The sequence below is a fragment of the Tenrec ecaudatus genome, chromosome 8, assembly GCF_050624435.1.
Source record: "Tenrec ecaudatus isolate mTenEca1 chromosome 8, mTenEca1.hap1, whole genome shotgun sequence".
Classification (NCBI taxonomy): domain Eukaryota; kingdom Metazoa; phylum Chordata; class Mammalia; order Afrosoricida; family Tenrecidae; genus Tenrec; species Tenrec ecaudatus.
The window spans coordinates 43,600,077-43,855,612 of record NC_134537.1 but is presented as its reverse complement, the minus strand read 5'-3'; the positions used below and the strand labels follow the sequence as shown (position 1 = coordinate 43,855,612).

At 51.1% G+C, this 255,536-nt stretch overlaps 1 protein-coding gene and 1 pseudogene across 3 annotated transcripts; both read right to left on the bottom strand.

Moving 5' to 3' along the window:
* Window positions 1–21,344: 21,344 nt before the first annotated feature.
* On the bottom strand, window positions 21,345–254,109 carry MYLK (myosin light chain kinase). 3 transcript variants are annotated; one of them, XM_075556319.1, is made up of 31 exons: window positions 253,942–254,109; window positions 189,509–189,716; window positions 168,167–168,215; window positions 167,022–167,181; window positions 165,723–165,888; window positions 163,758–163,776; window positions 161,969–162,489; window positions 161,236–161,442; window positions 148,642–148,776; window positions 144,584–144,736; window positions 125,897–126,034; window positions 124,252–124,449; window positions 123,025–123,274; window positions 118,851–118,922; window positions 116,819–118,446; window positions 107,642–107,758; window positions 97,728–97,808; window positions 79,049–79,099; window positions 77,975–78,102; window positions 75,661–75,814; window positions 62,908–63,210; window positions 55,533–55,565; window positions 55,342–55,435; window positions 54,265–54,468; window positions 47,984–48,201; window positions 45,816–45,939; window positions 38,144–38,296; window positions 35,788–35,911; window positions 27,521–27,650; window positions 25,934–26,065; window positions 21,345–23,395 (listed from the first exon to the last, which is right to left on the bottom strand). In XM_075556319.1, the coding sequence occupies exons 1-31, from the start codon at window positions 254,104–254,106 to the stop codon at window positions 23,154–23,156; spliced, it is 6,357 nt and encodes a 2,118-aa protein (XP_075412434.1). In that variant the 5' UTR covers window positions 254,107–254,109; the 3' UTR covers window positions 21,345–23,153. The 3 variants fall into 3 exon arrangements, with proteins under 3 accessions (XP_075412434.1, XP_075412432.1, XP_075412433.1); XM_075556317.1 differs by lacking the exons at window positions 118,851–118,922; window positions 123,025–123,274; window positions 124,252–124,449; ... (9 more) ...; window positions 189,509–189,716; window positions 253,942–254,109 and having other exon boundaries at window positions 25,934–26,062; window positions 116,819–118,281; XM_075556318.1 differs by lacking the exons at window positions 35,788–35,911; window positions 38,144–38,296; window positions 45,816–45,939; ... (23 more) ...; window positions 189,509–189,716; window positions 253,942–254,109 and adding an exon at window positions 27,786–27,891.
* LOC142454582 (putative ribosome biogenesis protein RLP24 pseudogene) lies at window positions 229,502–248,842 on the bottom strand (annotated as a pseudogene).
* Window positions 254,110–255,536: the final 1,427 nt, after the last annotated feature.

The window sequence follows — 255,536 nt, the reverse complement described above, 5'->3', positions numbered from 1 at the left end:
CCATGCACAAAAATTATTTGTAGGTGGATTTAAGACAGAAGTGTGTCACCAGGTGATCCCTGTTGGCATCTGCCTCTAGGTCATAAAGCCAACCTGCTGCTCTGCCTTACAGTCTCCTAGTCTCAGCCATGCTCCTCTGTTCTGTTTCATCGTCTCTTGCTTGGTCTCTGTCTGGGTCTGGCTCCTTTGCGCTGTCCTATGATCTCTGTGCTGCAACCCGTGATCTCAGCCTCCCCCACTTCAGACAGAGATCCCGAATGTGCTCCCCTGCTGGGCCTTCTTCCAACAGTCCCAGGAGTTCTTCTGTGCTTCTGAGATGGTTCTGGTCCACAGAGGAATGACTTGTAGGTGTGTGTTTTGTCTTTCAGCAGACCATATGCCCAAGGAAACAGAGTGTGACTTGGTTCCTGTGCTCTGCTTAGTGGAGACTAAGGATTAATTCCACCTTAATACCATTTATTATCAAAGCAGAGAATTCCCTCCAAAATAGGATTCTAACCACAGGCATAGAGGCTAGAATTCATAACACATCCCCAAAGGGATTATGGCTACAAGAGCCATATTAATTGACTATGCCTCAGTGCCTAACAACAAGCTTCCCCACCATTGGTAATGCCCTTAAGTTAATATTTTCATTGTTATGTTCATAACAGCTACTTGGTTATGTATAATTTATATTTATATGTTAACTATGAAAATGTTATATAAATTAAAATGACTAAATTATTAGAAGTGTATTAACAATATAACCAATAAAAATAGAAATATACATGTAAGGAATATAAATAAAAGAACATAAAATAATACAAACACATTAAAACAAATATGAATAATATAAGTAGATTAGTATAAATGTCTTATAAATTTAAATTAATAAATTTGAAGTAAAAAGTAATACTGCTCGTGGGGAAAGCAAGTCATATGGTCTGCATCTGGATGACATTCAAGGATGCTATTGGGGTTAATCTGGCTATAATAAAGGGACCATTCCCACTGGAGACCCTTTTTAATGGAAAGTGATAAGCTCACCTCCTTTTGAGGGACAGTGGTCATACCTTGTACCATATGATCCTCATTTCCCTTGACTGTAGCTAGAAACACACACATAGCTAGTAAGACTACAGAGCAGCAGTTCTCAACCTGTGGGTTGAGACCCATTTGGGGGTCAAACCACCCTCTCACAGGGGTCACCTGCAAAATTACAGTTAGGAAGTAGCAACGAAAATAATTTTATAGTTGGGAGGTCACCACAACATAAAGGGTCACGGCATTAGAAAGGTTGAGAACCACTGCTATAGAGAAAAGCAAGGAGCTTCTTATCACAAAAGGCAGGGTGGTGGATACATGTGACCTCAGATCAACTATGGTGGAGGAATTCCTCTCCCCCTTCTTTGTTGCCCCTTTTCTATTGTTGTAAATATATACATAATCACATCTGTCAATTCAACTTGTTTTTTTTACACCTGTAACTGTTTTTTACACCCATTACATTAATCATACCGTGTAATCATCACCCGTATCTGTTGCCATGTTTTTCATCACCGTAGACTAAGTAGTTCTTAAACAATGACTCTCCTTCTCCCCTTCCATCTCACCCTGGGAAAGCACTAAGAAACTTTGCTCTCTATACATTTGCCTGTTCTAGATATTTCATATAACTGGGATCATGGAATATCTGTCATTTAATGACTGACTTATTTTAGTCAACATGGCATTTTCTCCATCATGTGTCTGTCAGTGTGTCATACTGTGGTGACTTGTGTGTTGTTACGATGTTGGAAGCTATGTCACTGGCCAAGTCTAATTCTTGTCCTGTGGCCAGTAAGGCAATGCGTGCCTCTTCTAGGGCAGACCATTCATGCTGGTATAAGACTCTATCATGACGGGCAACATTTGAGATGGTGGCTGTCTGGCCACCTGAGTATGGCCTTGGTGATAGAAATGAAGCTGGAGATCACATAAGAGAGTTTTGCAAGACCAACAACTTTATCATAAGCATCAACACAAAAAGTGACTAGACATGAGGATTTCTCCAAATGGAATACCCAGATATCGAATCGACTACATCTGTGGGAAGAGACAATAAAGAAGCGCAGCTAAAACGAGGCAGAGACTGACTGTGGAACAGACCATCAGTTGTTCATAAGTAAGTTCAGGTTGAAGTTGAAGAAAATTAAAACATGTCTGTGAGAGCAAAAATATGATCTGGCGTATATTCCTCCTAAATGTTGAGAACATCTCAAGAACAGATTTGATATCTTGAACACCAATGACAGAAGACCTGATGCGATGACATCAAGAATGGAATAAAGAAAGCAAAAGATCATGAAAAAGACAAAAATGAAAAAAAATCAAAGTATAAATCCGAAGTGACTCTGAAGCTTGCTCTTGGTCAAAGAGAAATTAAAACAAATGGAAGAAATGATGAAGTAAAATTGCTGAGGAGAAAATTTCAAAGGGTAGCTAAAGAAGACAAAGTGTATTACAATTAAATGTTCAGAGACCTGGAGTCAAAAACCAAAAATGGAAGAACTTACTCATATATCAAGCCCATAGAACTGAGGAAAAAATTCCAAGTCTTGAGTTGTAATAGCAAATGATTCTGTAGATAAAATATTGAATGATTCAGTAAGCATCAAAAGAATATGGAAGGAAGACACAGAGTCACTGTACTAAAAAGACTCAATTGACATTCAACCAGTTCAAGAGCAAGCATATATTCTAGAACCTAGGGTACAGAAGGTATTAGTGAAAAGCAAGGCTCCAGGAAATGACAAACTACCAAGTGAAATATTTCAACAAGCTGATGAAGCATTAGAAAGACTTGTCTGACAAAAAATTTGGAAGACAGCTACTTCACCAACTGACTGGAAGAGATCCACATTTGTATCCATTCCCAAGAAAGGTGACCTGACAGAATGTGGAAATTATTGAACAATGTAATTAATATCACTTGCAATGAAATGTTTCCACAATCAGATTAAGTACTGGAAGCACTCACTTTTCCATGCCAAGTAATCTGGAAGACAGCTACTTGGCGAAGAGATCCAGATTTGTGCGCATTCCAAAGAAAAGTGACCTCACAGAATGTGGAAATTATTGACCATTATCATTATCATATGCAAGTGAAATTTGCTGAAGATCATTCAACAAATGGTTCATCAGTATATTGGCAGGGAGCTCCCAGGGGTTTAGGCCAGAAGAAGATGTGGAGTAAGGGATATTATTGCTGACGTCAGAAAGTGTGGCAGTTACATAATCTCCTGTCCACTTGAGCAAAGGGGTGGTTTCAAGCCTGTCAATCAGGCCATAGCCAATGAGGCTTCTGTGTGGGCATGCCCTTCTGGTGATCTATTTTGTCTCCTCAGGCAAACCCTGCAGGAAATGGGTGGTAAGATTCAGCTGCTAAATTCCATCCTACACCCCCAGTGAGCTAGCCCACAGACTGTTAATTTGACAGGACTTTGCATGAAAGGGGATACCAGGTTCTTCTCTTGAGAATTTGGACTCGGGGAAACAGCCTTGAGCAGATATGGGGAGAGAAAAGACCTCCTTTGAGGAGGCACCAAGATCATTGTTTTATGCATTCCCACGACCAGCTTCAGGCCACAGGTCCCCCTTTGAGTTAATGAATACACCAAAGAATTTCAATCACATTTGTGAACAAACACAGACTAAAATAGCAAGATGCCCTTTTTAGATGACTAAAAACAGCACATTCAAAGTGTACTGTTGACAGGGTTAGAAGGGACAGATATTCTTAAACATTGCTGCTGGAAGTATATATTGACATATTCTCTGGAAGGCCGCTTGGCAAGAAGTATCTTTCTCCCCAAACAGCCTTGTCAGAATCATGAGAATAATGAGACCCAGAGGAGCTAGGGCTTCGGTTTCATGCCGACTTCAAGTGTCTGAACAAACAAACTCAGCTATTGGGCTTATTTCTCTACTCTCAGGCAAGTTAGAATTTAGCTATGTAATGATGTCAATAAAACTTATAAAATTATAATATTAATAACATTCTGTGTTAGTCTGGGCACTTTAGAGAAACAAATCCACAGAAACTCATGTATAAGAGAGAATTTTATATAAAGGTTAAGTGCATATCAAGAAAACATCCCAACCCTGTGCTACCCAAGCCCATAAGTCCAACATTAACCCATATGTCCGACATCAATCCACAAAGTCCTCCATCTCACAAAACAAACGCAAGGATGCCGACTGCAGGAGGAAAGCTGAGTCAGTGAGCGTGTAAGCATCTCAGGGGTCTCCACACAGGTGCTCCAGCACCCAGGGGCTGCTTCGGGGTAGTCCCATGCTGCTTCTGGGGGATGTCTTGCAGGAAGTGAGCCTTGCCAGCTGAAGCAGGGAACTGGCTAAAGCAGCTGTACCCTGGTCCGAACATCACAAAGCAAGAGACCTGAGAACTAGAAAGGCGAGGCTCACTGAGCCATTTATCCCTCTACCCTTCAATTAACCCCACATGTGTTTATCGGCCAGGTTGGCACAATAAACTAACTACCTCACATTCTTATTACAAGTATCTGGTGGTATCATGGCTACGCATCGGGCTGCTAACTGCAAGGTCAGCAGTTAAAACCGCCAGCTGTTCTTTGGGAGAAAGACGGGGTTTTCTACTCCCGTGAAGAGTGATAGTCTCAGAAACCCACGAGGGCAGTTCTATCCTGCCTTATAGGGTTGCTATCAGTTGATATCCACTTGATGGATGGCAGTGAGTGAGTTTAACAATTTAAAGGAGGAGACTTTGTTGTATGGTGGGTTAAGCACGGGCTGCTAACTGCAAGGTTGATGGTTCAAATCACAGCTGCTCCATGGGGGAAAGGCGAGACTGCTCCTACAAAGATTTGCAGTCTCAGAAACCCTAAGCAGCAGTTGTGCTCTGTTCTTTATGAGGACTCAATAGCTTTGGGTGTCTGTCTGTCTGTCTCTGATGTTTAAAGAAGGAGCCCGGGAGATACGACGACTGCGCACTTGGTTGCTAACTGAAAGGTTGGCCATGTGAACGGGCCCAGCAACTCCACAGATGGAAGACCCGGCTATCTCCTGCCAGAAAGACGACACCCTAGATATTTTCATAGGGGCAGTTCTATTCTGTCATATGGGTTCACTTTGAGACAGCAATGAACTTGCTGTCACAAGCTGTAGGAGATTTGAACATAGCAGAGTCCCTAAAAGGCTGAACGTTTGTGTCTGCCCAGAAGCATCTCAGCAAAAAGCCTGCCGATCTACTTCAGATAAATCAGCCGTTCAAAGCCCTACTGAGCGACAGTCCTGCACTGACATGCACGGGGCCTGGGAAAACAAAAATCATATTAAGCCAACAGTAGAACTTTATTAAAGCTGATTTCATATGTAATGAAAAGCAGGATCACACTTCAACCAGTGAGTCAAAATGTTCCAAAGCTGTGAAGAACTTCCAAATTTCTTTCTTTCTTTTTTTAAGAACTTCCAAATTTCTTTCTTTCTTTTTTTAAGAACTTCCAAATTTCTTTCTTTCTTTCTTTCTTTCTTTCTTTCTTTCTTTCTTTCCTTTCTTTCTTTCCTTTCTTTTAAAAGAACTTCCAAATTGCTTGTGCACAATTTTCAGAGGACTGGGACAGAACTGATAAACAATTTGTGGTCACGAAGAATTTCATACAGCATCATCTTGAAGAATCATGACAATAATTAATTAATGATTTTCTATGGTGTTCAGCTATCACAAAGAATAGTGTTTAGGGTCTTAAGCAGCTATCTAAGTGACCTGAAATTCTGAACACCTGGTTTGCAGAAGGTTATGGATGTCAGCAGAAACCCAAAATCTACTACAGGGATCCGACTTGGACTAAGCTTCCAATGACTCCCCTTTGACCACTGACCAGGGGTCTGAATACCTTGTTTTTCGCAGACAGAATGCATTGCAAAGCAGACTAAGACAGATATAGTTAGGTGAAAGTTTAACACCTTTTCATTTGTTTTCCCTTTTGACTCATTTAAAATTCATTCCAGTTTTTATTATTTTCTGTTATTTTTTAACTGAGGGTTTTCGCTGTTATTATTTTTATTTTTGGGGTATGTTTTTCTGTATGTGAAACCCAGGGTAGGTACATCTATAGAGAGAGTAACTGGATGAATAGTTTCTTAGGGGGCTGGCAGAAGAAGCCGGGGGCTTCCAGGCAAGGCTGGCATGGGTGTTCTACGCCCATGAAGAGTTACCATCTTGAAAACGCACAGGGGTTCTATCCTTTCCTACAGGGTCCCTATGAGTTGGAATCAACTTGATGGCAGTGAGTTTGGTTTGGATATGAGACGCCACAATCCTACCCAGGCTGTGCTGGTCTAGCTGAAAGAAGTCAGGCAAAAGAAGTCTTCCTTGCAGCAAAATTCCTTGATGATCACATGTCCTGGGATACTACGGCAGGGCAAAGAATGACCATTTTCACAAGGGACGGCTCTTGAAAACCCAGCACCCCCTCTGATTCTCTCTGCTGAGAAACCAACATGGGAGGAATTGACAAGGACTGTCAGCAACAACCCTGGCCAGACCAGGCCTCTTTCACTTGCTGTCAGAGTGCTCCGTTCTTGTGGTTTGATGCTGCCCGATTTGAATCACATCTACTCACAACAAATACATTCAGCCTCGCTAATTTCTGGTGGTTGTCTGGTGTTTTAGGGGCCCCACATTCTGTCTGGCGGTCCAGCAGTGGAAGAGGTTCAGAGTTCAGGATGCAGCCTTTCCCCTGAAGCCTGCATTTTTTCTTTCTTTTTCCACCACCAAAAAATGATAATGGCTAATATCTTCTCAAATCTGTTCTGTAGGCTTAATACGAGAAATAATATGAGACAAATAAATGGTTGTTCTTGTTGTTAGATGTCATCTAGGAGGTTCTGAGTCACTCCTATCCTACACACAATAGAATCTCCCTCCAAATAACTGTTGCTACACATTCTTGAGCTGATTTCTGTTCTGTAAAGGAAACTGTCCCAGAAGATCACCTGGAAATCATTGTTTCAACTGGACCTTTTTTGAAAGATACCCTCACAAGATTAACAGGAGCCCTCGTGTCATAGTGAGTCATCATCCACTCAGTGGCAGTGGGTTCTGGTGTTTGGTTTAACAAGATTAAGAAACGCATATTATTTTAGACCTTGTTTGTTGCTATACACTGATCACAGGTTTAAACAGGTTTTGCCTGGTAAAAACCCATCTATGCACTAGAACTCTAGTAGCAAAAGTTTTTATTTTCTTTTATTTATTTATTAAACATTTTATTAGGGGCTCATACAACTCTCATCACAATCCATGCATATACATACATCAATTGTATAAAGCACATCCGTACATTCTTTGCCCTAATCACTCTCAAAGCATTTGCTCTCCACTTAAGCCCTCTTTTTTTTTTGCCCCTCCCTCCCCGCTCCCCGCTCCCTCATGAGCCCTTCATAATCCACAGATTGTTATTTTATCATATCTTGCCCTATCCGGAGTCTCCCATCCCCCCCTTCTCTGCCGTCCATCTTCCAGGGAGGAGGTCACATGTGGATCCTTGTAATTAGTTCCCCCTTTCCAACCCACTCACCCTACACTCTCCCAGCCTCGCCCCTCGCACCCCTGGTCCTGAAGGTATCGTCCACCCTGGATTCCCTGTGCCTCCAGCTCCCATATGCACCAGTGTACAACCTCTGCCCTAGAATTCGGATCATGGTAGTTGGGGGGAGGAAGCATCCAGGATGTGGGGGAAAGCTGTGTTCTTCATCGGTACTACATCGCACCCTGACTGACCCATCTCTTCTCCTAAACCCCTCTGTGAGGGGATCTCCAGTGGTCGACACTTGGGCCTCGGGTCTCCATTCTGCATTTCCCCCTTCATTCACTATGGTATACACACACACACACATATACACACACATATATATATATTCATTTTTTTGCATGATGCCTTATACCTGGTCCCTTTGGCACCTCGTGATCGCACCGGCTGGTGTGCTTCTTCCATGTGGGCTTTTTTGCTTCTGAGCTAGATGGCTGCTTGTTCACCTTCAAGCCTTTAAGACCCCAGACACTATCTCTTTCGATAGCCGGGCACCATCAGCTTTCTTCGCCACATTTGCTTATGCACCCGTTTGTCTTCGGCGATCGTATCATGGAGGTGTGCAGCCAATGATATGATTTTTTGTTCTTTGATGCCTGATAACTGATCCCTTTGGGACCACGCGATCACATAGGTTGGTGTGTTCTTCCATGTGGGCTTTGTTGCTTCTGAGCTAGAGGGCCGCTTGTTTATCTTCAAGCCTTTAAAACCCCAGTCACTATCTCTTTTGATAGCCGGGCACCATCAGCTTTCTTCGCCACATTTACTTGTTCACCCGCTTTGGCTTCAGCAGTTGTGTCGGGAGAGTGAGTATCAAAGAGTACCAATTTAATAAACGAAAGTATTCATGCATTGAGGGAGTGCTTGAGTAGAGGCCCAAGGTCCTTCCGCCACCTTAATACTAAACCTATAAATATAGACATAGATCTATTTCCCCATCCTCATATATATATATTTGCATGTACCTGTCTTTGTCTAGACCTCCATAAATGCCCCTTGACTCCCAGCTCCTTCCTCTATTTCCCTTCACTTTCCTCCTGCCCTACTACCGTGCTCTGTCCCCACTTGGGCTACAGCTATACCTCTTCTCTACTCAACCTTACCCTTGATCATTCCCCACCAGGCCTGCCACTCCCCCCTCACTACCATTTTGGGTCCCATGTTGTTCCCTTGTCCCTGTGTTTGTTAACACCACTTCCTTACCCCCCTAACCCCCACCCCAAGTCCCCCCGGAACTGTCGGTCCCATTGTTTTTCCTCCAGATAGTTCATCCAGCCTGTCCTATTCAGACAGACCTGTGGAGACACTAACATGCACGAAAACAAGACAGAGGAAAACGGAGCAACAGTATACAACCAGACAACAAAACAACAAAAACAAACCACTGACAAAGAACAAAACAAAACACTTCACAAAAGAAAAGCTTGTAGTTAGTTCAAGGATCGTTTGCTGGCCCTTAGGAGCGTTTTCCAGTCCAGTCTGTTGGGGCACCACGACCTGGCCCCAAAGTCCACTTTCAGCATTCCCTGGGGACCTTGCCACTCCATTCCCTGCTGTTCCACTGCACTCCCCCAGTGCTTTGCCTCGGTGTGGTGGGATCAGGTCAGGTGCAATTCCCACACTGTGTCTCTGGTGCTGTCCCCAGCAAAAGTTTTTAATTGACCCACACCTGTGCTGTTGATCCAGAAGTTAGTGTTCATTATCATTGAGCTGGTTCCACCTCAAAATGGATCTTCTCCACCTCATGCTGTTCTTATGCTTATGGTCATTTGGCAGCCACCGTGTCAATCCATTGTGTCAAAGTTTGCCCTCTTCTTCTCTTCCTCTGCTTTAGCAAGCAGGTGCTCTTTTTCCGGGGACGGGTCTCTCTTGACAAAACGTATGAGACATACCAGACAGAATCTTGCCATGCTCACTTCTAAGGAGCATTCTGGGTGGATTTCTTCCAACCAGACCAACTTGTTTAATCTAGTAGTTTGTGGTATTTTCAATACTCATTGTCAGGTCATATTTCAAAGGCATCAATTCTTCCATCTTCCCTATTCAATGTCCAATTTCCACATGCAGAAGAGATGATTGCAAATACCACTGATTACGTCAGGAATGCCCAAGTCCTAAAAGCGACAGTCTTGCTCTTTATTTCTGGTCTGCTGCTTCTATGAGCATAGACGGTGGATCCAAGTGAGATGCAGTCCGTGACAACGTCAATGTTTTCTCCAATGATTGTGGGGTTGTCTATTGGTCCTGTTGTGACAGAGTTTGTTTTCTTTCCATTGAGTTTTAATCCATATTGAAGGCAGTTTTTTTCTTTTAATCATTTTATTAGGAGCTCATACAACTCTATCACAATCCATCCATACATCAATTGTGTAAAGCACATTTGTACATTCATTGCCCTCATCATTCTCAAAACATTTGCTCTCCACTTAAGCCCCTGGTATCAGCTCCTCATTTTTCCCCTCCCTCCCTGCTTCCCCCTCCCTCATGAATCCTTGATAATTTATAAATTATTATTTTACTGTATCTTTCCCTGTCCGACATCTCCCTTCACCCACTTTTCTGTTGTCCGCCCCCCAAGGAAGAGGTCACATGTAGATCCTTGTAATCAGTTCCCTCTTTCCAACCCACTCACCTTCTACCCTCCCAGTATCGCCCCTCACACCACTGGTCCTGAAGGGATCATCCTCCCTGGATTCCCTGTGTTTCCAGTTCCTATCTGTACCAGTGTACATCCTCTGGTCTAGCCAGACTTGCAAGGTAGACTTGGGATCATGAGAGTGGAGGGAGAGGGGAAGGAAGCCTTTAGGAACTAGAGGAAAGTTGTATTTTTCATTGTTGCTACATCGCACCCTGACTGGCTCGTCTCCTCCCCGACACCCTTCTGTAAGGGCATGTCCAGTGGCCTACAAATGGTCTTTGAGTCTCCACTCCACACTCCCCCTCTCATTCACTATGGTAAAATTTTTTGTTCTGATGATGCCTGATACCTGATCCTTTAGACACCTTGTGATCACACAGGCTGGTGTGCTTCCTCCATGTGGCCTTTGTTGCTTCTAAGCTAGATGGCCGCTTGTTTACCTTCAAGCCTTTAAGACCCCAGATGCTATATCTTTTGATAGCCAAACACCATCAGCTTCCTTCGCCCCATTTCGCTTATGCACCCATTTGTCCTCAGCAATCATATCATGGAGGTGAGCACCCAATGATAAGATTTTTTGTTCTTTGATGCCTGATAACTGATCCCTTCAGCATCTCGTGATCACAGGCTGGTTTGTTCTTCCATGTGGGCTTTGTTGCTTCTGAGCTAGATGGCCGCTTATTTATTTTCAAGCCTTTAAGACCCCAGACGCTATATCTTTTGATAACAGGCACCATCAGCTTTCTTCACCACATTTGCTTATGCTCCCAGTTTGTCTTCAGCGGATGCAACAGAACAGCAAGGGAATGGAGCAGTGAGGTCCCAGGGAATGCTGAAGGTGGTCTTTGGGACCAGGGCATGGTTCCCCAACAGACTGGACTGGAAAACACTCCTAAAGACCAACAAACAGTCCTTGAGCTAACTACAAGCTTTTCTTGTTGTGCTTTGTTTTTTGGTCATTGGTTTATTGTTGTTTTGTTGCATATTGTTGCTTGGTTTTGCTCTGTCTTGTTTTTGTGCATGTTATTATTTCTGCAGGTTCTGTCTCAATAAGATAGGCTGGATGAATAATCTGGAGGAGAAACAATGGGACCGACAGTTCCAGGGCGACATGGGAGAGCAGGAGGTGGGGGGAAAGGTAGTGATGTTAACAAACCCAGGAACATGGGAACAACAAGTGATCCAAATTGGTAGTGAAGAGGGTGTGGGAGGCCTGGTAGGGCATGATCAAGGGTAATGTAATCAAGAGGAATTGCTGAAACCCTAGTGGAGACTGAGCATGATAGTGGGACAGGAGGAAAGTCAAGGGAAATAGACAAAAGAGTTGGGAGGCAAAGGGCAATTATAGAGGTCTTGATAAAGACATGTACATATGCAAATATATTTATATATGAGGATGGGGAAATAGAGCTACGTGCATATATTTATAGGTTTAGTATTAAGGTAGCAGATGGACATTTGGCCTCCACTCAAGTACTCTCACAATGCAAGAATACTTTCTTCTATTAAATTGGAATTCTATGATGCTCACCTTCTTGAAGGCAGTTTAAACACACTCGGTGTGTCTTTGGAAAAACCTCTGGTAAGCTACTCCCATAAAAGTTTCCAGGTCTACTCCATTAGATGCGGTGTCACCATGAGCAAGTTTCTTGGCTTCACAGCTGATTTTTGACAAGTTAAAAGTTCTTAGAGTATCCCTATAATTTTGATTTATCTCTTCAATAAATGATCTGTTTCTGTAATACTCTTCTATGGCGACTGAACCAGAATGAGGCCTGCGTTTTCTTGTGCATGTTGCCCACTGTTCGTGTCCACTCCACCAACCTTTAAAGTTCCTCTTTCCTACCAGCTTGGGGGAGGGATGACCACACACACAGTCAGTCCATTATATACCCTCGAGGAGGGACCGGAGGGCAAGTATGAATTCCCTAACTTTTGCATACTTCTGTGGTGGGAGAAAGATGAGCCCAGCTGCTCCCATAAAGATTTACAGTTGCAATACCTGTACTTGAGGTTAATCCGAGTCAGAATCCACCCAAAGGCAGTGGGTTTGCAATGGCAGTGGGTCAGGTTTGTCTGGTTTGCGTGGTATGACTCAGCTTCCTCAGGGATTGGGGTGATTTCTCTCTTGCAGACACATGCAGAATGAAAAACTTGCAGCTTGAGAATCAATTACCAAATAAATAAAAATAAAGTCAATGACCAACTCGTCAGTCCCCAAATTTTGTTGACACCTCAGTCTGTTGTCTCTCCCCGCTTATTCTTTGCCCTTCTGGGTTGGTACCTTTTGCTCCTGTGCTTTCATTTCCGTAAGGCTCTGGAAGCCCCAGGAGATAAACGCAGGTGTTCCATTTGCCATGTATGACCAATAGTCTCCATTTGTATCTCAGAGAAACCCTGGTTCATTAGGAGAGTCACGCTGTCTCTGTAGAAGTCCATTGCCAGGCCGAGCTGCTGAGGCCCTTCTGGGTGGGTTCAGATCACCAACAGGGTGGCAAGAAGTTTAGCACTTAATGAATGGTCCCCACACCCAGAAAGGACTCCTCGTTCTCTCTCAAAATGGTACAGGTACAACTCTCAGGAGTGTTAGCACCACAACTATAAGAATAAGCCCACCCGACTCTTGGGAAATACACACCCTAGTTATTGGAAGCACATGTGGGAAAACCCATGAATCTGACAGGGGGAATGAACAGGGTGGTTGAGTCGTGTATGGTATTCAGTGGAGATTATTGAACTGATTTCTACTTTAAATAAATGTAGCTCAGACACTCATTAAAAGAGGACCTATTAAAAGTATGAATGATTTGGTTTCTTGGATACCAGTTCATGAAAGAAATGTACCTGTCTTTAAGTATCTGATTTATGTAATTCAATCAATTCCTTACCAATTCATGGACAATACAGAATCTTTTAAATTTTTTTTCACAAGAGAAAAGCTTGTAGTTAGTCCAGGGATCATTTGCTGGCCCTTAGGAGCATTTTCCAGTCCAGTCTGTTGGGGCACCACGCCCTGGCCCCAAAGCCCACTTTCAGCATTCCCTGGGGACCTTGCCACTCCATTCCCTTGCTGTTCCGCTGCACTCCCCCAGTGATTTGCCTCGGTGTGGTGGGATCAGGTCAGGTGCAATTCTCACACTGTGTCTCCGGTGCTGTCCCCTGTATCGCCCTTAGTCACTGATTGGCATCATTTCTCATAGTGGGGCCAGCCATGTTGTTCTCTCTGTGGACTGGCTGCTCTACTCAGGAACATCATCCTCACGGCCTGGTGGGCCAGGCTGTGTTCCACTGTCTCCTCCTGCCCCTTCATCTGTTCCCGTGTGCTCTGATCAGATATGTCCATCTCCCGGAGCTGCAGAGTCAATGTCGTCCTTTGGAACAAATTCTTTTCGGGGGAGGGACAGGAGACAATACAGAATCTTAAAGAAGCCAGAAAGAAAATTGGATAACATGCAAAGGGCTAGAAATTGGAAAGACATGGGAAATAAGAATATAAATGAATAAACCAATGGATCAATTAAACATTCTGAGGGAAAAGAAATTTCTGTTCTAATTCCTATTTCAGGAGCCCTGGTGGCAGAGTGGTGATGCATTGGGCACGCTTGGCAGTTAAAATCCACCAGCCGCTCTACAGGAGAAAGATGAGGCTATACAAAGACTTACAGACTTGGTCAGCTAAACCCACACAGAAAAAAACACACCAGCCTGTGTGACCAAAAGACTGTAAATAATAAAAATTCAAATAGTATTAGAACTTAAACATTTTTTAATTAAATGCTTTTATTGGGGGCGCTTACATCTCATCACAATCCATACATTCATCCAGTGTGTCAAGCACATTTCCACATATGCCGCCATCATCATTTTCAAAGCATTTTCTTTCTACTTGAGCCCTTGATATTAGCTCCCCATTTCTTCCCCCTCTCTCCTTTGTACCCCTTCCCTCATGAACCCTAGATAAGTTATAGATTATTTTCATATTTTGCATCTTCCTCTGTCGCCCTTCACCCACTTTTCTGTTGTTAATTCATTCCCCTGGGAGGATGTTATATGTTGATCCTTGTGATAGATACCATACTCCTGGTATCTCTATTCTCCTTGTTGGCCCTGAGGGGTTTATCTATCCTGGATTCTCAGTGTTTCAGGCTCATGTCTGTAGTGGGGTGCATGTTCTGGTCTAATCTGATTTCTAAGGTAGAATTGAGGTCATGATAGTGCAGGGAAGGAAGCGCCAAAGAACTAGAGGCAAGTTGTGTGTTTCATCGGTGCTATACTGCATCCTGACGGTCTCATCTCTTCCCTGTGACCCATACTGTAGGGAATATCCAATTGTCTACAGATGGGCATTGGGTCTCCACTCCATGCCCCCCCATCCCCCATTCACCTTGATTATGATTTTATTCTGGGTCTTAGATGCCTGACACCTGATTCCATCAACACCTCGTGATCGCACAGGCTGGTGTGCTTCTTCCATGTGGGCTTTGTTGCTTCTGAGCTAGACGGCCGCTTGTTGATCTTCAAGCCTTTAAGACCCCAGACGTTGAGCTTAAATTCTGAACACCTGGTTTGTAAAATGTTGTGGATGACAGTGGAAGCCAAACATTACTAGTAACTGAAAGGAAGCCTTGGAAATGTTTTTTCTCCTTATTTTCTTCTTCTTTTAAAAAATTATTTTATTGGGGGCTCGTACAACTCTTGTCACAATCCATGCATACATCCATTGTGTCAAGCACACTTGTACTTTGGTTGCCCTCGTCATTCTCACAACATTTGCCTTCTACTTGAGCCTTTGGTATCAGCTCCTCATTTTCCTTATTTTCTTCTAATGACTGTTTCACTCTCAAAAAAGGTCTTTGATATAGGCTTCCAAACAGCAGAAAATGTGATACAAAAAGGTGATAAAGTGATAAAATAGCAACTAAAAACCACTGGCAACAATGAGAGCAGCAGAGGAAATGATGGGATTCAAAGCATCGTTGTCACGGGCAGCTGGGGACCATGCACTCTGGGACCTCGTGCAGATATTACAACAATTCACAGTTCATTTAGATCAAGCATAAATGTAAAATTGCTGCCATCATCATTTTCAAAACATTTTCTTTCTTCTCGAACTCTTTGATATCAGCTCCCCTTTACCCGCCCTTCCCGCCTCCATCCCCCAGGAACCTTGCAGGGTTCTTACTGGATGAGTAAAGCAATAGCGACGGTCACTGGATGAATGGTGACGGCAGGGAATTTTCCAAAGGAACTAGGGAGCTACTGATAACGAGTACAAGAAAGGAGAGCGTGTTCTAAAACGGCTTACGGTGTTGATTGCACAACTCTTAATGTGGTTGAACTATTGAATTGTATGCTATGTGAATTATGACAATAAAACTGTTTTACAAGTTGATGGAAAATGACATTACAAGCTAATGAAATATTTCCACAAACTATTTGAAGCCCCTTTGTATTTAACTTTTAAATTTCTTCTATTTTACAGATGGCTGCATAGAAACTGTATACATCTTTCATTATACACATTCCCACGTGTTCATTATATATGTCAAGATTATCTTCCCCCCCCAAGATGTTCTTGATGCTACTATATCATTAAATTTTTTCTGATTTTTTCAAATGTTTTATGTAGCTTTATTTTAAATTTTTATTTATTAATTTTTTGTGATTTTTTTTACAGTTCCAGTTGAGGAGAAGACATTAACATATGGATGTATATATTAACATAGGTAGGATTATATATATAAATGGCAACAATATTAATATTTTTTGTTGTTGTAAATAATTTTTTAAACATTTTATTAGGGACTCATACAACTCTTATCACAATCCATACATACATCAATTGTATAAAGCACATCTGTACATTCTTTGCCCTAATCATTTTCAAAGCATTTGCTCTCCATTTAAGCCCTTTGCATCAAGTCCTCTTTTTTCCCCTCCATCCCTGCTCCCCCTTTCCTCATGAACCTTTGATAATTTATAGATTATTATTTTGTCATATCTTGCCCTATCCGGCGTCTCCCTTCACCCTTTTCTGTTGTCCGTCCCCCAGGGAGGAGGTCACATGTAAATCCTTGTAATCGGTTCCCTCTTTCCAACCCACTCACCCTCTACCCTCCCAGCATCGCCCCTCACACCCCTGGTCCTGAAGGTATCATCCACCCTGGATTCCCTGTGCCTCCAGCTCCTATCTGCACCAGTGTACATCCTCTACTCGCCTCGGCGACTCAAGAGGCAGCCCTACCTTGTCCCAACAGTCGCTATGAGTCTGCCCCACCTAGATGGCAGTGAGTTTGACACTGCATTCTCCTTCAGGCCTTCCTTCAGGACACCTTCTTCAAAGCTTCTGCCCGTAGGTAGCCTTTTAAACGGAATTCTTCCAGAGAACTGACGTGCCTTCTGGCTTGGCTTCCTCCTCTGCAGGAAGTTAGGTTTCCCCCTCTCCGTTCGCAGTCACTTAGCCTTGCATCTAGCTGCTTTCCACCTTCCACAATTTTTATATTTCCCATCGGATGTCATCTCTCATCTTTGAAGGGTGTAGAGCTTTTAAAAAAATGCATTATTCTGTTTGCTGTCATCTCAATGCAGGCTCCAAAGGGAACAAAATGGACGCCTGGCCTCAGTAGGCCAGCTCTCTGTCCCCTATCAGAAACAAGCGGTTGTCACAATCTCATGCGCGTCAGATTGCGACTGTGCTCGAGGGGTTCTCAGGAAGTAGATCGCCGGTCTTTTCTTCCGAGGCTCCTCTGGGTGGACTCAGACTTCCAGCTTCTCCGTGGGCAGTTGCCGGAGTTGGCTGTTTGCACTGCCCAAGGACCCTGATCAACTGGCTTTCTTATATCCTCAACCCTTGGTCTCCTGATTCCCTAGAAAAGGGAGCCATGGCCTTGAGCTGCCTAGGTCATTCGAAAGGACCCCTTCCCAGCCTTTCTGGAGCCTGCTTACCAGAGCTGTATTTACTCTGTGGTTAATATGTAGTCAGAAGCAGGCAAAGGCGAATTTGAATTTAGCCAATCCTAATGGAAAATTAGGGGACCTTGGGGGCATGGAGGTTAAGGGGTAAAGTGGAGCAAACTCGGAGACATTTTCCGTGGCCGGGAAATGAGAGACCAGGAAGGTGAGCAGCTTGTCTCCTGTGACTGCCAGGACTGAGTACTTAGGGGCGTGAAGCGGAAATAAGTGCCGAGGACAATTGAACCAGGTGTAGCATGTCCTAAACTTGCAGCAATTGTGTGTCCCACAGCTACAGGCCATCCGGATGACAGTGTCAAACATCCTGGTTTTGAGGGGGTGTATATAGAATTTATGTTATTCTCTACATATTTCGCTGGCTGGTGACTTGTTTCACTGATGTGTAGAAGAAGTTTTTAAAAATTGTTTTATTGGGGGCTCTTACAGCTCTTATAATATCCCATACATCAATTGTATCAACTGTTTTTGTACATATGTTTCCATCCTCATTTTCTAAACATTTTTCTTTTTTTATTATTCGATACTTTTATTGGGGGCTCTTACATCTCTTATCACAATCCATACCTTCATCCAGTGTGTCAAGCACATTTGCACATATGCCACCATCATCATTTTCAAAGCATTCTCTTCCCACTTGAGCCCTTGATATCAGCTCCCCATTTCTTCCCCCTCCTTTCCCCGCCCGCCCTCACAAACCCTTGATATGTTATAGATTATTATTTTCATATCTTACATCATCCTCTGTTGCCCCTCACCCACTTTTCCATTGTTTGTCCCCCTGAGAGGGGGTTATAGGTTGATTCTTGTGATCAATTCCCCCTTTCTCCTCCCACCCTCCCCTAATCCTCTTAGTATCTCTCTTCTCCTTGTTGGCCCTGAGGGGTTTATCTATCCTGGGTTCCCTGTGTTTCAGGCTCTTGTCTGTAGTAGGGTGCATGTTCTGGTCTAATCTGATTTCAAAGGTAGAATTGAGGTCATGATAGTGCAGGGAAGGAAGCGTCAAAGAACTAGAGGCAAGTTGTGTGTTTCATCGGTGCTATACTGCATCCTGACTGGCTCATCTCTTCCCTGTGACCCATCTGTAGGGAATATCCAATTGTCTACAGATGGGCATTGGGTCTCCACTCCATGCCCCCCCATCCCCCATTCACCTTGATTATGATTTTGTTGTGGGTCTTAGATGCCTGACACCTGATTCCATCAATACCTCGTGATCACACAGGCTGGTGTGCTTCGTCCCTGTGGGCTTTGTTGCTTCTCAGCTAGATAGCTGCTTGTTTACCTTCACGCCGTTAAGATCCCAGAATCAGTTTCTTGAGGGTAGGCACAGTGTCTGACCTCTCAGCATCTCAGAGCGCACCGTAAGGGCCAGGGGCTGTGCACTATCTAGTTTAACCTCTAGTACAACCTGTGAAGGAGGGAGGGCAGAGTGGTGGCTATAATTTTATACCTGCAGGAGACAGACGAGGCGCTCTACTTCCTGGAAACAGTCGCGAGGAGCCAGAATTCACTCGGTGGCAGTGAGTTTTGTTTTCTGGTTTAATTTTATACCCGAGGAAAACTAGACCTTCCCCCAGCACACTGCCGCTTGCTGGACAGGTCTGGGCACCACGGGGCAGGCTAGCAGGCTGCTTGCTGACACCTATCTGGCTTAGGGGAGACTCTTGCCTGAGACCACCTGGGCAGTGATGTCACGGAGCACACTGGGCCGCGCTGTTAGGGACACCAAAATGACTGCATTTTGTGCGGGGCATTTCAGCAGAAACTTATCTGGTAAACTAAAAGGAGCCCCCTAGTTCATAACCACAACAAAAACATTTGGGGGGGTGTGGTAAACTCAGTTACAGGTTACCAATCCACCCACAAGACTCAAGCACTGTGCTAATTTACCTTTGGAACCTTCTAATGCAAAGGTCCAGAGCTGCTGGGTGCTTTGAAGCCTGGTTTCCTCTGCTGCTTTCCTTGTTACCCGTGGTTTTCAGTTGCTATTTTATCACCTTTCAATATCACAATTTCTGGTGTTTTATCTAGAATATTGTGGCCATTCGTGTTTGGAAGCCTGTATCAATAACTTTTTTTTGACAGCATAAAGGTGATTAAAATAAGGAGAGAACAATTTAAAAAGGCTTCCTCTCAGTTACTAGTAATACTGACACTAATATGAGGGTGGCTTCATGAAGTTCATGGAAAGGGCCCATTCGCTCTGGATTCCGTTTCCCCCCAATGTGGACTTTTGTAAGACAGTTTTGCTGTCAGGAGCCATACCATCTATGAGCCAGCATAGAATGAACAGACTCTGACTCATCTCGGAGTGGGGAATGTGGAGGACGACTGTGCGGCCAGAAGCACAGACAGAGTCCTGCCTTGGGAGGAACCAGCCTTGGGTGGCTGGTAGACAAGAAGGCTATGCGGGCCGCAGTCCATCTGTGGTGGCCCAGTTTGGACAAAGGGAGTCAAGGGGGAAGGACAGAGTGACCCAGCCGAGGCAGCTTGGAGGAAGAGAAGGGCTGGTTGGTTTAAGGCAGCTGTGGGGAACTGGTCCTTGGGCCATAAAACAAAACAAACTCATGCTGGCTCCTAGCAACCCTGTAAGGACCAGGTAGAACCGCACTGGTGGGCTTCCAAGACTGCAACTCTTTAAGGGAGTAGAAAGCCCCGTCTTTTCCCTGAAGAGCGACAGGATGTTTTGAACTCTGGACCTTGCAGTTAGCAGCCCAGTGCATAACCACATCACCACCAGGCTTCCCATCAGTACCAGCTCACATCACACACCACACCCAAGGGAAGCAGGTCCAGCCATCACATCAGGACTGAGTTAATGGAATGTTCGACCAAATATAGCAGGCTCTTTGTTGACAATTTTGTCTTACATCTGCAAATGATGTTATAAATATCCACATGGTCTTTGCAGGAAAAAAAGGTTCCTGCCCTGTGTGAAGGGTAAGGAGCTGTGCCTCTGGCTGCTTCCCAGCGGCGTGGCTGTGAGTGGCCCAGGATGTGCTGGCCTGACCCCCGGTGGTACAGGTGAGAGAGGAAGTGCCGCCGAAGTGGCTGGCTTGGAAGACCTTGGAAATGTGGGAAGGTGAAGCCTAAATTGACTTCCTTGTGAGCTGTTCCAATACAAAGGGTTTTATACTTGTTCATGTTTGGGATGGAATGGAAAAAGTCTTCCTTTTTTTTTTTTGATTCACAATTTCCTTTTCACCAGCAAGGAATTAAAATGGTTCTTTCAAAATAATCAACGCCCCCCGCCTACTCCGAAGAATATTTGTGGATTGTGGTTCCTTTCCAAAATGGAAAAAAAAAAGTTTAAATATTTATTAAGTGGACTATGTCTTGCTCCTGCACAGGCTCTACCATGGAAACACAGAATTATTTAGCCCAGGGGTTGGCAAACATTTCAGACGGGAGAGTCAATCCTGTCCCTCTCAACAATTAAAAGATATCCGAGAGCCACAAATCTATTTTTCTAAACAAGTGAAATCATTACTATCTGAATAATATCCTTTAAATGTTTTCAGTTTCACTTCAGAGCCACATGTCTGTACCGAAAGACCCGCCTATGGCTGGAGAGCCGCAGTTTGCCGACCCCTGATCCAGCCTAACACTTGACACCTTGTCTTCAATTCTTTCTAGCATAGCTACACTTTTGTCTGACCCGCTCCAGAAATGAGGACTTCTCGGCCTTGCCTTCCGTGTGATAACGGATTTCCTGGGAAGCAGGAGATGCGGTTTCCTGGCAACAACTGCTTCAGGGCCGTGACGTGGAAAGACGGCAGGGTGTATCCGCAGCTGACAGCACGCACCCAAGACGCCCATTGGAACCAACCGTGGGAAGCAATACTGATGATGGTTTCTCATGCTGAGCCTGTGTCAGGCAGGTTTTAGCACTATGAGACCTGATACAACAGATATTGTTCTAGAAGGTACTTGTGCCAAGCAGATAGTTGAAAGAAATATCCGAGTGTGTAAATTAGGCTACCATTCTCAAGCGTAGACAGAACTACAAACATCCTGCTCCCTAGTGAACCTCAGCCCGTAACCCAGGCCTCCCTCACCCAGGTCTTCCTCACATCGCTGCAGCTCCCCCCCCCACCCCCCCCACCCCCGTGTCTGGAGACACAGACGGCACAAGGAGCATGCACGGTGGAGTCCTTTATTTAAAAACGGTGAGTTAACCACAGCTGTAGTGTTCTCATTTACCATTCTGATGGCGCAGTAAACCGGGAGAAGGTTAACACATGTCAAGAAGGAACTAAAAACCTGTAAACACACGTACACGCCACACACGCACACATGGGACACACACACGCACACCGAGATCACAGCCTAAACATAGTTAAAAGTGAGGGCTAAAAAAAAAAAAGCTTTGAACGTACTAGGTCAAGTTGAAAACCCTTTCTTATAGTAAACAGTGGTAATACTGTGGCTAGTATGAAAATTATTGAAACTTTAAAAGCAAAAAAGAAAATACTGGCAAATTCAAACTAGCAGCACAAGGCAGATAAAAATGGAAGCTAGCATCAAGCGAAATAATATTGAAATTCTACTGTTGATACTGTGTAGGGTTACACCGAAGGACTTTTAACTTGGTTCCTAAGGAAGTCTGAAGCGGTCCCTGGAAATGTGAAGTGGCCATACTTTGCAAGCAGTGGGAAATAAAAACATCATCTTTGGAATGTTACACGCACACACGCACCCGCGCAGGAAAGGCTTTAGGGGGTCTCGCAGTGGAAGATGGCCTTTCGCGCAGGACCTTCAGAAAGATTTCCGGGGGAAAAATTTAAGTGCCAATGTGGTGAAAGAAAGTGAAACAAATTCCTACAGATGCAAGTCCGAGTGCATTCCTGGGGTCAAGGCTATACTCAAGGTTGGGGGAGGGTATGGTCAATGGACGTTCAAGGGGAAAAGCACGGGGGACCCAGAAGTACGGCAGGCAGAGTCCGTCAGAGCGTGCTGTGAGCACAGGGGTGCTTGACTCAGACTCTGCAAGGAAAGGCCCGAGTACGCGGAGGCTGTCCCCCGTGGAAATGTGTCCTAGAGGCCAATAAATAATCCAGGCGAACTTTTCAGCAAACTGGGTTTTCACTCACAAAAATCTTCCCCACCCCAGCACACACATGAATCCTGGTGGACGGAGGATTTTTGTTTTGTTTTCTTTCATGAGGTCAACTAGAAATGCCGGAAACTACTAAACACTTCCAGAGGGGGCGGAGCTACATTTAGATTTCTTACTGATTTGGTCTGGAAGGAGAATCCGTTTTCCTAAAGAAGCCAGAGATTGGGGTCGACTGGTCTTCAGAATCTAAGAAGCATAATGCCCTTAGAGCTTGCGCCCTAGGACTCATGGGAAGTTCCCACCCAGGATGAGGGATGGGGGGGGGGGAAGGATGGGGGTAGGGGTGGGGGTGAGGGCAGAGGTCAGTGAAGTGTTCAAACGTCTGCACCCCGCAACCAGTTTTGGGATCAATGCGTCAAAGGGCTCAAGGGCTTCAGTTCTGGGGTGGTGGGGTTGGGGGCTGGCTGCTCCCTACCGCAGGCTCCCCTGGGTGGGGTGCAGTTGCAGGTCCCGAGGCCCCTCATTTTAGCCTCAGGAGTACTCTCAGCTGGAGAATATATGACTTGGCCCAAATAAGTATTTAGAACAAAAGGAGCAATAGACACAGCACACAGATCCATCTACAGTTCCTTTTGTTCTAAACTGAGTTGGCCCGGCAGTTGCCAGATGATTTCCCTAAATGGAACTACCTGCACTCACATGTCAGGTGCTGGCTAGTTCAGGTTAATGCCCGAGGATGCTGCTGCTAGGTACCCACCCCCCACATCACTGCATTAGATACTCCATCACACTAGGTGCTTTTAATATCTTGGGGTTTTTTCTTGTTCTTGTCCCGCTTTAGAGAAGTAGTCTTTCCAATAGGCCTTAGAAACAGTTTCCCTGTGGCTTGGTTTCACTCTTCCTCTTCCCCCTCCCCCTCCCCCTCCTCCATGGTCTCCACAATGAGCTCAGCTGTGCAGGTGGCCTCGCCCAGACTGTTGACGGCCTTGCAGGTGTACTTGGCATCGTCTTCCCCGCAGACATCGCTGATGATTAAAGAGCAGTTCCCATCTTCGTCGTAGTCGATCTGGAAGTGGCGGGATTCCCTGATGGACTGGTCGTCCTTGAACCAGACCACCTCAGGGTCCGGGTAGCCTGCGGCACAGGGAGAAAGCAGAAGAAATGGTCATTCGTCATGCCCCGTCAATTCATGCCAGCAGCTCCTAAGTTACTTCTGTGGGGCTGGGCTGCTAACTGCAAGGTCAGCAGTTTGAAACTGCCAGTCACTCTTTCAGGGAAAGATGGGGCTTTCTACTCCTGTCAAGAGTTACAGTCTCGGAAACCCACAGGGGCGGCTCTACCCTGTCCAGTAGGGTGGCTCTGGGTGGGCCTGGGCTCCATGGCCATGAACCTGATTTGGGGTGAAAGAGGTTGAAGTGACTTTGAGTGCCATTTGTAAGTAGGCGTGTGCTATAAATACTAGCATTGGGAACCACAAGTCAAGTATTAAGTCGGTCAGAGTAGCCTCATAGCCTGCCTTAAACCAGAGGGAGCGCAGTCAGGAAAATCACCCCCAAGTCCAAATCCACATCATGAGCTAAATGTCCTCTTAGACAGAAATATAGTTCCCAGAGTCTCCTATAAAAGTTAACTCGAATAAATCCAAATAGTAGCAGTAATAATAATGGCAAAGCAAACTGACACAAAAGATTGGGGGTGCAATGGCTATTTCTAGAATTGGATTGTGGTGATGGCTGCACCGTTTACTAAAAGTGAATGAACTGCTCTCTTAAACGGGGCGGATTTGATGGTGTCTACATGTCACCTCACCAAGCCGCTTCCCGTGACAGAAAACGAAAGAGGAGCCAGGACAAATAAAGCCATCTTTGTCTGTCTGTCCCAGAGCCATGTCTGTACATCACCGGAAATGGACCACCTTCCTCAGCCTCACTTGATGCAGCAGTCACGCGTGAAAGAATGTGCGTGAAAATACGCACGGCACATGATCTACTTAACAAGCTTTAAGTCACACATCGCTCCCGATTGGCTCTTCAATACTGACATCGCATTTTCACAGGGGGAAGGAAGGGAGGAGCGGGGAGAAAGTAGCTCCAGCCGGAATAAAAAGTACAGGTGAGAATGTAGGAGTCTGTCGTTCTTTAAAGAAGAATTTTCTTTTTCTCAAAAAACAAATCAAAACCCCCCAGCATCTCTACAAAATTGCAGACCAAACCCCAAACCCGGTGCTCAAGATGCTGAATTTCTCATCTGAGCTCCAGGCAGAAGTGAGATACCAAGGACACAGTCTTTAAGAGAGAAGTCAGCCTGAGAATGATTGTCCTTGTAAGCATCTTAGCAAAGGAAACCACTTCAGAAGACCCAAGGAGAAAGGACGGAGTGAGCAGGGCGCTCCGGGGCTTCCTTCCTTCTCCGTGCTCAAAGGCAGCACTCGGCTTTCTCCTCAGTGACCGCCCCCTTCAATCCGAGCGTATTGTTGTCCATTCCTGTGTGCACAGTGGAAGAACAGGCAGCGCTCTGTTTTCAAGGACCTGGCCCTCCAGAAGGGATCCCCATGCCTGTCTCTCCCAAGGCCCTTCTGGGTGAGTTCGGTCACCAACCTTAGGACAGCAGCCAAGGGGTTAACTATTTGCATTTTTTTAGTTGAAGGGGGGAAAAAAAGAGAAAGATTGTACAGGGCACCAGGGCAAACCTGTTCTTTTTATTCCCAACTCTGGGTTATTTCTCCTCAAAAGGCAGTAGACAGTCACACTGTTGGTAACAAAAAGAAAGAAAGAAAGAAAGAGAGAAAGAAAGAAATCTCTCAAAGTCTGGAGGCCAAATTGGACTCTGCTGTACTGCACTACTGTGTGACCTTGGGCAAGTTGCTTCACCAACCGCTGTGCTGGATTTGGCCAGGCCAATGGGAGCGAAGTCCCCACGGGTTGGCTATGATCGTCACAGCCTTCAAGCAGAGAGGCCAGTCTCCAGGGCTGTTTATCTTTCTAGAATGTGGAAATCTGGGGAGACCGAAACACCTGGCATTGCTTCAGTTCTCAGGCGCAAGGCAGTCAGTCCCTGCAGGCCCCAACAGCTCTTGACTCTGGCAGGTGGCGGGGACGCATGGCTCCTGGGTTCCGTTCGAAGTCACCCTCCTCAGCCCCACAGCTTGGTCCTTTGCCCGTGTCGTCTTTAAAACACTCCAAATGTGTCCGCTTTGTGCACATGGCGTCACAGAATTCCCCCAGAAATCCCAGTGGCCGAGGCGCCACTTGAGAGGCCGGGGCCTGAGGCTCACAAGAGGCGGGTCGTCCAAGATGTGGCAGCCACCTCCCCCCCTCCTGTGCTCCTGGTGCTCATCTTCCGTGGAGAGCCTCTGAGGAGTCCTTCTCGTGGCTCCCAGAGCTTTCTAAGCTCCTTTCTGTAGGCGTGTTCTATAACCAGTAAGACCCCTGATCATTCCTTCTCAATGTCAGCCCAGCGGCTGGTGTCAGCAGGTGAAATGTCAGGTGGGCCCCCAATCTGAACCTCGGAAGGGCTTGAGAGAGCATGAACTCGGCCAGGAGGCGGGGAATGGGGGTGAGCAGCCCTCGAAGCCTGGCTCTTCTCAGTAGGTCTAGAATAGAACTCTCGCGTGGGGCCAGACTGGCCACGGGCAGCCCTGCTTTTGCAGTAAGAAGGGGAGCGGCAACTCACCTTCAATCTTGCAGTCGAATCTGGCCGCACTTCCCTCCACCACTTCTAAGTCCCGGATAGTCTTGGAGAAATAGGGTTTCACGTGGGGCTTCTCCTCAGCGACCGCCTCCAGGAACGCTTGGGAGACATCTTCTGGAAGAGAGGCAGGAGGACCAGGTCATTTCCTCATTCTTGACTCTCGCTTCTCCCCTCAGGGGAAAGCCGAGGCGTGGGTTTTTGTTTCCCCCTTGGTATAATTTAGCAGATCACACAGCTTAGAGAACTGAATCCTAAGCTCGCCCCTCTCCAGGGACGGCTTGACCCACTGCCAAATGGTTACTGGCAGGAGAGAGAACTGCCCAAATGGGGGAGGTGTTCAGCCTCCCCGCTTCCCTGATGCTGACACATTGAAAAATGGAAATGATCTTTAAAAAGGATTTTTGGCCGAATTTCATGCCGTTTCGGGATTCCAACGATTGGATCTGGGAAGGACAGAACCCACCCCCCCCTCCTAGTCTCTGTATCTCTCTGGCCCCCTCCGACAACAGGCACCCAGGAGGGAGGACCCAGGCCCAGAGCATCTATAACTTGCCAGGTGTTTAATTCTCTACCTCGGTCACGGCCCTCACGGGGCTTGTCTAGGACAGGGCTGGCTGCCGCCCTGAGGGGCTCTTGTCCTGTCTCCTTCTCCTTGCTTTCCACTGCTAAGCCCCTTGGGAATGACAGCGCTGGGGCGGAGGGAGTAGGCCTGTGGGCTACAGACTCTGTCCCCAGATACACAGAAGCCTCGCAGTAGCCTGGCGACCTCGCTGGTGCTTCTGAGCACACAAGGGATCTAGACTTGGACTTCTCACTGTGGGCACCAGGAGTGCCAGGCAGTGGGATCAGGGCCAGGGGAGCTCTGCCCACTTGAAGAACCTAAGGGAAGAGATGGGTCAGGCCCCGTGTGCTCCTGCTCCGGGGAGAGGCTGAGGCCTTGGTTGAGGAGCTGGATGGGACCGTGTCTCAAGGACAAATGGGAAAGCCACCCACCCTACTGATCCCCAGGGAGGAACCTGCCAATCAGTCTACCTGGCTTCTGCATCAAGGGCACTGCCCAAAGAACATGGAACTATCAAGTTAATTTTCGTCAAAAAATGAAAACACAGAGACACAGGATGGGACAAAACCAAAAAAGAAAGAAAGAAAGAAAAACCTCATAGGAAATTCCACAAGTAGATGTGATTTTAATTTTGATTTTGCCTAACACTAAATCAGTATTGCTTTTATATCCAGGAGAAGAATTTTCTTTGAACAAAGCTTCATTCATTCTTATACAAAATGCAGGCAAACGCATAACCAGGGCCGTCCAATTCTATTAGACAAAAAAGAAGCTTCCCTTTGAAGACAGTTACACTTAAGGCGGCAACCGTTAGATTAATGGCTACACCTCATGCCGGAGCAATCCCCAAGTAGTTCCGAATTCCTAAATCGACCACTCCAGGTTGTATTAAAAAAAACAAAAAACACAAAACACCCCCAAAATCTAAAAATGCCTTCAGAAGTTCCTCCAGCTCCCAATCCCCTCTCTCCACCGAATGGCCAGAACGCCCCCGCCGTGCTTCTTACCTTCCGACTCCAGTTTCTCTGCATTGAGCGGGCTGGTAGGCGACCCGGTAGAGGACTTCCTGCCACTGAGCCCGGAGATCATGGCCATGGAGGACAGTCTCCCGATGGCTCTCACAGCATTGCCTGTTTTCTGGGAGAGAGACAGTGGGGTTGGGCTCAGAAGTGTCCCTGGGTTTGGCTGGGCAGTGTCCCCTGCTCCCAGGAGAAGAAGCCCAAGGAGCAGCTTAGTCCCCTGGAGGGAGGGCTCAGCGTTCCGAGGTCCAACCTTGCTCCGCTCAGCACTCTCGGCGTGTCAGAAGATGTTGGGAGAATGGAATGGGGCCTTGGAGCTGATGTGTGCGTTAATGTGACTAAACAAGGTTAACAGGAGACAAAAACCCTCTTCAGACTGCGCTTCCACTCCCATAAAAGGGATCGTTTATATAAAGCAACTGCGGGCGGAGACAGCTCCAAAGACTTATTGCAAGCGGGGGCCCAGCGAGGCGGTTTCTCGTGAAACAATGCTAGTGAGAGATTTCTAAGTGGCCAAGACGGTCACTATTACAGTTCCCACAGCTTCGGGTGACCCTAGGCAACTCGCTGCTGCACCTCTCTGGGCTTCGGTTCCCCTTTCAGCATCAGGAGGGGGGTTGGGACAAGGTGCTCTCCAAGGTCCCGCTTGGTTCTATTTATGATTTAGATCCGGACAGAGATTTCCAGAAGCTGGCCCAGCACACGCCCATGGCTGCACAGTGAGGCTGTGGGGGCTCTTCTTCCCCGATGCTCGCTCAGGCATCCCAAAGGAGCACCCAGGGAAAGTAAAACACAGCGGCAATGGGCTTTCCCGAGGCCGGGCACCACAATCAGTGCCCAAGGGAAGAGAACCGAGCTCAAGGAACACATTGCACTGGGTTAACCCGCTGCCCAAGACCTCTTCAAAGTGTTGCAAAGCAAGGAGACTGACTACCCTGAGGACGAAGGTGGTCCTGACCAAAGCCATGGTATGTTCTCACATGCATGTGAGAGTTGGACACTGAGTAAGGAAGCCCGAAGAAGAATCAGCGCATTTGAATGAGGATCCTGGCAAAGGACATCAAAAGTACCATGGACTCTCAAAATCACACACAAGTCTGTCCTGGAAGAAGTACAACAAGAGTGCTCCTTAGAAGCCAGGATGGTGAGACTTCGTCTCACATACTTGGAACACATTGTCAGGAGAGACCAGTCCCTGGAGGGTCCGCAAAAAAGAGGAAGTCCCTCCACGGGACGGGCTCACACCGTGGCTGCCCCAATGGGCTCAGACCTAAGAACAATGGTGAGGACGGCATAGGACTGGGCAGTGCCTCCTTTGGTTGTACATTAGGTCCCTGTGAGTCGGAACTGACTGGACGGATGGCATCTAGCTGCAGCACCAGGCCCCTTAGGATGGGGAAGAATCCCTCTGGACAGTGCCAGCACTTGAGATGTCTGTCCTCTGCACTGTAAAATCTCTACCGAGCCTATGATTTGTGTAGAGAAACCTCTGCAATGCACAGCCGTGTCTGCTTCTCACCCTCAAAGATCCCCGTGCTTTGCTAAAGGTCAGTGGGAATGACGCAGAGAGGGAATGAAGCACAGAACAGGCTGTGCACCTCAAAGGCAGATGCCACCCCAGGCTGGCCACTTGCCCTTCGGAGAGCCAGCCAGAGAACAGCCTCCCAGCACACATCTGGTTTGTTTCTGTCCTTCCCATTGGGCCGCAAACCCTGCTGGGAAAGCCATCTTGTGAAGGCTCAAACATTTAGACTATCAGGCCAGGAGGCCTCTAGCTTCAGACTGTGTGTGTGCGCGTGCGTGCGTGCGTGCGTGCGTGTGCGTGAGTGTGTGGTTTGAGTAGAGCCTTACCACTGGCATCCTCATGCTAATATAGATATAGATTCGTTTTCAGTCTTATCCAATGTCCAGCCGTCACATGCACATAAGGCGACTGCAACGCCACGGCTGTGGTCACTTTTCTACAGCTACACCACCTCTTCTCCTCGCGACCTTAACCATCGTTCCACTTGGCTCCGCCCTCTGGCCGCCTGCCCTCTCAGACACACTCCTGCATGGTGTGGGTGCGTGTTTGGCCCTCTGCTGCCACGGGGAAGTGGCATGTTTGGGACAACGGGGTCACTAAGAGCAGAAGGTGAAGCAATAGCTACCTTCCTTCCTGTGTAACTGTGTCAGAGTCACTGTAACCTGCAGAACTACTTGGCCATCCTCCTTGCTCTCCCGGGAGGGACTGCTCCCGAGACCCAGCCTGTAAGGACATACCCTGGCCTCAGGCAAGAGGTGGCCACAGCCATCCTCCTGATAAACCAGGCTGTTTCCTCATCAGCCACATGCCCCTTACCCCACACATATTGCCTTGCTCTGAGCCCAGAGTTTCTACACTCGGTAGGTCCATTCCCAGCAAGGGACACGCAAGCCCTCTATCTACTGATTACTGCCTGACCGTGTGTGTCACTGCCCCTGCTGCACTGGTCTTCCCTGGTCCCACAAGTGCACGGCAGGAAGCCCCGCCGCTTGAGACCATGGGCTCCCTCAGTCTAGACTTCTGGGCTGCGGCTGCCTGGGACTCCGTCTACCCTTGCATGGTGCAGAACAATGATGCCTTTCCGTCCGCTTGTCTCTTACTAAACTCCCTGCTGTGAGGAGACCAGAGTGAGGGAGAGGCCTCAGAGGTGCTTGATGAGAATCCGTAGAGGGATCCGCATCAGAAGTCAATCTTGGGGAATCAGTTTATGAAAAAGGGCGTGGTAGGGCAGTTACTTGCTGGAAAGGAAAAAAGATATACATCCCTGTGTTCTAGGCTTCCCGTCTCATGCCTTTGAGCTGAAGTGGTTGTCTCTGGAGAATGTTGGACGACTGAGGCAGCCCAGCTGCCATTCTCATCTCCAATTCGCATCTGCGTCAGCCTCTTCCTTCCCGAGGGTGGTGCCCAGGTTGGGTTCCTGAGCTCCTGGGTTCCAGTAGGGCAGTGTCCGCACCAGCCCCTTCCGTTCTCCCCAGAGAGCCGGCTAGGGTCACCAACCATCCCGGCTCGCTCAGGTCTTTCAATGCTGAAACCAGGACAGGAGTCCTGAACCGGAGACCCTTCACAGGCCCCCAGGACGTGCCAGCAGTCCCCTGAGAAGTACCAGATGTGCCGGTGGAGAGAACTAGATTGAGTCAAGTGCTTACTTCTCTAGGCTCAGAGGAGAGAGTTGGCAGTTTGTACGCAGGAGCCGTGTTACATGCTTCTCCACCACCTGGCCTTTTACAAGGTCTCCTAACAGAAACCCCAAAAGAGTCCTCCCCTTTCAGATGCCATCTCACGGCGACCCTACACAGGGGTTCTTCGACAGTAAATCTTTATAGGAGGGGGCAGCCTCGTCTTTCTCCCATGGGGCAGCTAGTGGGTTTGAACCACAGATGCTGCGGTTAGCAGCCCGAAGCTTACCCACCCCCACCCCAGCCCACCTCTTTATGGACGTTTGTGTACGGGTCTCTGTCTCCGTAGTACAGTCAGCCCTCAAACAACACGGTCCAAATGCCATGTCCCGCAATCATCTCCCTCCCAGCAGCTCGCCTCCGGGAAATCACGTCTTGTGCCACAGAGCGACCTCCTGTCCTCACGCAGTTTCCAGGGTGCCCGCTGAGCACCGCCACAGGCTCCACCCAGAGCGCCACGGGAGGCGCTGGCAGTGCTCCCGGAGCAGAGGGTGGCGTGATGTGTGCTGTGCATTGAGGGGCTGCGCTGCGGGTGCCACCACCCCGAGGGACCCGGGTCCAGAGAGTGAGCCAAGGTCCTAAAAGAAGAGGGAGTCTGCAGAGCCATCTGGGCAGCGGATGCCAGCAGGCTGGAAAGCCGTGTCCTTTTGGGGGGAAATACCCTTTTTTGTCTCATTTTTTAAAATGCTGCTTTTCGGTGGGCCTTTGTGGTAAGCGCCGGTTGATGTAATTGGTAAGATTTCCAGTCAACAGCAGGCCAGCCGTATGTAACATCTTGGGGAATCCAATGTTCGACCTGAGTTTTCAACTGTGTGGGGAGACGGCACCCCTCACCCCCATGCTGTTCAAGGATCCACTGTCCTTCCTCCCTGCAGGGCCTTTCATGGAAACCACAACCCCAGCGAAGAGCCTTCTCTCGCTCATGCAGCTGGAGCGAGTACTGGGCACCTGTGCCTGCCCTGCCTTCTCTCACCAGCACATGCCACCCGCTGCCCTGCCACTCCCCTGCTGGAATCCCCCAGGACCTGGACTGCTCCCTGCAGGGGATGCCCAAGATGCCAGCACCTGGAGCTGGTGTGGCCAGCATCTCAGAGGAAGCGATGTCACCCCAAGGGGGCCCGAGGTGGCTGCGCTGTTGCTGGTGAAACCAGGCTTCAGGGACAGCACACATGTGCACAGTGGGGTCTCGACACTGCTTTTGGTGCACGTTTGGGAAACCTGACCGCTGTTCTTTGCGGGGGAAGTCACTTCCAAGGCCTGCCACCTGCATTTCAGAGTGAATTCAGGCCCCTTCTCTGGGTTGCACCCTTTCTTTCTACTCCCACGTCTAGGACACCCTGCCGTCAATAGCACTGTAAGCAATAGGAAGACAATGTGAGCGACTAAAACATCAGCGTCTTCTCTCTCCGCCTGTACCCTTGGCCTTTGGTGTCATCTTGACCTGGGTCTGTCTGCACACATTCTGCTTCTCCCAGAAAGTCTGAGGTAATCAGGCTGCCCTGTAACCCACAGCAAGACTCCCTCAAGCAAAAGCCCTTAGAGATCAGTGGTTCTCAACCTTCCTCAGGCCGCAACCCATTAATACAGTTGCTCATGTTGTGGTGACCCCACCCCCCCCAACAATAAAACTATTTTGTTGCTACTTCATAACTGTAATTTTGCTACTGTTATGAATCAGGGGACCCCTGTGAAAGATTAATTCAGCTCCCAAAAGGGTCAAGACCCCTAAGTTGAGAACCGCTGCCTTAGCTCAAGCTCCGAGGACCGCTCCACCCCACTCTGGAGTTACCCTACTCTCTCCAGAAAATACCACTATTTCTCTGACATCTAGGGGCCACAGGATCATCGGAAAGCCAACCTTCGATTTTGTGGACCCCTCTTTGTTTTAAAGAATCTTGGCGACTGTGATTTTACTGGATCCTAACAGTACCAGGGTCACTGGGAGCCAGAATCAACTCAATGTTAGAGGCTTCATTTTGCTTCCTTGCATCGGAGCTTGCCTTGGTAGTATAGTGGGGCAAACATTGGGCTGCCAAGTGCAAGGTTGGTGGTTCAAACCCATTAGCTTGCTCCTCAGGATTTCCAGGTCTACCCCTCCTACAGGGTTGCTATGTGTTGGCATGGACTCAACAGCAGTGAGTTTGGCAGGTGTTTCAACTCTCACCTTGCACTCAAGGGAGACATGGAGCCCCACCTAAGCTACCCACTGGAGTCAACCAAGAACATCTCCCACGTGCACAGGATGGTGGGGCCTTCCCCCCACACCTGAGATCCTCAGACCCCTTGGTTCCCTCTCTAAACTTTTGAATGAAGTTGGGCCTTTCGGGGGAAGCTTGGTTGTCACCCTGTGTGGCACATTACCAGCAAATTACCTGCTGCCGCCGGTGTACCAGTGATCTCCTCTCCTCTGCCACATAAACCCCACAGGAGAGCTGCCCCTGTGGGCTTCGAAGGCTGTGACTCTTTACAGAGGCAGAAAGCCTCATCTCTCTCCTACAAAGCGGTTGGTGGTTTCGAACTGCTGACCTTATGGTGAGCAGCCCAGGGCATAAGCACCATGCCATCAGGGCTCCTTTTCTGTCGCAGGAAAGGCCTATGTGCCCTGCAAGCCCCTGACTCCCCAGCTCCAAGGTTCCGTTGGCTCCTACCTAGCCTTCAAGCATAGGCTGCCCTGTGGGTTTCTGAGGCTGCAAACCGCCCACCATGCTGCTATCCCCGCTTCTCTGTGTTCTCACCCATGTCCCGTGCCCAACCCTTCCCTGCGAGCAAGCCCTCGTGACACCCGACTCCAGGTGGGACTAGCTCCATCTCCCTCCACTCTCATATATGGTCATGCAGTGCTATACTGCCTGCCTATATGCCTGGCGTGTGTTATTCCCTTTTATGTCTCTGTTCCAGCAGCCCTTTGTGACACTGTACATTCCTTAAGTATCAGAACCATGTAGCCCACTGTAGCCCGGGAATGGGAAAGCAGTCACCGCGCTACAAAAACAACGTGACAAGATAAGCCAAACAGACGACGGCGGTGCTAACGACTCCTCTTTGCTTTGTCTGGGTCGTTTATCCCCCTGCTCGCAAAGGCTACTGCATGCTGTGGTTGACTGTGTGCTCAGGAATCAGGTCCTGGGCCAGCCCTTCGTACATGACACACTCATCTTGGCCCACCGGCTCTGTGCCGGGCTGTGTCTACATACGGGCCACTGAAGATGGCCTTGTTTCGTTCTCAGGACAGTGCTTGAGGTGGGCACCACTCTTAGCCCCGCTTCCAGAGGCGACAGCAAAGGCCCAGCGGGGTGAAGTCACCAACCCAGGGACATAGAGCTAGTGATGTCTGCTTTAGAGGGTAAGCGACTGGGGCTGGCTTTTCCAGGTCCCCGGGCCTTTTTTCAGAGGCACCACCCATCGGATGGGAACCTCTGACTTTGAAGCCAGCAGCCAGGGTCATTAACCGTCTGTACCGCCCAGGCCCTCCCCAGGCTTCTTTCTTGGCCTCCCCTGCCGAGACCACTTCCAACCATGGCCTTGACAAAGTCAGCGCACGGAGGAGGAGCATTCAAAGAAGGCTCCACCAAGGAAGGTCTCTTCAGTGAACCCTTTGACATTATTGGCCTGATATCATTATTGATCATTGTAGCTGCTCTCTGGTTCTTGATAATCTTGATCACTTCCCCTTTTGGGAAACAACTGATGTCAACTGAGGAATATTCCCCAGAAGTTGAGGTCACTCCCCTTCCAATGGCTTTGAAAGATCCATGTCCTGACTGCGTGCAAAGTGTATTGTATAATAACACTAGAAATTGGAAGCCAGAAATCGCCCCCCCTACAGAATTTATGTTAGATCTTGAGCAGGCTGAGCTATTGCAACCGAAACCCACAGAAATCTCAGAGGCTCGTTTGGAAGCTTTTGTGCAAGACTCTGAAACAGTTTATCATCCTCTTCTTTCCCCCCTCCTTATATTGGTTACCGCATAGGGGGAAGAAATAGAGTTCCTGGCCCTGATTTACCTTATACAGGGGCTTGTAATGAAAATGGCATAAGAATAGTTAACAAAGAAGGTGTACAAGTTCCTTTTAGTGGTTTAAGTTTTATGGAACGGTTAGCAAGAAGAGGGCCTCCGTGATGTTTGAAGTCCACTGAAGCAAAGCTACCTATTGTGAGGCAACTCACACCTTGGTACAGAAAGACTTCTGGGAGTTTAATTTATGGGAACTTACTGGAAAAGAAAGAATAAGAAATGAAAGCCCTAGAGGAACAGCCCAAGAAGGAACAGAAAGAACAGCCAAAGCCTGTCAAGTAACTTTTGATAATGAAATGTATTAATGCTTTATTGATTTCATAATTAGAACAATGCGCCCTAGTTGGATGAAGTGTGATCAGTTATTGTTAGAAGGTTTATGTCTATCACCCTTGTAGTTGAGAAAGTTTTAGTTTCAAGATGTACTAATTTTTAATCAAGAATCATGATGTGATTGATGTAACTTGTTATGGTCTTGTGGCCTGAGAATTTCCTGATGAATGACCTCAGGCCATAAGCTTTAAGCCAAGAAAAAGAATATGTAAGCTGAAGCTTTGCATGAATAACATTGGAACAGTCACCGCAACCTTTGAGTCGTGTGGTTCCTGTCTCCCACTCGCCGACTCTGAGACCCCCTCAAGGGCCCCCGGACCTTGCTGCAGCTGACTGAGGCACTTCCCTTTCATCATGAAGCAATGGCAGACCATCAGCACACCTGAAAGGACAGCCATGCTCCAGGTGTGACCAAAAAGCCTACAGGTGCCATTGCTCACTCCCACCACGAAGGCAGCAAACGCCGGAGTGTGAGCCAGATGGGGCCAGGCAGCCTGAGGCCTCCCCCCACTGGCCCCTCTGGGCCCAAGCTAAGCAGGGCTGTGGAGATGGTTGGAGCGAAGAAACCCATCCCCCTGGGGCCAGCAAGAGGGCCGAGCACAACCCCACACAACACCGACCTGGGTGGTCTACATTGGTCCCAGACGATTTCAGAAATCAATGCAAAGTGTCCTGGGAAGGATCAGGGAAGGCTGCCCGCAGTACCTGCCATTTCCTCCGGGCCATGTACTTCTTCATCCGGTCCTTGGACAGCTTCTTGGCCTCCATAGTGCTGGTGTCTTTCATTAGCCACGGGTGCTGCAGGCACTGTGTACAGTCCAGGCGGTTCCTGACGGGGGCAGAGGTCAGAGGGTTAGTGAGAAGGAGGGCACCTCAGAGACCAAAGCAGATGTGGGCAGTCCCCTGTCTCCCTCACACAGCAGAACACCCAACTTTCAGGCCACCCGCCATCCCACGGCACTCTCCGCGCCTCCTCCATGGTCTGACCACCAAGGAAGCAACTGATGACCCATGACCTGTGGGTCCGGGTCGAAGGGATGACGTGTCTGGAGACAGCTGACCTATGCAGGGTGAGCACAGCCCATTGATCCCAGTGGGCTTGGAGTCCTGTGGCCTACATCCTCCTGTCTATCTGCGTGGGAGAGGGGAGCGTGCGGGACCTCTGAGAATCATGGAAGTCCATGACTTGTCATGCGTGTGGTGGAACACTGGGTTTTCCCTGTTGGAGGGATGTCCCACACAGGCCCTAAAGGATGACCACGGACACGGACACACATGTAATCTTTCTGAAAGCCCCAGACATCTAGAGCAATTTCAAGATCATTATCAGAAACCTCCGTTGTACTGAAACTAGGAGAGCCCAAAGCTAATAGGCCCCCCAACACTGACGGGGAGTGTAACAGAACTTTAGATATCGGAGCTAGGGCCAATAGTGATTTTCCTGTGTTCTGCAAATTGTCTGCAGTTTCATAATGGAGAAGAGATTCCAAAACACGCTGTTAGAAGGAGGTTTTCGAGGGAAGCGTTGGGGGGTGGGGGTTCTAGCTGTTTAAGATCCGTTTTTTTGGGTGAGCCCACGTGGCAAAGACAGAAGGACTCCCCACAGCGCCTGGATGGTGCCCAGGGGGAACGGGGTGGGTGCGCCGTGACATTTGCCAAATCCTCCGGAAGGAAAGTTCTGTTGACAGAAACCAGAGTTTTCAGGAGGGAGGTGCCGTCCCTGTCACAGGGCTGAGCACGGGCGGGCCTCGATGTCCTGCCCCCTCCTGCTCAGGCACACTGCCCGGCTCACCTCCCCCACCTCCTCTGACAAGCCTCGCAGCTGCTGCCCATTGCCAAGTACAACCCCGGCTCCCGGGGTCCCTGCTTCGGCAAAGAATGGAACATGAAACCATGGCCGCTGCGTCCACTCTGACTGGCAGGGACCCCACAGGGCAGGGGAGAACGGCCCTGTGCTTTTCGACGGCGGGAAAGTTTTACAGAAACGGGCAGCCTCATTCTTCCCCCCACAGAGCTGCTGGTGGGTTCGACCTGCTGCTACGAATGTTGGCAACAGTGAAAGGTCTCTGAATGCACAGCAACAGAACTGAATTCAAAACCAGACGCATCACGCACCTGAGGTGTGGTGAATTTCCCGGGCAGCAAGCGGCTGTGCATGGGAAACGTTTAAAAAGCCCCACACTACGCCCCTGATGGGGCAGTTCTACCCTGTCCTTTAGGGGCTGCTGTGGGTTCGAACTGAGTCAGGGGCAGGGGGTTTTCCAGTAGAGGGGCCAGACAGGCCAGCGACTCTCACCTGACAGCCCCCGCCCCCACCCTCTTCCCCTGGGACAGCGGCCTTCACATCCCCCTGCCCTCTCACCCTCTTTAACTGAGCGGATCCCCCTCACCAGTCATTCAGCCAGCACTCCACACCCAGGCCCACCTCTGCGCTGGGCCCCTACAGGCCTGTGCCCCTCACTGAGACCTTTCTGTGCCCTCGTGGGCCACCTATGCACTTGCGCACACCACTGTTAGGTGCATTCCATTCCGCCTCTGACCAGATGGGCGGCTCTAGGTGGCCCCAGAGCGCAGAGACGGTGGGCTCAATCCAGTGCCCGGGCAACACAACCCTAACCCTGGTCTTGTTCACATAGGCGTCTCTGAAACCATTTTGGCTTGAGAAAATACGGTGCCAGGCACTCGGGTTGGTGGCTGGAGCCTGTGAAGAGGTGCTGCTAATTCAGCCTCTGTCTGTCACCTGCTGAGGAGCTACTGCCTCCGCCACGCTCAGGGGTCCTGAGGAGGCTGGGCTTCAACAAGCCACCATCATGCACATGACACAGCAGTTATTGGTAGGCTGTGGGAGCAGTCAAATGTGGCTTTATGTGCTGGGAGGATGACGCCCGGAGAGACCAGGTGTCTAGTCAGGGAACCTCGGCCAGGAGGATGTTCACGCCCCTCCCTCCCCAGCCCCAGGAGGTCTTTCTCAATACCGTAACCGGTGGGGACAACCCGTGCCTCCCGAGACACCTGTCCCAGGAGTGGGGAAATGGGAAGGAATGAAGGCTCAGCCAATTACTTCATGTCTTTCTTCAGCAAGCTGCTGATGAAATCCTTCGCATCGTCAGAGATCTCGTCAAAGGCCTCATCGTCGAAGTCCCAGGTGGCCGAGGTGACGTTGGCTAAGGTTTCGTTGTCATTGTCACCCATGAAGGGGGACAATCCGCTGACCCTGGGGAGAGAAGAGCCGAGAGCAGAACATGGGTGACTGAGTGAGGGCCCCTGGCTGAATGAAAATGATGTGACTCCCCAGACGTCCTTGAGGCCTGGGGTGTCCTCTCACTGAACTTGTGTGGGGTCTCCTACCTGGTTATACCAGTGGCCTGTGAGGCCTGGGGGGAAGGCAAGTGGCGTGCCCACCTTCACCGTGCAGTAACCCACCATGCAATCGGGGCTTGCTGCTGTCACATCGACCCGGCTTGTCTCAGAGGGGACCGGGGCTACACGAGGCTCTCTCAGCAGTGGCCTTTCCTCTGAAGGAAGCTTGGGTGGATGTGAACCTCCAACTTGGCGATTAGCAGACAGTCACATGAGGTGTCTGCACCACCCAGAGACTCCACATTGTGCAGTGTCAGGCAGGTGAGGCCCTGGCCTGTCCTTGCCTTCTAGTCTTCACCATCCAGACTAGAAAGTTGCCCCGCACAGAGCCCCCTGCTCCGGGATTTCCACTGGCAACACGTCTCCACATCCCTATGCTCCCACCCCTGTCGCTGGGAGCTAAGAAAGTGGGAGAGGAGCTATCACTGCCCCGTCAGCCCCCTCTCTCTTCCACCTGTCACCTCTCTACATCGTCAGCACCATGAGGACCCAGTCCAGCAGGGATGCCCGCAAGGGCATGTTGAATGGACAGACAGACCAGGAAGCAACAACGAAGGCTGCGCTCCCTATCTGCACATGAGTGAGGCTTTGATGGCAAGCTAGAAAGCGTCCCCAGGAGGTATCATAATCAATGGAGAGGCCACAGCTTCCCCAGGTGACCCTGGCCAATTCCCCTTCTCTCTCTTGTTCTCTTTGATAAAATGAGGGACCTCCAAGTTAACTCACCACGACCACCACCACCACCACCACCACCATCACCACCACCATCACCATCAGCACCACCACCATCACCACCATCACCGCCATCATTGTGATGGCAGCCAATGTTCACCAACTATTTAATTCTTACCAGGTCCTGGGCAATGAGTTTAAAAAGAATTCATGCATGTATTCTTAACTCCGCCCTACAATGTTTCACTCACTGCTCCCAAATTGGTCCTGTCTCACAGTGACCCTATAGGACAGGGCAACACAAACCCCTGTGGGTTTCTGAGACTAGACCTTTCCGGGAGTAGAGAGGCCAGCTTTCCTTTAAACGGCTGATCTTGGGGTGAGCAGCTCAATGCGTGCTTCACAGCTGGGTTAGTGTTTTATAGATGAGGAAACTGAGGCACAGAGTGGGCTGTGATCTGCCTAAGGGGGTTCCAGCTAGTGAGCTCTGGACCCTGGTGCCAGACTCAAGAACCTAGCCCCTACACAGTCACACCTTACTCACATGTCTGTGAAAATGGATTTAATTGTAGTACAGAGCGCCAGCCTGGGCCTGGCCCCCAGTGAGGAGCCTGGTCTCGGGCTCCAGACAGGACAGGGTTCTGATGGGTCTCCTCCACGGCCTCTCTCCAGGTGAACTCAGGGGAGACTCATTTAGCAGGAGCTGAAGCTAAGTGTTATTTGGCAGGTCCCAGGATCTCCATGCATCCTGGAACAGATTCCTGGGTTCCTGCCCTCACCTCTCACCTCTGTTTACCTCACCTTCAGGTCAGCCACCTGCTCTGACTCACCTTCACCGGGTAGGCTTTGTGAGCGGGCCACCTTGGCCCAAGACCCACCTTTAGGTCACTGGTCTGCCACTGCCATCTTGAAATGCAGACTGACCTTTGAAGGAGCAGACTTTTCAGTCTACACTAAGTCCCACAATGATGCCACGGTCCTGCCCTGGCCCCGCCTGAGCCCCGGGAGATGGAGCTGGGTCTCTCCTACCATCAGCTTCCCCATCTAAGACTTCACTAGCCCCTTCCTGCTAGTCCTCGCGCCCACTGCCCTCAACAAGGACACTCTTTGGTGCTTGAATTATTTGACCCTACCTCACTCTCTGCCGTGACGCGGCCCTACACCTTCTTCAGAGCCTGGGTGCTCCGCGGAAACCTGCCCGCTGTGGGTGACCCTGCTGATACTGGAAATGCCAAGGACAGAGCGTCCAGCATCGCAGCAACATACACGTCCCCAGAGCTGTGCAGACAGCTCACTTTCTTAGCGCGAGGAAGCACTGAGTTCCGAGAAGGCACGGCGATAACCACTCCAAGCCTGGCCCCGAAGGGAAGGGCTGCGAATGACCAGTCCCTCAGTCTGCCGGATGATGTTCAGTTCCTTTCTCCCTCTGGGCCTGGGTTCCTCTTTTCTACACCAATACCCTTCGCAAGTCCTCAGAGGCAGCCTCACCCCTGCTTGTCAGCTCCCTGCCTCCTTTGTCTTTCTGTGACCCTGACCTACCGCCACAGAGTGGCCCCGGCTCCTAGCATCCTCCACAGAGTTTCCCATGCGGTAAAACTACAACTGAGGACTGCCTTATCTTTTTCCCAAGGCACAGTTTTAACCCATGACCTTGTAGTTATCAGCCCAACGCTTATCCCTCAGTGCCACCAGGGTTCCTTATTGACTTCACTGCTATCGAATCAATTCCAATTCATAGTGACCCCACAGAGCAGAGAACAATCATCCTTTGGGTTTCTGAGACTGTAAATCTTTACGGATACCGAAAGCCTCATCTTTCTCTCAAGGAGTCAATGGGGGGTTCAAACTGCTGATCTTGTGGTTCCCAGGCCTGTGTGCAACCCAGGACACCGCCGGGACTCCTGACTCTTGGCGAGGAAAGTCCTGCAGCACTCCCCAGAGAGAACCACCCACTGGGGAATGCTGCTAGGTTCCCCTTCGGCAAACCTCCTTTCCTAATTTGGAGCTGAAATCCTGCACAGATCGGTTGTAATCTCTGCAATGTTCAGGGAGAGCCTCTGTCCAGGCAATTCCATTCTTCTGAAACACCCCCCTCACCCTTGGCTGGCTTCCCAGCCCGCCCCAGCTCCACAGCAGGCTCCAGATTAACGAGCCTGTCTTCTCTAAAATGAAGCACAGTCTCTTGACAGTACGTGACAATGAGGTGAGCGTGCAAACTGCCGCGATGCTGTTCCGAGTGGTAGCATTCTCACCGACATAAGCATATGTATATGCACTGAAGCTGCTGCTAGGATGTGCCCAAGGGACATGTGTCTTTTTACACCAAAAAAAGTAATCGTTGGTCAAAGCACAAATGCACCGGAGTATTGAAAAAGCAACGGTATGTCCCCTTCCCATTCTAACCCCGTGTATAGCTGACGGGTGGGTTCAGCTGGTTTCCCGAGACGGCAGGCAGCCCTGCCTGCAAACTAACTGTCTTACTCAGACTTGTGCACGTTCGCCTAGGGTCTCCTCAATCACTGCCGGCAATCACGGCCCCATGGTGTTCTAATGTTGAAACTCTGTATCTCTCCCTAGGACAAAACTTCTCTAGGCAGAAGGGCAGGTGAGAGGAAGGTGCAGAAAGGCCTGCCTCCTGGCGGTGGGGCGGGGTGGGTGCTGCAAGAGTGGCCAGCCAAGGGGACCACACGCTGGTAAGCATGACTACTGAGCAGGTCCCCACTTTTCACTGCCTACTCACAGTCACCCTACAAGTCAGAGGTCAGAGCAGAAGTGCCCCATGGGGGGTTGGAGGCTGACAATCTTGACCAGAGCCCCATCTTTAGAAGCCTCATCTTTCTCTCTTGGAGTACCAGTTGGGTTTGAACCACTGGCTTTTTGGCTGGCAGCCTACTGCTATAGCCTGTGATGCCACCGGACCCTGGACCCTGGTGGCTAGGAAAGGGCAGGCGCCTCTGTGACCCAGCTGAATTGCCAGTTCTCACTGCCTGGCTGATAGGGAGACAGAGACAGGCTGGGGCAGCGCCCACAGGAAGAGCCAAGAGCCGAGTGTCCTTTTGTGCTGTGGTCCAGAAAGCAGCAGCCTGGGGTAAACCACAGCCCAACGCCCTGGTGGCACTATCGAGTCAGCCTGGGACTGCTAACCACAAGGTCGGGGGTTCAAACCCACCAGCTGTACCTTGAGAGAAAGATGAGGCTGTCTTGTTCCCATAGCGATGTTTAGCCTTGGAAATCCTGTGCAGGGACACCGTGACTTGGCATCTCCTCCATGGCTGTGGGCATAGTTCTCTTGTTTGTTTGACTCCCTGGTGAGCAAACCAGGAAGGCGGGGGCAAAGCCTGACATACAGCAGTGGGTGGAGGCTCCAGGAGCTGGGGGAGCACGTAAGCCTGAGATCAGCAGGGGTGAGGGCAGGATGGGAATGGAAGAGGCTGCCGAGCCCTCCACAGAGGCTTCGATCCAAACCTGGGTCTGAGCAGCTGACTGATTCGGGGGCACTGGGCCTCTGCCCCCAGGGACGGGACCTTCTCTACCAAAGTCAGAACAAGCTGGGGTGGCAGACCACCTTGCCCAGGCGAGGAGTAGGGCACCCCTTCTCTGCGCTCTCCCTCCAACTCCCAGCCCTCAAGGCCTCAGAAGGGAGGGCTAGAGCAGGGGCAGAGGGGGCGGGTGCCCCTGGGACCAGACTCAGAACAGGGCAGAGGGTGTTGGGAGGCAGCTGGGGAACCACTTCTGGGGCGCTGCCAGCTGCTTGGCCTGAACTCGGCAGCAGGCCCGTGCTGGAAGCCATTGTTGGCTCTAACCTTGGTCCTTGGCAACTCGCACTTTGCTGAGAGAGCAGAAGTTTGGGAGTGGAACTCCCAGTTCCAACCCCAGAGCTGGCCTGGCAGTGTCCCAGCGGGCCGAGCGGGCCCCAGTGGTGAGGCCAGGCACCAGGACTCTGCGCTGGGCTGGCCCAGGGCTGGACTGCCTGGTCCCCACTGGCCTCACATCTCAGGCTGGTGCTGGTTGTCAAAATCAGTTCCTCTCCTTCTTCAAAAACACTTCCTTATTTCTTGCTGCTATTAGCAGCCAATGTTTCCCTAGTACTACACGCCACCAACTAACTCGATTTTGATGTCAGAATAAAGTGCTCTGAGGATACCGTGATCCTGGGTCCAGGTTTTATATACAGCAGAATGCTCAGCTCCAAGTGCACTTCCCCTGTGAGTTTCAGAGACTGTCACTATTCATGGGAGTAGAAAGCCCTGTCTTTCTCCCAAGGTGGTTTCAAAGTGTGGGCCCGGCAGTCAGAACCCCACTGTGTGATCACTACACTGCCAGGGTTCCTCATATTTAAAACAGCAATGCACGGAGCTGCTGACTTAGAGAGGTGCCAGAATATTGCGATAGCTCCAGCCAGAAACCTCCGCACAGCTCTGCAAGGCTGACCGCATAACCACCTTGGGCTGCAGTCAGTCAGGAGCCCCTGAGTGGCACAAACAGCTCTCATGCTCCACCGCTAGCCTAATGGTTAGAGGTTCCAGTCCACCCAGAGGCGCTGTGGAAGAAAGGCCTGGTGACCTGCCACAGCTGAACCGACCAGGCGCAGCACCATTCCACTCTGACCCATGTGGCGCTGGCCTGTATCAGGATCCCGGGCGGCAGCTGATTTTTCTATCCGCATGAATGCATGCTGCCCATACATCCCCTTCAACTCCTTGCAAGAAGACCAACAGAGGCGTCTCACAAATGGCTTTGGCCAGAGCAGCCAAGCACGCCTTCTGGCCTGATTTAGTTCATGTCCCATCCAGGAGGGTCAGGACGGACGATGGCCTTAGTTCAGAGCAGGGCCAGTTTTCCTCTGGCCGGGGCTGGGCAGGGGGTTGACCAGGGAGGGATGGCAGGAAGGTTGCTGGGCTCTGGTGGGACTTGGATTCTTCTTCCTCTTTAATAGACGGTGGTAAAACATATCTAACTAGAGTTTTCCTCTGTGACCATTTTGAAGTGCACGGTTCAGGGCCGCCCATTATACCCCCATGTTATGTTTGCCGTGGAACCTTCACGGCTATCTTGTCCCCAAAGCACAGTTTCCTGGTCTGGGTTTAGGGCCTGAGGTGCGCTCCCACTGCCATCAACTCAGCATTCTGGTCACTGCTCTGTCCCGGTTTGTCCAGCTGTCCCCGTTTTAACACAGGAAGTCCCGTATCCGGGGAAACCCCTTAGTCTGGGGCAAACCGGGGCGGTCAGTCACCCTGCCAGCTCTGTGGGGCATGGGCAGCTTCCTCTGCCAGCCCCAGTCACCTCAGTGCCAACCATAATCCAGTCTCTGCCAGAAGCCCCTCACCAGCTCCTCTGAGGACCATTCGAAACCCTGTTCACAAAAGCTGCCCTGCAGGCGGGGAAGGTCCGTGGGGGGTGGGTGGGGGGTGGGGAGAGGAACAGGCTGAAGAACAAACACACAAAGGCCAGCCTCCTGGACGGCTGGGGAGGAGGGAGCTGGGGGCCAGAGTCCAGAGATGCATGTGAGCGCCATCCAGGCCTTAGCGCCCAGACAACCCTGCTGGACCCACTCTTGCCAAGTGGGCCTGGAGTTCTGTCCTCCCTGCCCTGCGGTGGGGCTGGGGTTGGCCCCAGGCAGGGGACAAGAGGACCTGTGACCCTGGTAACTGAAGGTGGCCAGTAGGAGACATTCAAAAAGCCTCAGGCACAAACCTCACCAGGGAGTCTGCTGAAGCCTTTTAAACCGGCTCCCAACCCCAGCCGGCCCAGAACCACCAGCCTTTTCTCACAGGCCAGGCTGAAGACATCAGGGGACCGAGACTGGTTTCTTAGAGGTCAACCTTATGCTTTCTATGAGGAAGCCCAGCTCAAGCCATCCAGAAAAGAACCAGTGTACCAGCGCAGCGTCCCCTGTTGCACAAGGCAGAGTGACTTGCTAGACAAATGGAGGGGCGGCCTCTTGGCTAGGTGCTTGCTGGGGATCAACTGGCCAGTGAGACCCCACCAAGAAGGCGTCACTCCGATGTGATCCCGGGGCAACCTGGAACCCGTTAGCAATGCGGCTCTCAGGCCCCTGCCCCTCTGCAGCAGAGCCTGCAGTTTCTGGAGGCACTCAGCCGACTCCTGCACCTCCATGCCAGGGAAGAGGGGTCCGGATGACAGGTCTCCTTCTTCCTCTCCACTGCTCCTTGCTGCGGCAGCTTCACAACCACTCCCCGACCGACTGCGCACTTTTAATGGCTTCTGCTTCTGCCTTTGTCATGACGGCCGAAACCCCATCTGGGCCACAGCCCACATGCTCTTCACGGCGAGAGGAGCAGCAGGGCCAGCCTGTGGGACCCCACGCTGCCCCTGAGGACAGGGGTGCTGCCCCGAGGGGGCGAGCCTGGGCCCTCCCTGCTCTCAGAGTCCCCGCGGGGGCGAGCCTGGGCCCTCCCTGCTCTCAGTGTCCCCGCGGGGAGATCACAAGGCCCGCTCCACAAAGGACTGCACTCTCTCATGCCCGAAGGCTCTGCTGGCCAGCACGGCTTGCCAGCAGCCCAGTGGGCATTTTGGCACCTGGAACTACTTCTCTACAGAGAGACAGCGCACAGGGGCTGGGTGAGGGCCTGCCACCTGCTGACATTAGAGCAGGGTTCCTGCTGTCACCCGCCCTGGCCTGGAATGAGAGCCCTCCTCCCCCGGCCCGCCTCCCCACCCGAGCTCAAGCCCGGACTCACAGAATGTAGCAGATGACTCCGATGCTCCACATGTCGGTGGCGTAGCCAATGGGCTCGTAGTTGATCACTTCCGGAGCCACGAATTCAGGGGTGCCAAAGAGGACCTTCAGAGACCCTGCGTTCTCTGCAACCAGGATGGAGAATGTTAATAGCCGAACACCTGGAACCAGCCCCAGGGAGCAGCCCCGGCAAGCCCTGCCTCTAGGCCTGCCGCTGGCCCCCACTGCCGGACAAGAGCCCAGCATCTGTACTTATCACCAGGGAGGAGGAGGCAAGACTGGTTTTGTCAAAACCCCTGGCCCTGGGGTGCGTTTGTGTCTGTCTTTCCCCTCGGTTGTCCAGGGCAGACACCAGGACTGACTACTAACCCACATCTCTAACAATCCCTGACCAGTGACTGCGGCCTACTGTCCGGGCTCCCTGTTTCGGGTGCGTGCTCCTGTTTCACACCCTTAGGCCTGATGCCCAGGCTACAGAAGGGGGAGCGAGTTCTCACCCATCTGCCTGGCTCCTGGGCCAGGTCCTTTGAGAGCACAAGGGTGGTGTTAGGACATCAGGGTGCTGGGCCACTCATTCGTGGGTCCCAGCTCCTGGGCTCACCAACCATGGGTGCCCAGAGCCGGTCTCAGCGGATGCCCCAAATGTTGTAAGACAAAGCCCCATGAAGCAGACGCACTGCTCGATTACACTTCAATTCACACCATGGCCAGGTGTCTGCACCCTGGGACACCACCCTCCCTGCACTGGAATCTGCGCATTGCAGTTCGGGGCTGCCAGTGCTCCCAGAGGCACCGTCACCTCCCGAGGCTGTGGCCTGCCTGTCCGTTTAGCTTGGTGGTGGGTACACTGACACACACGCCAGTCCCTGCCCCAGCCCACACTTTCTGCAGGAGAAAGCAGCTTGTGGGGGGCGGGGGGGTAGAGGGCCTGTGTTCCCGTGTGGGCACCCTGCTCACGCGCCTGAGCTGGCCAGAAGCGAGTCTCAGCCTCCCAGACCTGCATGGCGGCCTCCTCTTCATGACCCATGCCAGCTCGCCGATTTGTTGGGTGCCGTAGACTGGTGCATAGTGGGCGTGGGTGCAGCAGAACTCAGCACCGCCTGGCCCTACATCATTTTCACCCCGGCGGCATGTTTGTGCCCACCATCCCAGCCACTTGTGTGTGCAGCTCCCGGGGCCCGCCCACCTCCATCTCTCTGTGGACCCTCTCCTGAACTGCCCCCAGTGTCCTTCTCCAGGGACCGGCCTCCCCTGACTTTTGAGGTGGTCTTGGCTCAGCCAGACCCTTCCATCTGCAGCCCTGGGGGTGCAGGCACCACGGTGGGTGGGTGGGAGGTGTAGAGTGGAGCGGCTTCCTCAGACCCTGGGGCTTCCGAGAGCTGCAGAGCAGTGTGGCTGGGTGGGCAGACTGAATGATCTCAGGGAGGGCACTGAGTCCCCCCCCCCCCTGCTCCTTGGGTAAGAACAGCAGGGGCATCACGGAGAAGCTGAAGCAGGTCGGGTGGAGGCTTCATAGCAGGCAAAGTGACAGTGCACTGGACACCCCCCACCCCCACCCCTCCAGACTGGCTGCCACCACGCTGCTGCCGGCTCAGAGTGGCGCCACAGGGCTGCCTGGCTTCCAGACTGTCATTCTTTGTGGGAGGAGAGGGCCTCGCCTTGTCCTGTGGAGTGGCCGGTGGTTTAGAACTGGCGAGCCCGACAGGTCACCACCACACCGGCGGGGTTTCTCTGGAAACCTCACAGTATGGTGCAGAGGTGAGGGGCCATCTTGCTATGATGGGTTGACACATACCCAACAGCAGGTGTTCTATTCCTGCAAACAGTGACAGCCTCATACACTCCCAGGGGCGGTCGGGTCGCCAGGAGTCGCCATCGCCTCGATGGCAGTGAGGTTGATTTTGTGATTTTGTGGTGTGGTGTTTTCATTCATTGCCCACTGACCGCCTGGGCCTCATGCAATGCAGTGAGCCCTTGAAGCAACTCTGCAGTGTCACAAGTTGCTCCCGCTGGCAGAGAAGGTGCTGAAGCCCAGGGTGATAAGGCACAGCTACTAAGTGGTGGAGGCAGGGTTCGACCCTGAGCGGTCCCCCTGACCCCAACACGACACCTCCCCTCTACTACGGTGCATGCGGGACGCCGACAGCAGGCCTCAGAGTGCAGCCTTACCCAGCCTCCTGGCCAGGCCGAAGTCGATGAGCTTGATGCTGGTGCCCGTCTTGTTGACACACATGATGTTCTCGGGCTTGAGGTCCAGGTGGACGATGCCCTGCCGGTGGATGTACTGCACCCCCTCCGAGATCTGCTTCATGTACTTGATGCACTCTCGCTCCGTCAGCTCGAAGTCCTCGTCAATGATGCGCTCAAACAGCTCGCCCCCCGACACCCTGCGGGCCACAAGAGAGGAGCATGGGAAGCAGTCAGACCAGAGTCCTGGGGGCTGGGCTGGAAGCCCAGGGAACGCGATTGGCAGACGCACTGCAGCTTCGAGAGTCCACGGCAGGGCCCCCTATGGTTGGTTCCCAGCTTTCTTCATGGGAGGAAGGCCAGGCCCTGCCAATGCCCTGTGAGCTGGCCAGGCAGCAGGGAAACACCTATGCCAGGGTCGTTTCAGAGGATGTCCCAGTAGGAGATCCAGGGAAGCTCTTTCCCCTCGATGTCACAGGCACATGTGGGAATATTCTTGTCCTTCCACTTGTGCTTTAGCTTCAGCCGTCTGAAGCCGAACACGCTCACAGTACTCGTAAGCATCCGATTTGCATACCCAGGGAGAGAACTGTTAGGCGGCCTCAGCACACTTTCTAAACACGAGTGATCTACAACCCATCCTATTCCATGATCCACCCATGTTGGTTTGCTGTGGTGCCACGACATGTATGTTGCTGTGATGCTGGAAGCTATCTGCCCAGTGCTTCAAATACTAGCAGGGTTACTCACGGGGACAGGTTTCAGTGCGTCCAGACTCAGAGAGAACAGGAAGAAAGGCCTGGCCACCTTCACCGTATGCTAGGGCAGGGAGGCACTCAATGGGTCACAGCAGGACACTGCCCAGCACAGTGTCGCCGGAAGAGAGCCTGCTGGGTTGGAGGGCACTGGAACACATAGGGGACTTCAGCACACGGACAGTGAGGTGGGCACGGGCCGAACCATGCTTAGCCCTTGCAGGCAACCCGACAGTACGGTAGTGACAGATCTGTTTGCCGTCAGGGTAGGCGTAATGACAGAGGCTCCCAAACGTACCTGGCCTACTGCCCACTTTTCAGAAAAACAATTACTCAGCGCCTCCCCGGCAATGAAAACCTTTTGCATGTAGCCAATCCAGGGTAAGGTGCTGGTAATCTGCACTTTTGCAGCCCCACTGGATTGTGCCAGCACCCCCTGGAGGTGGTGTTGGGAAGTATCACCCACTTTGGGAAACCCCCATCTATAGCAGTTACTCCTTTCAGCTCATCTCCACTCCACCCCTTTCCAGTCGACACCCCTGGAGTTGTCATCCAGGAAGCTAGCTCGTATGTCCCAAGTGTGTGGCCAATCCTTCCTACCTGAACTGACTGGTCAGGTCCAGTCAGCCCTGCTCTGCCATGGGCTAGTCCAGGGGCTTCAGCCTGCCGGCCGACAGCCAACCTTTAGTGTGTGGGTCCTCTCCGCTCAGGCTCCAGCCCTCCACCCACCTTCACTGCTCCCTGCTCAGAGCATTTAACGTTTGGAATACCCAGACAGCTGTAGGCTCATTTTTCTGCAGCAGCCTGTAGACACCCCACACTCCCCCTGGACGATCAAGGCTGAGTGGCCTCCGTTCTGCCCCTAGCATCCGACCAGGCCCTTCTCTGGCTTTTGAAGGGTCACCTGGTAAAGAGGAGAGTGCTGAGTTTGAATCTGCTTCTGCCTCTTACCAACTCGCTGCCACCCTAGAGGACAGTGTGGCACTGCCGTGTGTGTGTGCGCGCGCGCGCGCGCGCGCGTGTGTGTGTGTTCTGAGACTGTAACACTTCATCTCGTTTTTCTTCCGTGAGCGACTGGTGGTTTCGAACTGCTGACCTTGCAGCTGGCAGCCCAAAGGAACGTGTGCAAAGCATCATGCCTGGCACACAGGGCTCCTCACAGGTTAAGTATCCTTTAACAACCTACGGTCAGGTGGGACAAGTGGGTCCCTGAGGGAGGGAAGGGAGGAGAGAGAGAGGAGAGGAGGGAGGGAGGGGGAGAGGGACAGGGAGCATCAGGGGGCTGGGCACACTGTAGCCTCTCTCTGCCGTCATCACTGCCTCATGCACACCTGAGTCAGAAAGGCCTCCCATGCCAAGGACAGCTGGGAATGCTGGGACGGACTTTTGAACCAACACAAGATGTCCCTGGCTGCCCAGCAGGTGGCGCTCTTGTCCCCTCTGAAGCCCTGCATGTCTCTTGTTGGCTACCAAGGTTCAAAGTCCAAGACTCTATAAGCTCTATCCTAGGTCCCCGCTGACTCTTCACATTGATTTCCTCATCTGTAAAGTGCGGATAAAAACAGCAATGGGTTGCTATAAAGGTGGATGCTATAAAGATTAATGCAAGCAAAGTTTAGAGCCCCTGCCGTGTAACAGGGGTTCTAGGATGTTAGTGATTGATTTAAGTGAAGACACGCTTGGGCTCTTATTGAAATGCAGATTCACAGGCTCCCAGTCTTGAGAGGAGCCAACATTTTCCTTAAGCATCCCTGCTTATACCCCAGGTCATTGGTTTATGCTATGTTTGGGGCATATGAGCTAGCTTCCGCGGGGACTCCTGCTGGGATGCCCGCTGGAAGTTCACGTTCCCACAGAAACTGCTCCTTATTTCCCCACAGGGAATGGTCTTTCTCTCCCTGGGAAAGAGTCACTGCCCTCTATGAATCCAGTTGGCTGGTTTAAAAGCTGTTTGAGCACGTGTCTGAGCCAGGGTCAACCTCAGCCCTTGACCTTTACTAACGTCAAGCCAGTGACTCCGATCCCAGGTGACCCCAAGCAGGATGGTAGAACCATGCCACGGTCGTCGGCCAGCCAGCCAGCCACTTTTGGGAAACAGATTACCAGACCTTTCTTCTGAGGTACCCCCAGGTGGGTGCGACTGGCAAGCTTTTCCTTACCAGCCAGGCACAGCACTGTCTATGCCATGCAGGGGGCCTCTGGACCCTTAACTAAAACCAGGCAGCCTCTGGTGCAGATGGGGTGGCCCCAGCGTGCGCTTTTGAGTTGATGTCATTCTGAAAAGTCAAGTCACCCTCTTTCATAGGGCCTCAAGACCACGTGAGGCAGGAGAGTTGGGGGCTGAGGCTCGGAGATGGCTGCTGAGGCATTTCCAGAGAGAGCCTTGTCAATGGGGGCTCCAGACTTTTCAAATGTATCTAACACGGTGATGGATTCTCATTTGAAAACCATTCCTGTGGCCTACTTCCTAGGATGGAAGGAGTTACATGGAGAGGATTAGTAGCTCCGTAGCTCACTCTGCAAGATGCTCAGGACAATGGGCGGGAAGCACTGCTTCGACAGAAAGATGCCTCCGCCCACAGAGACGGGAGTGTTCGAGTGAAGGGGTGAGTGCAGGCTGGCGTCGGGGTTATGAAGGGCCTGCCACCTGTAGGATAGGCAGCTCGAAACCACCAGCTGCTGCTCGGACTTTCTACTCCTGAAACAGTGACTGTCTTGGAAACTCACCCAGGCAGTTAGTTCTACTCTATCCATTGAGGCGGCATCGACTTGATGGCAATGAGCTCAGTTTTGTCGTTGTCGTTCAAGTGGCAAATGCCTATTACCACTAATTCCAAGGGATCGGACTGATCCTAAAAGCGCTGGACCAGGCCAGGCTTCGCCATCTTTACATCCTGCCTTAAGTCAGGCACCCAGTGGGAGCCGCTTGGGCAGCAGACCAACCCAGGTGCCTCAGCCTGAACACAGCTCCTCATTGGTGCTCAGGTCTCAGCACCACATGGACGGTCCCAAGGCCAAGCTCCGGCTCTGCGTCAGGGGTCTAAGAGAAGCCCCATCCCAGCAGAACACTGCAGTATTAATGGGGTGGGTCTAGCAACCAGAGGCAGGAAAGGCGGAAGACGCGTTCACTTTCCTTTCTCACCCTCTCTGAGGCAGCTAAGCCGAGGGCAGGGACCCTGAGACACATCGTTTCTGTTGTTCACTATCACCAGCCCCCATCCTTCCCTTCATCTCCATTTCTCCATCCCACAAAGACCAGGGCAAACGGTCCTGTTGACCATCCATCTTGTCCCTCCCGTGTCTGTGGGAAGGGAGGGATGCACAGAGCCTGAGCCTGGCCCCCCTTGTTAGTTGAACTCCCTTCAGGTCAAACTTCTCACCCCATTTGTAACCCGCTCCTCTGGCGTCCCTGGCAGGGGGAGGCCTGGGGGGAAGGGGGGGTGGGCGGATGAATGCCAGGCCAGTTGGAGCTGGCTTCCTACATTTTCCATCCTGTCTGCCAAGTCCCAGTTCCAAGCTAAGTATGGTATTCTGCCCACCGCTGCGGCTGCCTGGCTGTACCCAGGCCCGGCCACCCTGGCCCCACCCTGCCGCTCCCTCACACTTGCTCAAGGTTGGGCTTTTTCTAAAGATAAGGCATCTCTTCACTTGTCCTCACAAGCCCGCACTGCCTGGACTCCGCACGCCTTTCTGGAACAAATGTGGCACGCCGTGCCCCCCCTCCCCCCCAGCATAGGGGCGGGGCACAACTGGGGAGGTGGTGGGCTGGGCTGAGGGGCTCCTGGAAATACAGAGGCACGTGTGGATGCAGGGCTGAGGACACAGGCTGAGGAACAAGGATGTGCTGAGAGTCTCATGGTTCCCCAGAACTGCACAAGAACGAGAAACGAGTCTGGGGGTTGATTATTCTAACCCCCAACACCTGTCTCTTCTCTTCTTAGGGTGTAAAGAAGGCGAAATCACACTCCACGCTGCGGCAGCTAGAGCCAGGCTTTCTGTACACCAGCTAAGACTTGTTCCACACCACTTCGATGGTAAAACATTCCTGGCCAGAAAAATGCTCACAAGGCAATTTCATGTGACAAAAAGACAGAATTTCAGACTCACAGTCCTCGGGTCAATTCCGACTCACAGCGACCCTACAGAACTGGGTAGAAGTATACCAGTGGCTGAGACTGTCACTCTCTACGGAGTAGAAAGCCTCCTCTTTCTCCCTTGGAGTGGCTGGTGGTTTCGAACTGCTGACCTCACGGCTAGCAGCCCAACCCAGAACCCACCAGACCACGCGATATCACTACCTCGCGCTCTTGTGGCTCCTCCTAGTGCTCTCTCTCCGTGTGCACAACAAAACCAATGACGGGTCCGGGTCCCACACCAAGTGAGAGGCTGCGCTGGGTTTTGAGGTGAGAGATCTGCTCAGGCAGCCAGGGGAGAGGGAAGGCCCCACTCCCGCTCGGGCAGTCTTCCCGGCTCCGGGATGCAGAAAGAAGGCAATTTCACATCATCCCTGCAAACTCCCTGGGTGCACACAGCCAGGGAGCGGGCTCCGAGCACAAGCCGACTGTGGCTGTGACGTATCCTTCCGCGGAAACAGACTGAGCAACGCCTGCCGTGGGCCTGGTGCCCAGCACCCTGCTGAAGAGCAAGCGACGGGGACGGCACCCAGCTCCCTCCATGCTCACAGCAAGCATGCAGATGAGACCTTAATGTCGGCTCTCTGGAGGGAGGTCAGGACAGGGGGCTGCGGTGGGGAGAAGACTCTTCAGTGCGCACTTTCTGATTAGTCTCAATATGATCAGATCGACTTTTTTTTTAAGATGAAAAAGGAAAGAAAAATCTAATATATATGTGTATAATTGCCCCACTGGGGAGTCTGCTTGGTATACAGATACCAGGTTGTGTGTGCGTGTGGGAGTGTGCCAGCGTCCCCTTGGTGGGGGCTGGAAGGGAGAAGAAGCAGTGGACTCTGGGAAAGCCCAGCTGGAGGTCTTCTGGCCTGTGCAGTGGACAGAGAGGCACTGCTCTTGCGGAGGGTTCAAACCAGGATGTGTGTGGGGGGGGGACTGGCAGAGGCTGGGCACCAGGCTCTCCGGGCTCCCTGCCCTGCACCCCTCTCCTGCTGCAGAGCCACGGGGAAGCTGTGCTGCGTCTCCCCATCCACTGTGAAGCTACCAGTTCTTGAGTCTGTTCTGACTCATAGTGGAGACCCTGTAGGACCGGGTCGAACTGCCCTGGTGAGTTTCTGAGACTGACATTCTTTACAGGAGTAGAAAGCCTCCTCTTTCTCCTGTGGAGCGGCTGGCGGGTTTGAACCGCTGACCTTGCGGTTAGCAGCCCAATGCGTAACCCACTGTGCCATCAGGGCTCCCCAAAGCCACCAGAGTGCCCCTTCCTGGAACCCGAGATCCAGGGACTGCCTGGGGAGTTCTGGCCGTGCTGTGGGGGCTCTGCGGGCCTTCCGCTCCAATTGCTCTGGCATGGCACAGGGCGGGGGGCAGGGCCACTCACATCTCCAGGACCATGACGATGTTGGCCTTCTCTTCGAAGGCATCCACGCACTGGACCAGCTTGGGGTGGTGCAGGCAGTTCATGATGCTGATCTCCTGTCGGATGTTGTCCTTCTCTTTGGCGGAGTACGCCTTGAAGAATTTCCCTGCCCAGGTTTTTTTGGTCTTCTTTTCCACAAGCCGGAACACTTGCCCAAATTTCCCCCTGTAGACACAGGGGAAGGAGAGAAGAGCCCGGTGATCCAAGCTTCCCACTATGGAGGGGTTGGTGTGCCATGGCTCGTGGACAATCTGATCTGCCCCTCTTAATAAATACAGTGTTACTGGGACACAGCCACGCCCATTTGTTCATGTGCTCTCTACAGCAGCAGATAAAGTACATGTGACGTAAACCACGGGGCCCACAAAACCCACTGCCACCGAACCACTTCTGACGCACAGTGACCCTGTAGGACAGGGTAGAACTACCCCTGTGGGTTTCTCTTTTACAGGAGTAGAAAGCCTCATCTTTCTCCTGCAGGGAAGCTGGTGGCTTTGAACTGCTGACCTTGTAGTTAGCAGCCCAATGTGTAACCACTAAGCCACCAGAGCTCCTGCTAAATCACAAAGTCACTGGGAACTAAAGCCCGTCTCTTCCACCTCCGCACTCCTACAGGGAGAGAGACTGGGGGTGTGTGGGTCGAATGAGGGGACAGGCACGGGGGCCAGGGTCTATTGGCATCCCCCACACCCCAGGGAGGAGCCCAAGGGCACCGGAGAGACCAAGCTCATTCAGGGAACCATGATGACCAGGCCAAATGGGTAAAGCATTGAATACAGCCACATGCCCTCGCCAGGTCCGGCCGTCTCCTGCATCCCGGGGTGGGGGTGGGGTAAAGACCATCGGATGTAGATCCAGACAGACCTCTCATTTCAGTCCACGTGGAGAACCGAGGCACAGGTCAGGGAGGGGCAGCCTGGGGCTGAGCGGGGCTCCTGGGGCCCACCCTTTCTGATGCCACAGGGGTGGGGGCACGATACCAACTTCACTCGGGGGAGTGGCCCCACCCTTCTGGAAGCAGCTGCCCAGTGCACTTACGATCCTAGTCTCTCCTCAATGTCGTAGAAGTCAGCCAATTTCTGCTCGGTGTTGACCGCCACTGTCCGGTAATCCACCACAGGCTCCTTCTCCTCTGCGGGGTGGGGACTGGGGTGAGCGAGAGGCCCCTGACACCCTGGCTCAGCCCCCTCCACCCCATGAGCCCATCCGGAGAACCAGCCCTCACTCACCATCATCGGACACCTCCACTTCGTCCTTTGGCTCTGGTGGGAGACAGAGAGGGGCACGGGGGTGAGGGGGAACAGGTGAGCAGCGCTGAAGGTGGCTGGGAGAGTGGCCATTCTGGGCACCAGGCCCGCTCTCCCCTGCCTTCCAGGCACAAGACTGCTGAGCCCCTGGGTGTCCAGTCAGGCCTCACTCACCCAGGGCAAGGTGCGGGCTGGCAGGCACTGGGCTCCCCACCTCCCCCCGTCACCACTCCTCTGTCCTAGGCCTTCCTCCCCAACCTCGAGGTCCCCACCAGGACCCCTCTTCATGCCTCTGCCCAAGCCTCTGCCTCCTGGAATTCCTGCTACCACCGTAGCAGGCCTGTCCCGCCTTTGCCTGGGTGCCAGCCACTCACAGCAGCTTGATTGCTTTCTGTGTCTGTTACATGTTGTCTATGGCACTCCAGGCAGTGTGGGCACACCAAGGATACAGAAGGCATGGCCCGCCCTTCCTGCGTGGGGCTTATCATCTAATCGGAGAGGTAGAACCGGATGTACTTGAGAGATCAATTACAAGGCGCTCAATAGCCAGTGTGTGGCACCACAGTATAAATCGCAGACTCCACAACTGCTGGCGTCTGAGACAAGGATTCTGCGGAGGAGGAGTCCATGAGTGGGTGCTGACAGGAAACGATGGCGCGAACGAGGAGGCGGGCGAAGCCGTGCTGCAAAGCCAAGCCAACCCATACTTCTGAGGTGGGGCCGAAGGAGGGGCCTGGCTGCAGGCGCTCTCCTCCTGGGGGTCTCGGGAATGCCCAGGGTGGGCTGAGGGGGGGGCAGTTGCCAATGGGATGTCCCGGGGAACACATCCACTTCATTACCCAGGCTTTCCTTTCCACCCACAATGTCATCGGGCCCTGGACGGCACAGCCCTGGGGACAAGCCCGCCCCTCCTGGGGCCTCAGTTTCCTCATCTGTAACAGGAAGGAGCTGTCCTGGAGCCCGGGTAGCTCTCCCTGCGGGCTTCTGCAGGGCGCCCTGCGCTCCTCAGGCCAGACCTGGGCTGTGTCCTTCGGAAGGCAGCAAGGCTTCGCGAGCAGACAGGGCAGAGCCGCGACAGCAAACGCAGAGGGAGCCGCAGGGCCTTGGGAACGTGCGGGCAAGACTTGGGGAAAGACAGAGTTGCTGAAGTGCCCAGGAGAAGCAGGCTGGAAAGCAAGCCTCTCCTGTGACAGTAGTGGGGACGAAGCGCGCACAGAAGGCCGGGACGGGTGCCGGGAACATGTCACCAGCCTTCCTTGGGTGCGATAAGCCCTAAGGTGTCTGTGTAAAACTCCAGAGAGTCCCCTTGGCGGAAGCTTCTTAGATTCGCAGAATCTCAGAGGGAAAGAGTGGAAGTGCCTTCTCTTGCGGCCTCGTGGGTCTCGGCCACAGAAGTGAGATGACGAAGGGAATGGCATCCTTCGGACAGCGTGGCCGTCAGATGCACACCTGTGCCGCCGCCGCGGCTCCAAGGCCTGCCATCTACGGAAGCTGGTCTGTGGCAAACGTGGCCCCTGCCACACTCAAGAGAAAGGGTGTCTGGGGTGCCCAGGATAACAGAGGAAATACCACTGGTTGAATGAGACACCTAATAATTGTCTCCTGCAGATTCGGGCATGGATTCTGTGAAGGAACCCCAGGACAGCTCTTGCAGCGTCCAGTGCATCTCAAGGATTTCAACATTTAGTTGTGCAATAAATGTTCCCGTATTAAAAAAAAAAGGAAGAAGAAAGAAAGAAAAACCAAAAACAAAACCCCAAGAGAGAGACTGGAGACATGCAGACAGTCTCTCAACCCACCGCTCTGATCAACAGGATGCTGCCCTTGGGGACGGTGGGCACTGGCCACTGGGGAGCCCTGGCTGCTGCCGGGGGAGGACCACTGCCAGGTTAAGGGAGCCAATCGAAAGAAGTTAGGCATCTCTCTTTGGGAAAGAAGTCTAAAACAAATGTGATCCCGATCCATTGTCCTGGAGTGGATTCCAATGCACAGGGAGCCCACAGGGCAGAGCAGGACTCCGTCCCCCGTGGGCTTGTCACGGGGTGGGCTCTGTGGAAGCAGACTGCCACCTCTCACTCCCACAGAGCCACACTGGTGGGCTGGAACCACCAGCCTTTCAGTTAGCAGACACAGTGCGTCGCTATGAAGCCACCAGGACCCCGTAAAGCAAACACGATAAAAAATGAACCTAGCCAGCTGACGAGGGGGAGACATGGGACAGACTTTTCACCAGCCCAGGGATGCCATTGCGTGTGGGACCATTGAGATTTCCCTTACACAGACGGCTGTCAGCAGGTGGGACTCGCCTGTCAAGGGGCAGCATGTGGGGAACAAGAAGGGCTGGCAGATGTTTAGATTAATTCCAGCACAACTGTTCAAGCGGGGTGCTGAGAGAAGCAAGCAACTCAACAAACACCATCTAGGCCCTGGGGGCTGTTGGCCATCAGTCTCAGGACTCCCAGGGAGGCCCGCTGTCCTGATCTGAAAGCAGGTGACCTGTGGAGTCATCCCTGGCTATTTTGTCCCCTGCTGAGCATGAGAATGGAAATGTCTGAGAAGCAGGTGAGAGAGAATAGAGAAGACAGGCTTCTTTGGGGCGTCTCCAGCAGGGGCCACCATGCTTTGCCAGGGAAGGAGCAGCAGTGTGGAGAGCCCAGGGGCACTTTCCAGCCAGCCTGAGAGAGGGCACCCCGTGCTAGAGCAGGCCCATCACCAACCCCATTGACTCCTGCAAACTGGCTTTCTCGCCCCACGCACTGATGTTGCACTCACTCAACCTAGCGGGTGGCGAGATGTGGACCGGCCACCTCCTTCCCTTCCACATGACACACAGCCTCATCCTGCCTCCTTGGTTCTGAGAACCAGCTCACCCTTAGCTTATTCAAATGCCTTTCCAGCTGACTGCGACTGACACACTCCCTAGACACTGAGCACGACTTTGTGCTGAGACATTTCTCCGTTGGCTCTTCTTGGTCCCCTGCCTGTCATTCTATTTGAAGAGGGTGACGCTGGCAAGAGGGAACGGGAGGAAAGGCCACACTTCAATTAGCCGGCTCTGGAACCAGCATTAGAACCAGTCCCCAGCTTTGCCCTGAGCATTGTCCAAAGTACTACAGGAGGCTCAACTCAATGGTTTCAAAAATCGAATCCCAAAGAGCTGTAAAGGCCCGAGAGCCAGGTGGAAGAAGAGCTGCTCGGGGAGTGTTCTGAGCTCTTCGTGGAGCAGATGAGATAATGCTTGACCTCAGGACTCTGGTCCTGGGCACTGTCCCTCTCCACAGTGAGGGCTGCTGCACTCCAAGTGGACACCAGAGGGCACCCCGGCACCAGAGACGGCCTTGGAGAGGCCAGGGAGGTGGACTTAGTCTCCACCACCACAGCCTTGGTGATAAGGTTCTACAGATAAGAAATTAGGGTCAGGAGCTAGAATGGAGGGGATTGAAAGTCTGAGCAGGCTAAGGGTGGGCATGGGCCCGAGGCCCCTGCCCAGGGCCCAGCTGGGTAGAGGGAGGAGAGCATGGCCTCCTCTTGTTTGAAGGGAGCTAAGTGATGGGCAGCCAGGCTTAGAGGGAAGCCTGTGCCTTGCCGGCCACTCTATGCGACCTCAGCGCCCACTGCAGCCCTTGGAACCCCGAAGGGGCTGGAGATTCACTGGGCGGGTAAAGGCAGGGCGGAGGGGACTCAGGCGTGTGGGGATAAGAGAGCCGTCTGGGTGCCCAGGAAAAGGAAGTTGCTGAGGCAAAAATAACTGGGAGGGGTGGTGGGGGTAAAAGGTGGAGTAAGGGTCCATTGACACTGCCCTTTTAGGGACCCTTAGACCCTATTGGCTATACTCCTACCTGAGGCTTCTTCTCCGTCCTCCCTCTCCCATCTCCCACCTCTCCTGGTCCACACCCTGCCTTTGGAGGACCCAGTGATGGCCCGCCCGGGCGCATATGGATGATCACATGGTGCTGTGGGCCGAGACTTTCAGCTTGGACTCTGGCTTAGACAAGCACTGCCCTTTGCCCCCCAGGCCTAATGCTGGCCCACTGTTACCCACTGAAAGCCCTGGGTGGCCTGGCCCCCTCTTCTGGTTTTTCCCTGTCTGCTCCTAGCAGGGGAGGGGGCCCGGGAGGGAAAGCAAGTGCAGGACCACGGAAGGCCAGCTGGCTGCAGGGAAGTGGGCCCTGACTCCTCCTCCCATTAGGCTCTCCCTGAGTTGCTGGGGCCTCCCGGGAGAGCTCCTGGTCTGAGGCTGGACCTCCTGCACCCACCAAGGGTTCCAGGATCTCTCTGGTGTACCTGGCCAGAGGTGGGGGCGCCCTTCCTCCCACCATTGCAATGTGACCTAGCCCTTTCCCTGTCAGTTTTCCAAACGGTGGGGAGTCCTCCTCCTGAACAAAGGAATATCCTACAAGCAAAGCAGCTGCCCCTCCTCAGACTTCTTCAACGTTGTCTACTTGAGACCCCCCTATCCCCACAAGAAATTGGCAACAGGGGCTGCACGACCAGAAACCTTTCACTGCTGCACATTTTTCGTGACCCCCAAGTTCAGACACTCGACCCCATACAGGGTCAAGACCCAGCATTTCAGCTTTGCTAACCTGCCCGGGGGCTGTCTGCCCGCTTCAGAGAGGTGCTGGGTGGAGGTGGGGGTGGGGAATTTCCAAGGGCATTGAACTTTGTCACTGTTTCCCCGCAGCTGACATGTTTGGGCAGCCCTGGGCCTGTCCTGGGAGCTGGGTGGGGGCCACACCTTGGGTGGGGGGGCCCTAGCACTCCGGGGGGCGGCCGCTCACCATGGGTGTTTACGGTTCCACTCAGGCCAACGTGCCAATTTAGTTTGTTTGCACTGGTATGCCTCCTACCTTCCCAGAGCCCTCGGTTCAGTCGAACGTCCCCTAAATGTCCATCCCTACATCGGCAACTTAGAGGGCTGTCAGATTCTCAGCACAGTTCCGTGCGCAGGTGCCTCGGTTTCAGGGGGCTCGCAGGACCAGCTTCTTCCTTCACAGGAGTCGCTGGTGAGGAGGGTACGCTAGCGTTGGGCCGCTAACCACAGGGGCAACCATTCAAACCCACCAGCGGCTGCTCTGGAAACAGGGGTGGCTTTCTGCTCCTGTGGAGACTGAGAGCCTGGAAACCCACAGAGCAGCGCTACTCTGGCCGACAGGTTGGCTGGGAGTTGGGGCGCACCCATGGCTTTGGGCCTGCTTGCTCCTCCAGCCACCACGGTACTTGTCTCTGGACTAGCTCTTTTCTCTAGTGCCTTCATCTCCCCCTCTTCTCCTACCTTAAGTTCACAGCACCCCTTTTCTTCTCGGCCTTCTTATCCCTTAACCCTGGCAACCATTTTTCCACTCTGCGGGAACGCTGGAGACACAGCTGTGAAAGGTCACGAACAGCCTAAGGGCCGGATGCAGAGACCTCTCCAGATCCCTCCCCCCTTCTCCTCCTCCTTAGAGCACGCTCACAGAGAACCTTCCCAAGCCAGTGCCCTGTTTCTGCACTGCACCGCAGCCTCCTCCTGGCGGTCTCCCCTCGCAGCCCGCACTCCAGGGCTCACAGGTGCCTTCCTGTCAGCCCAGGTGCTCGTGGGGCAGTAAAGGGCGCATGACCTTTCTTGCCAAAGCCTCTGTGACTCCCGGAAAGGGACAGGCTGGGACTCTGCAGACAAGGTACCTGTCTGTCGCCCACGGAGGGGACTGGCCAGCCTGTGAAGAAATCAACAAGGGGGTTGACGGGCTTTGCCATCCCACCAGTGTGTCTTGGAAGAAGTATAGCCAGAGTGCTCCTTAGAGGCAAGGATGGCGAGACGTCATCTTGCTAACTTTGGACATATTGTCAGAAAGACCAATCCCAGAAGGACAGCGTGCTTGGTCAAGTGGAGGGAAGGCTCTCCAGGAGATAGATTGACTCCATGGCTGCAACGATGGGTTTGAGCACAGGGAGGCGAAGGACCGGGCAGTGTGCCCTTCTGTGGTGCAGGGGGTTGTTGTGGGTTGGAGCTGACCAGATGGCATGGAACCACACCAATAACTGATCTGCCAGAGCGCCGACATCAGAGAAGGGGGAACCTCATTACCACCAAGAAAGATACAGGAGTGGTGCCTATCCTCTGGACCTGGGGTCTCGGTGCTAAGGACCCCCCCACACTGGGGAGCCGGAGAAAGCGGTAACACTGGAGACCTTGCAAGATGACGAAGTGCTAGCAAATGCTGCAGCGAAAGGAAGGCCGGGTGAGACAGCAGGTGGCACAGACACCACTTGGGAGCGGGGCACGCCAGCATGAAGCCTCAGAGCGGGCTGGGGGCCCAGAGCTGGGTCCTTTCCAACAACCTCCCAGGGGATGTCAAGGCTGAGGGCACATGACTACTGTGTTCAGAGCAATCTCCACAATCCCCCCTCTCTTGCTAAAAACAAGTTCAATTCTATTCATGCCTTAGCCGACCCATCTGTGAGGAACGCTGTGGGCATCAACTACATGCTGAGCTGCTAGCCGCAGGCTCCTGACCCGGCCCCGGCAGCCACTCCGTGGGAAGACGACGAGAGGCCGTCTACTCCTAGAGGGATGGACGGTGTCAGAAACCCACAGGGCAGTTCAACTCCGTCCTGTAGGGTCCTACGAGTCAGCACCCACTCGATGGCAGTGAGTGAGAGGTCTTTGACGAACTTCATGGTGTTTGCCAGCCCACGGCTGTCCACACACAACATTCTCCGCCGGCCCTGTGTTCCCACAGCTTTGTGCCTTTGCTCTGGCCGTGTCCTGTGTGCGAGAAGGCCCTTTCTCATTTTCTCTGCCCCCTGAAATCCTACTCCTTTTTTCCAAAGCTCAATGTAAGCACCACCTCTCCTAGGACGTCCACCCGACTCTCTAGGGTTAAGTGGTCCCTGCTTTCTGCTGGGCCTCCCTCCACTCTTCCTTTGTATCATTGGAAGGGATGTGGCTTCCCTCCTGTTACCGTCAGTGGCGCACACATCTCTCTCCTGATGTGGACTTTCAGCTCTTTGCCTTCTCTGTTACTGCTGTGTCTCAGGTACTTGGCACTCAAATACGAAAACAAGAGGAGGTGGGGGGAGGGGGAAAGGGGGAGAAGGGAACCCGAGGTCTACCTGAGCGCCTGTCTTCCAGGATCAGAAACATCATCACCACCCGGTGGCAGTGTACCCACACAGAAGGCTCAAAGATTTTAGAAAGACCCTCCAGACTTCTTTTAAAGTCTCCCTGGGTATCACCACTTTGGAAATTAACCCCCCAAGCCCTTGCCCCCCAAGCCCTTGTCACTGTTGGTGTGCTCTCAGTTTCCCAGTCTCCCTCTCGGACAAACAGACACCGCGCACACTACAAGTCGGCGGTGCCAGGAAGGCAGCCTACCCTCAGGCTTCTCTCCCACCGCAGTGAGGTCCGACTCCTGGCTGGGCTCACTGGTCCCATACACGTTGATGGCCCGCACTCGGAATTTGTACTCGCGGTCAGGCAGCAGGTCCTGGACGTTGAAAGAGGTGCTGCGGCACGTGGCCAGCTCCTTCCACGTCGTGTCCACGGAGTCCCAGATCTCCACGCTGTAGGACTGGACGGCACTGCCCCCGTCGTACGAGGAGCCGTACCAGGACAGGGTCAGCGAGGCGCTGCGGATGTCAGAGGCACAGGGCGTGCCAGCCGGGGGGTCTGGCTTATCTGTGGGCAGAGAGGCACACGTCATCTGGGCACATTGGAAAATGGAGGGAGGAAAGGTTTTGAAGTTGCCATGTCTGCTGTGGGGGAACAGACAGCCCAAGTCCACACCCCCAATGTAAGCACCCCCAGCCCTGGCTTTTCCTCTCTACCACGCACGGCAAACGGTCACACATCTACAGAGGGCCCCAGCTGGCTTCATCTGCTCAAAGAGCTTTTCCATCTTTTTTTTTTTGGGCTGGTCTTCCAGACTACAAAGCACGGTTTCCTGTACTTTTCCAAAGTCATAAACATATTTCTTGGAGCAAACAGCTTTAGGAAGCTGCCCAGAAGGCGGGGACTGTTTTCCATCACAACTATGTTTTGAACGCGAGCGGTTCAGCTTGTGTATGTGACCTTCAGGCCAGTGCACTGTGGTGTCACTGGGACCCAGAGAATGCTGGCCTCACTTCGGGGCAGCAGAGCACAGTGGTTAGGGTCTGAGGTCACACACAGACCCATCTGAGCATGGCTCTGTCCCCACTCACGAGCTGTGCGTGTCTCCACAGTCTTCCCATCTGCCAAATGTGGGCAATAACAGCACTTGGCTCCCAAGGTCGTCAGTAAAACAGAGAAGTTGCTAGAATGCCGGTTGGCCGGGTTTTGCTCACTATGGACACCCTCTCTATCTTTGATGAAAGACAATGATTTCTACCTCTTTGGTCCTTATACTACTGGCATAAGATGAGATAAAGAGCATTGAGGACGATATCCCTGCCCAGAGCAACCAATGCACAGAGAGGACCATAGGTCCTGTCCCACTGAGACACGACATCCCTCACTGACCCATAGCCCTATAGGGGACAACACTGGAGACACAATGTAGAAATTATGCCCGATCTGACCCCACCACATGGAGGCAAAACACTAAGGGGAGCAGAGCAAGGGAGTCCCCAGGAAATACCAAAAATAAATTTTGTGGGGTCAGGGCGTGGCACCCCATCAGACTTGACAGGAAAATACTCCTAGAGGTCAACAAACAGACCTTGAACTATTTACAAACTTTTCTTTTTTTTTGTCCTTGTTATTTTGTTTTCTTTGTTGCTTTGTTTTGCTCTGCCTTGTTTTTGTGCATATTATTATCTCTGCAGGTCTAGTTAAGATAGGTGGGATAAACAAGTTGGAGGAGAAAACAACAGGACCGATGGTTCCAGGGGGACATGGGAGAAGGAGAGGTGGGGGAAAGGACGTGGATGTTAACAAACCCAGGGACAAGGGAACAACAAGTGATCCAAAATCAGTGGCAAGGAGGGTGTAAGAGGCCTGGTAGAGCTTGATCAAGGGCAATGTAATGGAGAGGAATTACTAAAATTCAAATGAAGGCTGAGCATGATATTGGGACAAAAGGAAAGTAAAAAAGAGGAAAGAACTAGGAGGCAAATGGGCATTTATAGAGGTCTAAATACAAGCATGCAATATATAAATATATTTATATACGATGATGGGGAAATAAATCTATGTGCATATAGTTATAGGTTTAGCATTAAGGTAGCAGATGGACATTGGGCCTCTACTCAAGTACTCCCTCAATGCAAGAACACTTTGTTCTATCAAACTGGCATTCCATGATGTTCACCTTCCCAACATGATCGCTGAAGACAAAGTGGATGCATAAGAAAATGTGGTGAAGAAAGCTGATGGTGCCCAGCTATCAAGAGATACAGTGTCTGGGGTCTTAAAGGTTTCAAGATCAACAAGCTCAGAAGCAACAAAGCCCACATGGAAGAAACACACCAGTCTGTGTGATCATGAGATGTCAATGTGATCAGGTATTAGACATCAAAGAACAAAAATTTATATCATTGTGAATGAGGGGGAGTGTGGACTGGGGACCCAAAGTCCATCTGTAGGCAACTGGACTCCCCCTTGCTGAAGGGTCATGGGGAGGAGACAAGCCAGTCAGGGTGCAGTGTAGCAACAATGAAACATACAACTTTCCTCTAGTTCTTAAATGCTTCCTCCCCACCACTTTCATGATCCCAATTCTACCTTACAATCTGGCTAGACCAGAGGATGCACACTGGTACAGATAGGAACTGGAAACACAGGGAATCCAGGACAGAGGAACCTCTCAGGACCAGTGGTGAGAGTGACGATACCGGAATGGTGGAGGAAGGTGGGAGATAAAGGGTGAACCAATCACGAGGATCTACATATAACCCCTTCCCTGGGGGACGGACAACAGAAAAGTGGGTGAAAAGAGATGTCAGACAACATAAGACATGACAAAATACTAATAATTTATAAATTGCCAAGGGTTCATGAGTGAGTGGGGAGGGAAGGGAAGGGGAAAACTGAGGAGTGGATACCAAGGGCTCAAGTAGAAAGCAAATGTTTTGAGAATGATGATGGCAACAAATGTACAAATGTACTTGACCCAATGGATGGATAGATGATAAGAGTTGTATGAGCCCCAATAAAATGATTTTTAAAAGGAGTATAAGAACCAAACTAATTCCCAGTGGTTTGATTCCGAATAGCCACGACGTGGAGGCAGAGCAAGATCCCCTTGGAAGGTCAGGGGGATGGACAAGCTGGGGTGCGTCATACAACCCACATCATGCAGCCATTAGAAACAGAGAGAGAGCTAGCAGGCAAGGAAGGACCGGACTGCCTGATACCGTGAATGAAGCCAGTCTGAACAACTGCATACTCCTGTCTGGCTCCGATTTCATGATGATCCGGGACAGGCGAAAGGATGGAGACAGTGCAAAGGTCAGAGAGTGCCAGCGGCTCAGAGCGAGGGAGGTAAGGTGAGCCGGTAGGACACAGGACAGGTTGAGGCAAGGAGACTGCTCCACGTGATGCTGTAATGGGAGTTACCTGACCCTCTGTACCAGGGGCCTTCAAAAAGGTGCATGATCTTTTCATGCATTCTCCCATGACCTTCTCTGAACCACCCTGGTATTGGCAAAGCCCATAGAACGTACAACACAAAGGGGGAGCTCTGATGTATACTATGCACTTTAGCTAATCAGCTAATCCAAACGTATCCATGTAGGTCCATGAATCGTGAGTAACAGAGGAAACCCTATTGGAGGAAAGGGGCCCTATTGGAATTCTATGTACTCTCTGCTCAGGTTTCTGAAGGCATGAAATTGCGCGCGCACACACACACACACACACACACACACACACAGAGTCATCCCTGACTCATCCACTGCCATTGAGTCGATTCTGACTCATGGCGAACCAAAAGAGCCGAGGGCTCCCACAGGAAGAAGCCCCTTAGCAAGTGCCTTCCCATTCAGATGAGCTGGCGCCAACAGCAAGTCAGATCTCCACGATGGGGATGAGGTTTCTGCTCTTTGCAGATTCTGTTGGCCGCTTAACCAAAAACCTAACTCCCTGCCAGCGAGTTGGTGCTGACTCATGGCGACCCGAGGACAGGTAGAACGAACAGCCCCGGGGCTTTCCGAGAGGCAACGCTTTCCGGAGTAGGGAGCGGATTCTCGTGTCCAGACCTAGTTTCCTCAGATGGTTGGTGGTTCCGGGTATGTGTGCTTAGGGACCTTCCATCCCCATGGCACAGCCGGAGCACGCAGAGCTCCTCATGTGGACAAGACCCGGGCTCCTGCCTGCCAGCTCTGTGAGCTCCAGCAAGTTCCCGAACTCCCGAGACAGGCTCATCTTTCTCATTGGAAAGCGGTGCCCAGATGTGCCTGCCTGCGAGGTGTTCTGCAGGAACCCAGTAAGCCAGCTCAGGTAAAGTACCTGGCACAGTGCCTCCTACGTGCCCGGAAAGGCCAATGACCCTGTGGGCCCGGGGAGCAAAGAAAATCCCTCCCCAGGAATTCCAGGTGTGTGCATGTGTGCCGATGAACCAAAGTACCAAGCCCACAATGTGAGGCCATCCCAACTCCGGGAGGCTCCGTGGGCACAGGACCCCGCCATGGCGCTCCTGTCTGTGGACTCGATGGTTAGTCTTTCTCACGGCACCTCCGAGTGGGTTTGAACTGCCAACCTTTAGGTTGCTCAAAGGGTCTAGCTGCACACAGAACCCAGGCACATCTTGTATTGCATTTCCCCTCAGTGGATCCCTCGCACTACCCCTGCCCCACAAATCGAAGGTTTGTGGTCACCCTGTGCTGAGCAACAAGGCACCCTGGTGGCATACTGGGTTACGAGTTGGATTGTCAACCCCAAGGTCAGCTGTGGGGACCCACTAGCCACTGCGAGAGAGAAAGGCGAGGCTTTCTGCTCCCGTAACCATTTCCAGTCTCGGCAACCCACTGGGGCAGGGCTCCTCTGCCTGTCGGGTCACCAGTGGTTGGCATCGACTCAATGGCAGCTTGTTTAAGGTGAGCGCGGGTGATTGGAGAGAGGGTCCTGGTAGACCTGCTCAGCACAAACCAGAAAACTAAATCTACCAGGACCCTCTCTCCAATCACCCGCGCTCACCTTCTGGTTCGGAGTCGCATTTCTTCTTCAGTAATTCGCACCAGCGTCCAGACTTTCCCCCAGAACCCAGGCACACTTAGCAGCCGCGGCGGCATCCACACAACTTCATGTGTGTGACCGGGGAGTTCGCATAACTGACTTTACTGCCATGGTCTGGAGCTGAGCCAGCATCATCTCTGTGAGATCCACCTGTGTCCTGCACTCAGAGCCCATGCATGTGTGTGTACACACCACACACACACACCTTCTGTACTGCAACCAAGAATGTCTGGCCGGAAGCTCTCTCCCCAGCCCCAGGACCCCAGCTTGGGCACTTCCCAGTCTCCTCCATCACGATCACTCTGGGAGAACTTTCACTGCTGCTTAACAAGTTCCCTTAGAAAGACAGTCTGTTCTGAAAGACAGATTGGTCTCTTTAGTCCTGGTGTGGCCTAAGTTGTTTATGACTCTAAACTCTCTTAGAGGCAAAGTGGCTCAGGTCCTCTGGGGACCCAGAGAGGGAAGTCAAACAAGCCCAAAGTGGGATGAAAAGTCAGCCTCTCTGCTTCTCGCGAAGAAAAGGTCTGGAAGATGTCTGTCTGTCTGGACAAGTTCAGAACCACGCAGCTTTGGGCAAGGAAGGCAGCTCCATGCTGACCGGTGTCTACCCTACTGCTTTGGTCAAGACAAGGGAAACTGAGGAATGGGACCGGCAAGCGGGCACTAGTGAGCCCTGCCTTCTCAGACATCGCTGGCTGAGCGGGACAGGAGGCCGGGCAGGCGGCAGACACCACAGCCCGTGTGGCACAGGGAAGCTGCCGAGTTGGGGAGCGGGGCTTTCATTCCAAGCGAAGCCTCAATGCTTTCAAGGAATCTGATGCCAATTAAGAAGTTCCAAAGAGACCACAGGGTCACCCCTCTGAAGTCACATGAGAATGGAAGCTTTCCCCTCACCCCACCCCACCCCTCCAGCTCCCTGTTCTTTCTAACCCATCAAGCCGCACACAGAGGCACAGAGACAGAGCTGCAAACCCACTAGGAGGGGTGTCCTCCACACAGCTCCGTGAGCTCCCCCATCCACACCAGATACCCAGACATATTGAGACTGGGAGGGAGATCAGGGTAAGGGCCGGCCTGGGGGGAGGCTGGCAGGGTGGTTAAGGCCTGGAGCTCCCTGCTGCCTCAGAATTCTCCCATGGTTCCCTGGGGACTGGGACAGACAGACTGGGAAACACTGCATCTAAAAGAAGGGTCTCAGATGGCAGCAGCCCCAGGACTTCGCCGCTCAGGAAAGGTTCTCACTCCTGGGAGAGTAGATCTAGTGTCTGCAGCCTGGCCCAGAAGTGAACGTCCACCCAGTCTCCGTGCGTCTGCGCAGACAGCCCCTAGCAGGGCCCAGCTCTACTGACCCCATCCTAGCTGGAGACGGAACCAGCCCACAGAGGGAAAGGCAGTGTGCTCACCAGGAAACCCCTGCAAGGCGGAGCCTCACGCAGATTGTCCCAGGCCTGCAGGCCCCAGCTCCTGGGCCTTTTTGTGTGTGGAGCTCTCTCCACTCAGCTCTTCTCCTTTGAAGAAGTAAAAAGACCCGGCTTCTCCCGCTGCTTGCCAGCTCCGCTGAGGGGTCACCATTGGGGCTGTGTGGCTCTCTCCCGTGTCACATCTCCCAGGTAGCACCCACGCTCGCTCCCCGGGTCACAGTCAGAGGCTCTGTGGTCATCCCACTCGCCCAGACTCCCAAACAGCCAGCACCACCCCTCTGTTCCCGCGTGGTGGGATTGTGGTGGCCGGCCTGTTACAGGAAGCGATGCCACTGGGGTTTCTACCACCAACAGGGCCACGTGCTGGGGGCAGGTCTCACCGGAGCTTCCCGGCAGAGACGGACAGTGAACAGGCCGGTCAGTGTGAGCCCCCTGGACCATGACCTAGTACTGTCCCCCAGGGCTGTGACATGAGCCCCTTGGCTTCCTCAGGGGTGGGGGTGGGTGGCCGTGGAGCAGAGATCCCAGAGACAGCCAGGCCAACTTGTGGTTTTGCTGCACGTGGACAGGGTTGCCACGAGTCACAACACAACCACAGCCTTGGCAACTGACCGCAACACAACAGCAAAACAGCCTGCACTTCAGCGGAGGTTGAGGGCAGCCTTTATCGCAGTGGTTCTCAACCTGTGGGTTGTGACCCCTTTGGGGGGGGGCAAACGACCCTTTCACAGGGGTCACTCAAGACCATGGGAAAACATAACGGTAACAAAATGACAATGATGAAGTAGCAAGGAAAATAATTTTACGGTTGGGGGGTCACCACCCCTGAGGAACTGTATGAAAGGGTCGCGGTGGCATTAGGAAGGTTGAGAACCACTGCTTTATCGTCACTGTGAGCCAGCAGCCTCCGACTGTGTGTTGGGAAAGAGGGGAAGGGGTGTGCTGGAGACGCACGCCATCCAACAAGGGAACGGCTTAAAGGCTGAGCCCGAGTCAGCTGGCCTTATTTAGCTGGCCCGGATGTTTCCAAAGTGCGAGGAAACAACCCCCCACCTCCTCCCACCCCCACCCGGGGGTGGGGGGCCCACAACGCCTGCTAAATCTCATTTACCTTTTACATCGACTTAACACACACACACACACACACCACACACTACCCTCCCCCCAAGAGCAGCTGGGCCACACAGCATCTTCAGGGGTGTCAGGTAAATCTGTGTGGAACCCCGCTTGACCCTGGGCGCAGTCTGAACACGTGCGCTCCGAGGGAATGTGGCGGTGGGTGCTGTGTCCATCAATGTGATCCCCCTTTATTGAGCAGTTCTATTCTTGGCTCTCCGAGGGGGAGGCAGACAGAAAGCCCGGCTCCCCTCCATTCCTCTCCTCTCCCGGGACGGCATTTAACATGCTGCGCCTGCCAGCTGGCGGGCGGCCACCCCGATGGCCCTGTCAGCACTGGCTGTGGAGAATGAGAAACTCAACCATAAAAGGCCAGAACTGCAGGGGCTGGGGGAGGGGAGGGCATGGCAGCAGAGCCGGGGCAGGGGCACTGGGGACAGGAAGGGGCTGGCCCCAAAGTCACCTAAGCAGGGGGCCAAACCCTTGAGGTGTGGGCCGAGGTCCACTTGAGGTCACTAGCCCCAGGAAGGCCCCGACCCCTCAGGCAAGTTGCTGAAGTAGCAATCTCAGGTCACCCGAGAGAAAGGGCGAGAGAAGGGCCGGTCTTTACTCTTACAGATGAGAAGGCTGTTTCCCCACATCGGGCTTTTCAGGCCTAGAACTCCCTACTCAGAGCCTCCAGAGAGAGAGGGGTTTCGAGGAAGACCAGCAGGCCAGAGGGGAAAGGGCAGAATGGTGGGCATGGAGAAATACTGGAACCCAGCAAGGGATGAGGGAGCACAGGCCGAGGGGGCAGCGGAAGCAGAGGAGAAGGCCACAGGCCACAGGGGAGGGGAGTGGACATGGGAGATGGGTCCTCTCTGGTTCTGGGGGGTGGCGGGTCGGTAGCACTTCTTGTCCAAGGAATCAGGCAGGCCTGGGACCTACGGTCTGTTTCGGCAGCTGGTTTGGACATGGCTCAAGGGCCACTCACGTGGCTTCCCGTCCTTTGCTCTCCCCTGTTCTCTGGGCCGCCTCGGGTCAGACAGGGACTCCCTCTTCTCTACCTGCTTAGGGACTGGAGGGAGACGCGGCAGGGCCTGCCAGGGCTCAGTGTGTGACAATGAGCGCAGCAGCAGTGCCCTTGCCTGGGGACAGCCTCCCCAAAGGCCTGCGTGCCACCCTGAAGATGAAGCTTTCGGCCAGAGCATTCCTACCTCCTTTGGGACATTCTGCACCCATTTGCAAGCCCCATGCTTGGCGTTTGGAGGACAGATGTGTGCGAACTTGAGTGCTTGCTCCCATGTGGCCCCGGGTGCACTGTTACATTGCTTATACTGGACCCTGCTTGTCCTTTGAAATGCCGGGACAGCTAGACCTGCCCATCTGAGCCCCAAGGTGCAGACAGGAGGCGAAGATACAAAAACCAACCAAACAAAAGCCAAACTCACTGCTATCAAATCAATTCTGGCTTTCAGAGAGCTATAGGACAGAGCGACCTGCCCTTGTGGGGTGCTGAGGCTGCCCATCTTTATAGGAGCAGAAAGCCTCATCTCCCTCTTGCAGGAGATAAAGATGGAAGAAGAAAATTCCTTGAGGACAAGGGGGAGGCAAAGAATGTCCGGGCTACAAGAGACCCTAACAGCTACCTACTCCAACGGGTAACTTCATGCCTTAACACCCCCATATGAGGTCTTAAAGGCTTGTCTTAAAATAAGCAGCCGTCTGAATGAGATGTCAATCAAGTCCGCATGGAGGAAGCGCACTGGTCTGTGTGATCACACACTAAAACTGTAGTCCCTGATCAGAGGGGGGGTATTGCATTCGAGCTTAATTCCTGAGCACCTTTCTGCAGAAGATGATGGTCGACGGTGAAGGCTCCAAATCCACCTGCAGGGTCCCCAGGTGGATTCAGCTCCCGTGGAATTCCTCCTGATCATTCACTAACCAAGGGCGTATGTAGCTAGTGTTGCCCTCAGGAAGAGTGCATTGGATGGTGGATTACCTGCAGTCCGGGGAGGGGAGTGTTTCTGAGGGGTGTGCCCAGGGTGCCCTTGAAGGAGAGCAGTCTAGGGGGCTGGGCAGTGATGAGCCACGCGCTATGAGGAATGGCCTGACCACCTGGGTTGGAGAAAGAAGGCCCTGTGCCAACCTAGTAAGCGATCCTACCTAGCATAATGTCCGTGTCCCAATCACGGCCCTGTTCCCACTTCTGTAGTTCCTACCTGTAACTATGATGTCTGGTCTGCCCTCAATCAGGAATCTGTGACAGCTTCCTCGTTGAGAGGCCTGATTTAACTAGCCCCCTGATTCCTCAGATGCCAGAAGTGGTGTCTGTGTCTTTTATGACTTAATAAATGTTCTCTTTAAAATTTAAAACAAAACAACAACAAAACACCCCCAGAAGAGACTCCAGGGGAAGACCTTTAAGCCACGTAAGTTTCTATTGTTGTTATCGTGAACACACACAGGAAGGGCCAGATGCTCCCTTCACACACAGGTGGATGGTTGTACATCACAAAAAGGTGGGCTGAGGCCTTGTGTGACATTGGGTGTGCAGGCTTTTCTGGCCCCTTTCCTGGTTTTCACCAAGTCACAGGTACATGGAACCCTACCAGGCCTCATGCACATGCCAGTAGTCACCAGGCCACAGGGGCTCACGTGTAAGCCCTCCCATGACATCCGGCTGCCCACCTGTCTATTCCTTCATCTGCTCATGCCTCTGTTTGGCTGAGCACTTTTTCCTGTGGGGACCAGCTGGAGCCAGCTGTGTACAACCACAGTAGACCAGAGGGGAAGCTGCTTTGACAGTCCAAGGGAGAGCTGACCCCTCCCTGTCGCTATCAAGTCAATTCAGGCTCCAGGTGAGCCCGTGTACTACAAGAAGTGGCTCCTGCGGTTTCCTTGGCTGTAATCTTCATGCAGCACATCAGGGAGCCTGTCTGCGGAAATGCCTCGGGTGGGTTTGAAATGCCAACCTTTAGTGGCCATCCAGAGAGCTGAAAGCTGACCAGCCCATGAAGAATACGGAGACTTGGGTGGAGGGAAAAAGTGAACTCAAAAATCCTTTGGAAGACAATCTCAATACTGGGATGCAGGTGCTAAGGAGAAGGAAGGGGTGGTGACCTCAGGGGCCAGTCTTCGAGGGCGAAGGAGGCCCTGGCTGTATCCGAAGGAAGCCGGAGAGTGCCTGGGAGGTGAGGAGACAGAATCAAAGTGGAGACTGCCTCCCTTCAGAGAGACTGGCTGGACAAAGAGAGGAGACAGGGCAGGGAATCTAGTGGAGGACACTACTGCAGGACTAGTCAGAGTCATTGTAATAATTTACAGGAGCACACATAGGTAGCTCTGTATCAGAACACGTGTGGGATGGCATATGGGACTACATCCAAGAGCACCTATAGGCGTGGCAGGCGGTATTGCCATGTAAAGATGGGGAGACACAGCTCAAACTTGGACGTGCTCTCAGGAGGAGCCAGTGCCTGGAGAAGACATCACGCTCAGTCAAGCAGAGGGCTGGTGGAAAAGAGGAAGCTGGAAAGAGTGGCTGTCAGAGCGACTCAAACATAGCAACGGTTGTGAGGGTGGCCCGGGACCTGGCGGCGTGGTGTCTGTCGTACGCAGGGTCACGGCGAGTCAGAACTGACCCAACAGCACTTCACAGCAGCAACAGCAACAATGACATTTCTGCAGACGGATGTGTCTGTGGTACAGGTGAGTCCAGGCACACCAGAGAGCACACAGGGAGTAGAGGTATGCAAAATGCTTAGACACGATGACATACTTTGAGGCATTGAGCTCCTGGGCTTGAGGCCTCAGGACGATTGTCTCAAAGGATGTCTAGGTCAAATGGCACAACACAGTCCATCCAGAGACCATTCCGCATCCCGCTTTGGTGAGTAGTGACTGACTGGGATCTGAAAAGGTTTTGAACAGCCGTCTAAGATACAGCTACAGGTGTGTTCCCGCCGAGAGCAAAGAAGATGAAGAAAAATGAAAGGCACCAGGAACTAATTCGTCTGAGGGATGAATGGACCGCATGCCCCACAGCCCCCACCAGCTGGAGACCAGAGGCCCAGATGGCACCTGGCCACCACTGCCCACAGCTCTGAGTGGGACCCCAACAGGAGGTCCTGGACAGAGTGGGAGAAGAGGGGGGGAACCAAATTCAAGATGGTGAAAAAGACCAGACTGACTGGTCTGCTTTGAGACTGGTAGAACCCCTGAGACTATGGTCTTGAGACAATCTTCAAGTGGAACAGAACCCTGAACCCACTCCCAGATACAGCCTTGCAGCCAAAGTGGAGACAAGCCCATAAAGGAAACACTGCATTCAGGAGGGTGTGCAGCTCAGAACGATCACCCCCGGGAGACCGAAACATGAGGTTTAGAAGGCGGGAAGGGGCAGAATGGGCGAGAAGAACCAGAGAACACAGGGAGGCAGTGGGGGAGAGTGCCGTCACTGAGGGAATTGCCACTCATGTCACCGGATAAAAGCTCCATCAATTATCGAAGGGGAAACTAGTGTGATCTGTCAACTTGCACCTGAACCACAATAAAATAGCCAATGACAATACTGCAGGTTGAATACTATTTTGGAAGCCCAGGCAATATGTGTGGGCTGCTGGGAGGAGCCAGTTGGGAAGGAGAGGATGAAGAGGAGAAACCAGAGTCGGAGTGGAGGATGGGTCCCAAGAACCTGGCCCCAAGAGTACCGGAGCAGCCTGAGGCAAGAGAGGGATGGCCCATACTCAGGGCCCAGAGGGTGGATCCGAACGGGACCTATGGAGAGACCCTCGTGGTGTAGGGCAAGATGCTGAGCAAACACGTGTTTGCTACCTCTTGTCTCCCAGAGGAGCTAGAGACCCAGGCCTGCAGGCTGGGGAAACGTGGAGACCAGCTGCCGCTGAGAATGAGTGGCGGATTGACTGGGGACAAGGATGAGGATGTCTGACCCCCCCGCCCCCCCCCCCGGGATGCCAGAGTGGAGCCTGGAGGTCACTCGAGTCGAGCAATCAGTCTTTGAGTTCATGTGTTCTTCCTACAGTTCCCTGAATTCAGGAGTCATGAACTCAGGTAGCCTTGCTTGGAGGTGAGGCTTCTCAGAGGGGGAGGGAGCTGAAGGCGGCAGTCAGTGGGCCTCAAGTGGGGGCTTCGTCCTCCCCACTGGGTCAAGTGGGAGAGTAGCCAGAAGGACCTGCTGGAGGTGAAGGCCTTGGGGATGTTTGGGATTGGGCATTCTGGGTCAGAACGAAGGGTGGGCGGTGTGAACGTGATGAGGATGGGAAGTTGGGTGAGCAGGAGACCGTGGACAGAAAGGTCATGGTACCAAAGAAGGGTCAGGACCCCTGTGTGCGAGGTGGTGAGGTGTAACCATCCTGCCTGCAGGCGGGCCCGCGGCCTTCCCCCTCCTTGAGACCCCCTCCCCTCCAACCACAGCTCCGGGCAGCAGACTCACCCACCACCGTGAGGTTGACCTGGGCCTGCCTGCTGCCCAGCTTGTTCTCCACCAGCAGGGTGTAGCAGCCGCAGTGCTCCTGGCGCGCGGCCAGGATGGTGAGCTTGCTGCCGCCCTCGCTGGTCTCCACCCGGATGTGCTCGCTCTCCTGGATCTGCAGGCAAGGGGGCGGGGTCAGGAAAAGATGGGGGCCCCTGTTCCCGCCTCCCCCCCCCTCATCCCATAAGGGGCGCAGCTGGGCAGGCAGGGAGGGGCTTGGCCTCTGGGCTTACCCCTGCATCCAGAGGCAAGTCTCCCCTCAACCACCCCCATCAGCCCCGGGCCCCGGGGGGCGCTCAGATCTGGGCAGGCAGGGAGGGTGGGTCAGGGTGAACGAATCCAGTCAGCCCTCACTGCTCCCAGAATGTTGTTCAGAAGCGCCCTGTGTCCCCCCCAAGCCAGCTGGGCACAGTCACCCACAGCATCTCCACCAGCACCTCTCAACCTGTGGGTGGCGGCCCCTTTGGGTGTCCGACTCCTTCACAGGGGTGGCCTGATTCATAACAGTAGCAAAATGACAGTGATGAAGTAGCAACAAAAATGTTATAGTTGGGGATCACCACCACATGAGGAACTGTATTCGAGAGTCGCGGCATTCGGAAGGTTGAGAACCGCTGCCCTACACCCGGTGGGGGTGGGGGGCGCTGCCCTCTTCTCGGCTGTTGAAGACTGCAGCCACTAGACACATGTGACCACTGAAGTTTACTGAATTCAGTGGAAACAACCCAAATGCTCATCAGCTGCTGAATGGATACCAACATTGAGGTAGATCTAGAGGAGGAAATATTACGTGGCCCTCCACAAAAAAGGACTAAGGTCCTAATACGTGCTACAGCGTGGAAGGGCCTCCCTCGAAAGCTCATGCTGAAGGGAAGAAGCCAGACATCAGGGGCCACACACAATACAATTCCAGGGACAGGAAGTATCCGGAAGAGGCAAAGCCACTGAGACAGGAAGCAGATCAGTCATGGATTGCTAGGGCCTGGGGAGACGGGGAAAATGAGAAGTGACCATGAATGAGGATGGTGTGAGAGTCTTTTTAAGGTGATGACCATGTCTTGGGATCAGCGTGTTGCTAGTTGCATACTTTGTGAATATTCTAAAAACTGCTGAATTGTATATGTCAAAAGGCTGGATTTTACTGTGGGTGAGTTAAGTCTCATAAAGTCAGAATTTTTAAGGGTATGAAATTAACGATTCATTTCCTCAGTTGCACTAGACACACCCCATGTGGTTGACAGCCATGTGCGATTGGTGGCCACTGTGCTGGACGGCACGGACATGGGACCGTCGCCGTCCCTCCTGTGCGTTACACTGGGAGAGCTGGGACTTGGCCAAAGGTCTCTGGAAAGGGAGGTGGCTTCACCCACTGCAGCCAACCGTCTCCCAGTCAGAGCTCTGGGCAAGCGTGTTCGGAATGACCACGGCCAACCGAAGAGACCAGTCCTCCTTGCTGGCGCAGCCTCCCAGGACAGTGTGAACGGCCTGGAAACAGAGAGGACTCAGGAGTGACCTTCACCCTTCTGTAGTGTTCCTGGTCACTGCCAGCCCTGCCACGCCAGGGCCCCCATAAGTCATGCAGACGGCCACAGGCTACCGGGCCATGCCAACAAAAGTCCCGTGGAATGGCCAGCCTCCCCACGTCTCTTTAAAAGTGGGTTGTTTAGAAAAGCCAGGCTTTTCTTTTAAGAATATGACTGTAATTCATACACTGCCCCCCGAGAGGATGGAATGGTCTGGGGGTGGGGTGGTGCCAAAGCAGATATAAGCATTTCTTGTTGCTGGGGGTCGCCGAGGGGGGTTTCTCCCTCCGAAAAGGGGGCAGTAAGCCAAATCAGTTTGTGGACCTATGACATAAATGGTAGCGGGCCCATATTCCAGTTTCTTTCTAACATATGATGTATCCCTTCAAAAACTCAGATTCACTTTTATTCCTCCAGCGTGGGCTCTCAGGGGCAGTGCTCAGTGGTTTCATTTTCCTGACTCTGAAGCAGGTGCTCGTGTGGGGTATCAGAGTCAGATGAGATGGGGGCCCTCCTTTCTCCCCCACAGCTGGCTCTACTATACGAATGACTGGCCAACAAAGTGGGAGTCCTTCGTAGATTTAGAAAAAAGGTTACTCAGAAATCAGGTTGAATGGGTGCGTGAGGGGTCCCTCCCATCTCCACGGCCTATGATTTGGGCTTGGCTGTCCCCATCCTGGACCAGCTTGATGCTCCTCGCCCCGAGCTGTATTAGCTGCTCTCATCTCAGATGACCACCTTCTGCCACTGACCTTCTTTCGGAACTTCATCCAGGTGCAGGTGATGGGCTGGGTGCCGGCCACCTTGCCAAACAGCTCCACAGACTCGCCAGCGCGCACCTTTTGGTCCTCCGGGAAGTGGGTGATCTGCGGGGGCATGGCTGAGGGAGAATGAAGAGGAGAGTGAGGGTGTGCGGGCTGGGGACGAGGCTCAGACATGCTGATCTCATTTGACGCCGCTGTCCCCGTGGGTCTGTTGACTCCTCTCCCGCCTTCTGAGTCAGGCAGAAAGCAGCAGACAGGGACGGCACTAGGCTCGGTGTGGACGGGCTCACCAGGCTTGCCCCGGTTCCTTCAGAAGCGACCAGGCACTTACAGGTCAGCATTCTTCACTTAGTCATTTTTCTGGTGTGTGTGCCTTGCCCTACTTTTCTCAACCTGTGTTCTAACGCTTTTGTTAACTAAAGCAGAGCTTTGTCTTCCAACCTCCAGGTCAACTAGGCAAAAAAGACTCAGTCTAGTGGCTCACATAGTCACGTGTCTTCCCATGGAAAACAGACAGGGGTCCCGCAGAAAAACAACAGAAATGGGATAGTTGTCACTGAACAGACTCGCATGTCTGAGCAGCACTAGGATCCAGAGGGTTTTCACCGGCTGACTTTCACAAGCAGATTGCCAGGCCTTTCTTTCGAGGCACCTCTGGGTGGACCCAAACCTTCAACCTTTCGGTTTTCAGCAGAGTGTGTTAACCCTCCGCATCACCCCCTGACCATAAGAGAATGGCACGAGGTAGATCCTACACATGCGGGGCAGCGTGGAGGACAGGGGGCTTGGCAGACTTTCGAAGAAGGGATGGGAATGTGGCTGGTCCTGCATGAAGTTTTCCAAAAGGGGGAAACCAGGCAGGAAGGGAAGTCCGTCCTGGAAGTGGGTGGGGGCCAGGTTGTGCAGAGGCTCATGGGAAGGGCAGGCAGCTCTGGCCCGAACAGTGCAGAGCTTGAACCTGGGAGGGGTGGTGACCACTGGGCTCACACCGCCTGTAGACCAGGCTGGCAGGGCCAAGGGAGCTTGCTCGTGTAGGCCTCCAGATGCTGCCATGCCAGTTACCTGCTTTGGTGGACGACTTGGGAGCAGGTTTCTTTTTCACAGTTGCGTCACCTGAAACAGAGAAGTTTACGAGTTACTCTCCTGTTCTTTTTACCCCACCAAGTGAGGAATCCTAGAAAGATAGAGTCCTGCCCACCGCCCCCTCCTTCAGGGAAAGGAGGTTCTAGTATCTTTCTGGAGAGGTGGACCACCTTGGGATCAAGACTGGTTCTCTCGAGGACCTCGGGGAGGGTCCCAGAGCAGCCACAATGGCACTCAAAAGATGTCTTCACCTTGAGAGAGACCCAGCCTCCCTCCCTCACTGTTCTCCTGCCGTGGTTTTCAGAGAAGAAGTTGGAGCAGAGAAAGCAACGAGAGGAAGCCTATCCTGGGGGCCCGATGGTCTAAGGCTGCCTTCAGATCACAGACCATGACCTGGCTCTTTTCCCATTTGTGGAGGGATGGATGGGACAGCCAATAGTCTCCTCTCTATCTACCCTCCACTTCCTCCAAATAACCCAAATGGGGAAGGGGTGTGGGGGTTGCAGAGTGGAGGGGGATGCCCCCGAAAGAACAGCTCTGCAGAACCAGCCACGAGAGGGAAGATAGGAAAATATCCTCAGCTAGCCTCCCGGCTCACTTGCCCTCTTCTTTCAGGACTTTGCTCAAATGCCATCGGTGGTCGTTACAACATCTGTTGTCAATTTGAGACTTTAGAGTGAGGAGTGGTCTTTAGCCTGTCAGTCGGGCCGGAGCTTGATGAACTCATGTGGAGCTGCTAAGGAGATAAACAGGCCGCTAAAGGCAGGACACTCACTCACTCCTTATGAGACACAATGGCTGACAAGTCACATAGACTACTCTAGAGCCCTGGAGCTGGAGGATTCAGAGCCGCTTCCACCGCCACTGGATCCACAAGACTTTCCACCCACTGGCCTGTGAGCTTCCTGCATTCAGCACCATTACATGTGTTGCGTGAGTCTGAAGAGGAATTTATAGATTGGTATTGGACATATGGGCTAATATCAGACTTACGGGCTTGATCTGGGCTGGGATCTTTTCTCCATATTCAATTGCTCTGGTACATAAAGCTCTTTCTTATACAACATATGAATGTCTCTGGATTTGTTTCTCTAGTCTACCTGGACTAGCACACCATCTAACATATTTGCCTAAGTGAAATAAAAACCATGTCCCCTAAACCGCTGTTTGCAATTGCTTAGCGCAGCTTTTGTTGGAATTGCCCTGAATGGGAAGGAAGCCAAATGTCTTGCAACTGGCAAACAGGTGGACAAACTGTGGTGTGTCCATGCCACGGAACCTCACACAAGGACTAAGCCACCCGTACGTGCACCAGTGGGGTCGCCTGTACATACGCTGTTCTCAGGAAGTCACACTCAAAAGGCTCCCTCTTGGATCATTCCATTTTGATTGCTTTCTGGAGAAAGCACTGTGTAGGTCAGAGAGCACAAATGGAGATGGGGTCAGGTTGACTACCAAAGGGCATGGGGAGTTATTTGAGGTGGCTGTCGTGGAGATACTCGATGATGTATGTTATGCATTTGCCGCAAGGCTTATACACGGTGCACGAGAAAGGGTAGCTGTTGCTGTATGTAGCTGATACCCCAATACCAGAAAGAAAGAAATGACAAACGGCCACCACACCCATGAGATGTTCCCTGACCACCCAACACGCTCATCGTCCCTATCCCACTTCTTGTCACCACACGGCAAACTGCCCACACACTGTTTACTGACTGTCTGCCCATCCCCACTACCAAAGTGCAAGCTTTGGAGGGAAGGGGTATTTTTTGTTGACTGCTGATTCCCAGTGTGCCCCCCACACCCTCCCCCGCACACTGGAGAAGGATTCAGTAACTGTTGATTGGAGTAGGGGGCTAGTATTCACCCACTCGTCTTCATTTCTGCAGGGTGGTGGGGCACTGGCTAGGCATGAGCACTCTGTGCCCCTTGTCTTTAGATTATCAGCCGTCCATCTGTGGTACAGGATTAGTGGTCCATTTCCCTTCACACAGAAAGGGTCCTGCTACCAACTGGACTGCCCTCCAAAGGACTGTTTTCAGGAGGCCATCCTGGATGGAAGTACCTCGAGGTCACAGAGATGTTATTGATTGGGTGTCTTAGCTCAAGGTGAAGTCTGTTCACACTGAGCTCTCCCAGGCTGGTGCCATGACTGAGCCATCCATCCAGCTCGCAGAGTTATCGAGGGCCGACCTTGAGGACCCTCGTTGTGTAACGGTGCTGCGTTAGACTGTCAACTGCATGGCCACAGTGCGCTCATTGACTTCTAAGTGCTCAATAGCCTTGTGTGGTTAGTGGCCACCGAGTGGACAGAACAGTAGAGGATGCTGCCCGTGCACAAAGTCCTGTTGATCTAGGATGCTGGGTTGGGGTGGAGGCATTTGCCCGAGAGAACTTGGAGTTCTCACATGGACAGTCATCAGGCTGGGTAGAGAGCCTCTACAGGTCTGTCCAATTCTTGGGGGCTGGTAAGCGAACAGGACGCTATCACCATCAACTTGGGAGGTACGCATCCACCAGGGGCAGACTTGATAAAGCAGTGGAGAGGCGGGCAAGGGCCAAGCAAGCAGGAGGTGCAGAGAATACTTTGAGATTTCTTGCTTGGGTAAACGGGGACAGTCTTATTGATGAATACATGGAATTTGGGAGTGAGAGATGAGGAGCGTGACTTTCATCTGGTGAATTGGTTAGATGAGAGAAGATGGTGTGTATGTAGGCTAGAAGCCCAGAATTGGAATTCCAGAGAGAGGCTGGAGGAGGCTAGAAATGAAAGATCTCAGACTCGAATATGGAATGGTAGTGGACATTTGGGGGAGAAGTCCATTCTTTGGGTGAAAAGAACACAACCCCAAGATGAGTCGGGTCCAAGGACCCATCCCAGGTGATGCCCACAGCAAGCAACTCTGATGAAGGAGAGGGGCTGTGGGAGGGGGAGAGAGCTTCAAGGAGGACCCCCCCTTCCACCCCCCCCCACCACCAATGCAGAAAGGTGTCCACTGGGAAGCGGAGGGAGGTCACAACAAGCACCAAGAGATGAGTCACGTTTGAGTGGGAAGTTACTTAAGCAAAGACTTGAGAAAACAGGCCATCTAAGCAGTCAGGACTTCTGGAGGTGAGAGGACAGAAGGAAGCAGGAGGAAAGCAGGAGGACACAAGGGGGAGGGCGAGCTCAGGTGCCCTCTGAGGAGAGGGAGAGAGGACAGGTTTGAAAGCTGAAGGGCTTAGTGATGAGGAAGAACCCGAAGATGCTGGAGGAGAAGACAGTGGAGGGAAAGCCAGCTCTCTTGGGAGTAGAGACAGGATGGGCTATGGGAATGGCTGAGCCCTGAAATCTCTGCCCTTCTCCCCCAACCCCCCAGAGAAGGTGCATCTGCTGAGAGAGGGGTCCTCAAGGGCAGGAAAAAGTGTTCCTTCCAGAGGCGGGGTCCGAGCTCCTCTGGAGAGGGAAGGCCGTCTTTTCAGAGGAACTGGTTGGAGGGCTTCCAGTGGGCTGGGCTAGGGGATCAGGGATGGGAAGGGTTGACAGTCTTTTGGTAGTGAGCTTGGGGTTTTAAGATGATAAGGCCGGGTCCCCACCCCCAGCCAGTCCTGGGGCTTTGGGGCTTGGCTCAAGGGGAGTCCCTCTGGGACATGGGGGTACAGTGAATGGTGTGACTCTTTGCTGGGCATGCCTACACAGTAGGGTATGCTGCCCCCCCCCCCAGGTTTCCCGTATGGGCTCCAATAAATTTCTTCCCTTTTGCTTAAAAAAAAAAAAAAAGATGATAAGGCCGGAAGATGCCCAGCACTAAATCAGATGAATACGAACTCCTGCCCTCGCCTGGAGGTTGTGAGTGACCCTGCATGGCTAGAAACAGAGCCCAAACTCACACCTATCTTTCTGTGCTGCAGTTCAATAAGACTGAAGACCACTTAGTACTAAGATAGCAGACAGACATTGGGCCTCTACTCAAGTACTCACTCAATGCAAAAACACTTTGGTCTAATAACCTGGCATTCTGTGGTGCTCACTTTCCTGACATGATCGCTGAAGACAAAGCGGGTGCATAAACAAATGTGGTGAAGAAAGCTGATGGTGCCAGCTATCAAAAGATATAGCATCTGGGGTCTTAAAGGCTTGAAGATAAACAAGTGGCCACCTAGCTAAGAAGCAAGAAAGCCGACATGCTAGAAGCACATCAGCTTGTGTGATCATGAGGTCAGGTATCAGGATCAGGTATCAGGCATCAGGCATCAATGACCCAGAACAAAAAAATCATATCATTGTGAATTATGGGGAATGTGGAGTGGAGACCCAAAACCCACCTGTAGATAATTGGACACCCCCTTACAGAAGGGTCACGGGAAGGAGATGAACCAGTCAGGGTTCAGCATAGTACTAATGAAACATACAACATTCCTCTAGTTTTTTAATGCTTCCTCATCCCACTATCATGATCCCAATTCTACCTTACAAATCCAGCTAGACCAGAGCATGTACATGAGTACAGATAAGAACTAAATACAGGGAATCCAGGACAGATAAACCCCTCAGGACCAATAATGAGAGTAGCCATACCAGGAGGGTAAGGGGAAGGTGTAGGGGGGGTGGGAGAGAAAGGGGAAACCAATCACAATGATATACATATGATCCTCTTCCTGGGGGATGGACAACAGAAAAGTGGGTAAAGGGAGACATCGGTCAGTGTAAGACATGAAAAAATAATAATAATTTATAAATTATCAAGGGTTCATGAGGGAGGGAGGAAGGGTGGGAGATGGAGGGAGGGGGAAAACTGAGGAGCTGATACCAAGGGCTCAAGTAGAAAGCAAATATTTTGAGAATGAGGATGGCAACAAATGTACAAATGTGCTTGTCACAATGGATGGATGGTGATAAGAGCTGAACGAGCCCCCAATAAAATGATTTTAAAAAAAGACTGAAGAGCACATTTTCATATTTGTTCTATGCATTTGGAATTGGCCTGGGTTCCTATAAGTGAAAACAATTTTAAATGTCAACAATGCTCTGTGTCCTATTCTATACATAATTTATAGGGCCATCTGCTGCAACCCATGATGTGGTTTTCGGGGCTGACATAGCTAGCAGAGTCACGTGGCCTCCAACTCGGTCTCCGGGAGCCCTGAGCTGGGTGAGCGGAGTGGCCAAGCCACGAGCCCACCACCTCTCTCTCGTGGGGTTTCCACCTCCACCAAACACAGCAGGGAGCCTGATGCTGCTTGCAGTTTGTGAAAAAGGAACGGGTTCCTAAGAGAGCCTGGTGATTTTGGTGCGTTTAAAAAGCCAGACGTCGCTGAGCCCTATGGGACCTAAGCGCCCTGACTCCTAGCGTGGAAAACAAACCACAGGCCCAGGTGCCGTTTCGTCATTCGGACCCCACATGGACCCCACATGGACCCCACATGGGCAGAACGGAACTGCTTTCCACAGGGTTTTCTCCCCCTGCTTCTGCACGGTGTGGTTTGGCTGTAAGGTTACACAGCATGTTCATTTCCTCTTCCACAGCCCAGACAAGCCATGCCGCGCCACACTGGACGCTGTTCCCCCAGGAGCGGTGTTCTTCCCACTGACTCCCTGGCTCCCGGGACCCTTTCTATCCCTCCTTCTTTCCCATCCCCTCCTGCCTTCTGAACACCGTTTCTGGGCCAATGCTGCCTTGCTGGTCTCCCGTGGTTGATTGTTCTAATGAGTATGTGCCTTACAGGGCTGTTACTGACCCGTCTATTGTCCGACACTGGGGCTGCAATGGGCTCAGGCCCAGGGACAATTGTGAGGGCGGCACGGGACCTGGCAGTGTTTCATACTGATGTTCATAGGAGCAACTTAGTGGTACAGAACAACAACAACAACGTTTGCCCTCAGGGTGTGTTCAGTTACAAGCTTGAAAGGTGGGTAGGGACCACCGTCTTAGCACACCACCAGTATCTGCCATCCGTCGTTTATTCAGGGGCTGATTTTTTAAAACTAGATCACCTGACCTTTCTTCTGAGGTCGCTCTGGGGGCTTGAACCTCCAACCTTTGGGTTAGCGGCTGAGTGCTCTAGTCTTACCTTTCATGAGGGGCTAAGTGTGTTAACCATTTGTGCCACCTGCAGCCCCCCCACTTGTCTGTCAGGTTGTCATACAGTGGTGGCCTGTGTGATGCTGGGAGCTATGTGACCCGTATTTCAAATGCCAGCAGGCTCACCCAAAGTGAACAGGTTTCATCAGCACCTCCAGACGACAGAGAAGTCCCTGCAGACATCGCTTAATAAGTGGAACTTGGAATGCATGAAGTATGAATCTAGGAAAATTGGAAGTCATCCAAAAGGAAATGGAACGCATAAAGATCACCATCCTAGGCGTTAACGAATCGCAGGGACCGGCACTGGCCACTCTGAAAACGAGAATCACAGAGTCTCCTGTGCTGGGACACTCCATCGAGAGGAGCGGCGTTGCGCCCGTGGGCCAAAAGGGTGTTTCAAGATCTATCTTGAAAGACAGTGCTGTTTGGGATAGACTATGTCTACCTGCATATGAGGAAACCCAGTCTAGTATTCAAATTCATGCACCAACCACTAAAGCTCATGATGAGGAAATTGAAGAATTCTACCAATGCCTTTGGTCTGCAATTGATCAAACAGGCAATCAAGATGCACTGGCAATTACAGGTGATTGGAACGCAAAAGTTGGAAACAAAGTCACTGGAAAGCATGGTTGTGGTGACAGAAATGAAGCTGGAGATCACACGATAGAATTTCGTAAGACTAATCACTTTTCATAGCAAATGCCTTTCCCCCCAGCAACACAAACGACAACTGGACATAGACTTCCCCATGTAGAACACACAGAAATCCAAGTGACTATATCTGTGGGAAGAGACAATGGAGAAGCTCAATATCAGCTGCGAAAGTCAGGCCCCCTGTAGACTATGACTATGGAACAGACCCTGAATGGTTCATGTACGTTCAGGCTGAAGTTGAAGGAAAATGAAAACAAGCCCATGAGAGCCAAAACATGACCTTGAGTCTATCCCACCTGAATAGAGAGAACAGTTCAAGAACTAATCTGGTATATTAAACACGGATGGCAGAAGGCCTGGTGAGCGTGGGATGAAATCAAGAATAGTATTCATGAAGAAAGCCCAAGGTGATTAAAAAGACAGAAAAGGTCAAAGCGGCTGTCAGAAGAGACTCTGAAACTTGCTCTTGATCGTAGAGTAGGTAACTAAAGCAGATGGAAACAATGATGAAGTTAGAGAGCTGGACGGAAAGTTTCACAGGGCAGCTGGGGAAGACAAAGTACTATAGTGACATATGCCACAAGACATTTAATGACACGCAGAGTGACACAGATGCTGCAACCTGGGGCCTAAACATGGGAAGAACTGTCAGGATGGCGGAGTCTCCCTCTGTTGGACATGAGGTCACTATGACTCGGAACCGGGCGCCTAACAAACACTAACAATAGGACTGTTGGCATGGAGCTAGAAAATCAAACAGGAGGAACATGCTGAGCATATCTTACGCTGAAAGAACTAAAGAAAAAAATGCAAGCCTTGAGTTGCAATATCGAAAGATTCTATGGGCAAAACATTAAATGTAGGAAACAGCAAAAGAAAACAGAAAGAATACAGGCATTGTGCCAAAAAATAACTAGTAGACATTCATTCCTTGCAGCAGGCAGCATATGATCAAGAACCGAAGGCATGGAAGGAAGACGTCTATGCGGCACTGAAAGCATTGGCCACAAACGAAGCCCCAGGAATGGATGGAATACCAATGGAAATGTCCCAAGGAGCTGGGGAAGCCCTGGAAGCACTCACTCGTCCGTGTCGGGACATGTGAAAGACAGCTACTCAGCCACCTGACTGAATGAGACCCATATTTATGCCCATTTCATAGCAAGGTAACCCAACAGGATGCTCAAATCATAGAACAGTATCAGTGAGATTATTGTGTGTAAGTATAATTTTGCTGAGGATCATCGAATCACGGTGCAGCAGTACAGTGACAGGGAGCTGCCAGAGGTTCAGGTCAGATTCGGAAGAGGATATGGGCTAAGGGATACCACTGCAGATGTCAGATGGCTCTTGTTTGAAGCAGAGAGTACCAGAGAGATGTTTACTTGAGCTGCATTGACTATGCCAAGACAGTTGACAGGGCGGCTCAAACCAAACTAGGTGCAGCTTTGAGGGGAATGAGTGTTCCAGAACACTTCACTGTGCTCACGTGGAACTTGGACATGGACCCAGAAGCAGCCGTATGAACACTGCAAGGGAATCCTGCCTGGTTTAGGATCAGGAAAGGTGTGCAATAGGACTGTACCTGTCACCATACGTATCCAATCTGTATGCTGAGCAAATCATCAGAGAAGCTGGATTGCATGAAAAGAATGAGGCATCAGGATTGGAGGAAGGCTTACTAACAACCCGAGATATGCAGATGACACAACCTTGCTTGCTGAAAGTGCGGAGGGCGTGAAGCGCTTGCTGATGAAGCTCAAAGATGGCAGCCTTCTGTGTGGATTACAACTCAGTGTAAAGAAAACCAAAATTCTCTTAACTGGACCAATAGGTAGCAGCATGATCAATGGAGAGAATGCTGAAGTGGTCAAAGATTTCATCGTGCTTGGATCCACAATCAGTGCTCATGGAAGCAGCATCCAAGTGATCAAAAGGCGAGGTAGGTAAATCTACTGCACAAAACCTCGTTAAAGAGTTGAAAAGCACACCTTACTGTAAGGACTAAGATGCGTCTGCCCCAAGCCATGGTATTTTCTCTCGTGTCCTATGCATGTGAAAGTTGGACATCGAATAAGGAAGACCGAATGGAAATTGATGCATTTCAATGACAGTGCTGGGGAAGATGACGGAAATTACTATGTACTGCCAAAAGAACAAACACATCCGTCTTGGAAGAACTATAGCCGAATGCTCCTTCGAGGCAAGGATGGGGAGACTTCATCTTTGGTACTTTGGACACGTGATCAGGCGAGAGCAGTCTCTGGGGAAGAACATGGTTGGGAAAGTGGAGGCACAGTCAGAGAGAGGAAGAACTCCAACGAGACTAGATGGATTGACACCGAGGCTGCAACCGGGTCCCAGACACGGGAAGAGTTGTCAGGACGGTGGTGTGCAGGAGGTCACTGTGAGTCAGAACCGGCTCCAAGGCTCCTAGTGACAATCACAACAGGACTGTTGTCCCAGGTTGAATGACGTCACCCCCAAAGGTATCATCTTGCTTAGCCAGGATGCCTGGTCTTGTGTGGTTAGCTTGCATTCTGTGATCAGATGTGGTGATCCTCCACGTGGGTTGTGCGACTCAGCTTGTCGGTCCAAGGTCGCTCATGCTGAACGGAAGCCCTCCGCCGAGGCGGTCTTCTGGCCAGTTTCTCGCTTCCATGGGGTCGATGCTGACCCATAGTGACTCTCTGGGACCGGGTAGCACGGCCCCTATAAGTTTCCAAGACGGTAACTGTGTGTGGCAGTGGAAAGCCTCATCTTTCTCCAGTGGCTCGGCTGGTGTTTCTGAACTGCTGAACTTGTGGGCCACAGCCCAATATGTAACCCACCTCAAATCTCAGAACTAGCTTTCTTTCCTCTGGGTCCATCCTTCCTGTTGATGCAGCCATCCTTAAAAATCCGACACAGGTCAGACATGGAGGTTGAACTTCACCCGTTTCTCACTTGCTCTCCCCTCAGAGGAGACCCCTGGGCCTCTCCGCAGACAGGGCCTTAGAGACCCTCTCCCTACATCATAGCAAGCGTTCTGCTCCGTGCTGTCCTCAGGCCCAGAACTCTCTCCTGAGCTCACCCCGGCCCTCCCAAGCCCCTGGACTTCGCTCCCTTGCAGAGAGATGTTAAGTACCGCAAACTCAACACATCAGAAATCAAAACCTGCTTCTTTTCCTCATTTCACCCCCACCCTCCTTGTCCATAGCCACTCATAACATCTGTCCATTCTATTTACTAAATACCTCCTCAGCCTGCCACTGCCCCACTGTTCCAAGCACCCCCCCTCCGCCCCCACTGCCCTTAACAGATCAACCCCATGACCAGAGTGACCTTTTTCCAGGGTACGCCATGGCTCAGACCTCACCGTGGTTGCCCAGGCCCCTTGGGATCAAGTTTAACTCATCTTAGAAGAGCCTTAAGACCCATCCCCAACTTTCATCTCTAGCTCTTTGCTTTGCTATTCCCTTTTGGGGACCATCCCCATCAATGCCCACGCTACTTGGCCCCAGTGGCTGCCACTGCCAAGTTTGAACGTTCATGGTGGTCACAGGTCATGGCGAGGTTACCCATACGTGCAAAGTAATTTAGGTAGCACTGCTCTATCGAAAACCCAAACCAAAGTCATTGCCGCTGAGTTGATCCCGACCCATGGTGGCCTCTAGGGCAGAGTAGAACTGCCATGGGTTTCCAAGGGTTCAAATCTTTACAGAAGCAGACAGCCTCGTTTTCCCCCGTGGAGGTACTGTTGGGTTTGAACTGATGACCTTGTGGTTGGTGGTCAGCTCAGTGTTTAGCCCACTATGCCATCAGGGCTCCCGGGCTCTGTTGTGAGAGTCTGCTATGCCAGGATGGCCCGACAGCACTGCGGCCAGGCTGGGCTTCTACCACATCTCAAGCTAAGGTTCTCTCCTACCACACATCACGGTAGGCTCCCTGAAGGCTGGAACCATATCCACCTTGTCCGTCTTCTCTATCCCCAGCGTCTAGCACAGGAACTGGCGATACTTGATAACTCGCTTTTAAAGGAAGGAGCGGGACCCCTAAGAGTCTCTTCTGTTGGCCAGGGAATCTCCAGGGAACACTCTACTCTACCCCAGGCTCTGATGTGGAAGGGGACAGCCCTGAGACTCACCTGGGAAACCAGAGGCTGCCTGGCTCTGCCACCCCCAAGAAAAACTGTTGGGTGTCATGCTACCTACTCTCATTTGGGAGACTGAGACTGGAGGAAGAGACCAGCCTGGGAAAACAATCATGAATCGAAGAGTCCATTTTGGAAGAGGCCTGGAAAGCCAGAGGCCTGTCCCTCATCATCTGGGTAGTCCATCTTTTCCTCTTGCCCCCTACCAGCCTGAGCTCTGGCCTTGGTTCTGTCCAGGCCACCCTTCCTTCTTCCCTGGGAAGGGGGGGTCACACCCCACAGAGGTTTCCAGGCTGCTCAGTGAGAGGGATTCCAGCACCTCTCATCTGGACACCGAGGAGCAAGCACTTGGGAGTGGGTGTTTATTGAGCCTGAAGGCTCTCTCACAGTCAGAAGGGTCCGATATTCTGGAGAGTCCAGGGGAGCCAGGGGAGCTGGTGTTATGGCCTTGGGTACAGGGAGGTCCTGGGCCAGCTTCTCTGGGACATTTCCCTTTTTAGGCAGTTTACTAAAAATAGACATCAAACCCTTCTCTGTTCCCTGGAACAGCATCCACTTGCTGCCAGAGGTGCCTTCCTGAAGGGGACTTGGTGTCAGGTTAAGTGTGGCTTGAGCAGCCACCCCACGGGGGAGATAGCAGGAGCTGAACCCTGGGCAGGCTGGCTGGGCCCCGTGGCTTGGCCTCTTCCCTGCTGCACACATGCTTTAATCCAGCCCCTTCCAGGGGCTCTTGTACAGACTTGGGAGAAATTGTGGTTGTTCTCCCCAGAATTCACATTCTTGGGCAAGTTTCCTGCCTTGTACTCACAGCCCCCTCCCAGCAAAGGCTGTCACAGAAGAAGGGTCCAGAGGGACAGAGCTTCTCTTGTTATTGCAGACACCGACCCCCAAGCACCCCTGGGCTCAGAACAGCAAGGTGTTTGTGAAAGTGCCAGCGCTGGGTGGCTCGTATCCTCCAGGCCATCGCTGCCCTTTAACTGGATGGCAGGTACTCGTGCTGGGGAAGAAGCAGGATGTGGTGGGTGGCAACAGAGTGCCACACATAGGGGGAAGGGGACAGGCATGAGCACCCCTCACAGAGCGACACTTGGGCTGGGGGCATCTGTCGTTGTCCCAGGGTGGTTATGTTGTAAGGAAACACACCAGGAGATATTTAGCAGTGCGGGGCATGCTGCCTTCAAGGCCCCCTTAGATGCTCTCTCTACTGATCTAGGGGCATGTATAGAGATCGAGATATTTCTCTTTTTTTTTTGCCTCTCTGCCCCTGATAGAGATATTTCTAAGGAATATCTAGAGGACTGTGAAACAGTAGAATAAAATGCACACGGAGGAAAAGAGCATACAGGAGTCGCTTGTATGATTTTGCCTTATATGAATTTGAAACGATATAAAAATAAATCCTCAGGTATCAGGCATCAAAAACTCAGAACAAAAAAATCATATCATTGTGAATGAGGGGGAGTGCGGAGTGGAGACCCAAAGCCCATCTGTAGGCAACTGGATATCCCCTTACAGAAGGGTCTCTGGGAGGAGAGGAGTCAGTCAGTGTAGCATGTGAAACATGTAACTTTCCTCTAGTTCTTTAATGCTTCCTCCTCCCACACTATCATGATCCCAATTCTACTTTATAAATCCGGCTAAACCAGAGCATGTACATGGGTACAGATAAGAGCTGGAAATATGGAGAACACAGGATAGATAAACCCCTCAGGACCAATATTGAGAGTAGCCATACCAGGAGGGTAGAGGGAAGATGGGAGAGAAAAAGGGAACCTATCACAATGATCTACCTATAACCCCTTCCCAGGGGCACGGGTAACAGATAAGTGGGTGAAGAGAGACATCGGTCAGTAAGACATGAAAAAATAATAATTTATAAATTATCAAGGGCTCATGAGGGAGGGAGGGTGGACAAGGGAGGGGAAAAATGAGAAGCTGATTCCAAGGGCTCAAGTAGAAAGAACAATGTTTTGAGAATGATGATGGCAACAAATGTACAGATGTGCTTGACACAGTGGATAGATGGATTGTGAGAAGGGTTGTATAAGCCCCCAATACAATGATTAAGAAAATAATAAAGCTCTCAAGAAGAACAACAGAGCCCTAAGCCCTAAGCTCCCTCTGAGAGGCGTGCTGGAATTCCCCAAGCCAGTGTCAAGGTCCAGGGAGACCTCCAGCTGCCTCCCTCCTGCTGCCACCGCAGGGGCGGGGAGGGGAAGGAGGGCAGCGCTGTCTCGCTCGTACAGACAGCACAGTGGATGGCAAGGACCTGCAAAATGGGAACAACAGCTATTTGTGGCAAGGCTGGAGGAAACTCGCTGGAAGTGGCACTGCTTGAGCACCTAAGACACAGCAGAGACCTAAGACACTGCTAGGCAAAAGCTGGGTTATCAGAGCCCACCCAACAGCTCTGCGGGAGAAAGGCCTGGCAAGCTGCCTCCGCCACGATCACAGCCAAGAACGCCCAGTGCGGTGGTCTTATTCCGTCACCTGGGGTCACTGTGAGTCCAACGCTCCCGGAAGCCACTTCACAGCATGTACGAAGGGGTTTCAAAAGTTGGTGGGGAAATCCCATCAGCTTCCTTTTCAAAACCACACCAAACAGTTTTGTGGGCACGTCATGCACCAGCCCACCACGGACTCGAGCTCAGTCCTGCAGGGCGCGGTGGAGGGTCATCGCCACAAGCTACTTTGGAACATTTTCTTCCTCGTTATTAATGTGATTTTTTTAAATTGTGGCAAACATATGCACAACGAAACGTTCTCCAGTCCAAGAACTCCTACATGTCTCGTTCAATGCCACTGATTACACTCTTCCTGGTGTGCCACTATTCCGGACAGCCTTCTCCAAATCAGACACCCCCCCACCCTGCCCATTAGTGAAACTCAATGCCCCAGAGGCAACAACTTGTGCCCCTTCACCCTCAGTAACTGTCGGTCAACTTTGGCTCCTCTCTCTCTCTCTCTCTCTCTCTCTCTCTCTCTCTGTGTGTGTTTTAGTTTTCTTGATACCATTCCATTTGCTCTACCAACTATGAGGTCTCCGTGTAGGGCCAGCAGCTGACCCTGAGTCCGGGCCTCCATGATTTTCATTCTAGCATCTCCTCTCAACCCCACACCACTCCCCGCCCCCGTATCACCACAACAACGTCAACCCAACCACATTCCTCATGTCTCCCTCATGCTGAAAGCTCCCCTCTCGACCATTGAGGTTGGTTTCAGGTTAGCTTTGGCCAGTTTTCCCTCGTGCTGCACCGCAGGGTGGGGGACTGCCTTGGGCTACCCCATGTCCTCCTGGATGCTCAGGGTGCTGTGCTCACAGGGACTGGCTCTGAGGTCGGCATGGCCTGCCGGATCCCTGACAGGGCTGCTGGGCGGGGCAGGAGGGATCTGGCGACTGTCTGACCAGAAGATTGCTGGGCAGGAGAGATGAATTTTCTGGTTAGATTAGGTACTTCTCAGCCCTTGACAAAAATGAACGCGTGCACACAGCCAGGCGTCTCAGGAATGGGAGTCTCTGGGCTTTCTCGTGGCTTCAGAGCGGCCATGGCCTGGGGAAGGCAGTGCTCTAAGGGCACATCATCTTGCAGACTGCAGGTCACATTTTTGGGGACAAACTCCAACCCATGTGTCTGGATGTAATACAGCTACTCCTGGGCGGATCTTACGACACTGTCGAGTTGTACTTGCAGCCATCTTTTTGTTTGTTTTGTTTCATGTACATCTAATTGTTAGTAATATGCACTACATACAATGTTAAAATCTATCAGCAAGTTTATATGTAAAGTTCCCAAACTCAAAAACACACAGAGATGCTATTAATAAAAGACAACAAAATTTAAAACTAAAGTAATAATAATCAAAGAGGTGTTTGACTTCTGGTGGAACCGACCGGCAATGAGAGAGGTTGTGGAGGTTCCGGAACCCCACCAGAAGTTGGGGCTACATATATCTATGTAAATGCACAGAAAAAAACGTTCTCACGAGTGTATCTGAGGAAGTGAGTGAACTGGGGTTGATAAGAGAGGGGATTTCATTTTCTAATGTTTATCCCAGCCTCATAATGTTTAAGGGAGCCCTAGTGGTGTCCTGGCTACCCATTGGGCTGCTAGGTTGGCAGTTTGAAATCACCAGCTGCTCTGAGGAAGAAAGACGGGGCTTTCTGGTCCCACAAAGAGCTAGTCTCGAAAACCCACAGAGGCAGTTCTACCCTGTCCTACAGGGTCACTATGAGTCAGCACTGACTTGATGGCAATGAGTTTGGGTTTTAATGCTCAGCTGCTAGCTAAAAGGTTGGCGACAGAAAGATGAGGCAGTCTGCTCCTGTGAAGACTTGTAGCCTTGGAAACCCTCTGGGGCAGTTCTTCTCTGCCCTAGAGTGTCATCACAAAGGCCCTGGTGTCGCAGTAGGTTATTCAGTGGGCTGCTAACCTCAAGGTCAGCAGTTCAAAACCACCAGCCGTTCTGAGGGAGAAAGAGAAAGCTTTCTACTCTCATAAAGAGTGACCGTCTGGGAAGCCCACAGGACAGTTCTAGTCTGCCCTATAGAGTCACTGTGAGTCAGAACTGACTCGATAGCAGTGTGTGTTGGGTTTGTATAGGGTCATTATGAGTCAACCCACCCAGCTGCTCTGCTGGAGAAAGGCTTGGCGACCTGCTCCCAGGGAGATGACAGCCTAGAGAACCCTCCGGGCACTTTGACTCTGTCACCTGGGTTTGCTATGAATTGCAGTCGATTGCATGCGACCTAATCAGAACAGGGCAACGCTTGTGTACCAGACAAGCTCTCGGCACCCATCAAAACCCAACCTGTTGATGCTGACTCCTGGTGAGCCCATGTGTGCAGAGGAGCCCTGTGGGTGTTCAAGGCCTGGAACTTTGGGAAGCAGGTTGTCAGGCCTGTCTTCCATGGGGCCTCCATGGGGGTTGGGTTTGAACCGCCAACCGTTCAGTGTAAAAGCTACGAGCTCTGGGAGTGACCCAAGTCATGGATTGTTTTGTGTGCTTGTTTTCTCTGGGGAAGCAGCACTTTCTGCCAGCCCTGTGCGTATCCACTGTGGGAAGAGGATGACTCCCAGGCTTGCTCCCTCCTTAGAGAGCCCAGATGGGCTATGGAGATATTCTGGAACCTTGGAGGGAGAGGACCTGAGACAGGCAGTCTCCCCCTTGCGTGCACGCTGGGATACCTGCACACACAGAAGCCTGCATTCATCCCCAGCTGCTCCCATTCCCCTCGGCTGGCGCAGGCTGGTCGTCAGTGAGCCAGCGCTCCCCAGGTGAATCTAATGTGACCAGGGCCCAGAGCACGTGCCATGGGACTGGGTGCTGACAACTGGATTGAGGAAGTCCACAGCTTTCCCTCCTCCAGGGCAAGGAGCCCAGCTGCTCTCTCTGTGCCTCCTCTCCAGCTTGTTTGTCTCCTTCCCAACCCGCCTCACTCCTCCTCACTTCTCCCAGAATCCCACGGGAGTGGTTGTGCCAGGGCTAAGCTCAGAGGCTAACTCTTGGCTCAAACACCAGGCTCCTGGTTCTGCCCACAGGAGAGGTCAGCCGCCACGCCACACCACACCTCGATTTGCAACCAGCAGGTGGGCTTTAAGACCCCATCACCTCTCGGCTTAGGCTTCCCAGCACTGCCATAGCCCAAATATGGAAATTACGATGACTGGCCTGTTCTTTCATGTTCTTCCTAGAGTTGTTTATGCATACCCAACTACTTAGGAAATGTCCACTGTACGGAGTCTGAAGGAGCCCCGTGGCTTAGTGGTTACATGCTAACCCCAAGGTCAGGAGTTCGAAATTACCAGCCACTCCAAGGGGGCAAAGACAAGGCTTCTTACTTCTGTAAAGAGTTATAGTCTTGGAAACCATGGCTGTTACATAATCTGGTGTCAATTTAGGACTTGAGAGGATTAAGCGTGAGGGTGAGTGGGTTGGAAAGGGGGAACTGAGTACAAGGATCCACATGTGATCTCCTCCCTGGGAGAGGGACGGCAGAGAAGGGGGGGGAAGGGAGACTCCGGATAGGGCAAGATATGACAAAATAACGATGTATAAATTACCAAGGGCACATGAGGGAGGGGGGAGCGGGGAGGGAGGGGAAAAAAAAAAGAGGACCTGATGCAAAGGGCTTAAGTGGAGAGCAAATGCTTTGAGAATGATTGGGGCAGGGAATGTATGGATGTGCTTTATACAATTGATGTATGTATATGTATGGACTGTGATAAGAGTTATATGAGCCCCTAATAAAATGTTAAAAAAAAAGTGAAGGGGAGGAGTCTAACCCACCCCTGTCAATCAGATCATAGCCAATGAGGACATGGCCTTCTTCTGAGAATTCTGGGAATTCCTAAATTTTCTCCTTGGAAGCAGGAGACAGACAGACTGATTTTCTCTCTCTCTCTCTCTCCTCACTCCCTGCAAGACATCCCTGAAGAGAAGTCACATGGACCTACCCTGATGCAGCCAGAACGTTGGGCCTGGAGAATCCATGTGGAGACCCCTGCCAGCGCTGAGATGCTTACAATGCCACTGGATCTACAAGACCTCCCACCCACTGGCCTGTAAGCGTCTTTCATTTGGTATCATTGCCTGTGTTTCATGAGTCTGAAGAGGACTTTATAGATTGGTGTCGGGCGTATGGGCTAATATTGGACTTATGGACTCAATCTGGACTGGGCTGGGATGTTTTCTCAATGTTCAGTTGCTCATGTATATAAACCTCTTCCTTATACATGTATGCTTATGAATTTGTTTCTCCAGTCTACCCCGACTAACACACAAGTCCACGGGGACAATTCTGTCTCATCCCACAGGGTCAGAATGAGCGGGCATGGACTTGATGGCAGGGAGTTTGAAGTTGATTTCTGGCGAGGAACCTCAAGCTCTCCACCTGGGTGAGTTCTCTGTGAGACATCATGATGCCCATGCGGCGGCTGCCAGAAGCCTCTACAGGCTGAGCGTTCCTGTAATGGCCTGGTCTGTTTATGGTTCTAGAGTCTAAGCTCATCATTAGGAAGGTAAATATGCTGCTTTAAAAGAAAGAAAAAAGCCCACATGCAAACAGTAACAACATCATAAAAACAACGAACCAAGACGTCTTCACATGAGATTGCTGGCTCAATGACGTTCCTCTATTCTGAAAATCAGACTCACTGCCATCGAGTGAACGCTGACTCACAGGGACCCCTAAGGACAGGCTAGAGCTGCCTCTGTGGGTCGGGAGTACAAAGCCCCCTCTTTCTCTTCAGGAGTGGCAGGTGGTTTCAAACTGCTGACCCTGCAGCTAGTAGCCCAACATACAATCACTATGCCACCAGGACTCACTCTCTCTGGGTCTGGCTATGTGAAAGCCTGGCACTAGCGTATTGTAAAGGTCGGCAGTTTGAATCCACACCGAGGCTCTGCGGGAGAAAGACTTGCCATCTGTTTCTGTAAAGACCGCAGTCTAAAGCCTGTGGGTGTCCTAGGTCATTCCATTCTGTCTCGGGGGCTGGCTACGAGTCTAATGAACTAAGCGTCACCTACCACCACCACCTAAGGATGGGTGTGACTGGGGAGAGAGAGACTAGAAGCATTCTGAGGAATCCTAGTGAGACATGGAGAGAGATGGGCAACCCCACGCAGGCTACAGAGAGGGTGGGGAGAAGATGGGGATGCTGGGTGGTCAGGGGCTCCCTGGGCACTTCGGGGCAGGGGAACAGCCAGAGTTGGAGAACCAAGCGAGAGCAGGGCCCTCTGATCTGCTTCCGTCGTGGGGGTCTCAGGCCCTGCGTCTGCCCGGTAAGACTGAAAGAGGACTTACTCTCTGTTCCTAGCACACCGGGAAGAGAGCTCCTGGGTCTCCGGGTTTTCAGTTCCGAGGCCTTGGCATTCTCGGGAGCGTCTGGAAGAAACAGGGAGTGACCAACATCAGTCACAGGCGCCGTAGGCAGTGGGTTGTAGTGGTATCACACACAAAATCCCCTCTCAGTACAAACCACACATTGCCCTCCTGCCCATGACCCCTGAGCAGAGGGTGTCTGTGGCCTGGGCACCTGCTTGCCCAAAGCACCAAAGGAGTGTCAGCTCCACTGGGCTCACAGGCCAGGTGGATGGAGGGGGCACAAATGCAGGGACACGATGGACAGGCTGCCCTGCAGCTGAACGCCTCCCCTCGGCCGGAGCAGGCCCATGTGGCCAGAAATAACCCTACCTGGGCTAACTGGCAGAGATGGAGAGGGTTGCTCCCCCTCTGCCCACTAGCTCCCCACTCCCTGCCTTTTCCTTCACTAGGTGGCCACTGGGCTAACTGGTCTAGAGTTCTGAACCCTGCCTATTTCGGGAAGGGGACCAGCATAGAGGAAGAGGGGCCAGGGGCCCCGCATACAGGCTCCTCAGGCTTCGTGCCACGGATGGGCGCTGACTCCAGGTAAGGGAGTAGGCAGCTGGCACCACTCACCCCTATGCTGAGCCCTGCGCCCACCTTGGAGACGTCTGCTGTGGGTAAGCATTCTCTGTCAAGTTGATCTGGATCCCTGGCGACCCTCAGTGTGTCAGCCTGGAACTTGTGCCCCAGGGTTTCCAACGGCTGCTTTCCCCAGAAATGAATCCCCGGGCCTTTCTTCTGCACCCAAACTTCTTTGCACCTTTCATTTAGTGGCTAAGTAGTTGTAGCACCCAGGGGCCCCTCCCCAATGGCACCCTGCACCAGTCACCTTCTGAGCTCCCCAAAAACTCGGTGCCATCAAGTCGGTTCCAACTCCTAGTGACCCAACAGGACAGGGTGGAACGGCCCCTGTGGGTTTCTGAGACAAACTGTTTCTGGGGTACAGAGCCCCATCCTTCTACTCCAGAGGGGCCCTGGTGGGGTTATGCACTGGGCTGTGACGCGAAAGGTCAGTTTGAAACCACCAGCCGCTCCCTGGAGATCGAAGAGGTTTCCTACTCCCGTTCACAGTTCCAGTCTAGTAGCTCACAGGGGCCGCGCTACCCTGTCCTGCAGGGTCGCGATGGGTCGCAAGTGAGAGTGAGTGAGTTCTCCCACTGGGCAGCTAGCTAGGTGGTTTCCAATCGCGGACCTTTGGTGACCAGCCCATCTGAGAGGGCAAGGACCTAACTCCTCAGGCCTCTGCACCACACTCCATTTTCCGGGCTCAGGGGAGGCACGTGGGCGATGAGCGAGAAGCTCTGGGCTGGGCTTGGTGGGGCCTCTGAGCTCCCAGGAGAGCAGGCGGAGGAAGTGGGGGAAACCACCCGGGACCGGGATAAGGAGATGCTGGCTCAACTGCTATCACTTTGCCCCAGCGTTTTCCCTGGCTTCCCTCTCCCCCACACCCCAGCAGTCTTCAGGGACAGTGTTGGGAGCCCCTTTCCTGCTCCTGAAGAGAGGAAGCCCGGAGAGGAAGGAGGAGGTGGGGCTTTCCAGTGGAGTCTCTGCCACATTCCTGCGGCTTGGCTGGGGGTTGGGGGAGGACCATGGCACAGTCCCCGCCTCCAGGAAGGCTGCAGGACTGCTAAGGGACTCCAGGCCTATGTTCTGTCCTAGAGCGTTAGGGGGCTGGGGCTGGGGCAGGCGGGCGTGGATAACACAGAAGGGCTGAGGACACACCCTTCCTTGACAGGTGGACTCCCAGAAGCCCCATCTGGATGCATTTCCCCTCTTGCTTCAGGCGCTCTGCGGCTAACCACCCCAGCAGTCAGAACCGGAACCGTCAACCACTCCTGGGGAGAGCCATGTGGCCTCTGGGCTTGGGTAGAGTCGCAGGTTTGGAACGTCCACGGGTCTGAGCCAATTGCAGGGCAAGGGCTTGGGTTACATGGCCACTGTCTGAGTCCGTCTCCAGAAAGTGATCTGCTCGGAGATCATTCACACAGCCACGCCTGAGGCCTGTCCCAGCTGTGAGCCCGGGTGGCATAGGGATGATGCACCGGGCTGCTAATTTCAAGGCCAGCAGTTTGAAACCACCAGCTGCTCATCCGGTGAAAGATGAGGCTTTCTATTCCCATAAAGAGTTACATTGTTGGAAACCCAGAGGCAGCTCTACCCTGTCCTATAAGGCTGAGTCAGAGTCCACTCGCTGGCAGCGAGGCTATATACCAAGCCTCAACTCCTTTGGCTGCTACCTGCAAAGTGGGAGTTTCAAGCCCCGCTAGAGGTACCTTGCAAGAAAGGCCTGCCAAGCCGCACCTGAAACATGGGCCAAGCTGGGGAGGTCAGTACTCCTCTGACACACGAGGTCCCCGGGAGTCAGGATCCACTCCATGTCAACTGGCTGGAAACAACAGCCAGGTTCCCATCCCAACTTAGTGCCAGTCCATGCCACAGGCACGGAGGCTTCACCTGTGGGCGCTGTCCAGATGGGGCTGCAGCCCCAAGACAGACTGTCCTGTTAAGGGATCTGGGGACAAAGCGCCAAAGACCTCCCAAAGCCAAACCCTTGTACCTACAGGGACGATTGCGTGTCCATGTTAAGCAGCCCTTCCTAGCAGTAGGTGACCCTGGTGGGGGGCGGGAAACACTAGGAGAGACCCTTTTAAGCAGCACTTGGGCACCCAGCCTGGCGCCCACCCTCCGTGGCACAGTCTTGCTCTTTCACTTGTCACCTTCTGTAGGCAAGGGAGCCTCCCAGGGGAAGCAGGGGTCTCTCCACCCATAGCTGACACTGACCCGCTTGTGTCCTACTCCCCAGGGAGGGGGTGCCTGGGTACCCCAGTCCTGGCGTGGGCACAGTAAGGGGGGCAGCCACTCCCCAAGGAGAATGCTATTCTTAGCTGCGGTCCTCCTCGGGACGCCTATTTGACAGGCTGGAGGGCTGGGGGTCTCCGAGGTGGGTGAGAAGCCCCTGTACATAGCTGCGTCCTTCTGCAGGGTGCGGACCACGTGGTCTGCGCCGCGGCCTGGTGTCAGTATTGTTCAGAAACTCCATCTCACTGCACAGGGCAGAACTGCCCCTGTGGGTTTCTGAGACTAACTCTTCATGGGAGTAGAGAGCCTCATCTTTCTCCCGTGGGGCAGCTCATGGTTTCAAACTGCTGACCTTGTGGTCAGCAACCCGACTCGAAACCACTAAGCCACTGGGCTCCTCCAGCAGCTCTGTAGGTGGATGGCTCTCCTCGTCAGCCTCCTTGAAAACCCCCGGTCTCAAGCTGTGTGTGCATGTGAGGCTGACGTGGGGTCGGTCTGGGGTGGTGGTGGTGACATCTGGGGGCACACTGGAGTGCCAGAAGCCAGGGGCAGGAAGCTAGTCTATAAGTTCCCTCCTCTGAGACCTCCCTTCGTTGCTCCCTGAACGAGGAAGGCTTCCGACAGGCACCGAGGCGATGTAAAGAGAGGCGTGCCCCGAACTGTTGCAGGTCTGCTGCTCCCCTTTGTACCGGAGGGCAGTGGAGGGCCGTGGTAAAGTGCTAGACTGCTGTCCGAAAGGTCTGGGGTTCAAACCTTCCATGTACCAGCGGCTCCATGGTACCCGCCCCTGGCAGATCCCCAGCCCAATCCACTGCCTCCACGTCTACTCCGACTCACAGCAGTTTCCATAGATGCTGAGGCTGTAAATTTTTATGGGGACAGACGCCCTCATCGCTCTCCCAAGGAGCGCCTGGCAGGCTGGAACTGCTGACCTTGTGGTTAGCAGCCTGACGCTTATCAGTGACACCAGAGCTCATTCTAGTAGAGAAGAACGATGCCCCCAGGGGCTGCTATACTTTGTCTGTCACCTGGGGTCACCGTGAGTCAGACTTGACTCAATGGTGCAGGTCGGTCTGCCTTCAACACTCCAACACTCCCCTTGCTCCAACACTCCCCTTGCTCCCTTGCTCCTGCTGAGTTCTGGACTGTGTGGTTCCGGAAGGAGGCCAGGGAGGAGCCCTGCTGCTGTCCTACTGATCGGCACACCGAGGCACTGGCCAGCACAGAACGAGAGGCCAGTTTCTCTGGGTCCCGAGGAGAGGAGGCCAGGGCTCTCGGCCGGGATGGTGCGGGGATTTGTGCCCTGGCAGGGTCCCAGTCGGGATCCAGGGGCAGGGCCCTCCTTTGGGCTGTGTCAGCAGCCAGCCTGGGGTCAAGAGCAAATAACTTCAGCTGTCTTGTGTCTCGGTTTCCTTATCTGTACAAGGGGGATGGCCTCCAAGCTCTCTCCCTCCTGGTGCGAGGCCCGATGGAGCAGCGAGGCAGGCTGCAGGAAAGGAGTCATTTGTCTAAAAGACCACTCACCCTCACTGACAACCACAGTACCACTTCTGAATCCACTTTAAAGTTCGGGACCCCCCACAAGGGGGGTGGGGGTTGTTTCTGGCGGCTGCTCTGTGCCAGGCGCTGGGCCCTCTGATCTCTGATGAGTGTGGGGCTTTGCTCTGACAAATGGCCTTGAGTCTTGTCTTCCCACCTGGCAGGAGGAAAGGGGCTCACATTCCCTTTCCAGCCAGCACCTCCCAGGGGGACAGACTCGGATTGGATTCCGAGTCTCCCTTCCCTGTGGAGCCCAGCCCCCTGCCACGGGCTGCCGTGAGAACCGAAGCAAGGAGTGGGCTGGGCGCTTAATCAAAACCAGCTTTGTGCTCACATGGCTGCCCGGGGGATAAAAATAATAGTAATAAAGTTTAAGAGCAGCCCGTGTTTTCTGTCTATTTTAATTATTTGGGGGTTGAAATGGAAGTCCATTTCTCAGTCTGGGCCCCAGGGCTGGAGCCCTTTGTGGGCCTGGCGGGGCTTCCAGAGAAGCAATGGGGCAGGAAGATGGAGGTATGGGGATGTGGGGGGCCCCACACAGAGAGGGAAAACGTGCCCTTATATGGACATCACCTCACCAGCTCCAGGCCTGGGTAAGTGCTGTACTCAAGCCCTCCGGGCAGCACTCTGCCCCAGGCTCTCACCCCAGGCAGAGAGGCTGCTGGGTCGACCCCTCCCTCTGCGCACAGGCCAGTGCATCAGAGAGGTTCCTAGTCAGGGAGCTGAGCTCCTTTCCGGCTCTGCCCATTCGTGCTCGTGAGTCCTGGGGGCGGGGGGAGTTCCTGAGCTTTTCAGAGAATGAACCCACTCAACAGAAGAAGAAGGACGAATGAGACAAGAGAAGTTGAAGTTACGTTAGATTCCTGCCTTGGGTTGAACCAAATGCACTTGCTAATATCCAAGTGTTCCTGACTTACCAAGATGCAATTGTAGTTCAACTAAGGGACACCAGAGCTACCTAGTCATAGTGGCCGCAGGCTGTGGCTAAGAGCCATGGCTTGGGTTTGAAGCCCCACTTAGCTAGCTAGTAGCCATGTGAGCCAAAGCAAGGGACTCCATGCCTCCTCATCAGGCCTTTGTTACTCTCTCCCCTACAACCTGCCTGCCGAAGTCCCCAATGCCCTCCACATGGCCGAACCCACAGCCAAGGCCCAGGCTCATCTTAGCCTACTCAGCCAGACATCACACACAAAGGTCACGGTCATTTCTTACTTCTCGAAGCGCTCTCCATTGGGCTCCTAGATTTCTTTCATTCCTTCCAAATGTCCTTCACAGACTCTGTCCTGCTCCTGCCTCTCAGGGTTGGAGCCTCTCCTCCTCCCCCTCCTCTGGTCCATCCACATCTACTCCCATGGTTCTCGTTCAGCCCCCCTGGCATCCAATGGGTTCTACAACGCTGATGGTTCCCGTATTTCCCACGGGCCCCAACCTCCCTCTTCAACTCAGTAGGTAGACGCCATCCACTCGGTTCCAACTCAGGACAGAAGGAACCGCTGCCTGGCTCTGAGCCAGGCTCACAATTGCTACGTGTGAGCCCATTACTGCACCACAATGTCAAGCCATCTCTTTTGGGTTCCTCCTCTTTTTCATGGATCCCCTCCTTCCCTAGCTGGGATGTCCTTTTCCAGGGACTGGTCCTTCCCCACGCCTTGCCCAGAGAACGAGAGATCACGTCTGCCTCCTGGGATGTGGAAGGGGCGGATTCCATTTCTCAGGTACACGCTTCGATGGCTCCCACCTCTTGCATTCTGATTTCAGGAAGTGGCCCCACCATTTATCTCTCCCCCCAACCCAGGTATTTTTTTTTACTTAGTTCACCAGCAAATTCTATCAGCTGTATTATCAAGACATATTATTGTATTATGAAACCGATCCTTCCCATCCATCTCTTCCCCGGCGCTCCACCACGTCTGTGTCTCCGTGGTCTTTGGCCCAGGATACTGTAGAAACCACCTGTGGGGCCCGCTTATCACGCAGCCAACTGACCCAAAACAAGACAACCAAAGAACTTGCTGCCGTCGAGGCCGATCCTGACTCAGGGCACCCCTGCCATTTTCAAGGCCCCACAGCTTTACGGGTACAGGAAAGACTCATCTCTGTCCCTTGGGATGGCGATGGGTTCCCATCGCTGGCCTCGGGGCTCACAGCCCAGATACAGCCCCTCCCCTACCAGTCAGCTCCTAGTCTGCCCGCTGGCTCCTCACACAGGGAACAGCGTCGTCGGGTCTCAGTCCTCTGCAACCACCTCGCCCAGCACTCTGCCCCGGCACACAGCGCCCACCACCCTGGGCCTCCTTACTCTCCCGCGAGCCCCTCCAGCCGTCTCGGAGCAGGGCTCTGCGATGCGCTGGCTCTTCCTTCTGCTCCATCCTCCACCTCCACAGGCAGGTCTCCTCTAAGGTCCTTCCTGAGCTCGGCTACAGCCACTGCTCTCTAAATCCCTCCCCCATCCCTCCACGTCACTGACGCCATAGCCTGTGTACATGATGTCCTCGGGGCCTCATGGCTCATCTGTCCGTCTGTGTGAGCTCTTGCTCTGCCCCGCTAGAATGGACGGTCCCTGAAGGCAGATGCCTTTGCTCTTGCCTCCTGCCTTTGACCCTGACCCCAGAGCAGGGCCTGACGTGAGATGAGGGGAAACCTGCTCAAAAATGAAGGAGTGAATGCATATCGGAATGGGTGTCCACGGGAACATCGGTTCCTACCATGAACATGACCCTCAGGGGCGCTGGCAGCAGCTGGCACCCCGGGATAAGCGGCTGGGGAAGACTGACGAGGCAGCTGGTGGTCTGACAGCATGGTGTAACCCCCCTGATGTGAGCATGATCAAGGTGCCCCCACCTTATTTTTAAAGTTGGGAGGACACAGCAGTGTGAGTGGGGGGTGGGGGTGGGGTCTTGGAGCCTAGCAGCAAGCTGCCCACAGCAGGGTGGTCTTCGTTAAGATGCTTGGAGCAGGCTGATGGAGTGACTGTGGACAGTTCCAGGCCTGCTCCGGGGGCAGAGGGAAGCCCGCCAAGCAGCCACCATGCCAGGCCATTCCCTCCCCGAGTGGACAGGGACCTGGTTTCCCAGGAAGGTAGCTACAGAAGGACAGAGGCCTGAAGCACCCTCCCCTCCACCCCCGCCCCGCACAATAGCTGGGCTTGGGAATTCCACAATGGCTCTTCCTCAGGGCCAGAAGTTCTCGGTATATTTCCATTCATGGACCCCTCTGAGAAGAAGAGACTCCAGCATACTCCCCACCACCACACACAGTGTTTCCCCCATCACTGCAGAGGGTGCCCACACGCCCTGGGCTCTCTCGGTTCAGTCGGACAGCCTTAAGAAGTAAGGAGAATAGAGAGGATGGGCACCGACACCACTCAGTGGATCACAGGAGGTAAACTGGTGCCTCAGGGCGGCCTGGGAAGTTAGCAAACTGACCCCAAAAGACCATCGTTCTTTAGTGTTTGCCTGGAGGTACCTCTCCAGGGAGAAAGCAAGGGAAATGTGGCAAGAAGTCCCCGGGTCAAGCAGGACAGTAACACACCTCCAGGCATAGTAACAGGGAAAAGAGGGGGTGACGGTGGACAGGCTGCCCCCCTTTTCCCTCCAGAACAAACAAAACCACCTACAACCTGGTGACCCTGGTGGCCCATCCTCACTTCAGGGCCTCTACATCCCTGCAAATATGTAGCCTGTCAAGCCCCGCAAAGGTCTCTGGGAAGGGGAATCAATAACGAATGGTCATTAAGGTCCTTCCGGAGAGGAAAGGGGACTGACCGGAAGAGGCAGAAGAAAACAAAACAAAAAGCCCCTTAAGTTTCCCAAGATTTAAAAAAGAGAGGGATTAAAAAGAATCCTCAAAGGTTTTCTGCAGGAAGAGGGACATTTCATTTTGAAATAAAGTTGGGCTTCGAAGACAGCTGGTGTTTCTCAGAAAGGTGCTGACATTTTGCCGATAAGGAGAATGAATTGCTCTTGCGCCTCTTGCCAGCCCTGGGAACAGAACCCAAGAAGGTGGGAGCGCACGTGCTGCCCCACGCCGCACAGACAGCCGCATCAGCGGGCCGGTGTCCTGCAACAGCAGGGCTCGCAGGAGTGGGGGGCCTGTGAGGGAGGACCAGGCTGTGCACGGGGATCGGGCCCCAGACACACGATATGTTGCGGCGGTTGTTTTTACAAATAAGTCGGACTCTAACAGGCAGGTAGGAATGCATGGGTGCGTGGGGTGGGGTGAGGTGGGGTGGCGACAGCTCAGGCGAGGACAGACTGGGACCCAGCAATCTCTCAAGCACAGCCTCCCGGGAGTGCCTCCGTGCCTTCTGACCCACTGTCACAGGGGCACCTCGCGACCACACACACAGCACCAGGCAGGCAGGCGGGCGGGCGCAGGACTAGACGTCGGCAACTCTGCTGTCAGCACCGGCCTGGGATATGCGTTTTGTTTTCGTTTCCCAGATAAAACATTAAAAAAGGACGGTTCCTTTCTCCCACTCACTGCACACCGCCGGCAGCCCTCACGTTTATGGTCCGGGGGCCAGGTTAGGGTATTCAGAGTGGGGACGTTCTGTGTCTCAGAATGGCAGGGACGCTTCTGAACAGCCCACTTGGCTGGCCAAGGAGACGCCGTACGTGGACGCCACTTTCCAACATGTGGCTCCCTAGTGGTCATTCACCAGGCCCTCCCGGGGCAGTGGCACCGTTTTCCCCAGGCCACCTTGTCAGACAGTTCCAGGCAAGGATGACATGGCCCTGGGTGGGGGTGCTGCGAGGTGGCTCTGCTGGAGCGGGCAGGAAGGCTCCGGTCCTCACATCTGTAACGTGAGCGTGCGCCTTCAGAGCCCAGCGGTTCTTTCTGCAGTGAGTCTGTAACCCCAGACTTCACGCGGGAACAGAGAGGAGAGTCACAAGCACACTGCTGGCCTTTCTCCGGGACAGGTCCAGATTCTTCACGCTGGCTCTCCTCGCCCCTCCCCAGGACGGAAACTCCACTGGGCCCTGGCGCCTGCCCTTCCTTCTCCTGAGTGCCCTCCCTCCCCCAGGGACTCAGGGTGGCTCTTCCTCCGCCACCAGCCCCAGCTCAGCCCTCTGCTCACCTTCTGAGGACGTATCCCCACAGGGGCCCCCCTCGGTCCCTCCTCTCCACCAGCACGCTCAGGGACAGCCAGCCAGCGCGGATGCTGCCTCCTTGCCTACAACTCGTTACATACTTTTAAATCATTTTCCTGTGGGTGTGTCTTTTCTCCTCCTGCCTGTGCCCTGGCCTTCCTGTCCAGCAAGGTCCAGTATGTCAGGGGTCAGGCCCGGGGAGGCCAGCCCCTCCTCTGGGCAAGGCTGAGCGGAGTGACCCTGCAGAGCACTCCGTTCCTTCTGGCTCATGTGGCAAAGACAGTGTGGCACCCACGCAGTGAATGCACTGGGTGGGTGGTGGTCTTCCTGCGGGACCCTCAAGCATAGAGGGCAGGGAAGGACTGGGACACGGGGGCCCGTGGGTGGGTGGTGTGGTGGTGATGGGTGGGCCCGACCTACCATCCACGGTGACTTGGCAGGAGCACTCGGCCTGGCCAGCCCTGTTCTTGGCGACACACTTGTACACGCCTCTGTCCTCAGGCAGGGCCTTCTCGATGGAGACGGAGTAGACTGGGCCTGTGGGGCAGAAGAGAAAATTGGGTTGACCAGGTGCAGGGCACCCAGGCCCTACCCTGGAGGCACACAGATGGACTCACCCGGCAGCCTCTGGGAGCCCCGCAAACAGAGGCCCCTGTGGGGATGAAGTCCCCTCTCCCACCAAAGCCAGGGCCCATTCTGCAGATGGCCATGGCCTCCTGTGTTCCCTCAGGGAGCCTTCTCACGGGGACATGGTGGGAAGGCCCAGGAACAGGGAGAGAGCGCTGACACCGTGGGGGAGCAGGACACAGGCTGGACAGAGGCAAGGAGCCAGACAGGTTACAGACCGTGTTTCCAACAGCGGCAGGTGGGAGGGCTCTGCCCAGCCTGCTGCAGCGCCTCTGGGACTGCTTTTCGTAAATGGGGGGGCTGGAGGCCTAGTTCAGTGGGGGTGCTGGCCTGTGTGGGAAGCTCTGGAAGGAGGAGATGGGGTTCTGAGCTGAAGAACCTGGGCACACACAGGCACCAGGTCTTCAGTGTGAGCCTCTGAGCACTTGGTAAGGGCAGGGCGGGGGTTTCTTTGCCCACAGACTCCCCCGTGGACCTTCCCTGGGCCCCAGCACAGCTGTTCTGGCTTGGCTGGGGGAAGAAAAGCCAGGATGGGCGCCCCTAACCATTTGTGCTGCTCTTGGCCATGCCCAGCTCTTCATGTCAGGGCTGGCGACTTCTCCCTCAGGGGTGGGAGGTGGGCCGGGTTCCTGCCAGGTGTGAGGGCCCTGCTAGGTCAAGCAGGAGGTCAGCAGTTTCCTAGTTCCTGCCCTCAGATCCACTAATAAGCCCACCTGTGGCACCCTGCCCCAGGCCTCCCCGGGAACACCAAGAGGGGCTCTCCGGAGGGCAGGGCCACAGGCACCCTGCTGACTGTCCTGCTGATGGGAGCCAGGCATCAGTCCACCCGCTCCCCGACCCCCACCACTCCTCGCCAGAGCCATGGCCCTGGGAGGCAGTGTGCACGTGGGTCAGCATGAGAGGGATGCTGACAGGCCCATTCCACACAGGGCCTCTGATCACTCACTACCACCTGACTCCCCCAGACAGGTCACAGGTCACAGACGGGGCCAACCAACACAGGAGCTAGTCGGGAGAGGAAGGATGCTCTTCATTTGCTCTGCGGGTCAGCCTCCGCAGGAGAGAGAGACCGGAAAGATATGACAGCGACTTTTACTCTCTCCAACTCGACACTACGTTAGACACAGGAACCTGTACCCTACAAACCACCTGGGGGGCTGAGCGGCCCTGAGACCTGCACACAGGACCCCACTCTGGGCACTGCAGTCTCTCATGGACCCACCTCTGTGGGGTGAACTGGGACGGCTGCACAGGAAGCACAGGGGCAGTGAGCTCATGCTAACGGAGGAGGAGGAACTCGGGACAGGCAGCCGAGGAGGGTTGTACGTGGAGGGGTGTCCTCCAGGCCACTGACGTGAACAGGTGGACACTGCTGTGTCAGCACCAGCACCCCTGCTCCTCGGGGAAGTTCCCACCGTGCACCCTGTGTGAGTGGTGCTGGGCCGGGGTGGAGGAGTGTCTGCAGGCTCTGGAGAAGGCCACCAGGCGTCAGACGGAGCCTGCAGCAGTGAGTGAACGGGGTGTCAGGCCGGTTGTCTCGAGAGTGAGAACGCAGGCCGAGGACGAGGGCCGTGGGGACATGCACCTACCAGGGAAAGAGCCTCCCTCTGTGGCAGTTACAGAACCATGTGTCAACTTGAGGGTATTAAGAGGGAAGGGGTGGAGTCTAGCCCGTCAGTCAGTCTGACACTTCCGTGTGGGCGTGGCCTTCTCATGAGGATTCTGGGAGCTTCCTCTCTTCCTCCCTGGAGGCAGGACACACACTCTCCCTGCTTCACATGGAACCACGCTGATGGCAGCCAGGACCCTGGAGAGGCATCCACTGCCATCAGACCCACAGGACTTTCCACCACCGGCCTGTGATCTTCCTGCATTCAGCATCATTGCATGTGCTGGGTGAGTCTAAAGAGGAATTCATGGGCTCATATTGAACTCTGGGCTTATATCGGACTTATGGACTTGATCTGGACTGGCCCAGATGTTTGATTGATGCATAATTGCTTCTCGCCATAAAACTCTCTCTTCCATATCCATGAGAGTTCATGAATCTGATTCTCCAGTCAACCTGGACAAACACACTGTCCACGTGGGAGGGCAGTGGGATGGTGAGATGACCTCTGCCCATCAAACTCAAACTTAGCGGAAACTGACCACCCCGTCATGTGTATGCCTGCTCCTCAGCCGGGCGCACCACTCAGCCGAGAGCCCCCTCCTAACAAACATCCTGTCCAAACCCGGTGTTTTCTTTCAGCTTGTCCCCAGCTGCCTTTTAGCCTCGGACCAAAGTGACAACAAGAGTGAGGACAGCTATGAGGTTACCAGAGGAGGCCCATTCCGACCACAGCCCCTCCCCCTCCACATACCCCTCGCCAAGGGGCCAGGAAGCTTCCCCACCCCACCCCCACCAAAGCGAGGACCCCTGGCACAGGGCAGGGGCTCTGGGGAGGGTCACCAGGCAGCCTGGAGGCTCAGCCACCCCAGATGAAGAATCTGGCATTTCCTGTGGGATAGTTCATTCCTGACCTCCAGAAGACAAAACCCGGTTCCCAGGATTTTTTTTTCAAGTAGCCTCAGCTTGGTGGGGAATTTTGAAGGGAGACGCTGGGGGATGGGAGAGGTCACACTAGAACCAGCAACCCAGGGAATGGCTCAGCTAGAACCTTCCAGTGCTGGAAGCCTCCTCCCCTATCTCCCCTCTTTCCTGAGTGTGTGGGAGGGGTGGGGGAATGGGTATGGTGGTGGGGGGCAGTGACTTGAACACCTGGAAGCTTGGAGGCAGCCCACTGACCTGGGCCTCCGGGCTGTGCAGCTCCTCTCCAGGGCACCTCCCTGGGCAAGGTGCCTTCCTGTGCCCTCTCTATCCCAGGCCTCAGTGGTCTTGTGTGCTCCAGCCACCCTGAGCTAATCCTTCCTGAGGCACTTCTCACAAGGCATGCTGTCTCCCACACTGGCTCTCTGGGGGCAGGGACCATGTCTGCTCCAAACGACTGTTTTCCCTGAGCCTGGAATGTAGTCTCAGTAGAATAAATATTTGCTATTCTGGGATTGACAACGGCCCACTTCGGTAGCAGGTGATCCAGTAGAATCCATGCAAGAAGAGGTCAGGAACCCTGACAGTAAACACAATGTCCTTTTGGAGAAGATCATGTCGTTTCGAAAGGGAGAAAGAATGTCTGGCTCCCAAGAAACCCTGGTGTGGCTGTGGGTTGGGCATGGTGCTGTGAACCGCAAGGTGAATGGTTCAAACCCACCAGTCAGCCCAGGGGAGAAACACGGGAGGCTGTCTACCTCCATGAAAACGTAGTCTCTAATGCCCCACAGAAGGGCGTCATAAGCTGGGGTCAGCCCCAGGGCAAGGGGCTTGGTGTTTGGGTTCGTTCTTCAAGGGGAGCAAGTAGACCAGGGGTGGGGACCGTCCAGGCCCACGACATCATCAACACCAGCTCACATCACACACCTCAACAAAGCGAGGCAGCTCCGGCCATTGCATGAGAGGTGAGTGAATGACATGTTTGGGATGATGTTATAAAACCCAAGTGGCCCTTGGGAGAAGACAGGTTGCCCACCCCTGATGTAGAGGAATAAGAACTTGGCTAGGACAGTGCCTCCACACAGGACATGCTGCCGCAGAGCCTTATGCTTTGGAAGATGAACTTACTCCAGTTTGTGTGTGTGTGTACAAGTAAATATCATTGACAAGATTCCACACCAAAGGCCATTAAAAATGAATCGTCCATTGACACAGTAGACAACAACGATGCGTCCTCCTGATTAGAGTCTGAGCTGCTTGGCCATGGAGGGAAGGTTGACTTGGAGACAGGGAATCAGGAATATAGATGCAAGGTCCTGGCAGGGAGGGTAACAGAATCCCAGCACCCTGAGCCTCGTGGAACTTTCCTTGTCTCTGTAACACCCGCAGCCTTTCACCACGTAGCTAAGGTGAACAGGCCTGGGACACACACACAGCAGGTCTGTGCGGACAAGGTGCCTGTCCCCAGAGGGTGTGGCAGCCCCAGCCATGGCACCCATCTGCCTTACAGGTGGGGGGATGCAGGAACCGGGTGCATGCCTCCAACATGTCTGCTTGCACCTCCAGGAACCGGCTCTCAGTGCTGACTGATGGCAGCCGCAGCTCCACAGTTCCTCTCTAGCTCTCCCGGAGGCTCCGTGGGAGGCTGTCCCCCTATTCAGAGGGCCCTGGGGGCTGCAGTCTACAGGGAGCCCTGCGGGCAGAGTGGTTACGCAGTGGGCTGTTAGCCACAAGGTGAGCAGTCAAGACCACTGGGCACTCTGCAGGAGAAAGAGGAGAAATTGTCTCCCCCCATAGAGAGCCACAGTCCCAGGGACCTGCCAGGGCGGTTCTATTCTGTCCTATGAGTTAGACTCGGCTCGGTGGCAGTGAGGTTTTGATTTCTGCAGTCGAGAGGCCATGCTCAGGCTATGGTAAGGTGACCAGATGTACCGCTTTTGGTGGGACAGCCCCAATTTTTAACAATTTGTCCCGCATCCCGTGGCATTTAAAAAAAGTCCCGATTTTTGGAAAGAATGCACAAGCTAGGGTATACGGTTTTAGGCTGCCATGTGGCTATTTCGCCAGGATATGAGATTCATCAATGGTGTCCCGCTTTACCAATGTGAAAATCTGGTCGCCTTAGGCTATGGACATTAGTAAGCACTGCAGAAACCTACAGTCTCCACTATGGGAGGTGCCGCAAGAGACAGGCGTTGGTGTGGAGGAAGGAGAGCATGTAGGCCTCTCTGGAGGAAATGCATCTTGACCACAGAATAGGAGACAGCGTGGGGCTCTGCGGTGGATGCTCGGGAAGACACACCACCCAGAGGTGGGGGCGGGGCAGGAAGGTGCTGGCTAGGGTCCTTCATCTTCTTCCATAAACCACTTACTGCCGTGTGTCCACCAAGGGCATCCCTGTGACGAGTTACCCGGTGTTGACACACAGTGGTCTTCCACTTCGTCATCCTCTTCTCCCTCCGCATCACCTTCCGAGGTCCTTCTGAGGGCAACCCTCTCCTTGCCTCTGGAACTGGCCATCTCCCCCTCTGTGTCTGGGCCTCCTCACCTTTCCGCCGGCCTCTTCAGGAACCCCTTTACTGAACTCGAGGATGCAGAGTTCATGAAAACCCCCAAACCCATCTTTGTGTCCAGCACTGCTATTGACTTCAAACACGAGTCCTTGAGCACGACAGGATGAGCTCCCGCCCCGGCCTTCCTTTCCTCCTGCTGCTGTCCCCTGCTGCCCACACGCTCGTCAAGGCCTGGCTCTCTCCTGGTGGCCTGGCAATGAGTCCTGACTCCGACTTGGGGGAGGAGGGGGGAATGGGCAAACATGCTGGTCCTGACATCACCCACCAGCGATTGGCCTGCACGGTCTTATCACTGTACGCGTGTGTCCACTCGTCCCAGACCTCTGGAGAGACGACCCGCTCCCCCTCTCAGTCTGCCCCACGCCCTGCATTGGGACCAGCGGAAGTGGCAGCCTCAGGATGGGCTTTCTCCTGGGGTTGCTGCGTGAAGGCTTGGACAGTAGAGAAGTGGTAGAGGACGTGACAGACACGGCCACTGAGTTCACTGCCTCTCCGTGACCGCCCCCTTATAGGCTTGCCCAGACTGTCAAATCTTTATGGGAACGGAGAGCTGTAGCTCTCTCCCACGGCGTGCCGGGTGCATCTGACCCGTGATAGAGCTCTGGGTTAGCCCAGCATCCTGACCCACAGCTCTGCCATGGCTTCTTGGCTGGGAGGTAGGGCTGCTGTTTGGAGGCCAGGCACTCTGCTGCCGTGTGGCACGGAGGGAGAGGCCCGTCTCAGGGCCTGCTTCCTTCATTCACTGAAAATAACAGACACTTGGCGAAGCAGGGGCACTAGCAGCCATCTAATCTTCTGACAACTGTCGGCGATGTTCAGGAGTTAGCAGTCCTTAGCCTTCACCTTTGACGAACAAGGCCCTTAGGAGGTTATCATGGAGCTGCCACCAGCTTCTGACACACCGCAGGGCAGTGCAGTGTCGAGTGCAGTTCTTCTAGCCGGAGTCTGTGTTCCCACTTCCACCAAGTGACCTTCTGCTGATGGGTTTGGGGAAGAGAAAGGGGTGTGGGGGACACTGATAGCGTCCGAGGTGAGTGGCTGTTGACAGGGTTGAGGATGATGGCCACACTGCCGGATATAAACCGAACCATCTCAGAAGCAGGAGGGGGCGGATCTCACTACCAGAAAGACAGAAGGGCCAGGAGTGGCAATGTGACCTCTGAAGCCTGGCACGCCTCGACGTAGGGTGCCTCCTTGATCCAGGAGGCTGCGTTGATGGCAGGGGAGCAGCAGCAGAATCAAGAGGCAGCACGGGAGACAGAGCCATGAATCCCCCAGCCCACAGAGCGAGGAAAGCTGAGTTTGCCTTCGGGCAGAGTCTGGCTTGTGAGATCGGAGGAGCTGGGTTGCTGACCTACAGAGCTAGAGCTGAATGCCTTCCGGGTGAGGCCTATGGTGGAGTGGCATGCTCTCTGGGCATTTATTGGCAGCCTTAAAGCCTTAGTCACCATGCCTGAGCAGGGCAAAAGCCCACGGGCCATGTGGCTGAGGGGCCAAAGATCAGGAGAGGCTGTTTTGTTGTCTGAATAATTATCCCCTAAACATTTGTAACCCGGTGGCTTCTGAGGAAGCCCCAGAACCCCGAGTATTGCCTGTGAGTATTTTTGTGGGCCCACACGATAGATTCTTCAACCCAGCTGAGAGAGTAAGAATGCGTGGATTGGTGGCTGGGGTCCGACTTGAGAGGGCTGGAGGATAGACGCACGGGTGACCTCAGCCTCCCCAGGCGTTTGCTGAGAGCAGTGTTGCTGTGGAGAGGCTCCTCCCCCTTGTCAAACCAGGGGCGGTCAGACGTCACTCCCACATCATTCTCTTTTTGACACGTGCCACCACCCAGCATGCGCGAAGACACACCAGGGCATAGTGGTCCAGGTTCAGGGACTTCGTGTTCGCATCCCGGCCCTACTACTGGTCGCGGGTCAGGATTAAATGATACATATCGTACTTGTTGGACAGCCAGAAAGAGCGAGCTCGGAGAGGTGGCCAGGCCGGTGTCCACTGTCTTCAGAGCGACATTTAAGAAGGCAGGCTCTCTTGGGGAGTGTGAGTTGGGGCAGCCTCCTGAAATCCTGCTCACCTTGCCCCCACCATGTTCTACATCCCATAATGGCCTCTTCATCATCACTTCTTTCTTTGGACCCAAGCTGTCTCTTTGAGGGGTGTCTCGTGCAGGGCACAGCAGGGGGAGCTGTGCCCGGTGCCCTTTCAAGCTCCGGGCAGAGCAGAGCAGACATGCTCAGGGCCTTGGGGGTCTACCTGGGCAGTGTGTCTCAGCTCAGTGTGCTCCAGAGAGCAGTGCGGAGGGAGGGCTGCCCTCCATTGCTTAGCTGAGTGGGTTATGACTCCCTGACCACTTGTGGCTCTGGGTTTAACCCCCATGCGAGACCTGGAGCAGTGGGCTGGCCCGGGGCAGTGCCCTCCAGCCACCTCGCAGGGCTGCAGCCACCATGGGCCTCAGCTGGTGCAGGATGGTGGAGCCCACCCGCCATCCTGTCTGCAGAGACCCCGAGGGGGAACTTGGGAAATGCTTGTAGACCCACATTTGGGGCCCGTGGTACCAAGGACTTGCTCTTCAATTGGGAAGGCACCATAAGGGGAGGCAGAGCAGGTCCTGATGTCCACTTCCCTAGACCTCTCACCCCTTCTCGGTGACCCCCAGGCCCATCCCTGTGTGGACATCAGGGGGGCTGAGCTGGCAGCCGCAGGGGGGTGGATGGCATGGCTAGACAATCTGGGGGCATCCCAGGAGCAAGTTACTGTGTTGTCAACATACCAGCAAAAAGGGAAACATTTCCCCTCCCCCTCTTTCTGCTCCTGGCTAATTTCCCCTTCACTCCTACAGCATGTAGATTCAAAAGGCTCAGCTGCTGTCCCTGAGCTGCCTGCGGTGCTGAGCGAACAGAAACTTAGCTGTGAGCTGAGGGAGAGGAGGGTTCCCAAAGCCTCCAGAGCCTTATTCTAGCATTTCGGGGTGGGGGTGGGGGAGGGGCAGGTACACAGCAGGGAGGGGGGTGAGCGGTTCTGGGGTCTCCGTTGGTTGGGATCTGACCAGGACCTGCCCACCGTGGGCAGAATGCCACTCCCGAGAGCTTCTTCGGACCCTACTCTCCCGAGTCTCCAGCACCAGCATAAAGCCCAGGCAGGACCCTCTGGTGACCCGGATGAGCGAGCCCCCAGAGCCAGGTGTTGACGTCTGCCCACCCTGCAAGCCCAGGGCTTGCAACTCCTCAAACCAAACGGAGGGTCCCTCCGGATCAGATGCCCTCCCTGCCCTGTATGGTTCCCCCAGGTATAAACTCTCCCTCAGAGAACCCCAGACCCCAAAAGACCTCAGGCAGCAGGACCCAGAGCCCCCTCCTTCTTCCCACCAGCTAAGAATGTGAAATACCAACAAACAAAAGTCTCATCCAAATTAGGAAGCAAGCCTCGCTGAGCCTGGGAGTGAGTGCTTGCCTGCCCGACTGCCCTGCCTGCGGAGGGACTGTTTGGGCTGGGCTGTCTGCTGCCCGCTGGTCTCGCCAAACCTACAAATTTATCAGGACTTCACTTGCTGTTGCCCCTACATGACAGTCCCTGCCTTCCTGTCCCCGTTCCCCCAACCTAGAATGCCACCATCAAGCAGCACCCCACAAACAGAGCCCTCCATGCCCAGCTGTCAACATCGCTCAGGTCCAGAGCTACCCACGCTGCGCAGCAGCCACCGTGCAGGGGCTAGGAAATGGCTGTCCCCTATACTCCAGGAATGGCCCTTGGACAAGGGCAGAACAGAGCCAGGCATTCCTACCAGGCTGTGGGCTGTGGTAGCTGCTGACAAGACAGCTCCCTGAGCAGACAGAGTCCCCTCCCGAGGCCCTGGCCCCCACTGACCTTCTTGGGAGAGGATGATGAACCGGGTGGTCTTGAGTGTCTTCCCATTCAGGGTCCAGGTGATGGAGGCAGGGGGCTCCGAGGACACCTGGCACTGGAGCAGCAGCTTCTGGCCCTCGGCCACATGGGCATCTTGGAGCTTCTCCTTGAAGGTGGGGGCTGACCCTGGGCTCTCTGACCTTTTTTCATGATCGGGGAGCCCTTCATGGCCCTTTTTGCAGTTCACATCATTCTTAACCTCTTCCTTGAGTTCTTCTTTCCCGGCTTGTTTTGGGGTCTCAGCTGGTTTGGCATTGCCCACGGGTTTTGGGGTCTCAGAGGGCTTGGTGTTGCCCACAGCTCTTGGGGTCTCGGCAGGCTTGGCATTGCCCATGGGTTTTGGGGTCTCAGCAGACTTGGCGTTGTCCACTGGCTTCAGGATCTCAGATGGTTTGGCGTTGCCCACTGGCTTCAGGGTCTCAGATGGTTTGGCATTGTCCACTGGCTTCAGGGTCTCAGAGGGCTTGGCATTGCCCACTGGCTTCAGGGTCTCAGAGGGCTTGGCGTTGCCCACTGGCTTCAGGGTCTCAGAGGGCTTGGCGTTGCCCACTGGCTTCAGGGTCTCAGAGGGCTTGGCGTTGCCCACTGGCTTCAGGGTCTCGGCAGGCTTGGCGTTGCCCACTGGCTTCAGGGTCTCAGATGGTTTGGCGTTGCCCACTGGCTTCAGGGTCTCAGATGGTTTGGCGTTGCCCACTGGCTTCAGGGTCTCAGATGGTTTGGCGTTGCCCACTGGTTTCAGGGTCTCAGATGGTTTGGCATTGCCCACTGGTTTCAGGGTCTCAGATGGTTTGGCGTTGCCCACTGGCTTCAAGATCTCAGATGGTTTGGCATTGCCCACTGGTTTCAGGGTCTCAGATGGTTTGGCGTTGCCCACTGGCTTCAAGATCTCAGATGGTTTGGCATTCCCCACTGGTTTCAGGGTCTCAGAGGGCTTGACGTTGCCCACTGGCTTCAGGGTCTCAGATGGTTTGGTGTTGCCCACAGGTTTTGGGGTTTCGGCAGGCTTGGCATTGCCCACCGGCGTGGGGCTCTCCACCCCCTTGGCATTTAAGGCTTCGGCACCACTGCCACCATTCTCTAACTTCTTCTTGCTGCCCAGCACTGAACGGAAGTCCGGGGTGGCAGATTTTGGAGGGGGCACCTTCTCAGGCAAGGGGGTCTTGGGTGTCCCCTTCTTGGCCAAGACCGAGCGGAAGTCCACCTGCTGGGGGCTGTGCACCTTCCTCTCTTCCTCAGACACCGTCTTGGGCTTCACTTGCCGCTGCAGGTTGGCACGGAAATCCATCTGCTCGGCCGGGATCTCCTTCAGGTCGTCTTCCGACAGTGTCCGGGTGCTCACCCTCTTCCCCAGGAGCTCCCGGAAGTCCAGCTGCTCCACCTCCTGCCGGCGGATGGCCTCCTCCGTGTGCTGCCGGGTCTCCACGCGCCTCTTGAGCAGCCCCCGCACGTCCTCGCCCTCGTCCTCCTCTGGCCAGCCCTGCCCGCTCCCTGGCCAGCCGGGCCTCAGGGTCCCATCTCGGTCACCGCCACCAGCATCAGCACCAGCTCCTCCACCACAGGGGCCCTCGAAGCTGGCAGGCTCCCTTCCCCTGCAACCAGTGAAGGCAAAAGGAAAGTAGCTGGAGGAAAGGGGCCGGGTAAGACACACGTCAGGGGGAGCACATCCCTGGGGGGGGGGGGCGGGGGCTGGCCAGGCTGTGTTTATAGAAGGGAGTGTTGGTGAGAGGAGCTCGCTTGCTTAGCTGGGTTGTTACATCGGCAATGACTTCAGTAGCCTTATAAGGGTGTGTACAAAAAAAAAAAAACCCTCAACAACCTCCCTCCCCCCCCCTCTTTCCCTCCCTCATTCCCTTTCCAATCTCCCCCTCTTGGCTCCGGCAGCCTGTGGCTGCAGGCTACAAACCATCTGAGGCTTCCAGGCCGGCTTTGCAGGGACCAGGAGGAGGAAGGAGGGTGAACAGAGAGGTGGTGGCTTGGAAGGAGGGTCACTCACCGCGGAGGGGCTCTGGCAGGGCCCGACTGTAACATCAGCGACACCTGGCAGCTGCATTCGCCAACTCGGTTTCTGGAGAATTCAAGGGTCAGAGAAGAAGCTCTCCAAGGGGCAAGGGGTCTGCTCAGCCCAGGGCCAGCATGGACTGAGCCACAGGTTGGCAGCACACAGGGAGGATGGGGGTCACAGCTGTCTGTCCCAGACTCAGATTGGGGCTTTCTCACCCTTTGGTGACCCTTGTGTTTTCTAAACTCTTGCTTTAACCACATCTGACAGCAAGTAGCTTAGGTGGGCATAGCAGAGTGCAACTGCTGGGTCCTCTTGGCTGGACGCGTATGGGTCTGACAGGCACAGGATAAACGCAGCGGTGGATGGAGCCCGAGGGGCTGGGGGCGCCGCACAGGCTGACCCTAGACTCTTCAAGGCCACTGCCCTCTCCGGAAATGACAATGACCTTACTCCCATCGACCCCCTCTGGGGAGGTCCCCAGAGCAGAACCGTCTGGTTTAAAAACAGAAAGTGTGTCCCTTCACATGGGCAGCCCCTTTGCTTCTGGGTGGGGAAGCGCCCAGATTCTTCTTGTCAGTGAACCCTCAACCCCAAGGACTCCTGCTGGGGTGTGTATGGGGGTTGGGGGTGGCCTAGTCCAAGACGGTCCCTCCAGCCCCACCAGGCTGCCACCTGGTGGCGAGTCTGAGTTCTGGCCGGTGGGTAGCGGGGAGCAGAGTTGTCTTATTTCAGAGCTTCTGGACCCATTTTTCCCAGCAAGACAGAGAGGCTTTCTACTCCCGTAAGGATTGCCGGTCTAGAACCCCAACGGGGCAGTTCTACCCTGTCCTAAAAGGCTGCCATGAATCGGCATTGACTCGATGGCAGTGAGTTTGTTTTTTTCCAAAGAAAAGGACAGGAAGCTTCTGGAGTCTCTGTGAAGCAGTGTTGGGACAGGCTCTCGGTCACTCACATCCTGGGCTTGGGCGTCTAAGCGTGACTCAGAGTCAACCCCAGCTCCATGACAGTGCTGTGCGGGGCGTTTCACTTCATGACAGTGCTGAGACACGGCCCACTGCATTTTCACAGGTAAGGGAAATGACCCTTAGGGAGGTTATGTAATTTGTTTCAGTTTCGTGCTAACTAGTGCAGAACAGGGTTGGGATCCAAGTGTATGCACATCTGTGACCCTGTAGAGGTTTTCCAAGGCTGTGAGTCTGTGTGTGTGTGTGTGTGGGGGGAGGGCAGAAAGCCTCTTGTTTCTTCCTCAGAATGGTTGGTGGGTTTGAACTGCTGACCTTGTGGTTCACAGGCTGACACTTAACCCACTCCCCGCACCAGGGCTCCTTGTAAGACTCTATTATAGTGAGTTGTGAACATAACTTTTTCATGAATTGGAAACCCCCCAAAAAAAGTGTGTGACTCGGTTTGTTGCGATATTTCTTTTTACGGTGGTCTGCAAACAAGCCCACAACATCTCCGAGGTCAGCTTGCATCTGCTGTCAAGGTGGGAAGCACGGAGCTCCAGCCCAACCGGCCCCCAGGCCTCACCCTGAGGCCCCCAGGACCGCCTGGGGGCAGTAGAATAAAGGTGAGACTCTTGCGCATGGTGGCCATTCCTTGGAGGGTAATTAAAAGGGAACCCAATTTGGCCGTTGGTCTTTGGGTTGATTCTAACTCACAGTGACTCCACGGCAGCGTGGAACTGCGCCTGGGGTTTCCAAGGCTGTAAATCTTTCCCGAAGCAGCTGACAGGTTTGGATCATCAACCTTCCACACACTCAGCCCCTGTGACACCAGGACTTCTTGGTGTGATGACCTGAAAACCCGAACACTCTGCCACAGCGCTGACCGTGACTCATGGCTCCTCGGGGTTTCCAGACTGGGTATCTTCCCAGGAGCAGAGAGTCTCATCTAACTCCTCAAGAGTGGCTGGTGGATTTGAACTGCAGACCTTACAAGTAGCAGTCCAGTGCTCAACTCACTGTACCACCAAGGCTCCTTTGCTTAGGAGGTAAAACTCCCAGAGCCATCAACATAAATCTCGGCTGGAAGCCCACAAAAGTCAGGGAGGTTTCCCTCCTGAGACCCAGTGCGAGACAAACTAGTCCACAGGACCAGCTGCCTGGAGTCATCTTCGTGCCAAGGTACAAAAGAAGCCTGGTGCCTGGTCCAGGTGCTGCCTTGGGAAGTGAGAGAAACTGTCCCCTCACAGCCGAATGGAGTGCCAGTTTGCCCCAGTGCCCCAAGCCCAATCTTTGGTTATAAAGCCTTGGACCTTGTCCCACGTAGAACCAGTCACCTCTGGAATGAATTTTTTAGGCAAAATGAGTTTCAATAACTCATTTCCTGGCAAGTATCAATCTTTTACATATTTCAGTTGGAATGTGACATTTCCCCTTTTGGAAACGGGAGCTGGGGAGAGAAGTTAAAAAGTCCCCACTCATACCTTCCCCCAACGAGAGCCGGGACAGGACCTGTGACCCCCTCCCGCTCCATCCCTCTCTGGCTTCCTCCTTGAAAGGCATTGTGCAGTGCAAAGGCTCCGTCTTTCTCCTGTCAGGATGAGGAAAGTTGGAGGCGAACAAGGCCCCTGCCAGGCCTGGCACACACTCCCCAGGAGAATTTTCCGCTGACTGTTCCTTCTCAGCTGGGGACAAAGCCAAGGCCGGGGCAACAGCCTCCCAAAGGAATAAGGTTGCTGGACCTTGGAGAGGGAAAGGAGGCAAGCGCTGCGTGGGTGTTGGATTCCGTATGATTTCCCAGGTTCCCAAGCTCCCCATGTGTTTGAGAGAGATTCCCCGTGCTGGGTGGGGAACGGCAGGGCCTGGTACACCAGGGAGTGGACAGCTGGGCCTGGAGACTGTGCTCTGCTACTTGCCTTGCCGGTGGGTGGTCATAGCAAGCCTATGATCCTGAGACCTTGGTTTCCCCCATGCTTAAAGGAGGAGGTGACTAGATGGCTTCTAAAGTTCTGTCCAGCTGGGACAGTGTGAGTTTTATGACTGTCCCCGGCTGGGCCCAGACAGTCTGCCGGCTGGCCTCCTGGTGCATCGTGCTGTTTTGGTTCTCTTCCCATAGTGCTTTGCCTTGCTCTCCCCCCACCCTTTCTTGCTCAGCCAACCCAGCATGCCTTCAACAGCCAAACCTTTTTCCACCTGCCAATTCTCTGCCCTTGCCCTCCTCCTCCTCCATCAAATTTCCTCCAAGAACTTTTCTTTCCCAGGTAACCTCAAGAGACCCCAACCATTTGAGAAAAGAGAGAGTGGGGAGCTGTTAACCCCCCTGTATCCAGGGACTCACATCGAAGGGGGATGGCAGAAGGGATGCAGTGGCAGAGCCAAGAGAACTGAAGTGGCAGAGACGGTCGGTTCCAGCCTGTTCTCGCTCTCAGACCACTTGCTCCAGGGGAAGCCAGCTCTCCTGTCTGCCAGAGGCTGACGGTGCTACGTGGCAGGGAGCAGAGGCCTCCTGCCAGCAGCCATGGGAGTGGGCTATCTTGGCAGTGGAGCCTCCAGTCTTGACCTTGGCTTCCCCGACTGATGCCCAGGTGACATTTGGACTCTACCCTCATTCCAGGCCCTGAGTTGAATTCACTCCACTAAAGCTACTTCTATAATCTCAACTTGCAGGAGCGGAGATGATGAAGACGATGTTGTAGCTGCCAAGTGTTGGGGCGGTTTATGTACCCATAGATAATAACTCCCTGACACTGAGCTGATGCTGGCTCGTAGCAAGCGACCCTAGAGGACAGGGTAGGACTGCCCTGTGACTTCCCGAGACCATCTTCCTCCTGAGGATCCGCTCGTGGCCTTGAACTGCTGCCCTAGTAGTCAGCAGCCCGGATGACCACGATGCTAGCATGGCTCCCCTTCTAGTCCCTTGTTTTCCCATTTGAATCCATTCTTCCCCTCTTTGTATTTCCCATTCTCTCTATAAAAGGCGGGCAACATCCAGGTGAAAAAGGCATGGGGCGGCGGGGAACTAGTTGGGAGGGAAGGTGCTCGGTGGGTACTCGCCCGCTGCATTGAGTGAGGAAACGGGAGCACGCTGAGGGCACTGCCCAACCTTAACCCTGGAGCCCAAGCCCCACATTTGTTTGTGCTTCCCCTGGGTCCCCAGGCCCGGGCGGGCGAGCTGGGAGTTGGCACCGGGCTAAGGGAGGCTGGAGGGCACGCAGACTCACTTGAGCAGGATCTCATACTGGCCAGCGTGCCAGGGCCGCACGTTCTTCAGGACCAGGGTAAATACGTCTTCATTCTGCAGCACCTCGAAGTGGCCGCTGTCTCTGGAGAGGGCTTTGCCGTCCCTGAGCCAGTGCACGGAGGGAAAGGGGTCGCCTGCAATGGCGCAGGACACAAGGACGCTCTGGCCCAGCGTGGCGGTCACTGAGCGAGGCTTGCTGATGAACCAGGGCTGGGTGCCATCGTGAGGCTCTGGAAGTTGGCAAAGGGTAGAGTCAGAAGACCCTCCGGTGGTGGGCTATGAACGGAAAGGTCGACGGTTTGAACCCTGCCTCCATAAAGGCTGCAGCTCAGGAGACCCCGTAGGGCAGTTCTACTTGTGGCCACACGAGGTCGCCATCGACACCTGGCACCTGGCACCCAGCACCCAGCAATAGAGTTAGAGGGAGGCCTTGGGGCAGACCCTGTTCATTCATCCAATTTTCATGATGATGGAAGCTTGGTAGAGAGCAGGTTTCCCGCACAATAAACCCCCCAGACCCATGGCCAGGGAGTTGATTCCAACCCAGAGGGACCTTGTACAGGGTTTCTGAGGTTGTGCATCTTCACGGGGACAGTCTCAGCTTTTTCCCAGGAAGCAGCTGGTGGTTTCCAACTGCTGACCCTGCGATTAGCAGCAGCCCAACGCATAACCACTACGCCATCAGGGAGATCACTTGTACTGGGTCTTCAATCGGTCTGGACGACATGGCTAGAGGGTACAGCCAACACAAAGGTGCATATCCAAATCCAGGGGAGGCAGCTAAGAAGGCACAGGGAGGCACTGGGCCAGGTCCTGAGGACCTGCAGCAGACGCATAGGCTTTGCCACGTGCTTTGTGCATGTGCACCTTGTCTTTCTTAACTATACATTCTCCAGACACAGCCAGTCTCATCTTTCTCCCAGGAAGCAGCTGGTGGATTCCAACTGCTGACCTTGCGGTTTGCAGCCCAATGCATAACAGGCTCACCTCAGAGCACTCTCAGGCCAAGAGTTTTCTCAGTGCTCATTCGACATAGCTTTTCAGGAAGAACCGAGCAGGAGCAGGGCCTTACAGGAGGCAGGGAAAAGCCCCCCCCCCCCCCAAGCCCCCCGCCCCCAGCTCGGCCAGAGCACGTGGTTAGGCTGGGAGGAGCAGAGGGCCCACCGTGGGAACAAAGCAGGAGCACGGGGAAGCTGGCCAGCCTCACCTTGCACAGTGAGCACAGCTTGGGTGCGGACCTCTCCGGCGCCGTTCCAAGCCTCACAGGTGTAGGTGCCTGTATCCTCTGGGAACACCTCCTGGATGCACAGGCTGTGGCGTGTGCCCTGCTGTTCAAAGTGGAAGTCCTCGGACTCCTGGATCTCCTTCCCATTGTGGAGCCAGATGACCTCAGGGGGTGGCTGCCCTGCACCAGGTGAGGGGAGGAAGAGGAGTGGGAAAGGGGCCTGCAGGAAGGCCATGCTGCACTCACAGCTGGCTGGATACGGTACTGCACGCGCTCTCTGGTGCTCAACCTGTGCTCACTGCCAGCGCCACTTTAGGACAGGCAGAGCTGCCCCTGTGCGTTTCCCAGACTCGAACTCTTTGAGGGCCAGGCTGCCCCATCTTTCTCCTGAGGAGCGGCTGGTGGTTTTGAACCGCTCATCTTGCAGTGAGCAGCCCACTCCATGACCACGCTGCCACCAGGGCTCCCCCTGGCACACAGAAAGCAGCCAAGAATGTGAATTCCAACGAGGACCCATTTGGGGAAACTTGAGAGAACCCAGCAGTGACAGATGTGGCCTCCGAGATGAAGACGATGTCCCACACAGCGAGACTTTTAAAATCAGAATTCATGATGCTTAATGATCCCCCGTGGTATGATCGGCCGGCCTCAAGTGGAAAGAACTTTCTCTTCCATAAGGTCTCAGGAGATGGCCACCCTCTGCCCAATCAATGCTCACCGTAATGCAACAGCCAATCATGACTCCTGGGCGGCCACCGGACAACTGCAGAGCCCGGCAGAGAGAGGCCTGGGGCGAGTGGCTGTGCCCTGCAGTGGCTGCAGAGTGAGGCTGCGCAGACACCAGGGGCCTGGAGGCCAGGTACATCGCACCTCTGAGGACGCTGGGCCCCATGGGAGGCCCAGTCGCTGCAGTGCGTGTTGCCTGCAGGCAGAGCGGGGAGGAGGTTACAGCACCCTGTCCGGGACTCTCTGATTGACACAAGCCTGCCTCCAGCCGGCAGGAGGAAGGAGTTGGTCCCAAGATCCCCAAAAGTATATGCCCTAGATCCCCCAACAACGTATCTTTGTTGCTTCTGCAGCTGAGAGACCCTGAGGCTGGAAAGGCGAGGCAGATGGATGACTAGGCTGGGAGGGCCCATGACCATTTGTAAAATTAACAATCCACGAGGATGCCCCAGCCACTGGGTCCACACCAGGCTTCTTCCCACCAGTAAGGACTATGGCTGGGGCTTCTTGCACGTTGTGCCATGGCTGCTCCGGCTTCAGAAGGCCTCTCTGCGTCCTCTCCTCACAGGAACGTTTGGACTGAACAAGGGACACTATCTTCCAAGAGTCCAGGAGTTCTCATGCAGCCTGGCTTTGCACTTGGTCTTCCAAACCGTCCAGCTACAGTGTCCACATCATGTTTTCCAATTAGTCCCTCTTCTAGCCTCCCCTAGACGACTTGCCCTTGACCCCAGAAAACCCACCCAAAGAAAGCCCCAAAGCAGGGCCAAGAGGCTAGGGAGTCCCTGGTGCTTTCTTGCTGATGTTCTGGCCGATCCGTGACCTGAGAGGTTCTCTGGGGAACAACACCCACGCGAGGGCCACAGCCATGCCCTCTGAGGCCCGTGGCGCAGAGACAAACCTGACACCTGCACGGTCATGGTGACCTGGCTTCCATCCATGACGTGGAGATCGGAGAGGCCCTGCAGGAAGATGGGCGCAACAGGCTGGCTGGAGGCCACGGGCGGAGGGCATGCCCTCTTTCGGTCGCTCTTCTTTTCTGTGGGGTGGACGACAGAAGGGGTTGACCATCGGTTCCTTCATTCAGCACCCCCACCCCCCCCCCCACAGAGACACCATGACCATGTGGCATGCTCGCTGTGTACAGGAGGCTGACCATATAGATACCAAGGTGGAGGCCCTGGAGTTCAGTGAGTGCCCGCATGGTGCCACCGGTTAAGGTGCTTAGGCTGCGAACTAAAAGGCTGGAGCTCTGAATTGGTACCAGGGCACCTTGAAGAGAGGTTTGGTGCCCTATAATTCTCTACCCCCCCACCCCCCAAAAGTGTATGGGTGAACATGGAGCTTATCAAATCCAATCCTTTAATGATGTGTAGTTTGCTGAAGACAACACCTGGGCACGGTGGGGATGGGGGTGGGATTCTCTCTCCGAGGAAGCGAGAACACATGGAATTGAGGAGGTGGCTTGAAGCAGGACTCAAATGAGACCAAGCTGCTAGCTGCAGGCTGGCCCATTCACTTCCCCTGAGCCCTTTGTGGGATGAATTAGCAGATAGACTTCCTGGGATTCTTGGGCAGCACCCAAACCCTGGCTAGAACCTGCCTCTCACAGGCAAAGGGGAGGGGGCTGAGCCTGTGGTTTCACTGTCCACCCAGGGCGGTCCTGGTGCAGAGCAAGCTCCCGGAGTGATCTGGGCACTGGTCTTTCAATCTGTCCAGCCAGCCGACAGATCCTTTTCAGCTTTGCTGTTATTGCTGTTGGAGAGCCAGGGTGGCGTAGGGGTTACTCGTTGGGCTGCTAACTGCAAGGTCAGCAGTTTGAAACTCCTAGCCGCTCTGCCGAAGAAAGGGCTTTCGACTCCCGCAAAGAGTTACAGCCTCAAACACTCACAGGGGCAGTTCCGCCCTGTCCTATGGGGTCACGCTGAGTTGGCATCGACTTGATGGCAGTGGGAGTAAGAAGGGCTGGGACACCTCTAACTTGTGCCCTAGACTTTAGGGGAACAGGACTCTGGACTTCTGGGTTCCTTCTGATGTCTGTCAGCCCAGGATCGCAGATAACAGCCCTTCTCTGGCACACCTGCAGCCTCCAGGGTGGTGCATCTCACACCTGCCAACTAAAGATGGCCCCTCACAGAGCTCTGGGAGGTCAGCCGCCGGGAGTGTAGGTGGAGGGAGGCCGGGCAGGCCCAGGGGCTGCAGGCCGCTTCTCAAAGCAGATGCAGTTGAGAAGAGAGGCAGTGGTCAGGCTGGGTGGCTCCCCTGGCACTCCCAGCCCCTCCTGCAGCCCCTTCTCCTGCCGGGCTGCCTTTGAAGGGCAGGAGGCGGCCTTGGAAAGGGCTACCTGCCTTCGGGCCTATGTTGGTACCCCACAGATCTGGTCCCCGCTGGGCTGGCAAAGCTGGCTACCTGGGGAGGGCTGAGGAACTTTCTGTCTTGTGCAGAGTTGACAGTGTTTTCTCCTCTCCCGAGTGAGTACTCCCAGGTGCCCATTCTCCGCCTGAGTCCTAGGTAGCATGGACACTCGCCCTCGGTGCCCAGGGGCCATTGGGAGCTCCCACACTCTCCTGCGAGGGACTGGACAAGCTCTTCTGATCCCACTGCTCCCTCGGCGGGCCTGTGAAGGGTTTGGCCAAGCCCAGTGTCTGTGTACATGACCCTGGGGTGAAGTCTGCCCTCCCTCCTCTCAGAAGTGTTTCTCAAAACCAGCCTCCCCCATCACAGTCACTGTCTTTCCCTGAAGCTCAACACCCTCTTCAGTTAAACAGGGAGTAATAATAGTATCGCCACAGGGCTCTGGGGAGCTTTAAAGAGCCGATGTATAGAAACTCTTTGTAAGACGATCCACTGACGATGCCGGCATTTCTTTGAGGCTGGGTAGACTTACTCTGTCAGTCCACTTGGCCTCAGATGTCTGGTGGGCTTCTCAGTCACGAAGAACAAAAGGAGGCTTTTGGGCCTCTCACCCAAGGACTGCCGAGCCTTTTTATATGGCCCCGGACAAGCACTGCCAGGAATACACATGCTGAGCAACAGTGGTGGCAACAAAGCTCCCCAGCCCTTGCCCTTGAGCTGACCCTGGAGGACAGACCAGACCGCCCCACAGGCTGCAGGCTGTAAGAAAGCGATGTCTGCTGAGCGCAGCTGCTGAGTTCGAACTACCGAGGTTTTGGTTCGCAGCTTCGCATGTAACCATTGGGCCACAAAGGGCTCTTTTGCTAAGAACCATGGGTGTTAAAAACACAACAACAACAAAAAAGACACCGCTCTCCAGGTTATTCTGGCTCACAGTGACCCTACCAGACAGAGTAGAACTGCCCCCAGGGGCTTCTGAGACGGTGACGCTTGTTGGGACGGAACAAGCCTCGTCTCTCTTCAGCAGAGCCACAGACGGTTTCAAACTTCTGACCTTGCAGTTGGTGACCCAATCCACCACCCGCTCATCCACCAGGGCTCCATCTAGTGCCCTACATCGACCAAGGCTCACAGCGACTGGGACCGACAGGAGGCGATCATGTCGGGTCCGGGGCCAGCCTCCCGTGGCTGGTGTGTCACAGCCGTTCTTCAGGCACTGTGTGGAGACCCCATGAGCGTCTTCCTCTTTTTTCCTGCCCACGGGACATATCTCTACGTCAATGGAGAACGACTGACCACAGTGCTCCCTACGGGCAGGAGATGGGGAGAATGGCAGTGGGCATTTCGTTCTGACACCACTTGTTATTTCTGACCCTAGAGCCTTAGGGCAGGGACGTTGGGAAGCATGAGGTGCCCGGGAGGGTCCAGGAGGACAATTCAGAGTAGACATTTTACTTTAATTTGAATGTTTTTCTTTTTTTACAAAAGCATGGAGTCACTGTCAAGAGATTACTGACCCAAACCGCCCCCACCCACAGCTTTTCTTTCACACATTGTTTGCCCTTCCTTTCCTGGTGGACACGAAGGTCGCTAAAATTGACTTCCATGAGACGGCTGGGTGAGGGGTGTGCTTAGGGCCGTACCGTAGCCTCCCACCCGGCTTGTTCAATCTGGAAGCCGAGAGGCTGGACTGGATGGAGAAGAGTGTGGGGCCAGGGTCGGCGGAAGGCTTGTTAACCCTTGCGCGGTAATGCAGCACACACACCTTGCTGTTTGACCAACCCACTGAAGGAGGCCTCTATGTGTGCTCATCTCAGAGAACGGCGACCAAAGAAGACAAGCAGACATGCCCAAAGAAGAGAGTGACTAAGGAGCTGACTAAGGGAAATTCAAGAAGGACGCAGAAAAGGATGAGGAAGAGGGAGGGATAGCCTTGTTGCTGGCGGAGGGAGCTTGGCTGAAAGCAGAGAATTCCAGAAAGATGTTTACTTCTGTCGTGTTGACTGCGCAAAGGCATCTGACCGTGTGGATCATGATGAACTATGGACAGACTTGAGCAGAATGAGCATTCCAGAACACTTCACTGTGTCCGAGTGGAACCGGCACATGGACCAAGGGGAGACTGTGCAGACAGAACAAGGGCAGGCTGCACAGCTCACAGTCATGAATGGTGTGAGCCAGGCAGGGCTGCGTCCTCTCGCCATACCGAGTCAATCCGCATGCCGAGCGGATAGCTGAGAAGCTGCACTCTGTGAAGAAGATGAGGCCTTAGGATGGAAGAAGGCTTCGGAACAACCTGTGATGTGCAATAAATCACCCTGTTTGCGGAAAGGGAGAAAAACGGAAGCACTTGCTGATGAAGACCAAAGACTGCCGCCGTCTTCAGGTTGGATGACAACTCAATGGGAAGAAAATTAAAAATCCTCACAATTGGACCAATAGACAACATCGTGGTGAACAGAGAAAAGACTGAAGTTGTCCTGGATTTTGTTTTATTTGGATTTGTAAGCAATGCTTACAGAAGCAGTTGTTGAGAAATCAAGTGGCATACTGCATTGGGAAAACTTACTGCATTGCACAAGATTTCTTTAAACCAAGGTGGGAACCGCTGGCCCCTGGTCCATTGGAGGTCCTCAAGTTCACCAATACCAGTTATCTCAGTACACCAGTACCAGCGATCTCAGTACACAAACACCAGCGATCTCAGTACACCAATCCCAGCGATCTCAGTACACCAACACCAGCGATCTCAGTACACCAGTACCAGCGATCTCAGTACACCAACACCAGCGATCTCAGTACACCAATCCCACTTGCCTCGCCAAAGAGAAGCAGTTCAGCCACCTTATTCACTCAAAATACCACTGCCACCGAGTGGATGCCGAATGCCCGTGGCCCTATAGGACACAGTAGAACTGCCCTTGTGAGTTTCTGAGACTGTAACTCTTTACAGGAGGCGAAAGCTCCACCTTTCCCCCCACAGGAACGGCTGGTGGTTCTGAACTGCTGATCTTGCAGTTAGCAGCCCAGCCCCCCACCAGGGCTTGCAGCCATCACATTGGGGGTGAGTTAATGAAATGTTGAGCCTATATGGTCCGTCAAGGCTGTTAAGCATCTCTGAATGGCCACTGGCAGGAAGAAAAAAAGATTTCCCCCCCCCCCCCCGCTTTAAAGTATTAAAGAGTAAAGGCCTCACTTCGAGGCCCCAGGGGTGCCCGATTCAAGCCGCGGTATTGGCAATCGTGCCATCGGCGTGGGGAGGTCTGGCAATGGATTATGGTGTGGGTGAAGAACCCTGAACTACCATGGACTGCTGGAAGAACAGACAGGATGCTAGTGAGACTGGAGAGACTCCATCTCACGGACTTGGGGCATGTTATCGGGGACCAGTCGCTGGGAAAGGACATCGTGCTGGGAAAGTAGTGGGGAGCTTGGCTAAGCGGGAAGCTGCAACAATGGGCTCCAACATAACAGTGAGGGTGAGGGTGGCACAGGACCGGGCAGTGTTTCCTTCTTTTGGACAGACAGGGCTGCTGTGAGTCGGAAGCTGGCACCTGACAACCACAACTGGAATCCCTAAACCCCAGCCCCAGTCCCACCGCCTCACGTTCCTGAGAGAGAGACTCAGGGAAGGTGAAGTGACCTGCCCAGGGCCATGGAGACAGACCCAGGCAGAGCAAGGGCTCCTCCCCAGGCCTGCTGACAAGTCAGCACCCTTTGAAGGGCATCAGCCTCCTCCCATGGTGCCCGAGCCATGCCCGCATCCCAGATCCCTGAAAACCCAGATAGTCTGAAGGCGAGTTGGGACAAGCCCCATGTGTATGCGTGCTGGTCTCATATTTCATTCTAAAGCAATTGCTCCAGCTCACCTAGGGCCTTACCAGTAAATGCTCAGTCTAGTCTGAAGTCAAATCCAAGGAGGTGGGTAAAACCAAAACCAGTTGTCATGGGTCACAACTCCTGGCAACCCCTGTGTGTCAGGAGCAGCACCAGGACTTTCCCGGGCTGAATTCGGGAAGTAGATCACCAGCTGGCGTTCCTTCTGTGGTGCTGCTGGTGGGTGTGAACAGCTAACCTTTAAGGTGGTAAAGGAGCTCCCAGGTGTGTGCACAGACTGAGGTCTAACAACAAGAGACAGGTAGAAAGCTGTGGGTCAGAAGCAGCTCTCACCTGAGGGGCCTCAGTGAGCTTTCCCTAGATCAGTGGTTCTCAGCCTACCTCATGCTGTGACCCTTTTATACAGTTTCTCATGTCGTGGTGACACTCCCCCCAACTATAAAATTATTTTTGTTGCTATTTCATCGTTCGACCCTCAAAGGGGTTGTGACCCACAGGTTGAGAACCGCTGCTCTAGCTCTAGATCACTTTCAGGGGGTTAAATGATTAAAAGAAGGAACACATGTAAAACAGCCAGAAGAATCCCTGCAGCAGAGGAAGCACAGAAACAGACACATTTTGCCGGCCCTAATCCAACTGCTTCGGTTCAGCAAACTGAAATCTGACCTCACCACACTAAACACATCCCTCAAGCCAGAACCTGTTTCATCCGGCCGAAGGAACACTGCCACTGAGGTAAGAGTGTCACAAGGACTCCTAAAGAAGTTCAGCACTTCATGATGACCGAGCATGTTTGGGGAGCATCGGGCCCTCTGAAAAAAGGAGCTGAATGGCGCAGTGGTGACTTGCTGGCCTGAGATTGGCAAGGTCCGCAGTTTGAAACCACCAGCCACTCCTTTCTACTCCCCTAAAGGGTTAAAGTCTTGGAAACCCACCAAGGCAACTTTACCCTGTCCTCTAGGGTGCCTGTGTGTGGGCATTGGCTCGACGGCAGGGAGTTTGGTTTTTGTGGTCTTACAGTTGAGGGGCTGAGGCCCGCGGAGGGAGCTGGTGTCTCCTGAGGTACTGTGACTGACTCAACCAGTGGATGAGGAGGAGGTAGCCGGCTGGGTCCTGGTTTGGGCGCATTCTCTCTACTGCACTGAGAACAAAAGCTGGTCACCAAAACTCTGCAGGGAGCTTTCTCTCCTCAGGCACTTGTAGTAGTTACATCATCTGGTGTCAATTTGAGAGGATTAAGAGTGAAGGGGTGGAGTCTAGTCTGTCAATCAGGTCACAGCTTGATGACCTCATTTGGAGGCACTAAGGAGATAAAGAGCTCACTGGAGGTGGGACATACACACTCTCCTTGTAAGACACTCTCCTTTTAAGACATTCTTGTTGAGAAGACACATGGGGCTACACTAGAGCCCTGGAGCTGAAGGAGTCACGTGGGGAACCACACCAGCACTGAGATGCTTCCACTGCCACTGGATCCATAAGACTTTCCACTCACTGGCCTGTGATCTTCTTGCATCCAGCATCAGTGCACATGTTTCATGAGTCCAAAGAGGAATTTATAGACTGGTATCAGACATAGGGGCTAATATCAGACTTATGGACTGGATCTGGACTGGAATGTTTTTCTTAATATTCAATTGCTCTTGGATATAAACCTCTTTCTTATACACAAATGAGTCTCCTTGGATTTGTTTCTCTAGTCAACCCTGACTAACACAGTTCTCTTCATGTCCAGAGACCCCTGACCTGCTGAACTGCCTGTTAGCTTTCATTTGCGGCTGGCCAGAGTAGGAGAGCCAGGGTCTGCGGCGGGGAGGCCCCAAGAGTCAATGCCATGTCAGGAATCCCAAGCCCTCGTTTCGGGCGGGTAGGCACTGAGCATGGCATGGGAAAGCAATGACGGTTCCCTGGGATCTGACAACAGGCTTGCTCCCCAGCCTCTGTGGGGCCAGGCATGTCCCACAACGTGCTTCCACGGCCCTGCTGAGACCAGACCTGAGGGGGTTTCCTCCCCAGCCTCCTGGGTGAAAGGACACTCATTGCTGCTCTGGAAGCTGGTGTCATTGGCCAGGGCCTCTCCATGTCCTCCATGACCTGCTGACAGAGAAGCTCCTGGAGTCCCTGCTCTACCCTGAGAGAAAGGCAGAAGACCAGGCCGGTCTTCCAATGGACAGATGGACATGAAGACTGAGGACACAAAAGGCCATGTATGGACGGACCAAGGAAGACCCTGCAGAGATCACTCTTGTTACCTGTAGGAGCAAGAGCAAGAGAGACACATGGGAGGAGAAGGGGGGTGGGGAGAACAGAGAGGAAGCGAAGAGAAGAGGGGAGAGGGGGACATGACAGAGAGGGAGGGAGGAGTCCGGGAAGGAGGAGAGAAAGAGCCCTTTTTGGGATGCTATCAATCCTCATATTTTTCCTGTGGGCATTTTTTTTTGCTCTGATTTTGACTCAGCGTGAGCAAACCGGTTTTTGAAAAGCAATCACTAGTCACGAACTAGGAGCCACTGGGCACTGCCAGCTGTGAATGTGCCTGGCTGTGAGTCTGTCCAGAGGCTCCTCCAAATATGGAGCCAGTGCAAATGCAGGGAAGCCCAGGCTGGCCTGGCAGGCACAGGGATGGACGCCCTGGTGGGGATGCCCACAATGACAACCGGTGTGTCTGTTTCAGTCAACGTGACCGACCACCTTGCTCCCGTGAAACAAAAGCAGCACACAAACAACTCACGCGGGTCTGGCAGAGCCGGGCAGAGAATACACAGGCTCGAGCAGTTAGAGGCCCCCTCCTGCGGCTTCTTAAGAGCTGTGATATTCTGGGCGACTGACTCAACCTCTCTGAGCCCCAGCACCTTCTGCCGGAGAGTGGAGTCAAGGCCACCCCCGGCGGGGAGCGGGGGGGGGTGTGTCTCTGAGGCTGCATCCACGGGAGTGGAAAGCCCAGTCTTTCTCCCTCGGAGCTGTTGGCCGTTTCAGACTGCGGACCCAACAAGTCCCCACCCAGAGCTTCACCAGGACACCACCAGGGTTCCCTTTTTTTAGGAAAAGTGGGGTTCGTTTGAAAGCAGAATGGAAGTGTTATAAGAATTAAATAAAAACAAACGATCTTTTCTAAACAGATGTCTTTGATTCTCAAAAGACATCTAAACTAAAACACTGTTTGACAGCGTTTTAGTCTGCCTCTCTCTCTCTCTCTCAAGCTCCTGGAGGGGAAATTGTTACCTTTCTCACTTATTCTTACATATGATCTGCACAACCTGGACCTCAGAATGGAGGCCTGGGTCAGCCTTTACCCCCTTGTGGGGGAAAAATGAGATTTTCAACTCCCATTAAGAGTTACGGTGCCAGTGTGTAATATGTGAACCAATCAAACCACATTAAAAAACCCAACAAAACAAAAGGCTCCCACTGAGAAGCGGGAGGTGGGATGTCATTCCCAGGAGGAGTCAGGAGTGGAGTGTGTCCTCTGGACCTGGGATTCCCGTGCAGTGAACTGCTGGATCCAGAAGACAGCTACAACATCAGAGGTGCAGCAGCAGAAGCAGGAGCTGGCGCACGGAGCAGAGTGATGGGCTTCCCAGCCCACAGAGCAAGTAAAGCTGAGTGCTTCTGTGCAGGAGACTGGCCTGTACGCTGGGGTCCCTCTCAGCACGCAATTGGGGGAGCTGGGCCTGCTAGCCCAAGGGAGCTGAGTGCCTTTAGGCTGAGGCTTCCTGGGGTGCAGTACATCTGGGTACTGAATTCAGAGAGCTGGGTTTGCTGACCCACAGAGCTGGAGCTGAATGCCTTCAGGTAGAGGCTTACAGCTGAGTGGTATGCCCTTTGGGCATCTATTGGCAGCCCTGAGCTTTGTAATAATGTCCTGATGGACAGCTCTATCCTGAGCATTTCTCACTGGCATTACATACAACCTGTCAACTTCCTGAATACTCCCAAACAAACAGAGCAGTCTCAGAAACCACCGGAGTGGTTCTCCCCTGTCCCACAGGGGAGCTGTGAGTGAGAATCGGCAGTGAGTTTGGTTTCGGGTGCCTTCCCCTGAGAGGAGCCTGGTGGTACAGAGGGTTATGCGTTGGGGGCTGCTAACTGCCAGGTCAGCAGTTTGAAACCGCCAGCCCCCCGTGGGAGAAGATGAGGCTTTCTACTTAGATAAAGGTTTGCCATCTTGGACACCCCAAGGGCACTCCTGCCCTGTCCTACCGGGGCCCCTATGAGTCAGCATGGACTCCATGGCAGTTGAGTTTCCTTTTTGTTTGGACCTGAATCTGAGAACCTTTCGCCGCCTTTGCCCCAGTAGTTGACTGTGAACTTGGCCTCTCCTGCTAGTCTGTAATTCTCCCGAGCCCTTCCTTCTCTTATTAGGAGTCCAGCAGGAAAACTACCTCAGTTCCCAATTTCCCCTTGGAAGCTTGTCTCCACCATCAGACAGGTACTAGTTGCTTCCCGAAACCAGAAGCCAACGGGATGCTGGGTCTTCACACTGACTGTGAAGGGCAGCTTATGCTAAGGAGGTGGCCTGGGGGAGGGGTGCTAGCCGGGCCAGAAACCACCAGCTAAGGTCAGCCAACCTCAGGGCAAGGGAGGGCAGGCCCACCTGGACATGGGGGCTCGCTCCATGGGCTTCTTGTTGGTCACTGATGTGTGGAAGCTCTGTGTAAGGGTCTCACCCCCCACCCTGCTTGGCCCTACTATGCCATGTATCCTTTCAGTTGTAATAGACCAGTGATCCTAAGCAGAGCGCTTTCAGTGGGTTACTGTATCTGAGGGGCCATGGACCCACAGGTCTGGGAACTCCTGAGCTGACATTCTGAGGGGGGAGTGGCACCCCAGGTCAGATGGGAGGTTGCCATGGGGACTCCCAAGCCTGTGGCTAGGTCTTGGGACAACTGGGTCCTTGAACTTGTGAGGTCTGGCCTAGCTTGGGGTGCTTACAGTTCCCCCAGGGCTGAGCATGCAGTTAATCTCAGAATGGAAGTGGCAGAGAAGGGAAAAGATTTGATGCATCCTTACAGCACCCCAGCCCCTTTGAGGAACTCTCCCCAATACAGGGACCACCAGCCAACCTCTGGTCCCCGCCATTTATGCAGCCCTCTTCTCAGTCTGTCAGCAGCTTTAAAACACCCCTAGATGCCCAGGGGGTCACGTCATGCAATCTCTTCCTTCCAAAAATCAATCAATCAATCAATCAATCAATCAATCTCTCTCTCTCTCTTACACACACACACACACACACACACACACACACACACACACACACACACAGGAAAATGCTACGTTGTGGGGAGGAAAAGGATGATCTTTATCTTGGATCTACTTTTTGCTTAGCTATCACCATTCAAAACATGCAAAATACCACCCCAAGAGCAAATCTGATTGGCTCCAACCCTGATGGGAATTCAATAAACCACCCCTGAGAGGGCCCTCGGGAAGTGACGCCCTCCTTGCCCTCCGCCTTTATTTGGCACTCAGAGTCCAGCAGGCCCCCAGGCCGGCCACCTTCCTTCCCTAAAATCCAAGGCCAGAAGGCGGTCCTCGTCCATGGAGAGTGATTTTCGCCCAGCCCGGGTGTGCAAGCTGCAAGATCCCAGGTCTGTGAACTCCCCGCCAAGGAAAGTCGTGAACCCACCTGGAGAGTCCGCAAAAAAAAGGTGGCTACTTGTGGCAGGAAGGGAAAAAGAAAGGGCTCTTCCTCCTGTGGTTGGCTCTCTTTTGCTTTCCCACATAACGCCCCCTGACTTCTCCGGAACCGAAGAAGCCAATCAGAAGACAAAGGCGTCGGGTTAGGAATGGAAGGCAGCACTGAGGTAGGCCGGCCCAAAGACAGCGCAGTTAGCGGGAGGGTGGAGAGCACCCCACCACGGCCTTTTGCTGTCTGTGAAGTTATAATCTAACCCTCTTTCCAAGTATAATAACCAAACCGCCCCAAGGTTCCTTCCCAGGGAGTGCCTGCGGCCCACACGCCTCACACACTGCCATAACCGGTCGCACAAAGCTACCTTCTGCGTGGCTTTCTTGCGCAAGGACTCCCACGCCAGGACCTGCCAGCCCTGACCTACACGGGTCAGTAATGACACTCTGTAATTGCTCAAGGCCGCTGGCTTGGACCCTCACGTAAACATACATATTCAGAAACCTCTCAGTCACAGGAGGGAGCCACGGGGCCCATACACCTCCAGGGACACAAAAGCCACACACTGGTTATCAGTTAATGGAGCTTCGCCTTCTCAGGTGTTCTGGGTGTGGATGCAGGTTCTTAAAAGACAGGACAAAGGAAAATCAGGGATGTTTGTCCACCTCCTGCAAAGCATCCGGAAGCGCCTTTGTGAGTAGCCTTGCTCTGCGAGTGTGCTGGAAAGTGGACCAAGGCAGATGCTGCCAGGTTGACATCTAACACCTTCCCACTGTTCTTTCTCCTGACCTGTTTTATATTTGTCATTTTCTGCTTTCTTTTCATTTGAGATGGTTCTGCTTGTTTGCTCTGCTATGCTGATGTTTTTCTTCTTCGGTAGTTTTCCTCTATATGAAATCCAGCATAGGAAAGCCTATAGAGATGGAAACTGGATGACTAGTTTCTTCAGGTCATGGCAGGGGAGGCTGGGAGGAATGAGGAGCTAATGATGAGGACAAGAAAGATTCTGGAATTGATTGTGGTGATGATTGTGAGACTCTTTGCAATATGCTGGGACGACTGACTTGTGTGCAATGTGAATTAGATGTCAATGAAAACAATCTTTACAAAGTCTCCTGAAGCCCATGGGGAGCAGGGGGCAAACCTGCCATTGGCTGGGATGGTCAAGGTAACAGCGGATAACTTGTGAGGTGGGAAGGAGACAGTGGAGCAGTATCTTTCCATGTAAAGGAGGGAGTCCACGGCTGGAGGCTGTTGCTGCTCAGAGCTGCCCGACAGACAAAGTGCATGAGCCTCCCCTGATGCTCTCCCTGCCCAGCGAGGGCCTGCTAGCTTCACGGGGCTCCTCACCAAAGCAAACACTCTAATCCAGTGGTTCTCAACCTTCATGCCGCGACCCTTTCATACGGCTCCTCATGTTGTGGTGACCCCCCCCCCCAACATAAAACTACTTTCGTCACAACTTCATCACTGTCATTTTGCTACTGTTATGAATCGGGTGACCCCTGGGAAAGGTCGTTCGACCCTCAAAGGGGTCGTGACCCACAGATTGAGAATGGCTGCTCTAATAGGAATGTTTAACAAGCTTCAGTTCTTCTTATAGAAATCAGCTTTTAAAAAATTTTATTTTGATGTCCTTAATTTATGTCGAATGGGCCTAGCAGACCTTCAGTTCAATAAATAAACCGCTAGGCTGAGAAGCAATGTCAACATGGGCCCAATTAGCAGGCCCAATGAATCTAGTCACTGAAGGATTGTGGCCTTGACAGAGATTCCCGGGCGAAGACCTGCTTAAAACGTGTGGTTCCACAGAAGGCTCCCGCTGCCAGCTCCCAGTGAAGACTCTGAACCCGGGACATCAATGCCACCCACGTCAGTCCTGGGCTTTGCAGGAATGGGGATGAAACATCCTTTGACTCCAGCCTGGGTCAGGAGGAAAAACACCTTTTCTTCACCTGGTTGATTATGCACACCTGGAATTTTCACCCGTCCTGCACTCCCCCCTGCCTCCCCGCCATCCCGGCTACTTAGAGGGAAAGGAGACCTGGTGGTCAGTGGTTAAGTGTTTGGCTGCCAATCAAACCCACCAGTTGACATGAGAGAGAAAGACCTAGCAATCGCTTCCATAAGAATTACAGACTCCACCGGAAAACCCCCCTAAAGGCCAACAAACAGTCCTTGAACCAACTACAGGCTTTTCTTTTGTTACCGTTGTTGTTTTGTCATTGCTTTTTGTTGTTGTTTATGTTTTGTTTTCTTTTGTTGCTTTCTTTTGCTCTGTCTTGTTTTTGTGCATGTTATTATCTCTGCAGGTCTGTCTAAATAAGATAGGCTGGATGAACAATCTGGAGGAGAAAACAACGGAACCGACAGTTCTGAGGGGACATAGGAGAGGGGGAGGTGAGGGGAAAGGAAGTGATGTTAAACCCAGGGACAAAGGAACAACAAGTGAACCAAATCGGTGGTAAGGAGGGTGTAGGATGCCTGGTAGGGCGTGATCAAGGGTAATGTAACCAAGAGGAATTACTGACACCCAAATGAAGGCTGAGCATGATAGTGGGACAAGAGGAAAGTGAAAGGAAATAGAGGAAAGAACTAGGAGGTAAATGGGCATTTATAGAGGTCTAAATAAAGGCATGCACATATGTAAATATATTACATAGGAGGATGAGGAAATAGATCTATGTGCATATATTTATAGGTGTAGTATTAAGATAGCAGATGGACATTGGACCTCCACTCAAGTACTCCCTCAATGCAAGAATACTTTGTTCTATTAAACAGGCATTTCATGATGCTCACCTTCCCGACACGATTGCTGACGACAAAGCAGTGCATAAGCAAATGTGGTGAAGAAAGCTGATAGTGCTCAGCTATCAAAAGATATAGCACCTAGGGTCTTAAAGCTTGAAGGTAATCAAGCGACCATCTAGCTCAGAAGCAACAAAGCCCATATGGAAGAAGCACACCAGCCTGTGTGATCATGAGGTGTTGAAGGGATCAGGTACCAGGCATCAAAGAACAAAAAAATCAAAGCATTGTGAATGAGGGGGAGTGCACATTGGGGACCCAAGACCCATCTGTAGGCAACTAGACATCCCCTTCCCTTACAGAAGGGTCACGGGGAGGAGACGAGCCAGTCAGGGTGCAGTGTAGCAATGATGAAACATAACTTTCCTCTAGTTGTTAAATGCTTCCTCCACTATCATGAACCCAATTCTACCTGACAAATCTGGCTAGATCAGAGGATGTACACTGGAACAGATAGGAACTGGAAACACAGGGAATCCAGGACAGATGGTCCCTTCAGGACAAGTGCTGAGAGTGGCGATACCAGGAGGGTGGAGTGAGGGGAGGGTGGAAAGGGGGAACTGGTTATAAGGATGTACATATAACCTCCTCCTCCTGGGGGACGGACAACAGAAAAGTGGGTGAAGGGCATGGGTAATAATTGATAAATTATCAAGGGTTCATGAGGGAGGGGGGAGCGGGGAGGGAGGGGAAAATGAGGAGCTGATACCAAGGGATCAAGCAGAAAGCAAATGTCTCTAGAATGATGATGGCAACAAATGTGCTTGAAACAACGGATGTCTGTATGGATTGTGATGAGTTGTATGAGCCCCAATAAAATGATTTAAAAAAGAATTACAGCTTTGGGGGTCCTGTGGGCCAGTTCTATCCTGTCCTGTTCTACACTGCTATGAGTCGGAATAGGCTTGACTACAACACCCCCAAAACAAACAAACAAACAAGCCCAACTCCCTACCGTCCAGTCCATGCTGACTCATAGTGACCCTAGAGGACAGGGTAGAACTGCCCCTGTGGGTTTCCAAGACTCTCACTCCTTACAGGAGTAGAAAGCACAGTCTTTCTCCTGCAGAGTGGAGGTGGTTTTGAACTGCTGACCTTGCAGTAACCAGCTCAACACGAAACTACTAGACCACCTCCTTGCCCCAATGGCAGTGGGTTTTCATTAGTACTGGGGAAAAGGACCCCAGCAGTTCGGCAGTTCAATGCCAGGCTGCTAACTGAAAGGCTGGTGGCTCGGACTCAGGCAGTGAGCCCACGTGAGATAGGCCGGGCTCTTTGCTCCCACGAAGATCACAGCCCAGGAAACCCTGGGGGAGTTCTGTCATGTGGGGGTCCCTGTGAGTCAGGGCACACTCAATGGCTGGCGCTCAGCAAAAGCTGAGTGAGGGGAGGAAAAGAGGGGGTGCTCTCGAACTCCTGGAAAGAGCATGGAGCCTCCAGGCTAGGAAGCTGAGAGAATGTCTCCCTGAGCGTGTTCCTAGGGACACACTGACCTCTGAGCGCTGCCATTCCGATACAGAGAGCCGGTCCTACGCGCAGCATAGAACAAGCCAAGGCCCCTGCCCACAGCGAGTTTACAATCTATCAGGGCAGTCAGTAGTCAGTTAGGCAGGGAATTCAGAGAACAAATCACAGTTGGAATAGAGCATTTCTTCCATAGCCCTAGAGGCCCCACATGACCGCTCAGTCATCCCAGGCCTCTGTGCCACCGCCCCACTTTGCTCCACCTATCCTGGCCCACCTGCGGTCCCTTCAGTAGGCTAACCTCCCTCCTGACACAGGGCCTTGGCACTCATGCTCCCCACATCACCCCGCTTCATCCCCTTCTCTATTCTCCTGCCCCGGCAGTTTCTGAAATGGGCCTTGACATGATTTGAACCAGTTGCTGAGAGCCTCTCCTCATCTGAGTCCGTTCCCTGCGGGTTTCTCGGAGGCCGTAGGTGCTCCGTGAAGCCGTGTGGTCAGGAAGTGTGGGGATGAGGGAAGACGTCAAGGGAGCCCTTCCTGGGGCGAGGCGTGAAGTCTTCCTGGAGGAAGCGCCCTCTGCGGGAGGGACCCAGGCTTTTGCAGGGGAGGGGCGCCCAGACAGCTAGGCAAGGTGGCCTCACAACGTGTGTTGGGCCAGTGATTTGTGGATGCGTGCACAACCTTGGCAACAGGCTAAACGGGTGAGAAAGAGTCCTCACAGCTGGCCTCTGGAAAGTAGTACGGATTGCGGACAGAACTTGCCCCCCTCCACCCCCCTACCCTCTGGCCCACAGGGCACCTCAGGAAGATGAACCCTTTCAAGGGAGACACACTGCCGAGTGCTGGGACTGAGGCTCCGGAGAGGGCGGTTTTGGGTGTCTGGTTCTCTGTCCCCGTTACCAAAATACAAACAGCAACCACTGACCATGGCAAGGCCGATCAGTTTCCTTGGCTCACACTGTTCCTCCGTCTCGGCATTTTAAACGACTTGCTCTTGCTCAGAGGGCTGGGATCTTAGACAATCATAACATGGACTGGGTTCTCAGGGCATTACGTGCATGCAGCGGCGGCGGAGTAAACCAGCCCCTGCTTAGTTCTTACTGGGTGCTCCATCCCTGTGAGTGCTGATGAAAGTGGAAAGAGGCTCTGATCCTACAGGAAGGTACCCTGGGGGTGGGAGAGACACAGACGCCAGTCATCCTCAGCAGCTGAATCTTGGTTGTGGTGACCAACGTGGAACTGCTCCCTCCATCGAGTGAGAAAGCACAAGTAGGTCTGTGCCTACCTGGTAGGTGCAACCTTGCGGCCTTGCGAGGTGGTGATTGGCGTGCCCAGCCCACGGCAGAGGAAGCATCACAGAGCGGTGCCAGGGCTAGCCTACGGCGGAGCGGGGTCCTCTGGCTCCACCAGCTCTGCTCCCCGCCATGGCCAGAGATCCCGGGAGAAGAGAAAGGCCAGGCCAGCAGCCAGCGGAGAGGTAGGAAGGGCAGGTTGGTGTTAAACACCTCTGTTCCATGGCGGCAACCATTTCCCCACCTTTACACGACCCCGGAGCACCTGGAGTCAAACTGCAGAGGAAGCGAGGGAACCCCGCCGTTGAGCACATTGCAGGGATCAAACTGGAGGCTCGCTAGTGCTAAGGGGACAAGCTGCTGGGGGTGGGCCACATCCTATGTCAGAGAAGGACTCAAGGTGCGGGGCTCTCGGTTGCCCTCACCAGTGTGGTGTCTGAGCCTTTGCCGGCCCGTGAGTCCATCCTCCACACCGGGAGTAAAGCCGCACAGTCCTGGCTGAGTTCCGCTGTGTTTCTGCTTTAAAACACACGCGCACAGACCATCATGCCAACGTCCCCTCTGCCCGCTATCCCAGAGGGCAGGAGAGAGGCCTCAGACCTTCCCATCCTTCCTCTGGGACCCCCTACCTCTGACGGACCACCGCTCAGCCTGGCCTCCCGAACCCAATCTTAGCACGGGCAGCCGAGGGCCGGCACCAGATCTGCTGGGCTGTGGGCGGCAGCTCAGAAAACGAGGCCTCGTGTTGTGGCCCTGTCTGCCATTCTGACCCTCTCTGCCAAGCACTGGGCTCCAGGGTGGGGCACGCGGATCACCATGCAGGACCCCTGTGGAAAGGGGGTGTGTGGGGTGGGGGCGGGGTGTGAGCCGCTGCCCTAGCTCCAGAGACTCTGTCCAAGCTGTCCCCTTAGGTCTTTCCACCATCGTGCCTGAGGCCCCTCAGTGAGCTGAGAAATTGCAACGGTGAGGATACAGGAGGTAAAACGGAGCGCTGGCTGACTACTAAGTCCCGGGCCACAGGCCTTCCTGGACGACACGTTTCAGAGAAGCCGGGAGGTGCAGGGAGTGTGCCTACTGCTGGCAGAGAGCTCCAGGGACCGTGTTCACTATCTGTGCAATCCCTTTATCCCAAAGAGATGGACACGTCCAAGGCCATGGGCACCTGCCTCCAGATTTGGATGAGAGGACGGTGAAGCAAAACCAGGGCAAGGCGCCAGGCAGGGTGCAGGCTGCACAGCCACAAGGCCCTGTGTGCCCAGGCCGGTCTCTGTACTGGCTTGGTGTGTTCAGCTGATAACTTCTGCGGACCTCAGGCCCTTCCATGGACAATGGAACAGCAACACCTGCCCCCACCTCCATGCCCCAGGTGGGACTTAAAGAAGACAGTACATACAGGTGAGACAAAAGTATTGAACACCGTAACCAGCAGATGCTCTTTTGCGGTTCCCTTCCCAGTGAAACCATCTTTTCGCAGCCTCCCAGAAGTGACTGCTCCTTGCGATGGGTGGGAGCGGGGGTGGGGTGGGGGGGAGACTCCCTCTCTGAGGGGCCTGAGCCCCGGGAGCAGAGAAGAGACCTGTGTTAGATGAAGCAGAGCACCCCCCCAGTCCCCGCCTGCAGAAGAGGCAGCCCTGCAGGGGCCTGGGGCTCCGTTCAGGGTGAGGGGGGCAGTCAAGCTGACTAGAGAGGCAGCAGCAGCACCCCAGGCACTGCCCTCATGCCGCCAGTGGCATGGCCCAGAGGGCTGTCTGTCTGGGTTTTCCTAGGACTAAGTGCTTGGGGCTGGTGGATAGATGACCCTGGTAATCCGGTTACTGGGACTTCAGGCTGCTGGTGGGCAAAGCAAGCCCAGGGGGGATAAGGTGCCTGATACCCACACTCTGTTACTCAGTGTGGTAGTTACATCATCTGGTGTCAATTTGAGAGGACTAAGAGTGAAGGGGTGGAGTCTAGTCTGTCAATCAGGTCGTAGCTTGATGAGCTCATTTAGAGGCACTAAGGAGATACATAGCTCGCTGGAAGCGGGACACACGCTCACTCCCTGGGAGACATTGCATCTGACAAGACACAACAGACTGCCTTCCCTTGAACTCTTGAGGCCCCTTCCTCTGTCTGCTGCCTTCAGGACAGTGTCCCACCCCCAAGTGGTTGTGTCTGTAGGAGAGGTGCTTCTAGCAAGGGGCCCAGAGGCTCCTACCGTGGACGGTGACCCGGGCGCTGCAGGATGCCTGGCCCAGGGCGTTCTCCGCTAGGCAGGTGTAGATGCCGCGGTCCTCCGGCAGGGCATCCTGGATGTGAAGCTCGGCCACGCCGGCCTGGCAGGTGGAGTGAGCGTACTGGATGGGCCTCTCTGTGGGGGGAAGCACAGGGGACTTGAAGCAGGGCTCAGCAGGGGCTCCCTAAGAGACCGGCAGGCTGCCCAGTCAGGCAGGACTCATCCGGGAGGAAGGCAGACACTACGGCTGTGAAGGAAAGGGAGTCAGAGGAGCATAGCTGGAACTGGAAGGAGGCAGGGAAGGGGGATTTGGGAGGCAGTTAGAACTCAGGAGGGCAAGGGACACTTCTGGGTACATCCTTAGTCCCCAAATGCACATTTCCCTTCAAAAAATTCGGAGTCTGGAAGGAGGCCCACAGGGTCAGCCAGTCCAGAATGAACTCGCGACTCCCGGCTCCTTTAAAGGCCTCCAGAAATGAGGATCCCGCTTCCCAGTGCAGGCGAGTATCAGAGAGTCAGCCCGGAGCAGTTGGGAGTACTTCTTCCACATATGCCAATGCAGGTCAGGGTTCAAAGACAAGGTCAGGGTGAGGAACTAAGCACCACTGTGGCTGGCCCCTTCTTCCCAGAGTCCTTTGGGAGGAGCCTGACAAGGTCCTCTGCGGAGACAGTAGTGTGTGCAGTGTCCACTGGCCTTACAGGGGACAACATTTCCCCCCTTGCCAGGTCCCAATGTCCTCACCTGCACCCCAGGAAAGTTGGGGGTGGGTTGCTGGCTGGGAGAGAGCACAGAAGGAAGTGCCAGCCCTCTGTGTAAAGCCTTCTTCTGCACACGGTGACATTTCATGCCCCCTGACAGCTTGGCACAGGGCCACCCAGCATGCCATTGGTCTGCAGCCAGGGAAGTCCACCCAACACCCTGTGCTTCATCAAAGTGGGGGTGAGGCCGGCCCCGGGAACCTGCTGCTGGAAGAACTGAACACTACTGTTTGTTTTTTAATGATGACACCACCACCCCCAAACCTTCCTTCGTGGAGAATTCCAGGACATTCCAAGAACTGCCCTCAACGGTGGCCCTGCTGTCAGCACATGCACTGACAAGCATTTTTGAGGTTCTCCTTTTACTGACGCACAACTCACTTAGGCCCCAAACCTGGGGTAGACTAGTGGTCCCAGAAAGGCGCCGCGGGGCACCAGGTACAGCAGGATTGGAAGAAACCCGTCCGGCTCCACGGTGGTTTGTACCAGAGTTGGAAGGCAAGGAAACCCAAGCTGAGCATGGGCGCCCTCTCGTGGGAGGGACACAGAATGCTAAGATTTGTAGAGAGTGAGGGCGGGAGACTTTCCAAAGTTTCGAATGGTTTAGACCAGGGACAGCACACTATGGCTTGTGGGCAAAATGTGATACAGGCTTGATTTTGTATGGCCTGTAAGTTAATGGTAGTCTCACACTTCTAAATGACTGGGAGCAATTAAAAAGAATTTTCCATGAGGCATGACAGTTGTGTGAAATTAAAAAAAACAACAAAAAACTTCAGTGCCCATAAATAAAGGCAACACAGACATGCTCATTCATTTACTTAGGATCTACAGCTGCTTTGTGCTACAACAGCTGCGTTGAAGAGCTGCGACGGATGCTACAAGTCCTGAAAAGTTGATATTTACTATTGGCTATCCTTTCACAGGGAGAAAGATGGGGGGACTTCCTACCCCTGTAACGAGTTACAGTCTCCGAAACCCGCAGGGGCAGTTCTACTCTGTCCAGCAGGGTCACCACGAGTTGGAATAAACGCGTTGGCAGCGAGTGAGTGGGTGATCCTTTTACAGGAAATGACTGCTGGCCCCTAGTCACGACTCTCAGTCACCAAGAAATGAATCCATCCTCCCCAAGCCCAGTATGCGGTGAGCCCTTAGCCCCCACAGCCTGTACAGCCACCAGGGGGCTGCCTCTTTGCGGTCAGGCACAGGGCCCACAGGGCAGGAGCTCTGTCCACTTACTACTTCTCACTTACTACTCACTACCACCACTCCCTGGACGATGACACACATCGTAGTTGGATGGTCTTATGTCGACTTGAATTCGTATGGAAGTGTAGGGGTGGAGTCCAACCTGTCAATCAGGTCATAGCCTAATGAAGTCTCCTTGGGGGCGTGGCCTTCTTATAAAGGAGCAACAGGGGAACCCCACCTGCCACATTGCCTTCTTGTTTGATGGGACTCTGCCTGCCTCCAGGGGCTGCCCAACACTGAGAGCTGTGGGCATCGTGCCCAACTTTCAGCGACTTTGAATCCGGTGGCCACCAGACTGTGATCTTGCTTCATCCTCCTACACCTTTCTCTGTCATTGGCCTGCCTGCAACATCGTGAGTCCACAGAGGGTCCTGGCTTGCATCCGCCTGCCTTGTGGACTTGACTGAGATGAGTTGGGCTGGACTGAGATACCTTCATGATACAAAATGACTTCTTGCTATAAAGCTCTGCCTTATACCCATAGGAATGTTACTGGTTCTGTTTCTTAGATCACCCAGCCTAACATAGCATGGCGCTTCCTCCCACTGACTAAAGGCAATATAAAGTCAAGCTCGAGCAAGGCGTAACTGAGGGGGAGGTCCACAGGTCAATGCCTCAGCAAGAGTGGGGACGAGTGCTGCAGTGGGCACCGCTGCTGCCTCAGCAGCCCGTTCCAGGTCCTGCAGTGGGCCCAGCCCCCAGCTGCATCCAGAGAAGCAAAGTGGGGTGTGTCCAACGTCACCGACCACTCCGTGGGAGAGGACTTCCTGTCTGTATCTGTCTCTTGGGAACGCATGCCCCACCCAGCTTCGTCCATTAATGGATGGTCACTCACCCACTGCCATCAAGTTGATTCCTACTCCTAGTGGCCCAACAGGACAGGGCGGACTGCCCCTGTGGGTTTCTGGGACTGCAACTCTTTATGGGAGTAGAAAGCCCCATCCTTCTCCTGCGGAGCAGCTGGTGGTCTTGAACTGCTGATCTTGTGATTAGCTGCCCAATGCAAAACCACCATGCCACCAGGGCTCCTGAAATCAGTGTTCCCCTATACTTTTTTAAAAATTAAATTAAATTAATTTATTTTTAACATTTTATTAGGGGCTCATACAACTCTTATCACAATTCATGCATATACATACATCAATTGTATAAAGCACATCTGTACATTCTTTGCCCTAATCATTTTCTTTCTTTTTTCTATTCTTTTTTTACATTTTATTAGGGGCTCATACAACTCTTATCTCAATCCACACATATACATACATCAATTGTATAAAGCACATCCGTACATTCTTTGCCCTGATCACTCTCAAAGCATTTGCTCTCCACTTAAGCCCTCTGCATCAGGTCCTCTTTTTTTCCCCCTCCCTCATGAGCCCTTGATAATCCACAGATTGTTATTTTGTCATTCCCCTATACTTTTGGCATTAAAAGTCTTTTTTAAAGGGAGAGGTGGTAATACTTGGTAATTGACTTTTTAAACAGGGTTTTATTAGGCAAAAACAAAAACCCAGAATGAAAAGAAAGGTTGGCATGCCTCCATAGGACTGTAATATTAAACACAGTGACTGGTCTATGTGTCTCAAAACCACACCATAAAACAAAAGACAAAGGCTCCCAAACACCTGAATTCTGTCCCTTCTTTGCTCCCTTGCTGACGTCATAGATACTTCCTGAGCGCCTTCCACGAGTCTGGTTACAGGAAATGGAACTACATTTCTCGTGTACCTAAGTGCTCCGTATCTCATTAAGCACTTTATCAAAATGTCCCGATGTGGTTTCCACAACTACCACTCTGCCCAGGCAGCTGGCGTGATTCCCATTTTACGGACGGAGCACCCCATGGCTCAGCCAGGCAGAGTCCACAACCAGTGCCCCACGGCCCACCAGGAGCCCACTCCATCTCCCAGGCTCTCTCTGAAGCCGGGCCTCCGCCTTGTGCCCCTGGGCTGACCCAGGCATCAAGGGTCCGAGTGAGCAGTGAGTGGGGAGCTGAGAGAGTCTGAGGGGCCACGGCGGGAGGGACTCACCATTCAACAGCCAGGTGATTTGGGGTACCGGGGTCCCCAGCACAGAGCACTGCAGCACAAAGTCCTGGCCCTCGACGACACTGCAGTCCTTCAGGACGCTGGAGAAGGAGGGGGCCACCTCCGTCACGGGCAGCCCTGCGAGGACAAAGAGCACCCAGGCCACGTCAGCACAGCAGTGTGTCCCCTCTGGTGGCTGACCGCAGTCACCGGGGGCTCTTCCTGCCTGCCCAGGGCGCCCTGCACTGCTTCAGAGGCCTGTCTGCCAGGATCTGTCTTCACCCAGCGAAGCTCGACCAGGAGCTCGAGGCAGAGTGACTGGGACCGGCAGGGGCTTCCACAGTCACACACAACATTCCTAAACCTGGGAGGAATCAAAACCTGCATGTGCCCGCTCTCCTGGGGCTCCGGTGCACCTCCTCTTGTTTCATTCTAGTAACCCTGGGGCATCCTGAGAGCTCTCCTTTCCTGTCTTCCTGGGCCCTACTCGACTTTTTAATCTGCCTTGTCTTCTTGAATGGAGCCCTGGTGGCGTCGTGGTTACGAGGTGGGCTGTTAACCGCAGGGTCAGCAGTTCAAAGCTACCAGCCGCTCTCCGGGAGACAGATGAGGCTTTCTACTCTTGTGAAGAGTTGCTGTATTGGAAACCCACAGTTCTCCCCTGCCCTTCAGGCTCTTGAGAAGTTGGCATCGACTCAGTGGCAGTGAGGTTTAGGGGGCTCTTCTTTAACCAGGATCCTGGTGGTGCAGTGGTTAAGCACTGGGTTGCTAACAACAGGTTGGCGGTTCAGAACCCACCAGCTGCTTCGAGGGAGAAATTGGAAGCTGTTTGCTTCCATAAAGATGACAACCTTGAAAACTCAATGTCACCACCAACCAGTCCAATCTGACTCACAGTGACCCCGAGTGCAGAGTCGAACTGCCCCTGGGGGTTCCCCAGGCTGTACTCTTTATGGGAACTGACAGCATCCTCTTTCTTTTGAGGAGACACTGGTGGGTTGGAACTGCTGGTCCTGTGGTTCATAGCCCAGCACAGAAACCCCTCTGCCATCATGGTGCCTTGGGAACCTATATGGAGCAGATCTATTCTCTTGGGTCTCTAAGAGTTGAAATTGATCCGGTGGCAATGGGTTTGGTCCTATGGGGCACCTTCTAAAACATATCTCATAGGGATTATGGAGTCTTTCTTGTTTGAAGGGATGGCACACCCACTGTTAAACGATGAATTTAAATTTAAACTGTTATCATTGTTTTTTCCACTCCAGGATTGGATTCAATGACAAAGACTAGCATGTGTTCTGGTTTTCTAAGCGGGGTTTGCGGCCTCAACAAAGCAAACTCCCTGCCAGTGAGTGGGTGCCCACCTACAGCAGCCTTTTGGGGCAGTGTGGGACTGAGTGCGAGTCTCTGAGACTGACTGTTTACAGGAGTTGAGAGCCTCATCTCCCAAAGAGTGGCAGGAGGTTTCAAACGGCCCACGTAGTGGGTCACAGCCTGACTCGTAACCACTTTGCCACTAGGGCTCCTGGTTTGAGAATATACCCTAAGCCAGTGCAGAGGCCCGGGGCTATGCATTGCACAAGCTCCCCTTTGTGGCTCTGGTGCCCGTTCTACTTGAGAGCCACTGAGCTGGGCTTTCAGAAAACCCTTTACATGGATGAGCTGGGGAACATGAATTCAAAGCAACAGGGAAACCATACCATCACTCCTACAACAACCAGGAGATGCTGAAGAGATGTCAAGGTGGAGGTTCTCTGAGGGAGGGCGGGGCCGGGGGGAGAAGAAGATAACTGAGTTTGGAAGATCAGAAGACAGGTGCATCATATCTGTTCAAGAGAAGCTGCTCGAGACAGCAGTAAGGGGCAGGGCCCTCTCATTGCAAAGGAAGAAAGGAAACGCCGTGTTTGAGAAAGGACACCTCAGAGGATCTCTGGTGTGCCCGCTGCTTTCTAGAACTGACTGGGACAATGTCACAAGATTGCGACCTTTCACTCATTCCCGTACGAAGGGAATCGTCTCCCACAGTCAGCCTCGGAGGTGAAGCCAGGCTTTACAACCAGCTCTGGGACTCCCTGCCCACTCTCTCCCCTACAGCTGAGCTCCCTGAAGGGCAGAGTCCCAGATGGGGAGGTCCTATCTCTTCCCCTTCCCCTGGCTGGCATGAACATCCTCCTTAGAGCAAGGTTTGGGGAAGTTGTTAAGAAGCCCTGGAGAGGACACAGCCGCCTGAGGCAGAAACACCCATTGGGACTAATAAGAGACTGTGATGTCTATAGGGGGTCTTGGAAATCTTCAACACATCCTTGGGAACTTTGAAGGTGACATATGTGTGAAGGGATGTGTGTATGCCCAGGAAAAACCCGAGGGGACTCCCCCGAAAAGAATTTGTTCCAAAGGACGACATTGACTCTGCAGCTATGGGAGATGGACATATTTGATCAGAGCACACGGGAGCAGATGAAGGGGCAGGAGGAGAGAGTGGAGCACAGCCTGGCCCACCAGGACGTGATGATGATGTTCCTGAGTAGAGCAGCCAGTACACAGAGAGAACAACATGGCTGGCCCTACTATGAGACATGATGCCCCTCAGTGACTAAGGGTGATACAGGGGACAGCACCGGAGACACAATGTGGGAATTGCACCTGACCTGATCCCACCACACCGAGGCAAATCACTGGGGGAGTGCAGCAGAACAGCAAGGGAATGGAGTGGCAAGATCCTCAGGGAATGCTGAAAGTGGACTTTGGGGCCAGGGCGTGGTGCCCCAACAGACTGGACTGGAAAACGCTCCTAAGGGCCAGCAAACGATCCCTGAACTAATTACAAGCTTTTCTCTTGTGAACTGTTTTGTTCTGTTCTTTTTCAGTGGTTTGTTTTGGTTGTCTTGTTGTCTGGTTGTATACTGTTGCTTTGTTTTCCTCTGTCTAGTTTTCGTGCATGTTAGTGACTCCACAGGTCTGTCTGAATAGGACAGGCTGGATGAACTATCTGGAGGAAAAACAACGGGACCGACAGTTCCGGGGGGACTTGGGGTGGGGGGGTAGGGGGGGTAAGGAAGTGGTGTTAACAAACCCAGGGACAAGGGAAAAACATGGGACCCCAAATGGTAGAGAAGGGGGAGTGGCAGGCCTGGTGGGAAATGATCAAGGGTAAGGTTGCTTAGAGAAGAGGTATACTCTAGCCCAGGTGGCGATGAAGCATGGTAGTAGGGCAGGAGGAAGGTCAAGGGAGATGGAGGAAAGAGCTAGGAGTCAAAGGGCATTCATGGAGGTCTAGACAAAGACATGTACATGCAAATATATATAGGAGGATGGGGAAATAGATCTATGTGTCTATATTTATAGGTCAAGTATTAAGGTGGCGGAAGGACCTTGGGCCTCTACTCAAACACTCCCTCAATGCATGAATACCTTCTTTTATTAAATTGGAACTCTATGATGCTCACTCTCCCGACACAACGGCTGGAGCCAAAGTGGGTGAACAAGTAAATGTGGTGAAGAAAGCTGATGGTGCCCGGCTATCAAAAGAGATAGTGACTGGGGTCTTAAAGGCTTGAAGATAAACAAGCGGCCATCTAGCTCAGAAGCAACAAAGTCCACATGGAAGAACACACCAGCCTGTGTGATCGAGTGGTCCCAAAGGGATCAGTTACTAGGCATCAAAGAACAAAAAATCATATCATTGACTGCACACCTCCATGATAGGATCGCTGAAGACAAATGGGTGCATAAGCAAATGTGGTGAAGAAAGCTGATGGTGCCCGGCTATCAAAAGAGATAGTGTCTGGGGTCTTAAAGGCTTGAAGGTGAACAAGCGGCCATCTAGCTCAGAAGCAAATAAGCCCACATGGAAGAAGCACACCGGCCAGTGCGATCACGAGGTGCCCAAGGGACCAGGTATAAGGCATCATGCAAAAAAAAAAAAAGATATAAGTGTGTGTATGTATGTGTATATGTATATATGTATGTGTATATATGTATATATATATATCATATTAAAAGAAGGGGGAAGTGCAGAGTGGAGACCCAAGGCCCAAGTGTCGGCCAATGGAGATCCCCTCATAGAGGGGTTTAGGAGAGGAGATGGGTTAATTAGGGTGTGAGGTAGTATCGATGAAAAACACAGCTTTCCCCCAGATCCTGGATGCTTCCTCCCCCCAACTACCATGATCCGAATTCTACCTTGCAGGGCTGGATAGGACAGAGGCTGTACACTGGTACATATGAGGGTTGGAGGTACAGGGAATCCAGGGTGGATGATACCTTCAGGACCAAGGGTGTGAGGGACGATGCTGGGAGAGTGGAGGGTGAGTGGGTTGGAAAGGGGGAACTGATTACAAGGATCCACATGTGACCTCTTCCCTGGGAGAGGGACAGCAGAGAAGGGGGGAAGGGAGACTCCGGATAGGGCAAGATATGACAAAATAACGATGTATAAATTACCAAGGGCATATGAGGGAGGGGGGAATGGGGAGGGAGGGGGAAAAAAAAGAGGACCTGATGCAAGGGGCTTAAGTGGAGAGCAAATGCCTTGAGAATGATTGGGGCAGGGAATGTATGGATGTGCTTTATACAATTGATGTATGTATATGTATGGATTGTGGTAAGAGTTGTTTGAGTCCCTAATAAAATGTAAAAGAAGAAAAGAGAAAAAAATGATTAGGGCAAAGACTGTACAGATATGCTTTATACAATTGATGTATGTATATGTATGAACTGTGAAAAGAATTGTATCAGCCCCAATAAATTGTTAAAATAAATAAAAAAATAAAATAAAATTAAAAAAAATAATAAAAAAAAAGAAAAACCCGAGGGGACACTGATCTTTGCCTGCTGGCTGATGGCGAAGCTCTGAACAAACAGGAAGGACAGGCTAAGGCAGCCGGGGCTTTGAAGACATGCCCTAAAACCCACACACAATCCTCACAAAGTCAGAGAGACTTCTTGGTTCAGCGCCCTTCAGGAGGTGTCTGTGCATTCACGATCTGAACACTTAGCAAGCTGAGCAGGCTTCCACAGCCACACAGGACACATAACAGACTTAACATGACTCATCCAGAAAAATCCTCCAACAATCAAATAAACCACTACCACCAGCCAGAACAAAGAGCAACAATAGAGCAAACACACAAAGACCGGGGAGGGGGACATCTGATTTCCAGAGCTGCCACACGATATTATAAAAAAGGCACAGTTTTCAACAGAAAACCACCCAGCATGCAAAGTCACAGAGGTATCGGGTTCATAACGAGATGCGGTGATTGCTTTTAACAGGGCCTTTCCAGCCACAGGCCTGCATCCCTTTGGTGCTGTGCTGTAGATTCCAGCCTCTGCACTTGTGGGGAAGTTCCATTAGGGAGTGAGAGGTCTACTATGATAATGAGGTGGGTTGTGGTGGAATGGGTCTGGGGTCCCTGCCTGACTAGAAAGTGCAATGTAAGTTACCGCCCTTAATGTTCTTGGGGGGTGTGGTTTGCAAATCAGTCGCCTTCTTTGATAGCTGTGTTCAAACAAGAACCGACTCCCTGCTTTAAGCTGTTCCCTTAAGCAAGCCCTTAGCATCCTGTTCATGTAAGAGAAGCCCGAGGCTGGGGTCAGAGAACAGGCTGAGACTGATGCACGAATAGTGCAGTCATGACCATGCTGTCTCTCTCTGGCTGACTGCCCTCACAAGCCTGAAAACACTCCTCCATCAATGCCCCAGATGTGGGCGAAACCCTATCTTTGTGACCTCGTTCCCCACCCCCCATCCTCCACCTCTCACCCCCAGCTTTCCCGACTGGAGGATGGACAGCAAACTAGTTCTTGGCCGAGTCAGCTGACAAACACCCATCAGTTGCCAGCGACCACCCTGAAAGACTTCTGACCCATGATTGGGAAAGCCATCTGCTCGGGCCAACCCCATAGCAGCTTCCTTCACAGTCAGCCTTTTGCATCTCTGTAACCAAGCAAAGTGAGACCTTGTTGTGAGGGACAGGATGGGCTTGTCCCTCTCAGAGTTTGCTGCTCTCTGCTGTAGACTAACAGCGGATCTACGGGTTTAGGACTTTCCAGTTTCCACAATGGAGTGAGCAATGTCTCTGTGAGACCATGCGGCAGATTATGGAGACCAAAGAACTGAGGGTGAATCTTGGGGGACTAGTAGTAGTTGTTATCAGACGGTAGAGTGGTACAGCACTTTGGAAAGTCAGACATTCAGGACATCGTTAACCTCCGCTTCATTGGGACAAGCTTGTGCTGATCCTTCTAAAAGAAACTATCCTTGCACGCCTGCAGAAATACACCATCAACAGCAATAACTCCCAAAGAAGCCAGAGATTGGACTTACGATGTGAAGATTCAAACATGTTATTAGAAGTATGTTCTAAACATTCAAGAAAATAATGTTTTGAGGTTTAAAATACAGTATGAAAACAATGTCTCATTAAAGAGAGAATATCAAGAGAAATTTTTTTAAGTCTGGCATTGAAAAATCTATGAACAGAAATGAAAAGTTAGCTAGAAGGATTTAACATCAGATTTGACACGTCAAGAGAAATAACCAGTGAAGATAAGTCAATTGATATTACCGAGTTTGAGGACATGGACAGGGAGCTGCCATAAATTCAAGCTTGATTCAAAAGAGGAAGTGGAATAAGGAGATCACTGCTGACGGGCAGATCTTGACTAGAAGCAGAGAATAGTAGGGAAGAAACTGACTTGTGTTTTATTGACAATGCAAAGGGATTCAGCTGTGGTGAATCACAGCAACTAATTATGGATATACCCTTGTGAAGAATGAGAACTCCAGAGCCCTTCACTGGGCTCACCTGAAACCTGTACATGGAATAAGAGGTAATCCTTCAAACAGAGCAAGTGCTAATGGAATGGTTTAAAAATCAGGAAAGTTGTGTGTTGGGGCTGTGTTCTTTCACTGTACTTGTTCAGGGTTTTTCCAGAGAAAGTCGTCTGAGGAAGTGTATGATCTGAAGGTGAACACGGCATCAGGATGAGAGAATGGCCATTGACAACCTTGCTGCCGAACGCCAAGAGGACTCAAAGCACTTAGTAATTAAGGTCAAATTCTCCAGTCCTCAGTATGGGCGGTAGAGATTAAAACTCAATTTGAAGAAAGGTAGGGTCCTCACAACTGAACCAATAGACAACATCATGAAAAATGGAGAAAAGATCGGAATGGTCAACCATTTCCTTTTGCTCAGAGTCATACAATCAGTAGCCAAGAAATCACATGACATCTTGGATGTATTGGGCAAATCTGCTACAAAAGACTTCTTTAAACTGCTGAAGGTTAACTCATCAGTCTGCTGCCTACAGGAGACACATCTCAAGCTCACAGACAAAAACATGCTCAGAATTAAAGGCTGGAAAAAATATACAAAGCAAATGGCAATGCAAAACAAGCAGGGATAGCAATATTAATCTCTGACAAAACTGATCTCAAGGTACAAGCAATAACAAGAGACAAAGAGAGGCACTATATAATGCTCAAGGCAACAGTAGACCAAGAACTAGTGAGCATAATAAATATATACGTGCCCAACAAGAAACCCACAAAATTCATAAACTGCTGAAAGCTTTTCTTGTCACTTTGAGGACTGAGGTTCACCTGCCCCCAGTGGGTGTAGTTTCAATGGACTCAGATGTATGTTAAAGCTTAACATGTAGAAGGGGAGCTGGAGAATAATTGATGCATTTAAGTGATGATGTTGATGAAGAATACCAAAATTACCATGGACCAACAGAAGAATGAAAATTCTTTCTTGGGAGAAGTACAGCCTGAATGCTCTTTAGAAGCTCAGAGGGCAAGATGTCATCTAACATACTTTGACCATCTTATCTGGATGGATCGGTACTCAGAGAAGGACATCATGCTTGGCACAGCAGGGTGTCAGCAGAAAAAGAGGGAGAACTTCAGCTAGACAGACTGACCCAGTGTCTGCAAGAAGGGAAGCAAATCTAACAATTGTGAGAATGAGCCAGGGCTGGGCAGGACTTTGTTCTGTTGTGCATGGTTCACTATGAGCCAGAACCGATTTGATGGCACCAAGTTACAAGAGCAACAGTCTGAGGAAGAAATATATATTTTCTAATGAAGGAAAATAGAGTCTCTGAGACTTGTGGGACAGCATTAAATGAACCACCAGGAGAGAGAGAAGAGAAAGCATCCTCCAAACACTTGGAGAAACAATAGCCAGAGCTCCCCATGGTTGATAAAAAGAATTAATTTGCACATTCAAAATCCCAATAGACTCCAAGTAGAACAAAGCCAAAGAGATCCACACCTAGCTACAGCTAGTCACAATTTCAAAACACAGAAGCTTGAAAGCAACAAGAGAAAAGCTCCCCATCACATCTAAGGGGTCCCCATTGAGACTTACAAGTGACTTCTCATCAGAAACTATGGCACAAAGAAGCCATGAGAAAATGGCACACTGAAAATGCTGGGTGCAAAAGACTGTCAACCAACAATACACCAACAGATTTATCCTTCTACAATAGAAGGAGACCAAAGCTCTTCAAGATAAATAAAAGATGGAGAGAATTTTCAATGGCAAGATTCCCAAAAGGAGGCTTTCAGGCTGACATGTGCTTTAGGCTACAAAAGCACCCCCAACCCAAAACAGAAATTAAGGAGAACATTTATTAAAACTTAAAAGGGACAAAGAAAACCAAAAATACACAGAAACGTCATCCAGATAAGAGACAAGATGAACAGGAGGCCGACATTGTTTGCAAGGATTCACAGTCAGGAACCAGTTAAATAAGGTATGAAATGAAGGAAAATGTCACAAAGTCATATTGGTGACAGATCAGTGCGTCACAGGTACAGGTGGGACCAAGAAGCAGGAACGGGGCCATGATTGGGACACGTGTATGATGTTAGATTGAAGAACTTATAAGACTGATCTAGGGCCTTCTGAACAAGGAAGTCAGTTCAGTGTATGACCCGTGACTATGCGACCCTAAGTACCGTCCAAGCTCAATGGAGGCTTGTGGTAGTTATGTAGTCTGGTGTCAACTGATGACTATTGAGAGCGAAGGGGTGGAGTTTAGCTTGTCAATCAGGTTGCAGTTTGAAGACCTCATTTGGAGGCGCAGCAGAGATAAATAGTTCACGGGAGGTGGGACACACACACTCTCCTTGTAAGACATTCCACGTGGAGCTATGCTGATAGAGCCAGAGCCCTGGAGCTGGGGGAGCCACGTGGAGACCTACGCCAGCGCTGAGATGCTTCCATCACTACTGGGTCCACATTAGCCAGTGATCTTCCTGCATTCTGTGTCACTTAACGGCTGCGTGAGTCTAAAGAGGAATTTATGGACTAGTATAGAAATAATGAGTAATATCAAACTTATGGACTTGATCTGGACTGGGCTGGGATGTTTTCTTAATGTACAACTGCTTTTTAATATAAAATTCTCTCTTACTCACATATGAGTATCTCTGGATTTGTTTCTCTAGTCTACCCAGACTAACACAAGGATTAATCTATGTTAGGACTCTGCAAATGGATTTTGGGTTTTCACTGTCTCCAGCCTTCTGCACACGGGGTGCTCAGAATTTAAACTCTAATACAAATGTGTGTTAGTCTGGGTATATTAGAGAAATAAATCCACAGAAACTCATATGTATAAGGGAGAGTTTTATATAAAGGGTAAGTGCACATCAAGAAAACATCCCAACCCAGTGCTGCCCAAACCCACAAGTCCAACATTAGCCCATATGTCTGACACCAATCCACAAAGTCCTCCTCCATCTCGCAAAGCACACTCAATGATGCCAACTGCAGGAGGAAAGCTGAGTCAGTGAACATGTAAGCATCTCAGTGCTGGCAGGGGTCTCCACATGGCTGCTCCAGCACCCAGAGCTGTATCGGGGTAGGTTTTACGGCTTCTCCTCAGGGATGTCTTGCAGTAAGTGAGCCTTTCCAGCTGAAGCAGGGAACTGGCTAAGGCAGCTGCCTCCTGGTCTGACCATCAGAAATCAAAAGACCCGTGAACTAGAAAGGTGAGGCTCACAAGCCAAATAGATAAATATCTCCCCGCCTTTCAATTAACCCCACATGTGTTTATTGGCCAGGTTGGCACAATAAACTTTATCTCAAAATGTCAGGGCACTAGATAGAAACTCAAATCCTCAGGACAGTGTGCATGTAAAACAGTGAAATAACTTTGAGATGCAGTTTGGCAATTTTTCAAAAAGTTAAACACAGATAAACCAGAGAAACCAGCACTGCCACTGGTAGATACCTATCCATGAGAACTAAAAATATGCCTTCACACAAAAAACTTGGACCCAAATTTTCCTAATAGTATTTTTCACAAACAATTCAAAATAGTGGACACAACCCAAATATCTTTCAACTGATGGACGAATAAATAAAATATGGGGTATTAGAATATTATTTAGCTATATGACAATGATTGATGTATTAATGCAATATGAATGAAAACGCTGTGTAAAGTGAAAGAAGGCAAGCATAAAGGGTCACACAAAATAGCGCATGATTTCATTGATATGAAATGTCCAGGCTGGGCAGACCCGTAGAGACAGCAGGAGATTAGTGGTTGCCGGGGGCTGGAGAAGAGCGCACGTGATGCTTGTGGGCGAGGCAGCGACTACGAATAGAGACAGCTTTCTTTTTAAGATAAAAGAAACATTGTATGATGAGGGTGATGCTGCACAACCCATGAAACCACTACCAGTCACTGAAGCAGTCACTTTGAGAGGGATTTCTACGTCGTGTGAATTACATCTCGACACAGCTGTTCTAAAAACACAAGATGCCACCCTGAGATGAATTACCTCTAGATCTGACGAAATGGCTATTCTGTAACATTTAGATAAACAAAACAAAGAAAGACGATTTAGGTACATTCACTGATCAGGAAGCCTTTGGAAAGAAAGCACGCTCTCTGGGTCTCTCATTAATTTGGGGAAGACACAATACCACGTATCTGGATGACGAAGCTTTGGGTAGACCTCAAACCACTGGCCTGGAAGCTGACGCTCAGTTTCTTAGACCTTTGAACCCTGCCTACAGGTGTACATACTAAAAACGCCCCGAGGAGCTCATAATCTTAAAATTAGCTTTAATCAGGATTTAAGCGAGTTCCTTATCCTGAAACTGTTGATATGTCTTATAGTCTACGAGTCCTATAAGGGGCACTTTTTAATTTCTTTCTTTTCTCCCTCCCTGTCCCTCCCCCCTTCTCTCTTTTTATCTGCTGTAAAATAGATAGATAGATAGAGGGATAGATAGATAGAGATAGAGATAAAGGTAGAGATGAAGGTTACCCGGCCATGGCTGCCAGCATTCTACCCTTGCGGGCCCCTTGCTGTGGGTCAGCAGAACCCACTGGGTGGCACCTGACACCACCACCCTTGCGCTGCTGTTTAATACGTCCCCTAATGGCATGACCCAATGCCGTCAGAGAAGTTTTTAAAATATAGAAAGATGTTTATATTCACTCCCTGCCATCGAGTTGATTCTGACTCACGGCGACCTGCTCCTGTGGGTTTCTGTGTCTGTCACTCTTTACGGGACTAGAAAGCCTCATCTTTCTCCCTTGGGTTTATGCTGCACGAGCAAATTAGGACCGAGAACAGTACAAATAGCCCAAGCCAATTTTGTTTAAAAAGCAAAAGATTCATTTCTGACTCATATGATTCTATTTTGTCTAAATTCCCTCTCTATAAGAAGCCCACAGTACATTTGTAAACAGGATTACAGGACCCATAAAATATATGGGATCCCACATGGTTATGGGTTGGTTTCTGTTCCCAATGCCCAACGATTAGTTCAAGTCTTCAGCCCCAAAGCTGCCCGCTGCTCGACTGAAGGAAACCCTGTCCAGGGTCACTTCGAGTCGGACCCGACTCGAGGGCCATGGGAACCTTTGCTCTCTGCGAACGTGACCTTATTTGGAAGTAGCAACTTTATAGATACGATTGGTTCACAGGAAGCCATGCTGGAGTAGTGTGGACTTGAATTCAAAAGGACGAAAGTCATACGAAGAAGAGTCTAGACACAGAGCGGTACAGAGAGAAGAGGGCCGTGTGAGGAAAGAGGCAGAGAGTAGAGTTATGGGGCTGCAGGCCCAGGAAACGCCTGGGGCCTCGAGAAGCAGGGAGCGACCAGGCAGGCTCCTTCAGAGCCCATGGCCTTGCGGGCACCCGGAGTTTACACATCTAGTCTCTAGAACTGAGACAATATAGCTGTCTTGAGTCTCCCACGCTGTGGCAACGTGTCACGGCTGTCCTAGGGAACCAACACACACATCATCTCGCACGACTCTAAACGCCATCTATGTAGCGGATGCTTGGTTCTCTGTCGTGACAAAAGTTGAGTCACGACAGTACTCTGACTGCTGAGGAACCTACAAAGAGGTAGTTCTCAGCTGGGCAGGGAGTGGGCTGAGGTGGGTTTATTTTAGGGGATCTTAACAAGAACTACTGATGAAGAGCCACCGGCCGGGAGCAGCACAACGTGGGCTCGCCGCCGTGCAGGTGGGGCTGCGGAGACCTAAGGCTGCAGCAGATGAAGCGCCCGCCATGTAGGGAATGCCCCGGGGTGAGCTGGGGAACACACTCACTTTTCACCAGGAGGGTCCACCCGCAGGACACCTGGCCTCGGACGTTGGAGGCGGTGCAGCTGTAGCTCCCGCTGTCCCGGGGGTGGGCGCTCAGCAGACAGAGGTAATGGAATCCATCCTCTTCATAGACCTCAACGGTGCCTTCGCGTCTCCTCACAGGGACACCGTCCAGGAACCAGGCCACTTTGGGCTTCGGGACCCCTGAAACTACAGGGCCCGATGAAGGGCATGAGACCCCTGAAGAGCTCACTGGGCATGGGGGCAGGGAGGGCCTGGGGTGGGGGGCTAGGGGAAAACAATCTCTTGTGCCTCCTGTTTTTTGGCTCTCCACCCTCGGCTCCAAAGGTGTGAACACCCTGAGGTGAAGGCAGGGGCCTTGAGGAGGAGGAATTCAAGAACCAGTCAGGATGCTGTGCCAGCCTGAGCCAGACAGCGGGGCGGAAAGATAGGAATGTCTGCTGTTTGTTCTTGGAGGACACCGTGGTGAAGGCGGGGAGGGGGGGGCGTGAAATTAGGGCACAGGACTGATGCTCTATTCAGCAACAGACAAAGGGCCACTGTCTGACTTTTTTTCTGAGTCCCTCCCAATGGAAAGTCCCCAGCATGGGGGCACCCTGGGGGGCATGGAGATGGGGTGGACATAGAAGACCCAGGGCCAGCTGTGCATTGTTGTATGGGCATGATCACCTAAGCACTGCACCTGGGGACCAGTGAGCCTGAAAGCGCCACTCACCCTCACATCTGAACTTGACTGCTTGCTCCTCAGTCACTTCCTGGCTCTGGGGCTGGCACTCAAATTTGGGGGCTGCTGACTCGCTCCTGGTCTCCATGGGGGTTTTCCTGGCAGCAGGCTTGCTCACGGCGCCTGGGCTCTGGAGGCCGGGCGGCCGTGTGTGGAGGGTGGCTGGCGGGGGTGCCGCTTTCTTTTGCTCTTCCCTGGAGGGAGAGAGAGCCCTCGAGCCCGGGGCTCTATGCTCAGGCTGGACTTTTGTGGTCTGCAGGGTGATGGTGCTTGAAGTCTTCCGGAGCACGGGGGTCCTCACGTCCTTTCGTGGAGAGTCTCCAGACGGCTCAGCCGCCGCCTTGGGGTCCCTCAGGGCCTGAGGCTGGTGGTTGGTGGCCCAGGTTGGGGAGGCACCTCTCTTACTCTGGGCCGCCGTCTCCAGGCTGCCCAGTTTGGGTCCCTTGGTGATGCCATTGGTCACGTCCCTCCTGGTGTCTGCACTGGCAGCCTGGGTGCCTCTCGCACATGACCTGTTTGATGGTGGTCGTGGAAGCGGGGAGGGGAGGCCCGGGGGCCGGAGGACAGAATGACCATCGGGTTATTCACACACATGACTCAGCATCCCACAGATCGCTGGGGCCACCCAAGCCCACACATGAAGGTAGCCATTCTTAGCACCCCCTGCCAGAGCCCCGTTTCTCCCACGCTGTTCTTCCCCTCGTGTCCACTGGTGCCCCCACACTCGTCCACACCACCCAGCTGGCTTCCCCTCCTCCACGCTGGCCCCCTTGCTACGTTTCCACCTGAATAAGAGCATCGATCGGATGCTGCCACTCCAAGCTTAAGGAGTCTCCACCTGCATCCCCATCCAATGAAGAAAAAAGCCGAGCTTCTTAAGATGCCCACAAGGACAGCCCTGTAGGAGCTTGCCTCTTGAATCTCCCAGGACTGCCTCCCTCACACACCAAGCAGCCGCCCCCGGGTGTTCTTTTGGGTCAGCACATGCCCCCTTCTCATCCCAGGGGTTTCCCACCGGCTAACATTCCCTCGCAGTGCATGCTCTTGAGGGAGCGCTGGTGAAGGGGCTGGCTGCTAACCAACAGGCTGACATTGAGTCCGTCCGCCCAGTGACTCCCTGGGAAAGTTACAGCCTTAAAAACACCACAGCGCATTCTACTCTGTCACACGGGGCCACTCCGAGCCGAATCCACTCAAAGCCACCCAGCAACACAGCAGCTACACCAGTCCCGCTGGGGCAGGTGCTCCCGGACTCTGTCTGCGCCTAGTCTGGGCTCCTCTTGGTAGTTCTGAGCTCAGCCCTCAAGCCTTCGTCTTCAGAAGCGACCTCCCAGCACACTAAGCCAGACAGCGGTGGTTCAGGTCGCCTTCTCCATTTCTAAGTGGGTCCCCCCCGCAGCTCTGCTCCAAGCCCTTCTCTGCAGTAGGCAGGCTGCTCACCCCAGAATATCCGGTGTCTAGTAGTCATACTGAGCCCCACCTGATGGAAATGAAGTGCCTGGCAAACGTTTACTGAATGAATGAATGACTGTACCGCATCCTGAGATGCGCAAGGCGCTCCTTGTGGAGAGAGGGCCTCGCTGAAGATCCCGAGTCAATACTGGGAGTGTTGAACTCTCAGAGAGCCTCAATACTGAGGGCACCCCTGCACAGAGCCGGTGGGGACTCTCAATAGGAAAACCAAACACTCGGGATAAAGGAGCGACACCCTCATGAGCAATCCTACCCGCCCCCCCGGCCCCGCATGCCGAGTCACAATGCCCCACTTCTCCTGACCTACCTGTGAGTGTTGTCCAAGCCTGTGGGGAAAAGAGGAAGCGTGTTAGTGGAACAGTTGGTACCCCAAGAAGGAAATATGATCAAATAACAATCCCTCTGCTTGGGGCTGGAGTTCCACTTCCCAGGCATTTCCCTGTCACTGGTGGCCCAGTCTGGCTCGCCTGTCCTGAACTTCTGCAGTTCGTCCGCTCAACTCCTACTGTCCTGGCAAACACTGGTAGAGCTTCCGGTGCTGTCCCCCGGGGCTGGCAGGGGCTCTTTCCTAGTGGCCTCAGAGGGTTGGGCCTGGGGTCGTAGACTACTTTCCAGACGGAGACAAAATCTAACCGTAGGACACACAGAAATGAATACCCACGGAACATTTCGAACCCCCACACCTTGAACTATCAGGTGTCCTGCAAAAACAACCGCCTCAAAGTGATCCGTGTTGACACAAAATTGCTTTAAAAACTGTACAGGGAATGTGTAACTTCATTCGGTTCTTCAAAGAAAAAGCATAGAACGTGTTTTTTCCCCTGCCGCGTTCTTGAAAAAGAATTCTATCATGGAAAATGTCAAAGCACATTCGAGTAGAGAAAAGCGTATAGCAAATCCCGAAAAATAGAACTCAGATTCAGGCCACATCGAATGGTGCTATACCTTGTCTGTTCCTTCTAGGTTCTGTTTGTCTGTTTGTTTTGGTTCTGGAGTTATTTCTGAGCAGATCCAAGACAATGCACCATTCAGTCATGAAATGCTTCCTTTCCGAGCGGAACTGTCTTTCATGTCAGTCCCAGGAGAACCTGCGTTCTCTGGGCAATGCCGATGGCCCATGTGCTCGGCTGCTAATGGAAAGGCTAGGGTAAAGTCCACCCTGAAGACCCCGGCAGGGACAGTCCGATGATTTACTTCTGGAAAAGCAAACCCCGCGCACAGCCCCAGTTTTGGCATGTGTGGTGTCACCGTGTGTTGGAATGGGAGCTGGTCTGAGTTTTTATTTGGGCATAAGATCTGCCAGGGGGAGTGGCCAACACCTCTTTAGACACCCAACAGCACATCCCCAGCTGGCAGTGGGCACCATGATTTTGTTCTTACTGGTTTAGAATATTTATGTGGGGTACACAGTGACCACATGGAATGTATTTCATTTAACTATGCATATATGCATATGCATGCTCTGGGTTGCAATGTAAAATTCATTTATGTTGTGCCTTTTGGAAAACAGGAACATAGACACACACAAAAAGGTAACGAAAGCAGGGAGCAATTGTTTCTAAACAGGAAGGAGGCACGAAAACAAAAATCATAGAACAGGAGCCATCAAGAGAGGAAGAGAAGATTGAGGGTCATCTCCTTTCGGGATTCCCCCAATCCCACCTTAGTTAAGGATTTGGCTCCCATGCAGTGATGTCTGATCCCCTTTCCCAACCACTGACTCCAGCTTTCCCCGACTGTACCTGGGGGAAGGGTGTGAAAGGGAAGCAGTGACAGGGCTGGTGACTAAGGCCTGGAAGAGGCTGGGGTCAAAGGTGAGACTGAAATGCCCGGTCTGGGTGAGAAGAAAAACGGGGGTTGTGGAGTGACAAGAACTGAGCTGGGAAATACCTGACTTGGAGGACAGACTGGATGACGAGTGAAGCTTTAAACAGGTTTATTTGGGGACAATGTCATTGACCCGATTTGTACCCGCCATTTGCCCATTTGTCCAAGCTGCAGTTATAGATCTAAGGAGGGGTTGGAGTGGGAAGAAAGGTCTGGAGACAGAGATGAGGTGGGTGCAGGACGCGCCTTTGGGTCTGGGCTGCTTGCCCCACTGTCCTTTCTTCTGGCTAAAGACACCCCACCCCACCCCAGGGAACACGTGTAGTGAACATGTGCAATGCAGGATCTGCACCCCACCCCACCCCCAGGCCCACCCCCAGGCCTACCCCCAGACCCACCCCTAGGCCCACCCCACCCCACCCCCAGGCCCACCCCCAGGCCATACCCTGTATGGAAAGCTCCGCAGACATGGACGCCTTCCCCGACCCATTGACCACCATGCACGTGTAGGCTCCCACGTCATCTGGGGTGACTTCGTGGATTTCTAGAACTTGCACCCCATTCTTCTCAGACATGCACACACGGGCGCTCGGCTGCAGAGGGGCATTTCCCTGTGGGTGGCAGTAGGGCAGGTCAGTCGTAGAAGCTGGCTCACTCGGTGGCACTGCAGTTCCTTCCTCCCCCTAGCCTGGGTGGGACAGATGTCAGGGCACGGGCCCCAGGTGTTGTCAACATGGTCAGAGAGCAGTCTGTGGACATGCAAGGATGCTGGCCTGACTGGGATCTAGTCATGTGGTGTGCGTCCAGGCCAGCCTAGACCGGATGCCTGGGAACGGACGGGGCGGGGGGCAGCCCTGGTTGAGGTGGGATCGCCTGTAGGCCGCCCACGCCAGCTCTCCTTTGTTTCCTCTGCTTTTTCTGGGATCAGTTGAGGAAAACTAGGAAGTAGGTAAAAAATGTCCCACCTCCCTTTTATTATCCACGAGTTTCATCTTTGGGAAACCTGTTCTTGACCTTGACGTCCACTGCCGATGCTCTTCGCTGCCAGGTCAACCTCCTGTCCGGCCTGTGGTGCTTGCCTCCCCCCTTCAATGTCACTTCCTCCACGTCTACCTTTGCCCAACATGGAACAGGGCTGAAAGCCCTTCACCGAGCCCCCAACGGGCATTTTGAGTAGGTGGTATCCTCTCTCCCTCACATGGATGGAAATCGGGGTTCCACGAGGTCAATGGCTTGCCCCAGATCACTTTATGAATCAGGGAGCGTTGGCCAGAAACCTAGTCACATGACTTCAGATTCCACTTCTGGCTTGCCTCAGCTTTGTGCTGTGTTCTGAGAGAGAAAATTACGGGAACACTGTGGTCTGAGTGACATAAACCGGAAAACCAGATGTACTGCCATCGGGTCGATGCTGACTCTTGGCTGCCCTATGGGGCAGGGCACAGCTCTGAGACGGTGACTCTTTATGGGAGTAGAAAGCCTCGTCTTTCTCCTGAGGAGTGGCTGGTGGTTTTGAACTGCTGACCTTGCAGCTAGCAGCCCAACATGTAACCACACCACCAGGGCTCTTGAGTGACATAAAGAGAGTGCGAAGAGAGGGCCAAGCACAAGCATGGCTATAAACTATGTAGGGGACCCTTGGTAATCACCTACAGGTGAAACAAAAAGAATGGACAGACTCCCATTAGTCCAAGGGTCTAACCCTACACTTCCCTGGTCCAGTCAGAGAAGACAGAAACCTCACCTTGAGCCAGGTGACCTGTGGTTGGGGCCGGCCAGTGACCTTGCAGGAGAATCGTCCCATCAGTCCTTCTTTGACCACCACTCGCCCCAGCTTGGTGGCAAACTTTGGTGGGCACTCTCCCCAGATGCTAGGGCGGGTCTCCACCGTAGGGGCCGAAAACCTGTCCCCGGAAAGAAATCAGCTTATGGAGAACCCAGCCCCAGACAAGGTGGCAGTGCAGGTCCCCAGGACTCCCTCTACCTCAGAAGTCCACAAAGGGTAGTTACCCTAATTCTATGGAAACACTCAATTCTGCACGTTAGAAATACATTGCTAATAACCTTTCTGGAAAAATCTATAGCACCAGAATCTATTTCCTCTCCCTCCTGGGCATTTGGCTAGACTTCCTTTACCAGTGCCCCTCCCCCTGGATATTAACCATAGCTGGATTCTACTGAAGTCTAGCCAAAAGCTCTGGTAAGAGAAGTGATGTGTGCCCCTTCTCTGCGGGACAGAGATACATTCGTCATGTATCCCTGTCTATTCCTGGGAGAGTCCCTGCACTTACTCTCTTGCTCCTCCTGCTGGCCAGATGCAAACGACCAGCAGACGCTCTGAGGACCCGGGAGAAGCTAGAGCTATATAGCAGGGTAAGAGCCTGGGTCTCTGAAAGATCATGGGGAGAGCTCTCTTCCTGTTCAGAAATACATGAGTCAGGCCTCCCTCTAAGAAGAAATAAGCTTGAACTGTGTCACATTATTGCAATTCGGGGGCTTGTCTGTTACAGTAGCTGCTGTGACTCACCCTGACTAATAAAGATTTACTTTCATCCGACGCATCATATATGATGGCCTCTTCTGAGCTTGCCTCGTTATGCCTTTTGACCAGGGACTCCATTTTTGGAGGTCCCTGCACAGGATGGTCACATCCCCTGCTCCCTTAGCATTCAGAAACTGGCCCAGTGAAATGGGCTACTCACAAAGGTCAGGAGGCTCTGGGTAAATGACACTTGATCGATACTTGATACCCTTTATTCTAGGATTCCCACCGATTAGTTACTCTAACCTAAAACGCCTGAGAAAAGCAACTCCCTACTTCTATATTGGCCAAATCAACAGGAAAAGCCATCCCCACCCTGACCCTGGCTTGGATAATCTAGAACTTACCCCAACATTTTGGAATCAGCCGGCTGGCCATGCTTCTTTACAAGCCCCCCTACAAGTGTGAAACACACAAAAAGAAGGTTGAAGAGTCAGGTTTGAGCCACCAGCTTAGAGTCAAGGGAAGCCAGTAGACCCACCCTTCGAGTCGGGGAGAGAGAACGATGGTGGGAGGGTGAGCCTGACTGAGGTATACGGGGTTAGGCACTGTGTGGTACGTACTTCACAACACATGATCACATTCACTTCTTACAATGATCTGCTGAAGCTGGAACTACAGGACCTGTCTGTCCACTTTTTAACAGATGCGAAAATGAGATTCAGAGCAGCTGAGTCGCTTACACAAGGTCACAAAGCCAGAAGCAGTTGGGGGTGTCCAAAAGACACCCAGGCCTTTATCTGTGGTGATCCAAGATGTCTCTCAAAAATGACGCAGCTAAAGGGAGCGAGAGATGTGAGCGTCTCTCACCCTCTGTTCACGGTGGATGTCAACCCTCTGGGAAGGTGCAGCCAGTGGCAAGAGGCTGAAGTGAAGGAGGCTAGCTGACTGACGGCAAGCTACCAGGGAGCGACAGTGAGCTGCACTGTGCCCTGCCAGTCCCGGGTGAGGCCCTGGGAGTGCTGGGTGAGATGTGGGCACACTCGGGGGCTGCCAGTCCTGGGGAGGCACTGTTAAAAATCCTGCGTGAGGAGCTGTCCAGTGGGCAGGAAACAGTTAAACAGCAATCCCAGGAAGGCAGCCGGTCAGCTCCTCTTGCCCAGCTGCTGGGACAATTCCTAATGTGACCAGGAAGTCATTAGAAAGTAGTGGCTTTCGGAGGAGTGGTTGGCATTTTTGAGATGCTGATTAGTCTAGAAGCTGTTCTCTCTTTGTCACATGCTGGAGAGGTTGACCACACCCCACCCCAGGCAGGCAGAGGAGAGGGTAGAAGTCATTCGCTGGTATTAGCAGGCAGCTGCTCTGGGGGATTTGCAGGGCATTTATGGAAAAGGGCAACCGTTCTTCAATGCTGAGCTGGATCCCATCGATATGAATACTAGGGAACACAGAGATGAAGAAGATGACCCTGGCTGAGCCATTTCTCTCTGCCAAGCAGAAACGGGAAGCGAGTGTCTGAGGACAAACTCTCACCATTGATGCCTTAAGGAGTCTGGGAGGTCAAGGCTCCTGTGGAGGGAACCTTCACGTTGGTGGGTTGGAGATGCGTCCCACTCACATTCTCGTAAGGAACAGTCCTTCCCCACGATGGCCCCCTTGATAATGCCACATCTGAGGTGCTCTCTGCAAACACATGGTGCCGACTATACACTTGGAGGTCAACTGCTTGAGGGTTACCTACCTGGAGGGTGTCAGGCATCTCGGGCAATCAGACCCTGTTGTCTGGCCCACCCTAGGACAGGCCCTCTCCCTTCTGATAGGGATCATAGATTGTTCCCCGAAGGAGAGCCCAAAGACACCTAAGGTCAAGCCAACTCAGCTGACCAAGGTTTGGCTGCCATCTTGATTCTAAAGTCCACTCACCTTGTTAGGTACATGCCTTCCTGTCACTTGGGTGCCTCAAGTGCCCCCCCTTCCCATTGTATCCACACCCCTAGCTCGCTCCCTCCCGTTACATGCTGTATACCCCCTTCCTGTTACTTAAGTGCTTACCGTGGCCTGCAAGTCCGGGGTGATAAAAGCTCATGATCTTACATTACTCACTCTCTCTGCTGGGACCTGGCTCCTGACACTGAGCCCTTGCATGCCTTATCTTGTCTGGTGTCTCTCTTTTATTTTATTGGGGCTCTTACAGCTCTTATCACAATCCAAGCATATATCCGTTGTGTCAAACACATCTGTACATCTGCTGTCATCATCTTTTTCAAAACATTTTCTTTCTACTTGAGCCCCTGGCATCAGCTCCTCATTTTTCACCTTCCCTCCGTCACCCTCCCTCCCTCCCCCATGCCCCCTTGGTAATTTATAAATTTTTTCATGTTTTACACCAGCTGCTGTCTCATTTCACTTTTCTGCTGTCACCTGGGATGGGGGGCATACCGCATTGTGATGGGTTCCCCCTACTCCCCTATCCCCTACTAATGTCTCTTTAATTTACCCCTTAATTACACAACTGCTCCTTAGACCCAATTTGGTTGTGGGGAGGTTGGTCCCCCTGCACAAACCTGCTTTCAGTTTTTCACCAGCACCTTAGTGCAAAGGCATGATGTCATCAACCCCAGCGCTCGCTACCTGTAAGTCGGGGCTCCTTCCATTGGCAGTCACTGGACATGTGTGCTTTCACATAACTAGTTTATGAGCTGCAGAGTTTCCATCCCATAATGGGTTTGCTTGCCATCCAATTCTCTGTCCAAGCTTCAACAAACTCACCGCCCATTTACAGCTAGGATTCCGGGCAAGCACAGACACAGCTGCAGGAAGTCCAAGTCCCACAGTCCTTTGGAAAGAATCTTAGCCATGAAGAACCGCAGGCTCTGAAGAGGCTCTGCTCTTGGCCCAGCACCTCCCTCGCTGGGCCCCCAGTCAAAGGAAACGATGCTCAAAATAGACAAGGACGTTTACAAAGCAGCGTCCGTGATCTTATTTTTAATAGTTAAAAAAAAAGCACACAGCTCAAAGATCGTACGTTGCTACGTCAAGTGTATGATTAGCCATCGTAGGCAGCCACTAAATTATGTTTAAAAATACCGAGAGCTCACAGAATGTGCTAGACTATGTTCCCAGTTGCTGCTGAGCATGCTCACATCAGCAGGACCCTCTTGACCTCGCTGGCCTCCACACTGCCTTGGACACAAGGGCCACGCTTGTCCTCCAGGAAGGGCTTTGTCCTCAAGATCCACCACCATCCCCCTCGTCTTCTGACCAGGTTGCCCTTTCTCCCTCTCCCTCCCCCTGGCCCTCTACTCCTCACTGGGACTTCCTAGCGCTCCCTCGTGAGAGGCATTCAACACAGGGCCCGGCACAAAGCACACATTCAAACGCATGTCCAATAAGTGGGTTTCATGAAAACACAAAGAGCAGCATACAAAAGGACCCACTCAATCTGATCGGAGTTATGTCAAAATAGAACAAAAGACCCAGACCTGGGGATACAAAGGAAGAAAAAGACGCCACATGCTAGGCTAGCCACGGTGGTTGGTTTTGTGCGTGGGACTCGGAGCAATTTTCTTCAGCCGTATTTTCTAGAATTTCTCTCAATACAAATGACTTACCCGTACGTTAACAGAGACAACACAAAATACGGGCCAAGCCACGTGCAGAAAAAAATATTCCACGCAGAGGGCGAATAGGGTCTCCTGACATCAGATGCTCCATATACCAACATCACCCAAATTCCCAATCCCCGACACCCAGCTGGAAACTTCTGTGTCCATCTACTGCCCTTACATAGCCAGTTCATCTTAGCGACAAGAGTCGGTAAAAATCTGACTGACCATCTTCAAAACTCTTGGGAACTAACCACCTTGATTTATTCCTCAAGAAAAAGAAAATAAGAGCAAGCAGATGGCATTTCCCCAAGCACAGCCAAGACGGCTGCTGGCGACGCTAGCGTGTCTGGGAAAGAGCCCGTTACGCTGTGGTCCAAAGGTAACGCATAAAGCAGTCCGTTAAAAATGGCATCGAGGAAGGCTGACGCACCAGGGAGTTCACATCAAAGCAAAAAAAGGAATGCGGGCTAAAATAACCAACTGGATCTATTTATAGGAAATAAAATTTACGGATACAAGTGGTCAGATAAGGCAAAATTAATTTTGTGAAAGTATGGAAATCTGGCAAAGCAGCAAGGCGAAGTAGAAAAAACAATGTGGAAAAGGGAGGAAGGTAAAACCCCCCCAAATAGGAGAGTCGTGAGAATGAGCGAAGGCAGGCCACATTGTTGATGGGAAGTCCGAGACACTCCAGGAACTTCACCCAGACACCGTAGAGTTCCCGAGGACGAGGGAAAGAACAGCCGGCAGGGTCGGTAGCGAAACAGCCAATGGTGGAGAGGCCTTCTGGTCATATTCTGACTCAAGACAGAATCCGGCTCAAAATGGGAGTCATGGAATGATGACCACGAGGCGTGGAAGTCCTCCTGAACACAAGTGGTGATGTACTTTATCATCCGAGCACAGTCCCCTGACAGTGAGACGGGCACAGTGATTAATTACCCCAGGATGACAGGGCAACCCACGCCTGTTCCGGGCAAATCTGGGCAGCAACCATTCTAATTTTAGCCAACACAAGGGAATTTTGAAGATTGCTTAACATGGGGTCTTCCTCTCTATCAGAAGAAATTCCTGCTTTTTATAAGACAGTTTTGGTCCCATTACCAGCTGAAATGGAATTCATTGGTAACCATCCTTCCATCCATTGATTCTTGCTCATAGGCTACCTCCTGAGAAGGTGGAATGTCGACTAGTTCTTCTTGGTGCAGTGACTCCGTGTGTCCTTCCACCTCCATTTGATGCTTCCTGCGTCATTGAATATTTTGTCCATACCGTCTTTCGATCTTACAACTCAAGGCTTGAATTTTTCTTTAGTTTCTTCAGTTTCGGCTATCTTGAACAAACTCTTCCCTTTTGGGTTTCGAACTCTAGGTCTCAGAGTTAAGAGCTTACAGCTAGCATAACTTTTCTAGCTGAAACAGGGGGACTTAAAGCACTTGCTGATGGAGATCAAGGACGGTAGCCTTCAGTATGGATTATACCTCAATGTAAAGAAGGCCAGTACTCACAAATGGACTAAGAGTTAACATCATGATGACGGGAGGGGGAAAAAAGGGAAACTTTCAAACATTTTGTCTCGCTTGGGTCCATAGTCAATGCTCCTGGAAGCCGCTGCATTGGGTGAACCTGCTGCACAAGACCTCTATAGAGTATTGAAAGACAAGGATGTTACTTTGAGGACTAAACAGCACCTAACCCAGGCCGTGGTATTTTGATCGCCTGCTATGCATGAGAAACTTGGGCATTCGTAAGGAAAAGCGGGGTAAAACAGATGCCTTTGAATCATGGTGCTGGTGAGAAATGCTGAAAGTACCGTGGATTTCTGAAAAGAACTAACAAACAAATGTGCTTTGGAAGAAGTCCATCCAGAGCGCTCTTCATGGGCTAGCATGGTATGACCTCGTCTCACATACATGTTGTCGGGAGAGATCAGTCCCCGGAGAAGGACATCGTGCTTGGTAATGTAAGCAGCACGAGAGCAAAAGAAGACAGTCCTGGACAAGAAGGACCGACAGACACAGTGGCTACAACAATGGGCTCAAACATGACAATGGTCAGGACGGCGCAGGACGCGGCAGAGTTTTGCTGCGTTGCTAACAGGGTTGCTAAGCGTCGGAACCGACTTGATGGCACCTAACAACGACAACAACACAACCACCATCACCACCCACCTACATAATCCCCAGAGGAAAAATCAATGTAGACTCCCAACTCGAATATCAAGACTAAATGAAGGAAAGGGAACGGTGACAATACCTACTTCAATATGTACGTGCTCAGTCACATTAGGCGACACAAGGAAATAGTCACCATCAAGGTTTGGGTTTATAAGTGAACATTACAAATGATCCCATGCAAGCAGCACAGGAAAGTCAGGGAGCACAGGATGATATGTCTCCGGACACTGGAACAAGGATCAGGGGGAGGGGGAGTCACAGACCAAACATTGTAGCGAAGAGAAAGAAGAAAACTGCCTTGAAAAAGGACAGCACAGTAAGACAACGTACAGAGACAGTTATAGACAAATGTAGGGGGGGGGAAAGAAATTTGAGACTTTATTTCTAAGTATGGTGTCAAAACAATACTTTTAGTGACTTAGGATTGGGTAGTAAGAAGCTATCAATGAAACAGATCTATTTCTTTAAATCCCACCGTACCTTCACAAGGGGCTACAGAGAAGGTATGCAGTAGAGAGAAAATCAGGAGCAACAACCAAATAAATCACTTCCACGAGTCATGTGCTTCAACACTGATTCCTTAGCACTGTACTTCACATTTTCACAGTATGGGAGAAGACAATAAAATCAACAAGATGCCAACATTTCATGCGTCTCCACTAATTTAACAATATTTGGCTATAAATGTATTAAGAGTCTTGTCGTAGTTACATAATCTGGTATCAACTTGAGACTATTAAGAGTGAAGGGGTGGAGTCTAGTCTGTCAATCAGGTTGCAGTTTGATGACCTCATCTGGAGGTGAGACAGAGATAAATAGCTCACTGGAGGGCAGACACACTCTCTCTGCTACATATTCCTGTTGACAAGCCACATGGAGCTGTGCTGATGGAACCAGAGCCATGGAGCTGGAGAAGTCATGTGGAGACCCCTGCCAGTGCTGAGATGTTTCCACCACCACTGGATCCACAAGACTTTCCACCCACTGGTCTGTGATCTTCCTGCATTCGGCATCATTGCATGTGTTTTGTGAGTCTGAAGAGGAATTAAAAAAAATTATTTTATGGGGGGGGGCTCTTATAGCTCTTATCACAATCCATCCATCCATTGTGTCAAGCACATTTGTACATATGTTGCCATCATTTTCAAAGCATTTTCTTTCTACTTGAGCCCTTGGTATCAGCTCATTTCCCCCACACCCAACCCTCCCTCCCTCATGAACCTTTAACAATTTATAAATCCACCCCCCCATGTCTTACATTGACTGCTGTCTCCCTTCACCCATTTTTCTGTTGTCCATCCCTCTAGGAAGGGGTTATACATAGATCATTGTGATTGGTTCACCCTTTCTGCCCCCATCTTCCCCTTCCCCTCCTGGAACCTCTATTCTCATCATTGGTCCTGGATTTCTTCTGTTGTGAGCTCTTATCTCTAGCAGTGTACAAGTTCTGGTCTAGCCAGATTTGTAAGGTAGAATTGAGGTTATGATAGTGGGGGGCAGGGGTGGGGGCCGGAAGCATTAAAGAACTAGAGGAAAGTTGTATGTTTCATCAGTGCTATACTGCACACTGACTGGCTCATCTCTTCCTTGTGACCCTTCTGTAAGGGAATGTCCAATTGTCTACAGATGAGCTTTGGGTATCTACTCCATGCCCCCACGCCCCCCCGCCCATATTGATATGATTTTTGTGTGTGTGTTTTGGGTCTTTGATGTCTGATACCTGATCCCATCGACACCTTGTGATCACACAAGCTGGTGTGCTTCTTCCATGTGGGTTTTGTTGCTTCTCAGATAGATGGCAGCTTGTTTATCTTCAAGCCTTTAAGACCCCAGATGCTATATCTTTTGATAGTCAGGCTCCATCAGCTTTCTTCACATTTGCTTATGCACCCATTTTGTCCTCAGGGATCATGTCGGGAAGATGAGCATCACAGAATGCCGGATTGTTAGAACAAAGTGTTCTTGGGTTGAGGGAATATGTGAGTGGAGGCCCAATGTCCATCTGCCACCTTAATACTTAACATATAAATATAAGCACATAGATCGATTTCCCAATTGTTATAAATATATTTATATGTATGTACGCGCCTGTATTTAGACCTCTATAAATGTCCTTTGCCTCCTAGTTCTTTCCTCTATTTCCTTTTGTTTTCCTCTTCTTCAACTATCATGTTAGGCTTTATTTGGTTTCAGTAATTTGTCTTGGTTACATTGCCCATGATTAAGCCCCACCAGTCATCCTACACACCCTTCTCTCCATTAATTTTAGATCACTTGTTGTTCCCTTGCCCCTCAGTTGGTTAACACCCCTTTCCTTTCTCCCACTTCCCCTCTCCCTTGACCCCCGTGGAACCATCGGTCCCGTTGTTTTTTCCTCTGAATTGTTTATCCCATCTATCTTACCTAGATATCCATGCAGTGACAATAATAATCACAAAAATAAGACAAAGCCAAACACAACACAAATGAAGACAAAACAAAAAAATAACAAAAAAGGAAAAGCCTATAAATAGTTCCAGGTCTGTTTGTTGACCTTTAGGAGTGTTTTCCAGTCAAGTCTGATGGGGTGCCATGCTCTGGCTCCAAAGTCTATTTTTGGTATTCCCCAGGGACTTCATTGCTTTGCTCCCCTTGCTACCCTGTTGCACGCCCTTAGTGTGATGGGGTCAGATCGGGCACAGTGCCTGCACTGTGTCTCCATAGACTTGTATCGGGCATATAGGCTAATATTGGACTTAGGGATTTGATCTGGACTGGGCTGGGATGTTTTCTTAATGTATAATTGCTCTTTAAATAAAGCTCTTTCTTATACACATGAGTGTCTATGAATTTGTTTCTCTAGTCTACCCAGATTAATACAAGTCTCAGGTCTCCTTGGATCCAGTTTTCAGGGCGCCAGTGTGGTTAGGACGTTTTTCCATACATATGTGCTCGCCTATTTAATTTTGTAGAAAGTATGTGTAGAGAAAACGCTTTAATTATTTTGATGCTGTAACTTCATTCCGCTTAAGCTTCCCTGTCTGTAAACATCTTTTAAATCAGCGGGCTTTCTTTGCAATTTTTCCCATAAACTTTTTTTTCACATCTTGGAGACTAAGGAATTACCAATTTGTGTTTGTGATGTGTCTCTTTTAGAAGGACATTGAGCATTTGTGAGGAATATAGAAAAATTCTCAGACAGTCCTGCCCCTACCATTGCCCAGTGTCCCCCCAAACACAGGTAAACTAACAAACCCAAATTGTCCAACCCCAGGACTATCCAGTTAATTCTGACTCACGGTGACCCTATAGGCAGAGTGGTGCTACTCCTTAGGATTCCTGAGACTGTAAATCTCACTGCAGCAGACAGCCTCATCTTTCTGCTGAGGATCAGCTGGTGGGTTTGAACCATTACCTTGCAGTTAACAGCCCAACTGCTTAACCCGGTATTCAACCAGGACTCTGGGAAGTGAAAAGTGCCACCACGAATCTCCTAAATGCCCCTTGGAGGGCGACAACCTTCATTTAGAGTGCCTCACTACTCTAAGGAACCTTCTAGAGAAAAGCCCAGGACCATTTTTTTCTGGTTAAATACTAAACTTTCTATTTAAGAAAAGTGAGAGAGAGAGAAAAAAGTAGAAAGCAAAGGTCACTGAAATTGTTTGGTTTAGACAATATTTTTGAAGAATTCTGCAACTTGATGTCTCCTTTCTCTGAAAGGTTTTGCCCTTCTCTTCAGGCTCTGCTTTCATCCTGGTTGTTACCCTTCAGCTCACGGTGCCGGCTGAAGTCCCAACTCACGCCTTAGTCACACAGCACCGAGTCTGCACTCTAACACAGAGGAAGTCCAGAGAGAGCCGCAGTGGGAGCTGATCAGAGTTCAGTGTTTTCTACTGATCTATGGAACAGGCCATGTGCGAGACCTGGGGGATTCAGTCACTGGTAGAACAGACGTGGCTCTGCCTTAATAGAGTTTACAGTTTAATAGAGAAGACAAACACTGACACAGAGGGAAAAAAAGGTATTTCCCATTTGAACCCCAGAAGATTCATGTGTACAAAAACCAGGGAGAGCTGAGCGTTGGGGAGGATACACAGACGTGATGAAGAAGGGCCCCCCACGGATGCCCTATTTAGGCTGAGGCCAGAAGTAGGGAGCAGCCCTCCATGAAAGGGGTCCGTGTAGCCCCAAGCTCCAGTTGAGAACAGGGTTGGCACGCTGAACGAGTGCTGAACGAGTGCAAGAGTGTGTGTGGCGGGGCTCCAGGAGGGACCAGAGCTCTGAAGATGTGAGGAAGAGCCAGGCCACCAGGCGGGGCTTTCAAAAGGATGTTGTGTTTTAATTTTAAAACAGCAATCAATCCCTGATGGGTCTGAAGCGGAAGAGTGGTCAACTTTGGCCCAAGTATTTATTTTTTAAAAGTCGTTTTATTGGGGGCTCATACAACTCTTAGCACAATTCATCCATCCGTCCACTGTGTCAAGCACGCCAAATACTTATTTCAAAGATTATTTTTGGTACATTCAAGTCACTTGAATGTGATTTTTTTATTCTTTGAAAAACTTGCAGGATTATTTAAAAACACCCTCCCATCTTCCTTGTGAAGTATTTTTGGCATCATCTTAGCATTTTATATATAAATGTGCATCATTTTAGGGTAGGACTTGAGCATAGGCTTCATGAATTACCTTCTGTTTGCTGAGCCCAGTGATGCCATTTAAAGAGCACTCCTAGCTTCTAAATCAGAGGTTCACCAATAAGGAGTTTTCCAAATTCATCAGTCGCAATAAACCCACAAATTAAGAGGAAATAGTTTTCCAGAGACCAACAATCACCTAATGATTCGCAGTTTTCGTGTTTCTTAAACCCTAGAAGGAATAAAATCATACCAACAAAAGAGGTCTAGTTCTAGGCGTTGTATTGTTTTTAAGTGTTGCCCAGCCAGTGTCTTGGGCTCTTGTCAATCCACGTAAAAGAATACAACTAGCCCCATAGGGCTTTCTAGGCAATAATCCTTACGTGAGCAAATGGCCAGAGCTTCCACCCGAAGAGCTGCTGTTCCGGGTAGAGCTGCCACCTTTCAGCTGGCAGGCGAGCCACACCCCCGTTTCACCAGCAGGACTCTTAGTATTGGGTGTAACCCCAAATTGAAGCCACTGACTGTCACTGGGCTGATTCAGAGGGACCCCAGAGGACAGAGTCGAGTTGATCTGCAGGGTTTCTAAGGTTGTCATTCTTCATGGAAACAGCCTGCCACACCTCGGAGAATTTTACACAGCATTGCAGAGATTGGAGTGGAACAAGAGGGCGGCGCAGGAAGCTGACTCAGCAGCTTCAGCAATAAGATCGAGATGGTGATGGGCTACAGTGAGGGCTAGCTGGGGCCGTGGGGACGGAAAGACTCTGAGATCTATTTAGGAGACGGCACAGGAGGGTGTGGCGACTGATTCACAGACACAGCAGCCATAGGCAGATAGGTTCTACTTATCAGTAATAAAAAGGAGTGTTATGAAATTAATTTTTGAAGAGAGAAATAGAGCAATAAATCGCTGCCAGGAACCTCTAGTTGTCTAAGTATTCTAAAGAAAAAAGTAGATATTCTACAGGGGAAAAAATAACGGATTTCCTTTGGAGGCTTCTGTTAGAGGTTGAAATGCCAGGCATCATCACTTCCTTATCTGGAACCACTTCCCACTGTGATTCCGTAAGCATCACTGAGCCAACTAGCAGGTGTTTTCTTCAGCACTTAAGGCTGATTTTACATCCCGTCATCACAAGAACACACAATAAAAGGTGTTTCTGATCTGAGCCCCCATCCCACGTCTGATGGAGTGGGAGCCGTTTAGCTACCACTGTCAGTGCAGGTGTCGGATTCGGAGCCACTCAATGCATGGGGAGGTGATTTTAAGTCCAGCTCTGCAGAAGTCCATTGCACTCGTGAACCACCCGCTTTTGTGGAGGATCATCCAAAGACAGATACAAGCACGCAAACACTGTCATCTGAATATTGATACCAAATCTATGTCCGTATTCTGGAAAATAAAGGGAAGTACAAACGCTTATGAAGACCAAAGAAGAAGCCATGTGTTTGCATTGCGGTGCTGGAGAGGACTATTCAAGGTACCAATGGGCTCCTAAGAAGACAAACAGATCTGTCTCGGAAGAAGTAAGGCCGGAGGACTCCTTAGAGGCAAGGATGGCAAGACTGCATCTGATGTACTTTGGACATGCTGGCAAGAGAGAGCAGCCCCTGGAGAAGGGTGTCATGCTTGGTAAAGTGGAGGGGCAGCGAAAGAGAGGAAGGCCCTCTGGGAGATGGAGTGACCCCGTGGCTGCATCGATGGGTGCACGCAGAGGAACAGGGGTACTGATGGCACAGGACCTTGTTGTGTTTCGTTCTGTTGGGCAGAGGGTTGCTATGTGTTGGCACTGTTTTGGTGGCACACAACAACAACAACAAGAGATTTGGTAACAGAGGTACCCGTACAGCGTGGCTAAGGGGACCACTTCTTTGGGAGAGCTGCATAAGGTATCAAAATGGAGTAAGGCACAGTTAGTGGAGAGATTCCAAGTCGGGTCATTCTAGAGGGAATGGACGAGATGCTGAAAAGTGCACAGCTTCTTGCTGCAGAACTTCTTGGGTGTCCCTTCAGCCATCCTTCCGCTCACCCCCGAACTGAAGGGGTGCCGGCTGGGCAGTGGGCGAGCACTGGGCTGCACCCTAAAAGGTTAGCGGGAGAATGATGTGGCAGGCCACTTCTGTAAAGATTCACAGGCTGGAAAACTCCATGAGACATGTCTTCCCTGTCCTACAGGGACACTGAGAGTTAAATCGACTTGACAGCAATGGCCCTGGGGCTGGCGCCCTCTGTCTCTACCAGTCTCTAGGACTCTACGCTCATGCCCTCTTGCCCTCGTTCATTTCTCTCGACCTCTTTCATCCACATGGTCAGAACCACTGTCTTTCCAAATCCTACTGACTCTTCAAGATTAGCTCAAGTCCGAGGCCAACCCAGCCTTCTGAGCCTGGACTCTCTTCTGAACGTGCAGAACCAATGTGACAACTCGTCGGCAAACACGTGGATGCTCATCCGTGAATGGTGTTGCGTTTTAATGGGCTTCAGTGTGTCCATGTCTGAGCTGACCAACCTAGTTCCTGCAGAAGGAACCTGACAAAACACATCGTCTCTCAAACAGTTGCATCCAAACTCAGTCAACTGCCCTGCTGTTGCCCTTCATTATTACACTGCCACAATGTGGTAATGAACATGAAAGTCTAGATAGGCTGTCCTTGAGGGCAAAGGTCAAGTCTTTTCTATTGCTCTGATGTGAACAATGCTACCTCATGCAATAAAAACTGCCGAGTGAAGACGAAGGTAGAAATACACGCACTGGGCAAAGCACGAGTCCATGAAGGCCAGGGTGGAGATGAGAGAAGCATGCCGGAGGATCAGACGGGAAGAACAGAAAGCCTCCCCAAAGTCAAACTCAGACGACCTGGCAAGGCACAGGCGTGTGTGCTTCTGGAAGGAGGGTGGTGGTGGAATACAAAGACACTGGCGAAAACGTGAGTTTAAAGGAGGGGGATGGAGTTCAAGTCAAGGAGATCTGGAGGTCAAGTTTCAAGAAAAGGAGACGACTAGGCAATTTGTCATCTACCTTTCAGACAGGCCAAGTAAGGGAGACTTCAGCCAAGAGTCTTGCCACACGGCAATGTCAGAGCCGAGAGACCAGTGGGGCAGGAAGAACAATTGTCATCTCCACCACATTTATACTGTTAACACTGATGTGACAGCGAAGAGTCTTCTAGGTTTCTATCTGGGTTTGTTAAACAAAGCAAACAAAAATCGAGAACATGTTTCAGTTATGCATCGAATTGTGTCCCCCTGCCCTCCCTCCACCGCTCCCCAAACATGTGTTGTAAATTCTAACCTCCGTGTCTATGGTTACAATCCCACTTGGGAATAGGCTGTCTCTGTTTGATTAATGAAGAAAGGTTCGTATTGTTTTATAAGCTCTTTTAAGATATACAAGAGATTCTACAAGGAAAGGGAACAAGTTGAAGATGACCTTGGAGTTCAAGCTCAAGGAGAGCATTGCTGTATCGCCAGCACCTGGAATTCAGACTTCCAGCCACAGAAATGATGAAAAAGCAAAGTTCTCTTTGTTCAAGACACCCAAGTGTGCGGCAGGTAGGGGGCGGGGGATGTCCCCATGAGAGCAGCACTAGATCATTGGGACCAAACTCAGGGCCATCGAGTGGATGCCAACTCACAGATGCTAACTAGGGCAGCTCCTGGGGAAAGACGGACTACCAGGGAGCTTGATTGATGGAAGAAGGTGGGTAAGGTCCATGCGTGGGAAATACAGGTCTGCACGGGAGGTAGGGGAGTTATGAGAAAGGATCACGTAAGATCAGAGGAGGAGGGAACAAGAGGAGAAGCCGACAGACATTCTGCAGGAACGTCACTTAAATCTCAGGCAACACAAATGCACGTGGAGCCAGGATGTGTAATGGTATCAGTCCTATCCCATGTGCAGACTAAAGGAATCCGAGACAGCTGTCCCCGAAAAGGGACAGTGGCCAAACGGAAGGCACAGGGGCTTTCCTACAGGTCCAAAGCCAGTCAGGAAAATTGGCATCAGTGGTGCCAGTCGAGCTGGGCCAGGTGGTCAGTAAGCCCCCTCCTCCTTTAAATCCCGTGCATGAGACCCCTTCCCTTTCTGCTGGTGCACTCTGGGTGCCATGTTGGCTCAGCCCCCCTGTCGTCCCTGATCAGGGAGCCTTGGTTTGCAGGACAGCTGGTTTCATGGGGGCCTAACAAGCAACTCTGCAGGGCGCCTGGGGGTGGGCGGGGGGAGAGAGCCGGCAGAGCAGCTTGGACGCCGCCCAGTCGATCAGTTGCTTATTGCTGTTGTTAACAAACGACCACTAACTCTTTATGGGAGTCGAAAGCTTCATCTTTCTCCTGAGGAGCGGCTGGTGGTTTTGAACTTCGGACCTTGCAGTTAGCAGTCCAGTGCATAACCACTCCATCACCAGTGGCTGAAAACAGCAGGGCTTAATCTCTCTCCGTTCTAGAGGTAGAAGTCTGAAGTGGGTCTCACTGGACTGAAGTCAAGGGATCTGCAGGGCTGCGGTCCCTCTGGAGGCTCCAGGGGAGGAGTCACTGCCAGCTTCTAGAGACAGCCACATTCCTTGGCTTCCAGATGATGCAGTGTTTGAGGGGAGCGCCGCCCCCACCAGGGGGCAGTGCTCCCTCTGGAAAGCACTGCTCTCGCTCTGCCTGCCAGTCACCCTAGAGCACGCCCCGCTCCGTTCAGTCTGCACATGCTCTGGGCACACATGCTGGATGAGGGTCCCAGGAGTCTGCGCTTCACTCCCGGATGACATTCTAGAGCAAGACACACGTCTCTGCTTTTTGACCAGGAGAGATGGAGGCTGGCAGCTCGGCATCTCTCAAGGTTCAGGGGGAGAGTGGGGAAGGGTCTCCCAGGATAAGCAGGGCCTTGCATGAGGAGCGGAGCGAAGGAAGAGTGCTGACAGAAAGATGGGCGAATGATGACTTGTGTCCTGGTATTTATGTCTGAGAAATCTCCACAGAGGGTGGAAGTCTCCAATTAAATTTATCCCCCATTGTGTAGGCACCATACCCTGTGACGGTCATTTCTCCTTTAAAGATTGTCCATGGCGCTCCACTTTGGACAGAGCGGTGAAGGAATTGGAATTTGTCCTTTTCAGAGATGACAATAAACGCTACCCACTTCCTCTACAACCACCATTCTCACGACCCCCCTCCACCAGAAAGACCCTGTATTTCTCGGCACGGACCTCAAAGTTTTGCTCGCTGCCCCCTCCTCCGGATACATCAGTCACAGAGAGTATAACCTTGTAGTCTTGTAGTGCATTCTCCAAACTGGGACTCTCTTAAAGGTGAAGGGAGTCTCCACTCTTAATGACTTTGGCCTAAGATGGGACAATGGTCATCCTGGGGAGCCTGCTGTGACAGTGGGCCTTCAAAGGGACCAGCTACATGGCAGCCATGTTAGGTGCCTTCCTGGCCCAGTGCCTTGCAGACTGGACCAGTCATAGGACCTCTCCTAGGACCACCGGCCAAGCCTTGCCAGCGACAGGGAGCCTGGGAGGAACGTGAGCTAGCCTGGGCAATTGGACCGATCTACCTATCTATCTATCTATCTATCTATCTATCTATCTATCTATCTATCTATCTATCTATCTATCTATCTCTGTCTCTCTCTCTCTGAGTCTCTTGTGTTGCTTCCTTCTAGCAGTATTTCCACTTGGCCTCTCCAGCCCCTCTCATGCCACCACTACTAACTCTGCTCCTTTGTTCCCAGTGGACTTCTCCCCAAGAGGACTTTGCTGGACACGCTCCTTGAGACGACTGGCAGATCTAAAGACCAAAGCCCACTTTCGGCGAGTGCCTGCTAGCTATAGGCACCAACCAAGGTTGTCAAAGGATGGGCTCTCAGCAGAATGAGTGCACCACCTGGACACTCGTGAGGGAGGAAAGGCGTGGGCCACATCCCACACTTAGAACTCAGAAAGCCGGAGCTGCGAGGCCCTGCCACGTATTGTTTCATGAGTTCTCCAGTAATTGTGGGTTCGCTCGAGCAGGAGAACCCCAGTGCGAAGCTAAGTGTCTTGCATTTGTCTTCTCAGCCTTTTGAGCGTGGTGGCACTGTCGGGTAAGCGATGGGCTACCAACCACAAGGTCAGGGGTACAAAGTCACCAGCAGCTCCGTGAGAGAAAGTTGAGGCTGCCTGCTCCTTGGCAAGTTTACAAGTCCTTGTAGCCCTGTCTAGCGTCCCCAGGAGACAAACTTGACTCGGTGGAGGGGAGTTTAAGATTTTCATGAATCAGAATGGACTCCAGAGCAGTGGGTTTTTTGCTTGTTTTGTTTATTATTATTATTTAGATACTGAAGATGCAGTTTGTGGACCAGCACTCAGGGCATGGCCACTTTGGAGTTGGTTAACAATGCAGACTCTCTGGTCCCACCCCAGATGTACTGAGTCAAACCTTTACTTCCAAAGATCCCCCGTGATCAGGTGCCAGACACACATCGGCACTGAACCTCCCAGTCAAGTGGGGCTTGCCTCTTCAGGGGCTGCCAGTCTGGTCCTCTCTGGCTCCTAAGCATACACCCTTAAAAGCAGCCTTCTATTACTTGAAGGAAGGCCTCTTGGTGGCACAGCGGTTAAGTACTCCTCTGCTAACCGAAAGGCCAGAGGTCCAAACCCGCCTGCCTCTCTGCAGGAGGAAAGATCTGACAGTCTGCTCCTTCAGGAGTACATCCCCAGAAACCCAATGGGGCAGTGCTATGGCCACACTGGATTGCCATGACAGACTCAACCCAGTGGCACCCAACAGCGTCACCTAACCGAAGTCAAGTGGCTCTCTTGTCTCTAAAATGCAATGGGCCTTCTCCGAGCCACACCACCATCCTGGAGACACAGCCATCCCTCACCCCACCAGCTCTGTGGATCGCACCACCCAGAACTATCCAAACCCTGTTCCCGCACGTGGCTTCACTGGTTTCTACTCTGTAGTCACCTGGCTGTTCTCCATCTCCATGGGAGCTCCTAGAGTGGCCCTGTCCAACCCGGCAGTCACTAGTCCCAGGTGACTGGGGAGCATCTGGAATAGGGCCAGTCCCAAGGGAAGTGTGCTGTGAGTCTAAGAGGACCCCCGGAGGTCGATGGCACGGTAAAAAGAAGGGATGCAAGTTAGCCCATCAAGAATTGTATATTGATTGCATGTTGATATAATAATTTGGCTCTCCTGGGTCAAGCAAAACATTTTATTATAATCCATTGCACCAAGTAACTCATCAAATTATTTTCTCACCAGTGGCCGCAACAACAACCAGGAAACACCGTGAGGTGGTCCCAGGCCTGGGCGGTGTTCTATCCTGTGGCACAGCAGCCACACTGAGCTGGAACCGATTCCACTGCCCCGAGCCATGGCATTTCTTTATGTAGTCACTAGGAAATGAAGACGACCATGCGGCTTGTGCTAAGTTTCTATTGGATGGGGCCATGCTAGGGAAAAGGCCAGTGGACCCCCACACGAGGGCAAGGGCCCCAAACAATTGCATCAAGGGCTTATCCTCATGGGAAACATTAGCTGTTTCTTGCCCCAATCACCAAGTTCAAAGTCAGACGAGGAAGCTGTCTCCTCGACTCTGCACACAGGGATTATTGGCACCCCTGTCCCTCTGGAAATAGTTCTGAGGATGCGAATAGCAGGTGCCAAGGATTACGCGAGGCTACCATTCGTTGGGCGCCTACTATTTCCGGTGCTGCACTTAACCTTAGACCACCCTATGGAACAGCCATTGGCTCCAGTTGTCAGGGAAGGAAATAAAGCCTAAAAGGTTTCATTTGTCCATAGTTAGCAATGAGTGGAGTGAAAACTCAATCCAAGATCACCTGATTCTTCAACGTGACCATGCGGAAGTCAAGAGGCTTCACAAAGGCATGACACTCTTAATTCTAGACCACTGCTCTTTCCAGAGAGAAGTCTTGATGGCCTAGTGGGTTCCACATTGGGCTGCTAACTTCAAGGTCAGCAGTTCAAAACCACCAGCCACTCCATGGGACAAAGATGAGGCTTTCTATACCTGTAAAGAGTTACAATCCCAGAAGCCCACAGCGGCTGTTCTATCCTATCCTGTAGCATCACCACGAGTTGGGATTGACTCGATGGCAGTGAGTTTGAAATTTCTGAGTCACTATCAGGCAAGAAGCATAGCACAGGTGGCTGATGAGAAGGCAGGTGGTTGCTAGAGCCCTGTAACCTTGGGCTAGACTGGCACAGATCATAACTTTGGACTAGCCTGGGGCAGAAACTGGACTGATAATTGTGCAGGGGCATGACAGGGGAGGACGTGGGGAAACAGGATGCTAAAATCAATGAGTATGAGAAGAAAATGTTCTGAAATTGATTGTGGTGATGATTGCACTAACTGAATGATTAAATTGTATGATATGTGAATTAGATGTCAACAAAACTATTAAAAAAAACTAACCTGACAGGAGCAGAGTGGATTCTTCCAGGCTTATGGTCTCTGGGGTAGGCCCACAGCACACATCAGCTGAAAGTCATTGTTGCAACCTTCAGGTCCTCCCCTGTGGCCCGGGGTTAGAGAGCACAAAGCACCTTGTGTGCCTAGCACTCGGTGCCTTCATGTTAAAACTGAAGGACAGGGCAGGGTCAAGAGCCCCACTCTAGATATCATAATGTGTTGACTGGAGACACAAATCCAGGGGCACTCATATACATATGAGAGAGAACTTTATATCAAAGAGCAATTGTATATTGAGAAAAACATCCCAGCCAAGTCCATAAGTCTGATATTAGCCCATATGTCCAATACCAATCTATAAATTCCTCTTTAGAATCACGCAAAACATGCAATGATGATGAATTCAGGAAGATCACAGGCCAGTGAGTGGAAAATCTGTGGACCCAGTGGTGGTGGAAGCATCTCAGCACTGGCAGGGGTCTCCACGTGGCTCCTTCAGCTCCAGGGCTCTAGTGTAGCTTCATGTGTCTTGTCAGCAGGAGGATGAAGCAGAGAGAGTGTGGGTCTGGCCCCCAGCAAGCTATTTATCTTCTTTGTGCCTCCAAAGGAGGTCACCAAGCTGCGACCTGATTGACAGGCTAGACTTCACCCCTTCGCAAGTTGACAGATGATGTCACTGCCACACTCCCATGCCTCTGTAGCTCTGCCATCTTGTTTCATTGCCCTTGTTCCATGTACAGGACCTACTGAAGATGTCCCAGCTTGGCTGAAACATCAGAACCGAATTCTGAAATCATGGGAACGGAAAGGAAGGCTTCCAGCTGACCTGGTTTTACCCACCTTCCCTGCACCTCTTAGCCCAAGTCAGCCTTGCCCACGCACGGGTCACAAGAAACGAGGGCTGGCTCAGGCTGCCAAACCTCCAGCCAAACTCACGGTCATCGAGTTGATTCCAACTCATCCAATGTAGGACAGGGTAGAACTGCCTCCCGGGAGTCTTCACAGGAGTAGAAAGCTTTGTCTTTCTTCCACAGAGTGGCTGGTGGTTTCAAACTGCTGGCCTTTCAGATTGCAGCCCAACATGTATTTTAGGCAAATGTCTGGCAGTAGGACGGCAGAGATAGGGGCCATGCCAGGCTCCACTTTCCATCTGGAACACCCCAGCCCACGGGCACTGAAGGTCATTCCAAGGAGTGAGCACTCAGCTAAAGAATGTGGAAAAGCTTCCACACTAAGAATTCTCTGCTTTGTGAAACAGCCAGTCTGCCTCCCGGGGAGCTGGGGAAACAGGATAGATGGGGCAAGAAGTGGCCATTGGTCCAGGTGCACCTGGCCTCCTTCTGGCACCTTCCCTGGATACCTCAATCTTCTGTCTGCCAGCCTTCACACATGGTGTTTGCGGAAAGCAAGGTTGGGAGGATGATTGTTTTCTGAAGCAGTTAAAAAGGAGCCTGACCTCCGCGGTAATAAACTCTTAGAAGGGCCGGGAAGGTTGGAAGGAAACTTGTCTCACTTTGGAGGGACTGACAGGCCCTCCATGTCCTTTCAGCTATCTGCATTTAAGCACCAGCGAATAGCCTCTACTTTAGGAACCCTGGTGGCATAGTGGCTACACAATGGGCTGGTCAGTGGTTTGAAACCACCAGTTGCTCTGAGGGAGAAAGATGAGGCTTTCTACTCCCAGAAAGAGTTAGAGTCTTGGAAACCCACAGGAACAGTTCTATCCTGTCCTATTGGGTCTCTGAGTCAGAATTGATTCGGTGGCAGTGAGGTTGGTTTAGGGGGGCCTCCACTGGAAATGTTCTCACCACAAAGGGACTCCTGCAGGCAAGAGAATATACTTAGTAATAAAATAAATAGTTTTGCTTATAGCCAAATGTTCTTTTCCCCTGGGAGCTTTAAAGTTAATGGGATTTTTAAAACTATCATACTGAAAACCAAACCCACTGCCATCGATTCCGCTCCAACCCGGGCCTGTAAGACAGGTTGGAACTGCCCCCATGGGCTTCCCAGACTGTAAATCTTTATGTGTGTAGAAGGCTTCGTCTTTTTCCCCCGTGGTGCAGCTGGTGGTTTGAACTGCTAACCTTGTGGTTTGCAGCCCAATGGATAACCCACTGTGCCATCAAGTCTCCTTTAAAATGACAACAACAAGCTCAAGCTCATTGCCACCGAGTTGATGCTGACTCATAGTGACCCTCTAGCACAGGGTAGAACTGCCCCATGGGTTTCTGAGACTGTCACTCTTTACAACAGTAGGATAGGTAAATTACTTGTGAATAAAGCTGTTTTGAAAAATAAAATAAATTGAAGAGCAGTTTTTTAAAAAAGAACTAAAGCAAACCTCATCTTCTCCTGGGAAGCAGCTGGTGGCTTTGAACTGCTGGCCTTGCCATCAGTAACCACCATGGCAGGAGGGGGAGAAAAAAGACTAGCCAATATTAACACATTGCTATGTTTAGCTCCCACATATTTCCCTACATTTTCCGATTCCACTTTATGATAGCAATAATGACAAACACTGTCCATTCATCCCCCAATGCTATCAGTATCTGCCACGGCGAGAAACAAGACAACGTCTCTCTCCTCCCGAAGCTCCTGTTTCCTGGATGTTGGGGGGAATATGTGAGACAGGAATCAAGCCTAGAGGAAAATCTCAGTGTGGGATGAGGGGTTGGGGCATCCACGGCTGGGGTGATCAGCAAAGGAGAGAGGTTGAGCAGGGGCCTGAAAGAGTGCGTCCCACTGAGGTGAGGGGCTGGGGAGAGGCCCTGCTCCAGGGCCACCTGGACCACCGTGCGAGTCGGCGAAGGAGGGGCAGTAGCCAGGCCTCACAGGGCTGTGGAAGGCCAGACGAGACGTTGAGCTTAAGTCTACCTGTGGGGAGAAGCCCAGGGAAGGTCTGAGCAGGCCTGGAGCCTCGGGTACTCACCTTCGACGGTCAACTCCACGGTCACCTGGCGGGCACCACTGCCATTGGTGGCTTCACAGGTGTACTTCCCTTTGTCCTCCTCCTGGACCGCACGGATCACCAGGCTGAAGGTCCCTCGGATGCCACACTCTAGCAGGAAGCGTCCTCCACTGGTAATGGGCTGCCCATTCCGGTGCCATGTCACCTGGGGCTCGGGGTAACCCCGGACCTGCAAGGCAAAGATGGAAGCGTGAGCGATCATAGTTAATGAGCACGTTTATGTGCTCGTGCTGCCCCGGCTGCTTTAGACGTGTGAACTCATGGAATCCTCCAACGACTCTAGAAGCAGGGACTACAAACATGGAGCTCCGTTTTGTAGTGGGGACCATTGAGGCACGGGGCGTTTGGGCCAATTTGCCAAGGGAGGTAGAAAGTGTCAGAGGCAGGCATCACGGCTCCAGAGCCCACACAACACAAGTGACTCCCAAGCTTGGCTGCACCTCAGAATCACCATGGGAACTGGGGAAACAAGGAAAACTAGTGTCTAGGCCCAATCACAACGATTCCATCCGAATTTCAGCGGGTGGGGAGTGGGAATGGGCATTCTGGATCAGGGCCTTTCACACTAATGCGCAGAGGGATCTCTGAGGATCTTCTGCAAACACAGAGTCTGACTCCACAGGTCTGGGGTGGGACCTGAGACTCTGCCGGTCAGACAAGTCCCCAGAAGACGAGATGCTTCCGGTCCCCAGGACCACTCACTTTGCATAGCGAGGTTCTGGACCTGCGGTGCTCGGGGTGACCGATAAAAGGAAGGATGGGAGAAAGGAGAGGAGAGAGTAGTTGTTGAGGCTGCTTATGTCCCCCCACACACCTCACAGGTGGGGACTGAGTGCCTGAAATGCAGTTTGCTCTGATGGCGTTCTGCTGTGTGAACGACAAGGCTTCACCTCCGAGATGTAGCAAGAAAGGAAGGAAGGAAGGAAGGAAGAGTGCCAAGTGTCTGGACAATTGAACAGTATTAACCTCATGCAGAAAAGTTAATAAGCTATGCCACTAAAATGAATTTTGCCTTTTTATTGTGACTACTAGAAGGTGTGAAATGGTGGCCGGGGGTGGGGTGGTGCACTACATCCCCAGGGTAGTGCTCCTCAGTCTGCCTTGTCTGTCCCTCATGTTAGCTGAGTTCTATGTGGTCAGCGTTTCTCGTGCCGTTGACACGCTGAGGCTCATAAGCAACTCTTTCTGAGACAAGCTATTTTCCAAGAGAGGGTGCAAGGCAGAGAGAAAGTCCAACAGAACGATGGATTTTGAATTTTAGACAATCTCCCGATGTATCTCCAACACTCCAACCCACACTCACTGCCCTGTAGGTTTCTGAGGCCGTCCATCTTCACGGGAGCAGGAAGCCTCCTCTTCCTCCCGAGGAGCGGCTGCTGGTTGAATTACTGGCCTGTAATCCCACAGCTCCCTCATAACCACTAAGCCACGAGGGCTCCTCGGACATTACGCAATGGACTCATCTTTGTAGGAGCAGGGCCAGGTTGGCTCATCAGTGCACAGCCTGGCCCATAGGACTGTGGGGTCTGAGCACTAGGAAGCACACAGGTGATAACCTCAAGGTAGCCTCCGGAGAAGGAAGTTGCTTGTATTACAAAATGCTGGCAGCCATCTCTTTACGCCATGTATTTTGGTGGAGCTGGGGTTACGTCTTGGGCTGCGATCTACAAGGCCAGCAGTTCAAAACCACAAGCTGCTCTGTGGGAGAAAGATGGGGCTTTCTATTCTTGTAAAGAGCTATGGTCTCACGTGGGTGGGTTTGTCACTCTGTCCTGTAGGGTCGCTATGAGTCAGAATCAACAGGATGGCAGAGAGAGAGAGAGAGATTCCTAGACAATAACTATAGATAAACCATACCTTGTATTGATGACATGACCCAAACTGCATTTGTAAAGAAAGCTTTGAAGGAGCTATAGCAATAATCTTCCCTAGGCAACGTTGGAGAGTGATGTTACATCAGCAACGTGGTAGAGGGAGTGTTGAGTACCATCTGTCTGTCCGCAGCCCTCCCCATGCCCTACAGGAATACCCAAAGCAGCCAATCCCTGGGCACACCAAGGGAAGAAAGACTTGCGGTGAAAGCAACAGCGAATGTGCTCAATTCCCTTCCCACTGGTTCAACCCTTAGCCCATCCTTCGATCTGATTCTCAGTGACCAGAATGCAGAAAACCTATAATTTCAGTGAAAACCTCCAAAGTGAACCATCTCCCTTCTGTTATCCCACGCAGCTGCCCTCAGGGCCAGTTTATGGATCTCTTGAGACCAGCCTTTCCACAGCCATTCATTCATAGTCAGAAACGAAACAAGACGCAGAATCCATGCCACAACCTTATTCATGATTTCTGGACACAGAAGACACTCTTCCCTACAAACAAAACAAAACAGACAGTCCTTAGAGACACTGAGTAGCCATGAGGAAGTGCTCAGATTCTGGAGTCAGTGATCTCAAAGTTGTCGTCTCACAGAGCATGTGTATGCAGCACAGTGTGGGCTGCCCAGGTGGAAGGCGACCACAACCATTTGGACATATGTGGTGTGCCAGTTCGGGTTGACTAGAGAAACAAGTCCAGAGACACGTATATCAAAGAGCAATTGTATGTTAAGAAAGCATCCCAGCCCAGTCCAGATCAAGTCCATAAGTCCAATATTAGTCCACATGTCCAATACTAGTCCATAAATTCCTGTTCAGACTCATGCAGCCATGCAATGACGCATGCATGCAGGAAGATCACAGTCTGGTGGATGAGAAGACTTGTGGATCCAGTGGCAGTGGAAGCATCTCAGCGTTGGTGCAGGTCTCCACGTGGCTCCTCCAGCTCTCTGGGTGAGGCTCCTCAACAGAAAGGTGAAGGCAGGGAGAGGAGAGAGAAAGCTTTCCCAGGACTCAGCTGCTCTCCGCATAGATTGTCAACAGGAAGACGAAGGCAGAGAGAGGAAGTTCCCAGAATCCTCATGAGAAGGCCATGCCCACAAGGAGGCACCATCAGGCTGTGACCCGATTGGCAGGCTAGACTCACCCCTTCACTCTTAGGACCCTCGAGTTGACACCAAGACGACGGAAGTACTACATGTGGTCTCACGCATCTGTGATAATGTGAAACTACACGTCAGCAATGGCTGCCCTGGGTGGGTAGGATTGTGGGTCTCTCCTCTTCTCCGCTTACTTGATCATGAACTTCCAATCATTATGCAAATCATTCTGTTGATAAGACGGAATTTTTTTTATCAATGTGTCTGTCCATAGCGCACCAAACTCAAGTCACTGCCACGTGGTCAATTCAGACTCATTCATTTGCTTCAGTTCTAGCAATGGAAACAAGAGAGCTATACCGTTCAATACAGTGCAAGTCTGGATGCGACAAATGCCGCATACCCCTGCAAGATCGTGTCATCTTGTAGCCCGACATTAGCAGACAGGTCCACACACAGAAAAACCACGACCCTGCTAAAGCTTTAGTCTTCTCATTTTCAGAAAAGATCTAAGGAATCCTCCAGGGAGTCTGGCCCCAGAGCGATTTACAAACCATCACTCGCTTGTCTTTCCCCCGTTAAACAGGTCAAGTAGGGCCAGACTAACATCCAGTAGATCACCCCTGCTTCTGTCCACACTGGGGGAGGGGAGGGCAGAGCGCGCCAGTGGGGAGCAGAGAAATCATTAACTGCACCAAACATGTCCTGAACATTCCATCAGCAAGTACGCAGGCCCCCTGCAGCAGGGCCAGCCCTGGTGGCTTGTCAGGCGCAGAGGTATGAATGATTAACTGGGGACATTGCAAGCATTCCAGATCTTGGGTACATGGATTTCTTTCTCCTATTTACACACACACACACACACACACACACACGCTATCTCTGAAATCTGCTGGGAAGGTCCCTGCTGAAGTATCCAGGGATTTTTGAATATGCTGAAATTGGCACCACTTACAAAGCTGGCGGGTGCAAACGGCGCCTTTCCAGCACCCTGCACTGAGGTTTGGAAAGCAGGAGTTGCTTAGCTCCAAGGTACAAATGGTTTTGGACTTCAACTCTTGTCTTCCCAATATGGGAAAACGTGTTCAACTGCTCCCAAAAATGACCTAAAAAAATTCAGCCTCAAGTAAAGCCACACTTACGGTCTGCCCCCTACACTGGGCTCCTGGGTGGGGAAGGAAGAGATGCCTTGGCCCTGGGCCTTGGGACGCACATGGGAGTCCAGCAGCAGGTAGGGGAGCCCCAATCCTGCCCTCCCGGTGCCTTATCAGCCTTCACCCCTGGCTTTCACCCAACAAGCCGCAGCGGGGGTTTCTTTAAGTAGGATCACCACCAAGACGACAGTAGCAGCCCACTGACATCTAGGTTTCAAAGGACCTCCATGTGCAGACTCTTATCTGATTCTTTAATCACGATGAGGCTCGGGTCTCAGGTTGGGTTTCCGAAATTCAGAACCTGGAACAAGGATGCAGAGAACCTTGTCTGCAGACTCTTCGCTGTCAACACTCACAGTAGTTGGGGGCTGGGAGCATGGGTGCCGGGGGTCGCAGGCAGCCTCCAACAGAGCTTTCAATTAGAGTTGTATGAGCCCCTAATAAAATGTTAAAAAAAACCCAAAAACCAGAGCTTTCAGAGCTTTTGGCCAAAACAGACTAGGAAGAAAGGCCTGGCGATCTCCTTTCAAAACAGAGCCAACAGAAATCATATGGATCCTGGACTATTGCTCAAGGTTTGACGCACGCACTTGAGTTATTTATTCAGCTATGTTCTTGTGAGTTGGGTGAGAGTTTACTGAGCAAATTGGTTTCCCGTGATTCGCACACATTTTTCTTTCCCCTGCCATGGACCATGCCTGCACTCATCCCACCTTCTCCCATTTGAAGGCCTGACAACAATGGTCGCCACCACGGCCTCAGGCACAGCAGCCATCGGCAGGGCGCGGCAGGACCAGGCTGCGCTTCCTCCATCCCGACACCCGGGGTCTCCAGAAGCCAGCGTCAACTTAGGGACAACCCGTCACAGCAGCGTGGTGGAGAAAAGAGACCAGGGCAATGGGTGATTTGCCAGTGACCCCAAGTCCCGGGACCGGCTCTCTACCCCGCTTTGTGAGTTTGTGTGGCGAAAGCACAGTAGCACCCGAAGTACGGATACGTCTCTCTCTAAGAGGCTCTGAGCCTTTTACGTGTAAAGCAATATCTGCTCGCTACTTTTAGAAAAGGCCAAAGGTTTGCAAAAGATAGAGTCATGCTACAAGCAGGTCTTGGGCTCACAAACCGGCAGGGCTGGTCCACTTTGTGCCTGGGAAGCCGTGGGGCTCCGAGGGGGCAAGCTGAGAATCAGGGCCACAGCGCTGTGTCTGACTTGGCTTCCGACCTCCCGGGGCTGTACATCTTTTTATTATTGAGAAAAATTGATACCTTAGGCACCACGGCTCCTTAAATCTCAGAGAACGGAACGGTTCTGAGTGGTGACCCATTTGAGCTTCTTGGAGAAGCCTCCTTCTTGTTCCCATCACCCTCCTCAAACTCCAGCCACAGCTGTGGTCCCCTCTAATCTCCCCTCCAGGAGCAGCCAGCGACCACGGGCGCGGGGCTCGCAGCGCTGGCCAGGCAGTCCTGACGCTGCTCCAGACTGCGTTTCTGGAAAGAAACCCCATAGAGGGTCCCTGGAAGGAGAGTCAGCTTTGGCCACATTTCAACGGGAGGTTTTGTTCTTGAACAAAAGCCCGGCGTCAAATATATCAAGGGCACAAACAACTACTTGTCATAAAAATAAAGACACAGTGCCACAATCCCTACAACAGTTTGAGCAGCGTCACTGTGCTCCGGCTCCATCGAATGTCCTCAAAAACCCTGAGGGCCTCGGAAGGCCTTTGAGAGGGCGAGGAGAGGAGAAGGGAGGGCCTCAGACCGGCCTGCACCTCACTGCCTCTCTCTCAACAGACGTTTTCTCAGACACTGAGCCATCCTGAGACGCATTTAATGACTAAACAGGAAACATTCCTTAAGGCACTGCTTCTAGATTTTTACAGGCTTTCTCTTGACTCCCCGCTTCCCACCACGGGCAACCCCAGCCTGCGTCCAGCGCTCTGGCAGGTTCTCGGTCCCCACAATCTCTCCAAGACTCAGGGCAGCGCATCTGCCTTCGCTCAGCTTGCTGCGTCACAGAAGAAAGGTGTGTTTGCTGCTTGCGCGGACCTTCCGCGTGTCTTTTGTCCCTGAGCTGGGCCTGTCCCCGTGGGCACCATGCGCCCTCCCAGCTGCAAACCCAAGCTGCCGGGGCTGCCGATCAGCCAGGTGTGGCCCAGACAAACTCTGCCTGAGCCGGGGACACAGGGAGCGCAAGAGGAGAGAGAAATCAGGATTGCGTTACAAACCCCAAACCAAACTCACGGTTACTGAGTGGATTCCGACTCAGCATGACCCTGTAGCATAGAGTAGAACTGCCCCGGGGGTTTCTGAGACCGCACCGCCCAGCAGGACCCTCCGGGGTTGAGAAGATATAGAAGAAGGAACATCCGGGGACTTAAAGGCTTGAAAGCAAACAAGCGGCCATCTAGCCCAGAAGCAACAAAGCCCACACGGAAGCAGCACACCAACATGTGTGATCGTGAAGGGCAGAGGAGACCAGGTCTCAAACAACAAAGGCGTAGTGGTGGTGAGAATCACATCACCGTGAATGAGGGGGAGTGCGTGATGGGGACCCAATGCCCATCTGTAGACAGCTGGACATCCCTTCCAGAGGGGGTAGTGGGGAGGAGATGAGTCACTCGGGGTTCAGTGTAGCAACAATGAAACTCAAAACCTTCCTCTAGTTCTTGAACGCTTCTTCCCCTCCCAATTATCATGACCCCAATTTTACCTTGCAGACCTGGTTAGACCAGAGGATGTACAGCGGTGCAGTAGGGATCTGGAAACACAGGGAATCTAGGACGGACGAACCCCTCAACACCCGCGGTGAGAGTGGCAACACCAGGATGAAGTGGGTGTAGAAAGGGAGAACTGATCTTGGAGATCTATGTGTAACCTCCTCTCTGGGAGATGGGCAATGGGGAGGTGGGTGAGGGGAGATGCCGGGCAGTTTAAGATAAGATATAATAATTATTTCTAAACTATTAAGGGACCAGGGGGAAGGGGGGAGTGGGAAGGGAGGGGGAGGGGGGAAAAAAGGGAAACCGAGCTGATTCCAGGAACCCAAGTGGAAGGTGAATTTTGAGAATGATGAGTGCAACGAATGTATAAGGGTGCTTTGCTCAATTGATGTATGTACAGATTGTGATAAGAGTTGTATGAGCCCCAATAAAAAGATTTTTAATAAAAAAATTTTAAAAAAGGAAGATGGGAGCTGAGACCTGTTGGGGACGAGGAACAATAGTCTCCAGCAGTCAGGCAAGACATTTCGACCTGTCTGTTACTGACAACTGGAATGAGGAGCCGGGAGAGGCTGAGCCTGGAGGATAGACTGTTAAGAAAAAGATGTCAGACAGACATCTCCCCCAGGCTGGACAAGGCTTCATTCTGCAACACTGCGGTCTGATAAATACTCTGAGTCTCCTGTCTGCTTGTAGCAACTTCTCTGCACCATCTTACCCTGTTACTAGGCAGTTTCTCTTATGCTAAATAAACACTTCTGCCATTGCTGACTGTACCAGAGCTGGTGAGTCCAAAACCCAAACCGGACTCGCCACCGCCCAGTTAATTCCAACTCACAGAGACCCAACAGGAAGGGGTGGAACTGCCCCTGCGGGTTTCTGAGACTGTCACTCTTCCCAGGCCTAGAAAGGTTCATCTCTCTCCGGCAGCGAGCTGGTGGTTAAAAATGGGAAAATAAGAGGCAACAAAGCCTGTGCTCCTGAGGGATTCATTTCAGGAGAAGAATCGCCAGCTCTACCCTCCAAGGGTAAACTCGCTCGGAGTCACGGGCGGGGAGACACAGGAAGGGGAATGTAAGCCTTAACACCTCAACCAGGCCAGACCACCCAAGGGTTCCATCATGGGCAATAATGAGGGTGAAGAATGAAGGCTGAGGCTTGGCATGACCAGGCGGAGGGCCAGAGTCCATACCCGTGACTGGCACCTGGCCTTCCAGACGGGCAGGCACTCAGTTAAGGCTTGAAGAATCCTGTTGCTAACAGTGGAAAGCCTTAACGGAATCCAGTGACTACATTAGGAAGCGATCAGACCAGCTAAAAACAGCAATTAGAGGCTCAAATGAGGGGCTGCTTTTGGCTGGCCCCCAGCCCAACTTGTGAGGCCGAGAGGGCCCATGTGACATGCAGAATCAAACCGGGCAGGCCCACCACATGCCACGCGGTTCCTCAGAGACAGACATGGAAAGTCTCCATCTGTAATTGGCCACGCTCCCTTCAGATGGCCTGATTTCCTCGCGGCCATCAAGGTGACCCTGTAGGACAGGGAACAGGCTCCCTGTGAGTTTCTAGGACTGTAACCCTTCACGGGAGTAGAAAGTCTTGTGTTCTGCCCATGGAGTGCCCAGTGGTTTTGAACTGCTGGCCTTGCAGTTAGCAGCCCAACGAGCAACCACGGGCCCAAGGTTTGGAAACTCCTCCACACATCTGTTTTCCCTGCTACAGAACACTAGGAAAGTTCTATAGCCCATAACCCTTTTGAAGTGGCTGTCTCTCCACCCCATGTAGAGATCTATTTCTTTTAACTGGATCAGGCTTGTCAGCGCAGGCGGCCATCGGCTCCCTTTCAATAGCACGGACATAAAGCGCGGCCACCAGGAGTCTCTCATATTGAAGCTTTCCTCAAATTCATGGTTTCCACCAATAAACACGAGTCCTGTTTGAACGTCCAGTTCCCCTGGAAGGGCTGTGGGATTCGGTCTCTCTAGGAACCTCTCCCCAGAAAGCTCTGCGTTCCGGCTGGACTCTCCCTCGTGATGCCTCTCCTAGGACACCAGGTCTTGAATTGGGCGTGGCTGTCTGGGAGATAACATGGTGGCTTCTCTAATTTCTGCTACCAAGTCCAGATAGAGTTCTAAGCCTTTAAAAATAGAAGCAGAGTGCGCTGTTTGTTGTAGAAGTTCAACAAGTAAGCGCTGAGGTTTGGTTTGGTTCTACCTTGCACACCATCTCCTGGCCGTCTTTTCTTTGGGGGAATGGCGAACAGGGAGCGTGGTCTTAGAAGATGAGCTGACTTAAACCAGCCAATCAGAGCGCGACCCTGAAATAGTGTCTTTGAACACCAAGACACCCAAACCATTTCTTTTTACAGGGATCCAAAGCCGGGTTATCAGGTCAGCCTGAAGCTGCCTGCAGTCATCCTCACTCGCCTCCATTGTCTGCATCCTCCCGTGGGGAAGAAGCCATCCGAAGCCACATTCAATTCAGAACAGAAACGAGACACTCCCAGCAGTTATGGTGGAGTCGGAATGCACTCAGCTATAGGACACAACACATTTCTTTTGACGAGTCTAAATTATTTTAAACGGAATGAGTGTAAATTAGTTTCTACCACTTGTATACAAGGGTCTTGATTAATTCAGGATGGTGTCCGATGGCTCCCATGTATATTCACTACCAGCTGCTGGCCCTTGGGAAGCTTACTCGTCAGCACCCGGCGCTCATGTGTCCATGAAGATACTAGAAATACTATGGTCGGGGTCAGGTACACTTCAGCCATCCAAGTCACGTCTCTGCTTTCTAGCAAAGCAACGATGGGGACAGAGACACACCAGCTAGGAGCACATTTATCGATCTGAAAAGCTGAATCTCCCCTCTCTTCTTTTCATCAAGAACGCTTTATAATAAGGACCTCTATAAAAAGTCCATTTAACACCCTGGTTTTGACTAGCATAAAACTCCGCTTTGTTCTAAGAAATATTCGCATTTCTGACCTTCAGACTTGGGGTGTCTCTTCTTATGCAACGCACATTCTTACAGACAGCTGAGCGGTATCCCACTTTTAATTAGGTCAAAGGAAAACTCAGCCCTTTTACTGGGAATGGCTTCTTCCCTGGCTGAAACGGCTTATTAGTTTGATTTAGAGCACTGCAAACCCCAGGTTCAGACAACCGCCCAGGCTACAGTCTTGTCTGCGTCCGCACTCAACTTCTAGGACACCACCTGTAACTGAGACGGCGTCATTGCCTAATGCAGCCCTGGAATTCCGAGAGGCCTGGCCAGTGTTGTTGGGGAAATAAATCTAGGGTAGTAAGACGGGAGTTTCCAGTCAGTCACGGTTGGACCAGGAGAGACGGACATAACTCACAGGCAGAGCGCCGTTCCAAACAACACAGAGACCATTCCGCCACTCGCCCTGACCCTCCAACAGCAAGGTGCGGACTCAATGACTGGCCACCGCACGTAGTAGGAACACTCCATCCTACGAGGACTGAGTGAGCTGGAGGAACCAGTGACCAGAAAGCAGCGGGCTGTGGCCTCATTGGCTTTGTTTCGGAATTCCTGGTCTCTCTAGGCCATTTTCTGTTCCAACACCTGCTCCACAGGGCTGTCTGTGAATTCCAGGGCACAAGCCATGCATTGTGAGGGGACTCCTCAGCTGGGAGGCTGGAGGGGAGGGAGCTGAGCAGATGGGCCTCTGGAAGCACAACCTTCCACACCACCTGCATCAAGATAGCATTTCCGTGGCTCTGTAAGTACCTGGCACAGGGGGCAGATAGCTGCCATAGGAATATGCCACCTGAGGGCAGAATGACCCTCGCTTCCCAAAGGCATCCTCAGCTGCAGAGAGCCCGGTGCCAGAAAAGGGGTCAACAGTGGCTTCTCATGGCATGCCAGGCTCACTTCCATGCCCACCATGCTGAAACCAAATAATCAAGCATGTTCTTCAAAACAAAACAGACAGGAGTTGTGTTAGTCTGAGTACTTTAGAGAAACAAATCCACAGAAACTCATGTATAAGAGAGTTCTATATAAAGGGTAAGTGCACATCAAGAGAACACCCCAACCCAGTGCTGCCCAAGCCCACATGTCCAAAATTAATCCATTAACCCATATGTCCGACACCAATCCACAAAGTCCTCCTCCATCTCACAAAACACACACAATGATGCCGATTGCAGGAGGAAAGCCATGCCCACTGCAGGAGGAAAGCCGAGCCGACTGCAGGAGGAAAGCCGAATCAGTGAATGTGCAAGTGTCTCAGCGCTGGCAGGGGTCTCCACACGGCTGCTCCAGCACCCAAGGCTGCATCAGGGTAGGTTCATGTGCTTCTCCTCAGAGATGTCTTACAGGAAGTGAGCCTTGCAAGCTGAAGCAGGGAACTGGCTAAGGCAGCTGCACCCTGGTCCGACCATCAGAAACCAAGCGACCCGAGAACTAGAAAGGCGAGGCTCACTGAGCCATTTATCTGTTCACACTTCAATTGACCCCACATGCATTTATCAGCCAGGTTGGCACAATAAACAAACCACCTCAGGAGCTCACTGTATTTTTGGTGAAAGTGAGTTAGGTTGAATTTGACCGTTTCCACACACCTTTCTCAGTGCTACTCTCTTAATCCCAGGCTGGTTTGCTCCATGTCCTATACTGCGGGTGTTACACTTTGCTGCTGTTGCGAATGTACACAGCCAAGTACACACCAATCTACAGTCTGCATGGACAATTTTTTGACACATTGATACATTTTTGAGCTGTAGAACAGCCCCCCAACTTTTTTCATAGGGTTTAATGTTCTTTCTTCATGAACACAAATTCACTGTCCCCCTAAGGTTCCCATCTAACCTTTTGAATTGTCAATTTCCTCCCGTAAAGTTCTTTAAAATGTTCAAAGCAGACCCCCACATTTAAAAAATGCTATTGTTCACTTAAAAAAATATGCAACCAGGGGATACTTTGGGTTTAAGTTTTAAAGACTGATCCCAGGGCAAAAGTTTCAGAGTTGCATCTACCTCCATGGCTCCTGGAAGGCTGGAGTCCATGAGAATTTGAAATTCTGTTTGGTATTTTCTCTCTCTTGATCAGGCATCTTCTAGAGAATCTTGGATTCAAATGTTCAGTAATGGATCCCACCCAGTTCTTCGGGTTTTGTCCGAAAGCAGGCAGTCGCTCATGGAGACAACTAGCCACACATCCCCTCTCCCCTTCCTCCTGGCCCCCTTCCTCCTCCTGAACCCCCTTCTTCCTCTTCCTCCTGGCCCTCCTTCCTCCTCCTGACCCCCTCCCTCTTCCTGGCCCCCTTCCTCTGTTGCTCTGGATGAGTATAAAGCCAAATGTGTCCTGGGTGCTCACGTTCAAGTTTTCAAGACCCCAGGAACTATGCAATGAGGCAGGAGGTAGAACAGAAGTAATGTCAGGGGAGGTCTATTTCAAGATGCAGACTCTCCCTTGTCGCTGTCCTCAGCTGTGCCTTGGGTCAGGAGTCAAAGTAGGAGAGGGTCAGTGTGTCCCGAGAGTAGTCACAGTCCTCTGTGGGTGTGGAGGAGGTGCAGGCCCAGCTCCACGGACGACAAACTGTGCCATGTAACCAAACCTTCCATTGCCCACTGGACTCCACACTCCAGGTATCGAAACCACTCTAGCTTAGCCTCTTGGGGAAATGTTTCAGCATAAGAATTTTCTTGTGCAGAGAGGCCTCTCCTAACCACTCCTCCCAAACACAGGCAGCCAGCCTGACCACCTGATCTTTCTTTCCACCCTCCCTCCGAGTGGTGCCATCTCTCCTCCTGTCTTTATAGGTTTATAAGTCATTGCTTTTGGGTTATTTAAAAACAAAACCATTTCAGGGGTCTTCTTTGGAAAAGGGGCCAGCCGGTGTGAGTTTAAGAAGGTCCTAAAGAAGTACATGTATGTCACCTGAGTTTCCTGGGCAGTGGGACTGGCAACATGGACGTTAAGTGTGGTTGAGAGAGGCTCAGGGTATGCTAGGTGAGTACAGCCAGGAATGAAGCTGGCATACCCAGGCAGGACACCATTGAAGGGCCTTGCGCCCCTGACCAGTGGGCTCTTACTTATATCCCAGGGGCAATGGAGCGATAAGTGAGACCGACACAAGACTGTGACAAGCAAGATGGAAAAACACAGAACACAAATGTCCCTGGTACTTAATCCATACAGGATGCTGCCCTAGGCTACTGTGAAGGGAAAGCCACGAGGCACTAGGGAAATGGCTCCCCATCTTACAGAAGCAGTTCTCTATCTGTGTAGTTATCTCTCCTGCCTATACACCTACTGCAACCTGGACCCTTCCCCCAGAGTCCCGCTTCGCAGCTGTTGAGAATGTCGTTACTGCCACAGGCTGTGGAGTCGGTTCAGACTGAGAGCAACCCCCTGGGGCAGAGCCGAGCTGCCCCATTGGGGTTCGAGCCAGTCATCTTCATGGAGGCAGATCTCCAGGGCTCTGGCCTTCAGAACCGATGGGCTGGCTCGCACAGCCTGCCTTTCCACTAGAAGCGAAGGGCTCAACTAAAACCCACCACCACCGAGTCAATGCTGGCTCAGAGGGACTTGGCATCGCGGTTCAGAAACTCGTTACGGGAGGTTCAAAGCATTGACCTGAAGGTCAATGCTTATAAGCCACGATACCACCGGAGATAGACGAATCCAGGAGCTGCTAAGATATACCATGCAATGAGGGACGGCAACTGTTGTCACCTGAAACTGACCCGTGAAGAGACTCATCCTAGAAGCAATAGGCACTGAGGGCAATTCCCCCTGCCCTTCAGAACCACTTCCTAAGACGGAACCTGCGCCTGGGCTTCCGTGCGGAAGGGGCTCACAGTAAGATGCCAGCCCCCAGCTCTCTGGGACAAGTATCCTAAGCACGCTCTCTTTCTTCTGGGCCTCCTTTGGTTACTGCGTCTGCTACTTACAGAGTGAGCAGCAGGGACTAGCACTGGCTCCTGACCGCCACCGCTGGCTCTCGGTTTTATAGCGGCGTGCCAGGTGTGGGCTGCCAGGGTAGAGGCGAAAGTTCAGAGAGCTGTAAAATAACCTGCCCACCCTTCACCAGCTGACCAAGTCATTGTAAAACGAAATTCAAATCCAGAATATAGGCTCCAAAGTCCACTTCCTTCCATCTGGGCCCGAACTCTCACTGGGTTCGGCATTGCGAGGGATGCTGTGCTGCCATGGGATGCCATCGAGTCGGTTCTGAGCCACAGTGACCCTGGGCACAACAGAAGGACACGCTGGCCGGGCCTGCACCATCCTCACAACTGTTGGCCCTACTGTCACAGCCACGGTGTCTGTCCGTCCATCTTGTTGAGGGCCTGCCTCTTGTCCGCTGCCCCTCTGCTTTACCAAGCCTGCTGTCCATGTCAGGAACTCTCCTGACGACGTGGCCAAAGGACGTAACGTAAGATAAAGTCTCATCATCCTTGCCTCCAAGGAGCACTCTGCCCTGCTTCTTCCACAATAGGTCTGTTTGTCCTTTGAGAAGTCCCGGGTACTCTCAATATTCTTCTCCCGCACCACGATTCAAACGCAGCAAACAGGTACCCCCAAGGCATTAGTCCTCTAGTCCTCGACAGGGGCCTTCTCAAGACCTCTACTTCCCCCTCTCCCTCCCAGAACGCACACCCCCGTCCACGTGAGAAGACCACGGGAGGCTTCACAGAAGCACCGACTTCCTTGGAGTTTTGAAGGACATCCCAGGAAGAAGATGAAAATGTATCGGAAGAACCCAAGAGTTGGCCTTCCTCCCTTCCTCCCTCACATCGACTCTACCCACAAGCACAGTGACGCTGCCTTCAAAACCTACCCTGCATCTGCGCCCCTTCTCCTCCTCCTCCATCCTCACCACCGCACTCCAAGACCCCTCCACCTCGGCCTGGAGGGGCACAGCTTCCTCACCACCCACATCTGACAGCCAGTGTGTGAGTTCAACAGTGTCACTCAGACGTGTGTGGGGAACATGGAATACATGCCTTCTCCCCCAGTGCTTCCTCGGAGTGCCACGAAAACCCCTGGAATTTTATATGAAACAAACCTAAGAAGACTCTGCAGGGTGGCAAGAAGGTGATCGGATCAGCTAGGGATGTTGGGATGCAGGGAGCAGCACAGGCCTGGAGTCCCTGGGGTTTCTGCTTCTCTCACACATCTCATCTCTCAGATGTGGGTCTGAAGAAGCCAGGAATCTGGAACTGCCAATGGGTCCAGAAGAAAGCACACGCGCACACAGACACACACAGACACACACACACAGACACACACACACACACACACACACACACACATGCTTTAACACGAGCTCTCTCGTCAACAGAAAGGGGGCGTTGTTGGTTTGGTGGCGTTCTCACCTGCCATGCAGGAGACTGGGCCTGGTGATGAGCCAATGCACCGGCCTCTCGCCGGAGGCCTGTGTGTTGCCACGATGCTGCATAGATTTGGGCGGCGTTTCCAGACTCAGATGGACAAGGAAGAAAGACCTAGCAATCTAGTTCCAACAATGAGCTAATAATGACAACCCGACAGATCACCGAAATCCGATCCGAAACCGATCACAGGATGGAGCAGGATGCGGCAGGGTTGGGTTGCCCTGGGTAAGGGGGCATCATGAGTTGGGGGGACAACTTGATGACAGCCAACAATGGCGAGACAGAACATATTAGACAGTCACTGCTCTACTTGAGTCAGACACCACAGAAGAAAGAAGTCTACAGGCCACACTCAACCATGCCAACCAAGGTGCAGGAGGGAGCCGGGACGCCTGTCTTTCCAAGCCATAAAGGGAGATTCTATTTCCAGTGTCCGCCTCCCCACCAGGGTGGTGTCAGAGAAGGACCAGGAGGGGCTTTAATCTCCAAGAGGTGACAACAAGGGCCACCACTCTGAGTTTATCAGTGGAGACGACATGACATCTCCTGGGCTTGAACCTCTCCCCTTGCCAGGCAGTAAAGAGCTACCTTCCCCTCCCTCCACCCAGTGGAGTGGTGATACTTAGAGACCACGTGCTTCCAATAAAACTCGATGAAACTAAAAGAGAAATACACAAATTCACCATTATGCTTGGCAGTTTCCCAATCCCTTTCTCGTCGATTGAGAGAACAACCAGAAAACACCACTAGCCACTGGGCGCATCCAGTTGGCATGTACAGGGCACTCTATCCAACAGCAGCGGACACCGTCTCTCGTCAAGGTCCCAGAGAGGGGGCACCAAGGCAGCCAGAGCCGAAGGCATAACACAAATCTCAACAAAGTTAAAAGAAGTTCAACGAGACGCGTGCACTTTCCACCACCACGATGGAATAAGACGACAAACTGATAAACAACGAAAGCCTCCAAACACTGGACACCGACCGACACACTTCTAAATATAGCACCATCTGAAAGGAGACACAACACCACAGTGAGCTGAATGAACGTGAACGATCACGCAACAACATTTGGGAGACAGATGAATCAGTGCTGAAAGGGGAAACTACAGCATTAAGCAAATATGTTAGAAAGAGGAAATGTCGAATTAATCACCTAAGCTCCTATATCAAAACACCTAGAAGAAAAATGAAATAAGGCCAAAGCAAGCCGAGGAAAAGAAACAGAGAAGGGCAGAAATCAAGAAAATTAAAAACAATGGAAAAATCAAAATCACAAGAAATGAGCTCCTTAATAAAAGTGGCAAAGAAAAAAGAGAGAAGGACACATTACCAATAAACAGGAATGAGTGAAGTAAGAGATAACACTATAGAGCCTGCAGGCATCACATGGATAATAAAAGATTGCAAGCAATCCTACACACATACATTGGATAATTTATGTGAAACAAACCAGTCACTCAAAACTCACAAACCACCATACAACCCAATCAACATGAAATAGATCATTTGAAGAGCCTGATAACTATCAAGGAAATGGAATTCATGATTTTTAAATTCTCCTAAGAGAAATCTCCAAGCCCAGATGGCTACAAGGGTAATTCTATCAAATTTAGGGAAGGCTTAAGGAGGGTTAGCTCGAATTCTTTGTAATATCTTCCAGAAAATATACGAGAGAAGGAAACACTTCCCAGGGTATTTTGAAGCTAGTATTATTTTGATACCAAAACCAAGAAATATACAAAACAAGAAAATTACAGACCAAGATACCTTTACAAAGAAAGGCATGGCAATCAGTAACAGAACAGTAACAAATAGAATTAAGCAACATATAAAAGAATTACACATCATGGCTACCCTTGACTACCCACTGCTATTCAGTCAGTTTTGACTCAGTGCAGCCCTGTGTAGGGCAGACTGCCTCTGAGTTTCTGAGATTGCAACTCTTATGGGAGTGGAAAGCTTCGTTATTCCCAACCCCAAGCTGATACACAGGTTTAATCATGGAAAAGGTTATTTTTGTAGATGTAGATAAGAGGGTTCTAAATTTTATATGGAAAAATAAGGAACTAGACTAGCAAAAATTTTGAACAGGAATAATAAAGTGGGAATAAGAGATTTCAAGGAGAATGATACACCTGGAATAATCAATACTGTGGGAGACTGATGAAGGGATCGAAGCCACCAATCAGTGGGGGAGATAAAGATCTCCACAACGGGATCCCTGCGAATTTGCCTGACTGGTCTTTGAAACCAGGTGTTCAGTGGAACCACTGCATGAAGAATAGGTGTTTTAATGGTGGAACTGGAACAGCTGCACGTGCACAGCTTAAATAGAAGGGCTCCTAAATTTCACCTCACCCTGCGTTAGGTTCCTGTGGCAACCACAACAAATCCCTATGAACTTGGAGTCTTAGAACAACAGAAATGTATTCCCCCACAGTTCTGGACGCAGAAGTACAAAATCATATCGTTGGCAGAACTGTGATCTCTCCAGAGTTCTTGGAGAGAATACGTCCGATAAGCTCCTCTCCTCAAGTTCTTGGACTCAGTGACATCTTTTCCCGTATCATGTAAACTTCATAGGCTGTGGGTATTAGGGGAACAGACATATCTTTGTTAATACATAAGTCAAGAATATTTAATCCACCATGAATGACCATAAGAACCAACAGATGGTGGTGAGAGTGGCGATACTGGGAGGGTAAAGGGAGGGTGGGGTGGAGAGGGGGAACCAATTACAAGGATCCACACATAACCTCCTCCCTGGGGGACGGACAACAGAAAAGTGGGTCAAGGGAGATGTCAGTGTAAGATATGACAAAATAATAATTTATAAATTATCAAGGGTTCATGAGGGAGGGGGGTGCAGGGAGGGAGGGGCAAAATGAGGAGCTGATGCCAACGGCTTAAGTGGAGAGCAAATGTTTTGAGAATGATGAGGGCACCGAATGTACAAATGTGCTTTACACAATTGATGTATGCATGGATTGTGATAAGAGTTGAATGAACCCCAATAAAATAATTTCTAAAAAAAGAACCAACAAATGTCTGGATGAAGTTTAGCCAAATTGCTCCTTGGAGAGAGTTCATCTCTCATTGGATATATTATCAGGTGGGACTAGTTCCTAGAGAAAGACATCATGCTTGGTAAAATTGAGGGTCAATGAAAAAGAGGAAGAATTAACAAAACAAAACATTTTTTGGGGGCTCTTACAGCTTTTTATCACAAACCATACATCTACCCACTGTGGCAAGCACATTTGTATATATGTTGCCATCATCATTTTCAAAACATTTTCTACTTGAGTCCTTGGTATGAGTTCATTTTTTACCTCCCTCCCCCGCCCTCTCACACTTATAAATACTTGACAATTTATAAATTATTATTTTCATACCTTATACCTTCCGTGCTCTCCCTTCACCCATGTTTCTGTTGTTCATCACCCTGGGAGGGGCTTATATATCAATCATTATCATTGGTTCCCCCTTTCTCCCCCCACTTTCCCCCTACCCTCATGGTATCGCTACTCAATTACTATTCTTGAGGACTTTGCCTGTCCTGGATTCTGTGTCGAGAGCTCTTATCTGTACCAGTGTACATGCTCTGGTCTAGTAAGATTTGTAAGGTAGAACTGGGGTCATGATAGTGGTGGTGGTAGAGGAGCATTAAAGAACTAGAGGAATGTTGTGTGTTTCATCTGTGCCATGCTGTATCCTGGCTTGCCCATCCCTTCCTTGTAACCCTTCTGTGAGGGAATGTCCGATTATCTCAGATGGGCTTTGGGTCTCCTCTCCAGCCCCCTCATTAAGATTGTTTGTTTTGGGTCTTCTGATGCCTGATACCTGATCCTGTTGACACATCATGATTGCACAGGCTGGTGTGTTTTCCATGTGGGCTTTGTTGCTTCCCAGCTGGATGGCTGCTTGTTTACCTTCAAGTCTTTAAGACTCCAGACACTATATCTTTTAATAGCTGGGCACCATCAGCTTTTTTCACATTTGTCTTCAGCAATCATGTCGGGGAAGTGAGTGTCACACAATGTCGGGTTATTAGAACACAGTGTTCTTACGTTGAGGGAGAAACTTGAGTCGAGGCCCAATGTCCATCTGCCACTTCAATCCTTAACATATACATATATGTACATAGATCTATTTCTCTATCATTATATATAAATATATTTACATATGTACATGCCTGTATTTATACCTCTATAAATGTCCTTTACTTCCAATTTCTTTCCTCTATTTCGTTTGTCCCACTATCATGTTAGGCCTTCATTTGGCTCTCAGTAATTCCCCTCGGTTACATTGCACTTGATCAACCCCCACCAGGCATTCTACTCCCTATTTAACTGCGATGGATTGACATGGTGGCTGCAACAATGTGCTCAAACGTAACAACCACTGTGAAGATGGTGCAGGATGGTGCAGCGTTGTGCCGAGGGTCACCATGATCGGATCCGACCCGATGGGACCTAAGAACAACACAGACTGATACAGAAGTTAACTCAAAATGGATCATGGCCTTGCATGTAAAATGTAAAGCTTACAAGAAAAAGATTTCTTGGAGTTGACATAAATATAATTCACAAAAGGAAATATTGATTAATTGAGCTTAACCAAAATTAAAGACTCTTGCTCTGTGAAAGGATTCCATTAAGAAGATAAGAAAAAACAAAACAAACGAACCCAAACCAACAAGCTGCAGAATGGGAGAAGATAGTTGAAAATCATGTATCCAATCAAAGATTATTATCTAGAACACACAGAGTCTCAAAACTCTCAATATAGTACAGTAGAAAGTAAACAACCCGGTTGTACAATTAAAAAGAGAAGAACTAGAGTATTCATTGGAGACAGATGAGCACATACAGATACTCAGCACCATTGGTCATTAAGGAAATACAGATGGAGACTACATTGAACTCATAATGTCTACCTACTGGAATGGTTAAAATTAAAAAACGACACCACTAAATGCCAGGAGAGCCGTGGAGACACTGGAACGCTCATATATTGCTGTTGGAAATGTAACCTGTTTCAACTTCTGAAAAAGTTCAATAGTTTCCCTTTTAAAAACCTAATCTTGCAATTATCATCTAATCCCAATAAAAAGCTTAATCACAATTAGGTACACCACATCAAAGGCATTTCCCTGTCTTAAGATTTTCCAAAGACTTCTCATTGCGTAAGAGTACATCTGATTACTGGAGCGCACAAGGCCTTCTGTGCCATGCCTACTTCTGTCCCCCTCCCGCTGCCTCATTCGGGCTCTTTCCCACCCCACTCCTGCTGCCCAGGTCTTCTCTGGGCCTGGAAACACCGGAAGTGAAGACAGCCTAGAAATGGCTCACAATCTAGTGGACGGGACCAAACCCAAAGTAAAGTCACTGCCATCAAGCCGACTCAGACTGGACAGCACAGGGTAGAACTGCCCGAGAGTTTCTGAGCGCTTAACTATTAAAAAAAATGTTTTGTTTTAAACATTTTATTGGGGGCTCCTACGACTCTTATCACAATCCATACATCATGTTTGCAAGTATGTTGCCCTCATTCTTCTCTAGACATTTACTTTCTATTGAGCCTTTTGTATCAGCTATTTCCGCCCCTCCCCCCTCATAACGCCCGATAGATTGTATATTACTTTGATCTCTCACACCAACCGCTGTCTCCCTTCCCCCATGTAGAGGGGTGTATGGTTATGCGTCGTCGATCATTGCGATCGGTTCCCCCTGCCCTTCCAGCTTCACCATTCCCACTCCTGGATTCTGTGTGTCGTGAGCTCCCATTCCTTTCTATACCTGTGCTCCGTTCGTGTTTCGGTCTAGTCTGAACTGAGAAGCAGCACTGGGGCCGTGATAGTGGGGGGGCGAGGAAGCCTCAAGGAACCAGAGGAACATAGTGTATTTCATTGATGCTTTACTGCACTCTGGTGACTCATCCCTTCCCTGTGGCCTTAACTTTTGAAAGGTGTATAAAGCCTCATTTTTCTCCCTTGGAGATGCTAGTGGTTTTGAACTGCGGACCTTGCTGTTCAAAGCCTAAAGTGTAATTACACCACCAGTGTTCCTAGTGGAAGTTGATAGAGGCATATAACGAACTCGAGCAGAGGCAGCTGGTGTTGTGAAAGAGGCGAGTGTGGTGTACTGCGAGAGCAAGGCGGAGGGTGAAGGCAGTGGGCAGGAGGAGGTGATGTGTGTGCCTCTTCTCAGAGCAGTGCTCCACGCGCTAAGGGAGCTGTGACTGAGAGGGTTGGGGCTGCAGGTCCCAAATTTGCACAAGACTCAGCGGGGCTCCCAACAGTTCGGCTGACCTTCAAAAGACCCTCAGGACTCTGTTTTAAGAGGGGTCTATGGGAAGGAGACTCAGTGAACCAAGGTGATAGCGGCCTGCCCACTTCTTTCCACTCAGGGCAGAACAAGAGCAGGCAGACAGGAGCCCTCTTGTTCGACTTCTCCAAATCCCTGCCCACAGTTCCAGCTTAATCCACTGAACAGCCCCTTTTCAGCCACTGCGGACAGATTGATTTCTCTTGCTAACTTAGTGCCACGCAGCCATTGTTCAGGAATTTTAGCACCAGCCCCCGGGAAACACAAGCAAGGCAGAAAAACCAAACACCGACCACTCTCCGACGAGGTCAGGTGGGGCAAGCTCATGGGAGTAGTGGCCCTCAGGGCTGGCTGGTGGCATGTCGGGGGCAGGCAAATGCCAGGGAGGGGTTGGAGGATGAGTCCTAGTTCAGGAAACACAGTTGAGGAAGCTTGAGCCTTTCTAGGCCAAGTCACTGGACACCTCTTTTCTGAAGGAGCATCCGGAAAAATGGAGAGAAAAGCTGCCCAGTTATTCAGTGAAAAAACAAAACTCAAATTTTCCTTACCCTCCTCCTGCCAATGTTCCTTTTAACTGTGATCCTCAGGGAGGAAGGCCCATCTGAGCGAGTACCAAGCACCTTGGTCCCCAGAGGAGCTCGGCTCCACAAGGAACAGCAGCTCAACGCTTGGGTGCCCCTCTCCTCACAGCTGTGTGAGCAGGGTCAGTGAAGCTGCTGGAGGAGCGGAGTGCGGAACCAGTCCACTCCCGGACTGCTCAATGGGAGGATCAAGGGCTTCCTGTGTTAGGCACAGTGTGCCCCATTGCTCTTCTCTCCACATCATCATATGTCGCTAATCAAAAAGGGAAGGTACAAAGTTTACAAAAGGCCTAGACATCTACTCTTCTTTCTCAGTCATAGTAAAACGCAAGCCATTAAGTACCCTTGTTCAATAAAAGCCCCTAACTGGGATCTAAGAGCCTCTAGGAAGTACTTACCCTCCAGGCTCAGAACACCCGGCTCTGAGAATTGGAGGTACAGCCACATCAGCTGTTAAAAATGAGCAGATGCAGGATCCAGCAACAGGAATGGGAGTAGCTATAACAGGAGGGTCGAGGGAAAGTGGGGAGAGGAGGGGAGGAAGAAGGAACTGATCTCAATGACCAACACATAACACCCCCACTCCCTGGGGGAGGAACAATAGAAACCATGGGGGAAGTGAGACAGTGGCTGATGTAAGATATGAAAATAATAATGATTTATAACTTCTCAAGGGTTCATGAGCGTGGGAGAGGGAGGAAAAAAAGAGGAGCTGATACCAAGGGCTCAAATAGAAAGGAAGTGATAGCAACATACGTACAAATATGCTTGATACAATTGATGTATGGATTGTTCTAAGAGTTGTGAGAGTCCCCAATAGAATGATCTTTTCATAAAAAAAGAACTTTTTGAGAGATATGAATAGATGGAACATGAATTTCAGTTGTGAAGTCTAATAATAAACAGCTATTGAATCACCACCGCCGCGCCCCCCCCCCCCCCACAAAACAGATGTCACAAATCAGTTCAATGGAGTAGCCTCTTTGTGGTGATGGGACAGCTGGATGCTGTATTTGTTGTTAGTTGAGACAGAAACCCCTGTACAACGGAGCCGCCCAGTCCTGTGTCATCCTCCAGCTGTTAGACGTTGAAGCCACCATGGGAATCCATCTTCTGTAAGGTCCTGCTGCAGACGTTGTGCTTTATCAAGCATGATGCTTTTCTCCAGGAATTGGTCTCTCCTGATAACACTTACTTCCTTACTTCTAAGGAGCATTTGACTGTACGTTTTCCAATACAGATTTGTTTTTCCGACATCCATGGTATGTTCAATGTTCTTTACTAACATAATTTAAATGCATTAAATTTCCCTTATTTATTTTCCAGCTTTTGCATGCATATGAGGCAACTTAAAATACCAGGGCTGGCTTCCCAGTCATCTGTCCATTTCTCAGACTGTGGTGGCTTGCCGGTGGCTGTGAAGCTTGAAGTTCTGTCACTAATTTCAAATACCAGGAAAGTCGCTCACGTGGAACAGCTTTCTGTAGAACTTCCAGATGGAACACCAAGTAGGAACAAGGAATGGGAGGTCCATTTCTTAAGGAGTAGCCACTGGAAAGCTTATGAAAAACAGCTGAAGATGTCTGAGGCATTGCCAGAAGATGAGACCCTTAGGTTGGACGGCACTGAAAATACCACTGGGGAAGAGCTGCCGCCTCAAAGTCAAGTCATCTTTAGTGAGCTGGGATGAGAGAAGCTTTCAGGACCTTCATTTCCCGATGGAGCATAGCGCAGAATGAGAAGAAACACTGACAAAGGATGGAATGTCCAAAATATGAGTTTGGGATTACTTATTGGAATGTGCACTGTATAAAAGATGAATTTGGGAAAAGTGAAAGTTATCAAAGATGAAATGAGATGTATAAAGATCATTATCTGAGGCATTAGTGAGCAGAAATAGACTGGTGCTGGCCTTTGCGAACCTGATAAGCACATGTTCCTCTATGCTGTGAACGGAAATTCCAAGGAATGGTGTCCCTTTCATTTTCAACAAGGTCATTTCAAGGTCTGCCTTGAAGTATAAGATTGTATGTGATACAACTGTATCCATACACCTACAAGGAGGTCCATTTAATATGATATAATTCAAATTTACACACCAACCACTAAGGCAGTGGCAAGGAAAGTGAAGAATCCTACCAGCCTGAAATTCTGCAGTCTGAAGTTAACCAAACATGCAATCAAGATGCACTGATAATTATTGGAGATTAGAACGAGAAAGTTGGATACAAACAGGAAAGATTTGCATTCAGGAAATATGGCTCTGGTAATAGAAACAAAGATGAAGAGCTCATGATCAAGTTTTGCGTGACCAATGATTTCTTCACTACAAATACCTTTTACTCAACAACATAAATGGCGATTGTGCACATGAACCTCCCCAGCTAGCAAACACAGGAATCAAGTTGACTACATATGTGGAAAGGGACAAGGGACAAGCTCAATATCATTAGCCAAGAAAGGCCAGAAACAGACTGTCCATTGCCTATATGCAAGGCTGAGGAAACTTAAAACAAGTCCTCAACCTTGAGTATACGTATATCCCACCTCAAGAACCAATTTCAAGAGGTAGCCGATGCTCAGAGACTAATGGTACTAAAGGAAGAAATCCAAGCTGCGCTTTGAAAGCATTAGTAAAACACAAGTCTCCAGGAGTTGATGGAATAGCAACTGAGATGCTTCAACAAACGGCTGCAGTCCTGGGAGCCCTCACTGATCTATGTCAAGTCATTTGGAAAAGAGCCACCAGGTCAACAGGCTGAAAGGGATTCTTATGTGCGCCCATTAAATAATATCATTAAAATTACACGCCAATAAAATTTTGCTGAGGATAATTTTTAAACGGTTGCAGCAACACATTGACAGGGAGATGCCAGGAATTCAAGCCAGATTCAGAAGAGGGCATGGGAGCAAGAGAATGCCATGCATTCAATTGTGTGCTTCAGAACAAGCTATGGATATTATAGTGAAGAATGGGGATTCCAGACTCTGGATTGTGCTCATGTAGAAAATGTCCAGAGACCAAGGAGGCAAGTCATTAGTACAGGACAAGGGAATGCTGCCTGGTTCAAAGTCAGGAAAGGTGTGTATCAGGGTTGTGTCCTTTCACCATATGTGTTAGACAGGGTTCGCTAGAGAAACAAAACCAGGACACTATATATTTAGATAGATAGATAACATAAGAAATAAATAGTTAACTAATCTATAGAGCAGTATAAATGGCTCAGTGCAACTCACTTCTGTGAGACAGCTAGCACACCGGCAGTCCTTCAAGTCTTGAGGGCTGCAGGGTAGTACTCCGTGGAGCAATTCAGGCTATGCAGCCACAAGTAGCAAACAGCAAGCAGGTCACCAACAACCAGATGACAGGGTATGACAGTCCTTAGCTCAAGAGATGTACCTTCCAGTAGTGTGGTGAAACAGGTCTTGAAGGAACCTCAAGTTACAGTGACACAGTCCACGGGTTAGGTGTCCCACAGGTAGTGTAGCTTGCAGATGGAGGCAAAGAATAAGCAAGGCAGCCGCACATTCATCTGATGATCAGAGTAAGAGAGAGGTGAGGCTCACCAAGCTATTTATCTCTCTGCCCTTCAACCAATCTCACACAATGTGTTCATTGGCCATGCTGGCACAACAAACCCACCTATCACACCATACTTGTTCAATGTGTATGCTGAGCAAATCCTCTGAGAAGCTGGACTATACGAAGCAGCAGCATTAGGATTGGAGTTAGGGTCATTAACAGCCTGTAATATGCAGATGACACAATCTTGCTTGCTGAAAGTGAGGAGGATTTGAAGCACTTGCTGATTCAAGTCAAGGACTACAGCCTTCAGGATGGATTGCAACTCTGTGTAAAGAAAACAGAAATCCCAACAAGTGGACCAATAAGCACCATGATAAACAGATAAGAGAGTGATGTTATCAAGAATATCATTTTATGTGGACCTGCCATCAACGCCCATGAAAGCAGCAGTCAAGAAAATAGGGAAAATCTGTTGCAAAGACCTTTTTAAAGTACAGAAAAGTGGATGAAGGGAGACGTCAGATAGTGTAAGACATGACAAAATAATAATTTATAAATTATCAAGGGTTCATGGGGTGGAGCGCAGGAGGGAGGGGGGAAAATGAGGAGCTGATACCAAAGGCTCAAGTAGAGAGAAAACATTTTGAGAATGAGGGCAATAAGTGTACAAATGTGCTTGACACGATGGATGTATGGATTGTGATAAGAGTTGTTCGAGCCCCCAATAAAATGATTAAAAAAATAAAGTGTTAAAATGCAAAGCTGTCCCTGGGAAGTATGGCTGGCCCAAGCTAAGACATTTTCAATTGCCTCCTCAGCATGTAGAAGCTGGACCATCAATAAAGGAAGACCAGGGAAGAATTGATGCAACTGAATTGCATCAGTGTTGGCAACATTGGAAGGACCATGGACTTCCAGAAGAACGAACAAGTTTACCTCGGAAGAAAAACTACCAGACTGGTCCTTAGAAACATGGATGGAGACACTTAGTTTTACATGCACTGGACATGCTATTAGGAAGGGCCAAAACCCAAACCAAGCTCCCTGCCACGGAGTCCATGCTGACTCACTGCAATCCCCTGTGGGTTTCTGAGACTGTCATTTTATCTTTTAATTTTTTTGAGGCTGTAATTGTTGATGGGAATAGAAAGCCCAGTCTTTCTCTCAAGAAGCTGCTGGTAGTTTCGAGCTGCCAACTCGGCAGATGGCAGCTCCACACATAACCACTACACCACCACGGTTCCCTTAGGAGAGACCAGTCCCTGGAAGAAGACATCATGTTGGTAAGGTCAAGGGTCAGTGAAAAAGAGGAAGACCTTCAATGACATGGATGAACACAGTGGTCATAACAATGATCTCAAACACAGAGACAATTGTGAGGATGGTGTAGGACCGGAAGAGAGAGCTCCTTGCCGGTCTTCAGTTCTTTGGGGTTTGTGCCTAGAGTGGGGTTACTCCCTGATATGATCATTCGATGTTTGGCTTTTTGAGGCACTGCCTGACTGGACCATGTTGGGTTCCCTCTAGCTATGCACAAGGGTTCCAATATCTCTATGTCCTGGCCGGCACTTGCTTTCTGATGTCTGTGTGGCTTGATACCATAGCCATACCAGTGGGGGTTTCCGATTTCATTTGATTTGGACCCTGGATATTTTGGAATCTGGATTCCGTCAGGCAAAATGTTAGGTCTCCAGTTAGGATGGCAACTTCGGTTCTGAAGAGCAGACTTGCTGCCTTCGTTCAAGTCATTGACAACATTGCTGAGCAAAGGACAAAGGCAAGGTCCTGGGACCCACCAGAGAGACTGGGGTCATTTTTAAAAACGTCTGTGGGTCACCGTCTATGCAGCAGGCATTGTGCTGGGAGTTGGTGATTGACTGACAGGCCAAGCTGTGGAGGTGGTTTCCACAGACCGTGGGAATCTCATGGTGGGAGACAGTCGAGAGCAGTCACGGGTACAGGTGCTTGGGACATGCTGTGATGAGAGCTACTCAAAGGAGAATCAGAGGCTGTCACGAGAACCCAACAATGGGCATGCCATAGTTAGCAAGTCAAGGAAGCCATCTCCAAGGTGACCCTTGACATCATCCACCTTTGACTACCTTCAACCTGAACCTTAGCAGCCATGAGGGGTATCCCCAGAACATCTTCCTCTTGGGTAACTCGGGCTGGTAAGGGAGTTGTGTTAAAAGTGCCTGGTAGAAACCAAAACATCACCTATTCTGCTGGGATAGGTGCCCTCATTCAGAGTGTGGGGCGCCATTGTGATTTTAAATACCCCAACTTTTCCAGCAAAGACATCTAACACCCCTGTAGTGTCAATGTTTTGATGTCCACACTTGCATAACGACAGCTCTTGCATGCACCTGGAAGCGGCCCATAAATCTCTCCTTGGATAATACGTCCTGCTTTTTTACAAGGGAAAGTGCGGTGTCTGGCCTGCAGAAGGACAGACAGGAAGACGAAAGGTGATGTCATGGGGATGAGCTCCCTCGGCTTTCCAAAACAGGGTGGATTTTAAGTGGTCTGCACTGTGATCAGATTCATGTGTCCTGATTTTTTTTTTTTTAATGTCGTCCTTTGAGATAAACTGCCAGTGCTGGAAGTGGAGAGGTGAGAGACAGGAGGAGGCTGGTGCAATGGGAAAGCCTCACGGAAGGGGCTGAGTGGTCCTGGAGGTCTGTGCCAGGGTCTCCCGTGCTCTGAGTCTTCTCATGTGACCAGCCAGCAGGCAGAGGAGCACAGATAGAGCGCTGACTTCCATCCCCTGCGTTCGGGGCTGGCACGTCTTCTCTGGTGGCAGAGGACCAAGGCAGCCTTGGTGTTTTTCCGCTTCTCCCTGTCCAGTAAAAGGAAGGGAAAAACACCAGCCTTGGCAATGGGACCCTACCCAGGTCCCAGCTGGAATGCTCTTAAGGCAGAAAACGTCTTTGGAATAAGTACTGCTCTCAAGTCTCTAAGGATGAAGCACTCTCGGGTCCCTTGCAGATAGTTTCTCTGGGTCTGGTTCACCTGGGCTGCTGGGGCCAGCGCCCCTTGACCTATGCTGGCGTGGCTGATACCAGGATCAATCCAGTAGTTATGTGGGAAGTGACAGCTTAGAGGCAGGAGTTCCCAGAGTCTCGTGGTTCCTTGAAGAGTTGAGTGGCGATGCTAAGGGAGGCGAAGCTTTCCTCAGCTCATGTGGGCTCTCGAGGTCTTCCCCGGTCCCAACCGGAAATGGACTTCGTAACACTGTAGGGTGTGCACCAGGCCACCTTCTCAAGAGCAGCCAGGGTCCTCTCGCCACAGGCCCAGTCACCATTCTTCCGCACCACTGGCTCTGGCCGTCTCTTCCTGAACCTCTGCACCGAATGAAGCTCTCCCATTCTTGTCTCTTCCCCACCTCCTCAGACCAGAGGCGTTAGCACGTCAGACTCAGTCCCATAAAGGTCGCGTCATGGCCCTGGGCCCTGCTCACAGGGTCCTTCATTTGTGTGTGTATGTTGAGGTCAAACTCATCTGACATAAAATTAACCACATGAAAGTATACAGGCCCGTTGTATGGAGTGTGTCTCTCCACTCCAGTTGGGTTGCTTCCCTTTTGTGCCCATTGTGAGGAGCACCGCTATGAACATTCCTATACAACTTTCCTTTTTTAATTTGAATTCTTTTGGGTCTATACCTAGAAGTGGAATTGCTGAGTGATGTGGTTATTCCATTTTACTCTTTGAGAGCTGACAGGCTTGTCAGAACAGGTGCAGCAATTCCCACTGCTAATGTATTAGGATTCTTACTTCTCCACACCCTCAGCTGCAGTTGTTACGTATGAGCTTTGTTTTAGTGATTTCTATACCCTCATCTTTGTAGCTGTGAATTGGCATCTAATTGTGCTTTCGAATGGACAGCTCACTAGTGAGTAATGAATGTGCTCAAGCTTAGGGACCACTGCAAGGATGGCACGGGACCAGGCAGTGTGCCATTCTGTCGTACAAGGGTCACTGGGGCCGGAACCGACTCGATGGCGCCCATAACAGTAGTGACTAATGATGCTAAACATGTTTTCATGAGCATCACTTATATAGGATCATTATGAGGCAGAATCAGCTCAAAGACAGTGGGTTGGGTTTGGTTTGATTGGATATTTGTACATCCTGTTTGAAGAAATGTTTATTCAAGCCTTTTGGCCATTTAAAAATTGTGTTGTCTTTTTGTGGTTGAATTGTAAGCGTTCTTTAGATTTCTAGATGCTAGGTCCTTACCTGACATATGGCGCCTGGTGGTGTAGGGGTTATGTGTTGGACTGCTAACCCCAGGTCAGCAGTTCGAAATCATCAGCTGCTCCGTGGGAGAAACACGGGGCTTTCTGTTTCTGTGAAGAGTTAGTCTCCCTCAATGCATGAATACTTTCTTTTATTAAATTGGAACTCTATGATGCTCACTCTCCCGACACAACTGCTGGAGCCAAAGTGGGTGAACAAGTAAATGTGGTGAAGAAAGCTGATGGTGCCCAGCTATCAAAAGAGATAGTGACTGGGGTCTTAAAGGCTTGAAGATAAACAAGCGGCCATCTAGCTCAGAAGCAACAAAGTCCACATGGAAGAACACACCAGCCTGTGTGATCGAGTGGACCCGAAGGGATCAGTTGTCAGGCATCAAAGAACAAAAAAATCATATCATTGGCTGCACACCTCCATGATAGGCTCGCTGAAGATAAATGGGTGCATAAGCAAATGTGGTGAAGAAAGCTGATGGTGCCCAGCTATTGAAAGAGATAGTGTCTGGGGTCTTAAAGGCTTGAAGGCGAACAAGCGGCCATCTAGCTCAGAAGCAAAAAAGCCCATATGGAAGAAGCACACCAGCCAGTGCAATCATGAGGTGCCAAAGGGACCAGGTATAAGGCATGATTCGAATTCTACCTTGCAGGGCTAGATAGGGCAGAGGTTGTACACTGGTACATATGAGGGCTGGAGGCACAGGAATCCAGGGTAGATGATACCTTCAGGACCAAGGGTGTGAGGGGCGATGCTGGGAGAGTGGAGGGTGAGTGGGTTGGAAAGGGGGAACTGATTACAAGGATCCACATGTGACCTCCTCCCTGGGAGTTGGACGGCAGAGAAGGTGGGGGGAGACTCCGGATAGGGCAAGATATGACAAAATAACGATGTATAAATTACCAAGGGCACATGAGGGAAGGGGGAGCGGGGAGGGAGGGGGAAAAAAAAGAACCTGATGCAAAGGGCTTAAGTGGAGAGCAAATGCTTTGAGAATGATTGGGGCAGGAAATGTATGGATGTGCTTTATACAATTGATGTATGTATATGTATGGACTGTGATAAGAGTTGTATGAGCCTCTAATAAATTGTTTTAAAAAAAAAAGAGTTAGAGTCTTAGAAACCCAGAGGGCCAGTTCTACCCACTTGTTCTAAGTTCTCTTGAGTTTGTCCATCATCTCTTTCTATAGATGGAGAGTATTCTGTGGAATACTTAGCTTAGGACTGATCTATTTCTTGAAGTTTTTTTTCCACATTCCAAGTTCTGTTTATTAGCAGATATTTTTGTGTTTCTTTTAATCATTTTATTAGGGGCTCATACAACTCTTATCAGAATCCATACATACATCACTTGTGTAAAGCACATTTGTACATTCATTGCCCTCATCATTCTCAAAACATTTGCTCTCCACCTAAGTCCCTGGCATCAGCTCATTTTTCCCCCTCCCTCCCTGTTCCCCCTTCTCTCATAAACCCTTGATAATTTATAAATTATTTAGTCATATATTACAATGTCTCCCTTCACCCACTTTTCTGTTGTTCGTCCCCTAGGGAGGAGGTCACATGTAGATCCTTATAATCAGTTCCCCCTTTCCAACCCACTCTCCTTCCACCCTCCCAGTATCGCCACTCACACCACTGGTCCTGAAGGGATCATGCTTCCTTGATTCCCTGTGTTTCCAGTTCCTATCTGTACCAGTGTACATCCTCTGGTCTAGCCAGACTTGCAAGGTAGAATTTGGATCATGATAGTGGGGGAAGAGGGAGGGAGAGGAAGTATTTAGGAACTAGAGGAAAGTTGTATGTTTCATTGTTGCTACATCACACTCTGACTGACTCATCTCCTCCCCAAGATCCTTCTGTAAGGGGATGTCCAGTGGCTTACAAATGGGCTTTGAGTTTCAACTCCACACTACTCCCCTCATTTACTATGATATATTTTTGTTCTGATGATGCCTGATACCTGATCCCTTCAACACCACATGATCACACAGGCTGGTGTGCTTCTTCCATGTGGGCTTTGTTGCTTCTCAGCTAGATGGCTGCTTGTTTACCTTCAAGACTTTAATATCTCAGATGCTATATCTTTTGATAGCTAGACACCACCAGCTTTCTTCACCACATTTGCTTATTCACTCGCTTTGTCTTCAGTGGTTGTGTCGGGAAGGTGAGCATCATGGAATGCCAGTTTAATAAACCCAAGTATTCTTGCATTGAGGGAGGACTTGAGTGGAAGTCCAATGTCCATCTGCTACCTTAATACTAAACCTATAAATATATGCACATAGATCTATTTCCCTATCATATATAAATATATTTACATATATACATGCCTTTATTTAGACCTCTATAAATGCCCTTTGCCTCCTAGTGCTTTCCTCTATTTCCTTTGACTTTCCTCTTGTCCCACTATCATGCTCAGTCATTTGGGTTTCAGTAATTCCTCTTGGCTACATAACCCTTGATCACGCCCTACCAGGCCTCCTACACCCTCCTCACCACTGATTTGGATAACTTGTTATTCCCTTGTCCCTGGGTTTGTTAACACCAAAGATTTTAATTAACTCATTCACATAGCTGTCTTGTTCCAGCATATTTCCAGGAGGTTTGTTTGCAACCTTTCCCGTGTCCCTCGATAACATTTTCAGGTTTTCAATTTAAGATTTTTTGGTCAAAATTTGGTAGTTCTTATTGTCTTAGAAAACATCTATTTCTTCTTTTTCTTTTAATTAAATATTTTTACATCTCATCACAAGCCATACCTTCATCCAGTGTGTCAAGCACATTTGCACATATGCCACCATCATATTCAAAGCATTCTCTTCCCATTTGAGTTCCCCGTTTCTTCCCCTACCGTCTGCCGCCCACCCTTCCTCACAAACCCTTGATAAGTTATAGATTATTTTCATATCTTACATCATCCTTTGTCGCCCCTCCCCCACTTTTCCATTGTTCATCCTCCTGAGAGGGGGTTCTAGGTTGATCCTTGTGATCAATTCCACCTTCTCCCCGACACCCTCCCCTAATCCTCCTGGTGTCTCTACTCTCATTTTTGGCTCTGGGGAGTTTATCCATCCTGGATTCCCTGTGTTTGGGGCTCTTATCTGTAGCTGTGTGGGTGTTTTGGTCTATTCCGATTTGTAAGGTAAAATTTAGGTCATGATAGTGGGGGGAAGGATTCACTAAAGAACTAGAAGAAAGCTGTGTACTTCATGGGTGATATAGTGCACCCTGATTGGTTCATTTCTTCCCTGTGATCTCTCTGTAGAGGGATGTCCAATTGTCTACAGATTCAGTCTCCACTCCATGCCCCCACTTTCCCCTACTCACCTTGGGTATGATTTTGTTCTGGGTCTTAGATGCCTGGTACCTGATCCCATCAACACTTCATCATCAGGCAGGCTGGTATACTTCTTCCAAAAAACATTTCTTTCTTTCAAGATTTCCAAATGTATTATCCGAGTTGAATCTGACAATTGTATTCGGTTTAATTCAAAATCAGTGATTAGTCTCACTGCTAAATATGTGTACACTTTCAGATTTTATTTCATTGCCTAGTTATGTTTGCCTATTTCCCAGACCCAAGACTAGACCTTCAATCAATTTGTTAGTGTTACTTTTCTGCTTTGTGTGTCATTTTTGCTTTTAAATGTATTTCTTGCATCTGTTTTACTTGTTCTTTAATTTTGTAAATTCATTAAATTCCAATTTTTAATAAAAGTTATCCATATATATCTGATAATGACATCATCACTGATAAACCATTTACTCAAAAATTAGAATTGTTTTCATATCTAGCAAGTATTACCAGTTAGAAAGGGAACACAACACGTTCCACGTAGGACTAAGCTTCAGAAATGCAAAGATTTTAGAGAATGACAGTTTCCAGACTTTCTAAAGAATACACGAGGAATCTTAAATATGATTTCATAAATAAGGAGAAATACTTTGTCCTTGGACACCAGTGGAAAAACCACAACTATATATAACCATTGAAAGACTTCTGGATTTGATTAGAAGATAAGAAAACTAAAAATATTTAAGTTATATATAGACATGAAGGTCAATTTCTTTAATATATAAAATGTTTTTACAACTAACTTAAAAGAACACAGAGCCTCAACCCCGACTGCTAGCCATCCAGTTGACTCCTACCCAAAGCAGCACGATGGGCAGAGCAGAGTACCCCATGGGGTCCCAGGCTGTGAATGTTTACACAGGCACACCTGTCTCCCCTGGAGACTCTCATGGGTTTGAACCACCAACCTTCTGGTTAGCATCCAAGTATCTTAACCACTGTGCCACCAGGACTCCTCAAAGAGCACAAAGAAAAAAATACTTAAAAGCATGAATGTGAAACTCATGAAGTAGTCAAACACATTTAAAATTTTAAAAATTAAAAGGAAGTGATGTAAAATGAATAAAATTTAATATTTTATGTTAAAAATGTTATCTTTATAAAGTGATAACTAGTGCTTACAAGAGTGTGGAAAAATTAAATTCCTATTCATTCTTGTTTATAAGTAAATGAACTTTTTCACAATTCGTAAACAGTCAGAAATATATTCAATAATCTGTAAACAGTTGTGCTAACAATTATGAGACATCTTTGAAGACAGATGTACTTTTTGTTCTAAGGTATTTAAAAGATAAAATGTTAAAAAGAATCTAACTGACCTGTGTGATCACGAGGTGTCGATGGGATCAGGTATCCGGTATCAAAAGATCCAATACAGACAATTATATTGATGTGAATGGAGGGGGGTGGTCAGAGAGGAGGCCCAAAGCCCATCTGTAGGTAACTGGACATCCCTTCACAGGAGGGTCACAAGGAACTGGACATTCAGCCAGGGTGCGGAATCGCACAACATCCCTCTTGTTCTTGAATGCTTCCTCCCCTCCATGATCATGACCTTACAAATACTGCTAGCCCGGAGTATGTGCACTGGTGGTACTGGTAAGCTCTCTCGAAGCGGGGAATCCAGGATAGATAAACCTCTACAGGAACAGTAGTGGGAGTAGCAATACCATGAGGGGAGGGGGGAGGGAGAGGAAGAGGTGCTGATCACAAGGCTGAGGACACAATGCCCACCCCCCTCCCAGGGGGATGAATAATAGAAAGGTGGGCGAAGCGAGATAATGGATGGTGTAAGATATGAAATAATAACAATAATATATAATTAATCAGGGATTTACAAGGGTGGAAGGGTAGGGGGAGGGAGGGGAAAAGAGAAGCTGATGCCAGGGGTTCAAATGGAAAGAAAATGTTTTGGAAATGATAATGGCAACATATATACAAGTGCGCTGATACATTGAATTATGGATTGTTATGAGATATGTAAGGGCCCACAATAAAGTGATTAATAAAAAACAGAAAAGAATCTAAATGTCCAAAGCACAATCCATTTAAGACAATTGTGGCACATCAATAAGATAAGGTACAATTATTAAAAGTTGTAGTCTCGTAGAATTTTAAAGAGCCTAAGGAAATGTTCACTAAATATTAAATAAAAAGGTAGCTTACAAAAGTTTAGTGATTTAATAGGTACAATGTGGTATCTAATGACCATATAATTCCTCCTGTTATAATGGGAACAATGAAGCCGAATGAAGTCTACCGAAGTGCAGACCCAGCGATCTCTGAGGGTGGTCGGCAGGATTGATTTCTTTCCCAAACTTTTCCACATTACCCTTTTCTCTCTTTTTCACAAGAAGCAGATTTTCCTTTTTTGAACAGTTAAAAGCCGTTTAAAATTTGTCTTGATTTACTGAAGTTCAAGTTATGCAAACTTGATTGCATCATGTACTTAGGAAACGTCCCATGGAAAAGAAACGGCTCTGATGGAAGTCCCATCAGGAAGGAGCAACTGAGAAAGACCAATTAGGCTTCAGCCTCAGCAAGTGATGCCAACATTCTTGGCAGAAGGCTCTTGGAAGGAGAGGGCAGCGAGCCTTCAGAATGGGTGCAGATGTGGGCTGGGGCATTCTCTGTCCTCCAGAGTTCTGAAAACAGCCTGGGCCCACATTCCCCACCGCATCCAGCAGGATGGGGGCTGGGGGAGACTTCAAAGCACCGTGGAGACCATCCATCACGCAGCCAGCAGGCAGCCCATACCCTTGCCCGAAAACCTCCCATCAGTTAGCTCATCCTGCCAGGATGCCAGCCAGTGGTGAACTGCACACTCCGACACAAATACCAACAGACAGGCTCGGCCAGATCCTCTTTCAGGTTTAACTGGTTTCATCCTGAGCTGGAATCTGGAGTTGGGCAGAGTCGCACTCTGTCCCCCTCTGAGGCTGCCAAGGCCATGGCAGAGGCGTAAGGCTGCATTCTGTCCACAGAGGAAGAAAGCTCTGGGCATGGAAAAGCAAGGCGGGCGGGGCGCCAGCGTTCTGCACCCCAGCTGTTTTCAATAAGGCTCCACTTCTGAGGTTGCTGGCAGACCTCTGGAAAGATCTGAACCAACCTCACATCATGTTTTCCATCAAGCCCACAATTAAATAATACTCACTTAACTCACGAACTGTACACGAAACCTTTTCCCTGTCACTTCTCGGCTCCCCTCCTCAGCAACCTACAAGTAGTTCAGGCTGGGGTTACCAGCTGTGGCAGGGTCGGTGGTGTCCCTGATAAAGGCCTTCAGGCAACTGCTCCTCCTTAGGCACCAGGGGGTGGGAGGGGCTGGACATTGGCATGACAATACACAAGTCACATGCGTACATCCTTTCCTTTAACCCTCCGGATGGATCGCCCTCTAGGGTCAACATTACAATGGTGTCACAGGTGAGAAAAAATGCAGTTCAAAAACATTTAGAAATCTGTGCAAGGTCTTTAAGTTGATGCTGTTTCCTCAACTTTTAGAGGGAGGCACTAGGATCATGGAGTCAAGGAGCGGGGGGTGGGGGGGTGGGGGGTGAGGGGGGTACATCATTGCATCAAGGAAAACTGAAGTTGTCAAACATGAAACGGAATCCTAAAGATCAAGATCCAAGGCACCAGTGAGCAGAAGGGGGCTGGTACTAGCCATTGTGAGATGGACAATCCTATGGTTTATCCCGTGGGAATGGCACACTGGAGAGCAGCAGCATTGCATCCGCTGTCAAAAAGAGCATTTCAAAATCTATCGTAAAGAACAATGCTATCCATGAGAGGATGTGTCCATATACCCACAGAGAAGATGCAAATATACACACCAAACGCTCGGCCAATCAGGGAGAGATTGGAGAATGCTATCAATGCAGTCTGAAGTTCATCGAACAGGCGATCAAGATGCATTGATAGTGACTGGCAGCTGGAGTGTGAAAATTGGAAACAAAGAGGAAGGATCCATTGGAAAAGATGGCTTTGGAGGTCGAAGTGAAGATGGACACAGTACAATTTTGCAGGACCAGCGACTTCACGGCAAACACTTTTTAAAACATAAATGGTGACTATCCATGTGGACCTCCCCAGATGGAATACACAGGAATCAAATGAACTACACCTGTGGGAAGAGACACTGGAGAAACTCAGTAGCATTTGCCAAAACAGGACCCGGGGCTGACTGTGGAGCAGATCGCCCATTGCTCCTATGGAAGTTCAAGTTGTAGCAGAAGAAAATTGAAACGAGTCCACAAGAGCCCCACTACACCCTTGAGTGTCCTCACCTGGATGTGAAGGGCCTCTCAAGAACAACAGGGATCACCGGCCAGCGCGGAGTTGACCTCCAGAACATCACAGGTGGGGAACACAAAAGGTTAGTTGAGAGAGGAAATCAAGAAAAGACCAAACTGGATGTCAGAATCGACCCTGAAGCCCATTTTGAAAGCAATACAGCTCAAACGAAACGAAGAAACAATTAAGTAAGTCAGCGGAGATTTCAGACAGCACCTGGAGTAGACAAAGTATCACAAGGAAATGTGGGAAGACACAGAGATAGAAAGCCAAAAGCACACACGGAGCGGACCCAAAGCTGCAAGCACCGAGGAAACATTTCAGTCCTAAAGTTGCAATATTCAAGTATCAGGTAGGCAAAATATTGATCAATATAAGAAGCATCGGCAGAAGATAGAAAAAATACAGTGCCACTATACCAAAAGGAATTGGTTGATGTTTAATCATTTCAAAAGGCAACTGACGGGTTGAAGGAAGAGAAATCCAAGAAAATCAGGAATGGATGGGATATGATGAAAATGACCCGGAGGCAGAGTCTGACTCTGACTTGAGAAAGGGGGAGGAGGAGAATGACCGTCAATCAGTATCAACTACCCCAGGCTGGTTTCTAGGAGGCAGGGTGAGACTTGCTAGAAGCGCGGTCTGAAACGAGTCGCCGCCCTGCAAACACAATTTGAAATGTTTCACCAGTGTGCTGCAGTACCGGATGTGCCCACTTCTCGATGGCGAGCCCTTGGAAGAGAGAGAGTTGGCTAACGAGCTGACTGGAGGAGCGCCACCTCTGCTCCCATTCCAGCAAAGGATGACCCACTACAATGCAGACATTCTTGAACTCTATCGTTAAGATCGCACTCAAAACGTTGTGGAAGATGATTACCTAACAGCTGTGGTAGGACATCCACAGGGAGGTGCCAGAATGAAAACTGGGTTCAGAAAAGGACCTGGAGCCAAGGAAACCTTGCTAATTTTCTATAGATCCTGGCTGAAAGCAAAGAACACCGTAAAGATGCTCACTTGTGTTTGGTTGACTGTGTGAAGGCATTCAATTGTGTGGATCACAACCATAGGTAATGCTGCAAAATATGAGAATTCCAGAGCCTTTAACTTCCAGCGACCCATGTGGAACCTAACCTTAGACCAAGAGGTAGTGGCTCAGAGAGAGCAAGCTCACACTGGAAGGTTGAACGTCACGGTTGCTTCCGCTCACCCTACTTATTCCATTTGTATGCTGAGCAAGTAATCTGAGAAACTAGACAACATGAAGAAGAACACTGCATCAGGACCGGAGGAAGTTTCGTGAACCTGTGAGCTGCAGAGGACACAACTTGGCGAGGAGGACTTGAAGCCACTTGCTGATGAAGAGCAAGGATGGCAGCCTCCGGTGTGGATTACAATTCGGTGTGAGCAAAACAAAAATCCCCACAACCAGAACAATACATTCCATCGTTATCCATGGAGCCAAGACTGAAGTTGTCAAGGATTTCATCTTACTCGGACCCTCCGTCAACACTTAGGGAAAGCAGCAGTCAGGAAATCAAACAATGCATGACTTTGGGCAAATCTCCTGCAAAAGACATCTTTAAAGTGCTGACCAAGAAATCTGTCCCTTGGTGCACCTGAACCAAGCCATGGTACTTTCCACTGTTGACCTTAGATCCACATGAAAGCCGGACAGCGAGTCAAGAAGACTGGAGAGGCCTGGCTGCATCTGAACGGTGCTATTGGCGAGGAATGTCGAGTATTTTGCAGACTGCCAGAAGACTGCGCAAGTCTGTTCTAGGAAACTTGAAGCCAGATGGATTCTTGCAATCAAGAATGGCGAGACTCTGTCTCGTGTACTTTGGACGTGTATCAGGAGACGCCAGCCCTCAGAGAAGGGCATCCAGCTTGGTCAAGTGCAGGGTCAGAGAAAAGGAAGACCCTCAACGAGATGTACTCACAACGGCGGCGACAACCGCGAGGAAGGCTCGTGGCCAGGCAGTGCTATGGAGGCTGCACCTAGAGTCACTGAGTTGGAAACAGCCCAAGGGCAGCTAGCGACAGCAACAGGGTCACGGGCAAGAAAGCGCCACCTACCAAAAAGCTATTCAAAAACCATGTCTGTTTTTAGTAAGCTATTCCACAAGTGCCTTGTCATTCACACCCCAGAATTGTTTTCCACTGCAAAGAACATTGTACTGTCTCCGTCATTAGCCATGAATCGCTGTCATCACATGAACGCTGCTTAGTGCCATTAGCCAAACAGGGACCACTGACACCCACAATGCACTTCTGTAGTAACAGAAAGTTCTTGTGATTTAAGTAAATGGAGACCTAGCACTAAGATGCAATGGAACATCTGTGATATACAATGTTTTATAGACAGCCACATAGGAGCGATGTATATTTAATCACCTGTCATCTGAGTGACCTTATGTCAAAATAAAACCCAAACAAACAGCTATCACTGAGAAGTTCCAAGTCTTCAAAGTTTTTACAAGCATGGAGAGCGAGCAAGAGTTCCAGGCAGCAGGAGTTTCCAGAAGCGTCTTCCATAGTCACATCTGCTTGGACTTTCTGTACCATTTTGTCCTCTGGCAGCGCTCCTTTGCCTGCGAGAGGTGCCTGGGTGAGATAGGTGCTTTGCGAACTTCTTTGATGTCCTGGACTTTCTGTGGCTCTTCGTTTTCCCTGAACCTGTTCACGATGGCAGCAGCTTGGCGTTCCTGCTGGATCTCGCTGACGTTCTTCATTGCACCAGCACTTTTCTCCCGCAGCGCTCGCTGGCACCGGGCAGGTTCATTTCCACATTTTCCAAATTTAAGTGAATTGTCCACTGTAGGCTCTGAAAGCGGCTTTTTTAGAATGCCTTGGTTGACCTGACCTTGGGAGGCTTCTGCTTCTTTTTAAAGTGCTCATGACATTTGGACTTACAGATTTGATTGGAATATCCTGCCTTGGCTGGGGTAGATGGGGCCAGAACAGAAATAACCCTTCTCTATATGCGCGCTGGCCCCTCGTGGATGCCCACCAGCCCAATGCTGAACCTGAGAAGAGTATCTGAGAGCAGCATTACATACCACACCTTTACTTTGTATTAATTAATTAATTAGTTAGTTAATTAACGACTCCTAGAATGGCCCAAGGAAGCCCTGGGTAGCACTCAGCTGTTAAGCATTTAGCTGGTAACCCAAAGTTCGGCAGTTTGAGTCTACCAGCCGGGGAAGTTCTGTTCTGCCTCAGTAAGGTCACGGTGAGTCCGAATCAATGAGATGTTACTGGGTTTGGTTTTTGTTGTTTGTTGTCAGAATGGCGTCTCCATGAGGTCTTCTGGATCTTCTTGCCTCTAGCTTGTTCTTATTCACGGATCAATGTGTTCCCGTATTCAGTCGACAGAGCCCCCTCGAGTGCCCTTCCCACGTCTACTGTGGGGACAGAACGTTGATGGAGGACTAGCTTCTGCCCACAAGGGGCGCTTACTCTCCAAAGGGAGATCAAAGATGGAGATGCTTCCAAGTGAAATGAAATCGTAGGTGAACACACAGTCACCCTCTCAATCAAGCTGTGTCAACCCTTGGTGAGCAAGAACTGAACCTTTGGTATCGAATGACTCGAGGGACCCAGCCTGGTAGTATTTGTTGCACACCCGTTTCAGAGTCGCTACAGCAAGCTTAGGAGCTGAGGGCTCAGCTGGCTGCTAATGGAAAGGGCGGCAGGTCACACCATGAGCTGCTCTTCCAGACAAAGAGGTGGCCATCTGCTTTGTAAGGACTCCAGCCGTACAAAGCCCATGGAGCAGTTCTACCTGGTCCTATCAGGTTGCTGTGCCTGGGGACTGGGGAGTTGATATGACCACTATCTTAGGAAGACCCCTCTCCATGAAGGGAGACAGGACCCACCCACAACCTTCCTAGTCTGGGGTCGAGACAAACTGACGGTGTTCATTCTCGGAATAAGGTCAGGATTCAAATGTATGACTACGTGGGTCCAGGCTTGATGTGCAGAGGAGAAAAGAGAAAAAGATTAACAGAATTTCCCGAGCCATCCAAGAGGTGACCCTGTGTGGCTGGAGGGACTCAGAGCTGGGGAGTATGAATGAGACCGATCCTGCCCATGTGTGGGTCACGTCAAAGCTAACGCATTGTCCTCTACGAAGACTGATTTCCCCTATATACCTACAGGTCTCCTCCTAGCTCAGGTTGGTGTCTGCACTCTGTCCACTGCCCAACCATTTTTTAATCGCCTACTGTGAATCGAGCTTTGTGTTAGACAATTCTCTCTTCTGGCCCTTGGGGCTATCCCGACACCTTGGCCTCTAAGAGAGATGTTTTTTTTTTTTTATGTTTCCACTTCTCCAGTCCCAATGGCAGACCCTTTCTGTGCCTCAGGCTCCAACGACACGCCCCAGCTTGTCTTCTATCTGGCTAACAGACCCAGACAGTGACGCTGATGGCAGGCAGTGACGCTGAAGGAGTGGGACTCTCACAGATCACGGAGCAGGTACACCTTGAAAACTGGTTCTGCGTTTCACCCCTTCCTGGTGGTAGCACCAGCCAAGACTAGCCTTTCGGAAAGCATCTGAGCTTCAATATGCCCAAAGCCTTCGTCTCCTCAATCCTTCTACTGTAAACTACCCAATCCCAAAGAAACAACATGAAATAGGGGTTGAAAAGCTTCACCTATAAAAATATTCTTCATCATGTAATTTTTAAAAGGAAATATTGGAAACCACCTACATAACCACCAAAGAAAAATGACTCAGTTCTTTAGGAAACATTAACCATGAAAACTCCTTAACAGAGTCAATTCTTCAGAAAATAACAGCTCCGTTAGGAAAACAGAGCAAGACACAGAGCAGCATGTCAATCTTAAAGTCACTGACCACTAGGTATTGCGTGCAGAACACAGGAATCTCATGTAAAGAACGCCTAATTAGGGATAGCATTACCGTATACACTTGAGTATAAGCTGACTCAAATATCAGCCGAGGCACCTAATTTTACCACAAAACTGCATTAAAAATGTGCTGAAGAAAACTTGGCTTCTACACGAGTATATACGGTATTTCCCCTATTTGCAGACAAGCGAATGGCTTTGGGAATAACCGGGTAAATTATGGAAGTCAAAGCTAGTGAAGGACAGGACTAAATTCACCATCACGCTGTGTCCAGACCACCCTGCCCATGTACACACAGTCAACCTCACGTTGAAAACTAAAGAAGCCCCAATGTAGGTAACATGCAGCCCGGGGAGAACCCCAGTTCTTTCTGACCTTCTCCCCGCTTCTGCTTCTGCTAGGTTTTCTGGAATAGCACAGAGCCCCTTCCTTTCACTCGGTGCACAAGGACATCGTGTCAGGGAAGTAGAGGCCAATGAACATGAGTGGAACCCTCCAGCAGGAGGGTCACAGCGGCCACACCCATGGAGTTTAAGCCTCACAGACCACGAGTGGGGATGGACTGGAGACTGCAATGATGGGACCATCCATCACAATTGCGAGGATGGCCCTGTCACACATCATCCTGGGGTGCACAGGGTCACTACGAGATGGATCCGACAAGATGGCACCCAACCACACACCGTGGATGAATGAAGATGGTATCGATCAGTCAACCTTTTTGCTCTGTGAGGTGAAGCGGTTACAAAAAGTATGTGGGGAAATCCTGTTATCTTTCCATGAGCTTTTACAAGCCACCACATGCACCCAGAGGTTGCCATGAGCCACAGCTCACTGATGCCACTGACGAAGCATTTGTAATTTTATTTAAATGTTCTTGAAGTAAAACATTTAGCGTGGCGCTACCGACGGTTCAGCTCCCGACTATCTTCCTGTTGCGATGGCAACCATTCTGATTAGGCAGTTACTCCAGGCTGGCACGCATCTTTTATTGCACCGACGCTCTCATATTCTGCAAGGTAGGGTGTGCTAGCCCATCTATGGGGCCCAGAGAATGTAATTGGAAGATAAGCAAACCCGCAAGTTCAGGCTGCGAAGCCTGTGCTCTATGTACTCTCCCTACTGCCCCACTGTACCAAGGTCCTTGGCTCCTTGTCCCTGTGTTTTACGATCAAACACTGGCCAGCACATATTTACAAGCCCAGGGTTGGCCTGGTTCCCGGAAGAAGAGGTCAAGGTGAATGATCCCCACTCTGCCAATTTAGGTCACCACCCCCTGCCTCCCTGCCTATGAAACGCCAAAGAGGTCCCACCCTCTCCTCTAGGTGGGGCACCAAGAGGTCTGGGGAACACAACCAAATACTGAGCTGGCATCTCCAGAGCCCACTGAAGAGTCAAGAGTAGCTACTGGGCCCTGTGCCAATTTAGGAGCAAGGAGGGTCAGGCAACATGGGTGACCTGAGTTCACAGGAAGATGAGGAGAGTGGAGTTGAGTCATCACAGAGCCAGACTCTTCTACTCCCTGAACCCCCCAACACAACCCCTCACTGCCATCAAGTCAATTTTGACGCACAGTGACCTTATAGGATGGGGTAGAACTGTCTTGCTTCGGTGGATTTCTGAGACTAACTTTTCACAAGAGTAGAAAGTCTTCGTCTTTCTCCTGCAGAGCAACTGGTGGTTTTGAACCACTAACCTGGGTTAGCAGCCCAACGTATGACCCATGATCCACCAGGTCTCAAAATAACATCAAGACTCAAACAATATCTATCTATCTATCTATCTATCTATCTATCTATCTATCTATCTATCTATCATCTATTTATTATTTCTTTCCAAACAGTATCTCTTAAAACTTGTCATTGAGTCACTTTTGAATCATGGTGACCCCAGTGTTACAAAGCAGAAGTGCTCATTGGGTTTTCTTAGCTGAGTGCTGGGCTGCACATTGATCTGTTAACCAAAAGGTCAGCAGTTCAAACCTACAAGCTGCTCCAGGGAAGAAAGAAAAGCCTATCTGCTCCACATTAATAAAGTGAGTTTGACTCTCATGGACCATGAAAATCGGTTCTAGGTCTCGGCCATTCCTGGTGGTAGCACCAGCCAAGACTAGCCTTTTGGAAAGCATTTCAGCTTCCAGTCAATACCAAAACGGGAACATTAAATAGGGAATGGAAAGCTTCACATATAGACATGCTCATCGTAACTTAATTTACAAAGGGAACTACTGGAAAGCACCTAAATGCATAATGTTCTTGGAACCGCAGAGGGGAAGCCCTACAGGTGCTCGAGGAGCTGGGCCTGAGCTATGGCAGCGGGCTTCCTATCGCTTTGTCTGAAGAACAGCTGAGCTCCACACCCTTCTTCCTGGGCGGTTCAAGGCGGTGGGTTCAAACCTGGAGGCCAGCAGTGAAGGGCCAACTGTCTGCACCTCCCAGGGACCTTACCACTCCCTCCGCCTTTAAGACCCAGGCAAGGTTCCTTCCTGTGCCTCCTTCGAAGCATGACCTCTATGCACACATCTGTAGCTCCCCTGCCAGCTGTACGTGCTGCCTTTGCCTCTCCTGAGTCAGGGGGTTTGTGTTTTGTGACTCTCAGAGAATGTAAGCAAACGAGACAGCTGATCACGACTTCCGAAACTTAGTCAAGCTTGTCAGCCAGCGGTTCTCAACCTGTGGGTCGTGACCCTTTTTGAGGTCGAACGACCCTTTCACAGGGTTGACCCGATTCATAACAGTAGATGAAGTTGTAACGGAATAGTTTTATGGGTGGGGGGGGCACCACAACATGAGGGGCTGTGTGAAAGGGTCAGGCAAGAGGAAGGTGGAGAAGCACTACTGCAGGCAGTCAGGAGCAACTACCTGAGCCAGTTCGGTACCATCGCTGCGTGCTGTTCTTACCCCAGCTTTGTTGTCCCCACTCTCCCTCTGCTTTCTCTCTCCTGCTCCCTCACCTCCATTCCTGCCACATGTGGCTCTGAAGTAGCAGTGAAACATTCTAAAGGATACTCAGATCATGGTGGCTTCATTGGCTTGTGAAAGTTTATCTGTGGCTCTTGAATAATTTGTAACTTGTCGCGAGGGACAGCATTGGCTCTTCCATCTCAAGTTTGCCCACCGCTGGTCTAGCCCCAGCATATTCAAATATGAACCACCGAATGAAGAGCTTGTGGGTGGATCCAAATGCAGATTCCTTGGTCTCACTCCAACGATCCTGACATAATGAGCCAATAGGCACCCCGAAAGTAGGTTTGGAAGAACCCCGCCATGAGAACACTTCAGGCACTGAGGAGTTCAGAGTCACTCCGCACACTGGGGCTGCTGCAAGCCTGCTGGGGGTGGGGAGGGGAAGGTGACCGGTCAGATTGCTTATGAAGGGACTGTGTACAGATCCTTCCTTAGCCCGAGTGCTCATTGGATGGCGTGGGGCTTATAAATGCTGGGTCCTTGGGTTCCTGACTTCCACAATCCGCCCTCCCTCTCCCTTCTGGATTTTATCGTGGCCCGGCCTGGCCCAGCCGGGCATGCAATGAGGTGGAATCTGCCCCGAGTGGCCTGGCCGAAGGGGCTCCTGCCAGGCTCCCTGGTCTTGGCTTCTGTCCTCTGCATCACGCATGGTGCAAGCCCAACGTGACAGGCTATGGAAAATATGTCCAGGTGCCTGGCTGCCCTCCGCCTAATGCCCTTTAAATCAGTGTCCAGGTTTGATTTGATTTTCATTGCCTGCCTGGCTCCACTCTTCTGGGCTCATTCTTCACTCTTCTGTCTGGCTTCCCGGGGTTTAGGGGCAGGGTGGAGCCAAGTCCGTCACACTTCACAGACAAGCCTTCCCTCCCAGACCTGGAGAATCTGTGCCCACTCCTGATGGCCGACATTCTGCACGGCCCCACCCTGCTCCCACAGCTTGATGCGATCCTAAATGCGCAGGTTGATCTCTTTACAGCTGCTCCCATGACCACTGGTTGTGGATCCAAGCAAGACAAAATCCTTGCAAACCTCAGCCTTTTCTCCATGTATTGTGACATTACCTATTGGTCCACTTGTGAGGGTTTGGGTCTTCTTTACACTAAGTTGTAACCCATCCTGAAGGCCGCAAGCTTTGACCTTCAGCAGAGCATGCTTCACGTCCTCCTCACTAGCAGCAAGCAAGGTTGTATCACCTGCATGTGGCAGGTTGTTTATAAGCCTTGCACCAATAATGAAGCTACATTATTTCATATATAATCCAGTTTCTCTGATTATTTGCCCAACATACAGATTGAGTAAGTATGGTGAGAGGATACAGCCCCAATGAACACCTTTCCTAAATTGAAACCATGTAGTATTCCCTTGTTCTGTTTGTGTAACTGCTTCTTGATCCAAGTACAAGTTCAAAATGAACACAATGAAGTGTTTTCAAATTGCCTTCCTCCCCTTTTTATTAATCATTTTATTGGGGGCTCTTACAGCTATCACAATCCATACATACATCGTATCAAGCACATTTGTACATTTGTTACCATCATCATTCTCAAAACATTTTCTTTCTACTTGAGCCCTTGGTATCAGCTCCTCATTTTACCCCTCCCTCCCTCCCCCTCCTTCCCTCAGATCCTTGATAATTTATAAATTATTTTTTCATGTCTTACACACTGTCTGATGTCTCCCTTCACCCACTTTTCTGTTGTCCATCCACCTGGGACGGGTTATAGTTAGATCATTGTGATCAGTTCCCCTTTTCTCCCCCACCTTCCCCTTCCCCTCCTGGTATTACCACTCTCATTATTGGTCCTGAAGGGGTTATCTGTCCTGGATTCCCTGTGTTTCTAGCTCTTATCTGTACCCATGTATATGCTCTGGTCTAGCCAGATTTGTAAGGTAGAATTGGGGTCATGATAGTGGGGGGGGGGAGCACTAAAGAACTAGAGGAAAGTTGTGTTTCATCAGTGCTACACTGCACCATGACTAGCTCATCTCTTCGTTGTGACCCTTCCATAAGGGGATGTCCAATTGTCTACAGATGGGCTTTGGGTCTCCACTCTGCACTCCCCCTCATTCACCTTATACAATTTTTTTTTGTTCTGAGTTTTTCATGCCTCATACCTGATCCCATCAACAGAGGATCCCTTCTTCCCAACCTGTTCTTAGTTTTCAAGTTCTGCTGAAATCTGTTCACTTTGGGTACCCGACTGGCATTTCAAATAGCTATCACAGGGCTTCCAGCATCACGGCAAAACAGAAGCCACCACAGCATGACAAACCGACCGACAAGTGATGGCACAGGTGGATGGGGAGATTTAATTCAGAGAAGGTGACTGAAAGACTTGCCTCCTTCTTCTATCTACCTGGCGTGTACTCTGTGAGTCAGTGGGCCTCCAGTCAGACATTTCACTCTTGTTCAACTTTGTGTCTTTTCCCCAATGCTTAAAAATAGTATTGGGGTGACCAGCACGATCTCCCTTCTAGCAATGAGAGCACAGGTGGCCCTGTGGTAGAATGATGACCTTGCATGCAGGAGTCGCGGACTCGATTCCCAGCCGACACACCTTTTGGGTAGCCATCAAGTACCAGTGGAGACGTGTTGCTACAATAATGCTAAATAGGCTTTAACAGAGTCTCCAGACCACAGCAGGCAAGGAAGAAAGGCCTGGTGATCTACTTCTGAAAGCTAGCCTATAAAAACCCTGTGGCTCACAAAATTCCACATGATAACCCATAAGGAATGTCATAGGACTGGGCATATGAGGTGCCGCATATGAGGCACCATGAATCAGGGCTAACTCTACGCAGCTAACAACCATCCTTGAACAAAGCTTAATCATGTCACATAATGTTACACAAAAAATTCTCTCTCACTGCCATCAAGTCATTACTGACTTAGCAACCTTAAAGGACAGATTAGAACTGTACTTTAGAGTTTCTGAGATCAACTCTTTAGGGGAGTAGAAAGTCGTCTTTCCCCTGGGGAATGGCTGGTGGTTTTGAATCACTGACCTTGGAGTTAGCAGTCCCAATGCATAACCACTACACCATATAAAAGGCAGTTGATTATTATAACTAAGAGATCAGAAGAAAATGCAACAAAAAGTTCACAACTGGAATAAGTACTGAATAAAACAATAAATAATGTTAAAGATGGAAATAGCTATCAAGATGATTTGATTCACAGAGAAACGAAAGACTTGTCCAAAGAAATCTACAAAACACCACCACAAGAAACCAAGAGAGATACACATAAATGGAAGAATATACCATGCTCATAGATGGAAAGATGTCGCATGGTAAAAACTTCAATGTTACCCAAAATGATATGTAAATACAATGCAATCTTGATCCAGATTACAGAATCATTCATAAACAAGATGGAAAAACTCATGAACAATTTTATATGGAAAAGAAAGAGACCCAGGATAAGTAAAGCGCTATAAAAGGGTAAGAACAATGTAGCAGGCCGATCACTTACAAATCTCCACACATACTGACAGCTACAGTAGTGCCAACAGCGTGGTACATTGGTACAATGAACGGGAAAGACAGCCCAGAAACAAATCCATCTACCTAGAGAGACCAGTTTTTTGAGAAAGGATTAAAACACATTAAATAGAGGGAAAGATGATCTCTTCAACAAATGGTATGAATATGACTGGATTTCATGAATCAGGATCCATACCTCACTCCATACAAAAAGGAAATAATGGATTAAAGCTCTGAATGTAAACTGTAGAACTAACAAGATCATCAACAGGAAGTAGGGCCCCTAATACATTCCATAAACATACTATCAAACATAATAAAAAGTAAACACACAACAGAAGACACATAGATGAATGGGACCTCCTAAAAGTAAACTTGTGAACATCAAAAGATTTCCCCGGGAGAGCAAACTGAAAGCCCACAGAATGGGAAATAAATTATGATAATGACATATTGGGTAAGGGACTAATTTTTAAAATCTATAGAAAATTACAACACTCAGAAAAGGCTGTCCAATTGTAAGGGGATGTCCAATTTTCCAGAAGGGTTGAGGGGAAGAGACAAGCCAGTCAGGACTCAATATAGCACAGATAAAACATACAACTTACCTCTAGTTCTTTAATGCTTCCTCCCCCCTACCACTATGACCCCAATTCTACCTTACAAATCTGGCTAGATCAGAGGATGTACATAGGTACAGATAAGAGCTGGAAATACAGGGAATCCAGGGCAGATAAACCTGTCAGGACCAGTATTGAGCGTAGCCATATCAGGCGGGTGGGGGAAAGGTGGGGGGAGAGAGGGGGAACTGATCACAATGATCTACCTATAACCCCTTCCTAGGGGAATGGACGAGGCATCAGATAGTGTAAGACATGAAAAAAATATTTATAAATTATCAAGGGTTCAGGAGGGAGGGAGGGTAAAAATGAGAAGCTGATAGCAAGGTCTCAAGAAGAAAGAAAATGATTTGAAAATGATGATGGCAACAAATGTACACGTCTTCTTGACACAATGGATGGATGCATGGGTTGTGACAGCATGGGTTGTGATAAGAGTTGTACGAACCCCAATAAAATTTTTTTTAAAAGAGGGGGGCAAATAGCCCAATTTGAAAGTGGCAGAGGGTGATCATGAGGTGTCGATGGGATCAGTATCAGGCATCAAAGACCCAAAACAAAAACAAACAAAAAGCATATCAATGCGAATGAGGGGGAGGGCAGAGTGGAGACCCAAAGCCCATCGGTAATCAATTGGACACCCCATCAGAGGGCCACAAGGAAGAGAAGAGTCAGTTGGGGTGCAGTATAGCACCAGTGAAACATACAATTTTTCTCTAGTTCCTTAATGTTTCCATGCTACCATGACCCCAATTCTATGTTACAAATCTGGCTAGACCAGAGCATGTACACTGGTACAGATAAGAGGTCGAAACACAGGGAATCCAGAGCAGATAGACCCCCTCAGGACCAATAAGGCGAACAGTGATACTAGGAGGGTACGGGTGGGGGAGGGAGTTAGGGGGACCCGATCACAATGATCGATGTATGGCCCCCCTCCCAGGCAGAAGAGTGGGTGAAATACAACAGCGGTTGGTGTAAGACATGAAAAAAATAATTTATAAATTATCAAGGGGACACAGGGGAGGGAGGGTGAGAGGGGGGAAAATGAGGAGCTGATGCCAGGGGCTCAAGTAGAAAGAAAATGTTTTGAAAAAGATGACGACAGCAGATGTACAGATGTGTTTGACACAGTGGATGTATGTATGGATGGATTGTGATAAGAGTTGTAAGAGCCCCCAATTGAAAAAAGAAAAAGTGGCAGAGGACATGAACAAACTGTTTACCCGAGCAGACATTCAGGCAGCCAACAAGCACAGGAAAAAATGCTCTTGGATCCCCAGCCATCAAAGAGATGCAAATCAAAACAACGATCAGATGCCACCTCCCTCCAGCATTGATAGCGACATTCAGAAAAGCAGAAGACAGCAATGCTGGGGAAGGTGCAGAGACTGGACCCTTTGCACACTGCTGGTGGGAGTGTGCACCGGTGCCACGTGTGGAAAGCGATATGGTGGATCCTCAAACCATGGAGAACAGAAGCACCATCTGACCCGCAACCCTGCCACTTGGCACAGACCCTACAGAAATGAAGGGAAGCGCACGCCGGCTCATCGCAGCGCTGTGAAGACGCAAACGACCTAAATGCTCCTCGAGGAAGAAAGGATGAACAAACTTGGGAACATACAGAGGAACAGCACACACCACTGAAGAACCATGATAAACCTTCGGAGCACCCCAGGGCAATGGAGATACGGAGAACGTCCTGCTGAATGAAATCAGTTCATTGCAAAAGAACAAACAGTGTACAAGACCGTTGTGGTCAAGAAAAACTCAGACATACGATGCTCTTCCCAAAGGAAACAGGCTTGGGTTCACCAAGGGAGTGAGGGGAGCGAGAGGAGATGAAGCGACGGGCTAGAGCAGGGGGTCCTGTGCCACCCCCACAGCCGCTGCGATGTTTGAGCCCATCGTTCCAGCCACGTTGTTCATCGAGGTCAGTGAGGGCCCCCCGGTTTGTTGACCCTGTGTTCTAACAACTTTCTCTGCATGACATACCCAAATACAGCCTGGCTTCTCGGGAGCATTCTGGCAGATTTGTTCCACCGTCTGAGAGTCCCGGTGTAGGTAATACGCTTCACCCACCTCTGCATTCGAAGGCTCTATGCCCTGGTCTCTTACTCACTGTCCAGCTTTGTGCACGCATATGAGCAGACTGGAAAACACGATGGCTTGGTCGGGTGGCATTGGTGCTTTATAATACAGAGAGGTCTTCTCCAGCAGCCCTGCCCAGCCCGATGCAGTACACCGTGGGCTTTCTCAACACAGGCGTTGAGGGCGGGACCCCGGAAAATGAAATCCTGGACAACTGCAATCATTTATCCATTGAAATATTATCCGTTCTAAGCAATTAATGCCAGCCCATAGCACAGTGGCATGGTGGTTAAAGCACTTGGCTGCTGACTGAACGGTAGGCAGTTCAAACCCACCAGTCCCTCTATGGGGCAAAGAGGTGACCGTCTGCTTCTATCAAGACGAGTCTTGGAACCACGATGGGGCAGTTTTACTCTGACTCATGGGGGTCCTGGGGGTCAGAATTAACTCGATGGGTCTTTGGTTTGGTCTCATGGTAAAGTGCTCAATCAATATTCATTGAATGAATCAACCCCTGAACACGTAAACTCTTAGATAGAAATGGAACATGATTTTAAAGAGGCCAAAGATGAACAGTCAGCAAATGTACAGGCTGATAACCACCCACGCTCTATCCTCTGGGCACCTACTGACGTGGACTCCGAGGCCCGTCTGAAAAACAGTGGTGGTGTTTGCTGCTGTCACCTTAGACCCGGCTGTGACGACCCTGTGTCATAGAGTCCAGTTGGGCACAGTAGGGCTTTCAGGCTATACTCTTTACAGAAGAGATCGCCAGGCCTTTCTTCTGCAAAGCTGCTGGGTAGGTTTGAACCAACAACCTTTACCTTTTAACAGCTGACGGCAAATGACTTGCATGGCTGCTTACGTACTTTTAAGAAGTAGACATGCGGAGCCGAGGACTCAAGCTCCAAAATCACTGCCATGGAGTGACTCTGCAGGACAAAATCGACCTGTCCCTGTGGGTTTCTAAGACTGTCACTCTTTATGGGAGCAGAAAACCCCTTTCTCCCGACCAGGAGCACCTGGCCATTTCAAATACTGGCTTTGTGGCTTGCTGCCCATGATGTAAGCTCTACGCCGCCAGGGCTCCTGAACATAGAGGACACTTGTCCCTTAAGATATAAACCGTAGACTTGTGGGTCTCGAAAGGCCCTTGCCACTCATTCCGCCCGTTTTGTAAGAAGGAATCTGAGAGTCGGGGAGGTACGTGTGGAGAGTTTTAAAGCTAACTTCTTAGGAACTAGAAGCCCAGTCCCGTGGTCTTTCCACAACACATATGTTAATCATCTGATTACATTCTAAATTGTAGGGTACAGCGCTCCCGGGACGTGGCAGTGAAAGAGAACACAGTGGGCTGGGCACACTGGGAAAGGCTTCCCAGAGAAGCCCAGCTTCCCATTTCTAGGATAGATCACTCATTGGCCACGAGACTACTGAGCATGTGGATCATGTGTTCTTTTTCTTCCCATCCTCAGAGCCTGAAGCACAGGGGAAGCACAACGCAGTCTGGTCCATGCTTTAAAAAGCAGGATCTTAACTGATTACCTTGTTGGAAGTTTGGAAGAAACTTGTCTACCCTTTGGGTGCTGCAGGAAGTGGATATATGGGAAAAACAGGAATCAGAATCCGTCGTGGGGTCTCCCAGGCCCAACTGATTAACACAGAAGCTGGTGCCTCCCCCTTGTCCCATTGGGAACCTTGCATTTACAGTTAATCGCCCGATATCTCTGATCTGGCCCGCTCTCTCTCCTGGCTCATTTGGTCACACAACTTTGTTTCCATTCCCAAGCAGACAGGATAATTCAAAACACGTTAAAAAAATAGGACCCCAAAGGTCTTATTAATGGAAAGATAGATGTACCCAGAGAGCTCCAACCTTGTCTTTCCCGACAGATAAGCCATTACAGTGAAATTTAGAAACGTCTCCACACTTGAAGTGGTGCACACCCTCTGCTCTAGGCTCCTAACGAAAGGCTGGTGGTCTGACCCATCCAGAGGGAACGTGAATGAAAGGCTTGCCGGGCGACCTCTGGGGTGGGTGGGGGGGCAGTCTCAAGCACTCGGGTCGGCATGAGATAGAATGGACTCGCTGGCCCCAGGTTGGATCTGTAAAGCACTTAGGACAGAAAATCATCCTGTTTACATGGTGTTAAAGCCCTGGTGCTGGAGTGGGTTGTGCAGTGTGCTGCTAACTGCAAGGTGAGCAGTTCAAATTCACCAGGTGCTCCTTGGGAGAAAGAGGAAGCTTTGACTCCTGTAAAGAATTATAGTGTCTCCCCTTAAAGAAACGTCATGGGGAGGAGACAAGCCAGCCAGGATACAGTATAGCATGGATGAAATACAACCTTGCTCTAGTTCTTTAATGCTTCTCTCCCGACCGCGCCCCCCCCCCACTATCATGATCCCAATTCTAGCTTACAAATCTGGCTAGACCAGAGGATGTACATGGGTACAGGTAAGAGCTGGAAACACAGGGAATTCAGGACAGATGAACCCCTCAGGACCAATAATGAGAGTAGCCATACCAGAAGGGGCAGGGGAACCGATTACAAGGATCTACATATAACCTCCTGTCTGGGGGGCAGACCACAGAAAAGTGGGTGAAGGGAGACAGTAGACAGTGTAAGACATGTAAAAATAGTAATTTATAAATTATCAAGGGTTCATGAGGGAAGTAGGGTGGGGGAGGAAGGGGAAAACTGAGGCGCTGATATTAACAGCTCACATAGAAAGCAAATGTTTTGAGAATGATGGCAACAAATGTACAAATGTGCTTGACACAGTGGATGGATGTATGGACTGGATTGAGTTGTATGAGCCCGATAACAAAAAAAGAGTTAGTGTCCCAAACCCACAGGAACAGTTCTACTCTGTCCTCTCAGATTCCCATGAGTCGGAATCAACTTGATGGCAGCGAGTTTGCCTTTAGTGTTAGGCTGTGAACACATAGTTGCTTGTGTGTGGTTGTGTTCAGGCTGGGCCATGTGCTTGTTCCACTTTATTCATTCATGCCCATTGACATGTAGATACAGCTCCCCAAATGACAAGTACGTCATTGGGTCATACCCGGTGTGTTTGTTTAGTTATTTGTCTTCGAGTACACACCCACTCTTTTGTTGTTGGTGGTGTTATTAGACACGGTGCTCTGGACATCTTTATCAACAACTTACTCTTCCACTTTGTACGGAATAAAGCACATCGATAAATCAGGCTGGCCATGACCGTGTTGCCAGTCTGAGCCCTAGAAGGCGGAATGGTTTTTGCCAGCACAAGAAGGCTTCCCATTTCCCTACAACCCCAACCCCTACGCTCTTGGTATCTTTGATGTTGTCAGCTTTTCAGATACTTAAGTGATTGAGTGATACCTTCACTTCCACTTACTGAATTGCTAGCTAGCTAGCTGTGTTGTGTAGTATATTCTGATGCCGTATGGTACATTTTCCAAGCTTGGCTGTTTCTGAGTCACCTAGGACAAACAGCACTGGAAATTTCAGGAGGACCAATAAGCCTACTGGGATATTGCCAAAATGAGTGCTCTTCAACCAAGACGGAAGGCAAGGATTCGCTTCGCTCATCAAAGGGTGAATTTTTCTTTGGATGGGTCTTCTGTCCTAACAAAATCTTCAAGAACTTACTGTTCTCTCTATTGTGAATAAAGCAGCTATTTTCAGTACATCTTCTATCAATGAGGCAGCTAGAATTCAATATAGGTGCTCTGCCCTAGTCCTGATCAAAGACCTTTCTGTGATCCTGGAAATGCTCCGTGATGTACGCTGCCCAACATGGTGTTACATGGCCACCAAGCCTTACAGGGGGTAATGTGGCTGAGGACCTGGATTTTTCATTTTACCCAATTTTAACTTAAATAGCCAAAGGTAGCTAGTGGCTATCTTATTGGACAGTCACCCTAGACCTTCAATAATCCATTCTCCTGGAAAAACCCGCAGATGAGAAGCATTGATAAAATGATAAATTAAAAAGTAAAATGGTGTTGCAGGTGGTAAGTGTGCTAAAATCTCAGAATGAGAAACTGAGGGTTAGAAAGTACAGGGTTAGAAAGTGCAGGGTTAGATCTTTGAGGCAGAGATTTGGTGCTAATGTGAATAAAAAATGTTTACCAAAAGAGATTAAGTCGGGAGAGCAGGTTCCAGACCCACATAGAACTGAGGTTTTTCTGTGCAGATGTGTGCAGGTTGATGCTCCCGCTTGCAGAGCCGTTCTGGAGGAAGACCCACCTTGCTAAGTGTGGAGAAGAGGCCCAAAGCAAGGAACGGTGTACCCTGAATATTCCTTGAAGATACCGTTTTATGTTGGATTCATTGTTTATCTTTGTAACAAAATTAGAGGCACGCAGATGGTTAATGAATAATGCATTTTTGAGAGGCAAACATATTCAACTCCTTCCTGTGGCTATTATTCATGAATGGGCTGATGCGATTATTGGGAATATTCCCCATCCTGTGATGACTCTTCTGTACTCTTATAAACTAATCTAATAAGAAAAATAGCTAAGAAAAGTTGCCGGAAAGGGCTTTATTGACAAAGGCTTAACCGGAAAGAAAGGAGGCAGTCGTGATGAGGACATGGCAGCTGAATCGTGAGGGCTCAGGGAGGGCTAGGCAAGGAACGGCGGTGCGATCATGGAGCTCAGGCTTGATAAGAATAGTGAGACGCAGGCCCCTCAAGGAGCCCGAAATCCCCCTACGTGCCCAGTGTACACAGGAAGCAGTTGTACAGGCTTCCGAGATGCATTCAAACAGCCCGAGTTAAAAGACTTGGGACCATGGCTTTCTGACCTTGCAGCAAGCAGCCCACCCTAACCCACCAGGGCACAGGGCTCCTAGCAAGACCCCGAAATAGCAGCAAAAAGGCCCAAACCAAGTAGCACTGTGTCAAGTTCATTCTCATGCGCAATGACTTCGTGTGACAACGCGGGACTGCCTCAGGGGGGCTCCTAAGCTGTCACCTTTAGACTGCCACGTCTTTCTCGGGTCAACCTTTTTGGCAAGCAGCCAGGCACTTCAACCACTGCGCAACCAGGGAACCCCAACAGTAACAGCAGGAATTGCAAACCGGACAGAAAGCAGCCAGGAAGTAGGGAACCAGTTTGCAAGTCGCTCCAAGCCTCATGGAAATCGCCTCCAAATTCTTATAGCACAAACCACTTATGGAAATAATTCAAGCATCTGATTATACATGGTCATATCCTGCTGTTTTATATGCATGTGTCTCCCCCATCCCCCCACCCTGTACCACAGGGGGACAGAAAGCAGGCCTTTACATTTCTCAATGTGCTAAGCACAGCGGCTGACTGCTCCTGAATTCTAATGGAGCAGGCCTGGTTCTGCACCATGGGAGTCCTGTCATGCACACGGGACCGACAACAGAGCCCTGCAGCAAGTGCACCATGACCACCTCCTTGGGGCCAGCAACAGCCTCTCCCGTCTGGGCCTTGGAAGTGGGCGCTGGGCTATTTGGTGGAGGATTCTGGGGTCCTGGCTACCCCGGACATGGAGGAGCAGGGCTGGCTCCCTGTTGGAATGGCACATCAGATCTGCTACTTGGTGGAGCGGGTAGAGCAGGACAAAGGAATGGGCTTCTCTAGGATCTGGACAGGGGGTGGGGGCTGGGCCTAAAGCAAGGCTTTGAGTTGGTTCATTCCATTCAAAGCCTTGTGTACAGGTGGTATTGATGAGATACAGAGCTAAGAATCTACTAGTTTCTGAAGGCAGATTTTTTCCAAAGCTTTGGGCTGATAGGCAGGCAGGGAATAGAGTAAAGCTACTTTGGCCTAGTCCAGGGGTTGCCAAACTTTTGAGATGCAAGAGCCAATCCTGTCCCTCACAGCAACTTAAAACTTATTGGACAGCCATAAATAAATACAATTTTACAAACAAAATCGCCATCATCTGGATAATATCTTTTAAATGAAAGTATCATTGCTTTATTTCCATTTTCAGTTTTCTTTCAGAGCCGTGTGTACGTGTTGAAAGAGCTTCATATGCTGGAGAGCTGCCAGTTCCCTGAACCTTGGTCTAAAGAGTAGAACCAGATGAAACAGTAGTTACTCCAAACGACACGAACTGATCAGCAACCCCATGTGCCCGGCATCCTCTCATAACCCCTGGGGCCTATTGGTTCATGCCAAAGGTCCACTCTTCTAGAATGGCACATTTAACTCAGAATAAGGCACTGCCATTGCTATTGGTAGACTTGGTAAGGCTCTTCTTGCTATTGGTAGACTTGGTAAGGCTCTTCTTGCTATTGGTAGACTTGGTAAGGCTCTTCTCGCTATTGGTAGACTTGGTAAGGCTCTTGAAGGGTTTGTTCGGGCTTCTCTGTATTACAAAGCCCTGGTGGCACGGCGGGCTGCTAGCCACCAGGTGAGCAGTTCGAACGCACCAGCTGCTCTGTGTGAGAGAGATGAGGCTTTCTGATCCTGTAAAGACTTACAGCCTTGGAAACCCACATATCCTATAGGGTCTCTGAGTCACAATTAACTCGATGGCAGTAAGTCTCTGTATTATATATCTTCACCTATGTTTATGCCCATCGTTTAAGGAGCTAATGTCTCCAGGCAAATCTCTTTGTTTGTGTGTTTGTTTAGAATGCGTTTTGTTAATGTCCCTGAGTGAATATCCAAAGCCAATGATTCTATCTGTGGAAGTCTCCAAGTCCTAGAATTTCCGTGTCTGAGTGGTTGGCCTTGATGCTCCCCGATGGCTGGTGGCCTTACGGGTTCACTCTGGCTGCCGGGGCAGCATTGCATCGGCCTTCTAAGTGGGAAGGAGGGAGGGAGGGACTATGAGAAAGCCATTGACAGTTGTAGTTGTCGTTTAAATCAGAAAAGCAAGAACTCTCCCAGAAGCGCTCTAAAAATGTTGGGCTAGAATGGGGACTGGGCCACCCTAAGCTGCCAGGGAAGCCTCTTCAGTGGCCCCTAGAGAGGACCGGGACGAAAGGTGTGGGCCACGTGTTAGCTGTGTCAGGTGCCTGCCATGAGGCGGGACGTCCCAGAGAAGTGGGGATGAGGTGGAACCTCTCCTAATTAGAAAACTAGTGACAAGGGGCCTTAGAAACTCACGAAATCCACTGTGACCCTGTCGGGCAGAGGAGAACTTGCTGTGCCCACGTGTCTTCAAGGCCGCACTTCAAAGGAAAAAATCACTTTACTGGGGGCTCATCACAATCCATCCATCCATCCATCCATCCATCCATCCATCCATCCATCCATCCATCCATCCATCGGGTCAAGCACATTTGCACGTTTGTTTGCATCATCATTCTCAAAACATTTGCTTTCTACTTGAGCCCTTGGTATCAGATCCTCATTTCCCCCTTCGTCCCCCTACCTTCCCTCCTTCACGAACCCTTGATCATTTATAAATTATTATTTTTTCATGTCTTACACTGACTTTCTCCTTTTACCCACGTTTCTGTTGTCTGTGCCCCAGGGAGGGGTTGATATGTAGATTCATGTGATCGGTTCCCCTTCCCCTCCTGGTCTGGCCACTCTCATTACTGGCTCTGGTCTGCACCCGTGCACCTGCTCTGGTCTAGGGCTGTATACTGGGAAAGCAGATGGGGCCATCTTTCTCCCGGGCCGCACCTGGTGGGTTCGGCGGCCATCTTTCATGTAACGGGCCAGCGTGTCACCCACATGGCCACCAAGCTTCCCACCTCCATGCCGTCTCATCTTCACGAGAGAAGTGGGCTGGGTTGGCGGAAGGAGTTCCTGAAGGTCTCTGTGCACACATGGGGGTTAAAAAGGCATCGGGGGCAGGCAGTAACACGTCTCTATTAAGAATAAAGCCAAGTCTGGCCCAACTTCTAAAGGCCAGTTCAGAAGGCGGCAGGGGACAGAGCTTGACCACCGTCCCTCTCATCTGCCGGCCTCCCTGTGTTTCCCCACCATGATGGGAGGCTGTGTGCGGCCCCTTCTGAAGAAGCTGGGGAGTCCTGGTACTCTCCATCTCCAGGTGTGAGGGTGAGTGGGTGGCAGAGGAGAAGGGAGTTGTGGGGGAAACAGCATTCCTGAGGGTGGTGGCAAGAAAAACATTCTTCTTGGCTACATGGGCCCTGCCTGGGCCTAAGAACTAGCTTGAAGGCCGAATGCTGAAGTCACTCACTCAAGGAAATTCTGCAAGAGCCTGTGGCTGGAGAGCTGAGGGGCCGGGGCCACTGTGGACACAGCAGAACTGATTTGGTCCCAAGTGGACATTCAGGCAGAGGATCTGCCCCAGGCTGGGTGGTGGGTCCGCTGCAGGCAGGGTCACCCAGCCTGAGCATCGACGATGGGTGCTTTGGCGGCAGAGCACCCCTAACCATTCTGGGTGTGTGAGCCCCCCAGAGGGGAATCCGTTGTTTATAACAAGCACCCCCTGCATGGAATTATGGCTCACAGCACCTTTATTTTTCAGCTCTCTGCAGGCTCCCTGTCCACTTTCTTCTTGTGATATCGCCCATCCGTGTCCTCATTCCGCCGTCATTGCAGGGGCCCTCCTCTGATGCAAAGCCGCTAACAGTATCCTTCACTCAAGTAACAATACACAACCACAGCCCTGGGCGGTGCTAACTGGAAGGCTGCCATTTGGATGCCCAAGAAGCAGCTCAGAGGAAAGACCTGGAGATCTTCTGAGAAACCGGTCTTGTGGAAGCCATGGGAGCACATCGGGTCTCCAAGAGTAGGACGCGGCCTGGGAGTTTACAGAGCTCCTTCCCTCTCTCTGCCTTTCCCTCAGATTCTCGGAGTCCTCAGGGGATCCAGGCACTCCCTCAGAACACCTCTGAGCGGTCAGCCTGCCTTCAGTACTTGCTCTACACCAGGGTGCCCTAGAGGTCCCCCAAACTCCCAACTCACCGGCACTGAGTCGATGCCGCTTCATAGCAACCCTACAGGACAAGGCGGAACGCCCCTGTGGGTTCCCCAGACTGTAACTCTTTACGGAGCAGCAAGCCTCCGTAAGATGCAGGTTTTGAACGGCCAACCTTGCCGTCAGTAGCCAAACACATAACCCACTAGTGGTAGCGCTAGAGGCTGGCTTTTAAAGAATTCATACACCAGAATGGTAGGGGGAAGGTGGAGCGAGGAAGAGAGGATGGGGAAACCGATCACAGTGATCGACACATCCCCTCCTGACATCCAGGGGGCCGAAACCATGGGGAAGGGAGATAGCGGTTGGTGTAAACTATGAAAATTAATAATTTATAATGTATTGAGTGGTCACAAGGGTGGGGAGAAGGGAAAAAGAGGAGCTGATACCAAGGGTTCAAGAGTAAGTAAATGTCTAGGAAAGAACATAGGTACAAAGACGCGCAATACCATTGATGTATGGATTGCGATAAGAGTTGCACAAGCCCCAATAAAATGCTCTCGGAAAAAATGCATCATTCTTGATACCTATTCTACACGCAATAAACAAAGTCAAGCATTTCATCAACCGATATTTCCACACGGGAAACGGCATTCTCACAGTACGCTGACACGCAGACGCTGACCCCGCACGTCTCTGGCCCCTTTTCTCCTCTCACTCCTGGAGCCAGCCCGACCCTTTTCTTCCGAGGAGAAGCCTCAGCTTCACGAGGGCACCTTATCCTGGGCCAGGGTCCCTACCCCGAGAGCCCACGTCAGAACGCTCTGAACAGGGCCCGTGCAGGCCCCTCCCACCCTGGAAGCGAGGGTGCCCCGGGGCTGGAGGGAAATGTGAGGGACTCAACTGTGCCCCTCCCCTCTTCCCCACCCCAAAGATCGGTGTCAGCCCCAAGCCCCCAGGATTGTGCGGTTGTCTTCCACTTGAGGACCTGACACTCATTCTCCGTGTTCTACATCCCATGCCTCCATTTCTGTCTGTTTATGAGAGACGCGCGTGGCACGGGGCTTTCGGCACCCAGCTGGTCACTGAGAAGTCAGCCGCAACCACAGGAGCAAGACGTGACGGTGTCCACAAAGATGACAGCCTTGGAGACGCCATGGGTCTCCCTCCACCCTGCAGGGTGCGTTGACTCAGGGTCGCCCCGTGGCAGTGGGTGTGAGTTGGCGTTACATGTTTATGAGGCACGACTGGGGGAGTCTGTCTGGACACACAGACTCACTTAAGTCCCAGCCTTGACTCAAGCCTGCCCTGGCTACGTCACACCTTCTGTTTCCACCAGAGATACAAGGGAGAGACCCAAGTAGAAAGAAGAGCAAGGAGCAGAGCACATCCTTTGGACCTGGGGCCCCTGGGCTGAGACTCTCCTAGACCCAAGGGCTGAGCGACCAAAGACACCTGGGCACCTCGAGGGAACTTCCGCTAGACCACAGGTTCCTGAACTTATTTGGCCTACCGCCCTTTTCAGGAAAAAAAACAAACTACTCAGAGCCCTACTGTCAATGAAAGACTTTTGTACTGTAGCCTATAACCTAGGATGAAGTGTGGGTAGGTACATGTCTTCATGGATTGTCTAACGGGCGATGTCACCCATTCTGGGGGACACTGCTCTAGGGCCCCCATCTTCAATTAGACATTTCTAAACGAAGAATAACTGTCTGTGTAACATCATCAGCTTACAGCGGCAACACCTCACTGCTCTGTGTTTCGGGAAGGGATTCTTGGCGCAGAAGCGGTCGTGAAAGAAGGGGTTGGAGGGGAACGGTCCATTTGGCTGGTGGCTTACCCCACTTACTCCTTTTTGAAAGTTTACCTTTGATTTTTCCCAAGTACACAGTTCAGTGTTTACAAAGAAGATTCACAAGCTAGGCAAACACAACCACAGTCTAATTCCGCAACAGTTTCACCACTCCCTCGGACCAAAGACACCTCATGGCCACTAGTTATTACTTCCACCCCTCTGTGCCCAGTCCCAGGCCACCACTGCTCCCCCATCTGTCTCTGCAGATCGGCCGGCTACACGCAACCACACATCAGTGCCCCCTGGTGCGGGCTTCTTTATCAGCGCCATCTGTTCAAGATTCACCCACGTGGTAGCAAGCATTAGGGCTTCCATTCTTTTTATGGCTATGCCATTCCCGAGCCCCAGGAAGTAATTCTTTGGCTCTCTGAGGCCATGTGAGGATGTGGGAACCACCACCTCAGAGCAATGGCCAAGAGCCCTCCCTCATCCCGGGAGTGCCCGGAGACGCAGCAGACCCCTCAGGAATATCACCGACCTTACCTGCAGCCTCCTTCAGGTCACAGGCCCGGCAGCAACTGTCTTCATGCCAAGCACACAACCCAGCGCAGCCCAGAACAGTTTCTAGTCAGCAACCCTGCCCGTCCTCCCGACGACCATGTTTCCAAACCTGCTACTTAAATCAAGCTAAGGCCCACTGTCATCCAGAAAGATAGATTCTCTGGACTGCCCCACTTCTGCAAGCTTCCAGGGGCCCACATGAAGCTGTAACTTCACAGTTTTAAGAATTCCTCCAAAGATTCCTCATCACCCAGTTGTCCTTTGCTAGTGCGCAGGTGGAAGCCATCTTGCTTCTCAACTGTTTTCTGGGACGGACCCCCCATGATTTATTCCAGGACGTATATTTCTCACAAACCGCCCAGATTCCCACATGACTCCCCTGCGTCAGGTTGTGGTGGCTTGAGCCGCTGCGTCCTAAACGTCTACCCAACGAGGCATAAGATGAAATGCCCAAACCCAAGAAAATCCCACACTCGTGGCGTCCATGGATTCTGACTCGCACCTGTTCTTCGATGCCCATCTTCTCCTTTCTAGTGTAAGTTCTCCCATGGCCGTCACGTCAATGCTGACTCGTAACAACCCTACAGGACAGGCTAGAACTGCCCCGTGTGTCTCTGAGACGGTCACTCTTTACAGGCATAGAAAGCCTCAGATTTCTTCCTAGAAGCTGTTGGTGGTTTCGAATTGCTGACCCTGAGGAACGCAGCCAAATGCTTAGCCACTATGCCACCCAGGAGTTCTTCCATCTAGTACAAGATGGACAGGGAATTATCATGCCTATTTTTAAGAAGAAATAGAGGATCAGTAAGGACAAGAGGCCAATATTCGTTAGTAAAAGGTGATACAACTGAAATTAGGAGCTCTAGTGACTGTGGGTTAGACATTGGGCTACTAATCATAGGTTGGTAGTTCAAAGCCACCAGCTGCTCTGCAGGAGAAAGACGAGGCTGTCTATTCCTATAAAGATCTACACCCTCAGAAACCCTATAGAGAGTCACTATGTATCAGAATGGACTCCACAGTATTGGGTGGTTCTGGAGGCAGCACCCGGGTTAAAGAATTGGTAGCTAAACAAAAGGTCAGTGGTTCAAAGCCACTCCACAGGAGGAAGATGTGACCGTCTCCTTCCAGAAAGAAAGATTTGCAGCTTTGAAAACCTGAGGGGGCAGTTCCACACAGTCTTACAGGGTCATGATGAGTCAGAAATAACGTAACCCACACATCATTTCTCATCCCATGACTTCCTGGATGTCCTGAGCGAATTCATTCGAGAATTGGTTAATTAAACCAATCTTCCAAAAAAGAAGAAAATAATTCTAGTCTGCTCCTAACTTTCCAGATCTGAGGGCACATGTTGAACCCAGACTGCATTCTTCCTGCACCAGTACATTTCTTCTTGCAGCTACGCGGCGCACATCCCAGAACACGCCCATGTGAGAGCGAACTACCCCAGGAGGCTCATCTTGCTGTGCCTCTCCCCATCCCGAGTTCTTTGGCACAGACCAAAGGCCACCACAGACTAAAGAAATAGGCAAAGTGATATGTTTAGTTTCCATGTGGATTGGAAGGAAAAGCAGCAACCCCTTCCCTGTCCTCCTCCGCGCGCTCAACTGCGGGCCTTACCCTCCCTTCAAACTTGGCGGTGGCTCCTTCTCTGATGCAGAGATTCCGAGGGGGCACGATGAAAGCAGGGGCCTCCATCAGGGGCACGGAGCCAACTCTCGGGTGGTCCATGCTGAGGGATGTTTTGGAAATGTGCGTGGAGGCAACCAGCTTCACATCCCCCATGATCTGCAAAATAAGGAGAGAGAGGGCAGATCAGATGGGACATAGTACACTGCTCTGGCTTCCCTTCCCGGTACTGCGAGGGCCCACGTGCAGATGGGCATGCCGGTGTTGCGGGTCACTGGTCCCCTGAAGCTTCTCTGTGTGACTTCACACACAGAGGCTGCCAATGGGAGGCAGTGCCACAACCGAGGCACCAGCTCCCAGAACCATGTGCTTGCCTCCTTGAAATCCCTGGAGGACTTCCCACTATACGAAAATGGCATCTTAGTACGAGGAAGTGGAGTTGACTTGTTTTCAGGGCTCTTACCACACAGCCTGAAATCCCTCTCAACACCCTGCATTGAGCACTCATGCTTCCATCACAGGCGAAAGATGGGGTCCATCGTCCACGGAAGACAAGGAGTTCAGGCTTCCCTTGGCGAGGGGAATTAGAAGGTGTGGCTTCATGAAGCAAAGGCATGGAGGTTAGATAGCACATACCACCTCTGAGGAGCAGATTGTGGAAAAGGCTCTAAAGCAGCCATTCTCAACCTGAGGGTCAAGACTCCTTTGGGGGTTGAATGACCCTTTCACCGGAAAACATATTTCTGATGGTCTTAGGAACCGAGACACCGCTCCTCTATCCGTCTCTAGGTGTGTCTGCCCACATGCGGATATGCTCACCTACGAGTACCCAAGGTGATGACATCATTGCACCAACCCCATCAGACAGACTGTACAGATACAGTGTGACAGGGTTGGCGCCATAATGTACTTATGCAGACCAGTCACAAGTGTGTAGAGAGCAGCTGCTGTATGGAAAGCAGCAGTATTTGAGGTAAAACGACACTTCATGAATTATAATTACTGGGTAAATGTAAAATCACGTACTGTAAAATCATCTACTGCAAAAAAAAATCTGTACCATGGGAACTTAATCTGGATGCTGATCGGTCTTTTTATATTCATCTGTGGTTGATGTGAATACTGTGCCCTTGTAATAGTAACCAATGTGTGAAAAAAACAACAGAGAATGGTAAATCATAGGAAACATTAATGCACTGCATTGAGTGAACTATGCCATGTATCATCTTTTGTATTAAAGCTATTGTTACATATTATTTTCATTAGCAAACTATCCCATGACAATGGATCGTGTAGAGAAGAACGTTAAGAAAAGAATGTATAGTGAGGATTTTTTACAGTATGGTTTTATCTAATAATTATAGCAGGAATTGAGAAATCGTAATATGTTATTTGTTGTGAAGTTCTATCAGCCAGATCTATGAAGCCGAACAAACTAAAACACCATTTTGATAGCAAGCATCGGAGTGTTGCAGGCAAGGATACCAACTCTTTTAGAAGCAAAGCTGATGGACTCAAAAGCCAGACTTGACCCTGGTGGCAAGTACCACAGACAAAACATGGCAGCTATTGAAGCTTCATGTTTG

Bases quoted from the DNA above. Each gene is read 5' to 3' on its own strand.
- MYLK (XM_075556319.1), bottom strand. From the start codon at position 254,106: ATGGGGGATGTGAAGCTGGTTGCCTCCACGCACATTTCCAAAACATCC. The intron at 26,066-27,520 runs GTAAGAAGCACG...CCTCTCTTCCAG, and splicing joins AGAGAAACTGGAGTCGGAAG to AAGATGTCTCCCAAGCGTTC. The intron at 23,396-25,933 runs GTGAGTTGCCGC...CCTGTGCCGCAG, and splicing joins ATTCGACTGCAAGATTGAAG to GCTACCCGGACCCTGAGGTG.